The sequence below is a fragment of the Macrotis lagotis genome, chromosome 4, assembly GCF_037893015.1.
Source record: "Macrotis lagotis isolate mMagLag1 chromosome 4, bilby.v1.9.chrom.fasta, whole genome shotgun sequence".
In the NCBI taxonomy this organism is placed as follows: Eukaryota; Metazoa; Chordata; class Mammalia; order Peramelemorphia; family Peramelidae; genus Macrotis; species Macrotis lagotis.
This window is the reverse complement of record NC_133661.1, coordinates 50062984-50351341: the sequence shown is the minus strand read 5'-3', so window position 1 is coordinate 50351341 and position 288358 is coordinate 50062984. Positions and strand designations below refer to the sequence as shown.

The 288358-nt window shown below is 41.9% G+C and overlaps 6 protein-coding genes and 2 pseudogenes across 18 annotated transcripts in view; 4 read left to right on the top strand and 4 right to left on the bottom strand.

The window, feature by feature from the left end:
* SNUPN (snurportin 1) overlaps nt 1-29496 on the top strand; it is a 36035-nt gene extending 6539 nt beyond the window's left edge. Inside the window, exons 1-9 of one of the 2 annotated variants that reach the window (XM_074232759.1) lie at nt 5420-5527; nt 8556-8718; nt 10751-10889; nt 21337-21441; nt 21588-21684; nt 25122-25219; nt 25945-26022; nt 26758-26838; nt 28085-29496. In XM_074232759.1, coding sequence (XP_074088860.1) covers nt 8561-8718; nt 10751-10889; nt 21337-21441; nt 21588-21684; nt 25122-25219; nt 25945-26022; nt 26758-26838; nt 28085-28405 — 1077 coding nt within the window. In that variant the 5' untranslated portion in view covers nt 5420-5527; nt 8556-8560 and the 3' untranslated portion in view covers nt 28406-29496. Of the gene's footprint in view, nt 1-5419; nt 5528-8555; nt 8719-10750; nt 10890-21336; nt 21442-21587; nt 21685-25121; nt 25220-25944; nt 26023-26757; nt 26839-28084 lie in introns of those variants that run through there. The other variant, XM_074232758.1, reaches the window with a different exon arrangement.
* Nucleotides 29497-42867: 13371 nt separating this feature from the next.
* PTPN9 (protein tyrosine phosphatase non-receptor type 9) lies at nt 42868-116513 on the top strand. Of its 2 annotated transcripts, none has more exons than XM_074232757.1 (13): nt 42868-43506; nt 68590-68733; nt 69945-70034; nt 70748-70872; nt 77101-77206; nt 84089-84199; nt 85264-85592; nt 86328-86421; nt 91293-91359; nt 105429-105507; nt 112749-112899; nt 113504-113711; nt 114658-116513. In XM_074232757.1, the coding sequence occupies exons 1-13, from the start codon at nt 43426-43428 to the stop codon at nt 114870-114872; spliced, it is 1800 nt and encodes a 599-aa protein (XP_074088858.1). In that variant the 5' UTR covers nt 42868-43425; the 3' UTR covers nt 114873-116513. The 2 variants fall into 2 exon arrangements, with proteins under 2 accessions (XP_074088858.1, XP_074088857.1); XM_074232756.1 differs by lacking the exon at nt 42868-43506 and adding an exon at nt 62139-64742.
* Nucleotides 116514-128047: 11534 nt separating this feature from the next.
* SIN3A (SIN3 transcription regulator family member A) lies at nt 128048-201319 on the top strand. Of its 7 annotated transcripts, none has more exons than XM_074232748.1 (21): nt 128048-128101; nt 161175-161396; nt 163845-164021; nt 169107-169213; nt 169856-170138; nt 171258-171509; nt 172042-172194; nt 172664-172822; nt 174746-174835; nt 175889-176007; nt 176663-176873; nt 177348-177464; nt 179524-179762; nt 180959-181142; nt 181808-182381; nt 184242-184411; nt 189148-189321; nt 190466-190558; nt 192539-192633; nt 193139-193346; nt 194015-194984. In XM_074232748.1, exons 2-21 carry the CDS (start codon nt 161208-161210, stop codon nt 194243-194245), a joined length of 3825 nt encoding a protein of 1274 aa, XP_074088849.1. In that variant the 5' UTR covers nt 128048-128101; nt 161175-161207; the 3' UTR covers nt 194246-194984. The 7 variants fall into 7 exon arrangements, 5 of the variants coding, with proteins under 5 accessions (XP_074088849.1, XP_074088848.1, XP_074088847.1 ...); XM_074232747.1 differs by lacking the exon at nt 128048-128101 and adding an exon at nt 131059-131123; XM_074232746.1 differs by lacking the exon at nt 128048-128101 and adding an exon at nt 132182-132393.
* Nucleotides 198448-233844, top strand: MAN2C1 (mannosidase alpha class 2C member 1). Of its 5 annotated transcripts, none has more exons than XM_074232749.1 (26): nt 198448-198600; nt 201465-201590; nt 204991-205114; nt 206092-206162; nt 208401-208578; nt 209208-209397; nt 215915-216021; nt 216512-216622; nt 218652-218744; nt 218966-219082; nt 219544-219639; nt 219737-219882; nt 220272-220395; nt 221815-221936; nt 222108-222193; nt 223544-223714; nt 224323-224405; nt 226595-226689; nt 227334-227438; nt 227621-227777; nt 227925-228068; nt 228246-228355; nt 228534-228613; nt 229041-229190; nt 230061-230166; nt 230250-233843. In XM_074232749.1, exons 1-26 carry the CDS (start codon nt 198494-198496, stop codon nt 230374-230376), a joined length of 3126 nt encoding a protein of 1041 aa, XP_074088850.1. In that variant the 5' UTR covers nt 198448-198493; the 3' UTR covers nt 230377-233843. The 5 variants fall into 5 exon arrangements, with proteins under 5 accessions (XP_074088850.1, XP_074088852.1, XP_074088851.1 ...); XM_074232750.1 differs by lacking the exon at nt 198448-198600 and adding an exon at nt 198918-199026; XM_074232751.1 differs by lacking the exon at nt 206092-206162 and having other exon boundaries at nt 198511-198600.
* A 986-nt stretch (nt 233845-234830) lies between these two features.
* NEIL1 (nei like DNA glycosylase 1) lies at nt 234831-242479 on the bottom strand. The gene is made up of 10 exons (XM_074232754.1): nt 242262-242479; nt 241618-242052; nt 240141-240260; nt 239852-239915; nt 239131-239230; nt 238502-238629; nt 236926-236953; nt 236509-236570; nt 235826-236039; nt 234831-235435 (listed from the first exon to the last, which is right to left on the bottom strand). The coding sequence occupies exons 2-10, from the start codon at nt 242049-242051 to the stop codon at nt 235335-235337; spliced, it is 1251 nt and encodes a 416-aa protein (XP_074088855.1). The 5' UTR covers nt 242052; nt 242262-242479; the 3' UTR covers nt 234831-235334.
* Nucleotides 242480-244958: 2479 nt separating this feature from the next.
* On the bottom strand, nt 244959-250582 carry COMMD4 (COMM domain containing 4). Its single transcript, XM_074232755.1, has 8 exons — nt 250474-250582; nt 249254-249325; nt 248398-248463; nt 248082-248121; nt 247226-247345; nt 246889-246969; nt 245826-246002; nt 244959-245322 (listed from the first exon to the last, which is right to left on the bottom strand). Exons 1-8 carry the CDS (start codon nt 250474-250476, stop codon nt 245282-245284), a joined length of 600 nt encoding a protein of 199 aa, XP_074088856.1. The 5' UTR covers nt 250477-250582; the 3' UTR covers nt 244959-245281.
* Nucleotides 250583-257107: 6525 nt separating this feature from the next.
* Nucleotides 257108-266589, bottom strand: LOC141522652 (uncharacterized; annotated as a pseudogene).
* Nucleotides 266590-267779: 1190 nt separating this feature from the next.
* LOC141522651 (zona pellucida sperm-binding protein 3-like) lies at nt 267780-282940 on the bottom strand (annotated as a pseudogene).
* Nucleotides 282941-288358: the final 5418 nt, after the last annotated feature.

The window sequence follows — 288358 nt, the reverse complement described above, 5'->3', positions numbered from 1 at the left end:
CAATCAGGTATCTTAGCATTCTGGGAGCAAAACCTTGGCAGAAAACTTCACTGTGATTGCATGCACCTTTGTCTATCTTTGTGTTAGGGACTAGTTATTTGAGGATCTGGGAGGGAAGGGGGTAGTTGTTTGATTTTTTTCCTTTTATGAAAAAAATCATTTATTAAAGCTTGTTTCACAGTTGGGATTTCAAAACAGTGCTGATTATATAAAATAAGACAGTTTTTATGAACTTTAAATTAGTTTTACTTTTTTTTGTAATCTATCCTATCTATTAGTGGGATAAATTGTTAAGACTATTGACTGATTTGGGTAATAAAAGATGATTTAATTCTCCTTGTTATAAAAAAAGGGGAGGGCTTTAACCCTTTGGCACAGATTTCTCTCCTCTTGGGTGGAGATGAATGTTGGCCCCAGTCTTCTTTGAACTGCTGACAGACTTTTAACTCTTGAAGTCATCTTCATGTTAGGAAACTTAACAAAATATAAGTCAATTTGTTTGTAGAAAACAATTCCTATTTAAGTCATCAAAAGTAAAGAGAAACACAGTGTGACTTTTCAGCAAAGGCCTGAGGTGATTTAGGTTTCCATTAATAAAATACAGAAATAGCACCAGGAAAAAAAAAAAAGAATGATTCTAGCTTTCAGGAGAAAAAAGAAACACAATTAACCCCTCAAACCCTTCACTAAATATTATTAATCTGGAAATATTAGGTTCAAGGTAACTTATGGTGACTTTGTAATTATTTGGGGGGAAGAGGGACCCCCAAGTTCTATATCTAAGGCTTGATCTCTTGTCCATCAAATGCCAGTTCCATAATGAGCACACATAGCAGAGAGCAAAGAAGCCCATTTATCCAAATCTTGGCAAAACAGAGATCAGAGAAGGTACACACATGGGAGAATATATATATACTAGATAATACAGAAGGAAGGAGCCTTTCTCAAGGGGAAACTTCTCTCATGCCTTCCTGGAGTCACTTTCTTTCAGGAACATGAAATGGGGTTGGCCTCTTCCATCTTCTTCTTGGAAGGAAAGCCAGGGGCACATAGAGTGATGAGATAGATGCTCAAAGAAGACTTGAAGTGAAGTCCAAAGAGCACAGAAAATCATTGCTCTTTCACTCTCCAACTCTACCTCATTCCTAAAAGCAGAAGACATTTATCTTCCCCAATAGGAAGGGAATCCTATATCAGTGGAGTCACATTTTAATTATTAATTTAAAATAATTATTTAATTTAAATTTAATTGTTTTATTTGTTATAGTATTAATTTATTGTATTATTTAATTTACATTTAATTTAAAATAATTATGAGTGATCTGGAACATTCTTTCACATGATTGGGTTGCTATTCATTTGAGAAGGTTTGGTGATTTGTTCATATCCTTTGGCCATACATCTATTGGAGAATGATCATATAAATACACGCATATATATGTATATAGTGGAAATTCACCACAAATGTGGAGTCATCACTGGACTTGTTGAAATAAATACATGTTAGCCTTCTAATTTTGCTCTAATTAGGGAGAAACATTACCAGAAGTTTTAGCCTTAAGAGCAAAAACAGAGCATATTTATTGATATTTCACTAAATCGACATTCATGGGGAGGAGGGGTGCAGCCTGACTCCTCGAACTTAAATAGCATCATCTAACCAGAGTTGTGCTATGAAACGTCACCTCTAGCTTGTCCTATCAAAGGATATGACCCCCCCAATGGAAGATGGGTAGGGCAAGGTGCAGAAGAGGCAGATGGAATTCAGGAAGGAAAGGAAAGAGGAGAGGGGAGAGTAGACATCCCTGCATTTAAGAGACCTTCAAAGCAAAAGTTTACCTGGAGGGCCTGTTGATGCTATTAGAAGGTGAAAGGGAGGGGCAGCTAGGTGGCACAGTGGATAAAGCACCGGCCCTGGAGTCAGGAGTACCTGTGTTCAAATCTGAGCTCAGACACTTAATAATTACCTAGCTGTGTGGCCTTGGGCAAGCCGCTTAACCCCATTTGGCTTGCAAAAACCTCAAAAAAAAAAGGTGAAAGGGCAGCTGGGTGGTGTAGTGGACAGAGCAACAGCCCTTGGAGTAAGGAGGACCAGAGTTCAAATGTGACCTCACCTCGAGATACTTGACACTTACTGTGTGACCTTGGGCAAGTCATTTAACCCTGAGTTGCCTCATATCCAGTTGTCCTGATTCATATTTGGCCACTGGAGCTCTAGAGGAGAAAGTAACCCCCTCACTTAAATCCAATTCACATGCACCTCATGGTTACACCTCCCTGATATCTTGGTCTTCTTCCAAGAAAGGACAAATAACAGTTAGGTGAGTCTTTTGTTTTGTTTTACTTTTAAGGGAGTTATCTCTTAAGCACTCTTTTTTTCAATTGCTAATTGACTTGATTTCCAGGAGGTACTTTGGTGACTTTGACTGGATTTCACCCACTCCTCTCTTTTCCCTAATTTGATCATTTAGAAGGCTTTATGAAAAAAAAAGGGAATTTCCAGTCACTTGCTACAGAAATATAAGTATAAAACTTAATCACTATAGATATTATATATATGAAATTTATCTTGATACTAAACTTTTATCAGAGAAATTTGGTACAAAGATTTTCCCCCCAATCTGCTTCGCTTCTTAATTTTGTCTATGAAAAAATTTCAATTTCAAGTAATTTCTTGTATGGTTTGTATGGTTAAGAATACATTTCCTATCCAGAAATGTGACAGGTATTTTCTTAATAGTATATGACCTTTAAGATAAGACTGGATATCCATTTAGAATGTATTGTGAAGTATGGTGTGAGGTGTTGATCTAAGTCTAATTTCTGCCAGATTGATTTCCAGTTTTCCAGTTTTTATCAAATAAGTAATTTTTCCCCCCTAAGTGGTTTAGGTTTCCTGTATTATCAAACACTTGATTACTGAGTTCTATTTTTTCTGATTCTCCCTTTTCTAGTTGGTTCCATTGATGTCTCTCTAGGTTTTAGCCAACACCAGATGGTTTTGCTGACTATTGCTTTATAATATAGCTTGTGGTCTGGAAGCATTCTTTGTTCTTTTCATTATTTCCCTTGATATTCTAGAATCTAGATCTTTTTCCAGATAAATTTTGTTATGTTGGAATAGTATTAAAGCATAAATTAACTTTGCCTAATTTGTCATTTTTGTTATCTTGGCACAACTTGTCTATGAACACTTGATTATTCCTCTAACAATTTGTTTAAGTTGCATTTTGTAATGCAGTCTCTACAGATCTTTTGTGTGCTTTAATGGAGTTGATCCTCAGTTATTTTGTATTTTATGGAATGGAATTTCCCTATTATTGTTGCATGTTATTGGTTTTTTGAAGATATATAGTAGCCTGTAACTTTACCCAATTTCAAGTTTTCCCCCAGTTACATGCAAAAGCAAGTTTTGATATTTACTTCATAACCTTGAGTTCCAAATTCTCTCCCCCTCATCTCACTCTGCATCATTGACAAAGTGAGTTACTTGGTGTTAAAAAAGTGTAGCCATTGGGGGGGGCTAGGTGGTGTAGTGGATAAAGCACCAGACTTGGAGTCAGGAGTACCTGGGTTCAAATCCAGTCTCAGACACTTAATAGACCTAGCTGTGTGGCCTTGGGCAAGCCACTTAACCCCATTTGCCTTGCAACCACCCCCCCCAAAAAAAAGTGTAGCCATGAAAAATATTACAATAGTCCACTTTGCCCATCATCAGTAAATAGGTAGGGTAGGTTTATGTTCTCTTTACACATCTTTGTACTTTATATTTCTCTTCTTGTTGCTAGCAAAATGATAAGTAGGATAGTGGGCATTCTTGCTTTATTCCTATATTTATTGGGACAAAAAGGTTCTAGTGTATTTGCATTGCCTATGATGCTTGCTTTTGGTTTTGGGTAGCCATATATTTTTGGAGATACTGTCAAAGGGTAAAGAAGTAATTGTATGAGTCAAACAATCTTGCTTCATAGATTGGAGGGAAATACTTCTTAAAATGAGATGATCTTGTGAGAAGTTAGAATAGTGGTTGTACCCTTTAATAATTGACCAGGGACATATGCTAATTTTCAAAAAAGTAACTTAAATCCTTTGGTTTGTGCATTTGGATCATACATTTTGAGCAAACTCTATGTATACACATGACTTTTTCCTGTTACTAGGGTTTTCTCCATTGCTAACTAAAACCATGATTGCCTCACTTTCCCTCTCCCCCCACCCCTAAAAATGCATCTATCATATATGCAGTGGACCTACAAATTTAGGAAGGGCTCCTCACTGTCATCTTCAGAGATATCTTCTGTTTAGCCATGGTGCAGTTTAGAGGGTTTTTTTTTTTCAATTGATCAGGGTTCTGTTTATTTTTTCACATTACAATAGTCATAGCTTAAAGGTAAACATAATTCCCCCTTCTCCCACATAGAGAAATCTCAAGAAAAATAGAATGCCAAGTGTACTTCAGTCAGTGTTCCGACCCGGTCAGCTCAGTCTCTGTGGTGGATAGCCTTCTAAAGTCTATCAGAGAAGTTGCTTCACCATTTTTATGGCTAGCTGTATTTTCCTCCTTTCCATCCCCCCCCCCCAGCCCCATTTGGTCTATTTTCTCTCTCCTTTTATGCTTTTCCTCCTGTGAGTATCCATGATCTTCTTTCTCTTCTATTCCCTACCCCTACCTCCTTCTCCCATCCCTTTCCTCTATTTCCCTCTGGGGTAAGGATTTCTATGCCTGATTGAAAAACACATTTTTGAAGGCACCTCTGTGCCTAAACTTTTCGGGGTTCACACGGATATTTTTAAATTGGCATTCTTTTTTTAAATTTTTAAACCTTTTTTTAAATTTAGGGCAATGGGGTTAAGTGGCCTGGCCAAGGCCACACAGCTGGGTCATTCGGGGTCCGAGGCCGGGCTGGAACCCAGGCACTCCTGAGTCCAGGGCCGGGGCCGCCTGTAGCATCCGCGGGGGCCCCCTGTCCGCCCCACCCCAGCGTGAGGAATGGGGGTGCTTGGGCTCCCCAAGAACGCAAAGGGGCAGCCAGCTGGCACGGGCGGGCCTGTGAGCCAGGACAAGGGCCTCCCTCCCCCGCCTCGAGGGCCGCCTTCCCGAGCCTCTGCCCGGCGCTGGCCTCGGGGCTGGGCGGGAAGGACGGAGAGGGCGGTGCGGGGCCCTGGGCCCCTGGGCCCCTGGGCGGGCCGGGCTCCGGGGAGCGGCGACGGCTGCACGAGCGCCCACGGCCCCTAGGGGGAGCGCCGCGCCGGCCTCCGGCCGCTCCGCCCCGGGCTCCGCCCACTTCCGGCCCCGCCCGCGGCCCAGGCCTGGGAGAGGCCCCGGAGAGGAGCCGACTCCGGCGCTTGGGACGCTGGGAGCCCCGGCCGCCGCGGGGCGCACGCGCAGGTGAGAGCGGGCCGGGGGGGGGGGGGGGGAGCGGGGGCGGGGCCCCGCGAGCACGTGGCCGCTCGCCCCCCCCCTCGCCGGTCTGCGCCTCGGAAACGGCCGCGCGCGAGCCTGGCCCCGGCCCGGAGCCGCCCCCACGTAGGTGTGCGCGCCGCCCCCCAGCGCCGGGACCCCCGCCCCGGACCCCCGGGGCCTCCCTGGCGCCCCGCCCCCCGTCCCCGGCGGTCCGTGACCCCCCCCCCCAGGCTTCCAGCCGGGCCTCCCCTTACACTTCCCGCCTCTTCCGGCCCCTCCCGGGGCGCCCCCCCAGCCTTCGTCTTCCTCCTCCTCAAAGCGCTTCCCGGGAGTGGGGGGCCTTCCGGGCCGGCGCTTCTGGGGGCCGAGGGGTCCTCGTGGTTGTGCCTCGGGGCGCCTCCCGCCCCAGGGGGTGCCCGCCGCGGAGCCCCGCAGCGCGCCTACCGTGCGCCCCAGGGTCGGGTGCCAAGGAGGCCCGGCCGGCCCAGGGTCGGGGTGCCAAGGAGGCCCGGCCGGCCCAGGGTCGGGGTGCCAAGGAGGCCCGGCCGGCCCAGGGTCGGGGTGCCAAGGAGGCCCGGCCGGCCCAGGGTCGGGGTGCCAAGGAGGCCCGGCCGGCCCAGGGTCGGGGTGCCAAGGAGGCCCGGCCGGCACAGGGTCGGGGTGCCAAGGAGGCCCGGCCGGCCCAGGGTCGGGGTGCCAAGGAGGCCCGGCCGGCACAGGGTCGGGGTGCCAAGGAGGCCCGGCCGGCCCAGGGTCGGGGTGCCAAGGAGGCCCGGCCGTCCCCCACGGCGCCCGGCCCTTGCACTGGCCTCCGGGTCCGGAGCCCCGGCCGGGCAGTGCGGAGACCCGTGCAGGCGCCGAGGCCGCGTGTGAACCCGGGCCCGACCCTGACCCCGGCCCAGCCCAGCCCCGGCCCAGCCCAGCCCCGGCCCCGGCCCCGGCCGCCCCCGCGCCGAGTCTGGCCCCTCTAGAGTAAACAGAACACGCGGAGAGGTGCCCAGCCGTGGGGTGACCGTCCGCAGCCGCTTCTGTGAGCCGCTAACACTGGCACACGGAGAGATGTGCGCTCCCAAGGTTCCAGCTTGGCATCTTCAGCAGCCCAGAGCCGTGCCCCCGGGCCGTGCCCCCTTCCTTGAGCCTCCAAGTGCCAAGCATCCCCGCAGCCCTGCCAAAGTCTTTCTCCTGCCTCGGCCCCAGTGTCTTCCCGGCTTCACAGAGTATTCCCTCCCACCCATTCTCTGATCCCCTAAAACAGGCCTCCCCTCACGAAACTCCCCTCCCCCTCTTCTTACCCCTAGGGCCCCCTTAGGGCCCTCTGTACCCCAGCACCATCTCCTGGGGCCCAGCTGACTGCTCCCCAAATACTTTGTATCGAATGCTTTCCTGTTGTAGGGAAAGTGTAAGACGCAGCTTGGCACACCGTGGAGAGAGTCCTTGGCAGGGCCTGGTGGACAGGAGGTGCCGTAGAAGTGTTAGCTCCCCCTTAGAACATAAACTCAGGGCAAGGGAGGATTGTCTCATTCTTGTTCCCTGTATCCCCACTTCTTAACATAGTACCCAGTGCATGGCCGCTGCTAATAACGAGTGATTGATCTGAATCTGACAGTGAGAAGGAAAACCCCATGGGAATTGTGCAGTGCTTTTAACCACCTGAGCTTCTGGAAACAAAGGCTTATCTTTTTCATACCTAGAATTTTACAATGATGAGATATAACTTTTATTTTTGAATTCCCAAGGAAGAAAAACCCAGAATTTAATGAATTCACTAGTGAATTCTACTAAACATTCAAAGAACAATTCTAATATGTAAATAATTTTTAAAAATAGCAAAAAAAAGCCTACCAAATTTCTTCTATGATACAGATTTGTTCATGATGTACATCTCAAGGATTCTAAGATGAGATATAACTTTAAAAAAATAATTTTTTGCACCAAGTTTCTTTTATTTTTTCAATTAATAAGTATTTTTTCTTTTTCCCCATGAGAAGAAAAAGAAAAACAAAACCCTTCTGACAAAGGGTGACTGGCATTTAGAAGGTTTTTTAATATTTGGGAAGTGTCTCACCAAGATGATTTCATTTGATCAACCCGAAGAGGCAGGTGTTGTCATCACCTCCATTTTACAAAGGAGTAAATTGAAGCAGCCAGGTTAAATGACGTTCTCCAAGGTCACAGCTAGTAAGTATCAGAGACCAGATTCAAACCTGGGTCTTCCTGAATCCAGTCCCTGTACTCTTCTGCATCACCTTGCTGCCTCTGACAAGCAAAACAGATTCCTACATAGACCTTGTTCAAATATGTATGTACAAGGTGGCACAGTGGATAGAGAACCGGCCCTGGAGTCAGGAGGACCTGAGTTCAAATGTGACCTCAGACACTTAATTACCTAGCTGTGTAGCCTTGGGCAAGCCACTTAACCCCATTTGCCTTGCAAAAAGAAAGAAAAGAAAAATATGTATGTACACAGTTGTAGTTTTGGAGACCAGTCTGTAGGCAGAAAGTAAGTCAGGGCTTTAGGGTATGTATAGGGTGCAGGTGATTGGAGTAAAGGCAGAAGAGCTAGCATGGCCTAACTTGGAATCCTATTCCTGATGCCTAAGAGTATGGGGATCACAGGAAGTCTGTCCACCTTGCCGTACTTCAGTGCCCTCATCTCTAAAACCTCCCTGAGGTCTGAGGCAGGTTCAGATCAGAGAGTGTGTTTAGTGCCTTTTGTGAGCATGAATGTTCATTCTTGTGGATGTGAGCGACAACCTAGAGTGAAACATCAGGAAAGGGCTGGTCCAGGAGATGGGCTGTGGTCCAGGGGTTCAGTGGTGGTTGCATGACCTCCAAGAGAGGACGTAAACAGGAGCTGTATCAGCATCTCTGAATGACCACACAGAGATGCCCAAGTCATCACTTGAACTCTGGTACTTCCTTGCCCTCTTCCATGTCATCATGCCATTGTCTTCTTTCCAACCTTTTCAGTTCCCTCAGCCCTTCCCCACCACAGCCTGGCTTTGCCACAGACTTTCTCCCAACAGGAGACCCCACCACCACCATCCTACCACGGGGTGATCTCCTCTGCAGACCAGACTTGGACCCACCTCCTCTTTCCCTGTCATCTTGGGCCTGCCTTTGTTGACACCCCCTCCTCTATTTCTTACAGGGACCATGGAGGAACTGAGCCAAGCTTTGGCGAGCAGTTTTTCTGTCTCCCAAGACCTGAATAGCCCCTCAGCACCTCACCCACGCCTGACACAGTACAAGTCCAAGTACAGCTCCTTGGAACAGAACGAAAGGCGCAGGAAACTCCTGGAACTTCAGAAGTCGTATGTGACCCTCTCCTTCATCTCCTTGGCACTTGAGCCTCTGGGCTGCCCTGACTCTTGCACTGGGCTCCTTGGGCTCTGGGCTGCAGATGCTTTTTTCTTCCTGTCTGGCAGGGACGGGAGGCTCTTCAGACCAGGGCTTAGGACATGATGAGGGGTGTGCTGCCACAGCCATTCCATGAGCCAAAGCCATCTGTTGGAAAGGTCCAGTTTAAAAATTTGTTTAGATTGTGCTTCATCTTAGAGGAGGCTTGGTGAGATCACTGAAGCTCCACCACTCTGTCCCTCTGGTCCCGCCCCCTCCATGTGGCTGACATGTGGATCCTATTGCCCTGGGAAGCTTGGCAAGGGTGCACATTTCCTCTTCTCCTTCCACTTGAATGTTTCCACTAAGCCCAGGGGAGTTAAAGAAAAATAATTCCACTGTGAGCCTGAGGAAATATCTTCCATATGCTTTATCCAAAATGCCAGGATGAGCAAAGCAAGCCAGTAGATAGGATGCAGGATAGGGTTGTATGACAGTGGGTTGCCCAGAGGGCAGGGCCTGTTGTTTTATGCTAAGGGCACTGTTGACACCTCCGTGTAATAAACATCTTAGAAGAAACCAGCTCAGCTATACAGTGGGTGTCCCAGGGACAGCAGTAAGATAGGCCCCATACAGGGTCTGGAGTCTGGGATGTGTTTACAGGTTCTGTTTCCTCACAGCTATGTGGATTGAGCTTTCAAATTCCACTTCCAGATGATTCTTATTCTTAGAATAAAAGGACAATTATGTATGGTTAAGAGGGGGGGAAGGAAGGAGGGAGCATGTAATGTCAGCAACTACTTGTTGGCTGACCTGGGGTTTTTCAGTTGGTTAAGATGATGTTAAGGCAAGTTCTTGGGGGAATTCTACAGAAATTTAGATAAAAGTCACTTAAGTCATTGGAAGAATCAACTATATAACTGATAATGAAAATTTGGAAGTCCTACAGATGCCTAACAAAATAGGGAGTTGGCAGAGGAAGTTGATATATTAACATAATAGAGAGGGAGACAGTGTGTCTTAGTGGGTGGAGGAATAAGCACTAGAGTCAGAAAATGCCTCAAACACATACTCAATGTGTGAGCAAAGGACTTAGTCCCTGTGGGCCTCAGGCATCTTGATGGCTGCCATTATCTTAAGTGACCAGTATGCTTTGGGAAAGGGAGTTTCCACACTGGGAGTTTACTGATCTGCTGAAATTACACATCAAGATTAAAAAAAACATCCACATTGAAATATGATATTTAAAATGACAAGAACATGGATTCTGTCAGGACATAGACATAGGTATTTAAAATACCTCTGTTGTGTACTTGGAAGAATGAATCCTTATAATGTTCTAAGGTTTTCCTCCAGAATGTATGAAAAGCTCCTGGAAGATGGCACAGTACATTGTACATAATAGGTGCTTACTATATGTTTGCTTGAATAAATAATGTTCAAAAAACAAAAAATGATACACAGATTCCAATTCCTTATTTAAAATTTAATGGGGAATTTGGAGGTATGTGATTAAACTTTAATCACTTGTAATTTCTGTAAAGTTTATATAAAAGCCCATTTTAAAAAAATTCATCTTTAAAAGGAACAATCTGAAAGCACTTTTGGAAAGCCCCTAAGGAACTGGTAAAAGTCTTGTCTTCTCCCCCAAAAGCCCGAGGGAAACACCAGCTCCCCAGATCCTTGGCTTGTCTGGCTCTCTTCTTCTCCCCAAGGTTTTTGTTCCTCCTCATTCTAGTTCATCTGGAATGAGCTTCTGCAGATTCACCACCACAGCTCTAGATTAAAGAGCCCAGCCTTTGCCCCAACAGATGAGCCAAGCAAAAGGCATTGCTGAATCCTGTTTGGAAAAGTCTAGACTTATTGGAAAACTCATCCACTGACACATTGAAGCCCCTTGTCACCCTCTTTGTGCTTCCAGAACATCCCTTATTCTGAGGAAGCATGAGATTGCATACCTTGAAGAAGGCACCTTGTACTTTTTTTTTTTTTTTTTTTTTTTTTAAGCAAGCGACTCGACTATGTGAATCATGCCAGGAGATTGGCTGAGGATGACTGGTCTGGAATGGATGATGAAGAAGATAAGGAAGAGGAAGGAATGGACATTGATGCTAGCAAGAAGCTACCAAGGCGCTATGCTAACCAGGTGAGCCATCTATAGGTGTGTCATAGTCCTCTCTGAGGCTGGTGACAAAGTTCCAAGCAATGAGTCCAGGGGATGACATCCCTTAGGAGTTTGCATTGGGTAGTGTGCAGTTGGGGGATGGAGGCAGTGTACTACATAGACCTGGGTCAACTTGGGAGCAGACTAAGGGAGCTGATCCATTTTTATATGCACTTATGGGATAAAGTAGAGTTTTAGAGTTGTAAGGAACTCAAAAGGTCATCCGGGTCAACTTTCTCATTTTACATGAATGGAAACTGAAGTCCAGACAGAATGAAGGACTTACCTAGAATCTTATAGTTCAGGACTGTCCAAAAGTGAGATTTTATGCAGCCCCCCCATGGGTTTACCAAATGCTTCAGTAAATCAAGCTGAGTTACCACAGAGCTCTCACTAAAATGGCAAATCAAAATATATTGTCTATTGTTTCAATAAAAACTTTTAAAACTGAGATTGGATAACCCTGCTGTGGCTTCTTAGTGATGAAATCAGGACTAGAATCCGCTCATTTCTTTGCCATACCACACTGTTATGTCTTTTTTTACATGCCATATATAGGCCTTCTTTTTTTTTAATTAAAGATTTTATTTATTTTGAGTTTTACAATTTTTCCCCTAATCTTACTTCCCTCCCCCTACCCCCATAGAAGGCAATTGGTTAGTCTTTACATTATTTCCATGGTATACATTGATCCAAATTGAATGTGATAAGAGAGAAATAACATCCTTTAGGAAGAAACATAAAGTATAAGAGATAGCAAGATCAGCCAATATCAGCTTTTTTTCTAAATTTAAGGTAATAGTCCTTGGTCTTTGTCCAAACTCCACAGTTGTTTCTCTGGATACAGATGGTATTCTCTCCATTGCTGAGAGCCCCAAATTGTCCCTGATTGTTGCACTGATGGAATGAGCAAGTCCATCAAGGTTGATCATCACCCCCATATTGCTGTTAGGGTGTACACTGTCTTTCTGGTTCTTCTCATCTCCCTCAGCATCAGTTCATGCAAATCCCTTCAGGCTTCCCTGAATTCCCGTCCCTCCTGGTTTCTGATAGAACAATAGTGTTCCATGACATACATATACCACAGTTTGCTAAGCCATTCCCCAGTTGAAGGACATTTACTCGATTTCCAATTCTTTGCCACCACAAACAGGACTGCTATGAATATTTTTGTTCAAGTGATATTTTTACCCTTTTTCATCATCTCTTCAAGGTATAGACCCAGTAGCGGTATTGCTGGATCAAAGGGTATATGCATTCATATATAGACCTTCTTAAGCATATAGAAGAAAATTTAGTGAAGGTTTATTAAAGCAACATGTTATTCATCTAGCATGATCATGGCATGAGGGTCTATGAATGGATTTCCCAGTACTTGAAATATTTGCTGTTAAAACGCTCAGTTTAAAGCCTCTTATGATTTACATCTTTCCTTTCTTAAATATCCCCAACCTTCTATAGTTTGACTTTTCTTTGATGAACTAATCATCATTGTAAATATGCATTCTAGTCAGGCCTGAAGTACAGTGAGGGTTCTAGGGGGATGACTGCTCTTTATTGTTAGGGCTTTCCCCTCTTCTTTAGCTGTTCACAGCTGGTGATCTTGAATGTTAGCTACTTTGTTTTACATAGCATTTCTTACATGACAACATGGAAATGGCCTTAACTTTTCTTAGGAAGAATGTGTTTGGGTTTTGTGATGCTTATATTTGCCCCCAGAGGCTGTTTGGGCCCAGGTGTGTTAATTGGGTTATCTTGGGAAAATGGAGAATTATTGTAATCTACCAATCACATTTAGAAATGATTCAAGATTTCTTTTTTTTATTGGTTTTTGAATTTTACCCCCAACTTTGCTTCCCTCTCCCCCACACAGAAGGCAGTCTGATAGTCTTTACATTGTTTCCATGCTATACATTGATCAAAATTGAATGAGAGAGAAATCATATCCTTAAGGAAAAAATAAAATATAAGAGATAGCAAAATTACATAAGAAGATAACTTTTTAAAATTAAAAGTAATAGTTTTTGGTCTTTGTTTAAACACCACAATTCTTTCTTTGGATATAGATGATATTCTCCATCACAGATGCCCTAAAATTGTCCCTGAGTAAGTCCATTAAGATTGATTATCAACAATGTATAGCATGAAAGTAATGTAAAGACTAACAGACTGCCTTCTATGGGGAGTGGGGGAGGGGGGAGAGAAGTGAGATTTGGAGGGAAAATTGTAAAATTCAAAAAATAAATAAATTTTTAAAAAAGATTGATTATCAACCTCATGTTGCTGTTAGGGTGTACAATGTTCTTCTGTTTCTTGATTCAAGATTTCTTATGCAGGGCCATAAGAGCTTAGCCCTAGAGCCATATTCCTCAGGGGGACAGAAATGCAGATTGGGCTGCATTCATGTGACTAGGTTAGTGGCTGGGCTAGGAATTACTTTGTCAGTGTTTCAAGGGGTGATTTTTTTCCAGAGGAGCAGCAAGAAGCCCATTGTACCTTTTTTTTTTGCCCTAAAAGTGCCATCATGCAGCCAGCTTAGTGCAGGGGGGAGGCATCTTGGCACCATGAAGATTTTTTTAAGACTAGGAGACCTCAGATGCCACCATCCTTAGGCAGAGTGACCTTCCTGTAAATGAAAAACTCACATCCTTTAGGAGCAAAGTGCCTTATCCCAAGGTACCAAGATTGTGATAGCAACCCAAAGGAAGAAGGTACACAAATTTAGGAATAATTTGTTAGCATTTGCAGAGAGCTGCACATTTTGGGAAATCTGTTATAATTATATACTGATTATTCTCCCCATCCCTGAAAAGATCCATTTGACAGGCTATGTGAATTGGTGTCTAGATCCTAGGGATGGAATCAGTCACCAGCTTGAGTCTTGTCTTGGCTTGTGTCAAGGGCAGAATATAGTAACTTAATCCTTACATTACTCCACTCCTGACCCCTCACCTTTAAAAGAAAATTTCCTGGGGCGGCTAGGTGGCACAGTGGATAAAGCACTGGCCCTGGAGTCAGGAGTACCTGGGTTCAAATCCAGTCTCAGACACTTAATAATTACCTAGCTGTGTGGTCTTGGGCAAGCCACTTAACCCCATTTGCCTTGCAAAAACCTTAAAAAAAAAATCCCTGACCTCTCAGTAAAGCAGTCTAGAAAAATGATCAATAGAGAAAGCTTGGACTGTGATGCCAAATAGAGCCCAGCTGAAAGTTGACCCCTTTAGAATGTTATATCCATTCTCTTGAGATGGAGCCTGAATGAGATTCAGAAATAAAAATTGGAAGAAATTAATTCAGTCATCAAGGAAAGGGATGCCTGGTTTTATGAAAAGAGCTGAGGAATCAGAAGTGGAATGGACAGCATGAATGGATAGCAAGAACAAGCATGGAGGACATCCACAGGCTGACCAAAGGGGAAGCCAAAGAGCCTTGGCAGGTAGAGGGCTGTGGCTTTGGGGTGTACGGGAAGGAAACCACTTGTTTAGTTTGCAAGAGAGAGATGCAGAGCTTAGATTTTAGGGGCTTTGATGGTTGGGAAGATTGAGGAACTGTCATCCAGGATCATTATTTCCTGAAGGCTTCAGCCCTGTCAGAGAACCAAGTCAAATGATCCTGGCCTGCTGGCTTGCCATTTGGTTGATATTGGTCATCTAACTCTTTGGCATAGAACTAGCCCAACCTAGAAAAATGACAGCAGGGATTGGCAAACTTTCCTCAGCCCCAACCCTCTCCCTGTCATTTATCAGAAATTGTGTGGAGATCACTGTTGATGCAGTGGGCAGAGCCAGGAAGAGCCGAGTGCCCCTTCAGCCTCAGACACTTGCTCCCTGGTCGACTCTACACAGGTCACTCAATTTCTAATTGCTCTAATTATCCTCAGTTGTAAAATGGAGAAAAAACAACACCCCCTCCCCAGGGTTGTGTGGAAGATCAAATGAGGTGCTATTTGTAAAGCTCTGACTTAGCCCAAGGTCTGGCCCATAGTAGGGGCTATTGCAATACCTCTTCCTTTCTTTTCTTCTTCTTGGATCTCTTCCCCAACCTCTCCTTGGGAAAAGAAAAACTGGCCACATGTAACCAATGAGCATTGCCAAATCAGACAATTCCCAGGTGGTCAGACCCCTACAGTATCAGCCTCTCCCCCACACACTCAGGTGTTGGGCTCATTTTTCATCAGTTCTTGAATCATGGCCAGTCCCTGAGCATCATTTTGGGTTCATGTTTACCCCATCTCTTGTTCAGCCATTCTCCACGTGAGGGTTGGTGACCTTTCTTCAGTGAGGCCTCAGATTAGCAAAAATCTCTTTCAGGAGAGCCCCTGCCCATGGAACCCATTCATGTAATTGTGACTTTCCCAGTGGGGGCAGGCTTGTATGAGTCTTGCCACATTGCACAGACATCCTGTGAGGAGAGTCTTTCTTTAAAATGTTGGACCCCAGGGTGGCTAGGTGGCACGGTGGATAGAGCACCGGCCCTGGAGTCAGGAGTGCCTGGGTTCGAATCTGGTCTCAGACACTTAATAATTACCTAGCTGTGTGGTCTTGGGCAAGCCACTTAACCCCATTTGCTTTGCAAAAAAAAAAAAAAAAATGTTGGGCCCCAGATCATGCTAAATAATCTTAAATGCCAATTTGGCTGATAATTTGTTCATTCTTACTTACCTGAATATGACATCATTACATTTCAGTGCTTCTAGTCTTGACTGTAGAATCATTCTGTAAACAGTGTTAGGAATGATAAGGGTGAAAGTCTTATACTGTCCCCTATAGATCATTGTTGAGTTCTCTTTGGGTATTTTAGGAAGGAAATTCACAAGCCTGAACAAATCTAGAGTAGGTGGTTAGGGGCCCTTGTAAGAACTTGTAAGAACAGGTTGAAGGAACTAGGAATGTTAAGCTCAGAAGCTATAGAAGGGACATGATTACTGTTTTAAAATATTTTATGTGTTATCATATGGAAGTGAGATTGTTTTATTTGTCCTATAGAGTAAAAAGTAAACCATAAGTTTCAAAAGATCTGTGACAAAAATCCTTTTTTTGGGGGGAAAAAAACCTTTATAATGTTTTTTTAACATCCCTAAAATTTCTCCCAGTATTCCTCCCACTTCAACCTTTTAGAAAAGCATCACATATAAAATAGAATATTTAAAAGAAATTATAGAAAATGTTTGAAAAATATTACCTCCTACCTCTGCAAGGGAGTGATGTGGGGGGCGGGGAGAAGGAGTCTTATCACTTCTCTTTTAAAGCCATGATTAGTTTTTGTAATTTTATAACAATCATTTAAAAAAATTTTTTTAAATTTATTTTCAGTTCCAAATTCTCTTTTCTTCTTAACCTATTGAGAAAATAAATATGATAACTCTTAATACATATAAAGTCATGCAAAACATATTTCCCTTTAGCCATATTGCAGGGGAAAAAAAGAGCAAGAAAAATAAAATGAAAAACAGTATACTTTAGTCTATGGTAAGAGTTTATTGGTTCTCTCTCTGGAGGTGGATAGCATTTTTTATCATGAGTCTTTTGGAATTATCATCATTCATCGTCTTGATCAGAGTAGCTAAGTCTTTCACAGTTGATCATCATCACCATATTACTATTAGACTGCAACATTCACTTTGGATTATTTTGTGATCCATTTGCCTTTGGGTATAAACTTGGTATCCATTTACCTCTTGATAAATTTGGTATACTGTTCACTTGGCTTGGTTTACTTCATTATGTATCAGTTCATGTAGATATTTTCATGTTTCTCAGTATTTACATATAAAATTTCTGGTAGCACAGTATTCCATTACTTTTATGTACCATGATTTTTTTAGCCATTGTCTAATAGATGGGCATCTACTTTGTTTCCAATTCTTTGCTATATCTAAAGTGTTATTATCAAAATTTTAAAAAATAATTAATATTTAAACAAATTATTCAAATTATTGAGAAAGAAAACACTGCCACATTCCTTTTCTGAGATAAATACTGTTTTTATATGTAAGCCAGGAAGGAACATAGCTGTCCCCCCCCCAAAAAAAATGTTTAAACTAGAAGTAAAGTAACTTTAGGCACTGGGGAAAATTTTTGTAGTAAATATAGTTAATATCTCAAATTAAAAATGTACTATTGCAGATCTATGAGTAATACCCATTTCCTAGGAGAGAAATGATCAAATAAAAGATGATTGTTGAAAACTACCTTTGTAAGTAGTTGGGGGAAAAAAAGAGAAATGGTCAATAGAAATGAACTATTCCTTGTAATCAAAATTTTTAAAAGAAGGAAAAAGTGAATAGAGCACCAGCCCTGGAATCAGGAGTACTTGAGTTCAAATCCGACCTCAGACATTTCATAATTACCCAGCTGTGTGACCTTGGGCAAGTCACTTTACTCCATTGCCTTGCAAAAAAAACAAAATCAAAAAAAGGATGTCTTTCAAAGGAGAGAAAAAAAGCAATTACTTAAAAGAAATAACACCAACCAGTTCTTGTCAGAGAATAGATAATTTTTATTTATTTATTTTTCTAGGCAATTAAGTGTCTGATGTCGGATTTGAGCTCAGGTTCTCCTTTCTGCAGGGCCGGTGCTCTATCCACTGTGCCACCTAGCTGCCCTGAATGGATCATTTTTAAAGGAAAAAACACTTTTAAGAACAACTTGAAAAATTTGTCAGATTCTCTAGTAATTAGTCAATCAATATAACACCTGTTATATGATAGGCTCTATACTAAGTGGGGGGGATACAAAAAGGGACGGGAGTCCTTGCTGTCATGGAGCTCTTAGTCTAATGAGGGAAGTACAGACTAAAACAACTTTAGACAATCCTTTATGCCCATCAAATCAGCAGAAATAAGAATAGTGTTCAGTGTTGCTTGGGGCTGTAAATTGTTAGGAAAAAGGCAGACAGTATAAAATTCATTTGAAAAAAAGTGAGAATCTCAAGGGGAATGATGGAGGAGAAAAGAAGAAAATAAGTGTTTATGAGGCCCTAGGTCTGTGCTAAGCCTTTACTAATATTACCTGATTTGATCCTGACAACCCTAGAGAGGATGAGGAAACAGCAGAAAAACAGGTTCAGTTTCCTGCCATACAGCTAGTAAGAGTCTGTGGCTGTATTTGAACACAGATCTTCTTGACTCCAGCTGTTGTGCCACTAATTCCTTTTAGTGATGGGGATTGCAGAATAAGGTAAGAATGAAAGGATGATAGTTCTTCCATTGATTCTAACTGTCTTATAAAGTAGGGAAGTGGAACAAGCTGGATCATTCCAGTCTGTAACATTGGAAGCTTTTATACAAACTCAATCAATGCAGCCATGACCAGGAGGGCTTCAAGTGGGATGGGGGCAGAATTTTTCTATGGAATGTCCAATAATGGCCAAGACATAAAGGAAATTAATGTAATTTTACAGGACCAAGAGATGTTCTCCGGTGGTGCATAGTGAGTGATTAGAGAAAATGAAGAAATGGTTCTTAAAGGAAGAATTGCAAACTAAAAACAAATACAAATGGCTCCAGATCATTAATACTAAAAGAAATTCAAATCAAAACAACTCTGAGGTTTCACTTCTGATAAATTGGCAGAGATATTGTGGAAAGATAGTAATACTAATATATTGTGAATAAGAATTGGCCAGCCATTCTGGAAATAAATTTGGAAGTATGTTTTAAAAAAAAAAAAGCTAAAATTTTGACCCAGAGATTCCATATGTTTTTTATTGATATTTTGGTTTTTTTCAATTACATGTTATGAAATTTTTTCAACATTCATCCAGTTGCATATTTATAAGTCACTCATTTTTCTACCACCCTCCTTTTCCTTCCTCCTCCCCTTAGCACTGAACAGTCTAGTAGAAGTTGTATATGTACAGTTTTTGTTTTAGGTTTTTGCAAGGCAAATGGGGTTAAGTGGCTTGCCCAAGGCCACACAGCGAGGTAATTACTAAGTGTCTGAGGCGGATTTGAATTTAAGTAATCCTTCCCCACCTAGCCACCCCCATGTACATTTTTGTTAAACATGTTTGCATATTAGTCATTTTGTGTAAGAGGTATTAGGACTAAGGAAAAAGAAAGAAAACTATGGGATAGGAAGGATGGGGATGGGGATGATGCTGTTTATAACAATTCTTCCCAGGTCTGTTCTAGCTCTCTGAACTGCTGAGAGGAGATGCATCCATCATAGTTGATCATCTCACAATGTTGTTGTTATTGTGTACATTGTTCTCTTGGTTCTTCATTCTTCATTTATTGGGTCTTCACTCAGCATCAGTTCATGTAATTCTTTCCATGCTTCTAAAGTCCCACCATTCATAGTTTCTTATAGAACAGTAGAACTCCATCATATTCACATACCACAATTTGTTCAGTCATTTCCTAGTTGATGGGCAACCCCTCAATTTCCAATCCTTCTGCCCTATAAAAAGAGCTGCTAAAATATTTTCAAACATGTGAGACTTTTTCCAGTTTTTATGATTTCTTTTGGTTATAGACGTATTGCTCATTACTGGACTTTATTGCTCTTTCGGGATAGTTCCACATTGCTCTTCAGAATGATTGGATTCAGTGTCTCAATCTTCCCACAACTTCTCCCAACATTTATCATTTTCCCTTTTTTAGACATAGTAAAAAAAATTAAAAGTAGAAGTAAGGGTCCCATATATACCAAATTAATCATAGGACTTTTGTGGTAGCAAAGAATTAGACCAGGTGTGTTCAGCCTACAACCCATGGGACACATGTGACCCATTCATGCAGCATTATTACATTTTATTGTACTCATTGGTAATATGGGTTACATTGTAGTCATAAATAAATATTAAATTCTATAGATGGCCTTTTGACAAGTTTTTATTGGGCATCACAACTTGGATGAGCTAAAAGGTTGAACACTTATGAATGGGGACAAAAGTAGGTGTCCACTGGGAACATGAATGTGATGGAATATTAAAAAACACGATTTCAGAGTAGCAATGGAAGAGTTATACTAACTGATGCAGCATATTACAGTAAGTAGAACCAAGGACCAATACATAACAATAACTGCAACCATTACAGTGGAAAGTGTAATTAGAATGCCCCAGTTTGGCCTGGGAGAAGAGATGAGAAAATGCACTTCCTTCCTTCCTTTGCAGAGAGAAGCAAGTTGAGTTTGGTGGAGAACATTGCAAATGTTGGTAGACTCAATTGAGCTGCTTTTTAACCCTCTCTTTGTAATTTGTTATAGAAGTGACTTGTTAGTTGGGGGTGAATGAGGAGGGATAGCTTCAGAAGTGAAGGTGATATAAAAACCATATGAATATCTTTTAGGGGATAAAGTTAGAGAGGCAGATTTAGGCTTAATTTAAGAAAAACCTTCTCGTAAGCTAGAACAATCCATTAGTGATATGGGATGCTCTAGAAGGCATGAATTCTCCTTCATTGGACCTCCAGAGGAAGTTGGGTAGTTCAGGATGCCATATGATTGGAATGTAATTGGAAAGATGGTCTCTAAGGCTCTGTGATCATTCCCTTGTTCTTATAATTCATCCTTTTGGGGTTTTCTATAACCAAGTATGACCTACCATTTTTGAAGGGAGAGACTCTGACTCAACAAAAAGGAGGCAGGGCATGCAAAGAGATCACTGTACAAGAATATTTATAGCAGCTCTTTTGTGGTGGCAAAGAATTGGAAATTGAGGGGATGCCCATCAATTGGGGAATGGCAGAACAAGCTATGGTCTATGAATGTAATAGAATACTATTGCTGTGTAAGAAATGCCGAGCAGGCAGATTTCAGAAAAACCTGGAAAGCCTTACATGATGCCGAGTATAGTGAGCAGGAAAACATTGTACACCTGTACAGCAACATTGTGCTGTGATCAACTATGATAGACTTAGTTCTTCTCAAAAAAGGTTAAGAGAGTGATTTGAGCACTAACTCTGGAGTGGGGGGGGGCTGAATTCAAATTCAGCTTCAGACACTTGACTTACTAACTGTGCAACATTGGGCAAGTCACTTAAAAGACCTAGAATAGAAAATGCTATCTACATCCAGAGAAGAAACTAGAATATGAATGCTGATCAAAACTTACAATTTTCACCTTTAAATTTGCTTTGTTTTTTCCTTCTTGTGATTTTTCCCTTTTTTGTTCTGATTCTTCTTTCACAGCATGATCAATATGGAACTATGCAGACACAATTGTACAAACCTTTATCAGGTTATTTGCTATCCTAGGGTGGGAGGAGGGAAGGGTAGGAGAGAGAAAAATTTATAAAAATGAATGTTAAAAATGATTTTTACATAATAATTGAAACAATAAATTTTAAAAAACAAAAAAAGGCAGAACATGAAATGAGGAGATATGACTTTGAACCCTTGGACTTCCTGGGTGACCTTGGGTGAGATGAGCTTCAGGTTCTGGAATGTCAGATGCGGTGGTCACTTCTGTTTTTGTCTCCCAGTTGATGCTGTCTGAGTGGCTGATTGATGTCCCTTCAGATCTGGGGCAGGAGTGGATTGTGGTGGTGTGTCCTGTGGGGAAAAGAGCCCTTGTTGTGGCCTCCAAGGTGAGTGACTGGGAGGGGTTCTCCTTTGGTCTCCCTGGCTCCCTTTTGGGGAGCCCCTGGTTGGTTAAATGACTGCAAAGGGAGGGCAGGAGGACAAGGAGAAGAAAGCAAGTTCACCCAGTGAGGATTTTCACTTCCTTTCCCAGGGTTCCACTACAGCTTACACCAAGAGCGGATACTGTGTCAACAGATTTCCTTCCCTTCTTCCTGGGGGCAACAAGCGAACCTCATGCACGGGGAAAGGTAGCCTGTGAAATCCTGCCTTTGAAACATTTGCCTAAGTCTCTCTCAAGACATCTAATCCAACAGGCAGTTATTAAGCACCTGCTGTGTGCAAGACTGCCCTCTGTCCCAGGCACCCAAGGACAAAAGGGACAGAAGTCTTTTCTCCATATACAGGGGGCTAGGAGGGCAGGGGCCACTTCATCCTTGCCTGGTGACTCTCAGTGACTCGACCAGCAGCTTCTGCTTCCTTTTTGCCTTGTCAGTTGTGTTAGGGACCATAGATAAGTTGGATTTCTCTAGAGGTCATATTTTTACAAAACTAATTAAAATCTTAGGTGGGTAATGTTTATGGATCTGGCGCCCCCTGTTTCTCTCCACCTAGCTTCTCCATCAAATCAGCAAGCATTCTTTGCTCTACAATCTTGTCTCTCAAAGGTTCCCAGTTATTATTTATTTATTTTATTTGAGGCAGTGGGGTTAAGTGACTTGCCCAAGGTATCACAGCTAGGCAATTGTTAAGTGTCTGAAGCCAGATTTGAACTCACATCCTTCTGACTTCAGGGCCAGGGCCAGTGCTGTGTCTACCACAACACCTAGCTGCCCCCCCCCCCCAGTTATTATTCCACTTAACAAGCTTGCATTTACTTTCCCTCTTACTTCCCCCAGCTGTAACATACCAACAAAACAGCAAAAATGCCCATCATCAAGGAAAAAAGTTTTCCCATTGACCATGTCCAAAAATGCCTGTGTCAGGAGGAGGGCAGTGTCTATCTTCATCAGTGCTCAGCAGTCTCGGCTGGCCGTTGTCTTGATCAGCTTTGTGTATGATGACTTTGTTACTGCCAAGTTCAGTGGCCAGGGTTTACTGTCTTTATTCTCCCAACATCTCTCTATCTTTGCTGCTGTTGACTTCTCCCTCCTCCCTGAAGAACTTTCAGAGCTTCTCAAACACCAGGTTCCTGATTCTCCTAATTCTTCTTGGGCCATTCCTTCCCTGCCTCCCTGGTTCAATTTTTCTCCAGTTCCTTCACTATGAATATTCTCTAGCCTCTCTCTTTGACCCTTAGTGTATTCTCCCATTGATTCTAAATGAAGAGGGATGCTGGATTAGGTGCCTTGACTTCCTGGGTTGGAGTCACAGTTCTGCCCCTTGTTTCCTACATGGTCACATAATCTCCCTATCAGAAGGACTATAATCCCTCCAAGAACCCTTTTATCTCTAAATCTGTGCTCCTCTAATTTACTTTTCCAGTATGATCCCCTCTCAGAATGATTCTGAATTTTGTCTCTTGCCCTAGCTTTCTCAACTTAAATCTCCTATAGCTGACTGCCTGCTAGACATTTCCACTTGACTAGCTGAATCAAGTTCATATGGCAGAAACAAACTCCTTATCTTCTCTCCCAAGAAATGCCACCATCATTTTACTAGGCTTCCAGGCTAGAAATAAGCAAACTTGAGATACTTCGATTGATTAAAGTAATCAAAGACTTCTTCCTTCTCTGAGTCTAGTCATTGCCCTAATCTGGTCAAGGCATGAGGAAAAAGGGTACTGCTATCTTAAGTGGTGCAATTCTGGTGCCCCAGTGCCCTGTCCTGGCATAACCCCAAATCCATCCTCAGAGAGCACCAAGTTCTTCCTGAACTTTCACCCACTTTCCTCAAAAAAGTAATCAAGTTTTTTGTAAAAGGGAGAGAGGACTTGGTGCTGGGCTTTGATTCAGAATCGATAGTAATAGCAAGTTTTCTCTTTCAGATTAATCCAAAGACTTTAGGATATTGAGAAAATTGCTTTCTCAAGATTTCTAAAATCATAAGAGTTGAGGGAGGGTGGTCTTAGCTTTTGCAAAACAATCTTAGAATCAACTTGTCTGGGGTGGCTAGGTAGGCTAGTGGATAAAGCACCAGCCCTGGAGTCAGGAATACCTGAGTTCAAATCTGGCTTCAGACACTTAATAATTGCCTAGCTGTGTGGCCTTGGGCAAGCCACCTAACCCCATTTGCCTTGAAAAAACCTTAAAAAAAAAAAAGAATCAACTTGTCTTCTCCATCTCGTTGATTCTATATCTAATCTATCTTTCTTAGAAAACTGAAACTGCCATCTTTTTTAAAATTGTTTTTATTTATAAAAATTTATAAATTTTTATTTAAGGCAGTGGGATAAAGTGACTTGCCCAAGGTCACACAACTAGGCAATTATTAAGTGTCTGAGGCCAGATTTGAACTCAGGTCCTCCTTATTCCAGGGCTGAGGTTCTATCCACTGCGCTACCTTGCTGCCCCTGAAACTGCCATCTTAAAAACATTTTTCTGTAAGACATATTGATACATACTATTTTGACCCAAAAGGCATATGCTCACAATCATTCTCTTCCTCATTTTTAAACCAACGTTGTTGATCATATTTGTCTTGCTTTCTTTTCAGAAAATATTTCCATCATGTTACTCCTTCCTCAAGAACCTGTCATTCCCCTATTGCCTACTTAGCATCAATTCCAGAATTTTTTCTTTCCAAGAAAGTGCACCATGCTGGGGCTTTATCTTTCCTCCCTTACTTGCTATGCATCTTCGCTTTGCTAAACTGTGTCCCCCATAACCCAGGAGGGAGACTTACTCCTTTGTGTCGTTGCTGGGGATTTTTCTCCTTTCCTCCCCTCTGCCTGTTGAAATCATGCAGTGATCTTGCTTTCTCTGATCTATGTCATGTAGTCAGTTATAATAATAGTTTACATAGATGGAACACTTTTAAGTTTTTACCAACTGCTTCATGTGCATAATTTCACAACAGTCTTGGGAGTGAGAGACTCTGGGTTACATTCCTATTTTATAGATGAAAATAGTGAAACAAAGTTAAGTGTCAGGTCAGGTCTTTCCTGGCCCAAGCTCAGCACCCTTTCCATTACCCCAAACCACCTCTCAGAATTAAGTAATACTTGTTTAATTCTTAAGTGCTTCTGGTGACTTAATTTATCTCTCCAGCTATAGAATACAAGCTCATTGAGGGCAGAATCTATATCTGATATTTTTTAAAGCCCCTACTAGGACTTGATTGATTACTAAAGATGGAATATTATTTTAATTTCAAGTTTTAGTAGTACAAAATAAATTGGTTCTTTCTACCTTTGGGGTTGTGCTGTTCTATAGGTTTCTTAAAGACAGATTAGAAAACTAACTTGTGATTATCATTTTATATGTTAAAAAATTACCTCCATCACTTTTACTCAGAATTAGGGATACCTGAACTTACCTTGTCTCTTGGAATACAAACCTTTACTTTCTGATCTTGTCATTCCTCCCCACCTCTCTGCCCCTTCCTGTTCAGAGGAGAGTCACCTGATGGGCATCCCTCTAGCCTGGGCTGGATCACTGGGTGAGCAGGGGCAGGAGTATACTGTGCCATAGAGTTGAACCCCAAAGTTTTGAGGCAGCCTTTCTGACTCGCTGTATTTGGTCCTCAGACTACACCATCCTGGATTGCATCTATAGTGAACTGAACCAGACCTACTATGTTCTGGACGTGATGTGCTGGAGGGGACACCCTGTCTATGACTGCCAGGTAGGTGTCTAATGCCAGGGTGCCTCCTCCTCTTCTGCTCCTATCGCCAGATTATCTCCTTCATAATGTGGAATTGGCACCTTTGGACCTCGGTAATATAAAGACTCTGGTGTAGCTAGTGTATTTTCAGCCAACTTGAAGTGATGTTTTTAATGGTGCTAAATGTATAAAAGAATGTTGGGAGGTGTGGAAAGGAGCAAAGGAATAGACCAGCCCTTGAGGTCATAGTTGCACAAATATTCATTCTTTATTCCACCTGAGCATCAGTCTGCCTTGGAGAGAAAAATGGAGTTAGGGGTATGTTTGGTTGAATGAAAGTGGAACCTAAGTGAGGCCTCCAGAGCCCCTGTTTGAACACATCTTCCTCAGACATTCCCTCCCTGCCTCTTCCTCCCTCCACCCAGCTGCTGAGTAGTCTTCTCAGAGCCCAGGCTGGGGCGGGGGGAGCGGGGCAGGGCAGAGAGTCAGGCAGCTCCCCTGGTTCCCTCTTGTCTTTATTAAAGACCTGAGTCTTGTGGGTGGTCTGGTGGGGCCCGATGGTCCTGTGCTTTGTTGCCTACATTCAGAATGGAAGAAAATGTTAAATTTCAGTGAAAAGTTAGTGAACACCTGAAATCTATCCTTGGATTCCTTTGGAATTCATGGATGCTGGGTAAAAGGGCAGGCTGAGGAGGAATGCCATCTCCCTCTTTCTCTTTCTTTCCTCTACTCTCTCCCTTCTCTAGACTGATTTTAGATTCTACTGGATGCATTCAAAGTTACCAGAAGAACAAGGACTTGTAGAGAAAACCAGGCTTAATCCAGTAAGTCTTTTATATTGAAATTTAAAAGGTTTCATATTTGGAGTTGGGAGGTTTTTCATCTTTGTATTCCCCATTCCTAATATAATTCCCTGGATGTAGGTACTTAATTATTTTTTGAAAATCAAATCATTTTAATTTGAGCTTTATCTTGATTTTCATGGTCCTAATATTCCTTTTTAGAATCAAAGACATTTTGGACTGTCAAGAATCTTTAAAGTCATCTAGTCCAGTTCCCACCTTATTTTACAAATCAAGGACTTTTGATTCAAATGGACCAAAATGAACCTAAGAGCAATATCTCCAATTAGTGGAAATTAATATTTGCAAGATTATCAGAATTTGAAGATGACTAGAAAAAATAGGTAAAGGAGTGCATCAGCCCTGTCAGTCCTCTTGCTTCTGAGATTGGACAAAAGGCCAAGGAAGTCCAAGTTATCCTCCCACAGTGTTCATGGGCATGAATATCATAACTAGTGTGAAGAAAAGACCCTCCAGACCATGTCTGAGCTCAAAGTACTCCCCAAATTTTGTAACTGGATAGGATTGTCAAAGCTAGAAGAGCTGGGATGGGGCACACTTACTCAAGAGTTTGTTGGGGAAGAATAAAATTTTATGATCACAAATGCCCAACCTTATTAAAGATTCCTGGCTTTGGGTTATTCTCACAGTGACAGAAATGAAGAAGAAATGTTACCTGTCCCACTGTTATGACTTTCTCTGTTTTTTCCCTTCTAGTTTAAATTTGTGGGTCTAAATAATTTCCCATGTACCCCAGAGAGCCTCTGTAAGGTCTTATCCACAGACTTCCCTTTTGAGGTAAGACATTCCCCTGTTTCTCATGCTGAAGTAACTAGGGACAGGAAATGTTTACTATACTAGAGCCCCAGGACCATTTTTACTTTTCTTTGTAAGGTTCAAGGTGCACTGACACCTTCAGACCACTAGGGTATGATGTTCCTCAAGGATCCCATAGTGAAGCCCTAGGATGGAGATAGGATCCCAGGTTGGGAACCAACTTTGAGATTGTGGGGTCTAGCATCCTAGAGGAGGTAGGGGAAGGATGGTGGCTGCTATTCAGGGCTCTGGACTCCTGGGCTTGGACCTTGGGAGGAGGGTATCTTACCCAAGTATACCATGCCAAATTGGTGGCAATATTGGGAAGAAGCCTGACTTGGAGTCAGGAGGACTGGCTTCTACTCTATACTCTGCCACCAGTTTAATAGGAGACCTCTCTTTGAGTCTTAATTTCTCCTTCTGTCAAATGAGGGCATAGACTAGGTGACCTTCACAATGCATTCCAGTCCAACATCATCATCATCCTGTAAATGATCTCATTGTGGACTCATAAAACAAAACTTCCTCTGCCCATCCTCCCCATCTCTTTAAATTATGCCCAGTCATCAACCAATATCAGTTTGAATGGAAGATAATTTTATTAAAAGGATCCTAGCTGCAGAATGAGGAAATGCCAAATGTTTGCTCACCCCAGGAAGTCAATTATGAGAGACGGTAAGAACGCCACCCATATTTATAGAGCATGGGCTGTCCTAAGTGACAATGAATGAATTTCAAAGATGAGTCACCAGAGGAGATAAAACAATATAGAGTTATAGGAAATTCTTTAGGTGAGGCAGATGTAGCTGTAGCTGAAATGCTCCCCTTCAGCAGGGGAAGTCTCATAACACATTACTCTGAAGGCATTGGGAAGCCAGGCCACCCAAGATGACTTGTGGATTATGATCTCTGTAACTGCTTTCCTACCTGGGCATAGATTTACAGTCTTCATTTTGGAAACTGGTTATCTCTGTGGTATTCATTGTGTTTTTATTTATTTTCTGGAAGACTGGCATTTAGTTTAAAGTTTTCCTTTTCTAGTATAACTTAGAGAAATCCCATTTTCTAGAACTCAGAACTCTTAAATCCTTGTTCAGTTGTAGACTTTGAATAAGAAATTGGGGTCTGTCTAGGTAATCAGCCTCATAATTGGTTATCCCCACATTTACAAATTATTTTTAAAACCTCAGTCTCAGAATTGTACTTCTTACTGATTTTCCCCATATAGGTAGATGGGCTTCTTTTCTATCACAAGCAGACCCACTATAGCCCAGGCAGCACTCCCTTGGTTGGCTGGCTGCGCCCGTATATGGTGTCTGACGTCCTTGGCATGACCGTGCCAGCTGGCCCTCTGACCACCAAGCCCAACTATGCCGTGCATCAGCTCCAGCAGATCATCGAACACAAGAGAAGTAAAAAGGAAGCCAAGGAAGTGAATCTGGACGAGGCTTCTAAGAATGGACGCTATGAACTGGAGTACTTATCCACCCCCAAGCTGGCTGACATTCCCAGCAGTCAGACTGAAGCTACGAGCCTCATGGAAAACTGATGAGTGCCTTTCTCCAAGGGACCAAGAAGAGTCAGGTGCCTATGTCCCTTTGTGAACTGCTCCCACTAAGAAGGGACAAGCCTGAAGCCTGGACATGAAACTTGAGCCCATCCCCTTTAGGCAGATACACCTGAGCACTTCAAAACCTGGGCTGAGACACCCCCCCCCCCCCATTCCCTGGCAAGGAGACAAGATGTTCCCAGGATGGAGAGTGCTGCCTAGTAACACTTCACAGCAGGTTCCCCAGGTGGACAGTGTTCAGGTTGACTTGAGCAATTTTAACTACTAAAAGTTTATCTCAAAATGTTTGGAATTTGTAAGGACTAAGTTGTTTGTGGTTTTTAAGCTTCTGTATACTTGTGGACCTCCCTGCCCCACTCTGGGTGCTTGATTCCATCAATTGCCCTGAAGGGCTGTGCCTTGTTTCCTCATGGATGTGTTACTGAACTAGTCTTAAAACAGCTGCATTTGGGAATTCGTATTTCTGGAACTAGGAGATAAAGAAAAGTTTTTATGAGACCCCAGTTCTTGGTCTCTTCATTAGCTGTACCTTCTGAGAAGGCAAGAATGGTTTTCTTCCCTTTGGACATTGCCATGAGATGAAATTTCCTTTAATTGATAGTTTATTAAACTGGCCAAATAGCCACTTATTTGTGTTGGTGAGAATGGGCCCCACTTCCTGCCTTGTTTCTGTCTTCTAAAGCTCTCCCCAACTCTTCCCCACAGTAGTGCACGAAATGTCTGCCTTGTCTCTCCAGGGTGATGCACTCTTCCATTTCCCATTTCTGAGAATAATCTTCAGGGGACACAGATTAGATCTTGTCTCTTTTAAGAGACTAGAATTTAAGAGAATTTGCAAGTTTATTGTCTAAACTAGGAATGGGAGAGGAGCAGAAGTGGGAGCTAAGCAGAATAGGATTACACCCATATTCAGCATATCCCTTGGAAGGGGCCAGAGTGGCTGGTGTTTAGATATCCACTGGAGCTGACTCGGTAAAACCTGAACAGGAAACTTTCAATCATGCTGTTGGCTGCAGATTCAAGAGTTTTACTTTGATTTTCTTTTGAATTATAAAATCATTCTGACAATAGTTTGTTGTTCTTTTTGAGATTCTTTAACTTTCTGTACCTATCTGTGAATCCATCCTAAATTTCAGATCTCAAAGTACTCTTAACTGATTCAAAGTACAAGCTTTGGACAAGTTTACAGTTTCCATTTGTCTTGGTTTAGACCAGACAAATTCATGTTCAAGCTCTGTAAAAACAGAGCCCTCTGAAATCTCAAATATCTCTTTGAGTTAAAAAGGGAATTATTGACCCTTTTGAGCATAAAAACTACCCCAACTGACATTAAATACTACCAAAAAAAGCATTAATGTTTGATCTGGAAAAGCCATGTAAGTTTAATTTTAAAGTAAGAAAATACAAATCATGTGAATGAGTAACACACAGAAATGGCTGTGAATACTGTTCTTTCAAAGACTAAGATGTAGGTAGCATTTTAAAAATACATATTTTTTTCTCTGTCTTATTTTTAAAATTTTTTTTCTTAATTACAAAAGCTATTCCGAATTCTCCATCTCCTCTTCCCTTGTTGAAAAGACAAGCAATATGATGTAGATTTTATGTGTAGTTTTGCAAAACATTTTCAAATTGGCCATGCCATGTTGCAAAAGAAAACATAGACCAAAAACATTCAAGCATAATAAAGAAATATAATATGCTCCAATCTTCATTCAGGCTTCCATCAGTTCTTTCCCTGGAGGTGGATGACATTTTTAAGTCCTTCAGAATTATCATAGATCATTATATTTTTGATAATAGCCAAGTCATTCCTGCATACAATGTTCTGATTCTGTTCACTTTGCATCAGTTGTCAATTATGAAGTTAAGCTAAATGGGGCTGCTCATGACCCAGAAGATAAAGCACCAACCCTAGAGTCAGGAGGACCTGAGTTCAAATCCAGCCTCAGACACTTACTAGCTGTGTGACCTTGGAGAAGTCACTTCATCCCGATTGCCTTGCATGAAGGGTCATCTCCAGTCCTTATTCATATCTGGCCACTGGACCCAGATGACTGCAAGAATCAGTGAGACTGGTAACTTAGCACAGCCCCCCCCCCCACACTCAAATCCAATTCATGTTCTTATTATGGCATCACATCCCTGATGTGGTTTTTTTTTTTTTAGTTTTTTGCAAGGCAAATGGGGTTAAGTGGCTTGCCCAGGGCCACACAGCTAGGTAATTATTAAGTGTCTGAGGCCAGATTTGAACCTAGGTACTCCTGACTCCAGGGCCGGTGCTCTATCCACTGTGCCACCTAGCTGCCCCCCCACTTTTTCTTTTCTTTTTTTTTTTAAGTCCTGATGTGATTTTCTAATGAAGAGTAAACATTATCATCCTGTTTGACTTTTTTTGTTTTGTTTTTGCAAGACTGGGGTTAAGTGACTTGCCCAGGGTCACACAGCTTGGTTAAGTGTCTGAGGTTGAATTTGAACTCAGGTCCTCCTGCTTCCAGGGCCAGTACTTTATCCACTATGCCACCTAGCTGCCCCTCTGCTCAACATTTTTTTTTTAGAACTTTTTAAAACTGTTTTGTACCAGTACAACATATTTTTACAAATGTAACATTTTGTCAGCTGTTAAAGCATTTGTAAAAGCCACACATACTACTTCAGCTTTTATTGCACAATATCTATATGAAAATATTAATTTTTAAATTAGAAAACAAATTATGCTTTCAATATAGAAGAGACGATCTGCTTTAAGACAATACTATATAAGAAAATCTACCCAGAAAATAACCAACTTTCACAGGTTACCAAGCTCAACAGGTGTTACAGAATGCCCAGTTTCCAACACCTTTAAAACCAAGTACTCCAGGGGCAGCTAGGTGGAGCAGTGGATAGAGCACAGGCCCTGGAAGCGGGAGGACCTGGGTTCAAATCCAGCTTCAGACACTTAATTGACTAGCTGTGTGGCCTTGGACAAGCCACTTAACCCCCATTTGCCTTGCAAAAACCTTTAAAAAAAAGTACTCCATTATAAATCAAGTTGGTTTATTTAAAAAAAATTTGAGGCATTTTTTTAAATGTGCTGCTCAACATTTCTTACAGCATGGTAGTATCCCATCACAATTATATCACAACCTGTTCAGCCATTCCCCAATTGATAGATATTCCCTCAATTTCTAATTCTTTTCCTCCACAAAGAGCTGCTACAAATATCTTTGTACATAGAGGTTCTTTTCTTTTTAAATCTCTTTGAGATATAGACCTAGTAATGGTATTTTTGAATCAAAGGTTGTTTTAATTTGCATATCTCTAATAGTGTTAGGTGTTTTTTCATAAGACTACAGAAAAGTTTTGATTTCTTCTGAAAACTGCCCAGTAGCATTTTAAGAGGTACAAAAAGAAGTCTGCTTCCTCTCAGCATGGGTTCAGAAATATGACTGACATTGGACAAGTCACTTCTTGAGCCTCAGTTTCTTCATCTATAAAATGAAGAGGCTGGAGATGATTTCTTAGGTGTCTTCTTCAATCTGTGATCTCATGTGAGGGATGGATGGACTCTGCTGGGCTGAGAACACTGCTTGTGGGGTCTTTGGAGTCAGAGAAGCAACCCTGGAGAAGAGTCCGGCTGGTGAGGCTGGTTCCTGTTGCTGCAGCTTTCTAGGAACTGCTGTTATTTTTAGCGCTGTGAAAGCAATTGAGAGGAATAACCTAAAGATAAAGGGGATGGAAAGGGAATAAAGAATCCTCCTTCAAGTGTATGAGAACACAGAGCCACTAAAAGAGAAATCCAAAAAACTAGCAATGATTAAAGTCCTACGATTTCTTTTAAAGCAAATATGTTCTTTTGATTCAACTTTTATAAGCAAGAGGAGAAAATTGGCAAAAATAAGACAAAAACATTGAGATTTTATCCCAACTCAGACAGCTTTCTTCAATGCTCTTTTTCCAAGGTTTTTTTTTTTTTTAATTATTTCATTTCCATACAAGTTCTAACAATAAATGAAGGTATAAGATTGCATTTAGACTCATTTACCCTGTGCTCCTACCAACAAAGGACCAAGCAACAAAACAAAATGGGGGAAGGAGATCACTCTTTACAGTCTGGTATGGGGGGTGCGGGGAAGAGTGGGAGCTTTGTTATGACCCAGGCCTTTTGGTGATGTAGTGGTCCTGGGCCAGTCACTTCTCAGCCTCAGTTGCCTATTCTGTGAAACTAGAGGGTTGGATTAAATGAATGAGCACTAAATCCTGTGAGCCCCTGGCTTTTTTTTTAATTAAGGCAATGGGGTTAAGTGACTTACCCAAGGTCACATAATAGGTAATTATTAAGTGTCTAAGGCCAAATTTAAACTCATCTGCTGACTCTGGGGCCTGTGCTCTTCCACAGCACCATCTTAACTGTCCTGCCCCTAGCTTTTTAAAGCCTAGAGAGGAACATTGGAAACAGCTGGGGAAATCAGGGCTTACTTAACATAATCTTTTGCACTTGGCTGCTGGTGACTTTCTCCGGCTACTTCCTCCTGCCAGTAATTTCTCTCATTACCTAAATATTACCACCGGTTATCAATAATTTGGCTGAGGAAATTTTAGAAAGTGAAACCTGAACATCAATTCTGCTACTTGTTAGCCACTTTGATAAAAGATTTCTTAAAAGAAAAAAATTGAAACTGTGGCCAAAATAAAGATGCTTCATATCTTGGTGTTTCATGTATTCCATCCTGCTCTTGTCTCCCATTAATTCAGATAAGTTAAAGTTGACTGTATAATCACTTTAAAATTTTGAATATAGTGACCATTCTTGTAAGCAAGGGAAAAAGGGCATTTGGGTCAACCAAGCACTCCTGGTCTCAGAATAGGCCTGGTCTGACAAATGACAGGGTAAAAATAATAATCACTATTTGTATATATAGGGGAGCTTTAAAATTGGCAAAGCACACAGACTGTTCAATATCTCCTTGGAGCTTCAGAACAGTCCTATGAAGTCCAGGAAATAGATTAATAATTCTACAGGTGATTAAAAAAAAATAAAAATCATTGGAGATGACCAATGATTTGTCCAGGATGTGAACCAAGGTCTTGGGCCTTCAAGTCCAAGATTCCACTTCGCTGAACCTACAAAATTCACCTTCCCAGAGAGCCCTTTCTTATAACAGAATTTAAAAGACTCAAAATCAATCAATATTGCTTGTGTGTGTGTGTGTGTGTAAATCTGACATGCAATATTCCTCATTTGTGCTTTGATTTCAGTTTTAACATGTAAAAATTAGGTAAAAACATATTTACCAGGTAAGGTTAAAAATGATGCTATATGATGATTTGAGAATAATCCCAAACCTCCAATCCTGAAAATGTTGCTGGTGAGTCCCATGAAATAGGATAGCTAGCTACTGGACAGGGAGGAACTTGAGCACATAGGAAATTTTTTCTCTGCAGTCACTTCTTGCACTCCTGATTTCATATAGATTTGGCCTAAAATAAGGGAAAAATCAGCATTTCTTCCCTGACTTTAATCCATCTGCAGTCTTATAGGTGGCATGGTGCAGTCTCTGTGACATAAGAAATTGCTTTGTGGATCTTGCTAGTTTTTGCATCACCCTTATTTCTGAATAGTCTCCTCTCCCATCCCCTATCTAGCAAACCATTCTTTGTAATAAAGAATGGAGAGGGAGAAAAACAATTCAGCAAAAGCAGCTAACATATCAACCAAGGCTGACAGTGCCATATTCCAGACCACCACCTCCCACTCCCAGATTCCTCTTTGCTGCAAAGAACTGAGAAAGGTGAATTTTTCTTATCTCTTCAAACTTGTTGTACATTATACTCTTATGATGTTCAGTTTTAGTTCTTTACATTATTTTAGTGTTTCAGGACATTAGTTCATATGTTCCCCCCCATACTTCTCTGACCTCTCCATATTCACCATTTATTATGGCACATTAGTATTCTATAACATTTATGTACTACAATTTGTTTGCCTGTTCCCTAAATCAAAGAACATTTATTTTAGTCTTTTCCTCCAATGAAAAATGTTGCTATGAATTGGTAGAGATGATGGAGTGTTTCCATCTTTAGCCCCCTTTTAGGGTAGAAGTTGGGAAAGCCCAAGACTTATTGAGATCTCTGGGTCAAAATATATGGGCAGTTTAGTCCATTTCTACCCTTATCCCTCCCCTTGTCCTCCTTTAAGCTTGATTTCAAATTCCTTTCTGGAATGATTGGCTCAATTTACAGCAGTGTATTAATACAACTCCTCCAGCACTGGCTTTTTCCATCTTTTTAAAAAATCTTTGTCAATTTGTCAAGCCTAAGACTTGTTTTTGAAAATAGTTTTATTACTAATTGGGAGAAGCTGTTAAAAAAATAGTTTGCAATTCTCTTGAGAATATCTTTTGACCATTTAATGGCTCTCATTTATATATTCATATTAGTTCCTAATATCAGTCCCTTCTAAGATTTTTTTTTTAGGTCTTTGCAAGGCAAACGGGGTTAAGTGGCTTGCCCAAGGCCACACAGCTAGGTAATTATTAAGTGTCTGAGACCGGATTTGAACCCAGGTACTCCTGACTCCAGGGTCGGTACCCTATCCATTGTGCCACCTAGCTGCCCCTCCTTCTAAGATTTTTGATGCATCTCCCCCCAGATTTATAACTTCCCTTACATTGATTTTATTCATGCAAAAAACTTTTCAATTTCACAGTCAAATTTTTTTCATTATTTTGTTTTTTGCCTCTATGTCTTGTTTGGTTAAGAATTCTAAAGGCAGGAGGTGGCTAGGTGGCGCATTGAATAGGGCACCGACCCTGGAGTCAGGAGTACCTGGGTTCAAATCCGGTCTCAGACACTTAATAATTACCTAGCTGTGTGGCCTTGGGCAAGCCACTTAACCCCATTTGCCTTCCTAAAAAAAAAGAATTCTAAGGGCAGGTGGCAGCTAGGTAGCTAGGTGGTGCAGTGGATAGTGCCCTGGAGTTAGAGGAACTGAATTCAAATGTGACCTCAGACACTTAATAATTACCTAGTTGTGTGTCCTTGGGAAAGTCACTTAACCCCATTGCCTTAAATAAAAGTTTTTTAAAAAGGCAAATGTTCTTATCCCAAAATATAGTCATATAGCATTATGTATGCCTTTCTCCACTAATGTCCACTAATAAATATGGAAGTGACCCTGAGTTTTCAAAGGCTTTAAATTTTAGTAGATTCAACTAAGCTTGAAAGACCCCAACTTTAGCCTCTCTTCTGGGGTTCAATCAAGATTAGTTCATAGATGAGCTCTCGGAAAGAGATGGTCAAGGTGTAAAAGTGCATTAGCTACATCCATCCAAAGCATGTCCTTGACAATGAAGTTCAATTAACTGCAAAAGTCAAAAGGACTTTGTATTTAGAGATTCATTATTTATTATGTAAAACTATAAAAATATTTGTTAATGTAAGTAGATTCACTATGTAATGAAATAGACAAAATATAGAAAGAATATTTTAGAGTTTGATAACTAAATGTCATACACAAATTGCTCAGAGGCAGCTCAGATGCTTATAAGGGGTACTGGATTTTAGGAATGAGAATATGTTTGAGGAGAATGTACTGAGTCAAAATAATTACTGTAATGTCTTTTTTAATACCTTTGGTTTGTATAGATTAATATACAAATTTTATAATATATGAAATATAAAATTATTTTTAAAAATATAAAGACTATAAATAATATAAAAAGATAATGTGAGATAGAAGCTTAAGGTACTATATAAAGTATAATCTTGGCATTATGAATTGCAAAATGGATGATTTTTGACTATATTAAATTAAAGACTTTGCACTAATAAAACTAATGCTGCCAAGATTAGAAGGAAAACAAAGCTGTGAAATAATTTGCACAGCTAGGGGTTCTGATAAAGGTCTCATTTCTAAAATATATAGAGAACTGAATCAAATTTATAAATTTACAAGGCATTCCCCAATTGATAAATGGTTCACAGATATGAACAGGCAGTTTTTGAACAAATTAAAGCTAAATATAATCTCATGAAAAAGTGCTCTAAATCATTACTAATTAGAGAAATGAAACTACCACATTACAAAAAAGGGAAAATGATCAATGTTGGAGAGGGTGTGAGAGGATTGGGACATTAATACACTATTGATGGAGTTGTGAACTAATCCAATATGGAACTATGCCCAAAAAGCAATAAAACTGATCATACCCTTTAACCCAGCAATAACAACACTAGGCCGATATCCAGAAGTAATCATAAAGAATGGGAAAAGTTCCATAAGTTCCAAATTATTAATAGTAGCTCTTTTTCTAGTGGCAAAGAATTGGAAATTGAAGGGCTGCCCTTCAATTGAGGAATGGAGCACTATTGTTCTATAAGAAATCACGAATGGTCAGCTTATAGAGAAGCTTGGAAAAAATTACAGAAACTGATGCTGAGTGAAGGGAGCAGAACCAAGAAAACACTGCATACATTAACAACATTGTGAGTTGATCAACTATGATGGATGCAGCTCCTCTCAGAAGTTCAAAGAGCTAGGGCAATCCTGGGAGACCTGTTATGGACAACACTATTCATATACCGATGAAAACAAAACAATACAAAACAAAAAAAAAACCCTACAGAATTTGAATGAATACTATGTTCACTTCTTAAAAATTTCTCTTACATTTTTCCTTCCTATTCCATAGTTTTCTTTTTTCCTCAGTCCTAATTCCTCATACAGAAATTGACTAATATGTAAACATGTTAAATATAAATGTACATATATAATATCCCCTAGACTGTTTGCCACTGAGGGGATGGGGGGTAGGAAGAAAGGAAGAATGGAAGAAAATTCTGTAACTTATAAATATGCATGTGGATGAAAACTGAAAAACTTTCATAATTGAAAATTATGATTAGAAAAAAATAAAATCTAAATAAGAAAAAAATGATTATACTGGATTGAATTTTTAGAGAAAAGCTCTGGGGAAGGGTTCAAAGGTATGTATGCAATGACTTATCAAGTCAGAAATGGCAACGCCCAAGAGAGTACAATCTGCACACCTTTTTCTTTTAGGAGTTGCAGGATCTTAAATTATGGAGGGGCCCAATAGAAAGAAGGGGTAATCTAGCTCAGTTCCATTAAGAAAACCCAGAGATTCGTCAGATCTACACCATGACCTACATGTTAGCCAATATGTTCTAGCTAGAGCCCATTGTGGGTCTATTGATTTGCCATAGTGGTTTGGCCACTATCCACCTTCAATCTTAAATCAGGTCATTGATCCTTAAAAATTTCATTTCAAGACTCCATGTAGCTACACTATTTAAGAAAAATAGAGCATTCTGGGGGCAGCTGGGTATTAGGATGAGTGCCAGGCCTGAAGTCAGAAAGATTCATCTGACTTTAAATGGGCCTGATACTTACTTGCTATGTGACCCTGGGCAAGTCACTACTGTTTGCCTCAGTTTTCTCATGTGTAAAAGAGCTGGGAAAGGAAAAGTCAAACCACTTCTATATGTTTTTCCAAGAAAAATCCCAAATGGGGTCACAAAGAGTGGGAAATGACTGAACAACAGTGACAAAAGAACATTCTGGGTTAAGCCCTTGAACATCAGTGACTAAGATTTATTGTGGTTTTTGACCTTCCATTCCAGACAGCCTTTCCCATTGAACTGATTTGGTGATTTTGATTTAAATGCAACCATCCTCAATGGATTCCTCTATCAGGGACCATTGGCATACACTCCAGTTTGAAAGATGGGAAAGATGGGATTAGAAATCTTCCATCTGGGGGCGGCTAGGTGGCATAGTGGATAAAGCACCAGCCTTGGAGTCAGGAGTACCTGGGTTCAAATCCGGTCTCAAACACTTAATAATTACCTAGCTGTGTGGCCTTGGACAAGCCACTTAACCCCATTGCCTTGCAAATACTAAAAAAAAAAAAAATCTTCCATCTAATCTCCTTTCCAACCCATCCATTATTATTTCCAATTACAAGCAAAGACAGTTTTCAACATTCATCCTTTTGCAAGATTTTGACTTCCACATTTTTTTGTTTTGGTTTTTGCAAAGCAGTGGGGTTAAGAAACTTGCCCAAGATCACACAGTTAGGTAATTATTAAGTGTCTGAGCTTGATTTGAACTCAGGTCCTCCTGACTCCAGGGTCAGTGCTCTGTACACTTTGCCACTTAGCTGCTCCTAGTTCCATATTTTTCTACTGCTCCCCCTTTCCTTCCCGCTCCCCTCCCAACCTTCCCATGGCAGCTAACAATCTGATATAAATTGAACATGTACAATTGTATTTAGCATATTTCCGTATTAGTCATGTTATGAAAGAGGAATTAGAACTAAGGGGGGGGAAATCATGAGAACGAAAAAACATAAAAGAATTTTTAAAAGTGAATATAGCATATTTTACTCTGCATTCAGATTCCATAATTTTGTTTTGTTTTTCTGGATATGGATAGCATTTTCCTTAACAGGTCTCTGTCCTTGATCATTGAATTGCTGAGAGGAGCTGAGTCCATCATAATCATCTCATAATGTTGCTGTTACTGTGTACAATGTTCTCCTGGTTCTGCTCACTTCACTCAGCATCAGTTCATGGAAGTCTTTCTAGGATTTTCTTCATGATTTCTTACAGAACAATAAAATTTCAAACATTTACATACTATATACCATACCATACACTGCTCAGACATTCCTCAATTGATGGGCATCCCCTCCATTTCCAATTCTTTGTCACTACAAAAACTGTTATATGTGGGTCTTTTCCCTTTATGATCTCTTTGGGATATAGACTTAGTAGTGGTATTGTTGGATCAAAAGGTATGCATAGTTTTATTGCCCTTTGGACTAGTTCCGAACTGCTCTCCAAAATGATAGCATCAGTTCACAATTCCACCCACAGTGCATTGGCACCCCCAGTTTACCCACATCCTCTCCAATATTGATCATTTTCCTTTTGTGTCATTTTAGCTAATCTGATAGATGTGAGGTGGTTGTTTTAATTTGCATAACTCTATCTGGCCCATTTTTTTCATATGACTTTCTTCATCTGAAAACTGCCTGTTTATATCCTTTGACTCCTGATTCCTTCTTGCCTGTTGCTACCCCATTTTCCCATACACTCAAAGGTTGAATCCAGCTGTGGTTTCCAGCCCTTGAAACCACAGTTGATCCCAATCTCAGCTCCCAAACCCTGCTGCCATAGGCAAGTTACTCCACTTCTCAGGGTTGGGCTGGTAGAGCCTTATTCATTTTGTCCTTGTGTCCCCTGTTTTTAGTACACACAGCAGGTGCTTAGTGAGAGGTTGATTTGAAAAACAAATAATCCCTGATTTAGAAATTCTTGATTCTATGGTTAGAGCACCAACCCTGGAGCCAGGAGGACCCAAGTTCAAATCAAACCTCAGACACTTGCTATTTACTTAAAGCGTGGCCTCGGGCAAGTCACTTAACCCTATTGTCTCACAAAAACCAAAAAAACAAACAAAAAAATGCTTAATCTAAAAGGACAGGGTGAGGCCCGACAGTCTTAATGGTTCTTGCCAGCTTGGAATCTATGAGGCTTCCAGAATGAAGACTCTAGATAGTTCCCATCCATTCGGTAATGCCAGGACAGAGTATGATTACAGAAGTCATCTCCTAAGAGTGGCTTTTCTAACTGGGTTGTTTCAGGAAGCTGTTATGACTGCTGAGGCTTGTGAACTCCCCAGCAACTTGGTAATTGTGTGCTCTAGGTATCACATGGTGTTAATTTGGTCATGTTTAATCAGTTCTATAGATTTTAAATGAAGAGGTGGAACTAGATAATATTGCTGCTTTAGGGACCTAGGACCAGGCTGAGTTGTCTCCTTCCCTCTTATCCTCTCTCAAACTCATCTATTTTGTGGGTAAGGCCCCCCCCAACTTCTTTCACCAAGTTGTCTTTCATTCTCCATAACCACTTCAGCTTGCTTACCATCACATTCAGTGCCTTGTCATACATACTACCTCACTGGATCCCATCTGATCCTCTGAGCTCTTTGAGAGAAAGAGTACCCAAGTTCTTAATTATTGCTGTGCTTTGCCTCAGCCTTGCTGTGCCCCTTTATAGCCTTTTCCTACTTGGCTCAGTGCCTGCTCTTCACCCTGCCCCCATCCCCAAAACAGCCTCCCTCTTGTCTCCTTAGCCAGCTTCCAGTGTGTCTCCAGTCTCCTCCAAATCCCTCTAGAACATTGGCTGCTTCTGTGAATCCTGAGTTCCCAGAGCAGAAAGTCCCACTAAAAGAGATTTAACCAGCTATCCTACTTCAGGCTTGGTGCAAATTGTATTGCTTGGATTTGTGAGCCTTGAGGCTGTGGACCATGTCTGATTGCTCCAGGAACCCACAAACAAATTCAATGATAACAGAGCCTGCCCTCAGGAAGGGTTAATCTTATACTGATCTTGTAACTGTATTCATTTTTTTAATACTAGAGAGAATAAAATCCATATCCCACAAAATGGCAATGGGCCTAACCTTTTATTACCAAGCACCAGATGTTCCCAAACTGCTTCATTCATTCAGCAACTATTTATTAAATGCTTCAGATGCACAAAGCACTGTCCTAGGCACTAGGTGCTATCTATGATGCTCTACAATAAGTGAGAATTCAAAAATATAATATGAGAGTATAAAGGATGGTAAAATGTTATCCTGGAAGAGCAGGCATTAGGGCTGAGCTTTGAAGTCTGGGTTGAGATGAAGTCTGAGGCAGCAGACTACCACAGGGAGCATCAGCAAAGGTTCAAAGGGGGAAAATACTTGACCATAGCAGGTGTGTCCAGTTTGGCTTTCTCCATAAAGAAGCAGGGATAACGTCATTATGAAGGGCCTTGAATCCCAGATTGCTCAATAAACCATAGGGAGCTATGGAAAGGTCCTGAATGGAGTAATGACATATCTGTATAAGGATCTGTATACAGATCTGGATAAAGAAACGTGTCGGAGGTGTTATGGATTTGACTAGGAAGAAAATGGGAGGTGGGAAGATGAATTAGGAGCTACGGTTGGTGGTAATGAGGCCTTGTGGCAGGTTTATAGCAGTAGTCATAGGAAAATGATGAATTCAAGAACAAATTGGAAGAGGAGAATTGATGCAAATTTGAGCTGTAGGGAGAAGAGTCAAATAAAATATTTGAAGTTGCCTGCATAGAAGTTAGACAGTAATACCCAAAATGAAGATGAAGAAACTGAGAAACTTTCTTGAAATAGTTACCTAAATGGGATTAGAATGAAGACTTCATAATTTCTTAGCCTTAGGTCTTACTGGAGGGTCCTCCTGCTCTGGAAACCAGAGGGTATCCAATATCTAAAACAACAGGGGTGACTGGATCCAGGCCTGAGCTGCAGTGGTCTGGGTCTTTGGCTTAGCAGTGTAGGCGCTGGCCTAATCATGGGTAGGTCATGCATATAAAGTTTGATACAAAAAAAAAAAGGATTAGAAGTCCTAGCTAGCTCCAATCCCTTTCCTAAACTCTAGAGGCCGGTCAAACTGGCTTTCTAGCATTCTTCCTCAGATGAGACACTCCACGTCCCTCCTGAGTGCCTTTGTTAACTCTTCCCTTTGCCTGTGACGGACTCCCTCCTTTTCTCCACCTCTCAGAATCCCCTGGTTTTTCCCAAACCCGGCTCGCGCCCCAAGCCCTCCAAATGCTTGAAAAATGACCTCGCGTTTATTTTGCATGTGCTTCTGCAGGTTGTTTCCCCCACCCCCGGCGCTCCACTTAAAGGGGCCAGGGCCTTCTGCCTTTCGGCAGGCTTGGCCACGGATTCGAAGTGCCGGACTGGACTGCAGAGGTGGCCGTCCTCTAAAGCTCGGCCGCAGCGTGGAACACAAGCATTGGGGCGGGAGCGTAGCGTCCACCGCCTTTGTTACCCCAGTAACGTGGCTCTCGGGGCTGTGTGGATCTGAGGGACACTCAAAAGCTTTTGAAAGCAGAGAGGTTCCTGAATGAGGCAAAGGTTTGGAGAAGGCAGTTTTCTTTGGGGAGGACTAAAAATAGTCAAGTCGATGATGGATTACAGGATACAGCCGGCAGCAAAATAGAGAGATGGTGCAGGGATCAAACAGGCTGGCTGCTTGGCCCCCAGAGTCCTGGCCCTGATCTGGCAACCTCGCTACGGGTCTCATTCAGCCTGGGATGGGCATCAGCGGGGGGAGAGGCTCGTGGGTCCCGGCGGAGCCGAGTTCAGATTGCTGTTCCCGCCCGGCCCCGGGATTGTGTCCCTCCGGGGGAGCCTTTATCTTCCTCCCCCAGGCGGGCTCTTTTCCGCTGGGCCCCCTCCCCCCGGGAGCCGTCTCCCTCCCCCCGGGGCCGGGGCTGCGCCCCCTCCCCCACAGCGCCTCTCTTCCTCTCCCCGCCTCCCTGCCTTCCCGGATCCCTCCCCGCCCCCCTCGCTCGGAGGACCCTCTGGGCCGCCCGCTTCCTCCTCTCCCGCTGTTTGTGAATGAGGCGCTTTCTGAATGGAGCTGGCGGGGGCCGGGGCTGAGCCCTCCTTCCTCTGCGCTCGCCTGGGCCCGGGCTGCTTGTGAGGAATACGGCCCGGGCTGGGCGCGTCCTGGGAGCGGCGCGCTGGGCGGGCGCGCAGCGGCCCCCGGGGGCCCGGCTTCCACGCGCGGGGTCGGGGGGCTTCGCTGAGCGCCTTGGCTCGCCCTCGCCCCCGACGGCCCGCCTGGCTCCTTGGCGGCTTTTTCGTGCGGAGGAGGAGGAGGGGAGAGGATGAGGCAGGAGGAGAGCTAGAGGACTCGGCGCCCGCCCAGGGAGCCCGGGGAGGCAGGACCATGCGCGGCGGCCCCCCTCGCGCCGCGGGCCCGGGGGCAGAAGCGGGGCCGCGCCGGCGGGGCCAGTAGCGCCAGCGCAGCCTCCCGCCCCCTCGGCCTCCTCGGCCCCGATTGTTTCCCCTCTGGCCCGGATTCTGCTTCTTGTCCGCCCGCGCTCGTCGGGCCCTTGGGGGGCTCGGCTCCCCGGGGCCGGGGCGGCCGCCGCCGCTGTCCGCGATGGAGCCGGGGCCCGAGGCGGGGCCGGGGCCGGGGCCGGGGCCCGACATGGCGCCGGAGCTGAGCCGCGACGAGGAGCTGGTAAGAGGCCGGGCCTGCGGGGGCCGTGGGTGTGTCCGCCCCGGGGCGGGGGTCCTGTCCGGGCCCGGGCCCAGGCCGCGCGGGAGCGGGGCCCCGGACCGCGCCCAGCCCCCCCCCCCCCCCCCCGGGCGTCCTGGCCCTGGGCCTGGCCCGGGCCCATCCCCCCGCCACGGGAGCCCCGTGGCCCAGCCCAGCCCCTGCAGCGCCTGGGCACCCGAGCCCCTTCCCCATCCGCCCCCCAACTCTCTGGCAGCGCTCCCCTCCCCACCCCCACTTGCCCAGCCCCTCAGTTTCCCCAGGCGCCCCCCGGCCTCGCAGCCCCTGTAGCCCTGCAGCTGCGGCTTTGGGCCCCACCTACTGACCCCGGTGTCCCCGGGCCCCACACCTGCCCCTGCCACAGCCCGTGACTTGACAGCCCGATCCCCCCAGTTACAGTGAACGCCCCCCCCTTACACACACCCTTCATCCCCCCCACTCTCCCCGATCATAATGCATCCCAGCCCCTGCCATGGCTCATTAACGGGCCCCCAGCCCCTCTGCGGCTCTCCCCAGTCCATTCTCTCCTCCCTGGTTGTTGCAGGCCATTAAAGATGACATTCCTCCGCAGAGGCCCCTTGTCCCTACGCTGCAGGTCCTGGCCCCATCCTTTCCCTCACTTTAGGGAACACCAGCTTCTGCTACTCCCTTAGCTCATGGCAGAGAAAAGGGCCGGTCTCTGCTCTCCTCCTGCCCTCTCATAGCACTTGCTGCCCCCTTCTCCCCTTCTTTTACTCACAGCCATCCCTATCAGCTCCCCTAATCCACCTTCCATTGACTCAACTCCCTCTCTTTTTTCTTTAAGGTACCATTATTATCCCAAGACCCTCACAATTTCTTTTCTTGCTCTGGGGAGAAAAAATAACCTGGGGTTGGTCCCTCAATATCTCTGCCATTTCATGACCCTCAGGATCTTCCCTGACCCTACTTAAATCATCTTGTATAGCCTTTAATTTTTTTTTTATTGTGAGTTTTTATTTTTTAAGGGTGGGACTGGGGTCCTGGACTGATAAATGGATTTCCTTCCCTAAAACCTCCATCCAGGGGTACCTGGCTTAGCTTTTTTGGTGGGAGTGCCATCTTTTCCTTCCACCTCCCTCTCTTATTCTCAGTTTCCCTTTGATTCAGGCTAGCCATTGAAGGAGACCTTGGAGGAGCCAGGGACAGGCCTATCTTGCTAAGGTTACCCTGTCCAACTTGGTTTGAATAGCATTACGAATCCATGTATCATAGCCAAATCTCACCATTAGTAGGCATTCCCATCATCCTTTATTAAAAGTCTCTAATATTGTACCTTTCTCTGTGCATCATGATTTCACTTACTAGTTAATGACTTGAGCTGGAGGGATTAGGCCTGTGTTCTCAAAGCTAGGCCCTCCCATTACCCTGTCCTAGGATATGCCCTCCCTGTACCCTATTCATCTGCTCCACTGATGTTTTCTCCCAGCCCCTCCAGGCTCTCCCTCCCATTCTCATCTGACTATCCTCATCTTTCTGCCCACACTGAACTCCATTGTCCCTTTAAAGCTTGTGACCTTCAATCCAGAGAAGGAAGTGACTCGTTGTCTATTTGGGGGGCATCAAAATGCTGTGAACTCTGCCTGCCTTTAGAACCCTCCCTACTTCTCATTCCCATTGCCTCCGAGGGGGATATGAAGCCATTGATCAGCCTTGTGTCTGCCTGGTCTATAGTAAGACCTTGACTATCTCCTGGAATCATGGAGAACAACTGACCCTAAGCCCTGAGCAGATCTCGTTAGAGATATAGGCCTCAGATATAGTCCCAAGTCTGGCTGCATGTTAAACATCCAAAGAGAAAGATATGAACCACAATTGAAACTCATTTCGACCCCTTAGACTCTTCATAGTAGGTAACAGGCTTGGAGAAAGCCTCACCAACTAATAATTGGTTTATGGCCTTGTTTGTATCATGATAAATAAGCACCTCGATTTCCTCCCATTTATTGAGATGACTGGTTTCATATCTGACCTTAGAATGTGGTCATTTCTTAATACCTTTAAAAAGAGAACTCTGCCTTGCAAAATCCATGGTAGCATCTTGTTCAGGACTATTCTATTTCAGCATGATGCTAGCCAGGGCCTAGTAGAGGCCAGACCTCCAGGGATGCCAGGGAGTCTCCTGTAGTTTGTAGATGTTAGTTTTATTTTAAACAAGACAGATAGCTAGGTTTTGTTTTTTTTCCCCCTTTATTTTTCCTGTGTGTTTACTCTGAGATCTAAAAACTAGGGAATAGAAAAATTCTTGAGAAGTAGTATTAGTATTTGTGAATTTACCTATACTCTTTTTGTATGTAAGATGAATGTTAAGGTTTTTTTGGTTTTGTTTTTGTTTTAGATTTTTTAAGGTAGTGGGGTTAAGTGGCTTGCCCAAGGCCACACACACAGCTAGGTAATTATTAAGTGTCCGAGGTCGGATTTGAACCCAGGTCCTCCTGACTCCAAGGCCAGTGCTCTATTCACTGTCCCACCTAGCCACCCCAAATGTTAAGGTTTTATAATAACGTTAGTTTCCCATCACTGCTAATCTAAAATTAGGTGTGACTATAAAGTAAGATGACTGGTTCCTTAGCAACTAGCCATATGAGCCAGCACTTACCTTCCATATAGATACTCTCCTTTTCAAAGAGAGCACTTTAAGAAGAATTTAATCCAGGAACTGTTAAGTTGCTCAATAATATTAGGAATTGCCTTGAAAATCTATGGTACAGGGGCGGCTAGGTGGGGCAATGGATAGAGCACTGATCCTGGAGTCAGGAGGACCTGAGTTCAAATCCAGCCTCGGACACTTAATAATTACCTAGCTGTGTGTGTGGCCTTGGGCAAGCCACTTAACCCCATTTGCCTTGCCAAAAAAAAAAACCTTAAAAGAAAAAAAAAAAAGAAAAGAAAAAATAAAGAAAATCTATGGTACAGTCTTTTGAGTATTCTCAACAAGGACAGTATAAAATATTAGACTTAGTGGGTGGGTCTGAGTTTTCAGAGCATCCACAACCAATCATTTGATGGTGGTTCAGCCCAGGGAGCTCCTTTTTTGAAGGTGACTATAAAGGAATAAGAATTTTGGAATTTGTTAACTGACACTTAAAGGCAAAATTTCAAAAGAAGAAAATGGATTTTTTTTTCACTGGCAGCTACAATTATTTATATGTATCTGTTCTGGTATGGTTATTTTAAAACATTAAAAAGAAAAAGAATGCAGCATAGTCTCAATTTGTAATCAGACTTTATTTACATTTTGGTATTGAACACATCCTTTACAAGTTATAATGCTCTCTTATGTGTAATGTTAATCTTTTGGGGTCTTTTTTCAGTTCAATTTATAGAAGTATAAGATACAAAAATATGTTAGGAATCTGTAATCTTGTAAGAAATCTGCTTATCCATTTTTTCCCTTTTTAAGTGACAAACTTGAGAAATAACGCAAAATGTGAACATTTTCAGACACAACAGAAAGAGACTTGTATATATGAAATAGTGAATTCTCTACAGCTTTAAAAAAAACACCCCATGTAGTAAATTTTTTTTTAGGTTTTTTGCAAGGCAAATGGGGTTAAGTGGCTTGCCCAAGGCCACACAGCTAGGTAATTATTAAGTGTCTGAGATCGAATTTGAACCCAGGTCCTCCTGACTCCAAGGTTATCCACTACGCCACCTAACCGCCCCCCCCATGTAGTAAATTTAACAAATCACCATTGCTCCCTGCTATCGAATATCTCCTGAACTTCCTTGAGTTTTCTTCTGTTTTTAAATGTTTAATTGAAGACATTCTTTTCTTTTCTTTTCTTTTCTTTTCTTTTCTTTTCTCTTTTTTTAATCTTGATTACTAGTCCTCAACATTCCTAACTCTTCCCAAATACAGCTTGTTCCAAATGTCTTAGTGCAGTTTTAAGTTATTAAAGTTTTTGGAACAACTCAAAAATCCTTCTCCTTTTTATAAGGGGAATAATATTAAGAGTAATCAAGCAAAATGAATTTATATTTTGGTTGTGTCTGAAAATGTTTGTTTCATTCTGCACCTAAAGCTTCTGCCAAGAGGTGGAAAACATGCTGCCTTGGTTTTCTAGAGAAGTCATTGGTTTTTGAATGGATCAGAGTTAAGTCTTTCAAGTGGCCTTCCTTTCTGTATTGTTGCTCTGACTCTGCTCACTTCCCTCAGCATCCTTCCAAACAAGTCTTCCCAAGTTTCTCTAAATCTTTTCCTTTCATCATTCCTTAGTGATGGAATAATATTCCATTATATTGATATGCCATTATTTATTCAGTCATTTCCCAGTGGATGGGCACAAATAAGAAATATTTGCAAAATAATAAACAATACAAGATAAAATATAATCGAATTCCCAAGTAGAGAGTATGTAACTCTGTACTTCAGAGTGTGCAGGGAGTGCATTTATTCTAATTTTTTAAATTCTTAAAACAAGAATTTGAAAAATTACAGAGTTATCATTTAGTTAAGCATTTCTTAAGTACCTACTGTTTACATACCAGGGATGTTAGGTGAGGGAGATACAAAACCAAAAGTGAACTATTCCTTGGTCTCCAGGAGTTTACATATATTTGAGTACAAAATAAATAGAAGCTAATGTGAGGAGGAGGCATGAGCAGCTGGGGGAGATCAGAAAAGACCTCATGTAGGTGGCTCTTGGATCAGAAGTTAGGGATTCTAAGAAATGAAGGTGGGGAGGGAGTGCAAGGAGCTCTGAGGAACTGATGGAACCTTAAGAAATTCTATCTATTTCTAGCAGAAATATTGTACGTAGACTGTAAGAAAGAACAGTAAAATTATTTGGAAAGAGGTTTTTCTTCAAGATTCTCTCCCCATTAGCTCTTCTCATCATGCTTCCATCACAAGTGCCTTTGCTTTGGGTTTTTTTGTTTTTGAAATGTCAGTTCAAGTCAGTTCAATCTGACAAACATTTATTGAGCCAACATTTATTGCTTTTAGACAATGGGATAAAAAAGATGAAAAACAATTCACATTCACAGTCTAATCAGTGAGGAGTAGAGAGATCCCATGAAGATGAATAAATATTAAAAGAAATAATTGATCTGAAATTAAAAATGAAAAACATAATGAATGGGAGGAAAAGACCAAACTCCACTATAGCTCCATTCTGTTGAATTTATTTATATGTATATATTTTTGAGGCAATTGGGATGAAGTGTTTTCCCCAGGGTCACACAACTCGTTAGTATCTTAGGCCACATTCGAACTCAGGGCCTCCTGTCTCTAGGCTGATGTGCTAAACACTGCTACCTAGCTACCTCTATTGAATTTATATATAAATACAGAAGCCTATAATTGCGAGATAGGATCACAAATTTAAACAACACAAACAAATCTGGAAGTTTACTTATCAACCCTAACCTTTATTCTCCTGAGAACATTGAAATCTTAAATTTTTCTTTTCTGCAGAACTAGAATCTTTAACCTTATGATGGGTTATTTATTCAAAATATAGAACTGTTAAATTTGCAAGTATAAAATGTTAACTTGACCCCCACAAGTTTAGTCTTCCTTTCTCTGTATAATTCACAAGGAGTCCAAATTAGTACTATGGGGGCATTCTTCCTTAGGTTACAGCATTGTCCTTTTGAACATGGATTGTGATGAACCTGTAGAGCCCATTGAATGTTAGAGATGAGAGGTATCTAAGAGTGGTCTTCCAGGATGAGGAAAATGGGGCTGAGACATTAATTGAATTGCCTAAGTCATAAAGATAATAAATTTGAGAGCTCAAATTTGAACTGAGAGACCTTTATTCCAAAATTTCACCCATTTTCACTTCCAAGAGAATTACCTCAGTGAAGTTTAACTAGTATTCTGAAGAGATTTGAATCTCTTAGGGAACTCTGATAATTATAACTCCCTCAAACTTTGTAAACATGCCAAGATCCTATTACGATTAGTAGAATACCAGTAGGTAATTGCTTTCTTATTACTACTCATGTAAAACTCATATTTGAAACCAAAGATTTAGATCACTTTTTATGCTTCAGGAAAAAAAAACAGTAAAAAAAAAAGATTTAATGTTTTAATTGTTTTTAATTTTCAAGTTGTCTCTGACAAGAACAATTTTGATTTATGTTTAAAGGCTCCAAAGAAAATTTTCATTTGAGAGCTCATATTTCTTTTCCTTATATGGTGTAAAGTTCCTGGGCCACTTAAGCTCAAATCTCCCTCAATTCCCCTTAGAAAAATTACCTTTGGGTAGATGCTTATTGTGAAATGTTATGACTAAGTGAAAATGGAGTTATGATGAAGTTTGTCTTGCAACTTTATAGGGTTCGCTTCCAGGATGCTATTATAATTACAGATTGTGGTTTATGTTCTTCCAGTTGAAACTTCTAAAGGTTTAACTTGCCCTGTATGGACATGAACTCTTTGGCATTTTTCCCAAGGGCAAGGGTTTTGTTCTGGCTCTTTTAGCCAAAAAATATTCCTTTTCCCACAGCTTCATGTATTTTGTGCTGACTGTCACCCCATCACCCCAGAAGTGGCTGTGTTACAGTCACAAAACAAATTGGTACTGGGATGCTACAGAGAGGGAAGAGCTAGAAATGTTAAGAATTTTCATTAAGAGCACTGTTCTTGGAATTACAGATATAATCCTTTTTGGCAACTAGAATTCTGTCGTTTACAAATTTTTGCAAATATTCTACACACTAGGACATTGTTATGTATAGATATAGTGACATTGATATATGGGACTGAATCTCAGAAAGGCACTGGTCAGTTTGAAAGTGGGAAAGATAAAAATTTCATTTGTTGTCGTTGTTCAGTAGTATCTGGCTCTATGTGACGCCTATGTGGGGTTTTCTTGGCAAAGATCCTGGAGTAATTTGCCATTTCCTTCTTTAGCTCCTTTAATAGATGAGGAAAATGAGGCAAACAAGATGAAGTGACTTGTCCAGCGTCACACAACTACTAAGCTTCTGAGGCCAGATTTGGATTCAGAAAGATGAATCCAGGTCTAGTGGACCTGACTCCAGGTCTAGTGTTCTATTCACTGTGCCACCTAGACCACAAAGTTTAATTTTTCTTTCTAAAAAAGAAAATGAGAAATGCAGCTGTTTTATTTTACAATGGGAATAGTAATATTGGGTCCTTAAGATTTTTATAACTCCTGGATCCTTCTAGTAGACCTCTTTTTATAGAGGAAATGGAAGTCAACCTGCTGACAATGTGAACTTAGGTCTGAATAGCTATGCATTTCCGCAGTGTGTCCCTGCAAGAGAGTCTGCCCTACATCTCTCATTCCTCTCATGCTCCACTTCTTTACCCAAATTTTAGTTTTAAACTCCTTTGTGGTGGAGGACTATTGTTTTTTCACATCCATCCTCAATATCTAACAATGAATGATACCACCTCTCTTCCCCATGCCCTGATGAATTTATATTGAAAATTCTCCTTTTTCCTGTCCTGTTCATTGCAAAATCCACCAGTGTTCTTCCTAAGCAGGAAGTAATCAGGGAGAAACTGAGCTGTTCATTCATAGGTTAGTGTGGTCTGTAAGCTCTGTGTTATTTGACTAGCTTCCAAGGCCCATACTCATCAACTTAAACTGGAATAAGCATGAGATGGCAGCACTTTCACATTTCACTAAGAAAAGGACTCCCTGTAGATCTTGGGAGATCTCCAGGGCTCCTGGGGATTAGTGAAGCATTGTTCTTGGGAATGATTCTTTATTCATCAGGGATTCCAACTTTTTAGAGCCAAGGCTCCAGATAAGTGAGCCTGAGCCTGAATGAACAAGTTATAGGTGAATTCTTAAAATGACTCATCTAGCTCTTTTTTAGGAACATCTTGTCAGTATTGATGATACAAATCAGACCCCTCTCTTATTAAAGTCACAGAAAGAAACTTTTTTTTTTTTTTTTTAGGTTTTTGCAAGGCAAACGGGGTTAAGTGGCTTGCCCAAGGCCACACAGCTAGGTAATTATTAAGTGTCTGAGACTGGATTTGAACCCAGGTACTCCTGACTCCAGGGCCGGTGCTTTATCCACTATGCTACCTAGCCCCCCCCCCCCCAAGAAACTTTTTATTAACTTTTTTTTTTCAGGGAAATTATGGTAATAACCTGAAGCCAGCCTTGTTTGCATTTAGCTAAGAATATAGTTTGTTTCTTGAACTATTAGCTAATATAGGTTTTAGAAAGTCTTAACTTTTTTCAATGTCATGGACCTCTTTGGCAGTTCAATGAAGCCTTTCTCAGAATAATATTTTGATTAATAATGGATGGACTCTTATTAATGATAATGATGGACCATTTCTCAAAATAATATTTTAAATACATAAAATATAAAGTGTTACAAAGGATAATTATATTGAAATATAGCTATCAAAGTGTTAAAAAAAAGCTCATGGGCCTTGACTTAAGAGTAAACAGTTAAAGATAACAATTCTTATGCTACTTACCTTACTGGATTGTGAGGAAAGTACTATATAAGTGTGAGCTATTATGATGAGGTAGTATTTCAGACCATTATTCTTATGTTAAGAAATAAATCATCATGTGCCAAGATCTCTTCTGAAGTGCCAAAGCCAGTGTGTTTACTTTTAAAAGGACCATTTCTAAGGGAAGCATAGGGTCTTGTGGGAAATGGTAATATTGAGTCAGTGGAGTCCGTATGCCCTAGGAACTGCTAACTTCCCCTAGGGCTGTGGGCATTTCTGTTTCAACTTCTCCTAGCCTCAGGGATCATTTGTTTCCTAATAAAGTAGTTAGAATAATTTAAGCCAAATCACTAAAACCCCTTGTAATTACAATACTTAATTCAAGACTTCTCATGGATCAGTGATCACATCAATTGGAAATTTTTGTCAGTGTACATTGTAATGCTCTTCCCATCTTGTGTGAATCTGGTCCCTATCTTGCTATAAATTATCCATAAAAAACCAATACTTTGGAGGCCTTCCTCTGTTTCTTTTTATTACAGTAAATAATGAGAATGATATAGAATTCTGTGTTGCCAGAAGAAATATATTTCAGAAAAGAAAAAAAGGAATGATTTCACCATTTGCCTATCCAAAGTTTAAAATTTCCCTTGGTTTAGAAATTTCACTCTCCAACCCTCTTCTACATTCTATGTGCTTACAATAGTATGAATTATCATTTTTGTTTATCCTTGCCTTCTTATTCCAATCGGTTAATATACGAAATTAAATTAAACATGCTTATACTCATCTGTAGGTGAGGTATGTCATGATAATAATAGATAATATATGTCTAATGGCCTTTATGAATCTTTCATATAATCCTCACAAAAACTCTGTGAGGGAGGCATTTTTATTATCCTCATAGGAAACTGAGGCAAGTAGAAGTTAAAAATTAAATTCTAAAAGAAGTATAACTTTTGAGTTTGCTCAGGTAGTCACAGAAATGGATATACATTATTGAAATTTTGCATAACAATTTCCAATAACCTTCACTCCTGTTTCTAAAGGTTCATAGTGTGTCGGATACAGAATTTGAATTCATGTCTTTCTAACTTGCAAATCCTGCATTGTATCTATCCTGCTATACCTAGTTGTAAGGTGACAGTTGCAGCTCTGAAGCTGAGAAATTATTTGGAGGTGGTGCTTACATTTCTAGGTTCTATCAGATGATATTCAAATGAACCAAGCTAGCCTCCATTCTCCCCTGGAGAGAAGTTTATTCTGTGGTGAACAAAGGATAAAGGATAAAGAAACCCCTTTTCAAAGTTTTTACTTGAGCTTCAGTACAACACTGGAAAATGCAGTTTATTTACAGACCTTATGGCATTCCTTTCTAGCCAGAAATTCAGTCACTATCTCTATTTGAACAAAAAAGAGAGAATGAAAAAACTCATGCCTGGAATAAAGAAAGTACTCTTTATCTTAGGAAAATCCTAGAGCTAAAAGGAACTTTGCTAATCCTTTAGCCCAACCCCTTCCAAGCAGTCATTCTCTAATCTTAATATTGCAGATTCTGGACAAAAAGTGGGGACTGGTTGGCTGATGTACCTGCCTCCCAGTGACTGTGGTGAGATCATGGTTTTCTAACAGTTCAGTCTCTCCAGGACCCACTTTTCTTTAAGTATGTTTTTGTCTGAGCTTGGAAGCCCTTTCAAACTAACCCCTGCCAAGTCTTGAAAATTGAGTCAGTGGGGAAATTGTTTAAGGAAAATGGTGTTGAGTAGACTTCACCTAGAGAAAGGCCTGAGGTCTTATAAATGTTATATGATCTTCCACAAATATCTCTGGTAACTTCCACTCACCTTCTCCAGAAGCCTCCCAGTCTACAACAAACCAAATTTACATGCTCTTGTGTCTGTCCAGTGAAGTAGCAAAACTTTTGAGTTTGCTCAGGTGATCCCAGAACTCAATATATATCATTGGAATGCACGGGAATTTTCAATAACCTTCAGTCTGTTTCTAAAACAAATCTCTTCTGGTGGGATTCCAAGTCTGAGAGTTTTCAAGGAGCTGTTTTTCCTTACCATCAGTGTTTCTCTAGGTAGTGGCAAAGAACAACATTTCTGTAGGGTTGTGTGTATTCCATAAATATTTAGAAAAATAATAAAAGGTTATCTTTTTTTTTTAAGCCTTTCCAATATATCAGTTCTTACTTTAACTGGGCTGCTGTCTTTGACCTTCAGTCAATTAACAAGCCTTTAAAGCCCACTATGTGTTATGTCAACACTGCTTGGAGCAGAAGATTCAAATAATTAAGCAATCTCTCTACTTTTGAGAAATTTACATTTTAATGAAGAAGCTCACACTTTCTGTATATAAGTACATACAAATAAATATGAAGAAAATAAATATAAATAAACAAAATTAGCTGGGGGTAGCAACATTATCAGGAAAGACTTCCTTAGAAGGTGTTACTTGTACTGCTCTTGAAGCAAGAGAGGGATTTGGGGAGGTGCAGGTGAGAAGGAAGTGAATTTCAGGCTTATATAACCTGGGCAAAGGCATGGAGGGTGGAGATAGTGTCAGAGAAGGCCATTTTGACTAGATGACCCTGTGGGAAGGGGAAGGTCAAATAAGATGAGGCTGAAAAGATATGATAGGGGCTGTTTTTGAGGGGCTTCAAAAACTGAGTAGAGGAGTTTACATTCTATCCCAGAGGCAACTGTGAGTTTATTGAATTTGGTACTAACAGGGACAGATCTGCCAATAAGGAAAATCATTGTGGCAACTCTGATAAGGACACTGGAGTGGAGACAAGTCTGAAACAAGACCAGTTAGGAGACTGATGCAGTCATCTAAGTCAGAGGGGAAGAGGACCTTTACTAGTATGGTAGGTGTGTGAGTGGAGAGATGTTAGAGGTGAGAAATGTTGTGAAAGTAGAAAGAGCAAGATTGATCAGTGATTGAATATGGGTGTGAGGGAGAGAAAGGGGTCAAGGTAAATGACCCAAGATACCAACTGTAGATACTGGAAGAATGGAGGTGTCTTCAGTCACTATCTCTGCAGAGAGAGAGAGAGAGAGAGAGAGAGAAGAAACAACTTGTGCTTATAATAAAGAAGGGAAGTTTGATTGAAAGGTGAAATTTGGGATAGGGATCATGAGTTTCTTCTCTTTTGTCCTGTGTTAAGTTTGAAATGTCTCTAGGACATCTAATTTAAAATATTCTGTAGGTGGTTAGTTGGGAATGCAAGACTGCAAAGGAGAGACTTGGTCTGAATTAGTGAGTCATTTATACAGTGATGATTAAACCCTGGAAAGCTGATGAGGTCACAAAGAGAAGTGAAGGAAAAGAATAGGTCCCAGGACAGAGCCATGGGTATCTCCAGTTAGAGGGTGTGATATGGGTGGTGACCCAGCAAAGGAAGCAGAAAAGGAGCAACTAGATAGTGATGTCACAAAAAATCCAAAGAAGAATATCCAGAGAGAAAAAGGAACTCAGCAGTGTCTAAGGCAGCAAGGTCAAGAAGGATGAAGATTTGACCTTTTAAGAGATGGTGCATATTTTTCAAGGTGTCCACTGCAGTTAGCACTTCCCAGAGGGAGACTGTATCGTTGGAGGAAATATTGAGTGGAATGAGATTCAGACCATGCTGATTCAGACAGGAAGATGTCCTTGTATTGACAAGGCATGTCTCCAGGAAAGCTCCCATTTCTGCAGAATTAGTTGACTGAGCTTTGCTTAAAGAATACTTATGCTGCCCCAGGGTGGGCCTAGGAGCTGCTAGAATTTATTGTCTGGCTCCTGCCAGGAAGCACTTGGTGTTGCTTAATTGGAACTGAAAAATAGGGCACCGCAGTGAATGAAGAAGAAGGGTCACTTTGAAGCTTTAAAAGGAGCCAAGACTCTAAAACTCTTCATAGGTCTGAAAATGGTCTTTTGTAGATTTGAAATAGTTGAAGACCTTGTTAACAAGGAATGTACATGGTTGGATCTAGTTCTTTCCATTTTGGTGGGGGTGGGTAATATGTGTGGTTTATAAGATCCATATTCCTGAAAAGACTCTTAAAGACTCTTAGCCATTTCGTCTGAAGCAGACAAAAGTCTGAGGCTGTCTTTTCCTCTGTCCAAAAATCTGCAAAATCTGCAGGCCAGTTGGAGGGGGGAGAGGGAGAGAGAGAGACAGAGACACACACATTAAGATTCTGGAGGACTAAGGGTTAAAGAGGAATCTTTGATTGCTTTGTATAGTATTTATTGTTTGTATAGTATTTATTGTTGTTTAATTTATAAATAAATAAATATAAATAAAAAAATCTTCCCCCTAAATTGCTTCTGTTATAAGAGCATAGAAATGGGAAACATTTGTATCTTCAGTGTGCTTTGAGGTACCTGGGGGTCCTGAAGAGCAAACCCTTCTCCCCCCGTGTAGTCATCTTAGAAATCTCTGTACCTCTTGGGCTGTGATGTTTGGGGCTTTTTGGGCCTGGCCCTGGGCAAAGGGAGTGTTGGCTGGTTTGGCCAGGAAGAGAACAGTGTCTGCCCTCATCTTTCCCTTGTCCAAGGGGGTCAATCCCAGAGGGATGACGTCAGGCTGTGAGGACGTGCCTTCTCTGGCTGGGCCAGCCCCACATAGCTGGAGGAGCGCTGATAAAGCCCAGTCCTTCACTTCCTCCTGTAGGAAGTCATTAACACCGAGGAGCTTTCCAGCCTGAATAGCTCAATTAACTCTGGTCCCTCAGCGAGGCAAGCTTTTGGACTCCGCTGAGCTGGCCCACTTGGGCAGCCTTTGCTTTGTGCTTCCATTTCTTCCGGTTCCCAGTGGGATTTTTTAATCCTTTATTAGAGGTTAGCTTTTTTCTTCTTCTCATCTTTAAAGCTTTCCCAAAGATTAATACAATGAATGGAAAATTCCTTAAATTCAAAACTGTTGCTGTTTGGTTTTATAGGGTTTTCATTCACCTTTTCTTAGTAGTTATCTGACCAGAAGGTTCTTGATGGGTATTTTTAAGGGCTTAAGGTTTGAAGTTTCATTACCTTTTGATGGGCTTTTATGAAGACTTAACTGTGGGCTCAGAGTTTGAGGGGGTGGAAGGTGTTGTCCTTCCTCTTGATTGTTAAAATATGGAGGCTTGATTGAATTATGTCCTGCTATTATTGTTTTTTAAAGATCAAATCAATTATTTATAGAGTTCTGATTTAGTAAAGGTTCGATACTGGGTGAGTTTTTAGTTATTAGTACTTTTCCATATTTTTTAGGCTAATGTGGAGCATTATGTTAATTATTATTTGGAAAATAAATTTCAGGTGGTTTGTTGTCTAGGCTCATCTAGACATTTAACATGTAGGGGGAGAAGGACTGGGAATGCCAGGGTCACTAGAAAGTGGGTATGTTTACTGACTCAGCCAGGAGTAAATATTGAGTGTATATTTGTTGAGGCTATAGAGGTTCCCAAAATAAACCAAAGAGGAATCAAAATATTTTCATTGTTTCACAAAAAAAAAAAGAGGCAATCAGAAAGTAAAAGAGAGTTCTGATACAAGTCAAGTAAAACTGGCTTGTCTTTTGTTTTAGTAATTAAAACAAATAAATCATGTGAACAGAGACACCCCTAAACCGGAAAATTTGATAGAAATCAGTTGGACCCAAATGAAATGAACTCAATAGACTGTATAATACTTGATTTTATTTATGATAATGAGGAAGTCAGTTTCAGGCATCATTCACAGCCTTCCTAAGTTTATATTTCAGAGTTAGAGTCTGGTTATGATTGATGCATGGAACTTGGGAAGATGAACCAGGAATATAAAACACAAACGATCAATGAAATTTAAGTTATTTGTCAGATAATGAAGGTTGTTCTATGTGGTTCAGGTGAGCTATGGAATTATTATAGTTCAATGGAAAATAAAACAATTCTTTCTCTAACTTTTCTTTGAACTATCCCCATTCCAAAAGTAAATCCGATTTTTTTTTTGCTGGGGGGATGGGTCAGGAATTATAATTACTTTTCTATTCTAGCTTAGCTTCTAAAATGACCATATAGATTTGGCCAAAATTTTCCAGAAATTAGCATCTTAGTTTAAATGCTTAATCTCAATGTTCTATTTCTTAAAAAGTTTTTAGAAAGTGTACAGTAGCTGGAAATGGTAGCTATAATAATTGTTTCTATAAATGCAAAGTCTAGCTAGAAACTAAAAATTTCATATTTAATTTAGAATGCATATGTAATATCTTTTTTAGTTTTTTGTAACAAAAATAATAGGAAGAGACAGGAAAAATGATTTGGGGGCAGCTAGGTGGATAGAGCTGTGGAGTCAGGAGGACTGGAGTTCAAATCTGGCCTGACACTTAATAATTGCCTAGCTGTGTGACCTTGGACAAGTCAATTAATCCCATTGCCTTAAATAAAATTAAAAAACAACAAAAAATGATTTGTTAAAAATACTATGATAATAGTATCACTTAAGATGATACAAGTGCAATTTTTTATTTGCAAAATATATTAACATTTATGTGCTTTACAATTTACAAAGCACTCTATACTTTTCACATGGGAAAGCAATAGGGTCACACAAAACAACTCTTTGAGATAGATGTTGTTAATGTGCCCATTTCATAAATGAGGAAACTGAGGCTAAGAGATGTAGTTAATACTTTACCTTGGGTCACAGAAATGCAAACTTTGACTTGGAAAGTTTTCCACTGAATTTTGCATGCAGCCCAAGTAACAAAAATGAATCACAAATTGTAGAATGAGAATCTTGACATGGACTCATGGTACCTGTATGTCTGGGCATTTAAACTGGAATTCATTTTCTTAATTTGTAAAATTAATAATGCTTGAAAACTCTTCTTAGGCTGGTTGGCAGGGACCAAAGGTGAAAATGTCTGTGAAGCACTTTACTTTGCAAATCTTAAATAAAGTCTGGATAAACAGGAGCTTTTTCTTCCATCTTTTTTCTAATTCATTCTTCTTTCTTCTTCCTTTACATCTCTATGACTTCCTCCTTTCTTCCTTTTTCTGGTTTCTTCTTCATCTTCTTTCTCTTGCTGTGGAAACTCTCGTATGTTTAGGCCCATGAGGGCAAAGGCTAGCTTTTTGGTTTCTTTTTTTTTTTTTTAGGTTGTTTTGCAAGGCAACAGGGTTAAGTGGCTTGCCCAAGGCCACACAGCTAGATAATTATTAAGAGTCTGAGGTCGGATTTGAACTCAGGTACTCCTGACTCCAGGGCCAGTGTTCTATCAACTGTGCCACCTAGCTGCCCCAAGGCTAGCTTTTTGAATACTATTTTGTTGATACTGAATTCATTCCTGTCCATAGCTGTCCACAGGAGTGTTGTGATAGTTACAGTAGTGTTCTGTAACTTATGTAAAAATAAGGCTCAAGTCTGAATAGCTTCTCTCAATGCCTCTGTTTCTCTATATCCCCTTTAGGGGGGAAAACTTTATTTTCACAACTCTGAAAAGTTATTCACCCTGAATTTTGCACAATGTATACTCAGGATGGCAATTCATTTAATTCAATAACTCTGTGAGGTGTGTACTATTATTTTTACTCCTTTTAATAAATGAGGAAAGTTTGTCATAGAACAGTTAAGTGACTTACCCAAGGTCACACAGCTCTTAAGTCTCGGAGGCAGGATTGAAATTCACATCTTCTCTGCTGGACCAGTGATTCAAAATTCAGGGAGAAACAGGTACCCCTACAGTATTTAAGGATCCTTTCAGGCTGAACATGGACTTAGAAACTCACATTGTTTCTGTAATTCTTTTTTTATAAACACATCAAAACATTAAAATCAGATAGGAACTGCATCTGGAGAACTCTGTTACCTAGACCATACTTGGGAGTCTTGTGGACTTATGAAGTGTTTGATTCCTTGCAGCCTACTACAGACATACTTCTTTTTTTCTTCTTCCAGTTTTGAGAAAGGAATATTAATGTTTCTCTTCCACAATTTCTTTGCTCTTAGTTTGTAGATGTCAGCAGTAGTAGCCTTGAACCCTTATCATTGGAAGTTTGGTAAGAGCAAATGAAGAGGTAGAGCTATTTAATTAAATCCTGTATGTTGGAAGTAAGTGGAAGGGTTAAGTACTGTTCACACATCCCTTTAGTTGCTTTGAAAGGGATTTATGCTTCTAATAACTATGGCAAATTGCCAAAAAGCAAATTATTTCCAGAGCATGACTGAATATTCTTTCCCATTTTCCCTCCTTTCTGTGTGTGTGTGTGTGTGTGTGTGTGTGTGTGTGAGAGAGAGAGAGAGAGAGAGCGCAACTTGACCCATAGACAAAATGAAAGCATAAAAAAACTAGCAAATTTTTGAAATAAAAAAAATCATACATAACTGAAAAAATGTTTAAACTCTTACTAAAATAAATGACAAAATATGAATGCAAAGTAACTAGTGTTATTTTTATCTTTTCCATAATAGTTCAAAGATCTAGTAGAAAAATGCCACATCTTAATATAGCAAAATTCTATTAATCTCTTCCTAGCTTAACTTTTTAAATTTTTTTTATTGTGAACTTAAACACCAAAAAAGAAAACATTTCATAGACAAAGCAGCATACAGAAGATTCTATATGAAACTGTGAATCTCAAAGGATTATAATAGATTCTACACCTTACTTTTTATTGAAAATGATATTTTATTTTTTCCAATTACATGGAAAAATTTTTTTCACCATTCTTTTTTTAAATAAGATTTTGAATTCCAGATTTTTCTTCTTTCCCACCCATATCCCCAAGACAACAAGAAATCTGATCTACACTTTGCTTTCAGAACTACTGTTTGTCCTTATTTTCTTCTGAACAGTTCTATGCATTTTTTAAATGATCTTCTTTTGGAGGAGCATCACTGTTGCTAACTCCTAGCCTTACCTAATTAATTGCAAGAAAGAAAGGGAAAAAAAACCTTTCTAACAGATGAGCATAGTGAAAGCAAAACCAGTCACAGAGTGGTCAGGACAAAGAATGGATGTTTCTTTTTGTACCTTCTGTTCATCTCTTGTCATTTAGGAGGCAGGTGGTATCCTTCACCAAAGGTCCTTCAGAAAGGGAGGGACCTGGTTGGGGATTGTTTTTATCAGAGTTCTTAAGTTCTTCAAAACTGTTTTTCTATAGTATTGTCTTTGTATAAATTGCTCTCATTTATGTTCTCCTTCCTCTGCATCTATTACCTAGGAGCCCCTGAAATAATTTCTTTCATTGGGTCCATCACATTGACACAGTAGAGCTTGTTTAGCTTGTTGTCTAAGATTATAGTTTTCCTCTTCCTCCCCCTTCTACCTCACCTTCATGATCAGAAGATCTGTTTGTTTGTGCTCTCCCTGGTGTTATCATCCCTCTCCACCAAAAACTGCCTGGTTTAGTTAGATATACACATTATTACACCAAACTCTTGACTTCCTTCATGTCTTCTACCTTCCTTCACCTGATACAGAGGAGAGGGAGGGTTCATCTGATGACCCCTCCTTCCTCCCATCCCTTCCTCATATTTCTGTATTTTCCTTATGCATGTACCCCACTTATGAGAAAGCAAGCTTGATTGTTAGTGGAATTGTGAACTGATCTAACCATTCTGGAGAGCAATTGGAACTATGTCCAAAGGGCTATAAAACTGTACATATCCTTTGACCTAGCAATACCATTACTAGGTCTATAGCCAAAAAAATAAAAAAAAGGAAAAGAACCTATATGTGCAAAAATATTTCTAGCAGCTCTTTTTGTGGTGACTAAGAATTGGAAATTGCAGGGATGTCCATCAGGTGGAGAATGGCAGAACAAGTTGTGGCATGTGATTGTGACAGAATACTACTGTGCTCTAAGAAATGACCAGCAGGATGGTTTCAGAAAAACCTGGGAAGACTTATTTCACCTGATAACAAAGTGAAGTGAGCAGAATTGGGAACCATTGTACCCAGTAACAGCAGCATTATACAATGACCAGCTGGGACTGATTCAGCTATGCAATGATCTGAGAGAATTCTGAAGGAGTTAATGATGAAAAATGCTATCCAATCCCCCCCACCCCCAAATAGATGGAGTCTGAATGCAGATTGAAGCATACTTTTTTAAACTTTCTTTTTTTTTTTTGGTCTGTTTTTAATGGCCAATATGGAAAATGTTTTACGTGCCCCCCCCCCCGTATAATCTTTATCAAATTGCTTGCCTTCTCAAGGAAGGAAGCGCAGGAAGGGAAATTTGGAATTCAAAATTTTTGGAAAATGAATTAAAAATTTTTTTACTTATAATCAGAAAAAATAAAAAAATTAGGGAAAAAAAGAGAAAGCTTGACTTCCTTTTTCCCTTCTCATACTTGTGTAATCCTCTTCTTCCTTCTCTTCTCCTTCCTTCTCTTCTTCTCTCTTCTCTTCAATTTGTAAAGCTAGCTCAGGTCTTTTGGCTCAGGTTCTCTTTCCTTATGGACATTGCTGACTGTAGAAATAAGCAGGGGCAGCTATGTGACCCAGGGAATAGAACACTGGCCCTGGAATCAAATCTTGTCTCGGGACCTGAGTTCAAATTTGGTCTCAGATACTTAATACTTAGCTGTGTGACCTTGGGCAAGTCACTTAATCCCATTGCCTTGCAAAAACAAAAAAACAAACCAAAAAAAAAATTAACTGGTTGATTTGTAACCAAGGGGGAAAAGATAAAAGTTCAACCAAATTATAAATTAAGAAACAAATGGGCAGGCAAATTAAATATGTGAGGTAGCATATAATTGCTGAAATATAGGGGTCACATGGCAATTCTGCAACTGCTAATTTCAGCTATGAGGTGTCAGATCACTTCCTTGATCTTATAAATTGGGAATTTCAGGATACTGAGTTTTTTGTTTGTTTTTTTGCAAGGCAATGGGGTTAAAGTGGCTTGCCCAAGGCCACACAGCTAGGTAATTGTTAAGTGTCTGAGGTCGGATTTGAATTCAGGGACTCCTGACTCCAGGGCCAGTGCTCTATCCACTGCACCACCTAGCCGCCCCAGGATACTGAGTTTTACTTGAGGTTCTCTTACCACATGGTCTCTAGTTAGGTTCGTGCTTCGGGAACGTTTCTTTTTTGGACATGCTGATCTGTTCCCAAACTAATAGCAGAAAAGGATATTTGTGGTTTTATTAGTAAATAAGCATGTCCAGTTGGGGACTTAGAAGGGTAGAACTTAAGTCTATGTTTTTGAGTAGACCAGAGTGTCTAGAGGTAAAGCAAAGCCAAATTACACCAATAGCCATGAGATGGTTGAAAAAAATGCCTATTTTAGAGAGAAGAGTTTGATATAAATTGATTGCAGATCAAAAACAAGTGATTGACAGGTCAGGTAGAATTATCTTATTTGCTGGAGATAGGTTCGCCATGGAAAACCCATCACCTTTATTTTGGGGACCTCAGGAAACCCATAGTCTTGAATCCTCTTTAAGTCTGAGAACCAGCCCAAGTTCCTCTGGCCCACTTGCAAATTGCCATACGCCTACATCTGTGGAACTGTGCTGTTATGAAATCTCTGTGGTCCTTTCAGTAATGAACTTCCTTTTTGTGACCTCCATCTATTTTATATTGACCGAATTCTCTGTACTACTTGGACAGCTTTCAGTAGGGCTTTCTATTGGTCAAATCAAACCACTTGGATGTATCATTCTATTTTGTACAGATGATGGAGCAGTATCTTATAATAACAAATGATACCCAATAGCGAGTCTGATGGTCATGTTCAAATCTTGACTCTGCTGTGCACTACTGGCATGACGTTGGGCAAGTCTCTTCACTTTGGGGGGGGTGTGTGTCTCCATTTCCTTATTTATAAAGTCAGGAAATTGAACTGAATGACCTGATGCTTCCTTTTCAGCTCTAAGTCTATCCTCTAATCTTCAATAAATGTTCCAGGTCAGATAGTTCCTGTCCTTATAAAAGTGGCTGCCAAGGACTGGATTCCAGTTAGCATCTGGTGATGAATTACTGAGAAGCCTAGACTTGCTGTAAATCCTTATCCAGGGGGTAGGGGGAAGCCTCTCTCTAGAAAATACAGTAGCCTTTAGCTTCAGGAATCCCAGTGATCCCCTCCAGAGAACTGGCCAGTCCTCAGAGGTCAGAGGAGGAGAGTTAGGATTGGGCTTTCTGAGACTGGGACTGGGAGTCTGCTATACTCAAGTGACTTGGTGCATTGCTTAGAGTATACAGGGAACAACGGTAATGCCCATTTGCAAAATGTTTTAAGGCTTAGAATGTTCTTATATGTCTTAGCTCATCTGATCCTGTAATAACCAGCTACACAGCTAAGTGATGCAGTGAATAGAATGTGGAGTTGCCAGTAAGGAAGACCTGAGTTCAAATTCCACCTTAGATGTTTATTAGCTATGTGACCCTGGGCAGAATGCTTCGTCTATTTGCCTCAGTTTCTTTATCTGTAAAGGGCACCTATCTGACTGGGTTGTTAATAGGCATTTACATAAAGCTTTTTTTTTGGTTTGTTTTGCAAAGCAGTTTACAGATATCTCATTTGATCCTTACATCAAGCCTGGGAGTTAAGTAAGTGCTCTCATTATTTCTGTTTTACAGATGAGGGAACTGAGTCTGAGAGTTGCTAAGTGACTTACCCAGGATCTCACAGCGAATAAGTATAGATTCAAACTCAGGTCTTCCTGGCTCTGATCCAACATTTTCTACCATGCCATGAAGCCCGGTCAATTAATCAGGATGGAATTGGCCAATGATTCCTTCCCAGAGCTCGAAGCATGGAAGGAGGAGCACCAGAGAGCACCTGAGCTTCCTTCTATCGGGGCTGGATTGGAGCAGGTGGTATCTGTGTCCTTGTAAATAGCCCATTGCTGTTTACAGTCCAGAGCAGACTCCAGGGGCTTGGCGGGGCAGGGCCAAACCAGAAGGAATTGTTCCCGCGGCCTGAGCCAAGAATAACATCCTGACCGGCAGGGGGGCAGAGGTCAGCTCCAGGCTCTTGGACTGTGGAACTGCAGGACATGCTGACCCCAGGAAGAGTCCAGCTGGAAAAGATGGCAGTCCTAGCTCCCTTTGGAGGAGGGAGGAGGGGTGGGACCCTCTCCTGCATATGCATCAGCATCTTCATTTATTATTTTTGTCGGAGTTTGCCTAGGCCTAGCCCCACAGAGCTGAAAGGGCGCCATGTGATCCTGCTCTGATCTTATTCCTTCAGCCACTCCCAAGAATCCCAGAAAAGGTCTCCCTCAGATGGGGTTTTTTGTTAGATAAGTGGGGGCTTCTGTCCCAGCCAGGGTTGCATTTCCTCCTGCTTGTAACCAAGGCTTTCCTCCCCCTTACACATGACCTTACTGTGATACTGGCCTCATGATGGGCACAATTTTTACCAGGAGTGCAGAGGTTTACCTCTGCTGTCTTTTTTTGAGACCCTTTTTTTCCCCTACATTGTGGACTTTGCTGGTCCTCGGCCTAATGATGATCTGTAAGCCATCTTTCTCTGCTCTCTCTGTGCCTTTTGACCCAGTTTGTGGTGCTGGCCTCTTGGATTCTGTAGTCCCCTGGGGTCCAGGCTGCCTCCTTTGGGATGCTCTAGAAGCCAGTTTTACCTTCCTCATCACCTCTCACCTATCAGGTGCCTCCCTGATTGCTGCTCAGCAATGTTTTACATCTGGCTCTCCTCTGAATTCAGTTGGCTTTGAGTTTGTGCTTGAGGCAGTATCTTGGCCCTTTAATGTGGAAGCCTGGCTCCCAAATATCCGAGTCCCCTGAACCTCAGTGTTCTCATCTGCCAAATGGGGGCCTCTGTCTTGCAGGGTTATGCGGAGAAAAAACATCTCTTAAAAACTGAATAGAATTTTATTTTTTTCCTAATTACATGTTTTCAACATTCATTTTTGTAAAATTTTGAGTTTCAAATTTTTCTCCTTCCTTCCCTTCTCTCTAATCCTCTCCAAGACAATAAGCAATCTGATATAGGTAATACATCTACAATCATCTTATGCATATTTCCATAGTTGTATTGAGAAAGAAGAATCAGAATTAAAGGGAAAAACTTAAAAAAAAATGAAAATGAATTTTAAAAAGAGAAAATAATATACTTTGGTCTGCATTCAGACTCCATAGTTCTTTCTCTGGATAGAGGTGGCATTTTCCGTCATAATTCTTTTGGAATTCTTTTTGACCACTGTATTGCTGAGATGAGCTAATTTGATTTGATCTTGACAAAGCGTTGCTGATAATGAGTATAATGTACTTCTGATTCTGCTTACTTCACTCAGCATCAGTTCATGAAGCATCTTTCCAGGCTTTTCTAAAGTTTGGTTACTCATGATTCTTATAGAACTAAAATACACCATAATATTTCTATACCACAATTTGTTCAGTCTCATTCCGCAGTTGATGGGCATTGCCTCCATTTCCAATTCTTTGACACCACAAAAAGAATTGCTCTACATATTTTTGTACCTCTGTGTTCTTTGCTTTTTTTTTTTTTCTTAAATGATCTCTTTGGGAAACAGACCTAGTAGCAGTGTTGCTGGATCAAAAAGTATGCACAGTTTTGTAACCCTTTGGAGATAGTTCTAAATTGCTCTCCAGAATGGTTGAATCAGTTCACAACTACACCAATAATGCATTAGTGTTCCAGTTTTTCCATATCCTGGCTAAAATATATCATTTTCTTTTTTCTGTCACATTAGCCAATCTGATAGTTGTGAGATGGTATCTCAAAAAGTGTTTTAATTTGCATTTCTCTAATCCATAATGACTTAGAGCACTTTGAGTAAGCCACCTTTGATGTTATCAGAACATTACTCTTGTTTAATATTCTCAAACCCCTTCAAGGGCCCTGGTGGTGAAGTGATTCAGGACTTCCTTGCGAAGCCTTCCTCATCCCTCACCATCAGGATGTCCAGATTGTGGGGACCAGACTCACCTAGCACCATGGTCACGCGTACTCATCAGCCGGCTGTCGGGGAACAGGCTGCTGATAAGAGGTACAATATGAATGAGGCTTAAGAAATGTGTAGTAAGGTCCCTCTTTGGAAGAGGTCCTGGATGTGCAAAAGCGGAATATGGTCCTGAACCTGCCCATGAGGACCTAACAATTTCCTGGAGGAGGTAGGCCGTAGCTAAGTGGGTGGGGCATCAATGGACATAGAGAAAATGGGGGAAAAGTATTTTGGGCACTCTAGTTCAACTCATACATAAAAAGGAATCCCCCTGAACCACACATCTTGTTGCTAGTGGGCAATTACAGTGATCAAAGCACAGGGCCTGTAGTTAGGAAGACTGTTCAAACCTAGCCTCAAACCTTTAAGCAAGTTACTCCATCTGTATCTACCTCATTTTCCTCAATTATAAAATGGGGATAATGGTATCATCTATCTCCTAGGGTTGTTGTGAGAATCAAATGAGACAATGTCTATAAAATGTTTTAGTACAGTGTCTGACCATAGCCAGTTCTTAATGCTTGTTTCCTGACAAGCTCACTGAACTTTCACTTAAAGGCCTCCAATGAGGGGAAACCCATGGCTTCTCCATTTCAGCTCCTGCATGGCACTGATGGTGGGCAGCAGGGTGGCACAGTTAGCCCTGGGTTTAGAGCCTGCCTTGGATACCTCCTGGCAGGGTGACCCTGGGAAAGTCCCTTAATCTCTACCTACCTCAGCTTCCTTCTCTGACTAAAGATCAGGCTCCTTTTAGTTCTAAATCTGTGATGCAAAAGAGAAAATAGTTTTTGCCCTTGAGATTCTCTTTTCCCATATCTTCCAAATGAGAAACGCTTCATCCCTTCTCAGCTATCCCACCCCAAAGATGGGGTGTGTGGAAATGAGTTGGGGAGGGGGGAAGTATGATAACTTGTATTCTTTGCCTCCTCTGGATACTGTAAGAAAAAACTTTGTGATTGAGTCATAGGAAAAGTTCTAAACACATGTAAACTGATCACCTTGTACACATAATAGAAACTTCAGAAATTTGTTGTTGAATTGGAATCAAGCCCTGAAAACCCTCCCCAAGTTGAACTCCTTCCCCCCACCTCCCCCCATGAAACTACTGTGCTGACTGGTTTGCTCCTCAGCGTGTGTGTGTGTGTGTGTGTGTGTCTGTCTGTCCATCCGTCCCCGTCCAACTGATTGACGTGGCTGGTAGATTTCTCAACAGTAAGTTCTCATCGGATCAGTCAGAGAAGGGAAGGGACTGGCATTTGAGATCACTCTGGCCTTCCTCATGCCCCCGCTATTCCCAGTGACTCCCAGGGCAGTGGTTCATTTCTCATTGGCTGCAGTCTGTTGGATTGCGCTTACATCCTGGCTCCTCAGAGCCCGGCTGTCCTCATTTTTCCCCTGTAATTTGCATCTCCTTTGGGAGAGTGGATCTTCTTCTTTATTCTATCCCCCTCCATCCTTGGCCCCACCTTGGTCTGTGAGCCTGGTCCTACCTTTTGGCCTCCTTTAGCAGCCCTGAGTTGGTCTCTTTGTGGGCAGCAGACAGATGTAATCCCTGAGATTTCTCCATCTCCTAATCCTCATCAATCAATCATCAATCAATAGATAGTTCTTGGAGTCCTCACTTCCTTATCTGATTGGGACAGTTTTTTTTGTTGTTTTGTTTTTTTTTTGCTTTTTTAACATCCACATTCCCTTTTATAAACCTCTTGTCTTTTATTCTCTTTCTCATCAAATAGGCCACCAAGCAGTTTCTGGAAGAGATTAACAAGTGGACAGTCCAGTACAATGTGTCTCCACTCTCTTGGAACCTGGCTGTCAGGTTCCTCATGGCCAGAAAGTTTGATGTCCTCCGGGCTATTGAATTGTTCCACGCCTACAGGGTATGTGCTTTGGGTTTCACTTGAACCCACTGAGTTGGGCTATTGCAGTACTGGGTGTGGGGTAGATAGTGTCCTCTTGGGGAGTGCTGAGTATCTTTTATGGGTAGAGGATTGTGCTGTTTGCTTTTATTTGGAAATTGAGGGTATTGGAAGATGGCAAGAAGACCAAGGAGATTGAGCAGTACTGTCTCTAAGTTTTTACTCTTCTGGTGTGCAGCTACTCCTCTGACTTGTGGGCTTTGACATTGCCTGCTGACTTTTTGGGTGGGTTTATCCACCCTGCTGTCTGTAAGCCCTTCTAGCAATGGGAGCATCCATCAGGTTAATAGCAATCTTTTTGTTTTTAGTTTTTTTGCAAGGCAAATGGGGCTAAGTGACTTGCCCAAGGCCACACAGCTAGGTAATTATTAAGTGTCTGAGACAGAGAAATTTGAACCCAGGTACTCCTGACTCCAGGGCCAGTGCTTTATCCACTGCACCACCTAGCCACCCCTGGTTATAATAGCAATCTTAGTGGAGAATCAGAAGGAAGTACTTTTGCCTCAGGAGAGAACAGCTGCTCTAGCCCAATTCATTGCTTGGCACTGCCAGAATTTGACCTTGAAATAACTGCCATTCCATCAGTATTCTTGGGATGCTGCTAGATTCACTTTATTTAACCAAAGTAAAAATGATTTGATTCTTGCAAAATCTCCCTTTCCTAGGTCTGGTTTCTCAACTTACCAAAAAAAAAAAAACTTCCAAAGGAAATCCCCTTCAGGGAAACATAAACATGATGTATAATTCTGGAGTTAGAAAAATATTCTGGCAAAGCCCTAAATGTTTTTTGATTTCAGGGGGGGATTTTTGCCATAGATAAAATGGAGTGAGACTTGGGAGCACATATACTGACTTAGAGGTCGACCTGTTGGTCTAGTAGTACTAGAGACTGAGGATTTCTGGGCAGTGGTGGTTAGGGCAAAAGTGGCACAGAGCACCTCAGATTGTTCATTGGAGAGACCAGTGCAAAAGAGGTTCTGCTAGCCTTCCAGTGGCCTTGGATGCATTTGCCTTAGATTGGGAAATGCTAAGGTTCCCACTTCATCTCCGGGCTTTGAACCACTCAGCAATCTTGCCTAGCAGGAAGGAGATTTAACAGACAACTTATTAGTGGAATAATTCTGAATATATTTAATATCAGTTGTTCCTTGTGAATTGTGCTTCCTCATTAGGAAATGCGATGGAAGGAAGGAATCGTCAAGCTAAGGCCTCATGAGGACCCTCTCCGTTCAGAAATCCTCAGTGGAAAATTCACTATCCTAGTGAGTGCTGGGGTCACTGGTGTGTGACTTGCTGTCTCTACACTCCTGGTTTGGGGCCTTGGATTTTTGTCCTGCCATCAGACATGGGCTTCTTTTTGTAACTAACGGTCATGCATTTCATTGAGGGTACCCAGACCTAGAGACAATACAAAGAACAATGGAGACTGCTGCTGAACCGAGGGAGGGAGTGGATGCCCAAACGAGCTAGTTCTTTTCCCCCTGGCTACTTGTCATTACCACTGGTTTCCCAAGACGCCAGATGGTGGTATTTCTAAGGCATCTTATGCTAAGCATACCCTGCCTCTCTGGGCAGAGATGTCTTCCAGCTCAGGGAGATGGGGGTCTCAAACTTGTTGCAAGTCTAAGACATCCTGCTCTGTAATCTACTACATTACCCACTTTCATTTTTATTCTACTTGGGTTGGGGGTGGGGAGACAGAGCAGATCAGTGCCAAATGACAAGGGCAGAAGCAAATGGGCCTAAAAACATGGTGTTGTAGCCCTGGTATCTGGACCCCTCATCAGATGAGCAGAATTAGACAGGCAGACCTGCCCCACACTGAAGGAATATTACTTAATTTTCCTTTTTTCTGAAGAAGTGGATACAGGTCAGGGCAAGGCATTTAGCCAGATTCTCTCCAGAATGGGTCCTCATAATGACTTTTGTGGTGCTCTGGTTGGATTCCTTAGCCTGTCTTCTCATTTCCTTCCAGAATACACGGGATCCCTCTGGAGCCTCCATCGCCCTCTTCACTGCAAAGCTACATCATCCCCACAAGTCCTCCCAACATGTGGTGCTCCAGGCTCTGTTTTACCTGTTGGACAGAGCAATGGATAGGTGAGCCCTGGGGCAAATCTGATCATATCGCTGACTGCTCATAATTACTGGCAAGTCCTTCATTTCATTCCCTTCAGTAGTCTTTGCTAGCAACGGCAGTGTACCTAGAATGGGACAGTGGGCCGAATCTAAGCTGATATTTAATTAAGGTAAATGTAAAACTCCTATAATTGGGTTAAAAAGTATCACTTGTTCAGGTACAAGATGGGAGAGATCTCCTTAAGCAGTAGATTGTGTGAAAGAGATCATGGTGAGACAGGGAAGGCATCTCAGAGAAACCAAGCATGAGTCAATGTGTGAGGGGTCAAGTAGACCCACCATACTCTGCTCTTGTCACAGAACTTCTGGAGATTGAATTCAATTCTAGAGAAAAACTGGAACTTGGTCAATATGAATGGTGAAGGGGATCACCACCATAGCTTGTGGAGCTCTCTCTCATATGGACTGAGAAAGAATTGAAGGAGCCACATTAGCTGTTGTCAAATTTGTTTTGTTAGATGGCAGAAGTTAAAATTCTCAGCAATGAATGGAGGATACAGAGAGGCAGATTTTAACTCAACTGAAGGAAAAATAAGATTTTAACTCATCTGATGATTAGAGTTGTCCAAAAGTAAAAAGACCTTTTGGAGAAGTAGTGAGTGCCCAGCTCTGGTCACTTTGGGGTTCTTGTACAGGGGGTACCTGTTCGTGTGTGGGCTGAGCTTGGTGACCTCTGAGGTCCCTTCCAAGTTGGGAAGTGACTTCATTCTATTTGCCCAATCTTGTCTTAGCAGCTGCGACATCTGCCTTCTGAGCTGCTCAAAGGCTTCCCTTACACCCCACTGATGTGGCGGATTCTGTGTCTTTCTTTTCCAGGATCTTTTAGTGATTCTAGACAGCTGGTAGGGAGGGTGCTAGATGGAGATGAAAGAAATCTGAGTTTTACTTCCAGCTCTTCTGCTAGCCAGATCACCTTAGACAGGTCACTCTTGTGCCTCAGTTCCTTCATCTGAGAGTTCTCCTAGACCAGACCTTGTTAAAACATTTCTTGTGTCACAGGCCCTTTTGACGGCAATCTGGGGAAGGAAACCTATGGGCCCCTTCTCAGAATCATGTTCTTTAAACCACAGAGTAAAACACATAGGAATACTGAGAACACTAATTAGGTTGAAGTACAGTTATCAGAATGATAAAAACCAAACCCAAAAAACCAAGTTCACAAACCTTAGGTTAAGAGCCCCTCCTCTAGATAATTTCCTGGTCTCCTTAGGCTCTAAATACAGGGGAATTAGACAGACAGACACACCGACACACACAAGTGTAGGTTTCCCATCCTCCTGCTTTTGTTTATTCAGAGGTGTTTCTATAGAGAGAGGATTCTGCCCATCTTGTACCTCAGTCAGACTTTCGTACAACTCACCCTTTCATTATCATGAATAGGCATCACACCTTGGCAGTGTTAACCATAAATAAAGCACTCTGCTGATGGAGAACTAGCCAGAAGGGCAAATGTCCTCAATGACTAAAGAATATTGATTGCAATTGTATAATTCTTCTTTCCCATCTCATTGACCTTCATAATAACATTCTGGGGCCCAGAGACCAGCAAGGTGGCTTAGCGTAGGATATAGTATGCATTAGTGATTGAGTTGGGGTGATGATACAGGTTTCTTTTTTCAACTAGGTCATCTTTTCTGTCTTTTCTGTCTTCCTTGTTAGCCAGTTTGTTAAACTATGATGATGCAAATTCCAGGCCTTCTCATTTCTGGTACTTATCTCTCAAGACTATTTCTAAATATTCCATTCAGTTAAGAATTAGATCCCCATGTTGGGCCAGTTGGGACACTAGCTGGACACTAGGAAGACAATTGAAAAAGTTACTAAGAAGCTCCTGATACTAGGGGAAAGGAGCCAGGAATGCCACATGTCTGCATATGATCCTACAAGAACTTGGTGTACATCTGTGCAGTTGTTGTAGTTAACAGCAGGTGGTAGTCCTTTCTGAGTGAGCCAAGATGCAGTCAAGTTTAGAGATGCTGAACTCTGTGTAGGCCTGGGTTATGCCTTCCAGGGACATGAGATCTTTCTCACCTATAGCATAAAAGGAAATCAGTTCCATTAGAGAGGTGCAAATGAAATTCTATAATCATTCAGAGGAGGGAAAAAGTCAGATCACTTTTTGCTGGAGTAGGAGAAAGGAGACATAGGGGAAGGTCTGATGGAGGTAATGTTATTTGAGTAGGATCTTAAAGAATGGGTTGGATTTTAATAATATAAGAATGTTAGATTTCAGGTGGGAGGGACAGTGAGCAAAAGTATGAGGTTGGCAAAGCAGAGGAATGATGTATTTAGGTCCTCTTTGGTTGGAGTATGAAGGTCATGTTGGGAATGAGGTCACAAGTCCATCAGATTCCGGTCATGGAAGGTCTTGAATGTAAGCCTAAGGAGCTTGAAGTTTATTTAGTTAGTAGATGGTGAGCACCATTAAAAGATTTTTTGGGAGGGAGGACATGGCAAAGTTGTTCTGGTAGCAGTGGGAAGTATGGATTGTCACATATTAAAACTGGAGATGAAAGGACTAGATATGACTCCTCATGAGAACTAATGATAGCCTAAACTAAGGTGATGGCAGTGGACCTAGGTAGAGAGAGAGAGAGAGAGAGAGAGAGAGAGAGAGAGAGAGAGAGAGATTTAGTTTGAGATGTGTTGAATTTGAAGATGAGAATCTGAAATTTAGGTAGAGGATAAAGGCTTAGATATAGAGATCCACTTAGGGGTGCTGGTTAAAATCATGGTGGGGTAGTCAAGATTATCAGAGGGGGATCATGTAAAAAAACATCAAAAGAGTGGAAAGAAGAAAAGTAATCACTGGGAACCAGAGGAAAAAGGAGTTATTGGCTTTGAGGGAAGACATCTCAAATACTGTTGAAGTGGAGGGGATGAGATGTGGTCCCATTTTCTTTGGTCATTAGTGGCCAACAGTGACCTTGGAGGAGAGACCACTTTCACTAGAGGGGTGGAGGTGATTTACTAGTGACATGAGGGAGATAGTTGGGTTCCTTCTTGTGCCGAGATCATATTTGCAAAGTGCTTAGCACAGTGTTCAGCAGTGAATAGTTGGGTACTTATTTCCTTCCTCTTGATTTTCATGTTTCTTTTGAAGGCTTATGCTTTTTTCTAATTGGTAGAGAGTATCCCCTCTCACCTTCCCTGACTTTGAAAAGTGGCTAATGGTTTGGTATTGTACTTGCCAAAATGCTTTCTTTCTCAAAGTAGGGATTTGGAATTTTCTAGTTCTTCCTTATTTCTTTCTTTCTCTCTCTCCCATTTTACTTTTCTTCCCATAGATACACTAGAGAGTTTTATGACAGTTGTCATAGGAGTTTGGAGTCCTTTGTATAATTACTCAGACCTTCATTTTCCAGATGGATTTAATGATTTTATTGATTTAAATGAATCATGGAAATTACAGGTCATCTAGGTAACTGAGGCCCAAAGAAGTTAGAGTGACTTAATTTAACATTACTCAGCTAATCTGGGTTCCTTTCTCCCCCACCCCCACTCTCAAGTCTTATGCTTTTTTCCCTGTACCCTGTTTATCTTTCTGAAATGAAATTTTCATTATGTCATTTCTTTGCTTTAAAACCTCTAATGACTGCCCATTACTGTAGGATAAAGTTATATTCCTTTGCCTGGAATTGAGGAACTTCTCTCAATTGACTTCATTTTATCCAATTTAACTTTAACAGTTCATGAACCCTTCTCTTCCATCCTGAGGAGCTTGTACACTGACACCCTCAAACATCCCATATACATTTTTACCTCCAGGCCTTCACTTAAGCTTCCTCTTTCATATCCCTTTCAAGGTATGGTTCAAATTTATTCACATCTATGCAGCTTACAATACCTACAACCATATACCATTCGATTAACCAAGCATTTCTTTGTGATGTTATTTAATCTCTTATCTCTGTCTATCTGTTTTTCCCAAACAAGTCATAAGCACCCATGTTTTTATAGGTCTTTGTATTGGCATAAATATCTAACTTAGGTCTATGAAGGATTGGAAGGGTTCACTATGTTAGCTGGCCAAGTGAATGGATGAGTGAATGATGAGTGAGAAGGTAATCTTTACACTACTCATTCCATGCCTTGTAACAAAGTGACCAGAAGTCAGAGAAATTGTTGTTTATTCTTTTGGGAAAGGAAAGCATCCCCATGGAAAGGGTCATATTTTATTGGATTTATATTTATTTAATGTTTTCATGCAGAGCTCAGCTGTGGAGGTCTTTGGTGTTTAACTTCAGTAGTACAGATCCCTACCTAGATTTTACATTTTCTGCTTTCTCCCTCTCTTCTGTGTGTTTCCATCCTTTTCCCCTCAAACCCTCCCCCCCCCCCCAACCTTGTTGTACTCCAGGATGTTTTTACTGAAAGGGAGAGCTGTTACCTTAGGACCATATGAGATTGTGGACAGAGGGAAAGTGCCAGGCTTAGTTAGACTTCCTAAGAACTCTGCTGCAGTTCTCCCAAATCAATCTAGTCTCTGTGACTTTAGTGCTTGTGTGTGTGTGTGTGTGTGTGTGTGTGTTAAAAGGAATAGAGATCTAGAGAGAACATTTGAGACCAAATCATTTGGAGAAACTTATTTTATAGATATGTATTGAATTGGAGGTTTTTTCCCAAGTGTTATTTCTGCTATGTGTATTTATCTCCAGGATTATATTAAAGCAGTTAAGGGACTTGACTTTCTTGAAGCAAAATGGCCTTGAGGTCTCTGATATGAGGCTTTTTTTTAAAAAATGTAAGTGGCTAAGACTTTTGGCATGATTTTGGAGAACATTTATAAAGCAAAATATAGTCTTAGAATCTGGAGAAGATGGCAAATTAAAAAGACAAGTTCAGAGAAGCTCATAACAGACTGTAATAAATCAAAGAATATCAGAGCAGGAAGGGACTTTGGTTTCAGCTCCTCAATTTGTGGTAGAAAACCAGAGAATAAGTGAGTTGCTTATTGTCACATGGCTAGTGTGCATAAGATGGGACTTGGGGCAGCTGGATGGCACAGCAGATAGAGCACCGGCCCTGGAGTCAGGAGTCCCTGAGTTCAAATCCGGCCTCAGACACTTAATAATTACCTAGCTGTGTGGCCTTGGGCAAGCCACTTAACCCCATTGCCTTGCAAAAAAAAAAAAAACCCTAAAAAAACCCTAAAAAAAATGATGGGACTTGAGTTGTGTCTCCTGGTTCCCAATAAAGTAATTTTTCTGCCTTCCTTTTGATATTGGAGCTCTGGATTTGATTCAGGTATGTAGAAGAGGGTAAACAATCCAGTAAAGAGTTCCTTCTTTGTGTTGGACAGTCAATGCTGCATGTGTGGGAGGGACCGAAAGACCATACTATTTAGTCTAAAAGTGACAGATGTTAGCTTTCTGCCAATAGATATCCCTTTTCATAAACTCCTTCTATTTCTTCATATACTTTAGTGTACTGTCCATAGGGTGGTTGGGGTGTATTTGGCCCCTTTCCATTTGGATATCAGAAGATGACAACCCATGTGATCAGGAGGAAGCAAGCCTTAATCTTTCTTCTGTTTTAAAGTTAGTCACTAGAGTTAGGATTCTGCTATGGTTTGGACAAATGAAAAGACCTTCAGGGTGGATCTCTAGCTGCCAGCATGATGGGATCTTTATTTGTAGCACTACTTGAATGTCTTATGACAGATTTATGATGGTGAGAGCATTGGCTCTGAATAAAAGCTTTGGGACAGGATTCCTCCTCCGGTCACCCTTGCCAAAGCACTTTACCTCCTAAGGTCTCACTATCATCATTTGTAGCGAGGACAGAATGCCTTTCCTTTGAGGTCATTTCTCATTTGAGATCTATGATTCGGTAATTTCCAGGGGCAGCTTAGAAGGTTTGAGCTCATAATTACAGTACATTCCAAAGATAAATCTTGGTGATGATTTTCTATAAGAAGACAATCACCTTGGTTCAAGGTCTGTCCCCATACTCTGAAGTGATCTGAGCTGAACCTGAACAGGAATCCCTTCTACAACACCCCTAACAAATGGACATCCAACTCTCCCGGGAAGACTCCCAGTGAAGGAACCTTCTGAGTAAGGCAGCCCATTCTAATTCAGTCTTTGGTCTTCCACCTTTGGTCACACATTTCTGTGTGTGTCTTTGCTTTTGCTACATCCATCTTCTCATTTATAAACAGTGTTTTGTTTGTTTGTTGGCTTACAGTTTTGAAACTCAAAGAAATGGACTAGTGTTTATCTACGACATGGGGGGTTCCAATTATAACAACTTCGAACTAGACCTGGGCAAGAAAGTCCTAAACCTCCTGAAGGTAAGGAACTCATAAGAATGCAGGTGGGCTCTCTTCTCCTCCATTTTGTTACGGATTTCCAAGGAGTGGGGTGGATATCCCTTTTTTTTTTTTAGGTTGGATATCCCTTCTGTAGAGAACTTTTAGGACAAAGTAGATGGATGAATATGAAGAAATGAACTAGGGGATAGTCCCCTTGTCCTTACCAAAGGGTGCCTTTAAGATGTCATCTGTGAATCAAGACTTTCAAGATTTCATAGAAGAGTTGATTAGTTAATCTAGATTTTCTTGAAATACATGAATTTGAGACCATAATATTTTAAAATATGATTTTCCCATCTTCATTGGAGTTCCTCTGTTGTCGAAGGAAAAATTTACATGCACATATCCTAGCCCTAGATTTCTGTTTTAAATTACTGTGATTTTTAACATATAATGTGATAAAGATATAGTTTCCAACTTTAAAATAAGAGCCTAAAACTTTTCATTTCTAAATGAAAAAAGGTAGACTTTTAAAGTTTTAGTAGTGAATCTTTCATTTTTCTAGTTTTCTATTTAAAATATAGTATAACCATCATTGTTACAATTGCTATGATACAAAAGCAAGATTTAAACATTATTTAAGAGTGAGCCATTTAGAACTGGCCCAATGGACTATGCCTTTCTTTCTTAAAAGAGCCAGGCATAGTTTTGCCTCCCCAGGCTTAAAGGGAACAAACAAAATTGACTTTCCTTTCCTATCCTTAGCAATGGGCCTTCCACCTAGCAGACTTAGGACAAAGTTGAATTTCTCTTTAGGGAAAAAGTAATGTATTTCTGAGGCAAGGCTTTTTTATTATGGTAGCCGTAAAGAAATGCAGTATAGGGGCAGCTAGGTGGCATAGTGGATAGAACACAGGCCCAGGAGTCAAGAGGACCTGAGTTCAAATCTTGCCTCAGACACTTATTACCTAGCTGTGTGACCTTGGGCAAGTCACAACCCCATTGCCTTGTAAAAACCAAAAAGAATTTTTAAAAAATTAAAAAAATAAAAAGAAATGCAATCTTTAAATACAGGAGGTAAGAAACTCCCCTGAAGTGGCCCTGAGAAAGGCAAATTCTTTAGACATCTTTATACTAAGAGCAGAAGTCAATTTGAGGGAGTATAATACAAAGTAATGATGCCAGGAGAAGTGGATTTTTGAGGGAAGAGGAGTAGAAATAAATAATTAGGAAAACTTATGCTAATGAACCATAGATTTCTAGAAAGTGCAAAGAGAAACTGTATAGGGTATGATGGTAGGAAAGAAGGAAATAAGAATTTAACATCTATTATGAGCCACTCATTGTGCTAAACTATTTTTTTTGAAAAAAGTTCTTGGAGCAGCTAAGTGGTGAAGTGGATAGAGTACCGGCCCTGGAGTCAGAAGGACCTGAGTTCAAATCCAGCCTCAGAGACTTTCTAATTACTTTCTAATCTGTATGACCTTGGGCAAGTCACTTAACCCCAATGCCTTGCAAAAACAAAACAAACAAAAAAAAATAGTTCTTTTGATGCCTTTTCTACATAGTGGATTGTCATTTCTAAACATGGTACCTCTTCAGCTCTCCACGTTGAATCTCTTTTGTAACCAAGAAAGGTTATTCAAAACTAACTCACATGGTGAACATGTTGAACCACTAGTATGCAAGATTTTGCTTGGTAATCCTTCTTCCCCTTTTCTGCCAAGAGCAGAGTGACATATTTCTTTATTTCTTCTTCAGGACAAAGACTGACCATTAAGATAACTCAGAGTTGTTCTTAGTGTTCTGTATATTTTTATTATTGTAAGCATTATGTATATAGTTCTGTGTTCATTTCAAATCTTATTCAAGTTTCTCTGATTTTTTCACATTTGTCCTTTTTTACTGTTCAGTGATATTATGTTATACTCATTGCCTCACTGTCTTTTGAGGATATGACTCCTGGTCTGACATTTTTATGTTAATATCAGACACATTTGATGCAAAAGTTTTTTCTTCCTTCACAGTAACAGTTTCGAATTTAACACAGATTTTTTTTTTTTATTTTGTGCATTCAATATTATCTCATCTTTTGTGACTGTTTCTTCCCCTTGTTGGATTAAGAAGTTTTCTCTGGCCAAGGTTCCTTCTGTTCTCTAATATTTTTATGATTTGACCTTTATGTTTCCGTCACATATCACATACTCTTTTGCAATTTAAATTGCTTTCTACTTTTTCTAATGTTTTTTTGTTGATTAGGGAGTCCTTTTCCCCAATAGTTTACATTCTTGGCTTCATTGAATACAGGGCTGCCATGTTGAATTGTTTCTGGGACTTATTGATTTAGTCTTTTTTAACCTATTTTTCTGTTTTTTTTTTTAAATGATACCAATGGTTAATGTTTTATTATGTCACTTAAAATGGATAATTCCCACTTTTCCTTCATTTTTACTTTTTTTTTTGCTTCCCTTGAGATTCTTTTGTTTCTCCTAATGAATTTTGTGACTTTGTCTAATTTTATAAAGTTGTTCTTTGGTAGATAGAGCACTAGCCCTGGAGTCAGGAAGACTGGAGTTCAAATTCAGTCTCAGACACTTAATAAACTACCTAAATGTGACCTTAGGCAAGTCATTTAACACCCCCATTGCCTTGAAAAATAAAAAAAAATTTTTTTAAAGTTCTTTGTTAGTTTGATACAGCATTGAATCTGTGTATTAAGTACTATTGTTATTTTTGTTATACTGGCATTAGCAAACCAAAAGCAATGAATAACTTTTTCTCCAGTTATTTATGGCTTCTAGTGTTTATGTAAAAAAGTGTCTAATAGTTGTATTTATGGGCTTGAATATTTCTTGGTAGTTTAACTAGATGTTTTATACTAGATATGCTTATTGTTTTTAAAAAATTATTAATTTTAAACTTAAAAATAAAACAAGAGGGAAAAAAAGAGCATTTCTATCTACAAGGGCATAGAGAATTCAATATAAACCATAAATTTCCATTTCAGGCTCTTTACTTTTTTTAACGTTATTAAATAATACACATTTTTAAAGCAACCCTTCTTTTCTATGCTTTCTTCTAAGTTTTCTTTTGTTCTCTGCTGTGCACTTTTTTTCCCTCCCTCTCTCTCTACACTCTGCCCTAGAGAAGGTTACAATTAAACACGAATATATATGTATGTATGAATATATACATGCACATATTTTTATATCAACACATATGTAAAAACATACATATATGTAAATATATACATAAAGGCTACAAATATTTCTGTATACATAGATATTTTTTATATCAACACTTATGTGTAAACACACACACACACACACATATATATATATATATATATATATATATATATATATATATATATATATAAGACCATAGCATCTTCCTCCAAAGGTCCATGTCTTTCTAAAATCAACCACTATATATTTGATATCACAGTGCTGTTCCATCACAATCATATGCCACAACTTGTTTAGCCATTCCCCAATTGAAGGGCATCATTTTAGACAATATGAGGAGTGTAAGATCATATCTCAAAGTTGTTTTAATTTGCATTTTTTCTAATCAGTAATGATTCAGTACAGTTTTTTCATATGTAGTTTTGATTTCTTCATTGAAAAACTACCTGTTCATATCCTCTGACTACTTATAACTTGGAGAACACATACTTATTTTATTGATGGGAGATTTTTAGCCAAACTTCTTGCTATGAGGGAAAGAAAAAACTCATGTGATCATTTATGATATATGATATATATGATATACATATTCATTTATATCATTTATATATATTATATATTCATTTATATCATAACCTCTTTGTGTGAAGGGTTAAAATACTGCAAAACTGTTTGAAACTGGGGCGGCTAGGTGGCGCAGCAGATAAAGCACCAGCCTTGGAGTCAGGAGGACCTGGGTTCACATCCGGTCTCAGATACTTAATAATCACCTAGCTGTGTGGCCTTGGGCAAGCCACTTAACCCCATTTGCCTTCCAAAAAAAAAAAACAAACCTAAAAAAAAACTGTTTGAAACCAAGTTCTCTGTTTTATTAAAAACAATAATAATTAGCTTTATAGTGGCTGTCATTGATCTAGTCTGAGGTGACTTGGGATCCTGATCAGGAGGCCTCCCTTTAAACCTCTTCTGTATTTGCACTGTGACTTGCAGCTATAGCGTTGTGCCTGAGCTCTCTCTTCTCACAGTTACTGTCCCAGCCTCCTTCTTGCGCTTTGCTTTTTAAAGAATCCTTGGTCCCTTCATCTCTCCATGTTTTTCTAGGTTATCCCTCTTATCCTGACTTTGTTTCTCTCTATCCAATTTCTTGACCTTTTTGTAGATTATTTAAACAACATGCTATCTTCTATCTTGAATTTCTTGCTCTTTTATTCTCCTGATGTTCCTGCCCCTGCTCATTCCTCACCATTTAGGAGGCTATTTCAGCAGAGTTCATAAGGGTATGGACTGTGGTGCAGAGAAGTGACTCTAGAGGTCCTCTGTTGTGGTCCTTGGATTACAGCAGTCCTTGGATTATAACAGCCCTAGAGGGCCGGCGACTGGTGGAAGTAAGGAAAGGCTGGGAATGTTCTTAGCTGTGGGAGGGGGCAGAGTGAGGAGTGTTACAGAATGGGTGAAGAGTAAAGGAGTTGTTTCGGACACAAGACCCTGGCTTGGGTACTGCAAGGGATAGTGGATCACACACCTTTTTTTTTTTTTTTTTTTTTTGCAAGGCAGTGGGGTTAAGTGGCTTGCCCAAGGCCACACAGCTAGGTGATTATTAAGTGTCTGAGACCAGATTTGAACCCAGGTACTCCTGACTCCAGGGCCGATGCTTTATCCACTATGCCACCTAGCCGCCCCTCACCGTTTACTTTTAAAGCATACATTATGAAGGAGAGTGTGGAGAACAGAGGAAACAAATATAGTAAATGGTGTAGAGAGTTTCAAAACAAAATGCCATGTGAATTCTGAGGAGGGAGGATTATTTATGATTTAGAGGTCAAGATAGAAAATAGCATTTGAATTGGGTTTCAAGGATGGGAAGGAGTCCAAGCGGCAAGAAGGAGAGGAGGGCGTAAACCAAGCCTCCAAAATGTTCGGAACCCATCTCGGTTTTCAAGGCTGTCCTTCATCCCTTGTTCAGTATTCTGGCCAGGCTGGACCACTCCCTTCCCCCCACTCCACCCTTCTTCCTCATTACCTCCTAGGGAAAATGCTTCCATCTCATCATTACCTTCCTCCTTCCCTGCTCTTCTCCACCTGACAGGGGGGATGCTCTTCTCCAGCTGTTGTAGCATTCTTTCTAGATCTTTTCTTTGTCTCATCACATTCTGCCTTCTAGCATACACATTTGTGTGCATTTAATAATACCTCCCACCACTCTCTACCCTCCAATTAGATTGTAAAGTCTTTTCATTTTTGTGTCCCCAGAAGCTAGCACATGTTTTTTGAATTGTTGAAGTGGATGTTCATTGTCATATTCATTATTACAGCTAGTAAAAGTCTAACATTTTGAAGGGATTTTTTTCTTTTAACTTTTAAAGGGAAAAAATGTTTAGAAAATCAATGTCCAGTGCTAGTCACACTGGCTCTAAATTCAATCTTAACCCACTCTAATAAGAATAATAAAGACAACAGTTGATGAGCAGAGAAATCTTCTAAGGGGCACAGACTTGTTCATTTTGTCAGTTTGTAAATTGTTGATAAAAAAACAATAGAACAAATTCTGATCAGGAAATTATTTAGAAGAATTAAAAATTCTTGAATCCTTTTTTGTTCCATTCCTAGAAAGCAGGAAGTTCTGCACTAGGAATGTACAGTTATTTCTTTAAAATAAACCAACTTGAACAATTTCTAATTCCTTTCCAGACACTTTCTCTCTAGTACTAGTGAAACCTAAGCTATAAAGGTCTCCCATCCACTCACTAGCTGCGGGAGCCTCCAAAGGCTCTGTCCTGAGTCTCCTCTTTTCTTTCTATTCTCCCTCACTTGGTGCCCTCCTCAGCTCCCTGGCTTCACTTATCTCCATACCTGTTTGCATCTCAAACTCAGTAATGTCCAAATCAGAACTCATTCTCTCCCCCCCACAAACCTACGTTCCTTCTGATGGTCCGTGTTACTGTGGAGGGTATCTCCATCTTTCCAGTCACACTGACTCCCCGAGTGTTTTCCTCAGCTCATTCACTCACAACCCTCACACCTCTAGGCTTTGCCAAATCCTTTCTTTACTTCCTCTGAAGCATCCCTCCAATCTAACCCTTTCTCACACTTTTAAGTAGCTGTGGCCTAGTTCATGACCTCATTGTTTTCCATCTGGTCTAGTGCCATAGCCTCCCGACTGGCCTTCCTGACTCAAGTCTCTCTTCATGTTCCGATTCATCCTGCACAAAATTGCTGATGTCATTTTTATCTAAGTCACAGATCAACTTGTGGCTCCCTGTTGGTTGCCTTTGGGACCAAATATCAGATGTTCTGTCTCACTTCTCTTCACACCCTGATCACCTCCTACCCTTCTGACTGCCTTCCATCTGTGATGCACCTTGGCACCTCAGCCTCTTGGGATCCCTGCAGCTGGTAGTGCCTTCTGCTTCAAGGTCGCTTTACATCTACGTCTACTTGAATGTACTGTCATACATGTTTTATTTGTCCCCGTCTGTAAGTGTTGACTGCCCTCTTGGAGGACAAGACTTGTTCTCCTTTATCTGTGCTTCCCCAGTACCTAGGATAGTGTCTGTCACATAGAAGATGCTGTCTAAATGCTTGCTTGTTGATTTTGTTGATTGTACTGGTTAGAACCCCAACTGGAGACAGAATCGAGAATGTTGGGCTTCAATAGTTCAAAGCTCTGTCTTATTCTACGTGTTCATTAGAGTGATTAGCATTTCCACATCCTTTGTGTGTGTACCATCCACAGGGAGCCTTCCCAGCTCGATTGAAGAAGGTGTTGATCGTAGGGGCACCCATGTGGTTCCGGGTGCCCTATTCCATCATCAGTATCCTCCTGAAGGACAAAGTCCGTGAAAGGGTAAGGAGGGCTGACTGCGCCTGTGTGGGAGGGTATAACCCCTTTAGCTGTAGACTAAGGAAAGGAAATTCTGGGATATAGGAGGGTGACTTAGGTAAAATCACTTGCCCCAATTTTTCACTCATTGCTGTCTCCTTCTTGGGTGTTCGGCCAAATCTAATGAAAATTTATTTAATTGAAGAGATGATTGTGCAAACGGGAAACTCCACTGTCTCTCCCCGGGTCCAATAATCCTACTTTTAAGCTTCAAATTTGCACAAAGGTAGGCTGTTTGCCTTACTAAATGATTAATAAACAGAATTTTCCCTCAGACTGCTTTGAAACCCAGTGACTTAGAGAGGGAATCCTTTGAGACTAGGCCTCCTTCACTTTTAATGTGGAAACTTAGACAGGAGATAGGTAGGAACAGCATTCATTCTCATTTTATAAACAAAAATGGGTCATCCCCAAAGTTGTGATAACCAAACTTAGAAATGAACTGAAGTCTTCTGTTCCTCAGTTCAGTATTCTTTCTGCATCATCTTGCCTTTCAAAGGCTAATATTATTTAAAGGATCCTGAGGGTTAGAAAGACCCCATTACTTCCTATTTGCATATAACCCTGGGCAGCTCATGTATCTAAAGTGAAGATGATTGTGCCCATGACACTCACCCTTAGAGAACTGATCAATGAAATAAGGCAAAATCAATCGAAATGCTTCTTAACTCTAAAATAGTAAATATACAAATGAAAATTGTATGGAGCATAAAGATGGGTGATGTTGAGGGCAGCCTGGGCAAACTGGGGAGATGAGTGACACTTCTCAAGACTGTTCTCAAGAGGCTAAATGCTGCCCTCCTACTACAACAGAGTATATAATTGCATGAGTGATGAATTTGCCCCCATCTCATCAATGGAAACATCAGGAGGCTTTGGCCAGGTAAAACCCATTCTGGTTCCTTTTCTAGTGTTCCCTGTATTTGGAGTTGATTGCATTTTGTTTCCCAGCTCCTTTTTAAGTAGAATTCTTCCTATATTCAGTATTTGTCTGCCATTTCCCTGTCCTTGTGCTTCTGCCCATCTAGATTCAGATAATGAGGACAAGTGAGCTGACCCAGCATTTGCCCCGGGAGTGCCTTCCTGAAAGTCTGGGGGGCTATATCAAGTTGGACCTCACTACCTGGAACTTCCAGTTCCTTCCTCAAGTGAATGGCCACCTGGACCCTCTGGATGAAATGATCTTATTGTCCCTTACTCCCTCTGCGGAGAACGATTCTGTGCACATACCAGGCCCCCAAGCCATGAGCATTGTGGAGCTGCTGGAACACTTCAGTCACAAGCAAAAGAGGGGCATTTATGAAGAATATGAGGACATTCGCCGAGAGAACCCTGCTGGCACCTTCCTTTGTTCCATGTGAGTGGGGGATGATCAGGCAGCCAGACATAGCTACCTGGCCCTTAATTAGGGGCTCTCCCATGACCTTGCTTTGGTGAAGGAATTACCCTGCTGATAGGGAAGGATGCTAGTGAAGTGGACGTGACCTCTGCTGATGATGTAGGGTGACCCTGCAGTTGTCCTTAGACTCCCTCTGCCTTGTCCCTTTTCCTTTGTAAGGAAGACAGTAGGAGGTGTCATTGCTCAATATGAGCTAAAACCCAGATAGCTTCTCCTGTCCTTGATCAGTGTTTCTCTCTACCCCCTTTATCAGTGAAGCATTGACATGGACCTCACTTGAAGTGCATGAATACAATCACTTTACACCCTTCAGTCTCTATCCCACATGAAGGGAATTCCAGGGCTTTCCTCAAGAGGTGGAACCTTCCTATCATTGGAACTTACGGGATGTACCACAGGGTTTTACTGTTGCTTTGGGCTTGTGTACAATTGTAAGAGACACTTGATAACAACTTTTTATATGGTCATTTCAACTGGTTTTCTGTTTTTGCCCTTAATTATCTCATTTCATGTGTGTGTAATTTTACAAATTTCTAAAATTCCTTCTGGAAATAGGTGGGGGAATAAATTCTAAATGACTTAAGAACCTGAATTTTCTTCAAGGTCTGATTAGTAAGAAATGTTTGACAGATGACCTTTTATAGTATTTGGGTCCTCTTACCTTGGTTTTTGTTTGTCTACCCTCTCTTCTAGGTCACCAGGTAACTTGGAGAAAAATCGATATGGTGATGTACCATGTCTGGACCAAACCCGAGTGAAGTTGACCAAAGGGAGTGGTATCACTCAGGTAAATAATACATAAAGGCTCACCTTTAAGAAACAGTGGGGGAAAGATTAGGTCACTCCAGAGAATAACTTGATTAAGAGACTTGGTTTCTCATCTGGACTGAGCTCTTAAATGTTTGCCCATTATTAGCAAGTCTTACCTTCAGAGAAAAGGTCTAGAAGTGTTCAGGAGGATGAACACCTTTGTTGTGAAGGCAGCTGAGCACTCTTCAGGGCCGCTCATCCACCTTTGCTGTTAACTGTCACCCAGTTCTCACCTGGAGCATGGAGCTGGAGCATGCTCAGCAGCCTCACCCTGCTAACACCATCTTGCCAGATGGGTCAAATCAAATGTAGGGTAACTGATGAGTGTGTTTAGGGGGTGCCTACCCCAAGCATGGAAAGACTTCCCTTGACAGAATGGGCAGGTGAAAGGGCAATTTGTTCCAATAGGCATGAAGCAACTGAAGCAGGTGCTGTGGATGAAGCCAAGTTTTTTTTTAATTTATTTTTATTAAAGATATTATTTGAGTTTTACAATTCCCCCCCAATCTTACTTCCCTCCCCCCACCCCCCCCATGGAAAGCAATCTGTCAGTCTTTACTTTGTTTCCATGTTGTACATTGATCCAAATTGAGTGTGATGAGAGAGAAATCATATCCTTAAAGAAGAGACAAGAATTCCAAGAGGTAACAAGATCAGACAATAAGATATCTGGTTTTTTTTTTTCTAAATTAAAGGGAATAGTCCTTGAACTTTGTTCAAACTTATCTGGATACAGATGGCACTTTCCTTTGCAGACAGCCCAAGATTGCTCCTGATTGTTGCACTGATGGAATGAGCGAGTCCTTCATCACCCCCATATTGCTGTTAGGGTGTACAGTGTTTTTCTGGTCCTGCTCATCTCACTCAGCATCAGTTCATGCAAATCCTTCTAGTCTTCCCTGAAATCCCATCCCTCCTGGTTTCTAATAGAACAATAGTGTTCCATGACATACATATACCACAGTTTGCTAAGCCATTCCCCAATTGATTTCCAATTCTTTGCCACCACAAACAGGGCTGCTATAAATATTTTTGTACAAGTTATGTTTTTACCCTTTTTCATCATCTCTTCAGGGTATAGACCCAGTAGTGGTATTGCTGGGGCGAAGGGTATGCACATTTCTGTTGCCCTTTGGGCATAGTTCCAAATAGCTCTCCAGAAAGGTTGGATGAGTTCACAGCTCCACCAACAGTGTAATAGTGTCCCAGATTTCCCACAACCCTTCCAACAATGATCATTATCCTTTCTGGTCCTATTGGCCAATCTGAGAGGTGTGAAGTGGTGCCTCAGAGAAGCTTTAATTTGCATTTCTCTAATAATTAATGATTTAGAGCATTTTTTCATATGGCTATGGATTGCTTTGATCTCATGTAAATTGCCTTTGCATATCCTTTGACCATTTGTCAATTGGGGAATGAAGCCAAGGTTTTCTACTAAATTCCCAGTCCATCACTGGTCATCTTGACTTTTTTTCTTCCACTGGATTTTAATGACCCTGAAAGAGAGTGAGGCCAATGAATTTGTGCAATTCTGCCTCACTTAGATCCATTTTATTTTAAAGTCAAGCCATCTCATGATATCATTATTCCTTTTTAAAATGAAGGACAAACAATAAGTGGATCCACTCATAAATCTCAGAGAACCCTTTCAGCTTGGATAGCAGTGAGGAGAGACAATATAGAAATGTTGGGTCTGGAGATGGAAGTCCTGTGCACTAAAGACATTTACTGATTAGTTATGTGACTGTGGGTATGCCATGAGTCATCTGCCTGCCTCTGTTTCCTCATCTGTAAAGTGGAGATCATACATCTCAGGGCTGTTAGGAGGATCAAATGAGAGGATATTTATTAAGCATTTGGAAATATTCTTACTGTGAATTGACAACACATGGTTCTCTGGATTCCCCTTTTATTCTGCTGGAGTAATGCTTGTGACTGATTAGGTTAGCAATGAATTCATCTTCTTTGGATCAGGTCTACACTGTATGTCAGAAGTACAAAAACAGAGATAAAATGCCCTGCCCTCAAGGAGCTTATTCTGCTGAGTTGAAACAAATACAAATAATCTGTAAAGGAAAAACAGCCATGTCCCTGTTTGTCATCCCCTGAAGTACTCACATTTGTCTCATTGCAAATGCCTGTCTCCATGGGGGCTGGAAAAAGGTCCCTTAGTTTACATAATTATAACTTCAGATCATGTGAGTTTGAACACCATTTCAACATTGTTCCCTCTAAGCTGGGTCTGGAGGTTTCTAGTTCTGAGGGGCGAAGCTCAGTGAGCACTGGAGATTAGAGGATTATCAGGAAAAGCCTCATCACCATTAGTTATGATGCTAGCAAGTATTTTTATAGTTTTGTAAAGTTTGTAAAGTTCTGTGTATCTGTTGGGGGGCTGCTAGTGTCTGAAGTCAGGAAGACCTGAATTCAAATCCAACTTCAGACATTCAATACTAGTGTGACCCTGGGCAAGTCTCTGATGAGTGTGTTTAGGGGGTGCCCACCCCAAGCATGGGAAGACTTGGCAAGTCTCCCATTTGCCTCAGTTCTTCATCTATAAATGGCGATACTCTGGAGAAGAAAATGGCCAATCACTCTGATATCTTGGCAGAGGCAAACCTATGAACACAGTCCACAAGGTCAAAGAGAGCTGGACATATCCAACTGACCAGACAGAAATAAGTACTGCCCCTGTGAGATAGGCACTATTTCGGTCCCCATTTTACAGATGGAGACATTGAAACTAATAAGAGAGTAAGGGAATGAGTCTACAGCCACACAGCTGGGAAATGTCTGAGGCAGAATTAGAATGCAGGTTTTCTGGTCCCCCAAGTTCATCACTCTTGCCGCCTCTTTGAAGGGAGCCAGAGATTCCCAGAAAGGAAGGAGAGAACACCACAGGCTTAGAGGACAACCTGAAGGCAACTGTGATTACCTGTGGATTGATGGGCTCTGTGCCATAGCCACAAATGCTTTCCCCAATTCTGGCCATTTGACTTGCAAGTGGGTGCCCTTATTCACTAGAGATACTGGATGAGAACATGGCTCGTCCAGTTCTGACAAGTAATAGGCCAATAATACCACCTTCATCTCCAGAGGGTGCTGTTAAGCTAATCCTGAGTCTGATTCCTAGCTGTGACTAGGGTTAGGTGACCAGTCATGTCGGTGGGGAGTTGTGGAACCCATCTCTGCTTTCTTTGGATTAATTCAAAGCTCTCTCCTGCCTCCTTGCACTTCTGTTATCTTCTAGCTTTAACCTGGATTGCTTCCTAAATTTGGTCTCTCTATACCCAGAATGTGAGTAAAGGATGTAGTTTGAGACTCAAGAAGTCATTTGTAAACAAGTTGTTTTTCCACCTCCAAGTTTTGCTCCTAGAATCTCAATATTTTAGGTTCAAGTATTTCTCAGATCTGGCTAGTATCAGGTGGAATGTTTGATTCTCTTCTGTCTTCCTCAATATTTCTGATCTCCAGCAATTTTTAGTTATTAAAGAACACTAAGGCACCATATTCCACACACGGCTCATTTAGATTAGAGATATAATATAAAAGTTAGGGTTGGTACGTGGAATCTCCTCTTACAATAGGAAGTCTCTCGATTATTTCTGTGTGCTTCCTCGATCCCCCTTTCCTGACTGACCTGGAATGCCAGACTGGTGGTAGTGTGATGGGCATCTGTTCATCATGGGAGAGAATGGGTGTGGGGGTCGTGGAGGATAGCTGAGGCAGAGATGTTGCACACAGCTTTCCCCATTTTTTACAGTCTCAGCTATAGGTTTATGGTTTCCCTTTTCCAAACACCTCTGTGGGTCAGAAGCCAGGCAGTATTTGGACAGCTCCTGAGTAACCTAGGTCAAGGGGAGGGTGTGTCCAAGGGGAAGAGAATGAATTGGAGCTATTCAACTAGATTAGCAAGGTGGTGACTAAGTGCCTAGTGTCTGTGTAATCGTTAGCTTGATGAGGAGGGTACTCACGACTGTGTTGGTCATTTTGTTGTTCCCAAAGAATGCTGGCATCTGAATCTTGAAAGGACGGGGAGAGGGGTATAGCCTTAACTCCACAGTGTGCAGCAAAAGCCAGGTTTTTTCCCCTGACTTGGAATTACTGAAATGATTCTTATTTAGTAATATCATCCTTCTCCAACCTCTTGCTCTTTCTGCCCTACATGACTGGTGAATACAAAGTTCCTAAGCATCATGGTCTTAGGGACTCTCCCCTTTTGGAATAAAGATCTGAGAAGGTATAATCAGAGATTACGTAGAAAAAAGTGTTAATATTAGGGTAATTCCGTTTCTTTAGAGACACATGTGATAGAAGGACCTTGGGAAGCATCCCTAGGTTTTTGCTTGGTATTGGACAGAGATAAGAGTCTGCTCTTCCTTTGCCTTCCCTTCCCTGGTTGGATATTTTGATTGGATGGGTCTGTTGGTGGCTAGGCATTCTTTGCCATTCTGTATTTATGAATATTAAGATGGAGAATTGTGCTAACCACCCACTTGAATCGGTGGCCTCCTTTTCCCTTTGCTCAGTCTTAATAGGACCTAGATCTGTGGAAGAGAAGAAGTGGAGACAGCAAGTCATTAAGGTTGAGCAGCTTTAAATTAGCCTCTATTTTTTCTCTCTTAGTTCACTGAGGTGAGAGAATTCAGGGAAGTGACAAAGTTACATGGAAGAGATTACTTCACTCCATGTGAGCTCAGACTAGATGACCTGAGGTCCAGTTCTGAGCTTCTACCATGTTCTACATCAGGCCTGCACCAAGATTGTTCAGTAGATCATCTCCTACCCCCACCCTCTTAGATTTCCACTCACAGCAAGAATGAGTGAGCTTTCTTTCTTTTTCTTTTCCAGACAGACTACATCAATGCCAGTTTCATGGATGGCTATAAGCAGAAGAACGCTTACATCGGCACCCAAGGTAAGAGGGGATCTGTAATGTTTGCCTGGTTCTTAGCTTTGGGAGGTCTTTCTGATTTCTTTTCAACCACCTACTGCATACCACCCGTAACTATGACTCCAAGGAAGGCAGCAGCTGTGCATAAGAGATGGTGGGAGATCAAAATTACGACTTCTTGGTGGAGTTGGGAATATTAAAGAGGAAGGCAGAAAAGACAGGGAGTGGTGATTTCTGTGCTTTATCAAGCTAGGAAACTAGTACTTGGGAATGCTTGGGTTAGCCTGGAAGTCAGGCTCTGCTTCCTCAGAGTCTTGGGTTTGCATTATGAGTTGGAGGCAGCAGGGTAATAGAGTTCTCCAGGCTCTCTACCCTGCAACCCAGAGGCAGGAAAGAAAGGCAGTAGGAGAGGAGAGAAGAAGCCGAGAACCTGACCAAGTTCTCTGCCCAGCTTTTGAGGTGACATTTGTTTTGACTTTGCTCCTGTGTACAAGCCAGAAAGGAGCACAGTGATCCTGGAGAATATGGACACCCTCTCAGTCTCCAAGAATAGGACTGGCAAGTCTCTGAAAGTGACAGTTGTAGCATCCGTGTCCTGATATGAAATCCGATTTCTTAACCTTGAGGACTGAATTTGTTTTATTTTTTTATTTTTTTAATTTTTTTTATTCTTTTAGGTTTTTGCAAAGCAAACAGGGTTAAGTGGCTTGCCCAAGGCCACACGGCTAGGTAATTATTAAGTGTCTGAGACCGGATTTGAACCCAGGTGCTCCTGACTCCAGGTCTGGTGCTTTATCCACTACGCCACCTAGCCGCCCCTGTGAATTTGTTTCAAAAATTCTTGATATTCATATTTTTCAGTCAGTAAACATTTATTAAACTCCTATTCTATACTATGTGCTAGATAGTCCCTGTCCTCAAGAAGCTTACATCTAATGGGAGAATACAACAGACAAAAAAAAACAAAAAACTGGTTACCTTTGTAATCCTATGTGTTTTAATTGATGTATTTAAAAACATTCTGAGAGAAATCCTCGTCATCAGTAGAAATTGACCAGATTTTGGTATGATTATTTTAATAATTCCTAAAAAGCAAATTAAATTAATATTCATCTTTAGTTTTCTCATGAACAATTTTAGCACTTGATTTCTGTAACTGACCTATGGCAGCAACAAAGTTAGTGGCAAACAGATCTTTATCACTTGCCCCCTCTATGTGGGATCTGCAAGGTACTGGTTCCTCGAGCTTGGGCCAGACCCTTAGGAGAAATTCTGTACAAAAAACATGTATCTCCTGTTTTTCATTCTTAGTACAGACATCCATCTAGCAGTTCCTTATGATCTACCAGATTGTAAGTTTCTCTGGTGCTGAAACCCAATTACACACTCTTGTATGTATATACATTCATATCTATATGCATATTAGTATACACATGCATATGTATGTATGTACCCATGTATGCACATATGCATAAAGAGACCTGCATGTGCAAGTTCATCTTGAATGTGTACACCTGTAGGTATACACATGTGTATGTATAGTGTACCTACATACACACACACACACTCATACAAATTCTTCTGTCTCTCTCACTGCCTAAGCATTTAGTAGATATTTGTTAGGGGCGGCTAGGTGGCGTAGTGGATAAAGCACCGGCCCTGGAGTCAGGAGCACCTGGGTTCAAATCCGGTCTCAGACACTTAATAATTACCTAGCTGTGTGGCCTTGGGCAAGCCACTTAACCCCATTTGTCTTGCAAAAACCTTAAAAAAAAAAGAATAATAGATATTTGTTATGATGTTGACTTCACTAGTCTTCCTGGAACATCCATGTCATTTTTGAGGCCAAGAACCCCTACCCAAATGCTCAGTGGTATATAAACTCAAGTACTGATCTGTTGGCATACTCCCCTCAAGAGAGGACTTTAAAGACAGGAGTTGAGCATGTTTTGAGAATTCTCTAGTAGAATTGGAGAAGGTGGCTTGCTGTAGAAGAGTAGGACATGTTTCCATGTTACTTCCGATCTCTGGAGGGCTCCTTAGTTTGGTATGATGGACAGAGGGTTGCCTTTAGAGACAGGAGGATTGGCTCTGGGTAACCTATCAGGGACTCTGGTCTCACTCTCTCCATTTCTAAGTCCTAGACTAAAGAGCTTCTGATTCATTTTAGGAAAGAGAACTTCAGAAGCAGCTAGGTGGCACAGTGGATAGAGCACCAGCCCTGAAGTCAAAGAGGACCTGAGTTCAGATCCAGCCTCAGACACTTAATAATTGCCTAGATGTGTGACCTTGGGCAAATTATTAAATCCTACTGCCTTAAATAAATTTAAAAAAAAAAGGAAAGAGAGCTTCTGCCTCAGAAATCTCTTCCCTTCCATCCCTCCCTCCCCCCACAGTGAAATAAGTAAGCATGTAACATAACAGGAACTTAATAAATATTTCTTGGATTGGATTGAATTAAACCGAGCCACAAACTATGGAGTCCTGGGTTTGGAGTTAGGAATACTTGGGTTTGAATCCTGATTCTCACCCTTGCTAGCTTTGTGATGCTGAACAAGTCATTTCACCCCCTCTCAGCCTCAGTTTCCTTATTTGTAAGGAGTTAGATCCTTCTGGCTCCAACTCTGTAATTCTAAGTTGCCAATTTGGTTGTTGCAAGCCGTGTAACAGAAAGTTGATAGAGATGAGCACACAACTCTGAGGACCTGTGGATTTGTAGTGGATTCAGTATTCAGCTCAAGGTTTTATTCTAGCCTTGCTCAGTAATGCAAGCAGAGTAACAGAGAAGGCAGATGGTAGGAGTTATCCAAGGCTGGCAATTATTAGTAAGGCGTGAACAAGTGGGATGAAGATTCCGGAATGAACCATAGATGGAAAAAGCTAATGACTGGCTCGAGATTGTGAGGGGGAATCCAGAGTAAGGATTCTAGGAAACATGGGGGAAGAATGATGGAATCAGAGAATACAGTGAGATGTAGGAAGACCAGATGTTAGTGGTCAGGGGAATTCCAGAGTTTAAGATTATAGATGGAACTGTTTTGAGAGAAGGTTAAGTCTAAGGTAAGACTTTACTGATGGGTGGTTTAGTTAGATGAGAGACTGAAGAGCTTGAGGAGTTGTGAGGAAATAAGAGGACTGGGTTTTCGGGGTTGTTGCCTATGATAGAATCAGAATTTGTGCAGAGAAGCTGCTGAAGAGAGACCAGAGTCATGAAGATGGGAAGATCTACTAAAATGAGCATCTGCTGTTTCCTCCGTTTCCCAGGTCCTTCTCCTTCCCTCTCTTTCTCCCCTAGAAGACTCTGCCTCTATAATTCTGACTTATTTCATCCTAATGTTCACATTATATTCCTGAGAAGACAGAAGTCTCTCTTCAGCTCTGAATCTGAGAGGGAAAGAATCTCAGAGACCAATCAGTCCAGTCCTGTTCTGACCAAGAACATCCCCAAGCATGCTCTGCTTTAAGGCCTCCTGTTGAAGGGGGCTCATGGTCTTCTTCCTCAGCCCTGGTGACTATTTTTGGACAGTTCTGTCTGGCTCAAGCCCTCCAAATCTAGTCCGCCTTGGGACCTTAGAGGACAGGGACATCCCTGTGTCTTTAGGTGAATGGAATGAACTTGATCCCCTGAGTCTGGTCTTCCTTACCAGGGTGGTGAGCCGTCCCCCCTTGCCTGGGCACTCTCTACCTCTTGATGCTGCCCAAAGCTACATGAACTCGGGGGTCTGCAGGGCTACCTCCTGACCATGTTGCCCCCATCTTGTACTCTAGAAATCAGTTTTTAAGGGGCGGCTAAGTGGTGCAGTGGATAGAGTGCTGGCCCTGGAGTCAGGAGTACCTGAGTTCAAATCCGGCCTCAGACACTTAGTAATTACCTAGCCGTGTGGCCTTGGGAAAGCCACTTAACCCCAATGCCTTGCAAAAACCTAAAAAAGAAAGAAAGAAAGAAAGAGAGAGAGAGAGAGAGAGAGAGAGAGAGAGAGAGAGAAAGAAATAAATCAGTTTTTGCAACTTAAGTGTGTAAAAGTCCACATTTTTACCCATTACATTTTTAGCTTTAATTTCCTGAGAAACATTGTAGCCTCAAGCTCCTGACTGAAGTGTTAGGAGGGTTTAGGTTGAAATCTTTGCATTTGAACTTTATAATTTTTACATCTTCATTTTATCCTCTTTGAGCTTTAGCTTCTCCCTCTCTGAAATAGGCTTGATAGCATTTGCTTCTCAGGGTTGGGAGAAATAAGAGAGATTAAAAAGGTCTGAGCAGACAGTGCTTTGCATACCATCCCACCTATACATATATAAACATAAATAAATTAATAAATATAAATGAAACCTTTAACTTAATAAATTTGTCATATTTGTCCAATTTCACCAGGATCTTTTTGGATCCTAACTTCACTTTTTAATTATACCTCCCAACTTAGTGCCAGTTTGATAAGCAAATGCATTAATGAATGATGCCAAGATCCTGAGGGCTAACAGCGGCCAACACTTTTTTTTTTTGCAAACATTTTCTGTTAATATTTTATTTGGTTTCCAATTATATACAATAGTAATATATACCTATCATTTTTTGTAAGGTTTTGAATTTTACAATTTCCCCTCCTCCCTTTCCTCCCTCCTCCCACAAAAGCTGTCTAATAGTCTTTACATTGTTTCCATGCTGTACATTGATGAGAAACCTCAAGAATAGAGAGAGAAAAAAATGTACTTCAGTCTGTGTTCAGATTCCAATGGCTCTGTCTCTGGGGTGAGTTTCTTCCTTTATCATAAGTCCACCAGAGAAGTTGCTTCAATATTTTTCCCACAGTTGCTATTACTAGCTGTACCTCCACTCTCATTTATTCTAATCTCTCTTTCTCTCCTTCATCCTGGCCCTGTCCAAAAGTATGTTGTATCTGTGTACCGTCTCCCTCAATCTTCCCTTTCTTCTATCACCTATTACCCCCCTTTCCCTTGCCCCACTCCCCCTTATCCCATCCCTTTCTTCTCATTTTTCTCTAGGGTCAGATAGATTTTCTCACCCTATTAAGTGTGTAGGTTATTTCCTCTCTGAGCCATTTCTGATGAGAATAAAGGCTCACTCATCCCCCCCCCCCCCCGCCTTCCCCCTTTCCACTCCATTGAAAAATCTTTTTCTTGACTCTTATGTGAAATTTCTTAGCTTCTTCTTCATCTCTTTTTCCTTCCTCCCAGTATTTTCCTTTATCACCCATTGACTCCATCTTTTTACTATATTATACCATTATATTCTGCTCCTTCCTATGTCCTGTCTATATATGCTCCTTCTAACAGCTGTTATAAATGAGAAAGTTCATATGAGTTATCAATATCTTCAGTTCAATATCATTAAGTTCCTCATAGTTACTCCTTCTCTTCCACCCCCTCTATGGCTCTCCAGAGTCTTGTACTTGGGAGATCAAACTTTCTATTCAGCTCTGGTTGTTTCAATAGGAAAGTTTGAAAGTCCCCTGTTTCATTGAAAGTCCATCTTTTTCTGAAAGAGGATGTTCAGTTTTGCTGGGTAGTTGATTCTCGGTTGTAAACCAAGATCTTTTGCTTTCTGGAATATCGTATTCTAATCCCTAGAAGCCCTTAGTAGATGCTGCCAGATCCTGTGTAATCCTGACTATGGAGCCTTGATAGTTGAATTGTTTATTTCTGGCAGCTTTTAGAATTTTCTTTTTGATTTGGGAGTTTTGGAATTTGGCTATAATATTCCTGGAAGTTTTTCTTTTGAGATATCTTTCAGGAGGTGACTGGTGAATTCTCTCAATTTCTATTTTACTCTCTGCTTCTAGCATCTCGGGTCAATTTTGCTATATTATTTCTTGAAAAATGAAGTCTAGGCTCTTGTTCTGATTGTGGCTTTCAGATAGTCCAATAATTTTAAAATTATTTCTTCTCCAGTGTTGGTTGTTTTTCCAATGAGATATTTCACATTTTCTTCTAATTTTTGGCTTTTTTGGAAGAGTTTTATTTCTTCCTGGTTTCTTGCAAAGTCATCAGCTTCCTTTAGTTCATTCTGCATTTGAAGGAGTTATTATTATTATTATTATTATTTTTTAGATTTTTGCAAGGCAATGGGGTTAAGTGGCTTGCCCAAGGCCACACAGCTAGGTAATTATTAAGTTTCTGATGCCAGATTTGAACTCAGGTACTCCTGACTCCAGGGCCAGTGCTCTATCCACTACACCACCTAGCCACCTCAAAGGAGTTATTTTTATCTCCTTTTCCAGCTGGCCAGTTCTGCTTTTTAAGGCATTTTTCTCATTTGCCTTTTGTTTTTCTTTTTCCATTAGGCCTAAACTGGATTTTAGCATATTATTTTCTTCATTTTTTTTTTTTGTGTGTATCTTTCACCAAGCTGTTGATTTGGTTTTCATGATTTTTCTGCATTGCTCTCATTTCTCCTCCCAATTTTTCCTCCATCTCCCGAATTACTTTTTTGAGCTCATCCATAGTCTGTGCCCATTTTCTATTTTTTTTCTTTTTTTAGATTTTTCAAGGCAATGGGGTTAAGTGGTTTGCCCAAGGCCACACAGCTAGGTAATTATTAAATGTCTGAGTCTGGATTTGAACTCAGGTACTCCTGACTCCAGGGCCAGTGCTCTATCTGCTGTGCCATCTAGCCGCCCCCCATTTTCTATTTCTCTTGGAGGTTTTGGATACGGAAGCTTTGATTTTTGTCATCATCTGAGTATGTGTTTTGATCTTCCATGGGACTAAAGTAATTCTCTATGGCCAGATTCTTTTCTGTTGTTTATTCATTTTCTTAGCCCAAGACTGCACTTCCAAGGCTTTGGGGTTTTGTTTTGTGTTTTGGGACACCCCACTGGGACCTTTATTCCTCCAAGGTCTTATGCTCTCTAGCCTGTGCTTTGATATGTACATGCACCCCCTGCCCTGGAGCTATAAGGAGGATCCTGCTATCTTAGTGTGGAAGTCCAAACTGCAACCTGGATCTGAGTGTAGGCAAACAGCAGAATCGTACCCCAAGGGAGAGCAGAGAAATCTCTGCAGGCTTCCCTGGGGGTGCGGCTGCTTGCTCCGGATTCTCGCCGCAGATTCTGCTGTTGGTGCTTCCCCACTCCACACTCCTTCTGGTGTAGCCGAGGTCTCTCGCCGCCCCTTCAAGCTGTTGTCAGTGATCTCTGGGCTGGGCTGCGCTGCTCTGCTTTTTTCCCCCAATCCCTGGTCCTGGTGAAACACACTTTTCCCGCGGAACTGGTAAATTATCTTGGCCTGGGAAAATGTATCACTCAGCCTTTCCCGCGGGTTCTGCCCCTCTAAATTTTAGCTAGAGTCATCATTTGTTGGTTTTTTGGAGTTTGGGGGGAAGGAGTTCCTGGGAAATGCTGCCTTCACATTGCCACCTTGGCTCCGCCCCAACGGCCAACGCTTTAATGACTGTCCTTTTCGGTGAGCCTTCCCGTCTGATGTCACCATTTCTTTCACAAGGGTAGGACTCACACAACCTTACACAAATCTAGGAAAACCGTCTTCAGTGTTCACCAGTCTAATCGCCCTATCAAAGAGGAAAATAAGGGTTGGAATGATACAGTTTTTGGTTCTGTAAACTTTCATTTGTTGCCTTTTTTTAATACCTCTGTCATTTTGTACTGTCTCCATTCCCCTGGGCTCCCCATCACTGAATCTTCTCTTGTCGTAAAGAAAAGCAAAGAAAACCAACAAAGTGAAACTGCCTTTGGTCTCTTGGGCCAAATGGGCTTGTAGTGCCCCACCTCTATGGAGGAAGGGTCTGGGGGCAAAGAGAGAGGATTGGAGAATTGGTTTCATTTTCTCTTCTAGGGGCTGAGTTGAGTTGTTGTTATGGTCCATCCACATTCAGCCGCCTTTTAATGTTTTTGTTTATGGGATATGAGTCATCATGCAGACACTTCCTTTTTGAGGTGGTATTTGCTAACCGCCTCTTTCATCATCGGCTCTAGATGCAAGCTCACTCCTTTTCCAATCTTCTGGTTATACTCAATCTTATAAAGATGATTGACTTAGCAATCATTCAGATTTGATTGTGTCCTCATAGATGCCAGACTCTAAGCTGGGTAGAAGCTGATACAGGTAAAAAAGAATTAAAAAATCCCAGCTTGTATTTCTGTATCCTACGATGCAGTTCTTATTTTTGAGAGCTTTCTTTCTCTTCTAAGTTGACTTTGCCTCTAGATTTTTTAATACATAGGATCCAATCCATCCTTTCTCTGTGACTTTTGAAATCTCATAATTTAGGGTTTTTATCAAGCCATTTTGGTCTTTCCCTCTCTTTCATCACAAAGTCTAAGATGGCGAGGTCACTTTCCCACCAGCAAAGGCAGCAAATGAAAGCTTAATAGCTTTGCTGCAACTCCAACTGTGGTATTCACTGTTGGTAAGATTTAGACTCAGAACAGAATTTACCTTTGTGGAATCTTCCATGTTTTGAAAGATAAAACTGTCATGGAAGCGTGTCAATAAAACATTAACTTCTCTTTTCTGGTAGTGGTACTGATGGGGGCAAAAAGTTTCAGTTGATGTCCCAATAATTGAAGGCTCCTATCATGGCTGTCATGGTTTTGTGCCAGACTTAACATCCATTTCCAAATTCCTCATCTATTTCCTCTTTTTGTACAGATGGTCTGTAAAATATCCCATTAACAAAACCAGTGACTCTCTTTCTCAAATTACTTTTAAAGCTTTTACCTAATCTCTTTTCTCCTCCATTCTCAGAGGAATGTACCTTCTTCCTTCTTTCCAAGGCAAATCTAACCTTGATCCTATCCTTCAGGTGCCTCCTGTGGTGGGTCTGCATTAATCATTCCTCCTGTTTTCATCTTCAGTTTCTCTGTCTCCTGACTTTTTCCCCCTTCTGTCTATAAAGCTGTTCAGGTATTCAAATTAATTTCAAACCACTTGTTTTTTCTAAACCTTTTACCACCTCAAGCCATTGCCTCATTTTCCACTCTTATTCTCTAAACAACTTCTTTTTAAAAAAGACCTAAGAGGTCTCCATTAACTTCTTCTACTTTTTCACCACATACCTTCATCCCCTTAAATCTATTTTCTGCCCCCACTGAAAGTGTTCTCAATATCACCAACTGAGACAATTAGGAATCAAGTCAGCAAGCACTGAGCTAAGTGTTGGGGAAACAAAGTAAGGCAAGAAAGAGTTTTTACCCTCAAAGAACCCATGGTCTAATGGAGGAACCAACAAACAAGGTATAGACAGGATCAGTTGGCTAGTGAGATTTGAGTCAGAAAAATCCTGATTTTGCCACTTAATACCTGTATTAGTTATGTCTTTGTGAAGTCACCTCTCTAGGACTTGGTTTCTTCATCTCTAAACTGAATGGGGGGGGTTGAACTGAATCTACTCCAATATCCAAATCAGTGATTTTGGAGTTTTCTAATTACCAGAGTCACTTTCTTGATTTTAGACTTGCTCCTTCCTGAATTTTCTTCTTCATTTCACACTATTGATTACCCCATGTTTTTCTTACTCTGGTTTCTGTGACTTGGTTATATTGTTATCTGTGTTAATGTTCCTTCCTGGTCTCCTTCTAAGGCTCATGCTCTTCCCCTCCCCACCACCTGTAGGATGAATATTCCCAGAGCTCCAACCTTGTTTTACATTTATGAATATATCTGTTGCTGTGACTTTTATTACTATTTTTTTGTGATGACTTTGTTATTTTTCCTGCTAACCTCCCTCACCCGAGTTTTGGTACTGTACTGGTTGGTGTGTGCTTTGCTAGTGCTTCAAATTTAGTATGTTCAAAACAGACTCATCTCTAAATTTTCCCCACCTCCCTGTTTTTGCTTTTGATTAGCATTACACTGTTTCCATCCTGCTTTGAGATTTTGGAGTTACAGCAATCATAGAATTTCAGAATTGGAAAAGACCTCTGACTCCTACGCAGAAAGAATTCCCTACTTTAACCTAGTTCCCAAAGTGGTCATTTAGTTTTCACTTGAAGATCTTCAATGAGGGAAACACACCACCTCCTAAGGTGACTTACCTCATGATTGTGGATTGGTCTTAGTCTAATGTCAAACTTAGTTTTGCCTCTTTTGTTTTCTCTACATTACTTCTGGGACCAAACAAAAGAAGTCTAATCAATTTTTCTTCTCCATCAGTGCCATTCAAATACTGGAAGAAAATGATCATAACCCTCCTATGTTCCCCTCAACCACAAAACTGTCTGGGACACTTTCTTCCTGCTCTCCTTTTATGTTAACATGGAATCATTAGTATTGTTCTGAGTATGACCATTCACCCTGTTTCATATTTACATAATTACTCCAAGATATCTATATTTTCCTCAAGAGTTGTATATCATCTTTAACTCTTTTAACTCCTTTCCTTTATTTTCCCCAACCCCAATATTTAATTGGGTGTCATGTTCCATTGACTTCATCTCTCTATCTCTCATTTTCATTTCTTCCTTTCTACTCTCAAAGACATCATCTTACTTAAGGTTTTCCTTGATTGCTTCTATTACAATTGTGTTCTAACTAGTTTTTTTTTTTTAATTCTAGTTCCTTTTCTTCTTTCACTCATTTTTCATTCAGTTGCCCAGGAATTCTTCCTGATGCTTTAGATTGATCAACTCACTTCTCTGCTTGAATATTACCCATTGCCTTCTGTTGTCTATGAGGGAAGGAGAAAAGCTCCATATCTTAGCATTCAAGGCTTCCAGTATCTGGCTCCAACATAAGTCTTCTATTCTAGAGAGATTGTCTAGCTCTTCATTTAAAGTGAGACCATCTTAATGTTATTTCTTAATGTCTATAATACACCTCAGGCCTTAGTACTGGGTAGTTATTGCTCCTGGTTCTGTAGGAGAAAATGTGATATCTCTGGTGCCAAAGGTCAATATATATGGTTAGATAGGGTGGTCATCACAGAAGCCATGAAACGGTCAAGTGAGCAAAAAAAAGGTCATTAGTTTTATTGATTAGGAGATCATTGGATGTCTTAAGAAAAGAATATTGCAGTAGTTCACAAACCCTGGTCATGGAACCCTGGACTAAAGGGGTGACAGTGGGATAGAAGGAATACTTGTGAAGGATGAATGCATGTTACAAAGGTGGAATTAACAGGACTTGGTAACCATACAGCAGAGGTGAGAGGCAGGGAAGAGGTAAAGGTAATGCCTCTAACATAGGAGGCAGATTTGGGGGCATTATCACAGACAGCTATACCTAAGAGAATAAAAAAGAAGCTGGTATAAGGGAATGGTTAATAAACTCAATTTTGAGTATATTGAGTTTGAGGGACCTGGGCTGGAGGTAATTAGAGATGTCATGACTAAACATTGATTTGGAAGTCATTTGCATAATACTATTAGTTGTATTTGAAAGCTAACATGAAGAATTTATTAGATATTTTTAAAAAAAGTGGTTTTTTTTATACAGACCTCTTTTTGGTGCCTTATGTGGCATTGTAGAAATGCTCACATTTTTGATGTAAGTTCTGAATTTTTAAAAAAATAAATTAATTTTTAAAAAGTGATAGTTGGAGCCAAGGGAGTGAATGAGATTGCCAAGGGAAGAATTATGGAGAAATATGACAAGCTGACTAATGGCAGACCCTTAGGAACACCTACTACACATTAAAGGTTTGGAAAGAGATAAGGAAACAAAAGGGGCACAGTTAGAAACCAATCCTTATGCTCTGTGTTTTCTTTAGAATTTGTTAAGGATAATGTACAAATTAATACATAAATTACATAGCAAGTAAAACAAAAATATGTATTTCAAATTTAGTTGTTTTTTTTTTATTTGCCACATAGAAAATTAGTAATTTTAGTGCTGGTGCACCCTAGATGAAAAGATCCATTCAAAACGAACTCCTCTATATTAAATTACTCCCTCTAACTAAAAAAAAAGTTTAGGGCATACATTTATTATTATTGTTATTATTATGTTTTTTGCAAGGCAAATGGGGTTAAGTGACTTGCCCAAGGCCACACAGCTACGTAATTATTAAGTGACTGAGGCCGGATTTGAACTCAGGTACTCCTGACTCCAGGGCCAGTGCTCTATCCACTGCGCCACCTAGCCGCCCCTAGGATATATATTATTAAATAGAAGGTGAAAATGTGAATGGCAGGGGAGAGAAGAGAAGGGCAAGTAGTGTGGTCAGAGAATAGATTGTTCAAGATATTGAATATCTTAGAATTTTGACAAAATTTAAGAAACATTTATTAAGTGCCTACCGCTATATTAAAAATTGGAATATAAGTAAGAAAAAGAAAGACCTTGCCCTCAGGAGTTTATAATCTAATAGGTGGAAGACAACACACAGATGGAATATGAAAAGGGAGATGGGGTACACCAGAGGTCATCTTGTTCTGTGAAGTTGAAGTCAAACAGCTGCAGATAGAAAGAGGTGGATCAGTTGGGGAGTCCAGATCCAATTCTCTACAAAGGAAAGCTTTGGGAGTAGTTGAGAATTCCACTCTCCAGTCTCTAATTGGAGGGGAGAGGAGACTGGAGATGTAGGAAGATGTTCAGTCTACAAGACTGAGTTAACTTGGTGATGGAATTTGCAGTGATCACTTTATCCTAAGCTTATTCTAAGTTCTTCCTGGGAACTAGAGTTGGAAAGCAGAAATTAAGCTCTAAGATATGACTATTCTAGTATGACTAAAGGAAAGAAAGTGAAGATGGTCATTGGAGTTGAACATGGAGGAAATTATTATGGGGTCAGGTTATCAGAGGGGAATCATCATCATGAGTTTTGAAGGACTCTAAGGATGACAGAGTATACAGAGAAAGAACCATAAGGATCATGAATCAGGTATTAATGTCACAAAGGGGAGGTGGTGATCAGTGTGGGGTGTTGGGTGACAACAACAGTAGTTGTATAAACAGATGGTGTGTTCCTCAAGAGAAGACATCACACCATTTTCTTGGATGCAAAGAATCGACTTATTTGGACTGGCTTCTTGAACAGGCTGATAAGCAAGAAAAAAAATGTGGCTTGGAGATAAATGTACAGGGAGGTGGAAGGGAAGGTATTCAATGTGGGGAAAGAACACAAGCAAAAATGAGGGTGAGATTGAGAGTGAGGACGGCTGGAGGAAGTGTGTGTATGTGTGTGTGTGTGTGTGACATCGAGGAACCAGGCTAATTTAAGCATAGGACCATCTCAAGGAGCCCTGGGAAATTAGATTAGTGGACTGGGATTACATGTTGGAGGACTTGGAATGCCAGTCAGAAGAGTGTAGGTTTGGTTTAGTAGAACAGAGAGGGTTGTTCATGATTTTTAGCAGGGAAGTGACAAGATGGATGCATCATTTTGGGAACATGATGAACATTTATCCTGGAATCATAGATCTGGAAGTAGAAGAAACCTTGGAGGTTATCTAGTCAACCATCCTCCTCTCCCCACCTTGTTTTATAGATGTAGAAATCAAGACTCAGATATATGTTCACACAAGTAGTACTTTCTCTAATTGTAAATCCATTTCTCTTTCCATTACCACTACTACGGGGACTTGTAGGTAGTGTGTGGGATGGTTGGGAGAAAGAGAGACAGACTGGATTGTTCAGCCAGGAGACAGGTGAGAAGAGAACCTGAATTAGTCTGGTAATATTGGAAATTTAAAGGGAAGGAGAAAAACTAGTCTTTTCAAAGAAGTTGCTGACAGGATTTGTTAATTATCTGGCTATTGGAAAGATGAAAGGGAGGAGGAATCAAGATTTCTGCCTGGGGAATGGGGAGATTGCCATATATTTGATAAAAACATCAAGATTTGGAGAGGGATCTCTGTGTGGGAGGGACAGGGAAGAAAGAGAGGCAGGGAAAAAAGTTAGTTATGTTTTTAGTTTGAGATGATATTAAGACATCCAAGATGATTATGTGGCACTAGGGCTTAGCTGAGAGGGAAAAACCAGCCAAATAAACTGGTAAATCTTCATCATAGAAGTGATTGTTAGAACTATAACAATGAATGAATTCTTCAGAAGAAAGAGCCTAATGACAGGAGAATAGAAGTTAATATGGATCCTATAATTAGGGCGTGGAAGAAGCAAGAGGAGAGAAGAGAAATTTTTTTGTGTGTCACATGCTATCTTCTGTTCTATCACTTCAGGTCCCTTGGAGAACACTTACCATGACTTTTGGCTCATGGTCTGGGAGCAGAAAGTTCTGGTAATTGTCATGACCACACGGTGAGTACCTGTTCCTCTACCACCACTACCACCCCTCCTCACCCTCATTATGAGTGGTGACAAGATCTGCCAGAGAAAGGGAGAGAGATTGAGGTTGGAAGAATATGTTTGGGTTATATATTATTAAACATCAGGTGAAAAACATGAATGATGGAGAGGAAGAAAGGTGAATATGATCACAGAATCATGATATTGGATATCAAGATATATTAGAATCAGTTGTCAAGATTTTTGAAACAAAATTTGAAGGAGGGAGGTGGGAAATTGGTTTTTAACTTTCTGAAAATGAAGGTCAGAAAAACTAGAACAGTATACATAGTAACAGTAGTATTGTAAGATGATAAACTATGAATGACTTTGCTATTCTCAGCAAAACAATGATCTAAGATAATTCAAAGAACTTAAGATGAAAAATTCTATCCACCTCTAGAGAAAGAACTGAGGGTGTCTGAATCAAGATTGGAGCATACTTTTTTATTTTCTTTTTTGAGTTTTCTTTCTCAACATGGTTAAAATTTGTTTTGCATGATTACACATTTAAAACCTATATTAAATTGCTATTTCAAGGAGGGAAAAATTTGGATTCAAAATTTTTAAAAAAGAATATTAAAATTAAATATTAAAAACTATTTTTTACATGGAATTTCAAAAAATAAAAATTTTCACTTAAAAGAAAAATTATTGGGAAAGGAGAGTAAGCTGTGTCACTCTCTAATGAGGTACTAAGGGATTGGTATAACCAAATAAATGAATCTTATAAATTCATCATAGCTATATAACTTGTGCCTCATTTCTGCTTTGATAGCCTTACTGAGGAGTGTCATTTCCTATAAGTTCTTAAACTAAATTCAGTTTGATAGCTTTTTTTTTATTGGTCCCTCATTTGTCAGAGGTGACCCAGCCCCATTCTAGGTGTTCTGGAGAAGACAAATAAATGACTTTGAGGTTGTTAAGCCCATCATATGTAGCTACAAGTTTATGTCTTCACCTGTACTTTTTTTTTGTTTGTTTTTGCAAGGCAATGGGGTTAAGTGTCTTGCCCAAGGCCACACAGCTAGGTAATTATTTAGTGTTTGAGGCCGGATTTGAACCCAGGTCCTCCTGACTCCAGGGCCAGTGCTCTATCCACTACGCCACCAAGCCACCCCTTTACCTGTACTTTTGTGTCTTTATCTGTTTAAGAGTAGTCAGGGCTCAGACCCATCCTCTGCTCCTTTATTCTAGTCTTTGAGGAAGTAGTTTTTTTATTGTCAGTAACTTGCCCCTTATCTCATCCCCTATGCTTTCCTCCCAGAGAGGTTTGTCTCATCAGTAATGGAATCATAGGGCCATACCTTTAGAGCTGAAAAACCTTAGAGGCCACCAAATTTAATAAGAAAACTGAAGTCCAGAGGGTTTGAAGGACTTACCCAGCGTTACCAGTTAGTGCATATCTAAGGGAGGGGTTGAAACCAGATTTCTCTGACTCCAAGGCCAGCTCTCCATTCACTGTACTGTGCAACAGATTATTCTCCTTCTTCCAACTTCATTTTCTTCCAATCTAGTGCCTCTTTCCCTAGGCTACCAATATGCCCAGGTCTCTGCCATCTTAAAAGAGATCCTATACCTCTGTCTTTAACTTATTGTTCTCAGATCCTCTCCCTCTTCCTTAAAGGAGCACCCAAAGTGTCCTGCTGCTCAGCTGTTCACTTGGGCATCTTGTTCTAATGTGTAGTGTTAGGAACTGTACCTTTGATTTCATTAAAATGGAGAAGTCCCAGGTAAAGAAATTCCCTCTATTAATGTAGGTAGGTACCTTCTCCATATTTATATTTTAGAAATGTATAGTTTAGAATTTCTAGTGTAGAAAATTGAAAAATTTCAACTTGCCTAGAATCTTGGGAGGTTAACTGATGTGGTTAGGTCATGCAACTAGTATATGCCAGGAAAAAAGACTCAAGCCCAGGTTTTTCTGGCTTCAAGACCAGCTCTCATTTCTCCACCCCCATCAAGCCAGTGATCATTTAGAAATGTATTGTGTGAAGAAAAGGCATTGGATAAGATCCAGGATCCCTGGATTCTCATCCTGGTTCTGTCCCAGGTTCTCTGTGTCAGCTTGAGCAGGCTACCTCAATTCTCAGGACCTCAGTTTCCTCATTTTTAAGATAGGAGAATTGGCAATCATCACAAAGTGTAAAGGTGCAAATGCCATCTGGACCAACCCATCCCTCAAAAAGGATCACCTTTATATCATAGCCCCCAAATGATCATCCAGATTCTGTCTTAAACTCTCAAATAAGGGAGCCCACCCTTCTTTTAGATGGTATAATTCTTAGGAAGTTTTTCCTGAAAATCAGGCCTAAGTCTAGGTCTAAGTCTGGCAGCTTGGCGGCTCCATAATGCATAGAGCACCTGGGATCAAGAAGACTCCTCTTCTTGAGTTCAAATTCAACTTCAGACATTGATTAGCAGGGTGACCCTGGGCAAGTCATATAACCGTGCTTCAGTTTCCTCATTTCTAAAATGAGCTGGAGAAAAAAAATGGCAAACCCCTTTAGTATCTTTGCCAAAAAAACCCAATGGGGTCATGAAGAGTTAAAAGTGACTGAAAAATAACTGAATAGCCACAGAGACCTAAGTCTGACTCTTGGTAGCTTCGTTCCAATGCTCCTGCTTTGCCCTCCACAGCAAAAATTGATGGCCCTTAAATGCCACAGACCTTAAGCCCTTTCCCAATCCCACCTGCCCACCTCATTGATTTATCTGTGTCTTTTCTAAAACATGGTGATCAGAACTGCAGTCAGGACTCCAGAGATGGTCTGACCTGAGTAGAGTTCAACGAGATGATGACCTCCTTCTTCCTAGAGCGCAGAGTTACATGAATTTTTTGGTCACCATAGTGTTTGACCAGTTTCTATTGGGTTCATAGTTTACTAGACTTTTAGATCCTTTTCAAATTAATTGTTGACTATCTCTTCTATCAATCTTGTATATGTGAAGTTCATCTTTTGAACTAAAGTGTAGGAATTTATATTTATTCCTATTAAATTTCATTTTATTAAACTACTAAAAGATGTGTCTGCTTACCAGATTAGCCAGTATCCAAGCACGTCAAGATCTTTTTTGAATCCTGACTGTCACCTAGTGTGTTAACTATCCCTCAGGCTACGTGTCTTCTACAAGTTTGATGAGCATATTCTCTGTGCTCATTGACAAAAATGTTTAACAGCCTGGGGCCATGTACAGATCCCTAGGGCTCTCCACTGAGAGTCTCCTTCCAAGGTGATGTCAGACATTTAATATAATGCTTCTTCAGATATGGCTATCCAACCAGTTCTGATTCTTGTCTAATTGTATTATCATCTACTCACATTTCCCTGTCTTTTCCACAAGAACAGTAGGAGATAATTTCATTGATTGTTTTGATAAAACCTAGTATACTACCAATAGAACAATCACCTATCCCACAAGGTTAATAACCCTGAGAAAAAAGGGAATAAGGGGTTGCCTGGCCTGTATTTGATGAAGCCGCTGACTCTGGGCTTGCTGCTCTTCTCTTCATAGTTTCCTTTCTTTAATAATCCACTGCATATTTTTCCCATACTTAGTGACCAGTAGTTTGCAGATGTGTCATTTTCTTCTCCCTCCACCATCTTTCCATTGTCTCTGGCTGGCCAGTTGTTAGGGTGGTGCTCTCCTTGGTCTGAGGGGCTTGAACCCATCCAGGAAAGTTAAGCCAACTTTCCTTGTTTCCTTCCCCATCTTTGCTAACTATTCCCTATCATCAATTTCTCTTCTCTTCTTTCCCATCCTCAGGTCATTCTCCTTGGCAGAAATTACAAAAGTCGTCCTCCCTTAGTTACCATCTGGCTCATTCACTGCAAACATTAGTCCTGCTATCCCTTTTTGGATTCCTTTCTCCTAAATGCAATTAAATTCCCCAAAACCACCTAAAACAACTACAAAAAAACCCCACTTCCTTAGCTTTCTTGGCCAGTTTCTGTCCTTTGCTGTGTCTCTATGGACCTGAAACCTTCCATTCAGCACTTGGCCATAGTGTTCTGACTGGGATAACTACTTCTGCTTCTGCCTTCTGTTCACGTTATCCTTTTAAAATCTAAGTTGGTTGGGGAGTTCTGGGTGTATCTCTATATTGGTCTTTTTGACATTAAGTCCCATTTTCCCCTCTTGTTGGAATTATTTCCCATTGTCTTCAGAATTTTATCACTGAGATTTTTTTAATCATTCCTTCTGGTCTGACTTCCCCTGTAAAGTTTTAGTCCATGGTGTTCCACCTATTTTTCCTCTGAACCCTTTAAAATCTTTCTTGGAGTCTAGAATTTAAACAGACCTTGCTCAACTTTTTTTGTTTCCTTCTCTTTCTCCTTATAGTCGATCTCTATAATTCAGACTGATTAGTTAGTAATAAAATTTTCTGGGTTCTTTTGATTTTCTTCTTCCTCTCCTCTCCCTTATGTAAAAAAAAACACCAAATCATAGAAGCTTCTTAATATATAGGAAAAAAATTATATGATTTATTATTAGTAACATTGGTGAACACAAGGGTTTGGAGTGGTATATGGAACCATTGAATTTGATTTTTTAAAAATTTCATTGGTTCAGACTTACCCTATTTTCCAGCATCACAAAAAGGAGCACAGTCTTTCTGTCCCTGCTATGATATAACCCCTGGGGAACTTGAACAAGTAATTTATTCTGACCTCAGTATTTTTGTCTGTATTAATATAGTTAGGTCATACTTTTAAGATTTACAGAACATTTTCCTGGCTAGGTAATTTCTAAATACCTCTGAATGCTATTTTCTAAGATTCTCTGATTGTAGGATCCCTTTGTTAAGGAAAGAGGAATGAGGATGATTTGCTTTCTTTATTTAGTCTCCCCCCTGAGCACTGCTCCTTCCCTTCCTAACCATCCCAGCAACTGTACAGAATGGAAAAGACAGTGAATGGTATGCCATATGGGAATACCCCAAGGTCAAGGAAAGTATGGTATCCTCTATTGGTTTATCTGTCTATTCAGAGCTTGATTGCTGTTGTCTTCCCTGCTTTCTCAGGGAGTCTAACCCCTGACTCACAGTTCCAATTTGGCCCTTATACTGGGGAAGGGGGATTTCAGTATACATGTCATTGTCCCATCCTGCCTCACCTCCCAGTTCATCATCTTCCTCAGCTTCCAAGACCTATATATTTACTCCATGTTGTTATTATTATTATTACTATTATTATTATTATTATTACAATATATATTATTAACTATATTCAGAGGGATGGTCATTTCCTGAGCTACCCCGTGATTCCTCATTCATTCATTCATTCATTCTTCATGATTCTCCACTTTCTAGACCTCTAAAATTCTTCTCAACCCCAACCTTTTGTAGTTTCCACCATCTGTCTGTGATCTAGTCATTCCATTCCTCCTTGCTTTCCTACTCTCATCCCCTTCTTTTTCTTTAATTTTACTGTTTTGTTGATGTTTTTGACACTTAGCTATTCCCTACTCTTGTGGACATGCTTTGCTCCTTCTATGTCTGTGACGGCTCCAGCTCACTCTCCTTTTCTGATTCATCATGTGTCCTTTTCTCTAGGCATGGGTATCCCCCCCACCCAACAAGGGATACTGTTTTCTTCCCTCTCCCAGTGTCTCAATCATCTACTTTTCAAACTGCCAAATTCACATACTCAGAATGCAGAACTGACCCTCAATTCTATGATCAGACACTCAGAGTGATTCTATATCTATAATCTGACTTCAGCCTGGATCTTTCTTTGCTCTAGACTTCTACTGGCTATTTCCCCACCCCGACCTCTTTTCCTGCTTCTGGATCTTTGCCCATTCTATTTCCCCTGCCAAGCACATGCTCCCTTTTCCTTCTCCTTTGCCTCTGGAGTCCTTCCCTTCCTCTTTATTATCTCACCTGATGATCCTGGAGTACTTTTTCTTTTTCTCTGTGTTCATGCTTTCAAGCCCAGTAGGATCAGTCTCCTTGAGGGCAGGGGATTTTATCTTATCTCTTCCTTCTTCATCAGCTCAGCCTGAGGTATGTCTGGGAGCCCACTCACTAGCTCTGGGATCATCACAGTTTCTAAGCAAAGCCAGGACCTTCTGAAAGTCCCTTTTCTGCTAGTTTGTCTTCTATGCAGTGGGCAAGATATGCATGTTGTGTGACCAGATACCTGAGTTGCCATGAGGTCTTTCCCTGAAGGACAATGGCATTGTGAAGATCCTCTTGGCTCTCATCCCCTTTAGAAGGGATTTGGTTCATTTGTTTTTGTGAGGGAAAACAAGGACAGAGATTATTTTTTTAGGGACAAAAGAGTTTTATTATATATTACTATGGTTAGCAGAAGTAAGAGAGAGAGAAAATAAAGGCAGTGGGCTGATCCCCTGAGGGGATGAACAAGAAGGAGAGTAAAGACAACAGGAACAGCAGGGAATGAGGGATAAAGAAGGAAAGGATAGTTGAGAATTTATTTGGGGGTAATCATGCTCTTGCTGGAAAATGTGTGGTAGCTAAAGGTTTCAGGGGTTCAAGCAAATGTGAATTCACTTAAAAGATCAACTCTGACCCAGAAGAATTTAGGGACAGAAAAAATTAATTTATGAATTACAGTGGTTAATAGACATTAAGGGAGAGAGAGAGAGAGAGAGAGAGAGCTTAGTCACAGCAGCTGCCAGGAGAGGATAAGCTGTAAAGAAATATATAGGACTATGAAGGTTGATTTGGGGATCACATTCCCCAAGAGCAGGCCGACCTCCCAAAGGAAGATGAGCTCTCAGGGAATAAGTAGTAAAGATAGGTTTAGAGGCATGAGAGATTATTTAGGGAATTGTGCTCCCAAGAAAGAAAAGTGGGCTGTCCTCTCTAAGGGAGGCCAGCAATTCAAATGAATGGTAAGAAAGCTTTTAAAGGGGTAAGAAGATGAGGTACTTAGGTGTCTGTTGATGGGGAAGTAACTCAGAGGGCAGAGATGAGGTACTTGGTGATAGGTAGATGTGGAGTGTAGTTCAAAGAGCAAAGATGAGGTAATTCAGGACCTGTGGAAGAGGGGCAGTAGCTCAAGGACTTCCAGGCTAGGGCAGGGATCCATTGTTTTGTTGATCGGGGCCTGTCTTGAACAGACACATTTAAAGCAGGTGGAAGGGTAGCCCAGGGATCCGCCGCTGCAGGCCTTGGCAGACACGTTCTACTGAGGGTGAATGGCTAACTAATGAACTCCTTTGTATTTTTTGTGTGTCTCCAGATTCGAGGAAGGTGGCAGGAGAAAATGTGGCCAATACTGGCCCTTGGAAAAAGACTGTAGGATCCGATTTGGCTTTCTCACAGTGACCAATCAAGGAGTGGAAAATATGAACCATTATAAGAAAACTACGCTGGAAATTCATAACACAGAAGTAATATTCTTGTGTTCTTTCTCTCCGGTGTCTCCCTTTTGGAGGGAAAAGCTTGGGTTTTCAAATCTCTGGTAAACATTGATTTCAGTATAAGGGAAAAGAATAATTGGGATGCACTCCAGTTGGGGTGATTCCTGTCTGTCACATAGCGGGTCCCATCTCCTCTTTGCCACCCCAGATTGCTGCCGTGGAGTCCTTGTACATGGGCTCGATGTCATGGACTATGCTCTGGGTTTCTTCTTGAGAAGTGGAGCTCCAAGACTTGCTAAAGAGATATTGTTTCCCCTTCCCCACCTCCACATTTATTGAAACTGGAACTTACGTCCTAGGGAAAGACTAATAGGGAGAGTTCAGGAGAAAGGAAAGGAACCAAGAGGAAAGGCACTGGGGAAGGGGATCAGCATAATTGGGAAGAAGTTGATGAAGACAGATGCCCAAAGGGAAGGGGACTGAGGGACTGAACAGAATAAGGATGAGGGATCATGACTTAGAGAGGCAGAAATATTGTCTTAACCAGTCTCAGGAGGAGTGAAGGTTTCAGAAGAGAGAGAAGGAAGGTATTCATACCGACGACTATTGACTGGCAGTGATTTTTGGCCCTCAGGAACGACAAAAAAGACAGGTGATCCACTTCCAGTTCCTGAGCTGGCCAGATTATGGGGTCCCTTCTTCAGCTGACAGCTTGATTGACTTCCTCAGAGTGGTAAGAAACCATCAGAAGATGGCAGTCAGGAACTTGGGACCACGCTTCAAAGGTCATCCCAGGGGGCCGCCCATCGTGGTCCACTGCAGCGCAGGCATTGGCAGGACAGGTAATGACTTCTAGACTGGGTCCTGTCTTCCAGGGGACTAAAAGCACACAGTGCTCTGGGGCCACAGGACTTCATTTTCAGGAAGAGGGTTCTTTAGATCTGTGGAAGACAGATATCCATGGGAAGCCTCATTCAATGAGAATTTGACAGCTCTAGTGTTAGCCACTGATAAATTTGTGATAAAATCACAAAACAGACATTGAAGAAAATCCCAATGGAGTTATCTTTTGGTTTTCCTTTTCTTTCCCCCTTCCTTTTTTCCTTTTCCCTTCTCCTAATGCTTTCTCCTCTCTCCATATCCTACCCCTCCTTTCCTTGATAGACAAGTGCCCTTTTCTATCCATAACTGAGCAAACAGGTGTTTTTCAAAGAGAATTATGATTTCAGGAACATTATCAGTTCCAGACCAGCCATCTCATAGTTCTCTCACCTTCTGTTCCACATAATGCATAGTGGAATGAAGGGCCAGTGGATTTGTCTTATGCTTCACCTTGCCTGACCAGCAAGGCAATTCTTCTAATAATTGGAGGGTCCTTGCTTTCCTTTGTCCCCTCACTGTTTCTGTACCTTGCTTATTCTTTGGGACAAGTGGGCCTTCTTAACTTGATATCTTGCTTTAAATTGTCTTCATTCCCAAATAGAGCCTTCTTTCCCCCCAGACCCCACCCTGTGAGTATCAGTTATCACACAGAATAAAAAGGCAGACACATCACTCCCAACACATCCATTCCCATCTGACAATGTGCCATGCAAAAGGACCTTCTCTGCTCTTAGACATGCTTTTTTTTCAGCTTGTTCCCATTTGTTTTGCCTCCCATGATGGGTGTCTGCTCTTGGGGGTGGTTCTAGGTTCTTCATTTCAGACTACTTTTGATAAAACTTCAGTTCCTTTGGGGCCAGGAGCCCTGGCAGTAGAGGAAGCTTGACCGTCTGCTTCCTTCCACAGGCACCTTTTGTTCACTGGACATCTGCCTAGCACAGCTGGAAGAGCTGGGCACACTGAATGTGTTTCAGACAGTGTCCCGCATGAGGACCCAGAGGGCATTCAGCATCCAGAACCCGGAGCAGTACTACTTCTGTTACAAGGCCATCATTGAATATGCCCTGAAGGAGGGCATGGTGCCCCCTGGCTACCATCTACTGGGTATAGATAGGCAATAGCTGGCCCCTGGGGCCTCTCACCTGGGAGCAGGCACCAACTGTCCATCAGTACCCTTCTGCCAGCCGTCCTCACTCTCCCTGGGACACTGCCAAGCCCCTAAGTGGCCATCAGTAATATTGAAACCAATCCGCCTCTTTTGTGTCTCCTGGTACATGGCAGCCTTTTCCTTTGGCTAGCTAGCTCTGATGAAATCTCTACCAGTAGCCAGTGGCTAGCAGCTCATGTTCTTACTTTCTAGCCCCTGCTATTGAACTGTGCCTTATTAAAACCAAATTGTGGCTACCATTTTTTGACAGAGGTCCCCAGAGGTTAAGTGGAAAAAGGGTCTTCTCTTCCCCTCTCAAACCCCCCTCGCCTCTAACCTCATCTTGACTTTGCCGCAGTTTGATGTGGACAGAGGTGAGAGACCACCTTCAGGTCATCCCAAGAGAGGCTGACCAACCTCCGTGTCCTAGAGGTCATCCCCAGTGCCAAGAGATGTCAGAAGAAGGCACGCCCTCCAATCTTATCTACCATCTGGGTGCCTGTGAGTGTGTGTTGAGTGTGTGTGGGTCTGGATCTGTCTGTGCGTATGTAATATATACGGAATGTGTTAATATGTACGTATTCTATAAATCCACATGTACACACCTCTTTTTAGCAGTTGGAGGTCGGGCCTCCGTGTTCCTCAGAGGTCACTTCAGAAGTAACACCATTCATTGCTCATGTGGCACTCCCACCTGAGGGACTGGGGGAGGGAGTCAGTTATATGCATTTTGCTGTCAGGGGAGGACCACCCTTCTCTACATCTACGTAACCTCCCTGAGTGTGGACCACTCCTCTCTCTTGGTCTTGGCCTGTCTTTGGCCCTGGGAATGCTGGTGGTGACCCCAGTGTGTTATTCTCCCAACTTAACATTTTTTTTCTGTTTACCTTTTCAATTGGGGGAAACCCTTTACCTTGAATAAGGAGCTGCAGATCTCCACTGTGACATTTGAATCTCTTGTCTCTCCCTAGTCCTCCTCAGGGGATTATGGAAAAAATCACTGAGGAGCCAAGGCCAAAGGCAATCGGTACGAAGTCTTCAAAGGGCTTATAGGGACCCTGGGCCCAATAAAGGAGGGGGGAGCTTAATCTGGGGGAATCTTGACAAGAGCTTTTCTTTCTCATTTGTTTTTCTGAAGCATTCCCTCTTCGGCTGCCTCATACCCCTGCCTTCCCTCAGCATCACCCCTATCACCTGGTGCTCTTTCTCTGACAGCCACATCCTGGTTCTGTACCAAGAAGGAGCTAAAAGTTGGGAGTCCCCCACAAAGAGGCCCTCCCAACTCTGGAATTGCCATTTGTCACCCCCCTTCCCCATCATGCTCTATTCTGCCCCAGCTTAACATCACTGACAGTTCACCCGTGTTGAGGGGAAGACTGTCAGTAATGCAAAAGCTCCCCCCCCCCAGAAGATGAGGTCAGCGGTCGAGTGGCCCTCAGTCATTTTATACTGTAACAAGCTCTTTGAATGTGTATATTCTTATTTTTACAATCTTTTCATTTTGTATTTAACGTTCAAGGATTGAGTCAGATTTGGAGAATAATTGTAAATGTTCATATTCAATACCTTATGGTGATACAATTTTGTATTTACATATAAATATACCTACAAATGATCTGACCCTTTTAGCTTCTTTGATGTAGCATCGTGGTGCATTGTGGGGGGCGGAGGGAATGCAAGGGGAAGAAAGACTCCCAATGTCCTCTGTCCCAAAGATGAATCCTGTTGAAGGGAGCAGGGCTCCTCTCTGGAAGAAGATTGCTGTCAGAGGCCAGGATTTTTTGTCTACTCCCTTTCTGGAGACAGCTCTTTCTGGCAGGATATCATTAAGCAAACCAATCAATAAGTATTGTGGCATTCTGTGCTTAGCACTCTTGGACATACAAAAGAAGACACAGCCCCTGGTTCACCTGCAGCTCACAATCTAATTGGGGAAGCAGGACTAACTCATGAAATGCTAACTAAAAATCAAAGCAGGTTGTGATAGGTTCATAGGGGGCATGTATCAGAGAAGATCACTGTGGGTTTGGGGGAGTGGTCAAAGAAACTTCATGGAGGTGGGATCAGATTCAAGGAGGAGGAAGGCTGGTACTGTCCCCAAAGATCTCAGAGAGCTACAAGTTCACAGGCTGACTTAGAGGAAGCAGTAGGCAGCAGGCACCTCAGGTCCTGGCCTAAGTTTATCATCTGTGTACTTGTAAGTGCAGTGGAGGAACCAGGATGCACAGGCTTCTGAGATCCTCACTACCTTTTTCTTTTTTTTTTTTTTTTTTTTTGATTTTTCAAGGCAATGGGGTTAAGTGGTTTGCCCAAGGCCACATGGCTAGGTAATTATTACGTGTCTGAGGTTGGATTTGAACCCAGGTACTCCTGACTCCAAGGCCGGTGCTCTATTCACTGTGCCACCTAGCCACCCCAGATCCTCACTAGTTTTTAAAGCCCCTTCATTCATAGTGAACTAGCCCCCAGCATCATCGGGCTTTCCAATGGTCAGTTGTAGGTTGAGTTATAACTCTCTATCTCTTCCTTATGTGGACTACCAGTCTACGACGAATTGGAATACAACAATGCACTTAAAAGGTGGTAGGGCCTGGTGCATGAAATGCAGGCCTTGGAATTGGGAAGGCCAGGATTCAAGACTCGCCATGATCACAGGCCAGTCATTGAGCCTCTCAGGCAACATCTAGAATATTTCTGGCCTTGTTTCTTGACCAAAATATGGAAGACTAAATTAAGAGTGCTGGCGACAGCCAGGGTGCCAAGTTACTACTCTTCATTCATTTATCTCTTAACTGAAAGACTTTCTTGTTCTTTACCCAAGTGATGGATAGTTGCCATGATGGAGACAATTTTCACAATCAGAATTCCCCAAACCAGTGCAATCAGAGGGCCCAACCCAAAATACACCTACTACACTGAAAATAATTTAGATTCCTCCTTTTGAATCAGAATTCTCATGATACTTTGGCTCTACAAGGAGCCTTCCTCCCCAGGCCTTTCAGGTGCAGCAGCCTTAGGCTCCATGAGTTGGGCTTCATGTTTTCCCATCTCACTATGACCCTACCAAGTTAGGTTGCCATGTCATACATGAATGTGCATATACAACCTATGTCAGATTACTCAACTGCCATGAGAGTAGGGATTTGAAAAAATGTGAACCTCAAAAACTTTAAGAGAGATGAATGTTGAAAACTATCTTTGCATGGAATTGAAAAAAATACAATATCCAAGTTAGGTCTGCAGAGGAATGGGCTCTCCAAATTCTCCTCCTACCCATGGGCTGCCCCATGAGCCTACCTTGGCCTGCCCACTTCTCACAGGTACTCTGGAATGCTGTTGCCTTGTGTTCTCAAGGGGGTCAAGTAGATGGAAATAAGATGGGCTTGACTTCAGAATTTCAATCAAATTTTGCCGAGATGGGGGTTCTAACCCCAAGGCTTACCCAGTTTCCAACCCATTATTCCAAAAGCATTTCTTTATTGTTATGAGGGGCAAATGAGTAAACATCTATTGTCTTCGTGGAATTTAAGGTCTAATGGGAGTATTGTTGTAGACAAACACATTAGCCATAGGCTGTTGCATAAGTGGCATGATGGGGCAGATGGGTGGAAAACATGAGAACTTAGGACTAATTAGGACAGGCTCCTTGAGTTGGCCTTCATCTGATAGGTGTTTGAAGAAGCCCTTCCTTCTCTGCCCTACATTTCTATTTTCAGATTCCTCATGGTCATGGGGTCATCTAAGGACCTTTGGTAAGTTCCTGAGTCCAGGTCATAATTCTGACTTAAGAACAAAGCTATCTTTATATCCTCCTCCCCATTGGCCTACTTTTAAAGAGACCCAAGAGAAGGAGGTTAGACCATTTTCTCCATTTCCAAGGTCTGTCTTATAAATCTCAAAGTTGTGAGTTGAGTCAACGAGCTTCTATTGGATAGCCACCACGGAGTAGTTAAGGCTCAAATGCACAGTCCTGACCTCACGGAGTTTACAGGTCTTAGTAGAGGAGTAGCCCTAAGCTCTGGAAGAAGTTACAGGAAAATGGGATCCAAGGGACCTCTACGATCATTTTAATTCAACCCTCCCCTTTTTTAGATGAGGAAACTAAGGTAGGGAGAGGGGAAGCAACTATGGTCATATAGGTAGGAAGGAACAGAATTTGAATACTGCTTTTAGGACTTCCAAGTCTACTGTAATCTCTATATTCTCTTTTCTCTCTAGAAGACTGATTAATAATCCCTCTTGTGGAATACTCAGAGAACTTGAAAAACGTTAGCATGTCTGATCACTTAATGAATTTTTGAATGTGAATTTTGGTTTTTAAAGTACGTATGTCAAAACCCCTCATATCCAAATTCAAATATGGCAGAATAACGGGGGAGGGATTTCTTTGAAAATGCTTGTGGGGGGCGGCTAGGTGGCCCAGTGAATAGAGCACCGACCCTGGAGTCAGGAGTACCTGATTTCAAATCTGGCCTGACAGTTAACAATTGCCTTGCTGTGAGGTCTTGGGCAAGCCACTTAACCCCATTGCCTTGAAAAAAAAAATTAAATGTTTGTGTACTTTAGTTTCTGAGACAAGTTGAAAGAATTTTTTTGTTATATTGTTTTTGATCTTAAATTATCCCTGGTCACAAATTCTGAAGTCCAATAAAGGCAGCCAACAGCTGAAAGGATCTACATCTCTTCCAGCCCAACTTGTGCTAAGAGTTGGGGGTGTTCCTTCCCTAAACCCCAACATAGCCAGATGAATTAGACAAAGAGATCTGAATTTACTAAACTTTTTACATAGTGACTTGGAGTTAAAGATTAGCCTATAAAGGATATTCACCAAAGCACATGGTGTATTACAGTTTTAGAAAATTCTCAAAAACCTAATATGTGCAAGACACCTTCCCAGGCTTTAGAGAGCAGAAAGCAACAGAATTCTGCAGCAAAGGAAAGAGATTGTCTCTTAGTTTGAGGGAATCTCCATATTTTGTAATAGAAATTATAATAGCATTTATATAATACCTAAATATTTGCAAAGCAGTTTACAGGTATTTCATTTGATCCTTACCCAAAACCCTAGGAGGTGTGTTCTGTTATCATTCCCATTTTACAGATGAAGAAACTGAGGCAGACAGGGGTAGCAATTTGCTTAGAGGACACAGCTATTAAGAGCCAGGGATGGTCATACTGACTCCAGGTTCAATACTCAATCCATTGTGACGGTGGAATCAAGGAGACAAGTTCAAATTTGAGCCTCAGCAACTCCTACCTTGGGCAAGTCACTTAAGCTCCCTCTGCTGAGGTTTCCTCAAAAGTACCAACTTCCCTCAACCATTGTGAGGATCAAATGAGATATTTGGGAAATGCTTTGCAAACTTAAAGTGTTGTGTCAATGTTGGCTATCCTTATTAAAATAGTAAGACTTTGGTTTTATAATCAAAAGATCTGGATTCAAATCTTTGCTCACCTATTGATGTAGCTGTGACTTTGGATGAGACATTTCCTTTACTGGTCCTTTTTCTGTAAAAGGAGGGAGTTGGATTATAAGACTTCAAAGGCCCTTCCAGCGCTTAAAATCTCTGATGGGGTGTTCTGGTCTTTGGAGGACAACACTTCGTCTAGTGGAAAAGTGAGCCGGTGCCTCCAGAGATGATCTGATTTGATGTGTGAAATATGCTACATACCTAAGTACAAACATAAGACCCCAAAGAAGCAGCCACCCCAAAGTTCTCAAGGGGACTGAGAAAAAAATGGTACCATCTGCTTGTTGGGATCAGTCAAGAAGCACTTTCCGAAGGAGGAAGGATTGAGTTTGCTAGTGAGCTTTAGAGAGAAGAGACAAGGTTAGGTGGAAGAGGTAGTCCTAGGATTCTTCATTTTGTATTGGTGCCCTCAGCCTTATTCATGGAATAAGAGACAACCTGTGACTGATAATCTCCTTAGTAAAGATACTAGAGTGGTTTGCCATTTCCTCTTCCAGCTTATTTTACAGATGAAGAAACTGAGGCAAGCAGGGTAAAGTGATTTGCCTGAGGTAAGAGAGTTAAACGTCTGAGGTCAGATTTGAACTCAGAACAAGGAGTCTTTTTTTTTGTAAGGCAATGGGGTTAAGTGACTTGCTCAAGGTCACACAGCTAGTATCATGAGTCTTTGGTCAAATTTGAATTCAGGTCCTCCTGACTTAAGGACTGGTGCTCTATCCATTGCACGGACCTAGCTGCCCCCTGAAGATGAATCTTCTTGATTCCAAGTCCAGTAATTACAATGTGTAGTACTACCTATATCTCCTTGGCCCCTCAGAAGTGAGCCCCTAGAATTTTATATTCAAATCATTCCTAAACCAGTATCTATTCAAAAGTGTTCTTGTTTTAAAAGATAACAAGGTAAATAAAAAAGGAAAATTTCTTCATTTATATTATACACATACTCATACGTTCCTACAACATTGGTGGGATCATGAACCCATACATGGGAGAAGGAACACATGAAGCCTGGAGAACTCTTATAGGCAGATCTTATACTCACTACAGTCTTGGGAGATAGTAAGCTATTCTTAGCTTCCCTTTATAGATGAGGGGAAATAAGGCAAACAAGTTAAATGACTTGCCCAGACTTTCACAGCTAGTAAGTTTCGGAGGCAGGATTTGAACTCGGGTCTTCCTGACTCCAGACCCAGAGCTCTATCCATGGTGCAACCTAACTTTCACTCTGCTTCTGGTATCACTTGCTTAGTTACTTCTCTGCTGAAATGCCATCTGCTCATGGTCTGCTAAAATGCCATTGCTATTCAGTCTTTCTTCTCCAGGGAGTACAGACTGCTCCTTTCTAGCCAGTAGCTTCAAAGATATTTTAGGTAGTTTAAAGATTATAGATTTTAAAGCTGGAATGTTCCTTGGAGGCCAACTAATCTAAACTGATTTTACAAATGAGGAAAGTAAGTTCCATATAACCTGAATGATATGTCTGATATTATACAGAGAGTAAATAGCAGAGCTGAGATGTAAATTCATGCTCCATGACATCACAGTACTTCACTCTTATGAGTCAGTCTAGTCATTCCCAGCCAGCACAGGAGCCTTTGGGTCAAATCTGGTTATTGAATGCTTTTACTTCTCTCTCCTTGCCATCTCCTCTCAAGCTTGACCGATATCTATGTTGCAGTAGATAAATTCCTTTCAAATCCCTCCTGACTTTGGTAATTTATACTAGACCATGGAAATTACCCTGAAATTTCACAAAGTAGAATTCAATAGGGTGGAATGAAGCTGTCAACATTTCCCCTGTGTTCGTGCAGTTTAAATTGCTGCTTTCCATACACATATTTATAGAATGCATGCTATATAGGCTTTCTTTTTGTACCGTATTCTATTCCTCATATGTGTGTCTTGTCTAAATAAGATGCATTACAATCTGCTTTGCTGCTGCATCCTAAGGACTATGGGACTTCATTTGATTTAGAACTGAAATTTCCTAAACTGTTATCTCTCCCTCTTAGAGGGGGATTGTTTTACTATTGGTATCCCCAGCACCTAGCACAAGGGTTTGTACTTACTAAGTACTTCTCCTCCCCTCATTTTCTTCTGAACCAGACTGGTAGCTCCTTGAGGACAAGTTCCATGCCTTATCCTCCTATTTTCCCTTCAGAAAAGGACTAAATGCACAGCAGGAGCTCAGTAAATATGATTTGGTTAGAATTCAATGGAATTGGTTGTCTTGTTCATCTCCCTGCTTACCACTATTAATTCCTCAGAGAAATGGTTTTGGAAATAGCCCAAGCTATGGAGGTTCAGCACAAGACATGAATAAGAGTTGAAAGTGAAGAAACCTAATATTCATTGGTTAATATTTGGTGATGACCTACAAGGTATTGGGCCTTGATGGGCATAATGGGCTAGATCATCTAAGAGTCAACAAAAGGAATTTTGATTAGCTATAAGCAAAGAAAAATATTCATAGGAGGGGAGAGAAAGTCTTGATTAATCTGGGCATGGTTTTTTTTGTTGTTGTTGGGGGGTTTTTTGCTATTGTTGGTCTGAAGCATGAGGGAGGAGCTCCAGTCCTCTGTGACCTGGCTGTTGTTGTACTCAGGTGATTAGTCACCTATTCTTCCTGAACCATAATGCCTCTTAAATCCCAATACCTACATCCACATTGGGAAGAACTCACTTCTGGGTTCTGTGAGGGACATGAGAAGATGGGGTGACAGGGACCTCAGAAATCCTAGTCTTGAGGGAGGAGACATGGGCCCTGCCCTTGGGGAGCTCTTCATCTATTGGTGGGGGAAGGGGATTCCTCGGGTTCTTTTTTGACAAGGGCCAATTATGAAACCAGTAAAGAACAGTGATAGAGGCTCCCTTGGTATCTTTGCACGCCTTCATTTCCTTGATCAATTCATTTTGTCCACATACACATAACAATGTATTTCTTACTATTCTTTATTTTTTTTTCTCTCTGGCAAAACCTTTCAGTTATCATCTCTGGGGAAGACTGACAAATTTGCCTCTGTCTTAAACCCTTTACTGGATTCATGGCACTAATCTCCAACTATTCTGCTGTCTATCTCCAACCTAATATTTGAATGGCATTTTGCTAAACTTAAGAGATTTCTATTCTCTCCCTCCTAGATGTTCTCTTTTTGACTTCATAATTTCTGTCAATTTACGTTCTGCCATGTTTGATTCCATTTTCTCTTTTGTTCCCTTTAGCTAGTCTATCACCAAGTTGTCTGTCTCATGATGTCTTTCATATCAATCCATTCTTTTTCCTTCTTACTATCAGCTCTTTCATTCATACTCACAGATTCAGAGAAAGGACAATAAAACCTTAGAAATCACTTAGACCAATGTCTTCATGTATGGATCAAAGAATGAAGGGCTAGAGAGGTGAACCAACTTTTGCAAGGTTAACCAGTATGATGCAAAACCAGGTTTAGAACCCAGGTTTTATGACTAACATCATTCTTCCTATATTTATCACCTCTGGTCTAGATTATTAGAATACACTGACCTCCTTGCCTCTAATTTCAGTCTCTAATCCATCCCACATAATTCTACCAGAATTATTTTAATAAAACGCCACTTTAATCATTATTTTCTTGTTCAGCAAATTATAATGGCACCTTGTTATTTGAAGTCAACTTAAATATTTATTAAAGCTTTTTATATGCCAGGGCAGCTAGGTGGTGCGGTGGCTAGAGCACTGGGCTTGGAAGAAGAAGACTCATCTTCCTGAGTTTAAATCCAGCCTTGAACATATATTAGCTGTGTGACCCTGGGCAGGTCATTAACCCTATTTGCCTCAATTTCCTCATCTGTAAAATAAACTAGAAAAGGAAATGGCAAACCACAACGTCTTTGCAAGAAAACCCCAACTGGGGTCATGAAGAGTATGCAAATCACTAGGAATAAATATAAGCAGAAAGTGAGTTCTTGCCCACAAGAAACAAGTTCTAATGGGGGGGGGGATATTATAAAGTTGACAAGGAGAGAAAGGAGTTGAGGTAGTCTAGCAATCTCATTGTAGAGAAAGTCCATTCCAGAAAAGAAGAAAACAACATGGGCATCCTTCTTAAAAGGGAAGATTTTGAAAGGAGCCAACCAATGAGAAGGCTATGCTGCAGAACAGAGGGTAATTCTAATGAATGAAGTCAAGCTGTGGCGTGGGCTTCCAGGAGGAAGAACTGTCTTGGGGTATTCTCATAAAAGACAAGGAGAGGAGAGAGGCTCAAGTCTCAACATCTTTCTCTGGCAGTCCACAGTTGCTTTCCCTCCATCCTTATTTGTCATATCAGAACCTCCTGATGGGTCCTTTTTTAATTGTCAGGACAGTATTATTCAATCTACAAATAGTGAATTTTTCCTGTGCCCAACCTGAGGTTAGCCACTAGTGAAGAGAAAAGGTAGTTAGCCACAGTCCTTTTCCTTAAAGGGTCTGAAAATTCAAAAGTGGAGGCAATAAAACATATGAAATATTAAGTGATTTGGTGTAACTGCCCCTTCTGAGCCAGTCTTCGAGAATTGCTCAAATAGAACCTCAAATCAATGGATTTGGAAAATCATTGATTTGATTGTGTTACTTTTTTTTTTTAAGTTTTTGCAAAGCAATGGGGTTAAGTGGCTTGCCGAAGGCCACACAGGTGATTATTAAGTGTCTGAGGCCGCATTTGAACTCGGGTCCTCCTGACTCCAGGGCTGATGTTCAATCCACTGTGGTGCTCCAAAGATGTGTGTTACTTCTATACCATCTCTAGCTACTTATTTTGGAGGGTTCTTGTTCCTATCCACACTTTTGTTCCTATCCACACTTTTGCCAACCATCGAGCTGTAGACTTTCCTTCTTTTCTCCTGTTAATCCTGGGGAAGGGTCACATCATTATTCTTGTGTTATCCCTTACCCCATTCTCATAATCAGCTCATCTTTTTCTTTCACCCATTTCCTCAATGACATCTTTTACTACTTCCTTCGCCCCCCAAATTCTCAGTTTGTAGATGTTGCAATTTGTTTCCTCCTACTATGTTCCTCTACATTGTCTTCTGTGGGAGGGTATTCTTTTTCATTTCTTTTGAGATTTTTGGGTTTCATGTTTTAAGTTACACAACAATACTCACCATTATGGGCACTGAAAAGAGTAAATTAATTGATGTATTATTTGTGGAATTTGGGAATCATTAAAGGAACTTTTCAGTTTCCTGAAGGCAGTTCAGCTTACTTTCCTCCTTCATGTAATGTTCAGCTCGATCCATTTGTACATGCTAACAGACAAGAGCTATGGGTTGTACATTCAAATGCATGTCATAACCTGAGTAATAGACATCATCCAGATGGTCTTTCCTGAATAAACACATAAACCAAACTCACTAAAGTAGTGATGGATCTCTTTTAGGATCCTTAGCAATGTTTTGAGGCTTGTTGCAACCAGTTTATAATATAATCTGAAAACAAAATTGAGAACTGGAATAGCTGAGAAATCCATCACCCACAGGCCAGCTTGGTGATGCCTCTCTGAATTTGCTTTAGCTGGTCATGGACAACAGACCATCCCTAGACCTATCCAGCAAGCCATTCAGCCTGGGTGAATCTGCTGGCATAGTGAGTCAGTCATCACCACACCCTGATGAGGAACTGCAGGAGGACTTTAATGGTGGAGAGTGGATGAAATAATGGGTAAACCCAAGACAGGATCACTAAATGCTGAAGAAATTCGGAATGCACCACAGATGGTACAGAAGTTCAGAAAAAGGGATGTGAAGGTTGGAGCCATTCAAGATTTCAGAGAGCTATTTTCTAAAATTTTATTATATATTAATTTTGTCTCTTCAACCAGTTTGCGAGCTTTTTTGAGATCATATTTGTGTTCAGTAAATATTTGTTTACTAATTGAATCTGGTTGGTGATGTGAAACCTTGCCAATTTGAACTCCATATCTTAATCTATTAAACCTCTCAACTTACCATCCCCTTCCTCCATCCTCACCCCCATGAACCTCAGGCTTGGAAAAAAAGGGAGCTGGGAGTCAAAGCGAGTGGTTATCAGACAAGGCTGAGTCCCAATCCCAGCAAACCAAAAATCATCCTCCCTCTATCTACCACTTTATTTTAGCTGGAGGACAGAGGTTGAGATGGGGGGGCACAACCAGACTGGGACAAATCCTGCTCTCTCCTAGAATTTGGCTTTAGAGAGGAAGGCCTGAAGTCCAACCTTTTCATTCCACTTCTCAAACTGCCCTTGGCAAAAGGCATCACCATTGGGAAATTTATTACAGAGAGACATATGTGTAGAGACACAAACACACATATATACATATAAACATATATTTACGTACATGCACACTTTTTAGGTCACAGGCAGGACTACACAGCTCCCCAGGGTCTCCAGCAGCCAAGGTAACCTTAAAAGTTCTAAAGGCATTCGCTGCTTCCTGTCTGATCTCACCCCGCTTAAAGGCCAAGAGGGAAGGGTCCTCTGTTTTCCCCTCACCTAACTCCTTTACCATTCCTGCTTTAGAATTTAGTTGCTCCAGTTTGTCTAAATTAAAGGCAGTTTGGGGATTTGGCTTCTGGCCTCTTGGAATTCCTAATTCCTTTCAAGGTTTAACTCAAGGATCAGCTTTTCATCATCCCCCAAATGGTACAGGCTCTGCCCCCTCCACCCCCTACAACTCATCAGTGTAACTGGCCTAAGTGCCAAGCAGGAGGAAGCTCCCTGAGGGCAGGGCCTGTGTGTCTCCTCAGTGTAGCATGATGCCCAGATAAATAAGGACAGGCGAGAAAGTGAACTTAGATGTCTTTGGTTTGTGGAATCCTGGGTGAGGAAATCACTCTTTTAATGCAAACCCCAAATCAGGACCCCTGGCTTAGTTTTTTTTCCTTTAGGTTTTTGCAAGGCAACGGGGTTAAGCGGCTTGCCCAAGGCCACACGGCTAGGTCATCACTAAGTGTCTGAGGCCGGATCGGGACCCAGGCACCCCTGACTCCAGGGCCGGGGCTCTGTGCCCTGTGCCACCCGGCCGCCCAGGACTCCTGGCCTAGGAAGTTGCCTACAAGGACAAACATTTATTTCCTCAGTCGGGAGGGACTGGCCCGGCTCCGACGTCAGCTCTCCGCCGGCCCCCCAAGTTTTGGGACGTAGATAGTAAGTTGATTGTTCTGAAGTGGCGCGTAAACACGAGGCGCTGGAGACGGCGGTCGGGCATGAAGGGCCTGGGCGCGGGCGCCGCTGCCCCCGAAGCCCCGGGCGCCGCCGGCCCACCGGGCCCGCCCTGAGCCGGGCTGCCGCTCTGCTCCCACTTAGGCTGGGCGCGTGTGGGGGTCGGGGCCGCCGGGGGCACGAGCGTGGGCACGACCGACGGCGAAAGGGCGGGAGGGCGAGGCTGAGCTCCCCCCACCGGGATGCCAAGCTCGGCGGTGCCCGGGCTGCCCGCCCCCTCCCGGCCTGAACCCACGGCGGGCGCCAACCCGGCCCCTCGGAACGGCTTCCACGGCGCCTGGCGTCTCGGGGCGCGGGGAGGCCGCCTCGGCCGTGGGGCCCGGCCCGCGTGGAGGCCCGCGCCGCCGGGAATGGGGGGCGCCCCCCGCCCCGCGAGGCCGGGAAGGGGCGGGGCCGGCGCGGGGGCGTGGCCGGCGCGGGGGCGTGGCCGCGGTGACGCCGGCCCGGCCGGGGCCAATCGCGCGCGGGGGGCGTTCCCGCCCATTCAGGACTCCTGGCCTGCCTCGGAGGGTATGTGAACAGCTGCTTTCCATTCAGCCCCCCCAATTTCGGGGATTTCGGGGGTGTGGTGTGCGGGCCGCGGGGGCGGGGGGCGGCCGGGGGCCCGGGGGGGCTCGGCGCCGGGGCCGGCCGGGCCTTCCCGCTCGGATGGCGGGCCGGGGGGGGGGTCGCTGGCGCCCGGGGCCCCGGCCCGCCTCCCGCGGGGCTGGGGGCGTCCTCCCGGCGGGGCCGCGCGGCGCGGGACCGGCCGCCCGTGAACTTGGCCGCGGGGCGGGGGGAGGGGGCTGCGGCGGCGCGGCCGGGGCCCCGGGGCCGTGCGGGGGCCGCCCCCGGGCAAGACCTTCGGCCCCTGGGCCCCGGAGGCCGCCCGCGCCGGGCCCCGAGCCCCGGGAGCGGCCGGGGCCGGCGGGCATCCCGCCTCCGGCCGAACCCGGCGGGCCCGGCTGCGGCCCCCGAGCGCGGGGCGCGTCCCGCGGGCTCGGGGCGCCGCGGGGGCGGGCGCGGGGCGGCGGAGGCAGGAAAGGGGGCGGTGAAGGTCGGGAGCCAGCGAGCGGGCAGCGCCGAGTCTGCACGCTCCGGCTCGGGAAGAGGAAATGCATCAGCGCGGGGGGCGGGGCCGCGGCGGGGGCGGGGCGCTGTCAGCTGTGCGCGTCCGCGCAGGCGCGGGGGCGCCGCTCCGGGCCCGGCCTGTTTACAACCTGCTGCGGCGGTGGCTCGGGCAACCGGGGCCGCGCAGGGGCGGGGCCGCGCCTTTCCTCCGCCCCGCCTGACCCCCCCGCGCTGCCAGCCTGCACCCGCCCCCTCTTGTTTCTTATTGACCGGCAGCGACTCCATCTTCCCCCTCCTGGGTCTCTATTGGTCCGCGGCCCCGCGAGCTCCGCCTATCCAGAGGCCTGGGTCTGGTTCCAGTGGCCGGGTCCCCCGGCCCCGGAAGCTGCATGAGTTAAGGCTAGGAGGACTGGCCGGCCCAGTGGATTGGCTAACGGGCCGGCCCGCCTCCGCGGGGGAGGGGGCGTGAGGAAGCGCAGGGTGTGCCCCCTCCCCTGCCCCACACGTGGGAGCCCCGCCCCGCGCCGCCCTCCCGGAAGTCGGGCGCTCTGCCCCCCGCGGGGGTGCGAGCTAGGCCGGGCCTGCTGGGGCCGGTCCGGGCCCCGCTGCCCGCAGCGGCGCGTCCCCTGGAGCCCCCCCCCCGGGCGCCGTGGCGGCCGGGGCCGAGCCCCCTGCCCACCTGTTGGGGCACTCGGGGGGCAGAGCACCTGTTGCGGGCCTGCGGGCCCCGGGTGTCCGCGTGCGCCGGGACGCCGCGCCGAGGGAGGCGCCGGAGCGGAGCTCGGCTCCCCTGCTCCCCGCCCCCAGCGGGGCCGGGCTTTGTTCCGCGCCCAGCCCGGCCGGCCCGGCCTGCGCCCGGGCAGGGCAGCGGGCTTGCCGGCCCCGCGCCCCCGGCGCGTCCTTTCAGACCCGAGGGGAAGCGCTCCCGTGGGCTCGGCGCTCGCTGCCCCGCTCTAGGTTGCGGATGCCGGAGAGGAGCCTCCGCGCCGGCCCCCAGGGGTGCGCGCCCCCGGCCCCCGCCCCGCCCCGGGCGGGCCAGCCCCGCTCGGCTTGGCTCTGCACCCGCGGGTCTGCTTCGGGTTGCGGGGGGCTGTAGCCCTGGGGCGTCAGGACGCCTCGCTCTTCAGCCCCCCGCCCCCCTCCCAGAACACTGCGGCGGGGCTCCGGCTCGGGGGCGGCCCCGGCTGCGGGGCTCCGGCTCGGGGGCGGCCCCGGCTGCGGGGCTCCGGCTCGGGGGCGGCCCCGGCTGCGGGGCTCCGGCTCGGGGGCGGCCCCGGCTGCGGGGCTCCGGCTCGGGGGCGGCCCCGGGAGCGCCTCGGCTCCGGGCGTCTCACCGAGGCTGCACTTGCCGCCCGGCCCGAGGGCCGCGGGGGGGCCGCAGCGCTTGCAGGGGGGGTGGGGTAGAGAGGGCCCTTCGTGGGGGCGTGGGGCCGCACTCCGGAAGCTCTAGCCCGTCCGTGAGCGGGGATCCCGGCCGCGGGCGCCACCCCTTAACTCGGGGACCCGGAATTCTCTAGGGTTCAGTCTCTAGTGTAAACATTCCACAAAAGGTCTTGGGAGGCGCAGCCTCCTGCCTCAGGGGCGGAGCGAACTGCTTCCTGGACAGGTCATCGGCCCAATAGCCACGCTGTCCTGTGACAATTCCTCCAATCCCGAGGGGGGGTGGGCGGAGATTTAGGGGCGGGCGGGGGTGGGCGGGGTCCGTTTCATTTACGGACATTTTACACCGCACCAGTTACCTTCCTGGGGTGGTAGAAAAGCTGGGGGGGGAGGGAAGAGAGCTTTCTCCCAATGAGGTAGCCAGCGGGGTGGGAGCTCAGCGACTCTTCCAATAGCGTAACAGGAATGGGGCGGGCTTCGTGCCTTCCTCCAATAGATTGCAAAGAATCTCCTAGTTTTCTCCAATGACCGTGCGGCGAGTGGGCGGGAGTCAACCGGCCGCCTCCAATAGGTGGGTCTGAGTTGGGGGAGCTCCCCGCCAATAGGGGTGTGGGGAAGGTAAGTGGCTCCCCCTGCGGTGTGTCGGGGGGGGCGCGGGGGCGGGCCTTAGGTGGCCGGGAGTAGTGATTGGCGACGGGCCTGACGAACAGGCCCCGGAGCCCGTAGCGCGGTAGGACTGGGTCTCCCCTCAGCGGGGCGGGCAAGGGGAGTGGGCGGGATTTCCCGGGTAACAGAGAAGCGGCCGCGGCGGCAGCGGCAGCGGAGACGGTTTCTTCGCCTTTCCCCCCCTTCCCCTCCCCCCTCGGAGTTTCCCTCCCCGGGTCCGGCCGCGGCCGGGGAGCGGGGCCCGTGAGCGCCGCAGCCCCCGCCGGGGGGCCTGCCAGTCCGGCCCGGCCCCGCGCCCCGCGCCCCGCGCCCAGCGCCCCGCTCCGGCCTCCCTTCCCCTCCCCGCCCCCTCGCCGCCGCCGCCGCCGCCGCGCAGCCCGGGCGCTCCCGCCGCCCCGGACGGGACAGACCGGAGGAGGGCCGAGGCGGCTCCGAGGTGAGGGCAGGGGCCGGCCGCCGGGCGGGCGGGAGCGCCGAGCCCGCCCTCCTCCCCTCCCCGCGCCCGGCCCGCCTCCCTCCTTCCACCCCGCTGGGCCCGGGAGCGGGAGCGGGAGCGGGCTGGGCCGGGCCGCCGCGCGGCGCGGGGCCGTGGGGGCGGGGAGGGCCCGAGGGGCGTGTGCGGGCGGATCGGCCCCCGGCGCCTCCCGTAGCGCGGCCGGGCGCGAGGCTGCCCGGGGCGTGAGGCTGCCCGGCGCGCGGGGCGGAGCGCGGAGCTCCCTGCGCGGGGGGCGGGGGAGGGCGCGGGCGCGGGCGCGGGGGAGGAGCCGGGCGCGCCCGGTGCCGGCCCGGCCCGGGGCCTCGCGCCCGCTGCGCCCGGAGGGGGCCGGCCGGGCCGGGCCGGGGCGGCGGGGAGGGGCCTGGGGCGGGCGCGGCCCCGGAGGGCGGCTGCGGCCCCGGAGCGCGGCTGGACGGAAGCCCGGGCCCCGTGCCGGGGAGCGCGCCGGGGCCGGGCCCGGGGGCGGGGCCGGCGGGGACGTGGCCGGGGGCCGGCTCGGGCTGGGGCTCGGGCTTCCTCGTGGAGCCCCGGCGGCGGGGCCGGGCCCGGGCCCCCCGGGTGCCGCCGGGCTGCCCCGCCCTCCCCCCGCCGCGGCGCAGGCCGCGCTCGGGCCTCGGGGCTCCACTTCCGACCCCCCGCCTGCGTGCCAGGCGGGTTTTGTGGCCATGTTAGCGGGACCCGAACAAAGCCCCCGCGCCCGGCCGGGGCCGCTCCCGGAGCCGGGAACCGGGGCCCGGCCGCCCGCGGGCCGGGCTGGGCCGCTTCCTGCCTGGGACTGCGCATGAGAATAGGCGCCTTCACTTGTGGAGCCGGGCCGCCCGGGCCGCCGGACGCCCCGGCCTCCTTTGTCCCGGCAGCCGAGGTCCAGGCGGCCCGTGCCCGGTGCCCCGGCCCGTGCCCGCTGCCAGGCCCGGCGGCGGCTCGGCGGGCGGGAGGCCGGACTGCCGCGGCCCTGGCGCCATGGAAGTAGCTCGGTCACGGCCGGCCGTGCCCGGAGTCCGAGAAGTTGGCCACAGCCCGGCCGGCCTCCGGCCGCGGCCGCACGGCCCCCTGCGTCCTGGTGGGATTCGGTTCTGTCGTGCATCTCGGGCACATGCGACCCTAGCTGGGCTCCTTTCATCGGTCACGCACACACCGATAGTTGGGGGGCCCTAGAACAACATAGAAGAAATGGTTTCTTCCCAAAGAAGACTTGCTTGATCACATGATGGTATGTGAGTCGAAAGGAAACCTTTTAAGACAAACAGCAGATCTTCTTGAATGACCACTTAGTCAAAAGTACAGTTTTATTTCCTGTATTTTTTTAATAATTTGTCTTAGGGTAGGTGGGAGAAGTGAGCTTACAAGCCTTTTCACTATGATAGGGAGAAAGAAAATAAGGGCTTCTCAAGCAAGGTGAACGCTAGTTAGTTGGGAGTTCAAGAAAAAGTTGCTTTTTAAGAGTGGGGGGGATTTTGTATTTTTTTTTTAAGAAAATAGGTTAATTCAATATAGTATCCATTTTGTAGAGGGTGCTATGCTCCATGATGGAGAGTTTTTAATAATTGAGAAAATAGGATCCCATTTTGAAGGAGGGTCATACATAGAACTCTGGGAATAACCTAGTCCTTGTTCTATCCCATAATGATTTATGTGAGCAGTATCAAATTCCAGAAGTGAAACGGAGGTGATGACACGGATTATTAAAAGAAATCTTTGACATCTCCTGTATTTCTCATTGTATCCTGCTCCCCCCCCCCCCCACTTTCCCTCTTGGGGAGCTATCCATATAACAAAGAATTAAAAAGAGGGGGAAAAAATGTTTAGCAATACACTAAAGATCTAATATATTCAGTTTTCCACCCCTTGCTTTAGCAAAGAGAGTGAGAGAGAGATATCTTCTCATAAGTACTCTTTGTGGCCAATGTTAGTCATTATTCCATGGTATTCAATTTTGGTTGTTTTTTTTTAACTTCTAGTTTTAATTATTGAATATTATTTTTCCCACTTGTGCTTATTTCAGCATGTATCAGTTCTTGTCAGGCTTTTCATGTTTATTCTTATCGCATTCTCAATATTGCATTGCATTCATATACCATTACATGTCTATCCATTCCTCAATTGATGAGTACTTTCTTTGTTTCCACAAAAACAGGTGCTATAAAATGATTAGGGGAGGATGGGGCTTTTTTTTTTAATCATTGATCTCTTTTTATTAATCAGAGTACTTGACAGATAAAGCTGAATAACCGTATTTGCAGAATTAAATCAGTTCATTCCAGTTAAAGTCAAAGATTGTCATACCTTTAGTAGGTTGAAGTAATATTTGAATAATTTGATCAAGAAATCCTTTTCATTCAATACTGGTGGAACTTTTTTTTTAAGTCTTGGAATGATGAACAAACAGTATGTTGAAATTGGCTTGCATGGTTGAGTCTGGTTTCCAAGACTCATGAATCCCATTCAGTCTAGTTTGCAGACCTGGTTCCCTCTCCTGCTTTGAAAGGCATTTAAAACTCAGAAATGAAAGTAGGAATCTGGCTTGTATTTTAATGTGCCTGCCTAACTGAATATTTATTATTGGTGAGCACTTTTGGGAAATAGATCATTTGTCCCACATGAATCCATGGTTTTGTATGAAGAAATAGATGAAGAAATAAATATTATAATTCAGATTTTACTTATAATCTCAATCAACCAACAAGCCTAACAGCCAGGCTCTTGGATCCAGTGACAGCAAGGGAAACAGCTTCCATTTGTAAGTACCTATAATGTACTTAAACGGGAAGGCACTGGTACATGGGATGGAGAGAAAAGTTGCATAGAAGAGGTGGCAGCTCTTGACCTGAAATTTAAAGGAAACTAGGGGGTCTAAGGAAAGGCAAGGAAATTGTATTCTAGTTACAAAATCCAAAGACTTGGATTCATGGACATTCAAATTTAATCTTAGGGAATTTATTATATTCTACATCTCAGTTCAAGTGTTGCTTGAGGTGATTGGCTTAAAAAATATAATTATATCAGAATTGAAATGATACTGGTAGCACTGAATGATAATTTCCATCTAGTCTGCAGACTTACAAGTATTTAATAATTCTGTAAAATTACATAAATGGAAAGCTGTTTTTCTTCACTTTTCTCTCTCATTTGTTTTTCATCAATGATTGAAATGTCCTGTTTATTAGATTTGTCTGTCTAGTAAAACACTTGTTGTTTCTTTTCCTTGGTACTTTTGCTCTACCTGATACTGCTCTTCTTGAAGATCATCTGCAGACTAAAATAAAAGTCTTTTCTTCATTGTCTTTTAGGTTTACTACATGAGGGCTACAGATGTTCTGGAAGTAGGTAGCTCCTGATAACTTCTTTTTTCCTTTCACTGTTCTTGTTTTTATTCCACTTTATTTTTTCCTTTGACTAATTGCTTTAGGACTGATGCCAGAGGCATTATTTGACATCAGTTTTATTTATAACATTTAGGACTATATAGATTGTAGGGCTTCTACCTGCCACTGTGGATGGAAGGTCAGGCTTGGAGTCAGTAGGAGCTGAGTTCACATATAACTGTCTGACTGGGATAAGGGACTTGCTCTCTGTCTCAGTTTCTTCATTTATCAAATGGTGATTATAATAGCACCTATCTGGCAAAGTTGTGAAATGATAACTGTAAAAAGTTTGGTTCGGTGCCTGGCACAGAGTAAACGTTTTCTAAATGTATGTTTCAGCTGCCAATAATATTATTATTAATCACTAGTTAAGTTGTTATATCTCTTACTTTGTAATGTTTGTGAATACCAGCACTTTGAGAGGCTCAAGACTGGTTGCTGGAATAGTAGCGTCACTGTTCTAAAAGTTCTTTAAATTACTTTTTTCCTTGTTTTGTTGTCCTGTGACACCTTTTAAATAAAATAATATTGAGACAAAACCAATAATTGGAAGAGGAATTTTCTTTCACTAAGCACTGTATTGCCAAAGTTAAAACTTGAAGGTGATAGATATCTCAGAATGTTTATACTAAAAGTTGGTACGTGTTCTATGGTTTTAATTTGATTGTCATCATAATTACCTTTTCAAGACATGAAATTTCTTTGTCTTTACGGATTATGAAGAATTTTACTGTTAACTTGATAGTAATTTATTTGAGACTTTGTGATGGAGGTCAGTATACATGTGTGTTGTGTGTTTACCAGAATGTTAGTTTAATGGGAAGAAGACTAATATTGAATGCTTTTGATTATGCCTTATCTCTACCAATCCCTGCCTCTCACAGCATCTGCTTCACATATCCTCCTTTTCTTTGGGTGCTAGGCAAGCTATAGGCATTTGTCAAATATATTGAATTAAACTCATTGGGGCATCACAGGCAGAAGAGAGAAAAATGAGAATTGGAGTGATGACATTGGAAGCAGCTGTAGAGATTGTATATAGTCCGGCTCTTGTCAAAGAGGAGTAGATTTAGGAAAGGGAAGGGGAGTATCCAGGAGTCTTAAATGGACTGCTATAGTTTTTTTGTTTCAAGAATCTCTGATCATGCCATTGTACTCCTGAAGCCATCAGGGGCTCCTCTTTGCAAGAACAGTGCAGACTCCTCAACCTGGCAATCAAGGCTTTCCTCCCTTTGGGGGAGCATCCCTTTCCAGTCTCTTCACACTGCACAGTTTGTTTGGTTTTTTTTGTTTTTTTTTTTTTACCCAGAGTAGATTAGTTGCTAGCATTGTTTCGCTCTTGCTCACCTCATTCACCTCCCCTGATGTCTTCCTGCTGAACTCTTGCTGTCTGAAGATCTATTTCTGACATGAACAACTTTCCTTGACTCCCTATTCACCCTCCTTGGATCTCTTATAGCTCTCTTTTGTTGTATAGCTATTTGCATATGCTTTTTCTCCTGGACCAATCTTAATTTATTTCTCTCAGCATCAAGCGGTTTGTTCTGCATATATAGTAGGTTCTAAATAAATACTTTGGAAGGAATGCATCCAAATTGATAAAAATTTGTAAATATTATAATAATTCTCTATGGTGCTGAAATACCAGTATTTGCACATGTAAAGCAAAATAGTTGCCACATTTCTCTTATGTATGAAATAGTTCAACTTAATAAGATTAGCTTTGATAATTTTATCCAGTTTGTAGTTATGATCTTTAATTATTTGTTACTGCTCCCAAAGTGCATTGAACTACAAATTTTCCAGCAATTCATTCTTCAGATTCTATATAATAGGACATCTGGAATATTAAACTTTTGGGGGCCCCTATTTAAGGCCCCATTATGATAAACAGAAACAGGAGTTGACCTGGATCTTTATTTAAAGAGCTAATTTGTCATTAGGCAGGAATTCTTATTTACTCTTGTTCAAGATTCCTATTTTTGATACAGAAAGAAACTTCCATTAATTGCCATTTTATATATATTATTAGCTTTCTGCTTGAAACTTTGGTATAAGAGAATTGTGTGAGCATCCATTGTGTTTGCTTCTATTAGTTTTGTTTGAGACAGAACCATAGGAATCAGCTTCTTCTATAAGGTCCTTAAGGAAACGTCAGTCCCAGGGTTGATCCAAGAAAGGCAACTCGATATGGCCAAAGAATGCTGGATTGGAAGTTTAAAGGTGTGAAATTGAGTTATAGCTTTGCCATGAATTTTTTATGTTTTTCAATGTCTTTGAACCTCAGATTCCTTCTGTAAATTTTGTGATTGATAGAAAATTCTGGACAATGACACTTAGGTGTTTTAAAAAAAATTTATAAAAGTCACACATACATTAAGCTATTAAAGGATACCCTGGTAACTAAGGCATTTAGAATAGATAATCCAATGTAATAAAGAAATGGGTGTACCTTTCTGAGAAGTATTTCCACATTTTTAAAGAGTAATTATAGTTTGTGGAGGTAAATGCATAGATCAGGTAGAATTACTTATGTGTTCCTTAAACCTAAATTAACACCTTTCTAGCAGTTAAAGACACGAAGTTGTGTAAAAAACATCCATTTGTTACCAAGAATTTAGTTGTTGTAAGACCCTGGAGGATGGGAACCCACCTAGATGATTGCCAAGTTACCTCCATACATTAGAAGATGGTACAAAGTTACATGTGCAGAATGCCAAATCAGTATGATTGGTAATTCAGGAAGGAGAATTTTTTTCCCTTGGGATTTGGAGAATGAAAGACTGGATTTTAATTGGTGCTAAGAAGCTTAATTATTGTCCTTTTTAAAGAAACACAAATATTTTTGCTTCTATTCTTGGAATGATGCCCATCTCTCTCTCTGGTAGCTTGGTGATTGACCATCATACCAAATCCTTTTCCTGAGAGGAATGGTGGAGAGGACACTAGCTATTAGAGATCAGTGTTCTAGCTCTAAGGTTGATTAGTTTTATGACCTTAGGCAAGTCATTTAACTTCTGGGCCTTATCTAGTTGTTTTATATGATAGTATATATTCAAGCTTTGAGGTTAAAAGTGTATTTCTTACTTGACCTCCGAAAAGAGAAACAGCAAAATGTCTTATGGGTGTAGCAAACTCACTGCCCAGCTTTAAAGAGCTAGTTTGTCATTAGGCAAGAATTATTTACTCTTGTTTAAGATTCCTATTTTTGATACAGAAAGAAACTTCCATTAATTGCCATTTTATATATATTATTGTAATTGGGAGATGTTGAACAAAATCATAGATAATGCTTACCTGTGGTTTTCTTTTATTTCCTTCTCGCCCCCATCTTTCCCAGGGTCATGCAGCTTGAACTCCTGTCCTCCTGATTCCAAGATTGGTGCTCCATTCATTTCCCATCTACCCTGAGGTTTTCTAAGTTAGAAGTAGCCCTGAGGGATCTGTTTCTCTTTGACTCTAATCCACAACTGGTGTTGTGGATAGAATGCTGGATTTGGAGTCAGGAAAACTGAATTCAGGGTTTTGTAGACTCTGAGTGGGCAGGAGGCAGACAGAGCCACTTAGCTTCCCAGTGCTCCAGGCTGCTCTTCATGATTTTAAGTATGATGTGCATCTTTGGGAAGGGGCTTTCACTTCACTGGATTGCTGATGGCCGGGATCTAACCCCAGACTCCTGGAGGTAGAAAGTAGAAATTGTCCTTATAGAGGTTAAGTGACTAGCCCAAGACCTCATCACTATTTGTTATTTATTTAACTTTTTAAAATTTCCGATTATATGGTAAAGATAATTTTCAATATTCTTTTTTTTTAAAGGTTTTTTCAAGTCATTGGGGTTAAGTGGCTTGCCCAAGGCCACACAGAAGTGTCTGAAGTCACATTTGAACTCAGGTACTCCTGACTCCAGGGCTGGTGCTCTGTCCACCAACATTCATTTTTGAAAAATGTTCTCCCTCCCATTCTTCCCTCCCCCAGCCCTTGGATAGCAAGTAATCTGATATAGGTTATACATGCACAATCATGTTGCACGTATTTCCATATTATTTACACTGTGAAAGAAGAATCAGAACAAAAAGGGAGAAACCATTAGAAGAAAGCAAAAAAAAAAACAATTTTAAAAAAGTGAAGATGATGTATTCCATAATTCTTTCTCTGGATGTGGATGGCATTTTCTATTGCAGGTCTTTTAGAACTGTCTTTGATCATTGTACTGCTGAAGATAGTCAAGTCTATCATTGCCATTAAAGTTTACATGTATATTCTCCTGGTTCTGTTCACTTCACTCAAGATCATTTCAGGAAAGTCTTTCCATGTTTTTCTGCAGTCTGCCTGCTCATCATTTCTGTGTCCCAAATCGTTGGCTTTGGGTAGCTAATTTGAGCCTTTTTTTTTGGTTGTTTTTGTAAGGCAGTGGGGTTAAGTGGCTTGTCCAAACTCCCACGACTAGGTAATTTTTACATGTCTGAGACTGAATTTGAACTCAGGTCCTCCTGACTCCAGGTTTGGTGTCCCATAGCTACCTCCTACTCATCATTTCTTATAAAGCGATAATATTCCATTATATTCATATACCCCACAATTTGTTCAGCCATTCCCCATTGAAGGCCTCATTACTAGTTAGATGGCAGAGCTTGGGTATGATATTTCAGATTTAAGAATTCTATGACTGTGTCATAACATTTTTGGGCATGTGGAGACTCTTAGCATAGGGAGGCCTTGTGTGGCTCTGAGAAAGGCATTCATCTTGGAGCCAAAGGACCCAGGTTCAAATATTTGCAGTGCTCCTTGACTCCCTTGACAACCTGTCATTGCAAGTGTGACAGGCTTTGTTGTTTGCCTTTAGAGAGTGTGCAGGTTGGAATCAATTCCTCCTTAAGTCCATACTTAAAACCCTGTTCTAGCTCAGTCTGAGACAGTGTGAAGATTAGGAAGTTCCTGGGTGTCCAGTTTGATAGAACCCCCCTGGTTCTTCTCTTCGTTGATCTTAATGGAGTGCGTTTGTGTGAACACTTAGATCTCGGTGGTGAAAATGGGGAGATAGAATTGATTGGATGGCTGGACTATGGAGTTGTTAATGGTTCTGAGTTAAGTGGCAGGAGGTCTCCAGTGGAATACCCCAGGAATATGTGCTATTTGACATTTGTATCAATAACTAGCAAATCTATAGTTAGCATGCTTATCACATTTGCTGAAGATGCAAGACTAGGAGTGATGGCTAATGACAGCTAAGATTCAAAAAGATCTTAGCATCTCAGAAAGAGGGTTCCTAACTTGGGGTCTGTGAATGTGAAACTATTCCAGTATAATATACCTTCAAAAATATGATTCTGAGAAAGGATCTATATAGCCTATTTCATAAGTTTAAGATAAAGGGAGACTTGGTTATGAAACAGTTAACTCTGAAAAGTATCTTGAGTTGTTTTTTTTTCTTTTCTTTTTTTTTGTATCTTGAGTTTTTATGGATGACAAATCAGTAGGGTGATGTGGCATTCAAAAAAAACTATTGCTATCTTGGGCTCTCCAGAAAACAGTTTAAAGGTTAAAGGACTTGGGGAGGTATATCCTATAAGGATCAGTTGGAAATTTGTACCTGGAGGTTGTCTAGAGAAGGGAAGAGAAGCTTGGGAATTGGGGTGGCTTAAGTTAGGACTGTTCTGGAGGGCTGTAGAAGACAACTGGAAACAATGAATGAAGATGTAAAGACAAAGATTTAGATTTTTATTTTAAGAAAAACCAAGTAATAATGAGAGCTGTCTAAAAGTACATTAGCCTGCTTCAGAAGATGATCTCCCCTTACCTTGGAAGTTTTCAGGAAGAAGCTGGAGACTTTGGCACATAAGTTAAATAGTGGAGATTCCTTTTGTGACTGGATGGTTGTTGAGGTCTTTGCATTCTTTAAGTATTTCTTCCATTTGTTTCATCTTTTTTAGCATAAATATGTGGTTGTGATGCAGTATCATAATAACAAGATTTATTTAGCTTCTTAAGATTTGTAAAGTGCTTTCCTGGTTTATTGTAAGTCTTCTGGTGGCTCTGTCTGCCTCAGGTCTCTCCCCACTCTTTCTCCATTCATTCACTCAAGTGCTTTTCCTAAAACTCAGGTCTGATATGCCAACCCTTCCCCTGCCCCTTACTCAGTAAACCCCAGTGTCTCTTGCCTCCAGCAAATCCAAAATGCTTTCTTTGGATCCAGTGAAACTGGTCTCCTGGCCTTTTGATGAACAAGGCTCTCTGACATGCTCTCCCTCTTCCACTCCTGACTTCTGACCTCCCTGGCTTCCTTTAAATCCCAACAAAAATCCTGCCTTCTTCAGGAAATCTTTCCCCAACCCTTCTTAATTCCAGTGCCTTCCCTTTTCTAATTATTTCCTATGTAGCCTGGTAGAGCTTGTTTCTATACATCTGTTTGCATGTTGTCTCTCCCATTGTAGTGTAAGATCATTGAGGGCAGGGGCTGTGTTTGCCCTTTTGTATCTCCAGGGCTTTAGCTCAGTGCCTCAATAAATATTTATTGGATTGAATGTTCCTGTTATCTCTTTTGATTCTCAAAATGACACTGTGGGATCAAAGCAATTATCCCCATTTTACTGGATGAGACAACTGAGGCTGAGGGTTAAATAACTCCCACAGTCACACAGTATCTGAAGAGGATTTGAATTCAGGTGTTTGAGGTACAATTCTCTACTCACTCTACCAGCTAACTGCAAGCATATAGACATCTATGCAATTTGTGGTGAGTGAATGGAAAAAATAACAAACTAATAATAAATATCCCTAAAGCCAGAATTGCCTCCATGGCTCTGAAATCACCTTATTCCCTTTTCCTTGTACCTTGTAATCAGAGTTGTGGGTTTTAGGGAAGTCTTGGTGGCTGTGACTCTTGAGTTTAAAAATTTATTTTATAATTCTCTTCAAGAAATCATGGTCACCATGTTTATTTGTATTAAAAATGATTCCCCTGAGGACTGGGTTGAGAATGAAAAGTATTAGCTTTTCATTAAAGTGTTTTCTTATAGAAACTTAAAAGATTTACAGGGGCATACTTTAACAAATAGCCGTAATGTCTTTTTTTTTTAACAGCAGTTATTTCCATATATAACTTGCCCCCCTATAAACCTTCTCTCCTAACAAAGAAAAACTTAAGCGTAAGTTAATGCATATGACAGCAGAATGCAGTTTTCCTCTCCTGTGATTCTTCCTGTGACTGCTTTCTTCATTAATTTATTTACTGATCTCTTCCTCAAGCCAAAATTGATTATTGTAATTAACCCAGTATTAACCTTCATTTTATTTGCATTTACATTGCTGTAATCATTAAGTATTTTGTCTTTCTTCATTCATTGTGCATGTTTTCACGTAAATCTTTACTTGCTTCTCTGAATACTTCATATTTACTGCTTCTTACAGGCTAATAATGTTGCATTATATTCATGTACCACTATTATTTTAGCCATTTTTTAATTGATCTACTTTGATTCCAGTTCTTTGTCTACTAAAAAAAAAAATGGCACAGGATAGACCTCTTCCCTCCATTCAGGAAGAACGAAATTCAAATCCAGCCTCAGACACTTCTAGCTCCGTGTGGCCCTGGCCAAGTCACTTAACATGTCTGCTTTTGTATGCTCATCTGTAAAGTGTGGATTATAATAGCACCCATCTTTTAGGATTGTTATGAGGATCAAATGAAACACTATTTGTAAAGTACTTTGCCAAAACAAGCTTGGTATAGACATGCTTTAACATAGTGTTGAGTTTTTGAGCATATGGGGTAAATACATTTTTGACCCTCTTTGGAGTAGTGGAAGCTCTGGGTCGAATGATGTGAATGTTCAGTCTTTATTAACTTAAGTTTTGATCATGATACCAAATGATTTTTCAGAATGATTGATTTATTCATAGTTTACTGGTGTGATTATGCTTCTGTAGACCCTCCAGTATTGCCCATTTTTCAGCCTTTTGTTACTTAGAGCCATTTTGCTTAGGAAGAGGTGAAAAATTCAACATTATTTTAATTTGTATTTTTCATTGGTGATTTAGGGGTAGGGGTAGTCTTTTAAATGATGATAACTATTTGTTGCCTTGGACCAATTTGAAATACTTGTTTTAATTCTCTTGTGCAAAAGTCAAAGTTTATTATTTAACTGTTATGATCATAGATTTCTTATTTTATTGAGATTGTTCAAAGTCTCTATTTTCCGTCTCTAGTTTCCAAGCAGTTGAATAGAGACCCACTCGAACAATTTGTTTAGTAAACCCAATTAAAAACTACTGAGTTTTTTTTTCTGATTGTTGTTTATTTAGTCTTTTTCATTTTTAAAAATTGGGACCAAACAGTATTGATTATTGCTTTATATTGTACTTTGAAGTTTGGAAACTAATGGCAACATATTTGATACTCATAATTTGATATTTAGTATTGCACATATTAGTTCTCTCTGGATTCCCTCCTGTACCATCTGAGTAATATGAATTTTTGATTGGCATTATAGGACATTTAAGGTGCTGTGAATTTCATCATCAGTAAAAAAGGGCACCAAGAAGTACTTGGGGAGATAACACTACTTTCGGTGTGAAAGTTGTGCTGATTTGCAAGGAGCTGACTTTGATCACTGACAGAGTTGGAGAAAATACATGCTGTAGATGAAACAGAAGAAGTATATTGTAATTTTAGTTTAGTAGTTACAGGGATAGTGTAAATGAGAATCAATCTAAACACTCAGTGTTTTAGTAACTCTAATACTGGTTATTTCGACAGCTAAAAGGGAAGAATTGCTCTTGAAAATTTTTAATCCTCTCCCATAAGAATTCCCATCTGCAATGTTTCTTAATTGAGAATTTATTGAGTGCCTACTTGCTCTGTGCCAGGCCCTCTACCTCAGTCCTAGTTATTCAACAACAAAAATTAAATCAGTCTTTCTCTCAAGGAGCTTACTGTTCACACTTGAATTTCACAACCAGTATAATAAGTTATTGAACAAAGACTAAGATAATAGTGGTAACCAAAAAGCCTAGTGAAGATGGCAGATAAATGCATTAATTCTAAAGACATTTCAACCCCTTATTATTATTGAAATGTATCCTTGCTTAGGTTGAAGAGTAGTGGGACCATTGAACAATGCTGTTCATCTTTATTTCTCTTGTTTTGCAGAAAATCCATTTCAAGGGTGCTTTTGAACTTTATTTAAAGCTCTTAGCAGCCTGTCTCTAATCTGTTCCATTTTATATATTATTCCCCTTTTTAGTCACTTACGTCCAACCTTGCTGACCTTCTTGGTGTACCTTTCAGGTACTGCCTCTACTGGCAACTTTTTGGATCTCCTCCAGCTGTTCCTTCCCTTCTTAAACTTCCTTACATTTACTTTGAATATATTTATATACATACATGTCTCCTGAATAGAATGGTTCCTTGGGTCAAGTACTATTTCTTTTTTTGTCTTGGTATTTTCAGTACCTGGGATATAGTATATATTTAATAAATGTTCTTTGACTGGAATGACTTAATTATGAGACATATTTCAAACTCAGACACCCGGATTTATTGTCAGTGAATTAACTTTATATCTTCTAGCCCATACGTCCTTTAAATAGCAACTGGTGTGGTGAGGAAATTTATTGATCATTTGAAGGTATATTGAAAATGATTGGTTTTTGCAAGGCAATGGGGTTAAGTGGCTTGCCCAAGGCCACACAACTAGGTAGTTATTAAGTGTCTGAGGCTGGATTTGAACTTAGGTACTCCCGACTCCAGGGCTAGTGCTCTATCCACTGTGCCACCTAGCTGCCCCAGTTTATATAATTTATAAAATTAGTAGTACAGATAAGGAGGTATGCAGATTTAGAGAGCCTTGGCTCCTTTTTGAGAAAAATTTCATGGATAAAGCCTTAACAGATTTAAAATAGAGAAGGAGTTATAATTAGGTAAGAGGAAATAACATAGGTAAAGAAATGGGAAAGCGTAGGAACTCTTTTGGGAATGTGAGGGAGAGATGGAATATGATCTCTAATGTTTCATCCAGGTCTAAATCTTATAACTATTAATTTGGATTACTTAGCATTTTGAAGTAGGTAGGTGCCCATTGTGAGGGTTTTTAATTACAAGGCTAAGAAGTTAGGGTTTTGAGCAGGAATGTGACAAGTTTGCACTGTGGGACACAAAACCCATCCACACCCCAATGTAGTTCAGGCCTCCATCCCTTTTTTCTTGGGACTCTCTCTTTGCAGCCTGGATCCTCATGAGTCTCCCTTCCTTCTCCACTCTCTTCTACTTGCAGCTCCAAAGTGCAGTGCCAGCCACAGCACTTCCCTACCCATCCAACTCCAGGGACTCCCCCATTGCTCTGGGATGAGGACCCTAGACAGGGCAGTGTATACAGTATTGACTTGGATACCTGCTTCAGACGTCTATTAGCTGGGTGACCTGGCAAGTCACTTAACCTCTCTCAGTTTCAGTTTCCCCAGATGTAAAGAGGGGATATAGAGTATTTTCCTCATAGAATTGTGCTGGCCCTAGAGAGCTATAAGGCTAGATGATGATGTGGGTGGGTTCCCTCCCTTCCCAGCCTGGCCCCAACCTAGCTCCCCTTCTGAATTGTATGACTTTTCCACTGTCTTTTCATCTCCACACTCTCACCTAGGCTGTCTCCCCTACCTCACTTCTCAGCCTCTTGGAATCCCTTGTTTCCTTCAAGGTTGCTTAAGCAACATTTCTTCTCAAAACCTTTCCCGGACCTCTTCCCTTTCCCCACTAAAAATTTCAGAGACTGTTTCAGTAATTAGGGCTGGAAGTATTTGGGATTTGCACATTATGGCAGTTGGAATGGAGAGGAAGGGATAGATACTGCTTCTTTACCTGTGTATGTTCTCTTAGCATATTGCAGAATTTTAGAAGGCAACCATGAACACTTGAAAGAAATTCTTTTATGTATTTATCATTAACCATATTTTAGAGGCTGGCATGGATGCAGCATGTATTTGGTTTTCTGTTGTCTAAAAGATTCTTAATTTCTGTTTTCGTTCACTTGTAAAATTGATGAGCCTAGAATGTTCTCTGTCCTACTTGGCCAATGGTAGGGACTTTATTATTATTTATCTTCCCTACTCTCTTGTACTATATTGAAAGTTTTTTTGGTGGCTCCTAGCCAGTAGGTTTTACTCTTCCCAAAGCCTAGCATTGTGCTTTGTATTAGGTTACTAAGAAAAAGTTCATGAGCCTCCCTCTTCTAACTATATAGTTGTAGAGTGAAGCCAGAAAATGTACCATAGAGATTAGTCCTTTTGTAAAACAAAACAATAAAAATCTTAATAGATTTTACATTTGAGCAAGGTGGAAAATACTGATATAAAGAGAAAAACTATTTGAGGTTTATTTTTGTTCAAACTTAAATTAAACCTAATTAAAATATTATGGCTCTCGTTTCTGAAGAGCATATAATGTCTCATCTCATTCTCAGAACAACTTTGTAGCTTGAGTAAAGCAGTTTTATAGATGAAAAACTTTGAATCTAGAGTGATAAAGTGAGCATTACAGTAGTCAATCAAGATAAAATGTTGAAGTTTGTTAAATTAGCCTGTTTTGGCCACTCATTTCTGTTAAGCCAAAATAATATCAGAATTCAGCCTTAGCCAATATTCTTAGTCCATTGTTATGCCCACTGTGTGGTGTGATCTAAACTTTTTTACCTGCAGTTCTTGGATAGAAAGTGGAATGTCATGTCTGCTTGTTACCCTGCCTAGACTCCCATAGATGGAGGGTCTGTCTATAGAAAGGATAAAGCTGGCATTGGGTGTTCTTGCATTAGGGTCATCTTTTTTGTGACAAACCAGTTAAGTATTAGAGGATATTATTCTCAGAAGTATAGATAATCAAAATTAATCTTTTTCTCTTAAATTTGCCCCAGTTTCCCCATGTAGTCTATTTCTTTGACTATTTTCAGCATGTTTGTCATATGAAGAATTGACTGATTTGAGGCAGGTGACGAGCTCGATTATTATTACAAAGGGCCTGGAATGAAAATGAACGAGATAACAAGTCAATTTCTTGAATACATTGGTTTAAAATTTTACAAAACAGATTCTTAGAGATTAGGATTAAGGCTTTTTTTCCCCTAGAATAATTCAAGGCTATCTCAAAAAATAATTGGGAGGCAATACAGGGAAGATAGAAACAGAAAATTAGCATTAACTTCTCTCCCTAAACCCACTCCCATGTCCCTGCCTTCTGATCTTTTTTAGCAGTGGATGAGCTACATAAGCGTTCAGGAATTGAAGTTTTTTTCAGTTACTGCCTTGAATTACCACAGCAGATTTGAAGTAGCTTACTTGTCCATTTTAGCAACAAGTAAACTAAAAGAGGGATAGCTACCTTACTGGTGCAGAGGATAGGGCAGCCTGGAATTAGGAAGACCTCAGTTCAAATATGGCCTCAGACAATAGCTATGTTACCCTAGGTAAGTTACATAAACTTTTTTTTTTGATCTCAGTTTTCTCATTTGTAATGTGAGCTGGAGAAAGAAATGTCAAATTTCAGTATCTTTATGAAGAAAAGTCAGAAACAATTAAAGTGACTGAACAACAATAATAAATGTAGATGGAAAATGTTATTTATAGTCATGGGGGGAAATGCATGAGGTTTTTTTATGTCTACCTCATCTTTATTAAATTTATCTTTATTTTTATTTTCAGTTCCAAATTTTGTCTAGCTCTTCCATTTATTAAGAAGGCAAGAAATATGACATCCAGTATGCACATGAATTTATGCAAAAACATTAATTTATTCTTGTCCCTTTCACTCCCCCTACACTGAGTCCATTAAGTGATCTATATGGAGATGGATGGAATTTTACTATTGTGTCCTTCCTTTGTAGTTGTGCTGAATCATTATATTAGAGTTGCTAACTCCTTTTTTCTTTTTTTTTATTAACTTTATTTAAGGCAGTGGGGTTAAGAGTGGCCTGCCCAAGGTCACCTAGCTAGGCAGTTATTATCTGAGATTGGATTTGAACTCAGGTCCTCCTGACTCCAGGGCTGGTGCTCTATCCACTGTGCCACCTAGCTGCCCCAGAGTTGCAAAGTCTTTCATAGTTGATTATCTTTACATATTGCTATTACTTTGTAGCTTATTTTCCTGGGTTCTGTTCTGTTCACTTCACCTTGCATAAGTTCATGAGACTTACAAGGTTTTTCTGAAACCTACTTTCCTTGTCATTTCTTATAGCACAATAGCATTCCATTGTAATTATTATACATTAGAGTTTGTGCAGCCATTCTCCAATTGATGGACATTTCTTTAATCTCCCCAGGCCTTTGCCACCACAGAAGAGCTGTTTTAGTAATTGTTGGGAGACAAGTAGGTAAGTATAGTGGTTGGAGTGATGGAACTGAGATCAAATATGGCAGTTGAAAGCTTTCTGACTCTTAGTCATTTAACCCTATTTGTCTTACTTTCTCAGCTTTAAAATGAGCTGGAGAAGAAAATGATAGCATCTTTTGCCAGGGATCACTATAATCAGAAAGAACTGAAACACAACATTAAATCTTGTTGTATATATGAATTCTTTTCCTTTTTCACTTGTTTGCCTTGGGGTATAGACCCAAGAGACAGATATTGTTGAGTCAGTGTAAATGCACAGTTTTATGGTCTTTTGGGGCATGATTCCATATTGTTCTTCTGAATAGTTGGACTAGTTCACAGTTCTTCCAGAATGATGGAGTAGGGTAGAGTACTTATTTTCTCATATCCCTCCAGCATTTGTCATTTCCTTTTCTGACTTAACCAATCTGATGGATGTGAAGTGGTATTTTTATAAATTTGGCTAATTGATTTATATATTTGAGAAATGAGACCTTTATCAGAGAAACATTGCCAAATTTTCTCCTTTTTTTTTTTTCTAATTTTGATTTTGTGTAAAACTTTTTTAATTTATGTAATCAGGGGCAGCTAGGTGGCACAGTAGATAGAGCACCCGGCCCTGGAGTCTGGAGGACCTGAGTTCAAATGTGGCCTCAGACACTTAATAATTACCTAGCTGTGTGGCCTTGGGCAAGCCACTTAACCCCGTTTGCCTTGCAAAAACCTAAAAAAAAAATTATGTAATCAAAATTATTCATTTTACTTCCTGTGAATCTATATATTGTTTGTTCTTGAACTCCTTCCCTGTTCATTTATGATGGGTAATTTTTTTTTGTTTTCATACTTCCCTAAATTGACCTTTATGCCTAAATCATGTCCCTATTTTGACCTTAACCTTGGTATATAGTGTGAGATATTGATCTATGCTTAATTTCTGCCAGTCTGCTTTCCAGTCCTTCCCACAGTTTTTGTCACAAAAATTCTTACCACAATACCTGAGAGCTTTGGTTTATCCAGAAAAGGTTAACCAAGTTCATTTTACTTCTGTATATTGTATACTTAATTTGTTTCACAGATTCATTCTATTTCTTCTTCATTAGCAAATTGTTTTGATGTTTGCTGCTTTGTAATATAGTTTGAGACCTGGTACGGCTAGACTGCCTTCCTTCACATTTTTTATTGATTCTCTTGGTAGTGTTGACTTTTTATTCCTCCAGATTATTTTTTCTAACTCCATAAAGTAATTATTTGATAATTTGATTAGTACTGAATAAGTAAATTAATTTAGACAGTATTGTCATTTTTATTATGTTGACTTGGCCTATTTGTGAGCAGATACTATTTCTCCAGTTGTTTAAATAAATCTATCTTTATTTGTGTGTGAATATTTTTAAATTTTTCATACAGTTCTTTTGTGTGTCTTGACAGACTCCCAAGTATTTACACTGTATGCAGTTAATTTAAATGCAATTTTTCTTTCTAATTCTTCCTGCTGAGTTTTGTTGGCAACATAGAGAAATGTGGATTTATTTTATATTCTGCAACTTTCCTGCAGTTGTTAATGTTTTGACAAGTTTTTTAATTGGATTCTCAAGGAGTTTTATAAGTATATTATCCTATCTGTAAAAAGTGATTGTTTTGTTTCTTCATTGGCCATGCTGATTCCTTTCATTTCTTTTTTTATTTAATTGCTATAGCTGGCATTTCTAGTATAATATTGAATAATAAAAATAGTAATAATGGACATCTTTGCCTCACTCCTGATCTTACTGGAAAGGCCTCTATTTTTATCCCCATTATAGATAAGCTAGTTCTTAGTTTTGGATATATACTAATGAATTTTTTTTTTTTTTTTGCAAGACAATAGGGTTAAGCGGCTTGCCCAAGGCCACACAGCTAGGTAATTATTAAGTGTCTGAGGCCGGATTTGAACCCAGGTACTCCTGACTCCAAGGCCAGTGCTCTATCCACTGCACCACCTAGCCGCCCCTACTAATGAAAATTTTAAGAAAAACTACCCTTTCTCCTGTTTTCTAGTGTTTTTGTAGAGATGAATTTCCTATTTTGTGAAAAGACTTTTATGTATCTGTTGGTATTAAAAAACATGATTTTTGTTGTTTTTATTATTGATTTGATTAGTTTTACTTACACAGGTTTACTGTGGAGTTATTGCAGGGTTGGGTTTCTAGATCATTGCAATAAAGTGAGTCACACGATTTCTTTTTTGGTTCCTCAAAGCACATAAAAGTGATGTTTATACTAGAATGTTGTTGATTTAGTATACAGAGTATACATACCAGTAGTATGTCTAAAAGAAAAAAGTACATACCTTACTGCTAAAAATGCTAACCATCATCAACATTTTCCAAAAGTTGTTATCTTTTTATTGGTGGAGGGTCTTCTCTTGATGTTAATAGCTGCTGATTGATTAAGGGTGGCTGTGAAGTTTCTTAAATTCAGACATTGTGAAGTTTGCCACATTGATTGACTCTTCATTTCACTTGAACACTTGGTGTAATTGTGGGGTTATTAATTGGCCTAAATTTCAATATTGTTGGGCCTCAGGGAATAGGAAGTCTTGAGAAGAGAGGGGAAGAGTAATGTTTGTCCTTTGTTCTCAAAGAAGGCTATGACATCAGGGAGGTTGTGCCATAATAAGCACTTGCATTGGATTTGAGTGAGGAGGAGGAGGAGGAGGGGGAGGAGGGACTGTGCTAAGTCAATAGTCTCACTTTTTCCTTCAGAAGCATCTGGGTCCAGTGACCAGATATGAATTAGGACTACTGGAGATGGCTCTGGATGTGAGGCAATCAGGGTTAAATAGTGACTTGTCCAAGGTCACACGGTAAGTATCAAGTGTCCTTCCACCATTTTTCCATTAGTTCCAACTTATATGAACATGTTCTTGGTGCCCCCAAACAATTAAAATAGTAGCAACAGAAGTCACTGATCACAGATCACTATAAGAGATATAATAATAATGAAAAAGTTTGAAATATTGTGAGAATTGCCAAAGTGTGACACAGAAACGATGTGAGCACACACTCTTGGGAAAATGGTGCCAAATGGACTTGGTCTACCACAGTTGTCACACACCTTCATTTTGTAAAAACTCAGTATCTTCAAAGCTCATTGAAATGAGGTATACTTAGAGTTTTTCTGTTGAATTGAAGTAGTACTTTATCCCTGGTAAAAATCCAATCTGACCATAAGTATACAATCTTTGTGAATATTGCTGTACAATATTCTTGGAAGTATTTTATCGGATATTTTTGCATCAGTATTGTTAGGGAAATTGGTTTATAGTTTTCTTTTGTTTTTACTTTGCCTAGTTTAGGTATAAAAACCATAATTGTGTAACAGAGAAAATTTGGTTAGCATTCCTTTCTTTAATTTTTCAAATAGCTTATATAATATTGGAATTAATTATTCTTTAAATGTTTGGTAGAAGTAAATCCAACTACCTCTGAGATTTTTTTCAAGGAACTCATTTATAGCTTATTCAGTTTTTTTTTCAGTTGGCCTGAGGATGTGAGTTCAAATTTAGCCTTAGTCTCTTAAAACTAGTTGTGTGAACTTGGGCAAGTCACTATAACCCCAATTACCTTCTCTCCTCTACCCTCCTCCAAAGTTATTTCTTTTCCTCTTCTGCTATTTATATTTTTGTAAATATTCATCTGTTTTACTTAGATTATCCATTTTAATGGCATTTAGTTGGATAAGTAGCTCATGGTAATTTCTTTAAATTTATCTTCATTGGATATACTTTCACCATTTTAATTTTTTGATACTGTAATTTTGTTTCCTTTTGTAAAACAAATTGCCAATGATTTGTCTATTTTAGTTATTTTTGAAAAATCAGTTTCTAGCTTTATTAAATGAATTTTTTACTTTCAATTTTATTAATCTAATCTTCCTTGATTTTTGAAATTTCTATTTTGATATTTGGTTGGGAATTAAAATTTTGTTTTTTTAGTTGTACTCCCAGTTTGATCTGGTCTTTTGTTTATTGATGTGTTTATTCTTATATACATTTTCTTATAAGTAAATTGGTGTGTTCTCTCTCATTATTATTATTATCTTTAATGAAATTGTTTATTTCTGTGGCTTATTCTTTTACCCATTAATTCCTTAGGATTAGATTATTTAAGTTTCTAATTAATTTTTATCTTATGCTTCAAAGTCCTGTAGATAGTATATCATTTTATTATGTTATGGTCCCAGAAGGGTGCATTTAGTATTTCTCTTTTCTGCATTTATTTGTGAGGTTTTTATACACTAATACATAGTCAGGCTTTGTGAAGATTCTATGTTCAGATGAGTATTCCTGTCTATTTCCATTCAGTATTCTGTAGAGGTTTTTCATATCTGACTTTTCTTTTAAAAAAGTCATTTCCTTACCTTGTATATTTTTATGGTTAGATTTATCCATGTCTGAGAGGGGTATATTGAGTTCCTCCTAATACAGTTTGACTCTCTGTTTGCTCTTCATAATGGGAAGGCTAAAACCCATGTACAAGACTTACTTACTGTCCAAAGCAGATTCATGAAGCAATATTCTTTATAGCTGGCAGGAGATGGAATGGCATACTTGTTGGCCTCCACATCTCTTTCCTGATTAGGGCAGTACTGTAGCATTGCTTTGGCAGCTTAAAAAGATAGCTTTCCTGCTTTTCCTTTTTGAATAAGAAGAGTCTTGTGCCTGATGAGTATGAAAGATGAACGAATGCTCCCTTCTGGGAGATGGGGTGGATGGGAGATGGGGTGGCTTCAGGATGCTGCTGGGTTGGGAATAAGGTTGCGAATAAGGTGTTATTTGATTATCTTCACTTCTGGATGTGCCCAGATCTTTTCATTGCAGTAATAGGGGAAAGAAAATGACAATGTGGTAGTGGCATTTTTTCCCTGATTTATTCAAGATTGGCTACCAAAGGACATACAGACAGTCTTATGATGTTATCTGGGAATTATTATTGAGTAAAGGAGAGGAAATCTTAAGACAGTCTTGGGTTATCTTTTTTTTTTTTTTTTTTGCAAGGCAAATGGGGTTAAGTGGCTTGCCCAGGGTCACACAGCTAGGTCATTATTAAGTGTCTGAGATCGGATTTGATCCCAGGTACTCCTGACTCCAGGGCCGGTGCTTTATCCACTATGCCACCTAGCTGCCCCCTGGGTTATCTTTTTAAGAGAGGAATTTAAATCTTAGAGAAGTGCTTATGATTTTTTCCCCCCCTTGAAAATGTGGAAATATCAAGTAGGATTCTATGGGGATGGAGAATGAAATCCATATGCAAAGATTCTACTGAGAGGAGAAAGATATTGTGTGTGTGTGTGTGTGTGTTCACATTTCACAGAGTAAGGAAGGCTAGCATTTAACAGTGACAACCATATCCTTTAAAGATATAAGAAAGTAGTAGAACGTTACAGAAATCAAAGCATAGTAGAATGATACCTATCAATTGATTTTCAGTTGTCAACTTTTTCATGACCTTATTTGAGGTGGGTACCAGAGTGATTTGCCATTTCCTTCTCCACTTTATTTTACAGATGAGGAAACTGAGGCAAACAGGGTTAAGTGACTTGCCCAGGGTCACACACAGCAGTAAGTGTCTGGGGCTGTATTTGAACTCAGGAAAATGAGTCTTCCTGTCTTCTCCAAACCCAGCTCTAACCACTATGTAATCCTCATTTGACCTCATCATCCCTAGATGGTTGCAGTATGGTTTCTTTGCCTCCAAATGTGTCTTCTGCCCCAATGCTAAGCCTGCAGCACCTGTCTAAGCTGCCTGCTGGCTCTGCTCAACAAAGCTCCCTGGCTTCCCTGGCCTTGAGGTAAAACGTAGTTCTCTATTTGCCACTGAGAAGGCCGTTTCACTTGCCTGGAGCTGGGCTTCCAGGCTGCTCACTCATGACCCCCCTTCTGTGCTGTTGGCTCCCTGGCCTCTCTCCCTTCCCAGCCTCATCCATCTCCTGCTCTGTGCCTGGGGAGCCTTCCCTTCGGGCTCTTCCCAAGGCCCATATACTAGTTAGGAGTGGGATCCTTACTCCTCTCACTGGGTATTTCTTTTACATAGTCTCCCAGTAGATTACGTAATCCTCCTTGAGGTTAGGGATGCTCTCATTTTTTGTCTGGTTATCCCAGGGCCTGGCACCTGTTTGTTGGTTGAAAGGGATGGATGTGTGTGTATGCATGAGCGTGTGCTATTATTTGCTCCTTTTTTACTACTAAGGTTGTGTTTATGTCTGAAAAATAGGGTGACTTACCCAGGATCAAGCTAAGTCCCAGAGGCAAGCTAGGTTGATAGAAAGAAGAGGAAGAGTCAGAACAAATGGGGAAGCTACTTATTTCTGTCTTCTTGACTTAAATAATTCTATTGCCTCATGCTAATTAGATAATTTGAAAAATGAGATTAACACTTTCTATAGTACTTAATAAAGAACGTACTGGGGTCTTCAAACTTTGAAAGTTTTAATTCTTAGACATTTGTCTGTTGAAGATAAAAGCTATGTTAGAACTTAATTGATGTACTGATGTGTTAACCTTCCTTCTGTTTTCTTTTATTCTTTGTTGTAATGGAAGTCTCCCAGAAAGAAGGATATATTGATAAATGAAAATGATTTTGAAAAGAAAAAATTTTAACAAAAGTTAAAAGTTAAATTTTTATTAGTCCTTTCCTTTTTGTCTGTTATTCACTCCCTCTTCCTCTGAAAATTTTTTTTTTTTACTTTTTCTCAGTAGATTTCATTTTTCATTAAGTGATCCTAGGCTTCACTTTTTGCTATTCATAGCCCCCTTTTTTTTTGTTTTGACTTTTGATTTTTATGCTTTATTTATTAATGGGGTTTTTTTTGGTAATTTATTAACCAGTCCATTGCATCTTCGGAGCTGCTTCTGGAACTTAAATGTGCCATAGTTGTCATCCTTATTTAGAACATTTCTCAACTTTTCTCTCCTAATCATCTTTTTTTATTTAATACCAACAAACATGCTTGCCTCTTGAGCTTAAGAAAAAAAGCTGTACTTGGTTAGTTCCTTTCTCATTACATTCTTCATGACCAATCTCTTTGAAAAGCTTTGTATACCACTTCTTTCACACTTTCTCTATTTCCCCTCTTATTCCCTTCCACTGTAGCTTCTGTCCTTACCATTCTATCGATGTCATTCTCTAAAGGAAATCGGTGATCTTGGTCACCACATCATAGAGTTAGGATTTAAAGCCTGAGTTAGAAAGTGACCATCGTAGTTCTCTTCTTGAATGATGCAGAAACTGAGACCCTAAAGACATTAAATGACTTGCCCAGAATGACACAGGGCATGTGGTTAACCTTCATCCTTGGCCTCCATGTCCATATTACTCTCTGTACTGGATCACTTGCCTCAAGAGAAAAGAAGACCTTAAAAGATGAACTATCTAGTCTCATTTTTTCATTTTTGAAAAGAAGACCATTACAACCATGATGTCATGACAAGCACATAAATTAGATTTGAATTGGGGGGGAGGGGGTTGTGCTAAGTTCCTAGCCTCCTCACTTTCTTCTCCAGAGTCATCTGGGTCCAGTGGCCAGATATGGATCAGGACAACTGAAGATGGCCTTAGATGTGAGGCAGTCAGGGTTAGACTTATCCAAAGTCTCTCACAGTTAGTAAGAGTCAAGTGTCTGAGGCTAGACTAGAGCTCCTGTCCTCCTGCAGTGTTCTGTCCACTACGTACCTAGCTGCAAATTGAGGTCTAGCAAATTTAGATACCTGTCTCCACATGCTCACATTTAATCCCACTCTGATTCCACGTCTTGAGTGCTTTTCACTGTCTTGAGAAGTAGAGGCAGGAACCTGGCTCTCCTTCATTTCACTACTGCTGAAGTCATGAAAGGTGATGGATTCTAGTTATAGAATAGTTAGAAGCTGAAAAGAAGAATCTGACTGTTGCCTCCCCACCATGATGTACCTGATGGTGAAATAAATCCTTCCCGGAGGCTGTGCCTCACTTCCTAATTCAGTGTAGTCCTCCTTCCAAAGTTTTGGGTTCTGTCTGTTCTAGAATTCTCCCTCTGCCTCCCCTTTATTCATTTTGTAGCTTCCTGGAACCTGTCCTTGTTCACATCTTCATTATCTCATCCTACCTCCATCCGCCAAATGTTCCCAAATTAATTTTCAATCCCCTTTTCAAAAATTTAAAGTGGTTTTTGGTTGCATACCAGTTTAAGGGAGGGAATTTAGGAAAAGGCATTGATTTAAATGGCCACTCCCCTCCCAAGAACCTTGCCAAATGCTGAGGATATCTTTAGAAAAGCAGGATAGTAGCTGCTCTTCGGGAGCTCATTTTCATTGGGGACTACCACATATAAAAGGGTTTCGTTGCAGATTAGGTGAAAAAGTCCAGGAGTCTTTAGGACTTTACTGTGGGAGGGCTTCACTTCATGTGTGCAAGAGCCAGACTTCGGAGTTCTTTATTTGGAGCTTTTGATGTTATCTCATCTACTGGGGATGAATTGACTTTTTGATGGGAAAGTGCTACTACTTTATTTTTTGCTTTCTAAATTTATTTTTAAATTTTTGAATTAATAACCATTTTTCTCCCACCCACCCCAGTGGGAAAACAAAAAGTCCAGCAAAAGAAATTTCCTTGTTGAACATGTCCAAAAATGTATGCCTCATTCTGTAACTTGAATCTAATAACTTCCTTGTCAGGAGTATCTATTGTCTCATTGGTGCCTTGCTAGAATTTTCAAGTCTTTCAAAGTTTGTGGTGCTGGGGGCAACTAGGTGGTGTAGTAGATGGAGCACTGGTCCAGGAATTAGGAGGACCTGAATTCAAATATAGCCTCAGACACTTAATCCATACTTAGTTGTGTCACCTTGGATAAGTCAACCCCATTGCCTTACAAAAATCCAAAAAAAAAAGTTGTTGGTGCTGTTATTAGTGTTCATATTTTTCCCTGAATCTATTCACTTCACTCTGAATAAGTTCATATAGGTCTTCTCAGGTTTCTCTGAAATAGTTCTTCATGATTTTTTACAACTCAATAGTTTTCCAGTACATTCCTATACCAAAAATTACCCAACTGATGGACACTCCTCTCCCCAAGTTTCTAATTCTTTGCTACTCCAAAAAAAAGGTCACCTATAATAAGGATCTCATTGGGGGTAAGGGTGTTATTTGCAAGGTTAAAAGATATTTAGAACTTTGGGATCATTTCAAATTGCTTTCCAAAATGGCTAACTAGCTTTGTTTATAGTTCCAACCATGTATCAGGATGTGTTCACACAGTCCTTTCCAACATTTGTCATTTTCCTTTTTTGTCAGCTTTACCTTTTTTAACATAACAGTATGGGGTGCATCCTCAAAGTTGCTTTAATTTGTGACACTCTAATTAGTCATTTAGAACCTTTTTTTTAAAAACAATCTTTTTTTTTAAGGTTTTTGCAAGGCAATGGGGTTAAGTGGCTTGCCCAAGGCCACACAGCTATGTCTATTAAGTGTCTGAGGCCAGATTCGACTGACTCCATGATCGGTGTTCTATCCACTGCGCCACCTAGCCACCCCTTTTTTAAACAAACTAAAGATGCTTTATTTTTTCTCTTTTAATATCCTTTATTTGGTATTTTATTTTCCTCCATTTACATGTAAAAACAGTCTTTAACATTCATTTTTAACACTCTTGAGTTCCAGGTTCTCTCCTTCCCTCCCCCCTCCCATTGAGAAGGAAAGCAATTCATTGTTATACATGTGTCATGCAAAACATTTCCTAATAGGAATGACTCTTACTCTTTTAATTTGAATCAGTTCTTTTTATATCTTGGAAATGAGATCCTTATTAAAGAAAACTGCTCTTAATGATTCTTTCTTATTTCTTTAAAGGTCTGCCCCACCTCTTCTCCCCTCCCCCACCCCCAATTGTTTTGTTAGTTAAATTATTTATTCTTGGCTGTAACTGATCTTTTTTGCTTTCTGAAATATGGTATCCAATCTATCTTCCGCTTTATGATGGTGGTTGTTAAATCATGTATTATTCTGATTGATTCCCTCAGTCCTTGAATTCTTTCTTTCTGGTTGCTTGAAATGTTTTTTTCTTTGACTCTGAATTTTGATTAGGATTTTACAGTTTCTTTTAGGAGATGGTCAATAAATGCTTTGAATTTCTGCTTTGCTCTCTGGTCCTAAGACATCTGTACAGTTTTGTTTTGGTTTTTTTTAGGTTTTTGCAAGGCAATGGGGTTAAGTGGCTTGTCCAAGGCCACACAGCTGGGTAATTATTAAGTGTCTGAGGCCGGATTTGAACCCAGGTACTCCTGACTCCAGGCCAGTGCTTTATCCACTGTGCCACTTAGCCACCCCTACAGTTTTTTCTTTTAAAGATTTCTTGAAATAATGATGTCTAGGTTCTTGTTTTGATCATGATAGTCAAGTATTCTGAAGATCTCAAACTTTTTTCTCCTTGAGCTGTTTTCTAAATCAATAGTTTTTTACTATAAAATCTTTTTGCTATAAAATTTTCAGGTTTTTTAGTCTTTTGACTTTCTTTTAATATTTCTTGTTCTGTGGAATCATTGGGGGTTTTTGAAAGTCTATTTTAATTTTCTGGGAGCTTGGACAGGGTTTTATCTGTGATTCTCATTTATTTTTGAGGTTTTACCAATAGTGTCTCATTTCATCAACTGAAGCACTTTTTCAAAACGCTTTAATCTCTTCTAGGAATTTGGTTGTATTTATGTCTTTTAAGTTGTGTGTTATTCTTTGGTAATTTGCTTATAGATGTTTGGAACCATACTCCATTTTGCACCTTGTCTTGTTACCATAACAATTTTTTAAGGTGGGATTCTTTTTTGTTTGTTTGTTTGGTCATTCTTCTATCCTGCTTCCTGTTGGACTTGTTGATTGGACTGGGCTCCACCGAACAGAAGGAGCTGAAGGTCTTTTCTGGTCCTGTTGTGGTGTTTCAGGCTTTCAAGGGAAGCTCAGGATGTGGACCTGCCAGCTTGCAGTCCTTCAGGGTGGGGCTGCAGGTCCAAGCTCTGCAAGTTCTTGCCTTGGGTTTGAGTGGACTGCTGCCAGGCTACTCTTGTCTCAAGCTCCTGTTTTCCCTGGCCACAGGGCTTCTGAACCTGCTTTTGTGTCTTGGACCCTTTCTCACAAGAACTTCCTGGGTGTTAGGCACTGTGTCTGGGGTAAGAGTTACTTAATCAAGGTAGCTGGAACTTTGATGTGGCTAGGATGTATTTGCTGTTGCGTGCTTTTTTCCCTCCCCAAATCCTATCCATTTTTAAAGGCTTATTACCTCCTTCATCCTCACACTAAGCGTCTCTTCAGTTGAACAAGCATTTAGAATTATGTTGGATGAGGATGCAAAGAGAGCACTTAATTTTCCACTAACTTAGCCCTGTTTTATGTTATTACCCCTTTTATGTTTGTAAACCATATCTTTCTAATTAGATTTTAAAATTCTGAGGGGTAGAATTTACACTTTTTAAAACTTGTTTTAGTAAAATATTTCCTAGTTAAGTGAATACATTCTGTATGGGTACTTGTACATTGTGAATTTTAAAATTACGGTGTAAAAGAGTTAGTAGGGACAAAATAGGAAAGTCATGGAACAAGTTTTCCTCACAGTTCTATCACAGGCAAAACAAATACAATGAAAAGTGGAATGAGTTCAGTAGGGAGGGGAGGGCAATTGAACAGATCTAAAGTGTCCCTGATGTTTGGTCCTAAAGAAAGAAACTTTCTCAAGGCTTTTGTTACTTTGAGAAATTTCAAATGGTAGAAAAAATTGGTGTTGAGTTATCTCCCTAAAGTCCCAGGTTGGTAAATCAAAATTGTTGTTTATACCCTCAGTAATCATAGACTTCTTTCTCTAAGCAGGCTGCGATGTTGTTGGAAATCAGGTCTGTATCCAGAATTGGGGTGGGGAGGGAGGTCCTAAAGCTGCTCCATCTTACAGCCCAGGTCCTTCCACTACCTTGGCTTCAAGTGAACTCTTTGAAAGCACTCCCTCTGCTGACATACTTAAGTAGCTTCTTCATAAAGGAATATATCAATGGCAGCAAGTAAAACCAATTATAATGTAAGAAAATTTTATTAAAGTACTAGTTTGAAAAAGCAGTTAAGAGAACCCTGATTTGAAACAAGAGCAAGAAAAAAGTGGCTTCTTCAAATATAAGAAATAGAAAATCATTCTATTTTATATTGATCATCCTTTGACCTGTCATTGGTGAGGACATTTTCTCCTGATTAGTAGTAATCTTGGGACCAAAAGTACTAAAAGTAAGTATAGAGGATATCTCTCATTTTTACCAGTAAGGGTACTTTATGACAAAGAGATTGATTTAATCAGCACACCCACAAATTCAGCTTTCAGTGAATCTGGCAGTGAATTATATTCATGTTAGTGATAATTGATTTTAAAAGAGCTCTGGAAAAGACCCCTGGTCCCAGTGGTTAGTCTTCATACTTCTTGAGTTCACTTAAGAGATCTGAGAGTTGGACCGGTTTTCACAATTGACTGAATATTGGACAACTTTGGACCAATATTGAACTAAATTGATTGTTAGAATTCTAGGGACCTTATAATAATCTAGTTAAAGGTCATATAGAATGTTAGAGGTAATGCAAAGGTCTAGAAAACCTTTATTTAGACTTACCCTACAATACTACTCTAGTAAGATTTGTAGATAATATCATCTGGGAAGTAAGAGTTGAATGTTTCCTTTGGAAAGAAATAAGAGTTAAAAACAGGAAGATCACTTGTTTAATAGGAACTGAGTTGACCAGAGAACTTAACAGAATTTTAAGAATTTATGATTTATGATTATATTAGAAATGCTATGTTGACCATACCTATATGGCTGACATTAGGTGGACTTGAGCTTTTTAAAAAAAAACAAACATGGGTCTTTTAGAATCAGAAGACATTTTCTTTTTTCAGGTCCAAATCTTATTACAAGAAATATTTTAATTTTGAACGTTTGGTTATTTGATGGTGTGGAGGAGTCTGCAAAACCTGTTTTCAAATCCTAACCTCAGACACCTTGAATAAGTTATTTAACTTCTCCTTTGTAAAATGAGGTTGGGCTTTGGCTCAGTGGCACTGAAATCCCTTGACACTCTGGAGCCCATGATCAATTTTACAGGTGCTGAAATTGTACAGGCAGGACCTCTATCCAGCAGGGAGGTCTCCAAACCAGATTTACTTTGAATTTAAAACTGTTGGATGACATCACAGGAACTTTGAGAACAGCTGATGGGGTGGAGAATATACTTAAATCAATGTTGCTTCTTCTAGGTTTTGTAGAGCTTCCCCGAGTATGACTACAGAATGAAGCGGCGCTTGGATGACCAGGAGTCACCTGTGTATGCGTCCCAGCAGCGACGTATCGCCGGCAGCACAGAAGCATTTCCACACCAGCACCGTGTGCTTGCCCCTGCCCCTCCTGTGTATGAAACTGTCTCTGAGACCATGCAGTCAGCAACAGGAATTCAGTACTCTGTCACTCCTAGCTATCAGGTAGGACTGGGCCCTAGTTCATAGAGAGAGTGCTGGGCTTCAGTCAGGAAGACCTAAAGTCAAATGGAACCTCAGGTACTTCCTCACTGTCTAGGACCACACTTGCCTCTCTCATCTTTTCTTTTGTCATCTGTCAAATGGCAGAAAAAATACCTCCCTTCCAAGGTTTGCTATGAAGATAAATCGAGACAATATTTTTTAAGTTCTTTACAAACTGTCATCACCATCATCAAGACAATCAATATTCCTGTCACACTGTTCTGAACATGAATGCAAGACCCATCACTCTCCTGGTTGCCTGTCTAGATTTTCAAGTTATCAGTTTCTTTCCAAATTGTGTCAGAACTGAGAAACAATGTCCATAGATAGACTGGAATAGTGTGTGGTAGAACTCCCAGTGTCCTTAGCTGTGGAGGCTGTCCTTTTCTTAACCCAACCATTCTGAGTGATCACTGCTGACAAGGAATCCTTCATTCTTTTTCATTTGAACTTCTAAATCGCTCTCTACCTGCACCTCTCTTCTAGAGAATTCAGTCCCACAAAACCACATTGTTAGATTTGGCCTTTATCTTAGTTCTCCATCTGGAGAACTTGTAGCATGGAGACTCCCTCTTCTAGGGCAACCCAGCAGTCCTCTCCTGGTTCTGGTTCTAGAGATATGAGGCTCAGCTGGGGTGGGTCAGACAGGAGCTGACCTTCAACATTATGGAGGAGGGGGCTTGGAGGAAAGGGATGAAGTATGTTTTGGATACACAGGTTTAAGAGGTCTATGGGATATTTAGTTTTTTTAAAATTCAGCTTTTTTCCCAATTTATTTTCTCTCCAAAAAGGAAAAATACCAACCCTTATAACAGATGCAGAGATAAACCAAACATTCACTTATTGGCCATGCCCAAAAAATTATCTCAGTTTGTATCTTGAGACCCTCATCCTTGTCAGGAGATTGGTACTTCATCTTTGGTCCTCTTGGAATCCTGATTGGTCATTGTGTTAGTTAAATCTCTTCTGTCTCTTTATAATGTTGGCATTTTTGTATAAACTTTAATCTGTATCAGTTCATTCAGTTCTCAAATTCTTTGACATCATTGGATGAATAATGCATTTTGAAATAAACAATAGCAATAGACACTGGGTTGGATATCTAGATTTGTCCTCTCTTCTAGACATGATAATTAAAACTAAAGGAGCTGAGAATACCTACCTTCCAAGAACCCCAGGACCTTGGACATCTTGGGGCACAGCCACCTTTAGGACCATGTTGGAAAACCAAAAGAGCAAAGGACCCTGGGAAAAGCGAGGAACCAGGAGCAAGAGGGTGGCAGCAAAGTCAGTGGCTCTGCAGAAGTGAAAAAGGGTTGAGAAGAACCCATCTGATTTGGCAGCTAGATTGAAAAAGGATTCAAGAGTGAGAAAATGGGGGCATTGAGGATGGGCAGCTTGTAAGTTTGAGAAAGCAAAAAAAAGGTCTAGATCTTGAAGGGTTGCTAGGCTTCGGTGAAAAGCAGGTCCTGAAGGCTAGAGATCACTATCAAGAGCAGTAAATAAGGAAGTCTGGAGAGGGTGAAGGATGGAATGAGAGTGAGTCAGGGAGAGAGGAATGGGAGCTTTTGGTGATAGAAGTGGAAACCACTTTTGAATGATATGAGATAGGGTATGACCATTCCTGTGGATGATGGAAGTTTGTGAAGAATTAGATCATGAAATTGGAGGTTATGGGACTGGGAAATTAGGAAAGGTGTTTGAGGAGTGAGGCAGGGGCAGTAAGAATGTGGGCAGCTTCTTGAGAAGGGGAGCAAAGGTGTTCCCTAACCCTAAATAGAAAGGCAATCATAGTGCTCCACTGCTTGAGAAAGGAGGGAGGGAGGATGCCCTACTTGGTGTTTTACTCTTTAAAAAATATGATTCTTGTTGGTGAGTTTCCCTTTTGAAAGGGAATTAAAGGTTTGTGTTTTTTTTTTTTTTTTTGGAAAGCAGTGGGGTTAAGTGGCTTGCCTAAGACTACACAGCGAGGTAATTGTTAAGTGTCTGAGGCTGGATTTGAACTTAGGTACTCCTGACTCCAAGGCCTATGCTCTAGCCACTGCATCACCTAGCCACCCCAAGACCACTTTTAAAGTGAAGACTCCTTAAAACCCTGCCTCCTTCCCCCTCATCCCCACCCCAGCTTCTCTTATCAAACATTCCCAGGTCTTGCCTTTGACGGGAGCTTGTCTGTTCTCTTTTAGTCAAAAATCACTATTTTGTTGCTAGTTGTTTTCAGGGATTGTGTATTATGAGGGATTCATTTGGAAATACCCTCAAAATTTGTGTGAGATGTTATCAGTACAATTTAGAAAAATGTACCATTTATGTTGGAAAAGAAGATTCCAATTCATTATTATTTTATTGTGTTAGCTGGGGGAGGAGTTTGTTCATCAAACACTCAGCCCTGGAGTCCTCTTTTTTCAGGTTTCAGCTGTGCCCCAGAGCTCTGGCAGCCATGGTCCCACTCTCGCAACTGTTCACAGTGGCCACCATCATACCACCTCGGTGCAGCCCCATGGAGGACAGGTGGTCCAGAGCCATGCTCACCCTACCCCACCAGCTGCACCTGTGCAGGGGCAGCAGCAGTTTCAGAGACTCAAGGTAGGATTCAGCTTTGTCTTTCAGAACTGAATGTAATACTCCAGAATGTCTTAAAATCTAAGAGGGAAAAAATTTCTTTAAATATGTTGTTTTGGCAGACTTAGTAGGTACACTGCTTTAGTGTGTATCTTGTTTTCTGATTTAAGTTTTATAAATCTCTTTGATGCTTGATTAAATATTCACCATTGACATTAGCACAGCCTTATGACTCCTAAAGCTTATGGAATTGCCATTTTTGTGCCAGATCATGATATGTAAATAGGATAAGAAACAAAATTGGTGGTGCAAATCCTGATTCTCAATAGTAGGAGACTTCAGACTTGTTTGAATTATCTTCTTGCAAATGAAATTTATCGAAAATTGTAATTCTTGTCACATCAAGTTTAATTAACAATTTCTCAGTATACAAATTCCTACTTCTTGAACTCTTTCACTTAAGAAAAGTATAATTATAGCAGTTGCTGTAGTATCATCATGTATCATTTACAATAGTTTATTAAAACATTTTTATTCACTTGTTGAAAATTTGAGTTCAAACTGAAGCTTTTAGCTCTGAGTCCTCAACAGAACAAACTCAATGAGTTTTCATAATATAGGGTAATAGTGTAAATCCTACTGCTGTTTTAAAATCTTGAGAGCCAATAGGTTGGCATTGAAGAGTTCATTGGTAAATAAATCACCTTTCTTTTTTTGAGGAATCCTGTAATTGTGATTGAATTGTTAATTTTTACACATATTCTTTTGAAGGTATGGTAAGTTTTTCTTGCAGCAGAAGTGCATGTCTTCATTTCAGATTTGAGAATCTCTGCCTTTCTCTCTACATAGAACATTACCTTAATGAAAGTATGAAATGTCCATCTTTTTATAAATAATCTCTCAGCCTAAATATTTTTTCACATGTTATAAATATATAACATGTCACATTTGAAGGGAAATTAATTATATTAAAATAGCTTGTTATAATATACAATAAATGTATTAATTATAATGTCATTGATTTAAAATGCGACTTAATCATAGTGATCTTGATGTGATTTGTCCCCTTTGGTATCCTTATCAACTGGTATGTTTTTTTAATCCCTTCCTAGAAGAGTTAAGTCTGGCCAGGGAATGCAAATTTATTTTTATATTGATCTAAGTAAGTATCTGAGGTAGATGCTGAAGTCAAAGAATTTTGGATCATTTGTCTCAACTAAAATAATTTAATTGACCATACTCAGTGTGAAATACCTTATTTGTAATAAGGAAGAATACTTCCTACTAACCTTGTTCATTTCAAAATTTTGATAATAACTGACATAGTCTCAAAAATTCTATCCAAAAACTTGTTAGGTAAAATTGTGGTCCTCCTAGTTACACCTTTGCTTTCTGTCTCATTCATTATCTAGTGATCTAGCTCATTTTATATTTTCTCTAGTCTCTAATACTGTTAAGAAAATATGTTTGGCCAACATTATGTGTGCCTATATTAGATTGTGCTCATGTGATTGATGGTGACTGTTTCTATATTAATGTGTAATGTAATTCAGTATTCTTGATGCTATCCAAAGTTGTCAGATTGTGTTATATATATTTGTATAATTTATAACAAAAGAATATTTCAAGATTTTTTACTTCCTCTTTGGGTTCCCCCTCCATTAATATAGTTCTTATTCCTTCTTCTCCATTGCCTCTGGTCTAATTTTCTGTGGCTTTCCTTTTGGAGATGAGGCTCTTTGTGTTCATTAGACTTGTTTTCAAGTGACACACAGCCCTTCATCAAGCTCATGCTTGAGGCCCTTTCCATCTTGGTAAATCCTGCAAGAGCCTGCTTTAGCAATGTAGCCTTTGAGAATCCAGGGTGACTTTCCTTAGAATTTATTAGAAGTGGAGGTCCATGAGAATTTCAAATATTACAAGAGTTGGTTGTGTCTGTGATAACATTTTTTTTTCTTTGGGAAAACAAAAGTTTGATGGGGGGGTGATTTTTTTTAACATTTTTTCCATTTCAGCAAAATACCCATTACTGTTCAAATGCTATTAGACATCCTTTTTACCCATAATAGGATTTTCAAGTTCTTAATCTTCTGCTGAAGTTCTCTCAAAATTCAAGTTCATTTTTATTTCTAGATAACCAGTTTTATATTGTTCCTTTTTTCCAGTTGAGAATCCCAGATTTATATGCAGTGCTCCTGTGAAGTTTTGATCAGTGTTTTTATGTGATGGGGGCAGATTTTCCTGTTTATCTGTTAAATTTTAATGAAATTAATTTCCTTTTTGCTTTTGAAAGAGTAGTAATGTATTTCATTAATGTATGGTTTACAAGCCCCTATGATTTCCAATTCCTTTTCTGCCTATCTTTCACATGGCATTTTCCATCATGTACTTTTGGAGAATTTCCACTTTAATTGAATTTTTTCAATTTGCATCATATAGTGTACTCATTGGCACTATGTTTATGTTATAGATTATGCCTTTCTTACCATATCATTTTGGATTTTATTCCTTTCTTTTAAGGAATTAACACTTCTACTTAATTGCTTTTCACAAACTTAATGAGCATCTTCCTGTTCTATTATCCAGGTTGCTTTTTTTTTAGGTTGTTTTTTGTTTTTTTGTTTTTGTTTGTTTTTGCAAGGCAATGGGGTTAAGTGGCCTGCCCAAGGCCACACAGCTAGCTAGTCTGAGGCCGGATTTGAACTCAGGTACTCCTGACTCCAGGGCTGGTGCTCTATCCACTGTGCCACCTAGCTGCCCTCCGGGTTACTCTTGACAATTTTTCAATAGAAATGATTCTGAATCATAATTAACAGTTGATTTGAACTTTATATGAAATGAATGAATTATCTATAAACTATTGAATAAGGAAATCATTGGAAGAATAGTAGCATTTCAGGTGTCTATATCTGGTGGAAGGAGCCTTACACGTTATATTGTACCACTCTGTGGAGAACCTCTAACTACCTTGTTTGAGAGAACATAGGTATTCAGTATTAGTCACTTTTTTTTTCTGATTTTATTTTAATATCTCTTTGTATAAATGTTTTTTATACATTAATAAAATATTCTTGCTTAAGAGTAAACAGAATACCCCCTCCCCCCACAAAATATAGACTCGCTTGAGCGATAAAGGGGAAAGAAAAAAATTAAAATTAAAAAAAAATAATAGTAATAATTGTAGGTATGGCCAGGTGGTGCAATGGACGGAGCCCCAGCCCTGGAGCCAGGAGCACCCGAGCCTATATCTGGCCCCATACACCCGACAATCACCCAGCCATGTGACATGCAAGCCACCCCAACCATCCGTCTGCTGCGCCACGCAGATACCCTACAGCAGAGTCAAAGTGAAAGGAGAGAAAAAATATAGTACATGGTAGTGGAGAAATATGAAAGGAGGGAGCTGCGATTAGTAATGGCAATGGTGGAAAAATATGGAAGTAACTTTTGCGATGGACTTACCATAGAGTCACTTTTTAAACTAGGGTCAATCCATTGCTCCTTTCATACCTTAATTGCTTTATAACAATTCATGATATGTTTGGACACCAATAAGAAAAACTTAAGGAAATTGGGAAATGAAGATGACTTACTGGGTTAACCCCCTTTTCTTTTTAACCCTATGTATAGAAGCTTTGCCTTAGCATAGGACTTGTTAATTTTAAAAGGGATACATGCTAAATTGTTGATTTTTAAAATAAATTTTTATTAATATTTGTGTGCTTTTTTGTTGCCTAAATCTCTCTTTGTTGTTCTTTTCTTCTCCCAGAGAGCCATTCCGTATGACAGAATAATTTTTTTTAAAAGAGGGAAAAGGAGGAAGAGAAAAATAATTGGCAAATCTATCAGTACATTGAAAAAAAAATCTGAAAATACATGTAATGTTTCACACATGTGGACTTTACCACCTCTACATAAGTGGTCATGGAGCTATCTTTACATATCTGTTTTTGGGGGCTATACTTATTCTTGCTTGAAAGGCATTTTTAAAAATACCAGAAAATAAAACAGTGGAATTTACTTTTCAGTCAATTATTAGCCTATAAAACTGTGATCTTCTAAAGGGAATTATTTGCAAAACCCTGCTCATTCCCCTCAAATATCTTTATGGAGAGTTGATTCTCCTAACAGTTTTGTAGAGATGGAGAAGTATACAATTATCACTCCTCTCTTCTGGGGTAGTGATCATGTCTGAGACTTTTATCAATAGTTTTATAGTTTCCTATTTTTCAGATCCTCTGAAAATGAATTCCTCCTTTCAAAACTGTATCATTGATCAGTATAAACCTTCTGAATGGTCTCATCCCTTCAGGAGTCAATATTACTCATAATCTTATCTTGTTCTGTGGGAGTTTGCAAATGAATTTGTATTCTAGTCTGGTTTTTTCTTGGCTGCTGTCTTTCTGCTTTACAAGGAAAGCAAGTGTTTGCTGAAGTGAAGTCATTTAAAGACTTTTTTAGTCTCCTTAATGCATTACTTAATTTTTCTGTTGATTTTTCAAAAGTCTTCCTCATAATAGGTACTTGTATTTGTTGACTTGAATTAAAAGATAATAATTGCTAACAGAGGCATATGGTGATGTTGAGTAGGTTGCAACATATACTAATGAAGAAATCATTAAGATAATCAGGATATCAGAAATGTATGGTTGGATAAACAGTAAGCTGGTCATATAATGAAAGCAAGGAATAATTCATGAGTAGTATCCACACATTGCCAAAATATTTTTGAGAATGACTTCTAGTTCACTGTGAAAAGGAAGTTCTGGAGGATATGGATAGGATTGTAGAGAATGGGTTACTGTCTTTACTATCAAAAGGAATACATGCAATTTTGAGATCTCAGCTATCCCAGTCCTGATGTGGAAGGCACTGAACTAGAAGTTCTTCGACTTCGAATTCGATATTCTTTGCATTATACCATACTTATTTATTTTTTGAATCTTGAGATTTGTAATTGATACCTTAATATTCTCTGTGTTTTTATACTAGATTTTCCATTTATTTTCTGGGTGTTTTTAATATATTCAAATTTTATTTGACCTAAAGAAATCCTTGTAGCTTGTGGAGTAATTTTTTGATGGATAATGTTGGAATTTGTGTTTGCAGGTGGAAGATGCTTTATCCTATCTTGACCAGGTAAAGCTGCAGTTTGGTAGTCAGCCTCAGGTCTACAATGATTTCCTGGACATCATGAAGGAATTTAAATCTCAAAGGTAAAAAGACATTTACAACTTTACCGATGTTCTGTGCTTTAGGTGTGAACATTTGTTTGGGGGTATTGAGGATGAAGTCTCATGTCATTTTTGGGGATATGGGTAGGATTTTTTAGGATTGGCTCTCCATTAGTGAAAGGAATAGTGGGACATGTAAAGGGCTAAACTCTTTCTCTATTTCTTTAATAGCCTTTTTCATCAAATTTTCCTCTTCCCTGAGAAATCCACATTAATTTTGATCTAAATTGTTCCAAGAAAAGATTTTAAGACTCTTTTGGTGTTCTTACACAAAATGTTGATCTATTTGAAATAGAGGTTAGATAAATTCTTCAGTGTATATAGTATAGTACAGTACAGTACAGTACAGTACAGTACAGTACAGTATAGTATAGTATAGTATAGTATAGTATAGTATAGCCCAAAGAATAACTTGACCTTCTTAAAAATGAATGACTGACTTGGACTCTTCCCTTGCTTTGAAGAATGAAGCAGTTTGGGGTTGACCTCTTTACCAGGTTTTTTACTGGGGGGAAGCCCCCAACACTGTTGAAGTTCAAAGAAATCTTGGTCATCTTGATGTATTGATATGTGTGGTCTCTGGGTGTCCTTAGGTAATTTGTAACTTTTCTTTTTTCTTTTCAGTATCGATACTCCAGGAGTGATTAGTCGGGTGTCCCAGCTATTCAAAGGCCACCCTGACTTGATTATGGGCTTTAACACCTTTTTACCTCCTGGCTATAAAATTGAGGTGCAGACCAACGACATGGTGAATGTGACAACTCCTGGCCAAGTTCACCAGATTCCCACCCATGGCATCCAGCCGCAACCTCAGGCCCAGCCCCAGCATCCTTCCCAGCCGTCAGCCCAGTCTACCCCAACCCCTGCCCAGCCAGCTCCTCAGCCGCCACCTGCCAAAATCAGCAAGGTGAGAACTGAGAACATTCCATCCAAGTCCAAGAAATACCTGTGATTACAGCATCTCTGAATTCTCTTAAAGCTTTGACAGAGGCCATTGAAAAATGTCCAGAATTGTAGTTCAACATACCATATCTTGGGGTTCTTGTGGAATGATTCCATTTTGTAACCAAAACCTATAGAAAAGATTTTGTTCCATTTTTAAAATAAGATGTAGAATCTATAGAAGACATAGGTAATATGGTAGAACATGGATAACACTAGGTTCAGAGTTCCAATTCAGCCTGAGATACTCCTTCCCTGTGCCACTGTGGCCCTGTCATCTAACCCTTATGAGCCTTAGGCACCTTCCAGGGGCTTCATGGAAAAATCGAACAGTGTTATCCTGCACTAAAGAAATCTCAGACCCTTCAAATTAAATAAATGAAGATCAGTTTGCTTTGAGGGGTTATTTTGCCCTTGTTAATCCAGGAGGGTTTTTCCCAACTTTTGACTCTTGACTAGATCCTGTAAGATTTAAGAGATAGCAGAGTAGACAGAGCTGACCTGTGGTCAGGAAGACCTGGATTCGAGTCATCCCACTGGACATAGATTGGCTCTGTGACCCTGGTTAAGTTATTTAACTAACTCAGTGACCTTAAGCAACTTTATAAGACTACATTGCAGGGACACTAGGTGGTGCAGTGCATAGAGCACCAGCCCTGGAGTCAAAGAGGACCTGAGTTCAAATCCTGCCTCAGACACTTAACAGTGGCCTAGCTGTGTGGCCTTGAGCAAGTCATTTCTCTCCATTGCCTTAAATAAAATAAAATACATTTTTTTAAAAAGACTACATTGCAGAACTGTAGCTTACCTCTATTGGTGTATGAAATTTCTTCTAGGATTTTTTTATACCAATAAAATCACAACTTCTCTTCCTTTGCGAAAAGAACAATATCAAAACCCCAAAGTCCTTACGTTAGGCTATATGTATGACTCTCCTACTGAGTCTCTGTTGACTTCAGACCAGTCTACCAAGAATAGATGAATTCCCAGTGTTTATCTGGAAGCCTATTCTTCCTCCACTAGTCTGGTGGGCCTATTTGAATTCCATCATCCTTGTTCTAAAGAGGGAATGCTTTCTTTTCAGCCATCCCAGCTCCAAGCACATGCTCCAGCCAGTCAGCAGACACCTCCTCTCCCGCCATATGCTTCCCCACGTTCTCCACCAGTGCAGCCTCACACACCTGTGACAATCTCCCTGGGAACTGCCCCATCCTTGCAGAACAATCAGCCTGTGGAGTTTAATCATGCCATCAACTACGTTAACAAAATTAAGAATAGATTTCAGGGTCAGCCGGATATCTATAAAGCATTTCTGGAGATTTTGCACACCTATCAGGTAAGAACTGTCTTATTATTATGCTTTAATCAGAATGTTCTCTAGAGTATCCAGCTCATGGAAACCCTGGTGTTATAACCCTTGACTCTTTCTGAAAATCTATCAATCAGTATCTCTGCTTAACACATTTAAGTGAGTTTCTGTGATATAATTGTCTTGGAGCAATTGAGCAAAAGATTTTTAAAAACTGATTATGTATGAAATGAGTATATATTTAGAAAGTCTACAGAGTCACTTGTTCAGGACAGTTAATAGACAGTGGAATAAGGAAAAAATTCCACATGGAGGTTTTTGGCAGTTGATTGTGAAATCATGGGCATTGGGAAAGCCTGCCCTAATTTATAAAGGAACTCCCATTTCCCATTGTTCTCATCTCATGATGGAGGGACCTTTAGGGAGTGTCACAGTCAAGAAGGTCAGCATCTTCCCTCCTCTGTGAAGTCTGTTGAGGTGTTAGGTTTAGAGGCTTGGGATACACCTGTGCAGGAGAATGTCAGACTTGGAGGTGAGGTTTTCTATCCTCTCGTGGCAGAAGGAGCAGCGGAACGCCAAGGAAGCTGGAGGGAATTACACGCCAGCCCTGACAGAGCAGGAGGTGTATGCACAGGTGGCCCGTCTGTTTAAGAATCAGGAAGACCTCCTGTCTGAGTTTGGGCAGTTCCTCCCTGATGCCAATAGTTCTGTGGTGAGTACTTTGGATTAGGACTGTCACAGTGGGCATGGGCATCTAATGGAGCAACTGAACAGACTTAGGTTCTGGGCAATTTCTTGATCTGGTAAAGGGGGTTTGGAGAACATTTAGCTTCAGCAATGGGCTATAAAATGAAACTCTTTGTATAGAAGACCCTGTAGGGGGCAGCTAGGTGGTGTAGTGGATAAAGCACTGGCCCTGGAGTCAGGAGTACCTGGGTTCAAATCTGGTCTCAGACACTTAATAGTTACCTAGCTGTGTGGCCTTGGGCAAGCCACTTAACCCCATTTGCCTTGCAAAAACCTAAAAAAAAAAAAAAAAAAAAAAAGGAGACCCTGTAGATTGATTTACAGAAAAATGGCAAAGCAGCATTCAGAAGTCACCTAGACTCCCAGCAACAACCACTTCCCCCACTCCCATTCCCCCCAAATTGGAATACTCTGATAATCTGTGTCTTAATCAGCTGTTAAGTAAGACGACTGCAGAGAAGGTTGAGTCTGTGAGGAATGATCATGGAGGCACTGTGAAGAAACCCCAGCTGAACAACAAGCAACAAAGACCCAGCCAGAATGGTTGTCAGATCCGCCGCCACTCTGGGACTGGCTCTACTCCCCCTGTGAAGGTGAGGTGGGGGACCCTTTCTCAGGCTGTCTCAGCATCTCCTTAGGGACAAGTATGCACAGAAGTGGGTGATCAGATGTTCCCTGGGCTGAGAACAAGTGAAGAAATATCATTGATGATGGGGACTGACTTGTAATTAATCCCTCCACCAGCACAGATGACCAGCTCTTTTGTTCATAGTCTAAATGATCTGCTTGCATTCTGGGAGATCTCATAGCTAAAATAGGCAAGGCTTGAACTCAGGTCTGAACCCCAGGGCTAGCGGTATCAACTATACTGAGCTACTTTTCCTCTGTGTGGTAGGGTTTTTTATTTTTTATTAATTTTTTAAAGATTTTATTTATTTTGAGTTACAATTTTTCCCCCAATCTTACTTCTCTCCCCCCACCCCACCCCCACAGAAGGCAATTTGCCAATCTTTACATTGTTTCCATGGTATATATTGATCCAAATTGAATGTGGTGAAAGAGAAATCATATCCTTAAGGAAGAAACATAAAGTAAAAGAGATAGCAAGATTAGACAATAAGATACCAGTTTTTTTTTTTTCTAAATTAAAGGTAATAGTCTTTGGTCTTTGTTCAAAGTCCATAATTCTTTCTCAGGATACAGATGGTATTCTCCAACACAGACAGCCCCAAATTGTCCCTGGTTGTTGCACTGAAGGGATGAGCAAGTCCATCAAAGCTGATCATCACCCCCATGTTGCTGTTAGGGTGTACAGTGTTTTTCTGGTTCTTCTCATCTCTCTCAGCCTCAGTTCATGGAAATCCGTCCAGGTTTCCCTGAAATCCCGTCCCTCCTGGTTTCTAATAGAACAATAGTGTTCCATGACATACATAGACCACAGTTTGTTAAGCCATTCCCCAACTGAAGGACATTTACTTGATTTCCAATTCTTTGCCATGGTAGGGTTTTTTTTTTAAATGTACTTTCCTATAATTTCTATGTCAGTCATGCTGAACACCTTTTGTATATAGTCTTTGTTTTGATTATCTGCTCTTCTGAATTAATTTCCTTTGTGGCAGCAAAATCTCCCACTTCCTAGCACCCCCCCCCCCCCCATGTGGAACCTTTGGCTTGTTTTGGGGATTTGTAATTTCATTTGTCTTTTTCTGATGTAGTTTAGGGTTTTCCATATGTAAGAGTAAGGTAGTTTATTCTTACATTAAGAACTTGATGGTGAAAATTCTTCAATTGACTTACCCTTGTAATTGAATTCAGTTTTGCTTGAGGTATGAGTTGTCTTTTTAAAACCTGATCTTAGGCTGTGGCTCCTCTTGTGTGTTGTATTATGGTTTCACATGTGTGACCCTTCTTTGATCAGTTGGGGGTATCATAATACATAGTTGGGGAACAGTTTTTTTAAGGTTGAATTTATTTACTGTGAGTAAGTAGGGTTACGTATATTGTCATGACATTATTATGGATCTGGGTTGGTTAGCATTCTTTTCAAAGAGAATCTTAGATTAAGTGATCTCAGATTAGTCTGTAGTCTGTAAGGATATTGCTCCCCCTTCCAAAAGAGTTGGTAGTCTTTGTCAGTTTTTTCCTATTTAGTGATACGTTAATTTGTTCTCATTTAATCATCAATATCTTTGTCTAAATTGAGCTCCAAACGCCATTGGTTATTCACCTTCTAAAAAATTGTACAGGCTATTATTTTCTGTCTCCTTTTATGAATAATCCACCTATTTGTGGAAATAAACCCAGAAGAAAAGCAATATTTTAGCAATTACAATAGGGTCACCAGTTTGTAGAAATGAGAATTAGGGAATTGAAATATATTGACAAAGAATTCCTTTGAATTGGTTTTTCCATGTTAGTTGAAGATGAAGAGGGACCTCTGAAATATGCAAGTGGAATGGACTCTTATTTGCTTAGTTTCTTAATCATATGATTGAAATTTATCTTTCTTTTTGCAGAAGAAACCCAAACTATTAAACTTAAAGGACCAGCCCCTGGCAGAAGCCAGCAAGCATGGTGTAGGAACTGAATCCTTGTTCTTTGAGAAGGTGAGGAATTTATGGAAGGATTAAAGTTTGTGTCCTATCCAAATTTGTATAATGGTAGCATAATTTTTTTTTCTGGTTTCATTAATGCTTATGATGTAATAAGAGATTTCTGAATAAGAACCCTCCCCCAGCATCATTGCACCACCACCCATTGTAATACAACCAATCTATAAAACAAGTACCTAACAGAACATGTAACCTTCCAGTACCCTATCTCACCTCACCTCTTGTTCTCTGGAACACGTTTTGATAATTGGTAACAGTGCCTGAAGAAGATGCCCACCTGTGCTCAGAAAAACTCCAGTGCAGTGTGTGTTTGCTTGTTTGTTTGTTCACCCATTTCTTCTAATTGGATCACATTTTCAATTGTGTTTCATTGCTCAGTGTTAGAACTAGCTAGATGTGTTAGCTTGACTGTGTGTGCATGTGTAAGTTTGGTCATTTGCACCTAGATACGTCTTTTCCCTTATTCATGGAGAGGAAAAGCTGTTCAAAATATCTTGATGTGATTTTGCATTGAGAGCTTTCTCCACTGTTAAAGTACCATACAAGTTGTGATGTCTGTTGGAGAAGGGTGAACCCATGTTGTCCTTGAATTACTATTTCACATCTTCTGGGATGCTTCTGGAAGGGGAGGTAATGTGTCTCAGACAGAGATTTATAGAAAGAGCCAGCCCTCAGGTCGGATTTTTTTCCCCCTTTGGAACTGGGGTCATCCTGAGGATGGACAGCAGGGTGCTCTGGACATTGCTGGCAGTGGTGCCTAAGGGGATTGGGCCAGCCCTGTGGTACTGGGACGCTTCCTCCTTGAAGAGCAGTGGGGAGCACTCTTCTTGGGGGCTCTTCTGGATCCAGCTGCACCATCTCTTGAATAGCCGATGACAGGGCAAGTTTCAGATCAGAGGGCAGAAGTAACTCATTTCAAGGTGCTATTTTTCCTAAGATTGCTGCTTTGGGCCTCTGGATAAGCAGTGGGGGGTTTTGTGCCACAGACCAAGAATGGCTTCTACAGCCCTCCCTGTTTTCACCACTACCCTTTTCCATTTCTCAAAGGTCCGGAAGGCCTTGCGGAGCACAGAAGCCTATGAGAATTTCCTGCGCTGTCTGGTCATCTTTAACCAAGAGGTCATCTCTAGGCCAGAGCTGGTGCAGCTTGTCTCTCCTTTTCTGGGGTGAGTCAGGGGGGGACTAGGACTCAGGAGCAAGCTCTCATTGCAGAGGGGTGGAGGTGTACCACAGAATGCTAAGGTTATCTTATCTAGCTCTTTATTTTTTGGATGAGAAAAGTGTTCCTGATAGCTTTAGCATTGTGCTCAGGGTCGTGTTCTAGGATCAAGACCTCAACACCTTGACTTATCCTCAGCTCATTGTCTAGTGTTTTTGGAGACCCGACCATTCATTTCATTCTTGAGTCTCAAGAATTTACACGAGCATTGCCAGCATCTGAGTTGATATTGTCTGAACTTAAGAGGATGTAAGTTTTAAAAATTAAATTTCAGGACCAGTAAAGGAAAACAAGACACTTTTCAGGAGGTTTTTCCCTGCATTTTGCTTGTGATTCAAAGAGTCATGGCCCATTTTCAGCCCAGCCTTTTTTCTTGGGTCAGAATGTTAGCTCAGAATGACAGAGATGGACATGGGTGGCTGTTTGTAGACTTCAGGAGGCTTCAGGGAAGACATGAGCATTGAAAAGCAGTCAGAAGCAGGACTGGAGAATTCTGACTCCTTGTGGTGCTTCTTTTTGGAAACAAAGCCTTGATACTTTAAAGTGCTGCTGTTAATTGACCACTTGTTTTGTTTTTGTTTTGTTTTGCTTTGGTTCTTTAGGAAATTCCCAGAGTTGTTCACATGGTTTAAAAATTTTCTGGGATATAAAGAATCTGTTCACCTGGAGACCTTTCCAAAAGAGCGTGCCACAGAGGGCATTGCCATGGAGATTGATTATGCCTCCTGTAAAAGGTTGGGGTCGAGCTACCGAGCCTTGCCGAAGAGCTACCAGCAGCCCAAATGCACAGGACGGACACCCCTGTGTAAGGAGGTAAGAGGCATTGATCTGCTCGATGCTTCATCTTCATATTCATAGAATTCTAAGCCTAGAAATTATGTTTGGACCAAGGAAGCTGGAAATTCTCAAGAGAGATAAACTATCTTGATGGAAAATTATTTCTCTTGTTATTTAATGCTTCTCTTAAGTAAAATCCTTTTGTAAACACAATTAGGGTTTTAGGTTGTAACAAAGTAATTGGTAAAGACAAAATCCATAGAGAAATCTTAGGGGAGAAATGATGAATCTCCCACATGATATTTGTACTTTGTCAGTCACTTGGAAATTAATGAGCTATTTTATCTTGGGTAGTAATGAGATTCTGTCTTTAAAAAGAAAAAATATTTATAAGAATACAAGTAAGTTTAAAAATCTTGCTTTATTTGATTAAAGCAGCATTTTTTGGAGTTCAAAGACCTGGTTATAATGATCACTCTTCTAAAAGTTTTCCACACTTTTCCCCAAAAGGTTTTAAATGATACCTGGGTATCCTTCCCATCATGGTCTGAGGACTCCACTTTTGTCAGCTCGAAGAAGACACAGTATGAAGAACACATCTATAGATGTGAGGATGAACGCTTTGAGGTACAGTTTCATCTAGCTTGGAATTCTGAAGTTGTGTGGAATAGGGGTGGTGAACGTTAGTTCTGGAAGCAGCATGTTTAGACTCTAAATGGGAAAATTTGGTACAGCAGTTGAGGTCATGCCTTCCCTGCCTTTTCCTTTGCCCTCTACTTCCTGCCCCTATCTTTTTTTTTTTAAGGTTTTTGCAGGGCAAATGGGATTAAGTAGCTTGCCCAAGGCCACACAGCTAGGTAGTTATTAAGTGTCTGAGACCGGATTTGAACCCAGGTACTCCTGACTCCAGGGCCGGTGCTCTATCCACTGCACCACCTAGCTGCCCCCCTCCCCTATCTTTGAATTGCTTAAAACAGAAGTCCTGGTGAGCTGAGAGTCTAGAACTCCTCTTTTTTGTATTTTTGAAGTTTAGGGGGCAGCTAGATGGTGCAGTGGATAGAGCACCAACCCTGGAGTCAGGAGGACCTGGGTTCAAATATGGCCTCAGACACTTAATAATTGCCTAGTTATGTGACCTTGGCCAAATCACTTTAACCCCATTGCTTTAAACAACAACAAAAAAAATTTGAAGTTTAAATTTGAAACTGTTATGCAAAGAATGAAAAGAATTACATTGAAGTTGATGGGTAAGTGAAAATCTAGGATGAAAATGAAGGGAGGTAGAAATTGTCATTCTGTGAGTATATTTTAAATTATCTAGTGCAGGAATAGCCTAGTTTATCAGTTAACAAAGGTGCAACTATTAGGATGCATATTTTATAATTTAAATGTAAATTAAAATCATTTTATATTTACATTTTGCATATTAGAGGTAAAGTGTGGTGGTGAAATATAAAGAAATCTGGTTTGGGGTTCAGTAATATTAATATTTGTATTGCAGTTTTCCTCTGTTATTTTTCACCATTCATGAAACGAAGATACTTCACTTAATAGAAGAAGAAACTGATGGTAAAAGTTTAAGTGATATGACCAGGGTCATAGTTTTTGTCTTGAGTGTTCTGACTGAGGTCTAGGCTCCTGTCCTCTGTGGTGTTGGTGTTCTAAGTTTAAAATATTAGAGCATGCCAGTGCCATGGGAAGTCCTGGTTCAGATTATGCTTGTGACCTGATTTGGGTTTGGTCTTGATAAGCCCCTTTGGTGATGTCTGAGCTTCAGATAACTTAAAAGACTTTGAGTAGCAGGAAAGTATCTGTTGGCATTGATGGGGGAACTCCAGATTTGGTTTTTAAAGTACTCTTTATTAAATGTGGGTATAGTTCCTATTTTATAGGAAATGCTGTCTTTTTCTTAAAGAGACATTTTTCCTCTCTCCCTTCTTGCTTCAGGGGTTGTCCTCAAAGCCCAGAGGCCCTGCCTGCTGGGGAGTTAGGGGCAGAGAGAGAGAGTCACCTGCCCTGTTCACAAGGACCCAGACAAATGCTTTGGTGCTTTGGAGTGTAGTGCCAGCAGTGGGAGTTTGCTTGTCTCTGGGCCCTGAGGGGAGGTTCTCTGGATAGGGACACTGCAGAGGTTGTCCTTGGGATGCAGCTGTTCTATGCTATGTTGCTGCGGCTCGTGGAGGGCATCCTAGCCTAGTAAAGCTCCACACAGCCAGCATCACCAGTTGAGGAAGGTGACTGAAAGATGGCCTTGTTTTAAGAAGCCCACAAATTTAGACAAGGCCATCAGAATGGAATGTGTTATGTCCTCGAGTCAAATGAAGGGAGAAGGGGATGGTCAAGCCCTTGGACCATCATGAATTCACAGCTCCATTGTACAGCCCATAAGAAAAAAGCAGTCTGGTCCTAAAATAAATGATTTAATGTTTCCTAATAGAGAATGTTAACTATTGTTGCCTTCACACCATATTTATCGAATTTAATATTACAGAGGCCACGGCTAAATGTGAATGAGCCAATGGATATTTTCCCCCATGTCCTGAAGTTTATTTTGATCTGTTTTAATGAAAGTCACTTTAGTTTTCAGGAAAAGATGACACTTCTATCTCATGAGGTATTCCCCATTAGAAATTTGTTAATGAGTGTACGTTTGCTGATTTTTTTTTCCCCTGCTCTTCTTCCTTAGCTTGATGTGGTCTTAGAAACCAATCTGGCAACTATCCGGGTCCTAGAGACAATTCAGAAGAAACTTTCCCGTTTGTCTGCTGAGGAGCAGGCTAAATTCCGCTTGGATAACACCCTGGGTGGGTCCTCTGAAGTGATTCACCGGAAAGCGCTCCAGAGGATCTATGCTGATAAAGCAGCTGACATCATTGATGGCCTGAGGAAGAACCCATCCATTGCTGTCCCCATTGTTCTGAAGAGGTACACCTTAGCAGGAGAAAAGGGCACGCTGGGCAGTGTGCATGTGTCTGGAGAGTGGTTCCAGGGACAACTTGAGCGTTTCTTCACAGAGCCTTTGTCCACTTTCAGACTCCTACAGAACCCACCAGGCTGTGGTGTGGAGCAAGTGTGTTTGGATGCCTCAAAGGTCCTTCACGGCTGTTCCACAGTGGGCTCTGTCTGTATTCTTTTAGCCTCTTAGATCGTCCACCTTGTGACCCCCTGGCAGTCCCAAGCAGCTGAGACACTTCACGTTTTTCTCTTTAGTGGAAACTCACTGTTGTTTCTGAATGGTTCCAGGAGCATTCATTTTTTATCCCATGAAGTTGTTAGATATCTCTTTATTCTCATAACGGAGAGTGAGCACTACTCTAAAATGGGCTTTATGTTAGAAATGGGATTCCAGTGTAGTTTAGACTTTTGAGGCACAGAATCAATTTCTTTTGCAAAGGTGCAGAGTTAATTTCTTGACCACAGCATTACTGTTAGTTTTTGTTCCTCATTTTCATTTTTGTCATGGCCTAGTAGATTGTTTTAGGTGATTTGTTCAGATTTTTATTTTGTTCCCTCAAAAATGCTGTTAAATATAACTTAAGTCCTTAGGGAATAACTTTGCACTATAAACCAGTCTTCCAAGGTTTGTTTTGCATACTCTTGTTTCTTTTATCTTCCTTTATTCAGTATGCAGGTTTTTTATCTATTCTAACTTAAATGTCTTTTTACCATTTAATACATTTTTTCCTTATTATTTATCTGAGATTTCTATTTTCTTCTTCTACTTACACTTTTTTGTTAAGCTAAAGAACTGGATTTTCAGCCACCTTTACTTTATTCAAGGCACTTATTTACTTATATTCTTGTTAATGGTTTTTTAAATTTGATCCTTGAGTAACTTTCACATAACTCCCTACCTTGTTCTGTTTAGAATTGATATTTTCAGCCTAAGTTTCTGAAATCTAGAGATTTAATCAGGGAAAGTCTCTTCATTGTTAGAGAATTTTAAAAATAAGTTGTAGGCACTGATGTGTACTCCAAAGAGTTGAATAGATTTCTACTGGAGTGTCTGTAGATGGCAGCATGTGTAGTAGATTAGTTTCTAATGGACCTTGTTCAAACCTGGTTCTGTGTACTTATACTTCATTTGTTCCTTTTTATTTTTGTTTTTTTTTCCATTAAAGGTTGAAGATGAAAGAGGAAGAATGGAGAGAAGCTCAAAGAGGTTTCAACAAGGTCTGGAGGGAGCAGAATGAGAAGTATTACCTGAAGTCCCTGGACCACCAGGGCATCAACTTCAAACAGAACGACACCAAGGTCCTGAGGTCAAAGAGCCTCCTCAATGAAATAGAGAGCATCTATGATGAAGTAAGCTGGGTATCATCTTCCTCTGAGGGTGTCCCCTTCGTATCTGGAATGTCCTCATATGCACAGCAGTATTAGTTCAACTGTGGTTACAAGTGTGAAGTAGAGTAGGTACATTTTCTCTACCCATCCCTCCACCAGAACTTCACTTGACAGAAAGGTGCCACTTTTTTGGCCTCATGTTAAATGGCCTTATGCTGTACAGAAGAGAATGAGAAAGTTCTGTGGCTTCATCCACATTTCATCTCAAGTTGTGTAGGTGCTTTGTTTGTAGTCTACTCATTCCTTTTTGAATCTTCCATTTCCATCCTAGTCTTGGAATTCTTCTTTCAGTCTCCCTCCATGGCAGGGCCAGGCTCATTATTTGGAAGCCCCACTTTTGTGCACCTGTCATAGCTGCTCAGAAACCTTTATACTTGCCCATCCCCAATCACCTGACACAGTCAAAACTTTACACAGTAACTTTTAGGTCCTTGATAAATGTTAATTTTGGTATGATGCAATAAGTACTATTGGTTATTAACTTGTGTCCTTTTGGGGTGATGTCTAGACCCCCAATCTCTTCATCTTGTCACGCAGTAGTCCCCCCTAGTCATGAGGGGTCCCCCTAGTGGCATGCATATGATTTGTGGCTGATGTATGTTCTGTTTGTCTCTTTTCTACTTTAGAGACAAGAGCAGGCTACAGAAGAGAATTCTGGGGTCCCTGTTGGCCCACATCTTTCTCTTGCTTATGAAGACAAGCAGATTCTGGAAGATGCTGCTGCTCTGATTATCCACCATGTCAAGAGGCAAACAGGAATCCAGAAGGAAGACAAGTATAAAATCAAGCAGATTATGCATCATTTCATTCCAGACCTGCTATTTGCCCAGAGGGGTGACCTCTCAGATGTAGAAGAGGAAGAGGAGGAAGAGATGGATGTGGATGAAGCTACAGGAGCTGCCAAAAAGCACAACGGAGTGGGCGGTAGCCCCCCAAAATCAAAGCTACTGTTCAGCAACACAGCAGCTCAGAAGTTTCGTGGGATGGATGATGTCTACAATCTCTTCTATGTCAACAACAACTGGTATATCTTTCTGCGACTTCATCAGATTCTGTGCTTGAGGCTGCTGAGAATTTGTTCCCAAGCTGAGCGACAGATTGAAGAAGAAAACCGGGAGAGGGAATGGGAACGGGAAGTGCTGGGCATCAAACGGGACAAGAGCGACAGCCCCGCCATTCAGCTCAGACTCAAAGAACCCAGTGAGTGCCTGGGTAGGGGGAAGTCTCGGGGGGTTACAGTTGTATTGATTTTCTTTGTGGAACTCAGGTGGATTTTGATCACTTGTCCTTTTCTCTCATTTTATTTTTCCAGTTAACAGACATGTGTTTTCTCTCCTTCCCATTCCTATATCAGAGAACAACAAAAACCCTTTTAACAGATGCATAATAAAACAAAACAAATCCCCACTGTTTTTTATATCTAAAAATGTATGTCTTAGTCTGTATCTCAAAACCATTTCTTCTCTGTCTAGGAGAGGAGGATTGGATATTTATTTTTGAATTCCTTACTATCTTTTTGCTGACCCTCGAGTCCTAGTGACTACCCCTCACAATGTTTTGAAGGATGAGGAAACCATTTAAGATGCTCCAGGATGTTACTTCTGGCAGTTTGTAAGGGTTGTGCTCTGGGTCAGTGCAGGTCGTTTTCTTCCTAACTAGTGAGCAGTGTACTTTTCCCTTCGAGCAGCTCACATCCTGGCAATGCCAGAGCTTCTCAGAAAGGAGATGGAAGGAAACCAGGCTTGAGTAGGAAGGAGAACATCAAGCAGACAGAGTGAAAAGAGATGGGGTAGATGGTGGGCTGCAGTTGGAGAAGTGAGAAGAGGATTCAGACCTGTCTCTCTCCAGCTCCAGTCATGAATTGTGCCCTTCAGTCAGGCAGGACCCCGAATGGAGTTGCTCAGGCTGCATCTGAAAGGGCTGATGACAGTGGCTTAGAGCTGAAGGTCCTAAAAGAGCATTAAGATGAAGGAGCATCTAGTCTTTTTTTTTTTTTAAGCATCTAATCTTAAATGGAATTCTAAGCCACAAAGGGAGAGATTCTAATTTTAATCTTATTTTCTATTGAGAAAGTTGATAATTTTGCTGTGATTCCCCATGTATATGGTTGGGGGGCAAATCACAACCATAGACTCTTTCAATCTTGAAAGCTTATTCTTATTCCACAGAAAAATAAACTATATTATGGTGCAACATTTTGAAACTAAAGTTTCAAACCTAACAAAGGTTAGGTTAACAGCCAATGATTTCTCTTCTGTACATCAGTCCTCGCTGTGAACCAAATAACCTTTGATGCCTTCTATATGGATATTAATGTTCTTAATTCAGTTTTACCTTTAAAAATAGGACATGCTGAAATTTAAATTGACATGCAAGCAAAAGACCTAGGCCATTACTTTGTCATTACCAGTTTTCTGACTTTCACCTTCTCTTCTTTCTGGTTGTTGCGGCAGCCAGTGAGGGCAAGGACTCACCTGCGGCCTGGACGAGTCAGTTAATTCGTCTTGTAAAAGGCTGGACTGAAGAACCATCCTTAAACAAGAGGATTCTGACAAAATGTATTTGCAGACTATTGTTCAATGTGGTTCACTTCTTGCTGCCCTAGAGAATTTGTCCTATTTTCCTTTCTGTCTGGACAGGTCCCAGCCCTTGAGCTTGTACTGTCTCCCTCCTTCCAAATACTTTCCTCTTCATTAGAGTAGCTTTTATTAATACAAGCCCAGAAAATAGCGTTCCTCTCTGGGTTGATCCAGAAACTTGTTGCAGGCCCTTGGTACTGAGGTATTTTTGTGCTCTCAAAATCACTCAGAAAGCCAAGGAGAGCTGGGTCAGTAGCAGCTTTATAAAGTGGTCAGTCATTTAATTTTAGGAGCTGGCGTTCATAGAGGGATACCTCCCTTTTTCTTAGCCAGGTTGGTCTTTATCCACCTGTTTAAGGACATCAGCTGTCTCTAACCTTGGGGGTCGGGTGGTGTTGTTAAAGTCCTGTGGGAAGTGCCCTGTCTGGGTATTTTGGGCATCGGGCAAAACTTCATTCATCTGTTACTTTTTCCCCCACAGTGGATGTTGATGTAGAAGACTATTATCCAGCCTTCCTGGATATGGTACGGAGCCTGCTAGACGGCAACATAGACTCATCACAGTATGAGGACTCCCTGAGAGAGATGTTCACTATCCATGCCTATATTGCCTTTACCATGGACAAATTGATCCAGAGTATTGTCAGACAGGTGAGAAAAAGATGGACACTGCTTGATGAAGACTGGAGAGGAGGGAGAATTTTTCACAAAGAGCTCTTGAACAAAATAGAAGAGAAAAAGTTGTAGTTAATATTCAAGGAAAGAGGTTTACTTTAAAAAAAAATCTCTGCAAATTTTTCAGTAGTCCATGGTGGGGGCTATTAATACTAGTAAGACTTGTATTTTGTTTTTTTCAGAGTTTATGAATTACACTTTGACCTTTTCTTTTGAATAGGACCCTGGTGTTTTTTGCTTTGTTTTGTTGTCCACAGATTGACCTTGGTCATTTCAATGTCTTGTAACAGTTCCAGCCCTTCTCTAGCCCTCACCCTACTTTGCTAGCTGATCAGGAGGGTGAGCTAGTTCAGTTTCCCAGCAGCCTGGTCTGGTCGGGCTGATCCTATGGGTGTAAAGCTCCCTTTTCTCTTAAGATCCATTGTTTCATCTTGTATTTTAGTACTTGAAATTTATTTCAAAGGGAATGGGTATCATTAATGGCTGTTTGCTTTTTCTGTTTTTCTCCTTATCTTTCAACAGTGATTTCCTTTCTTTTGGTCTATTATGGTTCTATTATGGTGGGTGATTGCTTTACTTCTACTCCAGAGCCCTGTTAGTTTGACTGGGAGCTTTATAAATTAGTTATTTACAACAGGAACAGCAGTGATCGTAATGACAGTGCAATAAGTAGCTTACCCAGAAAATTCTGACTTGAGTGCTTTGCCCAGAGCTCTGCATTCCTAGAGGGATGTAGTCCATTGTGACTCCATTTCTTGAATCATTGCCTTTAATGTTGCAGAAAACTAATTCATGTATTTGCAACAAGGTGTGAAAATGTTGCTGTTCCTATTGTTTTCATGACTTATATCCAAGTTGTTTATATCATGCTAAGTGCCCTTTTAGTCATCTTGGGAAGGTTAGTATGTATAGTATAGATTAAAGAATGGTTTTTCAAAGTCACTTTTGATTGTGACATTGAGAAAGTAATAATTGTCAGCTGAACTAATTTTACATTTTTGTACTTAATAGTTAGGCCTTTAATCATGACTTAGGTATGCTTCTAAGGAACCCCAAATAGTAATAATAATTATAATAGATTTCTCTTGTGTTGCCAGAGTATAGTGAAAAGAGCAGGGATTTGGCATTGGAAAACTCAGGCCCTCTTCCAATTGTTATCTCTATGATCTTAGCCAAATTGCTTTCTCTCTTGGGATCTCAATTTCCTTATCTTTAAAATAAGGAAATCTGAACTAGAATCCTAGAATTCCTTTTGGCACATTTGGTTGTCATTGGGAAATCTACGTGGTCTGGTGGACAGAATGTTGGAGAGGGACCTGCCTGGGTTTTAATCCTTGTCTCTGTTCCCAGATGACCTTGTACAATTCCCTCATCAGTAAAATGAGAGAATTGGTTTGTTTTAATTTGGGATAAGATCCTCTCTATTCTAAATCTGTTTTGTGATTTATTTTTTGAATGAATGCTTCTGAGTCATTTGCAAAGTCATTTTACAAGTAACTCGGTTTTTTTTATTATTAGTTTTGCTGATTTATTTTCTCTTATAAAATTGTTAGAAGGCAAGGAGGGGGAACAGATGCTGAGGGGGAAATACAGGCAATGTAAAAATCAGATATATGACATAGTGAAGGTAGTTAGGCTGCTTGTGGTTAGTTTTTAAATATGTAGACATATTTAATGAAATCAATTTCTAAAAATCTTAATTTATTAGGAAAGTTTGCATCATATATTGATCTTTTCAGCATCCTTATGAGGTAGGTACAACAGAAGTATTATTTCATATTACATATAGGGAACCCTGTGCCTCGGGGTGATTTGATTACATACAGCTAATATCCAGAAGGAGTTGAATGCAGGCCTTCTTCCAGTTTGTCCCTTTGGCTCCCGATCCATTTTGCTACCTTGTTTTCTTGTTGCCATTTCTATGAACATAAGAGCAGCTTTCACCCAGCAGACTCATAGGGTGGATTTTAAATAAATTTCTAAATCCTTTTCATCCTTCAATGGAGGATGTTCTTTCTCCTGCTCCTTCCAGCCGGAGAATGAGGAGTCATCTTCCCCTTCATTTGTAGTGCCCCATCCAGTTTACCCTCTGCTAGTTATTTTGACACCACATCATCTCTTTCAAAGTAAATCGCATAGTGTCATCCTACTTATCATTGTCTTACATTCAGGATAATTACCTGAGAGCTAATTGAGAGCTAAGGTCCAAAGTCTTACATATTGAACTTTGACTTTCTTTCATAGTCTCCTTACCTTTACTTTTAAGTCTCTCCTATCTACTTGTTGCTTTCATCATGGTTTCCTGTTCCATTAGCTCTGGCTTCACTTCTCTCCCCAGCATAGATATCAAAAGTCAGCTGTTTTCAACACTGCCTCCTTTGATTTTCCAGAGACATTTGTTCTCCTTTACCGTCCAGTACCTTGTCATGCCCATTACTATTTGTGTCTGCTCCTGAGATGGTAAAATATACTAGAGAAAATAACAAAACTGTTTAATCATTTATTCTGTCACTGCTGCTCTGGAATTAATTATTTCAATGTGACTTTCCATATTCTAGCCCTTCATTCATTCCTACTTTACATGAGGCAAAGTGAAGACCAGCTATTCTTTTCTTTCATTCTGTCTCAAAGTGTTTGTCACTATACCATTCTTTCTCAAAAAAAAATCCCCATTTTTATTTCTTTTCTCATTCCCATTTATGTCCTTTTCCTTTTCCAAGATGCCATCTGTATACTTAAACCTTCATCTTTTTCTTGTGTCCTTTTCTTTTGTCTCTTTCAACTCAGCTCTTTTCTACTTTCAAGCTTGAAAATCCCTGACCCTCCAAACCTTCCCTGAACCTTCTTTCTTTTTCCTTCCTTCCTTCTCTTTCACCACCTGTATATCTTTAATGCCTTTTACGTGCTGTTTCCTGTCCTAACTGCACAGTAGAAGATTTCAGCTTTCGTCACTAAGAAGGAAACTGACCTCTTCCTCAAAGAGCTGTCATTATATAGTTTTACATACAATTATCAAGGAATTATGTCAAGGACATTTAATAGCAGGAGTAAGGGGGGCTCTTTCTGATGACCCTTAAAGAAATGATGATTTAAAAAGAAAGGGGAGCGTGGGGGGAGAGCACGAGCGAGCGAGCCTGGGCTCTTGCAATGGAAATTCACCTTGCAGCATGAAAGGTTTAGAGGTAAGAAACTTTTTTATCTTAAAGAGTGTGGTCTCTTGTTTTGGTCCTTTATACCCTGAGGTTTTATCTTAGCATCCTGTCCTTTTGAAATCATTAAGTCCAACAGTGTCAGAAGGTGACAAGTAATAAGTACACACTCCAGTTAGAATCTTTGAGACTGGGGGGCCTCAGAGGTCACTTGGTTCAGCCAGGCAGTTTACACAGATGAGCAAACAGACCCAGAAAGTAAGAGGTGGGTCCATGATTAAAGAGGAAAAGCTCCAGAGTCAGAATCAAAATCAAGTGTTTTGATTCTAAATCCAATGATCCTGCTACTCCATGCTGCTGTATATGTGTTCTAGGGATACCGGACTGATGGACATATACCATGACATCAGCCTGAAGAAGGTCCTGAGTTGGCACAGGCATTATATGGGATGTTTGGGAACCCTGGCTTTCACCCCAAGGCTAGGTCCTCCAAATTTCTTTTAAAGCTCTACTTTTCAGTATTCCCAACTACTTTATTCCTGAGAATACCAATGGTTGACATCAAAAATCCTTGATTATTTCAGGGAAACAGCCTCTTGGAGATCATAACTGCCGCTTAGTACTTGCTGGTGATTGTTTTGTTGTCCTTCATTCTCAAAGAAGACCGTGACATCAGGGAAGTGATGCCATGACAAGCGCATGAATTGGATTTGAGTTGAGGGGGTGCTATGCAATTCACCAGTTTCACTATTTTCTCCAGAGCCATCTGGGTCTCAGGATGACTTGGAAATGTTAGGAAAAACTTGAAAAACTTATCTTCCTTTACCATCATTTTCTGATTTTCTTCTAGAATTCAGGCTTTATTTTGTTGTGATTATTAGTATTTCTTAAAACAATTATTTCCATTGTTCTATTTTTTAAAAGTCTGAGTTACAGTGCTTTCTGCCAGTAGGAAAGCTTCCTGAGTACCAGTGACTGTTGTAAAGTAATAAGATGATTACAGATGGATGTTGCTTTGTGTTTTCTGTTCTTCTCATTCTCTGCTTTCACTTTCCCCCATTATTTGAATTTTCCACTCAGAGGAGTTTTAATTTCTCATAAAATACATTAAGGATTTGGGGAGATGGAATATGGCTAATAATATTCCATAAGATTCTAAATACCAGACTTGACAAAAGCAGGATTTATTTAATAAGACAGTCATGAAATTCCAACTGGTAATCGTTGTCCAAATGTATTGTAGTTATCCTTAAGTGAATGCAGAGTTAATTAATATTAGAGGACCATGTCAGTATTCTGTTCCATTGAGTTCATCAATTGTTTTCTAAGCATGTTCAGCAATGCCAAAACACATTGGCCCAGCTTCATCTTTTTTTAATTTCTACAGTAATACTAATGCAATACTTAAGAAATTATGATTTTTGTCTTTGCTTTTTTCCTCTTGAAGCAAACTTCTGCGTTCCTCCAGTAGAATGAGCATGAAGAGGTTGAGAAAAGTAGAGCTGTTGTCTTAGTATATGTATGGTCCCATGTTCTGAGATTCTGTTTCCTTAACCTTCCTAGCTCCAGCACATTGTGAGTGATGAAATTTGTGTACAAGTGACTGACCTCTACTTATCAGAAAACAGCAACAGTGCCACAGGCGGCACCCTCAATACACAGACCTCTCGAACCCTCATGGAGTCCACGTATCAGCGTAAAGCAGAGCAGCTCATGTCAGATGAGAACTGCTTTAAGGTGAGAGTTCAGAGGCCTAGCGTTCCCAGGCAGGGGCAGAAGCCCAAGCAAAGGAGCCATTTGACCCTCTTAGACCAGCTTGATTTCACCAGACTGTCAGTGCAATAATGCTCACCTTTTCATTTGTTTTGTGCATGACAGCTTTAGAGTGTTTGACACAGATCTTACTTGATTCTCAGACCAACCCTGCCAAGTGGCTTCACATGATTGGTGTTATGAGGACATGTCACTAGCAAATGAGCAGCAGAGCTAGAACTCATGCCAAATTGGGCTCCTGGTCATCCTCCCCATCCTGTCCCCCCCCAACTTCCCTCCCCTTCCTCCACAGGAAGAAACCGGAATGCTTGGACTTGCAGCTTAAGTTCTTTCTAGTTTTGATTGCCCAGGACTATTTCCATTTGCCTGATTTCATGGCCTAGTCCTGGGAAAGAGCTATGTAGGCCATCTCTGGTTCAGTCCCAGCCTTGATGTAGCTTAAAAGATTTGTCCTTAACGATTGATATGATTGGGAATCTTTGTCATGTAGCCATCATATGTGTGTCTTGAAGGTAGTAGATCAGTCAGGTTTTGCTTCCTAGATCCACCCTCAGACATAGGGTCAAAATCTCTATCACCCTTGAGTGGGAGGACCCACATGCAAGGTTCTCTGACTTGTTCTTGCCTGAGGGTGCTGACCATCATGATTTAGAAACTCAAGACTCACTGGGTGATTGATTGCCTTCTGTCAGCATCTTCATGTGAGTCAGTGAGATGGTTTTGCTGCCCCTTAGACTCATCTTGTTCCTTCAGTGAAGGCTTCATTATTATGTTACATAGCTGTTGGTAAAATTAAGAAAAATAGATGGTAGTCAACTTGTAACTGGACCCTGAGCTTGACCAGTGGGGTGCTATGCTGTATCATAAACTATCTACATGCCATCTTGCCAGTAGCTGCCAAAGGTTTTTAATACATGTGTAAGAGAGAGACAGAGACACACACACACACAGAGAGAGAGAGAGAGAGAGAGAGAGAGAGTGTGTGTGTGTGTGTGTGTGTGTGTGTGTGTGTCTTGTAAGTAATCTTTGAACTTCATCATCCTTCCTTTCTCTGTCCCAGGATGCTTCACCTTTGGGGAGTACTTAATTTTATTTCTCTCCCTTGTAGCTCATGTTCATTCAGAGCCGAGGCCAAGTTCAGCTGACAATCGAGCTGCTAGACACAGAAGAAGAGAACTCGGATGACCCTGTGGAGGCAGAGGTAGGAACCCCTCACCCAGAGGTCACAGGCAAGATCTTGCATCTTCCTGTGCAGATTAGCATATATTATGTACTTCTACCCAGTCTATCCAGCCACGTGTCTTCTTTGGTTGTCCTCAGGGGCCTGTTCTGGTCCTTTGGCATGACTCTTGTTCCTTCCTCTCCTGCCAGAGCTGTCACACTTCGCAGGAGCCCAGTGTGGTGAGGTCAGCCCATTAGTCTGTCAAAAGATATAGGTTATTCCCAGTGGAATCCTGCTAAAGGGCAGGATTTTGCAAGAGGTCCTTTGGGGTTCATCGTGAAGATGGAGCCTTGTTCCAACTTTGGGACCTCTTTTGCACTTTTCTTTTTAATTAATAATCTAGAGTCCTGCCCTACTTAAGCAGAAGGTAAACTGAGGCAAGAATACTGTAATCAAGCACATGGTGGTTGGGTAACTCAGCATCCTGAAGAAGCCATAGCATTTACTGTCTTTGAATTTGCCTTCTCAGGGAGTGTTTATGAAACACTTAACTCTGGACCAGACCTTGCTGGCCTTGGGGGTTGCAGACCGAAGGAAATTGTCCTCCTCCCAAATAGCTTGTAGTCTATAGGGTAGACCCTGTGTACAGGCCCTCAAAAATAGTGCTAAGGGATCCAGGAAAGGTTTTTAGAAGAAAGTGTTGCTTAAGCAGCCTTGAAGGAAACAAGGGATTCCAAGAGGCTGAGGAGTGAGGTAGGGGAGCCAGCCTGGGTGAGAGTGTGGAGATGGGAGGACAGTAGGAAAGCCCTATAGTTTAGAAGGCGACAGAGCTAGGTTGGGGCCAGGCTGGGAAGGGAGGGAACCCACCCACATCATCTAGCATTATAGCTCTCTAAGGCCAGCACTTTAGACATGTCATTTCCCTTGATTCTCACACAACTCTATGAGGAAATACTCTATATCCCCTCTTTACATCTGGGGAAACTGAGATTAAGTGACTTAACAGGTCGCCCAACTAATAGATGTCTGAGGCAGGGGTCCAAGTCTGTTGTTTCCATTGCCCTGTCTAGGGTCCTCATCCCAGAGCAATGGGGGAGTCCCTGGAGTTGGATGGGTAGGGAAGTGCTGTGGCTGGCACTGCACTTTGGAGCTGCAAGTAGAAGAGAGTGGAGAAGGAAGGGAGACTCATGAGGATCCAGGCTGCAAAGAGAGAGTCCCAAGGAACAGGGATGGAGGTCTGAAGTAGGAGAGTCAGTGAGTAGGTGGAAACAAAGATTCCTTCCTTTGAAAGAGCTGACTTCTCCCAGGGTAATTCCCTAGTCAGCATGTACTTGGTGACTTGAGAGAGAATAGTCACTCATCAGGAAGACCTGGGCCAGCCCCTGGGGGTGTTGGGAGGACACTCCCCGCTTCCCCCCAAGTCTTGCCCATAACTTTTGCCTGAATGAACCACATACTGGGTTTGCCATGTGAATTTCCACGCTATACATTGTTATCTGTGTCATTCTTTTTCATGGATATAGGTATTGAATTTGGAGGGGCCCTTGCTTTGAGTCCAAGTGTTCTGTTACCTACTGTGTCTTAGGAACTTAACCATTTTTGAATTTATTGATCTGTAAAAGAAAGGGGATAGGACACATTATTCCAAAATCCTATCCAGTAGACCTTGTTGACTAAAAGTCAAACTCTTTGAGGGCAGCTACCACATCTTTGAATCCCCCAAGAAACATACAACCTTAAATGAAGTGATTCTTCTAAAGTTTTTCCCACACCATGGTCTGCCTTCATCATTGGGGATGAGATATCTTCTCATTTAATTTTCATAATATGGTGAGGGAAAATGCTAAAGATGATATTTTCTATCAGAACTTATAAACATTTTTGTTGTATTTAGGCATTCAATTAAAATTTTGAGATGATTAGATTTTTGACTTTTCTAGAATGTTTTTGAAGTGTTATGGCTGCTAAATTTGAATAGTGACAGTCTTATTAAAAATTGCTTTTGTATGCCACTTTTAGCGATGGTCAGACTATGTCGAGCGCTATGTAAACTCAGATACTACCTCCCCAGAACTCAGAGAGCATCTGGCCCAGAAGCCAGTATTTCTGCCAAGGTGAGTGAAGCCTATTGTGTCTGCTTATGAGGGTGAACCTATGTCGATCAGAGATGCCATAATGTGAAACCAGATCCACATTAAATAACTGATTCCCTTGTCTTTGATCCAACCTCCTTTTTGACAGACTCTTGTCCAAATTTGCAGTGCTGTTCCCCAAAACAGTAGTTTCAGGAAAGTCTGCTTTTATAGCTATTTTGAATCATGCATTTCTGATGCTTCATTTGAGGATCTAAACAAAATGGGTGATATTGCTGCCTTGCCCAGAGATAGAGTTGAAGACTAGAGATAATCCCCATCCTTAGTATTGAGCACAGAACCTTCCAGGAGGCATTTTGCCTGAGTTTGGTTGCCTGGCTTTTTCTTCATTAGTGACCTTTGGTATTTGGCATTGGACAAGCTGCCCTCAGGCTGAAGTCAGCGAGGTGTCCCAGGGCCCAGGTAGCCTCTCCAAAGCTGTTTCCAGGAGAAGAGCTAATCCTCGAAGGGATTCTTTGGTTTACAGGAATCTAAGACGCATCCGTAAATGTCAGCGTGGGCGGGAACAGCAAGAGAAGGAAGGCAAAGATGGAAACAGCAAGAAGAGCATGGAAAATGTGGAGAGTTTGGATAAGCTGGAGTGTCGATTCAAACTGAATTCTTATAAGATGGTGTATGTGATCAAGTCAGAAGACTACATGTACCGGAGGACGGCTCTGCTGCGTGCTCAGCAGGTGAGAGCAGAGGGACCCACTTGCTTGGGGCCTTCCTTCCTTTTCTTCTCCTCCTCTGTAGGGCCACAGCTGGTCAGCAGAATCCTGATCTCAGCAAAAGCAGCCACTCCCCCCCCCCCCCCCCCCATTTCTAATCATCTTCCTCCTCAAAGTCAGGGGAAATGGGGTTATGCTAGATAGGAAGAAGGTTCAGAGCCAAGGGGATGGGTCTTAATGCAGGAGGATGGATGGTCTGCCTCTTGTGCCCCTCTTACTAGTCACTTATGGTCATGCAGTTAAATCAGAGAAGTGCAGATCAATGAGATGCAGGAATGCCTCTGGAAACCGTTCAGGGCTTTGGCAGAAAGTAGTTGTTTGTCCCTGTCTGGGTGTCTCCTGATCCCCTGTTCACCAGGCATGACAGGGTTGCTCAGTCAAGAAGGGAGCACAGAAATGGAATTAAAGGCAAGGGACACAAGTGGCTGAGATGCCTGGGTGAAGAGTGAGTGAGGGGCTTCACCAGCTGACTGAAGTGGTCCTGGAACACGTGTTGTTGGTGAGCTGGTTCGCAGCTTCTGTTCCGGTCTTGGATATAAAGTTGCTTAAAAGGGAACAAGGAGTTGTATTAGTGGGAGTGTCAACTCAGTAGTCATAGTAATGTGCTAAACTCCTGGTTGTCTTTTTGGCAGTCCCATGAACGCGTCAGCAAGCGGCTGCACCAGCGGTTCCAGGCCTGGGTAGACAAATGGACCAAGGAGCATGTAAGCCGTGAGATGGCAGCTGAGACCACCAAGTGGCTGATGGGGGAAGGGCTGGAAGGCCTGGTACCCTGCACCACCACCTGCGACACAGAGACCCTACACTTTGTGAGCATCAACAAGTATCGCGTCAAGTACGGCACAGTCTTCAAGACGCCCTAACTCCCAGAGCGGATGTGTGGCGTGTGTGTCTCCGCGCATCAAGGGTTCAAGCACGATGCCTTTCAGACCTCACTGTGTCTCTGGGACGTGGCCACATGACTAGTGTGCAGCCGGTACAGCTTCTCCCTGGCTGGGCTATCATTGGGGAGCGTGGATCCTTTTTTAAACCTAGGTGGGGACTTCTATTTCCAGGGGTCTGGGACTCCCAGGCTTTCCCTAGAAAGGGAGGGCGGGTCCCTGCTGAGGATCATACTCCCCTCCCCCAGCGGTGCTGAGCCCTCCTTCTCCACAGCTTGGGCATTGAATGAGCAAACCGGACACTGTGCGTGCTCGACTAGACGGGAGTGGGGGGGGTTGGGGGGCTTTGGGAGGACTGATGAGAAAGGACTTTCAGTTCAGAGACATTCTAAACCCTGAAGCCCCCTCTAACAGGAGTTGTTTTCCTTGGGTCCTTCCCCCATGCATCCAGGTCTCTTGCAGAGTAACTGGGCCCTGGAGTTTGACTTGGGTGCAGTGGATTTGGAGGATTGCCCTGCCCCCATGCCTTCCTCTCTTGTCTTCTGGTTCCTGAGCTCCTGCCTCCCCTAGGTCAAACCAGCTGGTCCTTTGAGCTCCAACAGAACTGTTCTGTACCTGCTTGTTTACTAGTCTAGCCTAGTGCCGTCCACCAGCTCTTCTCACACACACTCTTGCACACAAAGAAAGTTTTAACATGACACCCCCCCTTTTGTGTAAATAATGTACATACTGTCAATTTTTTTTTTATTAAAGGAAATATGCTTTGATGTGCTAGCAGAACTGTTCTAGCTTCTTGTGCACCACAGTACTGGGGGGCTTCAGATTTAGTCTTTACAAACAGATGTACAAGACATTTATTACACTTTTTACCAAAGGGAGTACCATTGTAGTGCTTTTGTGTGAAACTTTTGTCCCCTTTGCCTCTCCCCCTCCCCTTTTTTGTAATAAATAAAGCTTGCTTCTTACATGAGAAAAACATTCTCAACCCCTGGTCCTGCTAGACAGACACTGTTTAACAAACACGTAGTTTTGTCAAATGTTAACAGTTCATTGGCTTAAGATTTCAAGCGGGAAGTGTGAATTTTGCTTTAAATGGTTAAAACTAGGATATATCGACAAAGCAGCTCAAGCAGCCTGCTTCCAGTGTAAAGTTTCTCTTTTGACTTTTTAAAACAAATGAAACTTTATTCTTTTAGCTAACCGTTACATCTGCTTTGTCTTCTAGTTTTAAAAAAAAACCCTTCACTTGGGGGAAATTGTCAAGCTATGCTTTTTGATTTTCATTTATTTTTTTCTTCTCAGTATTGGGGAATGGGGAGAGGGTAAACATCTTAAATACCAAACCAGTATTTGAAAGAACTGAGTATGCGTGTTTGTGCCCATGAGTATATTGCTGGTGTGTGTGTGTGTGTGTGGGTAGGGAGTGCTTGTATATAAAGGGAGCTAGCGAGTTAAGAAATTTTGTGATACAATTCACTAGCAAAAATCACACATGGGATATATATTTTTTTAATTATAGAAGTTTAAATCTGTAAAACTGGCAGGTGTTCAAATGTATGTGACTGGGATTTTTGAAGTGATCAGCCTGAATTTCTAAGCCAAGACCCACACAAACACTAATATCTGTCCAGGATGCTTTTGTATTTGTGTGGCTTTCAGCCTCCTGACCCTGGAGCTTTAACAGTCCTTCAAGAAATAAATCCCCTGACTGTGGGGGTTACAGGGGGCTCAGAAGAGGAGACAGGCTTCTTTGTGTATATGAGACTTGTTTTTATTTTATTTGATATATTTTTTGTCTTAAAAATGTGGGTAAGGGGTGCAAGTGAAAAGAAGATGGAGTGAATCCACAGTATAGAAGAAACTGCCCATCCCATCTGGTGGAAAGGTTTGAGAAAGGGACCTGGATCCTGTGGTTGTGGGTGGACTAGAGAGCCTCCTGCAAGAAGAGGGGTGGTCCAGGGCAGGACAGAGTGGTGCAGAAGATCATCCGAAGTGGCTTGGAATAAGACCCTACATCTACTCAGGAAGGGGCTTTGGGGAATATGGCATCCCCCACACCTCAGATTTTTTTTGATAAGAATATTTTATTTTTAAATGTATAAAAATAAGACCTTGTGCAAGCAGGGTGGGTAATACACTTGAGTTTTTCATTCCTCCCGATGTCTGACATTGGAGCTCCAAGCTCTGTTCCCAGCCTGTAAGATAGCAAAATTTTCCTTTTATTTTTGCTTTTTTGTATTCTGTACTGTGACTTTGGCCACCTTTCCATGTGATTTCTATAAAAAAAAATGTTGTAAACTTGACTGTAGTGCAGTATTTCCATTAAAATATCAGGGCTAAGTGTGGTGTATACATATATACATATCTGTGTGTGTGTATATATATGTATCTTTTTTCCTTCTGGTTTCTCAGTAGGGAGAAAAAACCGCCGAGGTGTTAACCTTCGTTTCAACTCAAGTAAAGATGAAGTTGAAGGTTTGTGGAAAAGCTTACCCTTGAATACTCATTTCCATTCCTAGACATCCTTTATTTCTTTGAGTTAAGGGAAATGCAATTGTTCATTTAATATGTATCAAATATTTGGATTATTTCTTAGAATTTCAAATTCATGCTTTCTGGTTTTAGTTAAAGTTAGATGCAGACACACAAAAAATACAATCTAGAAATTGGAAGAATGAATCTAATTTGTTGCAGGGAAAAACTCGGCTCCCATTCACATACAGTGGGTGGGGACCAAAACTCAGCTTTGTGTACAATAACTTTGTTTTAGCAAGTCAAGGGAGAAGCATTCACTATTTTTTGGTGAAAAACCTGAATTAAAAAACTTGATGAGTATGAGTACTTTTATGGAAGCAAAGAAGTTGTCTTGAGTTTTGATGGTTAAAAAAATGATCACCTAGTGGCCAGCTTTGGAAGAAGGAGCCTTCATGAACTGATGCCAGTTGGCCCTTCACCAACCTGGCCCAAATTCACAAGCTATTTTGAGAGGACTTGCCAGAGGTTGCACTCTGTTGGTATCCTTAAAAGAACAGGGTCAGTTTTAATGCTTTAGTGGAGGATATTAAATTCTTTTCTTGCTTAAAATAGCATGGAAAATAATGAGGTGCTCCAGCTTCGGTGGAAGATTCTTCAGGCTCATGCACAGATCATGTTTAGCACTGGTTCATCTGCTTCAAGCAGTGTTTAGGTCATAGCACCGTCCATATGTGATAAAACCACCATAACCCGGAGACCAGACACCACGCCCATGTGGATCTAACCTTGGCGAGAGGACTCTGTCCCCAGGGTACTGCCATCCAAAGCCCGGTGGAGGGGCTTGGCCAGTGTGGAGAGGACTGGAAGTTTGATTAGACCAGTATTGTCCTTGCCTTCAGTACCTAGAAGAGGAACCTAAGGCTAGGCTGAAAAGCTGGAAAGGACCTTGCTCCTCGCCCCCTTTGCCAATGATGCCACAGGATTAGTCTAGCTAACAATAGGTCCTGGACAGCCACAGTAGTGACCTAGGGGCCAAGATGGGTTGGCGACTTGTCCCAAGCCTCAGTATGTGCAAACGGATGCATCACTATGGAGACGCGGAGACATGGCTATTCAGGAATATTATTTTCCACCTACACCACCCCCCTTTTCCTTTGACACGCGGGCATCCCACCCTGCCCGAGACTTTGGGCCCCTTCTCGGATTCCCAGCCTTTGCCCTTCGTTAAACAATGAAGTAAGCGTCCCAGAAGGGCGGACAGGACCACTCGCCAGATACGGTGTGCTTTCGTAGAAAGACTATATGGGGGGGGGGCTGGGCTGCGCGGTGGCCAGCCCCGGCCCTGGGGTCCGGAGGGCCCGGCTCCAAGTGGGCCTCGGGCGGCCACGGAAGCCCGCTGCTGTGTCTACGGGACTGAGGAGGGCTCCAGTCGGTGCAGGAGTCGTCCCGATCCCGGCCCGCGAGTCGGAGCCGGGGCACGCGGCCGGCGCGGGCCGCCCGTGGGGGGCCTCCCCTTCCCGCCCCTCGGGCGGCTCGGACACGCGGGCCACGGGCCGCAGCCCGGAGGCCGGCCCCGCTCCCCGCTTCGCCTCCGCTCGCGCGGCGCCTGCGCACACGCCGCCCCCCGCGGCCTCCGGGCTTCCGGCGGGGGCGGGGCGACTCCGCCCCCTCCGGGCCTCCGGTCCGCGCGTGCGCAGCCTGCCCCCGGCCGCCGAGCGGAAGCCGCCGGCTGAAGCGACCATTGCGGCTGCGGCGATGGCGGCGGCCCCGGCCTTGGTGCTGAAGCACCGGCGCACCACCTTGGAGCGGGTGGAGAAGTTCCTGTCGCCCCTGTACTTCACCGACTGCAACCTGTGGGGCAGGTGAGGGCCCGGGCGGGCGGCCCCGGGCCGCGCGGAGGAAGCTCCCGCCGCCCCGCCCCGCCCCCACCCGGGCGCCCGCGGAACGCGCGTGGTCCCGGAGCGCTCTCCGCCTAACGACCCCGCCCTCCCGCCCGGGCCGCGGGAGCTCCCGGGGGAGGGGGAGGGGGAGGGGGAGGGGCCCCGCACGGGCGGGCGTGGGGGCCCGAGGACGCCGCGCCGAGGCGCCGGGTGCGGGTGGGCAGGCTTCGCGCTGCGGAGCCGCCGGCCCCGGCCCGCCCCGGCCCGGCCCGGCCGCTTGCGGAGCGGACGCACCGCGCACCGCTCCGCTGCGGGACGCATGGCGGGCTGGAGCCGGAGGAACCAAGGGCCCCTGCAGTCTCCACACTTGTGAGCTCGTGGAAGCAGGCTAGTCCAGTCTCCCGCCCTGTAAGACGCCTCACTTCTTGGCCATTCCGTTGCCTAGCTCCTCGCTCTGTCCATGTTAGGAGTTGCATGTGTCGGGTCAGGAGAGGACTGTTCTTCATTTCGTTGTTTTTTCCTGTGTGCGCTCTTCGTGCGAACTCCTTTGAGGAGTTAGCGATCTTATTTAGGAGGCTTTGTAGCATCTGCAAGCAAGAGCATCTGGGTGAGCTCACATCCACACAGATGTCCTCTTCTGTTTGAACTTCGCTGAACATTTTCTGTGATGGGCTTTTCTTTCCAACTTGGTGTCGTGTTGGGATTGGTAGAGGATCCTTAAGTAAAAGTTATTTTTGTTGAATTTTGTTCTTCCAAAAATCTTGTATAACTTTAACATAGGAGCAGGTGACAGTTTGAGAAGAAAGCATTTAAATGGCTCTATTTTGCTCTACTGGAACATAACTTTTAATTGAGAAAGACAGTGGGATATTCAAACATCTTTGTATCATTTGTGTGACTGCAAATATTTGCTGTACAACATTGTTTACAAAAGCAACTTGTTCTCATTTTAATCAGATACCCTAATATAGGTGTAGATAATACTGACGAAGATTTTTATCTAGATAAGAAAGTAAACATATGGGTCAGTAAATATGGATGACAATACAGACCTTGTCTTCCCTCCCCCACATTCAGTATCTTCCCCTTTTTCTGATATCTCAAAAATTTATCCTTCAGCTCTTTCAAAATTGCATATATATATATATTTGTATATCTATATATCTATATCTATATATATATATATGCATATACATATGAGGGTTTTTTGGTAAGGCAATGGGATTAAGTGGCTTGCCCAAGGCCACACAGCTAGGTAATTATTAAGTGTCTGAGGCTGGATTTGAACTCAGGTCCTCCTGACTCCAGGGCCGGTGTTCTATGCCACCTAGCCACACCCCATAAGGTCCTAAACTTAAAGGTAGTTTATAGGCAAGTGGGAGCCAACTCATTGCTTTGCAACAGCTGGTTGTTAAATTTCAATTCAATGTAGGCACTGCTGGGGATACAAATAAGAAAACTACAGTCCCTGCCCTCAAAGTGGGGGTGCACCATGAGGTACCTGATACTGGAGTATGATGCTCTCTGGAATTGAAACCAAGCTGAACTGCTGATATGGAAATTCTGGAGGTTCAGAGCCCTTTATAAAAGAAGGTTCTGAGAGGAGTTTGTTGCTCTACCAGTCCTCCAGTCAGAAAGGAGAGGCAACTGAGGAGTGGAGAAGGTGTTGAGAATCAAAAACTGAGGCAATCTACTGGTATGAGTTTTCAGGTGAATACTTACTGGGAGGAGACTGTTCCCTAGAAGGAAAACCCAGCAGAGGCATTGATATATAATGCAGAATTACCTGGAGAAAGATATATTTTTAGTGTGAGCATTTATACCTTGGAAATCAGCAATGGTACCAATCAGGGCTTGAATTATTGTTTTATTGATTGTCTAGATTTAAGAAATGTAGAACATTTTAATAATGAGGATAAAACTTAATAGTGTACAGGTATGCATTTTTTTCTCCAGACAGCTGGTTCCTAAACACTTCCCAGCACTGCCCTACTTTTAGGTCATCTTATCAACCCCCTCATTTGACAAATGAACTCCAAAGAGGTTGGTGACATGTCCAGGTTACACAAGGTCATAAATGGCATAGCCAGGATTCATCAACAACTCATCTGATTTGAATTCTAGTGTTCTTTACATTCTACCAGACTATCTTCTTTGGTATTATTTCCTCTTCCTCAGTCCAAAATTTTGGTCAAATGGACAAAATGGTTCCATTCTTATTGGTTGTCTTCCCAGATTCATCTTTTAGTATTATTGGGATGATCTATCTTAATTTGGTTTTATGCCATCCTTACATCAAACATTTCCCCACCCCCACCCCCACAGATCAAATAAGTGCCTGATCTTGAGTAGGCATTGAATCCTGCTTAATCTCATCTTCTTAATGCTAGAATTCTCACTTTTTGTGAGGTGATCCTGTTCATAACTTTCTACCATTTTCCTATGTATAACTTCAAAATGAATTTATATTCTAAGCTAGTGTTGCCCTTGACTGCCATATTCTCTTCTTGGCAAGGAAATCAATAACAACACAAAGAAAAGTGGAGGAAATTGAAGAGGTTAAGAGACTTACCCAGGTCACTCAGCTCTTCCTGACTCCAAATCTAGTACTCCATCAACTGAATTGAATTTATTAATCCTCTCCAAACTTAACCAAGACAGCAAGCACACTGGGCTGTCTGATATGATAGGAACTGTCATAGGTGAGTACCAGCCTTCAAGGTGTTCTCTCATCCTTACTTTATAGATGAGGAGGTGAAACACACACATCCAGTGCTCTTTTCTACCCCCCCGCGCCCCCCCCCCCCGCCCCACCTATCTGCACATGTTTATGTCTCTCTTCCTAGGCTCTATGGAGAAAGTCATCCCGTGAAATCACTGTCTTACTTCATGACTTCGGAACGGATACCATATGAACAGGCCATTCAGCAGAACTTCCGCAAGATCAAAGTTGGTGATACCTTTGGGCCCACGTATGTACCACTGGATATGGGGACAGAGCAAAGTGGGGAAAACAGCCAGAGCTTCCGGGAAGCCCCTCTTCTTCTAGTGAATGATTGGGGGAAATTGGAAGAAGTTGGTTCATTTGGGAAAATTGGAAGAAGTTGGTTCATTTTCTAAGTCTTTGATTATCCATTGTTTAGATTGTTGATCTTAGAATCATTGATTTATAGCCAAGATGAACTCAGAAATTGTCTAGTTCATTTTTCATTTTTGTACTTAGTGCCTCAAACAGTGATTTGGACATAGCAGGTGCTTATTAAGTGTTTGTTCAATTGAAGTGAATTTTACTAATGAGCAAATAAGGCTGGAGGGGGGAAGTGGTTTGCACTAGGTCAAATGGATGACTGAGCTGATGTCCAGATTCTCATTAGGAAATTAAGGGTGGCTAGGTGACACAGTGAATAGAGCACCAGCCCTGGAGTCAGGAGTACCTGAGTTCAAATCTGGCCTCAGACACTTAATAATTACCTAGCTGTGTGACCTTGGGCAAGCCACTTAACCCCATTTGCCCTGCAAAAAAAAGACCTAAAAAAAAAGAAAATTAGAATTAGCAGTGGCTAGGTGGCACAGTGGATAGAGTACTGGACCAAGAGTCAGGAGTACCTGAGTTCAAATCTGGCCTCAGACACTTAATAATTACCTAGCTGTGTGACCTTGAGCAAGCCACGGAACCCCATTTGCCTTGCAAAACCTAAAAGTTAAAAAAAAAAAAAGAAAAAGAAAATTAGAATTAGAACCTGTGACTGTAAAGGATCCCTATAGTATAAGTTAAAGCACCTTACCTGATACATGAATCCCATTTAAAGCTCTTGAATACTCTTAAGACTGGGAGCCCACTCCCTCACAAATCATCCCATTTCAGTATAGGCAATTCTAATTGCTAGGAAGTTTCCCCTTATATCAAACTAAAATCTGCCACCCTGTCACTCCTGATTATTCCTAGTTCAACCATCTAGAGGTACCTAGACTGTCTAATCCTATTGCCCTAGGTAAACCTTTCCAGTATTTGGAAAGTCTTCTCCAGGTTAAACATCCTCAAGCCCATTGCTAGTCTTTTGCTTAGTAGACACTTCTTCAATTCAAATGAAAAGTATGAGATTTCTTTTGCTTTAAGTACTAGACCTTGTTTCTCACACTATTGTTTGAAGTAGTTAGGAAAGAGCTTACGTGAGGGGAAAATATATGTGCTTTTTAAAAAACAATTAAAATTCATTTGAAGTTGTTTGGAGAATTTTTGCGACATTTCTTAAGCTCACAATGGATATCTGGAATCATTACCTCCCTAGAGCTGGGAATCCTTTACCATAGATAGTACGAAAATGCAAATTCAAAAGTCAAAGACTTTTTTGTGCAGATCACCAAATTGAAATCTTTGAGATTCAAAGATAGATTCCAGGGCCTGATGATAGACAAGAACAATGTTTCTGTCACACTGCACCATCTTGTTAGCACGCTGGTTCCCTGAGAGAACTGTCCTCTACTGTCATCAGCTCTGACTGTCACCTTTGGATTAGGGTGGGCCTTCAAGGCCATGATTCCCATTTCACAGATGGACAAATTCTGGCCCTCCAATGGGGAGAATCTTCCCCAAGTGACCAGTAATGTCCCGGAAGATGGAATCCACATTTGAGATGATCTCTGGCAGACTACAACATAGAAGCAGTATGTACAGTGACCCTGTAACTATAAAGTAGATGTACACAGGGGCTACCAGGTGACACAGTAGATAAGAGCACAGCCCTGGAGTCAGGAGGACTTTAGTTCAAATCTGGCCTCAGATACCTAATACTTATGTAATGATTAAAATGTGTCATCTATATGTCTACATCACTGTTGACTAGAAGGGTGAAGACCATCGGGGGATGGAAATGAGAAGCAAGGCTGGTTGCTGAATTTCAGTGTTTAACTTGGTCAGCCATTATACTAGTTCAGACCCATTCCATTCTGCAGCCTGCCACAAGACAATGTATCCCCGTGGATATATCTGGTCAGCCCCTAACTTTCAGGGATTCCCTATCACCTCCCTTTGAAGTAGATACTCTCTTCCCTTCTTTCTACTAGAGATCATACAGCCCCTTCCTTTTTAGATGAAGAAACTGGCACCTATAGATGTGACTTACCCAACATCCTAGAGCAATAAGGAGCAGCAATAAGGACCCTCTGATTTCAGATCCACGTTCATTGTGCTAAGTTATCACAGTAGAGCTACCTTAAATCACTTTTTTTCTTCTTAGGGTGGGGGAAATGACTCTTGATTTGGGTTGGAGAGCTAACTAGCTGAGGCTGCTTAGTGTGATTATTGTCAGGGAATTAGACCTGTCTAAGAGTAAAAGGATTCCTTCTTGTTTAACTCTGTCCCTTTAGCACAAATTTTAATGTTACGACTTAGTGATCCCATACTTCTCATCACAGCTTGTGGCATTTCTCCCCAAAAGTGCATTGTGCCTCTGGGTCCACAATAGATGTATGTGTAGCACATTTTTTTAAGCCACTTCTGGAGGAGTCCCATGACAATCACATTTAAAGCTCAGAAGATGAGCACAGACTTAATAAGGGAACTTATTTTATATTTGGATACTTTGACAGTTTGGTAATGACCCTGCACAGTTTGCCTGTCCAAAGCCAACCAACTTGTTTAAGGCTCAAGGACTATCTCTGAAATTTCTTCTTTATCATTCATAGCATCCAACACAATCTCAGATACACAATTATTTATTCTCACATCAGCCTTCATTGACACTTCCCTCAAATCCAGGTTCTCTTAGAATTGTGTTTTCAAATGCATGCATGCATGTGTACAGGGTCTGTGTCCTGTTACAAAAGAAAGCAAAGATGCCACTTTCTTCACCTTCCAAAGACCTCCCCTGAATTCTCACTGTACCTTCATTCTCTTACTGATCCCTCTCCAAATCTTTAGCCTTCAAGGCTCAAATTTTAGCTCCTTCAAGAAGCCTTCTAGGGATCCTTTATCTAAACTCATCAGCTAGAATCTGGTCCTTATCATTCTTGTCTTGCATTCCACACAGTAGCATTTGGCTGTTTTCTAGTTGTTTTGTGTGTGAATCTTCTCTACTCCACTCTAGAAAGAAAACTGTCTTTGGCTTTTTATTTGTTGTCACAGCACCCAACACAAGCCCTAGAATGCACTCAATGAATCCTTAGTGATTGTTCTGATTTTGATATGGTAAAATCCATAAGAGTGAAGTTTACCAGCTTCTCCTCCATGCTCTGCATTCTTAGTTTCATTGTGCTTGGAAGAGAGGCAGCCTAATATTCACAATTCAATTGAAAGTGACTTTATGTTTCCCAAGCAAAAGTCCCCTGGCCATCTGGTGTCTAACCCTGGTCTCTTCTTTGTGTCTTTTGCAGATGGTGGACCTGCTGGATCCGAGTGGAGCTGGATATCCCCAAAAATTGGATGGGTCATGAAGTTCACTTTCTCTGGGATAGTGATACAGAAGGTCTATTGTGGAGAAATGGGGAACCAGTCCAGGTGAGACAGCTAATAGGAGTCCTTCCTTGACTTGTTTCCACAACTGAATAGTGCCAAGAGACAGTTTAAACTTCCTGTCTCCAAAGAACATGGGAACAGGGAAGCCCAAAAGGCTTGCCAGGCCCCTCCCTGATGGGGAATGGTCTGAATTTCTTTTGCCCTGAGTTTCTTAAGAGTCTGGATCACAAGTATTTTTAAATACTGTTGCTCTAACTGGCCCTCCTCAGACTGTTAGGTGGGGGGCAGACTTCTCCTTCCCTAACTGGGAAGTTAGGGTACTCCAAGTTCCAGATGGGGCCTGGGGTGGTTCAGAGTTGTAGGTTCTGTACCTGAGTCTGCCTGTGACTTGCTGTTTGACCCTTGATGGTTCCAGAAAGTCACTGACTGACTTTCCTTCTCTAGTCTCCCTGTCTCCCCTCCTAGACTGACAGTTGTCCTTAGAGGAATAATGACTACAAACAATTGTATGTTGTCTTGACTTTTCAAAGATTTCGAAACTGCTCCTAAATAGTTGTTTCTCATCTTCTGGTGAGATAATATAGCCCTGGGAGTAGTTTTCCAGTTTTATGGGTAGAAAAACTGAGAATCCAAAACAGTTAAGTGATTGTCAGGGCTCACAGAAAATCAGTAGCAGACTTGGGACTAGAGCTAAATTGTCAAGATCCCTGGGTTTCCATACTACCCCTTGCACAGGCCAGTCGGTTTCTGCCTAATAAACTCTGACTGTTAAAGAAATGTAATTTTGCTGCTCCAGGGAAAGGTTAAGTAGCTAAGGAGACTGTGTGCATAGGTTCCTTGTTAGCCACAGCCCTGATCCCTGAGAATTATTGAGCTAGAGCTGGAAAAAAGATGGATGGAAACACCCTGTGGGCAGTAGGTGATAAAAGGATTCCCAATCACATCTGGGCCCCTGTCCAGTCATCTGCCGAAGTTGGTAGCTGAGGGGACTCAGGACCAGATCTCTCCTCCCCACTCAGGGTTTGTCCAAATTGGGTGAGAAGACCAGCTACATCCTGACTGACAAGATGAAGGAAGGAGATCCCCAGAGGCGAGTGTGAATCCCTTGGAGGGAGGGAGGGAGTGCCCAAGGGATCAGCAAAGCTGATGGAGTTTGGAGTTTGGGGTTTGGCATTGCCAGGTAGGACTGGAATACCAGCTAGATGAAGTTATATTAAACCTATGTGGACACAGATGTCAATATGTACACTTGTACCAACCCCTTTTTTTCAGAAATCTTCAGCGTATCTAAACTTTGCTTATTACCTACACAGTCAAACTCAGACTGCTTAGCTTTACTTATTACCTACAAAATCAAATTCAGATTGCTCCAATCAGTGTTTTTAGGCTTATTTTGTACTAGACCTCTTAACCAACTCTGCATTGTCAGACTAGACAACTAGCCATTCACCAAATCCATGACTCCATTTCCTACTTCTTTACATGTATACCCTTCACCCCTTGGACCCAAAATGAACTCTTTCCACATCTATCTGACTGTTCAAATAATTTCCTTCCTTTAAGGCTGCCTCAGGTACCACCTCTTCACTGAAGGCCTTCCGGATTTCCACAGCTCCAGGTGCTCGCTGCAATTTCTTGTGTCTCTCTGGCCTCCTCTGCATTTTTTCTAGTGTTTTCTCGTATTCCCTGTAGCTTTCAAGCTCCTACTGGGTTGTAAATTCCCTGGGGCAGAGATTGGGAGCATAGAAGGCTTTTAATGAATACCTGTTGACTTACATTTGGAATTCAGTGGGACAGCCACACACAACCATCCCTTCAATCATTTAGACAATGAACACATATCTCTTAAATACCTGTTATGGTCCAGACATCTGAATGATCTGGAATTTGGATAATTGAGAAATAGACTAGAATTTTTAGGCAGACATAGGGGATACACCACTGTGTGTGCCTATATCCACAGTGAGAAAGAACAACTAGGAAATTCATGAATTGTTTTCTCTGTGTACATTTCTTTTCTCAAAACCACATACTTGTTTAATCAGGTGATAATTTTTCATTTTTTTATTTATTTTAGTCACCCAAATATACTTGTGAAATACTAACTAGCTTCGTAGAATATAAGTTTTGTGGAAATAAAGATCAAATCTTATCCAAATTATCTATTTGTCCCAGCATTTAGTTCAGTGTGTTTCACTGAAGGTATCTGTTGAATTGAATAAAATATAAAGGTCTTTCTTTTTTTTTGGTGGGGGGTGATGAGTAGTGATTTATGCAGCCTCTTAGGCAGATACTTCAGACTTCATTGGAACTGTGACCTCATTCACTCTACAGGTAGATGATTCACAATTGATCCAAGCCAGCTCGTTTGTTTGACTTTTGTCCATGCCCTCCCACAAACCATTCAAAAAGAACTGATCCAAATTCTAGAACCTTCTGTTCTTTCTTTTAACATTCCATAACTTCTCATGCCAGACTTGAACTTTCTCTTCATTAGCCTTCCTTCTGGTTATAGGACTCGCCTCCTTTTCTGATCGTCTATTTCTTGCATGATATCTTTTAGGCCAATTTCTATGTCCATCATCTTCAGTTGATATGCCACTTCCATCTACCATTTCCTTTTAGGTCCCCAATAGGTTACATTCTTCAGAGAGTGTTCTGTTCCATAATTTGTTATTGTAGAACATCACCAGGAGAATATTGGTATTTAAAAAGATGGGATTTTGTGGCAAACAAATAGTTTGGGATAATTGGTGGTACCAAGCAGTTTCCTAACCCTTTGGCTTAGGCTTTGGTCTTAGGGATAGGCAGAGTACTACAGGGCTATACTTTCAACATGATGCAGAATAGGAGTCTGTTTCTTTTTCCTTCCCTACTGGAGGTTCATTAACTAGTGGTCATTTTTTTTAGCCATGAAATCTCTTAATTTGATCTCTCTTTGTGATTTCATTGGTGTAGGAACTCCTGATGAGGAAAATCTCTCTACCAGTAAAGATCAGCCACTCCTTTTTAATTTGTAGTCAGAGAATTGTGTGTTTCCCCCCCAAGATATTAAGCAGCTTGTCTGAGGGGCAGCCAGATTTTCCTGACTTGAAGGTGACCCTTTCCATTCTGCCACACTGCCTCTTTGATTTAAAGAAAATTTTAAAAAGAAAATTAGTAACAAAAACAGCAAAAGAATGCTTGTGTAAAACAATAGTGACTTGATGTTGGAGCTGTATTAGGTGTCCCTGGGGGTGAGAGGAAGTAGTTCTTCACAGTCCTGGGCTGCACCTTTGCTTTTCTCCTGAATTACTTTTTACAGTTCTGGCAATTTCTCCTCCTGCAGCCTGACACTGTATGTAGAAGCTGCCTGCAATGGCCTCTTTGGGGCTGGAAAAGGCAGCATGATTGCTCCACCTGACAATGAGAAGAAATTCCGGGTGATCCAGGCAGAGATGGCCATATTCCACCGTGATGTTCATGAACTGATAATGGATATGGAAATTCTCCTGGGCATGGCCAAGGTAGTTACAAGTCCCTGTGTCATTGCTTTTTTCCATCATTGAAAATCTGGGTGCCTGTCCTTAGGACAGGAGAGAAGGAGGGAGAGACAAGATGACACCAAACTCTAATTTGGGTGCTAGATTTGAAGAGGTAAGAGAAGGGAGAGCCATGTGGGAGCTAGAATAGTCAGAGAAGGCGCCCCTTCCCCAAACTGGACCTTGAAGGAAAGTAGTGTTTGAATAGGCAGAGAAGAGGGAGGAGGAGGAGGAAGAGGATGATGGACTGAGAGCAGCAAGGGGAACATCCTAGGGCAGGGTACAGAGCCAGATGAGCAAGGCACCTGCTTGGCATTTGGAAATGGAGTTGTAGGGGAAACAGAAAGCATGTTTGGGGGAGCAATGGGAGGCTTGAGCCCAATTGAAATGGCTTGGAATGATAGAAGGAGGAGCAGACAGTTTCAGGTTCCCCTTGAGTAGGAGAATGATATGGAAAGCTGGTTTTTTAAGGTGTTTGTCTTGGAGAAAAAGGAAGCGAATTTTTTGTCCATAGACAAATCTTCTAAAAGGTGGTAGAATGAGGCCAGACCTTCTAGAAAGCTTTCTCTGCTACCTTGTGTAAACCTTATCTATCTCTCTTTTGCCCCAACTAGAGCCTTGGGGAGGACAGCCAGCGGAGCTTCCAGGCCCTCTACACAGCCAACCAGATGGTAAACGTGTGTGAACCAACTGAACCTGATACCTTTTCAACAGCCCGTTCTCTGGCATCGGGTATCTTCCGCCAGCGCAATGGGGATAGTCAGCACACTATTCATGCCATTGGGCACTGCCACATTGATTCAGGTATGGAGGGGACTGACCAGGGAGAGGGAAGGTCTATATGCAGAGGAAGAACTCTTCATGAAACTAGTGGAGCTAGATGGGAATGGGAAGGGAGAGACAAAGTCAGGATGAAGAAACTTCCTGGGATTTAGGAAATCTGGGTTCTAGGAAATCTGCACCTTTCTGAAATGTAGTTTCCTCATCTTCCAACTGAGGGAGTTAAACTAGATGATTCCTAGCGTCTCTTCCACCCCTAACATCCTCTGTCCTATTTTCTAAAGTTCTTTCCAGCTCTAAAATTCTGTGATTTGGTTCAGTGATTTTGAGGTCTCTTTCAGATTTGACATTTATAGTTTGTATTCTTAAAGGGGCCCTTCCAGATCTATTTTTCTATGATTCTTTGAACTCTTACTTAGCCTGTACCAAGGTGTCTGCTAGAACCAACTCTAAGATTGTTAAATTTTCAATGGGAGCATTTATTCCTCAGAAATCAGGAATTGCTACAAATCAGGGCTTGATTTATTGTTTTATTGATTGTGTAGCCTTAAGAAAGTGTTACTTATGCAAATTAAACTTAATGGTATGTAGGCCCACCTATTTCCCCTCCTTCCTGTCCCCCCAACAAATTGTTAACTATTTATCAGCACATTTCTATGTTACCATATCCACTTGTGCTTAGCTGGAATACAGGAGAAAGCATCAGACTGGGAGCCTGGTAACTGGGGACTAATGCCTTACAATATCCAAAAGAAACCTCTAAGTGAGAGAGCTTGGGTGTGGGGCATGTCCGTTTGAGTTTGTTGCCTTCCCCTCTTTCAGGACACTAACATGACATTTAACATTTTGAAAAAGATTTATCAGCCAATATGAACTGAATGCTTCCTATGGATCAGAAAGGTTAAATTAAAAGAGGAGGTTGAAGTGATGGTTCCTGACCTTGGGGAACAGGGAATACAAGGGAAATGCAAATACAGGAAACAGGGAATACTTTCATCCATCCATCCTGCTATCCATTCAGTCAACATCTACTGATCCTGTTATATGTAAGACTTTTTGGTGATTCAGATGAATGAAAATGATCCTATTTTTCCCAGAAACTATGGTCCTCTCAAAGACAGGAATGGTATCTTTGACTTCCATCCACATGATGCTTAGCCTATGATTGAATCCTAATTGTACAACTTAGTATAGGGAGATCAAAACTGGTAATAGTTGTTTGAAGGCTATTAGTGAACCCCTTGAAGAGATAGGACCTGAGCCAAGATACAAAAGGAGTCAGAGGACATGGCAGCTTAGATTTGGGAAGGAGCAAGACTGAACACTTTGAGGTCAGAATGAACGAGTGTGATGTGTGCAAGACAGAGTGAGAGCTGCCTCCTTGTTGAGGAGTACATGCTGGAAGCCAGAAGAAGGAAGGGGAGGACCTTAGAAATAGGCTTTTAAAAATGAACACCAAGGATTCAAAGGAGTTATTCTGTTTCTTTTTACTTTGTTGATATGAATCTGTGACTTTCTTGATGTAAGACTTTCTTCTGAAGATCAGCTTACAAACCCATTGGGGCCTTCTCATTCCATATCTAGGGTCCATCTTGCATTCAATGTGCTATCAATTAGAGCAGGTGCCAGTGGGTAGCACCTCTTTCTCTGTGTTTTCACATTTTGACATTGTTATTCTTTTTCTGGTGATATGTTGTAACCTATTCATGCTTACCACCTTTGTCTCCATTTGGTTTCCTAAAAGTGAGAATTTTGATTTTTATTTATGAGCAAGAATAAGAAAATACTTTTTTAATCTACTATGGAATATAACTAAACAATAGCAAGTTAATTCATCAATCAGAAAGCAGTTATTAAGCATCTTCTATGTGTCAGGCTGGCAAAAGTGAAATAGTCCCTACCTAAAAGGAACTTACATTCTAAGAAGATAGTATATACAAACATAGATAGATGCAGAATCCAAATAAAATAAACAAGAGGCAGTTAAGGGAGAGTGGACACCAGTATTTAGGGGGATGAAGAAAGGCTTCATGTAGAAAGACTTGCTTGCATCAAAGAAAACATTCTAAGCTATTAGTAGCATATGAAAAAATGCCCCAAGTCACTAATAATTAGAGAAATGCAAATTAAAATAACTCTTTAAGTTCTACTTCACACCCATCTGATTGTTAAAAATGAAGGGAAAAAAAGGGAAATGATCACTGTTTAAGGGGCTCTGGGAAAACAGGCCCAGGCAAGCTAATGGATTTTTCTAAAACCATTCTGAAAAATTGTGTGAAATTATACTCAAAAAGTCATCCAACTGGGCATACCCTTTGTCCCAGTTATACTACCACTATTATCTCAAAGAGATCAAATGGAGAAAAAGGACCTATATAAATATATATGTATATTTACACTAAGAAAATTTATAACATCTTTTTATTTTAATTTTTTAATTGATATTTTGTTTTTCCAATTACATGGTATGAGTTTTTCAACATTCATACATTTGCATAGTTATAAGTTATACATTTTCTACCACCCTTCCCACCCCCCTCAAGTAGTCTATTCTTGGCTGCAAAGGTTTTATTTATACAAGAACAAGATTATCAAAATTATCTATTTTATTCTTCAACCATGCTCTCACTATATAAATGTAGTTCAAGCTCTGATACTACAGAATCTGCTTTCTTTACATCTTTTTTTTTCCTGGTTTCTTTGAAGTTCCTGACCTCTTTTGTTCTTTCTTTTTTCTGACTCAGTAAGATAATTTTTTTAGTAACTTCATTGGAATGGCTTTTGTCATTTTTTATTATATTGTCAGAAAAACTGAGAAATTGACTACCTCTCAGATAGGATGTGATTGGGTTGGAATACTGCTGTGGTATAGGAAATAATGAACTGGTTGATTTAGAAAAACATGGAAAGACTTGGACTTTAGAAGGAAGATGCTATCCACTTTCAGAGAAGTGGATGTCAAGTGGAAATAAGCATAGTATGGTCTTACAGATATGTATATGAGTGTGTTTATATGTTATGTTTATGAATATCTATTTATATGTATATTTCTGTGTGTGTGTGTGTGTGAGAGAGAGAGAGAGAGAGAGAGAGAGAGAGAGAGAGAGAGAGAGAAATGATCTTTAGAGGACCTTCAGGCATTTCTTATGAGAAGACCAGAGCCAAGGAGAAACTCTGTAACATACAATGTGTAATCTTTATTGTAACTTCATGGTATTTAAGTTGTTTTTCTCTTCTTACTTCAAGATTTTTCTTCTTAACTTGAGAGCTATGATATTCCACTAAGTTTTCCACTAATCTCTTTGAGGTGATGCTCAGGGGATTTTTTCTTTTTTATATTTTGATGTTGACTTCTTATTCTTATTATCTATTTGGGCAATTTTCCTTGATAATTTCTTCTAATGCTGTATCTAGATTTTTTTTAAATTGAAATTTTCAGGTAGTTCAACTAATCTTGTTTTTTCTCCTCAGTCTTTTTTCCAGATCCATTACTTTTCTAATAAAATGTTTCATCTTCTCTTCTGTTTTTTTCCTCCTTTGATTTTGTCTTATTATCTCTTGGTGTCTTAGAACATCTTTATCTTCCCTTTGCCCATTTCTAATTTTCAAGGGATTATTTTCTTCCTTAAGTTTTTTTTTTTTTCTATTCAGCCACCAAAAGTTTATTAAGCCCTTAACCTCTTGCAGGATAGGCCTTGTTGGGTGCTCTGGGGAACTACAAAGTTGGATGAGATATAGAGACATAGGCCCTGCCCTCATAGAGCTTGCAATCTAACAGCATTAGCTAGAGTACAGATTATCCCATAAGTTCATTCAATGTAGAAAGACTTGCTTGCATCAAAGAAAACATTCTAAGCTATGAGTAGCATATGAAAAAATGCCCCAAGTCACTAATAATTAGAGAAATGTAAATTAAAATAACTCTTGAAGTTCTACTTCAATGAGTTAGAAAACAAGTGCTTTGTGAGGGGGTGAAGGTGGAAATCAGGACAAGTTTCCTGGAAGAGGTCTTAAGCTCTTAAGGTTTTGATTCTCTATTTCTAGTTGGTTGACTTTCTTTTCATAATTTTCTTGATTTTCTTGAATTGCTCATATTTTTTTTTAGATTTTTTTCTTGATCTGTCTTATTTGATTTTTAAAGCCTTTTTAAGGTTTTTCCAAGAACTCTTTTTTGTGTTTGGGACCATTTGATGGTGACTTTTTACCTGTTACCATCCTCTGAACATGAATCCAGATCTTCTCTAGCCCCATAGTAACTACCTATGTCTGGGTTTTTCTTCTTTGCTTACTCATTGTTTTATTTTATTTTATTTTATTTTATTTTATTTTATTTTATTTTATTTTATTTTATTTTTAGCAGCTATTAATGTAATCATGTTGTAATCTGGAAATATAGGGAATGATGCCCCTAGCTTCAAGTCCTTCTTAATGTTATTTTCTGAGATCTGTTTCAGGGCCATTCCTTGATCTTTCCTCTCCACTTCTAAGTCATGGCTAGGTCTCCCAACCCTACAGTCCTGCAAATACTCTTGTTCCCTGCAGTCTCTTGGGATGGCTGTAAACTACAACTGCCTCTCTATCCTGCAACTGAAACTAGGGACTCTGCTCTCCTGCAGGTGCCCCCAGCCTGCAGGGTCCTTTCCCCTCAATACTGTCCTCATCAGGTATGTGCTAGCTCCTCCCAGCAGCCACAACTAGGTATGTGGTCAACACACGTATGCTTGCTGTTCCCAGACAGTGGAAGGTCCTTAAGTCTGCTATGCAGTCTGTAAACCCCCACACTGTCTGTGAGTTGAAAGTTTCTATGACTGAGGCTGCCTCTTACCCCCAGCTGACCTCCAGGGCTTGTAGTTTGTTGATTCTGCAGGGTCAGCCTAGAGGCCTTTGTGCTTCATTCCAGCCAAATCACCAACTTGGGTCTTCTCAAATTGTCTTAGAAGGACCAGCCACCATTTATTTCTGCTGCTCAGAAACTATTTTCTGATTTTTTTGTGGAAGAAATTTGGAGAGCTGAAAGTTTTCTGACCTACTTCGCCAACTTCCCAGAATCTCTCCCACTGGTCAAGCTTTTCACAAAACCAGTTTCACCTTCATCCCAAGATAAAGAATCAAGACAAGCTTTTGAAAAGACTGATAGGGCACCAGGAATTATACCCTCATGATCCCAGCGCTTCATACTGACTAGGACCTTAAGATCTCATCTAAGCCAGCACTTGCCTTTACTGTCTTTGTGTTGTGTAATGCCTGAGGCTGACTTTTATTGACTCTGAATGCAGAGTTCCATGTGAGGAAAAATACTGTCTTTAGAAAGATTTACATTAAGTTTAGGGTTCTTTAGCTTTTAGAGCTTAAAATATGTGGGCATCTATAATATTACCGGTTTTGATTCTGTTTTCCTATAAAAGGAAGATGTCTTTGTTATCTTCTTATGGAGGAGGGGGAGAGGGCAGTCAGAATTAAGTGACTTGCCTAGGGACACATAACTAGTTAGTGTCTTAAGTTAGATTTGGACTCAGGTCAACCTGACTTCACCGTGCCACTTAACTGCCCCCAAACTCCTTTATTATCTTGAAAGCTCAGCCCATAATTCTCTTCCAAGTTCTTTCTGTACTTGATTGATTTTTATCATGAGGATCTGGAAAAAAGAACATTCCCATTTATGGGTGCTGGCTTTTTTTTTTTTAGGTTTGTTTTTTTTTTTTTGCAAGGCAATGGTAACCGGTTAAATAGCTTGCCCAAGGCCACACAGCTATGTAATTATTAAATGTTTGAGGCTGGATTTGAATTCAGGTACGCCTGACTCCAGGGCCGGTGCTCTATCTACTGTGCCACCTAGCCGCCCCTATGGGTACTGGCTTTTTGAGAGAAATCAAAGAGACCTAGATTCCCAGACTGCAGAATGTGAGAACTAGAAACACCACCAACCTTCTAGTATGATATTTACCCAAAAAAGAATCACCACCCAAAATGTACTTGACAAGTGGTCCTCCAGCCTCTGTATAACCCAGCAACCTTTACTGAGCACCCTTTAAGAACATGATTCTTAGCTGCTTGGGAGTGAACTTTTCTGATGTAGTGACCTTTTAAGGAGGCATTATGGTGTCAAAGAGAAAGTGCTGGGCTAGGAGTCAGGAGACCTGTGGGTCAACTTTTCTACTGACTCACTGTAGGATCTGGAGCAAGTCATTAAACCTCTCTGAGCTTTGGTTTTCTCATATATAATGAGATTCATACTATTTACTTTTAGGGTGTGTGGAGAGTCGATGAAGGTGGAGAGATGTGAGATTTAAATAAAATAAATGAGTTGATGATACAATGAGGTATAAAAAAGTCTCTATATACATGAAGGATTTCTCCTATAAGGTCCCCAAAGAAACCCAAGTTAAGGGAAAATGAGTGACTGGTATGTCTCTGTAAGAGGTGAGGGAAGAAGGTGGGATTTTCCTGCAATCACAATGAGCTATTCGTGGACATCTGTTTTGAGATTGGGAGGAAAAAGGAATGTGGGTTGCTTAAACAATGTCATTCTCTTTCTCCTTAGCTTGGCTCTGGCCCTATGAGGAGACAGTCCGGAAATGTGCTCGTAGTTGGTCATCAGCTATCCGACTCATGGAGAAGAACCCCCAGTTCACATTTGCCTGCTCTCAGGTAGGAGGAAGATACCAGGATTTTCCTCTGACATGGCCCTTTAGCCCTCTTCTCTGAGTGTAAGCTTCAGTGTAGGGGAAAGTATTTGGACTTTTGTTTCTGAGGACCTCCATAACCCAAAGGGTGGAAGCTTCCAGTTATGCTCTGGTCATTGGTTGGAAGTATCATTGATTGAATCCTGGGGCCCAAGTCTTCACCCAAAGGTTTCCCATCTTTATTCTTGCACAAAGATTAGCTTAATGGAAATTTGCCTAGCCTATTTTATGGGAATCTGACATCCTTGTTGAACTAGAACTTCACTCCAATTTGTAAGAAAAGGATTGGGACTTCAGGTCTAGTTTGAGCCATGGTGAGTCAGGAGGGAGAGCAATGAATTAATTCATTTTCTTGCTGAGGCTGACTTTTTTGCCCTCTGACTCATGCTGTCTAGGGCTGAGGAACTAAAACTCTTTACAAGAGAACTGTTAATATTGTTTATTCTCCATTCCAGGCACAACAGTATGAGTGGGTGAAGAGGTTCTACCCAACTTTATATAACCAGGTCAAGGAGTATGTCCAAGCAGGACAGTTTATTCCAGTGGGTGGCACTTGGGTCGAGATGGTAAGACCTGGGCATGTCCCTGGCTGACACATCCTCCCTTCCTGATCTTCCCTTCTTTCTACCTCCATCATTTCTGAGGATACTCCTTGTGACAAAGAGTCTATTTCTCTTAGGTGATTTCAACCAGCCATTATGTTCACCCTTGATTATTGTCAGTATAATCATATTGTTTTCTTCCTCCATTTGGCTTTTCTTTCTCCTTAAGTAAATTCTTTGTTGAGTTGAATTGAATCATTAAGTTGAAGGCTTTATTGAGTCCTCTGTTGATCCCCATTATAGTTAAGCTTATAAATGACAGAGAGGAGAAATGGACAAGTCTTTTTATTTGGGGAACCCTCAGACTGATTGAGGAAAGAAGACCCACACAATCAATTAGTCACCAAGCATTTATTGTACAGCTACTGCTTGCCAGGCCCTATTGTACTCTGCAGAGCATACAAAGGCAGGAAGACATACTTAGATCCTCTTAGGAGGGTCCCCAGTTCAGAACAGGAAAGCCAATGACATTTGTTTCTGGGGCATCTTATGTTCCCTTTTCTTCCCTACCTTTTCAGTCCTTTCTTGGTCCTCTTCCCTTCCCGTTCCAACTCAACTTTCCAGTTCTCACAGGCTATTTAGACTAAGGTGGGAGTTATTGAAGGATCTTTTTTTCAGGAGGGATTTGTAGAGAATGAGATCCTATTCTCAAGACAGAAAAAAAAAACCTTTCCTGGTCCTCACCTACTCTGCTTCTCCACAAATCTGCCCCAGATCCCTAGAGTGACATGGTTGGGCCAGAAGAAGAGACTCCCAGAGACTGTATCATCCTTCATTCTCTGTCTCAAGGGTGACCTTGATGCCACCCATCCCTTAGGGGAGGAGTAAGTGATGCTCAGAATTGTCTCTGCTGAGTAGTAATATTTCATTTAGCAAACATTGATTAAATACCTACTGTTGACAGAGACCTAGGTCCTAGGGGAAACAAAGTTTAGATGAGACATGGTACCTATGTTCTTGGAGCATCCAGCCTTATAGTTAGGTATAAATAATTATGATACATAACATTATATGATGAAGTTTTGTTAAGTTTGTTGTTTCTCAGGGACCCCCAATGGGGTTTTTCTTGGCAGAAATCCTGGAAGAGTTTGCCATTTCCTCCTCCAGCTCATTTTACAGATGAGGAAACTGAGGCAAGCAGGGTGAAGTGACTCGCCCAGGGTCACAAAAGTAGTAGTGTTTGAGGCCAGAATTGAACTCAGGTCTTCCTGACTACAAATCTGGTGCTCTATCCACTGCATCATCTAGCTGGCCCAATAAGTGAATCAGAAAATCGCAAAACAAAATGCTGTAGGAGATTATAAAGCTACAGTGGAGGGGATTAGAGAAAGTTATCTGAAGGAAATAACATTTTATTTATAAGTTGGAGGGGGCATTCTAGACCCAGAGAGCTGATCCAGAGAGACTGTTCAGAGGCCCTTGGTAGTTTGTGTGGGCTCAAGAGTTAGAGAGGCAGCATGCTGCCAGATTCTGAAGGAATTGGACCACTAGGCATTTTTCAGGAGAAAATAAGGAGTAAGCAGCAGGCTTTTGATTAGAAGAACTCTGTGACTAGGCTGTATTGTTTAACCAGCGACCTGAAGGGCTATTTGGAGGTGGTCAAAGACCTTCTAGAAGGCAACAGCGGCCAACATAAGTGGTAATGGAGGCCCTGTGAGGGTGTGGCCAGAATTGCCAGAAAGATGCTAATGAAAGAGATGAAGGGATGAAGGTGATAGGACCTGAATACTGACTGAGTGGTGGTACCTCAGAAGTTGTGAAGACCATGATGAATAAGTTTGGAGGGAAGATCATAAACTTAGACTGGGCATGTTGTAGAATTTTGAAATAGGCCATCCTACCAGGGACCCCAATCTAGAGATGTGGGTCTACGGCTTAGAAGATAGACCCAAGGGTAAAAACAGAGGACAGGGGAGTCATCTAGGTAGAGGTGGAGGGTGAAATTATAGGGGTGAAGGAGGCTCTTATTGTGGGGTGGCTTTTGCTCACTCAGGATGGGAATCTTCCCAGTGGAGAGTCCATGGTGAGACAGTTCCTTCAAGGACAGAATTTCTTCCTTCAGGAATTTGGGAAAGTGTGTTCTGAAGTAAGTCCTTCTTCTTCCATCTTCCTTCCGCCCCTGCCCCTTGCTGGGTGACACTGGGTCCAGGGCTGCCCAAAGGAGCCTGAATCCCAATGGCAGGTCGGGCCTGGGGAAAGAGGAAGAGAACAATGACCCTGAAGGGGTGGGGAGAAAGGAGGGAAAGGGGCTGGGTAGGGTCTTGAGTCTAGTCTTGGTAGAAACCAACAGACTCTTGTTCTGCTCAGTTCTGGCTTCCAGACACATTTGGATACTCACCCCAACTCCCCCAGATCATGCGTGGCTGTGGCATCCAGCGCTTCCTGACACAGAAGCTGAGCTGGAACTTGGTGAACTCCTTCCCTGTTAGTGAGGAGGACTTGGAGGGCAGGGCATGGGAGGACATGGGGTGACTCCCAAAGAATCCAGGGGAACCAAGCCTAGCTAGCTGTTACTTGTGGTGGATAGAAGGGTCAACTCAGTCATCATAGAATCGATTTCAAGAAAGAGCTAGTACGAAGCTCTCCCTTCAGACAGGGTCACAGTCACCTTTTGCAGGTGAGGAAGCAGATTCAGATATATGACATGCTGCCTCTGGGAGTCACTCCCACTGGGATTAGAGGGTTCATGCCTCAGTCAAGGATGGCGACAGTTTGGTGAAATATCTTGGTGTGCTCCTTAGGCCCCCACCATTTGTTTTCCCTGCCCTGCTTTGAGAGCTCTTGCCCACCCACAGAGAACCCTTAGGGTTTAGCCTTTACCCATTTTCTTTATTTCCTGCACTGAGTTGCCCCTCCCTCTTTGTCTCCCTGCTTTGTCCTGACAGCATCATACATTCCTCTGGAAAGGAATTGATGGCTCCCGGGTATTGGCCCACTTTCCTCCTGGGGATTCTTATGGGATGGAAGGCCGTGTAGAAGAGGTGAGCCTGGGAATATGGATATAGGGCTATTCAGGGTATCTCTGTCCCTGGGCTAGGCTTGAGTGTGATGTATTTGGGGTGTGATGATTTCCTCCAGGTGCTGAAAACCATGAACAACAACCGAGACAAAGGGAGAGTGAACCACAGTGCCTTCCTTTATGGGTTCGGGGATGGTGGTGGTGGCCCCACCCAGACTATGCTAGACCGGCTGGAACGTATGAAAGATACAGATGGACTGCCCAGGTCAGAGACCCTGTTCGCTGCCCTTCTGTCTCCTGTTCCCTTGGCACTCTCACACAAGGCTTTTGCTCTCAGAATCCTGACAGAGGAATCAAATAGAGTAAATCATATCTTGGCTTTGAAGAGAAAGGCTGAAAACCCAACCAAGGGAAAAACTATTGCTCCAAAGGCATTATTACTAGAATCCCATTTAGGTGAAGAGATTTGTGGCCTTTATTTGGCTGGGGTGGGCAGAGTTGGACACATACCTTTTGTCTGCTTGTTCTTACCTAGTGGGAGGGAGCTGGATAAGATGCCCCCCCCAGATCCCTTTCAGGGAGAAGATACCCGAAGTTGCTGGGGCCCAGGCACTTCCTTCTCTCACAGCCCTCACTTTTGGTATCTTTTTCTAGGGTATATTTCTCTACACCAGAACGGTTTTTCTCATTACTAGAGAGGGACACAGGACAACTTTGCACTTGGGCAGGGGAATTGTTCCTTGAACTTCACAATGGCACCTATACCACCCATGCTCAGGTAAGCCATTTCTAGCAAAAGGTGGGGGAATTTAGAGAGGAATTCTTCTTTCACACTCTCTCTCTATCCTTAGGGAGCTCACAGTCTAATTGGGGAGACAAGAGAAGCAGAACTTTACAAGTCAGTAGAATCAAGCATTAGAATCAAGTGGTTGTTAGGCTTCAAAATATGTAGAAATTGTGAGGAGATGAAATCAGGGTGGCCTCAAAGGGAGGGTCATGTGAAATTGCCTGGAGGAAGTGAGACTTGATTTGGGTTCTGAAAAATAAGTAGGGTTTGGGTAGGAGATGAGCAGAAAGAGAATTCGAGGTGAAGGAAGAACCATGTTAGGAAAGGCCCAAAGGGTCAACAAGCATCTGTTAAAAGAACCAAGCACTATCCTAACCAATGAGGATTCAAAGAAAACCAAAAACAGCTCCTGCCCTTAAGAAGCTTACATTGTAATGGGGAAGTATCCCACCTGAATCAGAACAGACAAGATGAACATAGAGATGGAAAATTAGCTGGGAGGAAAGAACACTGATGTCTGGGAGGACCAGGAAAGGCCTTCTGTGGATGGTGTTCTGAGGTGACTCTTCAAGATTCTAAGAGGTGGAGGTGGAGGTGGAGAGGGAGATCAGAGCAACAATAAGAGCTAGTCGGCCTAGCAGATGGACAGCTGGCCTTAGTCCTGCCTCGGAAACACACTAGCTGTCCGACCCTGAGCAGTCTGCTGCCCCTCTCTAGGACCCAGTTTCTTCAGGTGGATTCCAGGGTCCCTTCCAAGGCCAACTTTGTGGGAACAGCTATAGAGCAGTGGGGCTAATGGAGAGCCAGGAAGGGGCCAGCTTGTGAAATGAACCTAGTCTCTGCAAGGGAACATGAGAGAGTAGAATGCAGCATCAAGTTGTTTAAGTCTTTTGTTCTTTAATACATCAGAAGGTTCCCTTCATTTCTTAGTCAACAGTCTTCATGATTTATTGGAAACAAAAATGATTATTGCTTAGGGCTAAACCTGAGGTGAGCCTTTCCAAATTTAAAATCATTATATCATCTCCAGACCACAATGAGGCATCAGAATAAGGTTTATGGGAAAGGAGGAGTGTATCATAGAATTGTAGAGCTGAAGTCTGAAAAATATGGCCATGAAGGAGATAAGACTGGAAAGGAAGATGATAGCTAGACTATCGATGCTACTTAAGGAGTTCAACATTTATTCTGTGTGAGTGACAAAATTTTGAAATTTTTTGAGCAATGGAACTGGCACGCAGAATTGATTGGAATAAGGAAAGTCAGAGAGAAACCAGCTGGTAGGAATAAGGTTCAGGTCCAGTGGAACACAGGATACAAATGCACAAGACCCAGGGAGCAGAGACTGTAGCCTCTGGCCCATCCACAAATGCCCTCCTTTCCCCTGCCTCCCTTCATTCCTGTCTTCAGATCAAGAAGGAGAACCGGAATTGTGAGCAGATCCTGCATGATGTGGAAATCTTGAGCAGCCTGGCCTTAGCACGCAGTGAAACTTTCCAGTATCCTTCTGCAGAGTTGCAGCACCTCTGGAGGTGAGATCTTCCCTTTATGCCTGTCCCTGGGAGAGGCTGGTGTCTACACAGGCTTGGCCTGTAGGTGCCAACTTGCTCCCCTAGCATAGCATATTAGCAACCTCTCCTGACTGTGTGGCTTCTGCTCTCTTGCTCTCCCTCCTATCCTTCTTTCTCCTTTAATGTCCACAGACTCTTGCTCCTAAACCAGTTCCATGATGTGCTTCCTGGAAGCTGTATCCAGCAGGTGGTGGATGATGCTCTGAAGTACTATGGAGGTGAGAGAAGAGAAAGGCCCCTGCAGCTGCTCAGCTCCACCTTCCTGCCCTCAAACATACTGGCTGAGTTCCCACATCTTGCCCCAATTTCCCCAACTGTTATGTAGAACTAATAGTGTGTTAAGAAGATGACTATGGAATTGGGGTGCAGAATTGAGTGGAGAAAGACTTGGAGACAGGAGAGCCATCTCTCAGGGCTGAGATAAGGTAGGAAGAAGGGAATGACTCTTAAAAAGACTTTTCAAGTGCCATCCCATTGGGCTCCTCCTCTTCTTTGTTTTGGGAATTTAGGCAAGGACTGGAGACTTTGTCTCCTCACTTATCAAATGAGACAATCCAATCAGATGATAGATATCCAAGATCATTTCCAGACCATGGGCAGGGCTGTTCTTTGAGGGCAAGGTCCTCACACTCTGTCTACTAATTGTCAGAGCACCAAGTGGAGGAAAAGAAAACAGGATGAGAGCAAGAGCTCGTGGAGGATAGGAAAAAGCTGATGCAGGTGGAATGACTTGGAGGCCAGCCTACCTGCAATTACAGGACTGGGACCAGTGCTCCTTAGTTCAGTAAAAATTCACCAAGGATTTGTTCATGACATATCAAGTGCCCAGCCTTACTGGTGGGAAGATAGGAAGAAAAGCTGTAGCTCTTGGCCTCAGACAGTAATTTGGATTCAAGTAGTTAGGAGGAGGTGCAGCTGGAGCTGGCATTTGAAAAATTGGTGAAGGGTAGGGAAGGTCAGTCCAGTTGCTGTTTTTGGTGTCCTGGACCTGATGAAGTCTGTGCACCCCTTCTCAGAATCAAGTTTTTAAATGTATAAAATAAGATATAGGATTGCAACAGAAATCAATGTAGCAAAATGCAGTTATCAAAGTATGTCGAAAACAGGTTCAAAGACCCGATGCAGGGGGAGAAATGTGAGCAAAGGCCAAAAGAAGGGAGGAGGCTTTTAGAAGGTCTTGAGAGTCTCCTGTGGCCAAAGCAAAGATCCAGCCAGGAAGCCTCAGAGTTGAAGTCTGGAGAAGTGGGGCCAACAGATATTATGAAAACTTATGAAAACCAGGCTAAGGACTCTGGGCACTGAAGGTTAAACAACAGGTTTTATATGATAAAATGCTAGGGGTAGTAGCATACAAGAAAGAGGAAAGGCCAGGGGGACTGGGCTGTTTAGGGACAGTTTCCTCAAAGTGCTACTGAAGATGGAGCCCCCCCCCCCCAAGTCCCTTGGGTGCAAGTTCAGATTCTGTGAATCCATTCCTGGCCCACTTCCTAACTCTGGGGTTTGTTGCATGTACTGTTGTTTCCCAGATGTGATGCAGATGTGGTTTTCTCTACCTCCTTTCCCCACAGAGATTCGAAGTAGTGGCTCCCATCTTCTAAAGGCTGCATTTCGGTCTCTCTGTGGAGAGCCAGGCTCTCGAGATCTGAGCTCATCACACAACTTCCTCATCTTCAATACCCTGTCCTGGGAGCGCACAGAAGTGGTGGCCCTGCCAGGAGCCAGTGGTGCTGAAAACCCGGGTACATAGACATTGTCCCCAGAGGTCCCCTATTCTGGGAGGGGAGAGGCCTTGTGTCCTCAAATGAGGGCTGGAAGGGACCACTAAAAACATTTAGGTTTAAATGGGGGAAAAGTACCTGCCGGGAAGGCTTCAAGGTGAGTGGGGTATGGGGTATGGATGGGAGAGAGCCAAGAAGAGGATGGGAGGCTCCTTCTGGAGCCAAGAGCTTTGGGGCAGACCAAAGAGCCTCCAGCCTGGAACAGGAACGGAGCTCTGTCTGCAAATCCTGGGCTTGGTGTGGGGGTTATGTGGAGGAACAGACTGCTGTCTCTCTCGCACCCCCACCCCAGGAGCCTCCATTTGGATTGACCTTCAGAGAGCTCCTGAGGGGAATGCAAGGAATAGACAGGAGTAATCAATCTCGAGAAGGGCTGAGCGGCACATTACGTCAGAGAGGATGCCTTTCCTCATCCCGGCAGTCATCCTCTGTCCTAACTGGCCCCAGTATTCAGCTCCAGCTTGGGGTTCCCTGCCCTGCGTCAGGGAGGAGGATGATGGTGAGCAGAGAAAGGACCCCAGAAGAGTTGAGTCAGCACTAATTCTTTCCCCTTCCCTCCTCGAGTCCAGTCCTGGTGACAGTACCGAGTATGGGCTACACCCAGGCCCCAGCTCCTGCCCCACCTCCTCATGCTGTCACAGTGGTACAGGAGGTAAGTAACTCCCTGGAACTGGAGGTGAGATTTAGGGGGAAGTGGGGGCTGCTATCCTGTCTGAGACCCAGTATCAAGGGCTCCCTTCTGTTCTACTGTGAAGGAAGTGATTGAGCAGCCAGGTCTTGTGGATTATCCTGGATCTATATAGCATGATCCAAGGCAGTAATAAAGTGTTGGACAACCAGGTCCCTCAACACATCCTAGGGGCATGCCACTAGAGATTTTTAACAAACTTTTGATGTGCGATCTTTGAGGAGTGCAAAAACAGAAAGCCCCTTTCCTCCAGGAGCCTCTATTCCACACATCCAAATATGTACACAAATAAGTACAATCAAGGCTAGTCTGAAGAGGGAGGGACCACCCTGAGCAGAGCCAGGGACCAGGAGGATTGATTAGTGGAAGGGAAGAGGACGCTGGCAAGGGCCAGGCAAGGGAGGGCCTGCAATGCAGGACCCAGGCCAAGGCATCAAGGGGTCAGTTTGGCCAACCATGTTTTGTTGTCCACTGTGTGCAAGGCTACATGCTGAGGAGCTTCTGTTCTACTGAGATGGCCTTGAGCTATTCAAATTAAGTGCTCTTTGGATCCATCATCCAGTCAGGTCCAAATTCACCAGGTGTCTTGTCATCTAGTTTGTCTAGCTATTTGTTCCACAAGCATAGCTTGAGAAACTATCAAGTTCTTTGCTACATAATTCAGGGGAAAGAACATTGACTAATTAGTTTGAGGACTTGGGTTCAAATTTTATCTTAAGCTTACTACTTGTATCACCTTGGAAAGATCACCTCCTCACTGTGCCTTAGTTCCCTCATCTGTAAAAGGAGGGGATGGACTAGCTAGCTTCTGCTCCCCTCCACTCTGGATCTATGATCCTATAAATCTTACAAAAGGAAATGAGGTCGTTCTCATTTAGGCTTACTCTATGAAGTCCTGCACATTGCTTTGCTTTATACATGTTCAGAAATTTCCACATAATGGAGCCTTAGATTTTCTGAGGATACTTCCTCCCTTTTCCTTTTTTTCTCTTGAAATTTTAGGTAATATTTGCCCTTCTCCAGTCCTATAGCATCATTTATTATTCCTAGACTTCCAGAGATCACTGACAGTGGCTCAGTAATTACATTTGTCAGTTTTTTTTTATTTTCCTAAGATATCATCCATCAGAGGTTGGCGACTTGAGCTCATTGAGGGAAACTAGTCTGACCCCTTCTTCGCTCATATTTGATTTCCCTGCTCTGCTAACCACTTCCGTTTTCTCTTTCCAATCTATAAAACACTTAAAAACCCAAACTAAGAGTCAGCTTCCACTCAAGACACAGTCCTCTTTCTTCTTTCATCCTTCTTTCCCTTCTAACACAGATTTTTAAAACAACCTTTTTATTGTCTTTGGCTTTTGTTGCCAGCTTCCACTTCTTCTGGCCTTTTATCCTCCTGCTACAAATGTCAGATGGATCCTGTTGCTTCTGCCTTCTTGCTCAGCTCCTTGCCCCTGTTCTCTAGAGGACTTTTGAAAACTTGTGTTAGTTGATAAGTTCCCATTGTATCCACATTGACCTTTTTTCCCTCTTCATTGGAACAATTTCTGATAGTGTTTTCAGGACTTTACTCTGAAGAATGTTACAGCCCTTTTGGATAAACTCTCCCTATAGATTATCAATCCTGTTCTTGTTTTGTTTTTGTTTTTGCAAAACAATGAGGTTAAGTGGTAGGTAACTATTAAGTGTCTGAGGTCAGATTTGAACTGAAGTCCTCCTGACTCCAGGACTGGTACTCTATCCACTGTGCCATCTAGCTGCCCCAATCAGACCTATTCTTTTGCTGAAATCTTTGAACTTTGATCTTCTTTGTCCTTTGAGAATGCACGTCAGACATTTGACTGACCTTTCCTTTTCTTTCATGAATTCTATCTTGGTCATGTCATAGGATCATAGGATCATGAGTTTAGTCTGGTCATAAACCAAGGTTGGAAAGAGAAGTTTCCCTTATTGCTTCTTCACTGATGCAAGTCTCATTTGGATCCACCATTTTTGGCACAGATCGCTTTCTGATGACAGTATAATGCTTCTGTTCCTTTGTACGTGGGTCTTCCCCAGATCTCTTCCCCCATTCCTCTCTCAGTTCCCATGATTTTTATGCCCCCACAACATTGTCACTTCTCTTTTTTCCCTTGCCCTTCCCATCTGCACAGGCTGATGGCTCCGTGACAATGGAGAATGGCATTATCCGAGCACACCTGGACTCCATGGGCCATTTAAACTCCTTGGTTTTGGTTTCTTCAGACAGGTATCTTTGACTCTTTGTTTCCCTTTTTTCTGGGGTGGCTAACTGTGCCTGCTTCCTGGAGTCCAGCCTGGAGTTGGTCAGAGGCAGAAAAGCTTAGCTCCCACTTTCATCATCACAAGACAACTTCCTACTGATTGAATCCCTGATCTCCTTATTCCAGTGAGAAGGAAGGGCTAATCAGAGTTTTATTAAATTTATTGATTATAATAGGAAATTGAAATTGTATAGAAGAGAAGAGAAAAGAGAGAGTGCCAGAATTTTCCTAGAAAAATCAGGATATGAGTGGTCTCTTTCTCACTCTCCCCCATTGCTAGCTCTGTGCATACTTTAGTTTTTGTCCTATAGGGAACAGTGGCCCCTGGAACAATCCCCTCCTTCTTGGAGCAGATTTTTGGGTATTGTGGAAAGAATACAGACCCAGGAGTTAAAAGAAAACCTATGCTTAAGTCCTGGCTTTGTCACATAACACTCTGTGACCATGGACAAGTCATTGTGAGGCATGTGCCTGGTAAAACTTAGTCTGTAGAGATGAATTCCTTCTTCTTTGCTTTCCTTGTCTCCCTACTTTCTACCCCTTTATGGGGGGAAAGCAGAGTCCTAGAGAGGGGGAGTGACAATTTATTCATTCTTTCCATTTTATTCAGGGAGACCATCCCCCGCGGTGTTTTTGGCAACCAGTTTGTGATGTATGATGACATTCCCTTGTACTGGGATGCCTGGGATGTGATGGATTATCATTTGGAGACTCGGTAAGACGCAAATATGGGCGGGGGCCCAGCTGGCTGCCTGAGCACTGAACCCCAGTACTTAACTGCTCTGAGGCCTCCATCTTGCATTTTGCCTGGGATCATGACTGAACTGCCCAACCCCTTGTTCTATGAGTCTGGGCATCACTCTGCTCCTCACCCCACTGACCACCTGTGTCCTGCAGGAAGCCAGTCACAAAACTTGACCAGCCCCTCGAGGTGGGAGTCCCAGGAGGCCTTCGAGGCAGTGTCCATTTTTCCCTGCAGCTCAGTAACCGGAGCATCCTGACACAAGAAATTGTGCTGGATGCTGCTTGTCCATATCTCCAGTTTCACACAGAGGTACCATGAAGGTCCCCGGGCCCTTGATCCCTGCCCCTTGTTCAGGAGCTCTTTGTTGGGGGAGGGAGGGCCAGCATTTCTCAGAACAAGTTACAGCAATAAGGAGGCTCTGCTGTGTTCCTCCCACCACCCTGTATTATTCCACAGGTGGACTGGTATGAGTCTCATAAGTTCTTAAAGGTAGAATTCCCTGTCTGGGCCCAGACGACCAATGCTACCTATGAGATCCAGTTTGGACATATTCAGAGACCTACACATTATAATACCTCTTGGGATTGGGCTCGATTTGAGGTGAGTTGGGAAAGTGGGAAGGAAGAATGTATTCAGGGTCTGGGATCAGAAGGCAGGACAGAGGGGTCAGTGAGAGGAGGGTGTAGGGTTAACAGTATGATAAAGCAAGAAAAGAGAATGGAGGAGCCTTCAGGGCCTGGAGAAGGCAGTGAAGGTGTATCTTCCTCAATCCCCCAGGTATGGGCCCATCGATGGATAGACCTGTCAGAACATGGCTTTGGGATGGCACTTCTCAACAACAGCAAGTATGGGGGCTCTGTTCGGAACAACATCATCAACCTCTCCCTGTAAGTCAGAGATGAAGGAGTTCAAAGCATGGGGAAGGGGAGGGCAAAACTCATGAGTTGAGGTTTTGGGGAGTTGGGATTAGCCTCCTCCTTTCTCTGGTATGGGGCAGGGAGTAGGGAGGAGGATTCCTCACTACCTAGGCTGGGTTGTTTCATCTGCTGTCTCCCTTCTCCACAGCTTACGGGCACCCAAGTCCCCTGATGCCAATGCAGATATGGGGCATCATCAATTCACCTATGCAATAATGCCACACATGGGTGAGTGTCTAGGGACTAAATATGCTCCCTCTTTTCTTCCCCTAATCCCTTCCCAATTCATGTGTTGTTAGAATAGGGGCCCAAGCCTAGATCCAACCCTGCTGTATAATCTTGAGCATTCAGGTCTCTCTTTTATTCTGGGCCCCAGGTTCTTCTTCTCTGAAATAAGGGTAGCCATACTTGCCCTCCCTAATCTCATTCTAGAAAATGAGAGGATGGGTAGGAAAACTTTCAGAAAATGGTAAATGTTATGAAGACATAAATGATGTAAATAGATTGAGGAGAAAACTATCAGACAGTAGGATTGATGTAGTTTTGAGCAGGACAGAAAGCTAGCAGTTCATTGAGGAGCAGAGGACTCCCCCCAGGCCCCTCCCCCTATCAGGAGACTATGATGCCATTCTAGGGGGTACATCTAACTCCACAGGAACATTCCAGGATTCCGGAGTCATCCAAGCTGCCTACAACCTCAGTTTCCCGCTACATGTTATACCCACTGGACCTGCCCTCTACCGACCTTGGAGTGCTTTCTCAGTCTCATCATCTGCAGTAGTGCTAGAGACTGTTAAACAGGCAAGTAGATGTGGTCAGAGCTCACTATTTTCCCCCTATTTCCAGAGGAAAAGGGCCAGGTGATGGGGTCTGAAATAAGCGAACTACCAGAAAGAATTTAATCCAGAAGTTGTTGTTTTCCTTTGTTTTTGAAGAGAGCCATGACACCGGGGAGGTGATGCCATGACATATGAACTGGATTCGAGTGAGAGAGTGCTGTCACCAGCCTCACTTCCCCCTCTGGAACCATCTGGGTTCAGTGGCCAGAGTGAGAGACCTTGACCTATTTAAGCTAAGGTCTATTAACAGGTGTTAGTTTGACTGAGGCATCACCCATTCATTGATTAAGGCTAGATAAGAAATGAAACAAAGAATGATCTCTTTTACCTAGTCAAGAAAAAAAAGAATTGATCTTAGAAACCTTCAGGGTTTCTTGCCAAAAATCAGAAACACAATCTGAGCCCCCCACATCAGGGGAATTATGAATCATAATCAAGGGAGGCTTGGGCTGGGACCTATCCTTGGCCGGTCAATGAAAGCCAGATATTGGAATTTGCTGCTTGGTCCTTTAAAAAGAGATATATAAATCCACCTGATACCTTATGAGATTTCAGTAATCGAAATTGGCATTCCTTTGGGCAGAGCCCCCACAGATAAGGGTGTGATTCCTTCTGTCCATAGAGGGAAAAGGAAGGAGGAGAACACCTTGACTCCTTCACTCCTTCCCTTCCCAGACTGTCCTAGGCAGCTGAACTTAGAGTCAAGGTCATAACCCTAGGAATGTCACCATCCAACTCTGCCTCCATTTCCCAGTCTGGGAGTAGAGTTTGGAGAGTTCCTTCTTAGTTTGAGGCCCTTGAGCATTAACCATCCTTTTCTCTCTTCCCTCAGGCAGAGGCTGGACCCCATTCACGTACCCTAGTCCTGAGATTGTATGAGGCCCACGGCAGCCACGTCGACTCCTGGCTCCAGACCTCATTCCCTGTCCAGGAAGCTTTCATGTATGTGTGGTGATCTGGGGGAGGAGGAAAGACACCTGTCCAAATCCCCCAAGCAACCTTATCTTCTTCCCTTGTCCTTCTAGCTGTGATCTTCTGGAACGCCCTGACCCTCGGCAGCGCTTGACCCTAGAGAGCTCCCGCCTAAAGCTTTCCTTCTCCCCCTTCCAAGTGGTTTCTGTACTCCTTGTGTTGCAGTCCCCAACCCTCTGATCAAGAGATAGCACCAGCATCTTGGGCCTCATCCCTCTGAAATTCCTGACCCCTAGACCTCAGTCAAACAAGAGTCCCCATCATGATCCTGACCACTTCCATGCTGGTCCCATTTAAGCATCAGGCTCCCAAAGCTAGGGGCAGTACCGTTCACCTGAGGCTCGGAGGGAAGCCAGACATGCCCTCTTATCTAGCTCCTGGGACAGTGCCACACCTCAATAGCACAACATTTATGGAGTGAGCTGCAGCTCTGTGGAGTGACTCCCCAGGGGACCAAGTGTCCACAACCTGGCCTCTCCCTGAAGAATTCCAAGGAACTGTGGGGCAAGAGCTCATCTTAACCTCTTACAATATCTCAAAGCATCCCCTTGTCTCCTTTAGCCTTTCCTTCCTTTAATTGATGTTGGCCCTTGTAAGCTGGTTTCTGATATACTGGATAGTGGACACATTTCAATCATCCCAATAAATATTTTCATTAGCCAGCCCCATTTTCATTTCTCTTGGCTTTCTCTCTAATTTGATAATCTCTCTTAAGTCTCATGGCCTATCCTTAGGAGTCCTGGGCCATCTTGTAGGAAAGACTGTGGTCTTCTTGCCCCCTTCTTCATACCAGTATTAATATCAGAGTAAACAGAGATGTCTGCTCAGAGATTCAGGTGGGCTGTCACCCATAGACCCAGACAGAAGCATTAAGGGAGCAGAGGGCAGAACTAGAAAATGACATTTAGGAGGGACCTTTGAGTGCTAGAATTTTGGAATTAGAACAAACAGTCTGTCCCTGGAGGAGGAAAAGAGAAGAAATGTGTTTCCTCCATCTACAAACTTGTTGAGCAGAGGGAGGGCTGGTGAGGATGGTGTGATGCACACCTTGAGACTGAGAGAGCATATTTTGAAAGGGTGAAAGGCTTGTAGGATCTATGGGACTTCACAGGAAGCCTTGAAAGGATAAAAAGGTCTCACAAATGAAATTCTGAAGATAGAGAGCTGTCAACAAATATTCAATGGGGGTATGGCACTAGATTTTTAGGAAGATAGGCACAGAAGGTGGCAACAAGGAGAGTTAATGGAAGATGAATATAAAAGGCCACAGCAGGTAGGAGAAATGTCAAAATGAAGTGGGCTTTCAGTCAAACTTATTGGCAATATTGGAGGGGGGAGATTAAAGGAGATAGGACAGACACCTGGTGCAAATGAGACAAATAATGAGAGAGAAGGCAGAGCTACTAGACCTGTATTTTGCTTCTCTTTTCTTTGCCAAGGAGAGTGAACTTCAGACTAAAAAGGACAGAACAAAAATGGCTGAAGAATTGGCACCTAAGGTGAATAAGGATATTGTAAGAGAGCAGCACTTGAGGAGTTCCAGTCCCCTGGCCCAGGTGTGTCTCAGAAACCTGGTGGATGTAACTACAGTCATAGCTTTATGAGTGACACGGTGAAGCTAACACAGGGTTGGGGCAAGGCAGCAGTTCCAGTTTGAAAAAAAAAACCAGTTGCCATCCTGGAAGATTTTTCTGCCAAATGATTCTAAAGCAGAAAGGAGTTGGTGTTAACAGAGTACAGGCCAGAAGAGCCATCAGAGCCTCTCATAAGACCTTGGAGGAATTGAGAACTTTCAGGTCCCTGGGGGGATGCCCCTGAAAACAGCTGAAAAAGTCTTCAAAAGCTTGAGACTGTGTCCCCAACTGTGGAAGCAAAGCCCCACCTTAACAAAGAGTTAAAATCAAGTCACAGGCTGGAGAAATGAGCAAACAACAGAAGAAAAAGAATCTGACCATAGACAATTACTGTGGTTCTATGGAGGATCAAAATGCACACTCAGAAGATCGCAAATTCAAAGTTCCTATATCCAAAGCCTCCTAGAAAAATAGGAATTGGTCTCAGGCTATGGAAGAGCTCAAAAAAGATTTTGAAAATCAAGAACGGGAGGTAGAGGAAAAATTGGGAAGAGAAATGGGAGCGATATGGGAAAATCAGCTGCTTAGTGAAGGAGATATAAAAAATACTGAAGAAAATAACATCTTAAGAACCAATTTGGGTTAAATGGAGAAAGCAATCCAAAAGGCCAATGAAGAGAAGAATGCCTTAAAAAGCAGAATGGGGGGTGGCATTAGGTGGTACAATGGATAGAGCACCGGCCCTAGAGTCAGGAGTACCTGAGTTCAAATCTGGCCTCAGACACTTAAAGACCCTAGCTGTGTGACCTTGAGCAAGTCACTTAACCCCATTTGCCTTGCCAAAAAAAATTGGCCAGATGGAAAAGGAGATAACAGAAACTCTCTGAAGAAAATAATTCCTTCAAATGTAATAATAATGTTTTCCTTAAAGAAGATCACATTAGGGAGGTGATACCATGACAAGCGCATTAATTGGATTGGAATTGGGGGGAGGGGGGCTGTGCTAAGTCACCAGCCTCACTTTCTCCTCCAGAGCCACCTGGATCCAGTGGCCAGATAGGAATCAGGATGACTGGAGATGACCTTGGATGGGAGGCAGTCAGCGTTAAGTGACCTGCCCAAGATCACACAGCTAATAAGTGTCAGAAGTTGGATTCAAACTCCCGTCCCCTGCACCAGTGCTGTCCATTGCACCATTTAACTGCCCTTTCCTTCTCCTTCAAATGTAGACTGGAGCTAAGGAAAGCTGATGACTTTGGGGAAAACAAAACCAAAAGAATAAAAAAACTAGAAGAAAATGTTAAATAATGTAATCAGAAAAACAACTCTCCTGGAAAACATATCCAGGAGAGATAATTTAAAAATCATTGGACCACATGAAAGCATGTAGTTGGCAGAAAAAAAAAACATCATATTTCAAGAATTTCTCCAAGAAAATTGGAGATTTCTGATATCTCAGAAGCAGAGGGTAAAATAGAAATTGGATCCACCTCAATCTGAAAGAGATCTCAAAAATAAAAAATCCCAGGAATATTATATCTAAATTCCAGAACTCCCAAGTCAAGGAGAAAATATTACAAATATCCAGAAAGAAATAATTCCAATAACACAGAACTACCATCAGGATTTCATAGGATTTGGCAGTGTCTACATTAAAAACTCGTAGGGCTTGGAATATGATATTCTGGAAGACAGAAGAGCTTAGATTACAACCAAGAATCAACTCCCCAGCAAAACTGAACATCCTCTTTCAGAGGAAAAGATGGACATTCAATGAAATAAGGGATTTTCAAACATTCCTGTTGAAATGACCAGAGCTGAAAAGAAAGTTTGATCTCCAAATACAGAACTCAGGTGAAGCATAGAGAGGGTAGACAGGAAGGGCTAATTTAATGATAGGGAATTTAATGATATTGAACTGTGGGTATTCCTTCATGGGAAGATGATACTGATAACTCAAATGAACCATCTCAATTAATAGATCAATTAGAAGAAGCATATATACACAAGGTTCAGGAGGGAGCTGAATACGAAGGTATAATTTATTTTAAAAAGATGGAGTTAATGGGCAAGAGGAATGTACTGGGAGGGAGGGAAAGAATGGGGTAAGTTATTTCACATAAAAGAGGCAAAAAGTTTTTTCAGTGGTGTGGAAGGCAGGAAGGTGAGGGGGACATTCTCATTGGAAGTGACTCAGAGGAGTGGAAATAACACACACTCAATAGGGTATAGAAATCTATCTTATCCTAGAGGAAAATAGGAGAGGAAAAGGGCTGGGAGAAAGGGGACAGGGAGGGGAGGGGGAGTAAGTGATAGAAGAGAGGGAAGATAGTGGGAGAAAGTGGACACACTTGAGGAGGGACAGGGTGAAAGGAGAGAGAGAATAGAATAAGTGGAGGTAGAGGGAATAGGTTGGAGGAAAATATGGCTAGCAATAGCAACTGTGGGGAAAAAAATCAAAGCAATTTTTCTGATGGACGATGATAAAGAATGCACGCCATCCCTGAGGCAGACCTGATGGTGTCTGAATACAGACCAAAGCACACTTTTTTTCCCTCATTTTATTTTTCTTGAGGTTTCTCTTTCTTTGTGTGTTATGTTTACTTTTACAACATGACTATTGTAGTAAGTGTAGTAGTATGTGTTTCATGACTACATATTTTAGCCATCAAGTAACTTGCTTTCTCAATGGAGGAGGGGGGTGGGGAGAAGGGAGAGAATTTGGAATTCTAGATTTTGGTAGTAAATGTTTAAACTTGCTTTTGCTTGTAGCTGGAGGAAAAAAAATTTAAAAATATATTTAAAAAAAAACTTGAGGCTAGCTGAGGGAGGGTTAATGACTCTCCCAGAGTCACAAGGCTTATCTGATGCAGGATTTGCACTCAGGTCTTCCTGGCTTGAAGTCCACCATGCTCTCTCCATGTCACCCTAGGGTTCCTTTCTAGCTCTGAGATTACATACAGTTAGAAAGTTCTGAAGGGAAGGTTCTCCTGTCCTTTTTTTCTTCTTTAGACCATGAGACCATGAGAATTTTTGCCAACTAGACAAGAAGATATGAGACATAGGGGACACAGGGCTTAAGGTTTTAAGTCAGATTTTATTGTCAATATAAAAAAATTTAGCATCTCCCAAACTGGTTCAAAAGCTCTAAAATTATCCTAAATTTCTATTCCTGCTGGGGAAGGAGCAGAGGACAAGGGACTGGATATCTATTGCGGTGGGAAAGAAAATGGATGAAAGATATCTGGGCTTCCTTCCACATGGGCTGGGTTGGGGCAGAGGGACTGTTAGGAAAGAGAGGATTTGGGGCTCCAGGGTCTAGGTACTGAACTTGTCCTGCTTCATCTGACACCAATCTACTGCTCTTAGCTGTGGAAATAAGTCTTTTTCAGCAGGGTTGTGCATGGACTCCAGAAAACTGTCAGTGAATTATATGAAAAACACTGGATCCTCTAAAATCTGAAACGAATAGCTTCTGCCAGTCTCCTGGCTGCCCTGATCCTGGGGTAAATTCCAAACTACATCATTGGGCAGGGGGCCTTTCCCCCCTGGAGCTGAAAGACTTCAAGAAGACAAGCCAAGAGTACCATCCTCGTGCGACAGAGGCAGGGAAGAAGGTGGAGAGAGCTTGGCCTTGGACTTAGCTTTCCCTTTCCTATTTCTGCCTGTTGGAAGAGAGCAAATAGAAAAGTGAGATCAGTAGAACCGAGTGGGGCTCCTGACCCTGAAAAATGATGGAGACCCAAGGAGAATTCTTTTTTGATCACACTCTGACTCAAGACCTCTTCCCACCTAGAAGGCCCTCTCCATCTTCTCTTTGTCTGGGCCCAATTCTTCCTCATCCTGTAAAGCCCAATCAAATCCCACTTCCTCTAAGGAGTCCTCCCACAGCTGGCCCATGTCTGGATGCATTTCTCTCCCAGCTCCAGTCCCAGGGGCTCTTCCCTCAGTCATCTAGAAATCCCTGCACTAACAGCCCTTTTCCCCTGTCCCAAACAAATCCATTCCCTCCATTACCCCAAAATGGAAGTTGGGATCCCAAGTGGAGGTCTCACCTGATCGTACTCGGGTCACTGGCTGCTGTTTTCCTTCCAGAAAATCTGAAACATTCTCTGAGGATGTTGTAACAGAGCTCCTCAATCGGGACTTGGAGCCCCTAGTTGATTCTACCTTCCCCTTGGCTCCTGAATTAAAAGATCTCTTCTGTGATTTCTTGTCTGATTTCCCTGCTTTGGTGGTACCCTTCTTCTTTGGCACAGATGTCACCTCCTGGACAGAAGAAAATTAGGTCCTTATCTGGGACCTGCCAGGCCCAAGAAGAGGGTGGAACATGGTGAAGTAGGAAAGAGTGGGGAGTCCTGCATAATGCCTCACATGGGTACCCAACCTTTGAGCTCTTCTGGGCCACCTAGCCCAACACTTGTTAAGGGTTGCATATAGAATTCAATATTTATGACTACAATATAACCCATATTACCAATGAGTATAATGATAAAACGTAATTATGGTACATGAATGGCTTTAAGGGCCACAGGGTGGACACACCTAGGGCATAGCTTTGGTGGTGTTAAGATGGCCATTGAACTGAGCTGACCTTCCCCTCAAAAAAGCCAGGCTTGTTTCTAGGTCTTGAGCTCTCAGATACAATTCCATCTTTCTGAAGGGGAAATTCCCCTTTCCTACCCCAAAATGAACAGAAGGGGATATTACCCTGGGGGAAGGGGATTGGGGGCCATACCTCTAAATCAGTAACATCAGAGATGGATCTTTCCTTCACACGCTTCTTACGGGATTTCCCTCCTGTGGAAAACCAAGAGTGAACTGGAGCCCTTCCAGATTTGGGATGAGGGGGATATGGCCTCAGGGGCTGACCTTGTCCACAAAGTCTTGAAACCTCCCTAAAATGTCCCACCCAGGGCAGCTGAGGTGAAATCCTGGAACATCAGTAGAGGAATCAGAATTTGATGTCTCTGAAGACCTCAGCATCTAGTGTAAGGACCTCTCAAGGAAGTGGGAGAAGACTAGAGCAAGGAATAAGGGGTAAAGACAGGGTCCTGCCTGTGTCCTGCACTCAGGACTCTGATTACAGAATATCTGAATTCCCATTTCACTTAGATAGCTATCCTTTCTTACTGTATGAGGAGGTATGACTTACCTTTGGGGGCCAGAGGTCCAGGATCTCCCTGAAGCAAAATAGGAAATAAATCAGATTAACATCTTCCCACTAGCTGACCAGTCTTCATCTATTCTCTAAAGCTTGGCCACTTCTTTTCTTGCTAGAGGGATCTCTTAGGGAGAACTAGAAAACTCCTACCCCAGTCTTGGACCCCTCTATTTGCCTATGTGGAGAACAGAAGCCACCAGGATGGGCCAGAGAGGGAAAAACCCAGTCGACTTTGAAGAGCAGCTCCTCGTGAAGACAAAACTTTTGTTCCCCTAACACACATAATTGTTTCAAAGTCTTCACTTACACTGTTGGCTCCCATCTCTGCACCCCCTGTCCAAATTCTTCCTCTCCTTCAGGGTCCAATTTAAGCTCTGGATGGGCAAGCCTTCCATCTCAGGAACCTTGTCAGATTCCAGATTTAATTTATACTTACTGTGTATCATACATCATGCTAGAGGCCTGGGATACCAGAATGAGGGGGAGGGGGACAAAAAACCAGCCCCTGCCTTCAAGAAGTTTACATTTTCCTGGGAGTAGGAAGGGCAAAGAATCTATACAGGCAGCCCAGATAATAGAAGCATAGAAGATAGGGAGAAGGCAGGTCCCAGAGACCTGAATCAATTGACAAAAAAATACTTATTAAGCAGCTACTATATGATAGGCACCATGATAGGTAATAGTATGTAAAGATAGAAACCAAACGAGAGAGAGAGAGACAGAGACGGAGACAGACAGAGACAGAGAGAAACAAGATAAATACAAGGCAATTTGGGGGAAAAGACACTAGCTACTGAGAAGAAGAGGAAAGACTTTGCAGAGAGGTGGTATTTGCATTGAACCCAGAGGGAAACCAGGAATTCTAAAAGGTGGAGATTAGGAAGGAATACATTACATAATGGCAGAGTTGGAGACAGAAAAAGAGATGGAGATAACGATGGAGACAAAGGAGATAGAATAGGAGAAGAAAATGGAGATGGGGAGGAGGAGGAGAAAGAGATGGGGAGGAGGAGGAGAAAGAGGTGGGGATGGAGAGGAAGAAGGAATTGGAGGTGGAAAAGGAGGTGGAGATGGAGATAGAGACAAACAATTAGAATGATGGTTTGATTGACCTGCAGAGTGAACCTGCCCCAGGATCACTGGGATCCCTTCAGGCAAGGGAATGGGAATTGGTTTTGAGTTGAACCTAGATTTCTTTCAGGCTGGGGCAGAGATTGCCCAAATGACAGGCAAACCCATCCACCAGCTGCCCCATAAAAGATGTTTTCCAGATGGTCTTTGTTGGCACAGCTCACCACCTTCTTTTGCTCGTCTGCTCACTGCCTGACCAGCATGTACATGGTTAGGAAAGGAAAAGGTGGTCCCCAATTTTTCTTCCCTGGTTCTGCTACTCATTCAATGTATACATGTCTCTTCAGCCTCACTTTTCCAATCTATCAAACGAGGGGAAACCCTGCCTAACAACTTCCCCAGGCCATTGTGAAGACTCAGGGGATAACGGATGAACAGAATGAACAGAAAAGTCCCTGGGAAAGCAGAAAGTACTATAGAGATGTGTCATTATTACCTGGAACCAAATTGTTCTGCCATGCCTGTCCTGGAGGCAGCTCATTCCGGAAACAGAGTAGCAACGCAGCCATGCCCGAAAAGCTGAAAAGTCATCCTCCTCCCTCTCGGGCCCATAACCCTTACCCCCTTGATAACAAGGGAGGGGAGAAGGAAGATTTGAGATCAGGTTTCCTAGTCAAGTGCACTAAGCCCTATACCTATCCTGGGGGGGTCTAAGGAATGGGAGCAGTAAGATTGGGTTTTAATTCTAGAGAACAAACTGCTTCCCTTCCCTGAGCCTCAGTTTCCCCATTTGTGAAGAAAGGATAATGTCAGAAAGGACAGTGGATTGAAGTTGAGACCTGAATTCAAATCTGCCTTGATTATTTCCTATTTGAACAAGCTTGAATTACTTACTTTCCTCTTTTGAGGCTCAGTCTTCTTTGTAAAATGGAGTTAGGTTAGACGATCAGTATGGTTATGAATTCTACCTTACCTATGCCAGGCTTATAGAAAAGATGGGAAAGTATTATTAAGAAAATCATTGCTGCTTTCCCCTTGTTCCAGACTCTGGGGGGAGCCCTAGCTAGCTAAGCTAGGGGGAGAAGTGTGCCAGGGCATTCTGGGGTCCATGCTACCAGGTCTCACCTAGTTGAATCACCTCCATGGGTACCGAGTGGCACAGTTCCAACAAATCTGGGTTGTCTCGTTTTGCTTTGACCTTCTTGCTCAAGGTCAGTTCTGGGCTCTGGCCAGGGGAGAATGGATGCATGCTTAGTAACCCCAGGCTTCCTGCCTCTCCCCAACAATTTATCCCAGGTTTCCGTCACGGCCATCATTTGCCCTATATTTATTTGATCTAAAACTTTGAAAAACATAGAAAGTTGAGATGACTCTTGGAGATATAGTAATGAGCAGATACTTAGTTCTAATTAGCAAAATGTAGATTGTAGTAGGTGCTTACTAAGTGGTTGTTGATTTGACTTGGTGGAAATATAAAACAAAACATGGGATGATGGATTTGGGATCAGGATAGGCCTGTACCCATGGGCAAGTCACTGAAGTTCTGTTTGCCTCAGTTTTCTCATCTATAGGATATAGCAGCACCTATCTCACAGGTTGAGGATCAAATAATCAAATGAGATGATGGTTATGGGGCACTATGCAAAACTTAAATTGTGCCAAAAATGTTGGTTCTTCCTATTGTTCAGCCCCTTCATTTTACAAGAGGAGAAAACACACTAAGAAGAAAAATGTCTTGCCTAATCAGCATGAACCATCATCCTACCTCCCAGTCTAAGGCTCTTTTCTCTAGGTCACAGTTTCAATGCCCATGGTCTGGCCCTGGGGCTACCCCCTTCAGTCTCACCGGCTTCCAATGCTTCAGGGTTTCCAGGACAGTTCGGGCCTTCTCAAAGGGAGGAATCTTCAGCCTGGGGAAGGGAACCATAGGAGATGAAGACCAGTAGAGACACTCACCTGGAGGCTCATGGCTCCAATGAAGCCAGGGACCTCCAGATACTTGGAGACATGAGAACCTAATCTGGCCCAGTCTTTCCAAACATCAACTCTTCCCTCCTCCCTGGCCAAGAAGGTAGGTGATTCCTGGGATATAGATCTGGAGCCTTCTCCTGTTCCATCCCTTCTCTACCACTGACCGGTAAAGAATCTCTGCCCGAAGGTAGTTGCCAATGCCGTTGAAGAATTTCTGGTCCAAGAGAGCTTCACAGATAGGCTTGTCAAAGGTCTTGTCATCCAAGTTCTGGAGCACGTTCTCCCTGGAGAATAGTGGAGATATAGAGGGTGGCCCCAGGCCCAGACCATGCAAATGATCTCTTCCACCACCTGGTTTCACTTCTCCCAAGGTCTGAATGCATGACCAGCCACGGGAAAATAAAGGCAGGGGAGGAATCAGGGTGGGGGTATATTCAAGAGGTTGGAAGTATTTTTGTCTTCAACTTAAAAAAAACCTCCACTCATGTTCTTTCTTCTGAGGCCTCACTGGGTTGTAGAGGTGCCCTGGATTCTATACCAGAACCATGAGAAACTTGGGCAGGTCCTGCCAACTTGGAAGAGATTGAAGTGAAGCCCCAGAGTCTTACTTAGATTATCTATCTGTTGCTCCAGGACTAGCCCAGCCTGGGGCAATGAGGCTCACCTCTAGAGAGGGCTGCCCAGCAGGTGATGATTTTGGCCACTGTGTCTCACAAAACATGCCACTGCGACGTGGAAGGCCTATGAGACTGGCAGAAGGGCATTCCTAAAACCCTGCAGCCCTTCAACCCAAAGTCCAGCGTTTATCATATAGTGGGCAACTAGATAAATACTCATTCATTTATCCATGTGTTTCCATTTCTCCTGAACATTATAATGCCCAGCACAGGGTACTGATGGTGGGAAAGAAATCATGGGCACCTGTAGAGTGCCCACAACCTGGAATGTTCTCTCTCTTATGCTGCTACATGTTCATATTCATGGACCTGGAAAATGAGGGAAAATGGAGGCCAACAGTGAAGGGAGAAATAGTGGGAAGGCAGGGGAAAGCCCAAGAGAAATCCAAACACCTTGGGCTCTGCCCAGCATTCAGGGCTCTACTCAGGGCAGAGGAGACAAACAGAGCCCCTGAGGGTCTGGTCTCTGGGGTAGATGGAGTGAGACACCGGGAATCCTACTCTTAATATTCATTGCCCCAAACCAATCCACTTTCCTTCTTTAATACTACAGAAGTTGGAATTTTCCAGCAACTTGAGAGAGGAGAGGAGGGGGAGGGGAGGGGAGAGGGGGGAGGGGAGAGGGAAGGAGTTTTTTCCTCCAATAAAGGGAAAGGCAGAGTGGGCTGGGAGTCAGGAAGCTTGGATTCTCATCCCAGGTGAATGATGGGGCACTCCGAACCTCAATGAGTCTCAGTTTTCTGATCTGTGAAATGGCAATAAGGAATTCTCCACTGAGGATCCCATTGTATGGGAGGGCAAATGGGGGAGATGTATGTGAACTTCGAGTGCTCTGTGAACCTGAGGATCCATTTTCCTTCTCCCTCTCTTCTGGGCCAAGGTGGGAAGAGGAAAGGCAGGGGCGGCTGGGAGTTTGGAAGGGGACTGAGGCGCACAGCTGGGGGGCTCCTGCCACAGACCCTACCTGAACTTCTCATACTCCCGCATGACGCAGGGGCCTCGGCCCGGCTGCCACGCGCCGGGGGCCTCCCAGCGGCCGAAGCGCCGGGTGTCCACAAAGCAGAGGGCTCTGCCGGGCGGAGGCGAGAGCGTGTAGAAGCGCAGGTGGGCATGCTTGGGCAGGGCATCGGCAGGAGCCAGCCGGAAGGAGCCGGACATGCCGAAGCGGAACACGAGGTCCAGGGGTGCCTGCGGGGGCTGGGCCCCCGGCTGGGGGCTCAGGGTCAGCCGCACCTCCTTGCCCCGGGAGGTGGCCGTGATCCGGTAGGCGCTGCTCTCAAAGGGCACCTCGGGGTTTTTGCTCACCTGGGACTTCTCCACCCGGCCCCCAAACACCAGGTCCTGGCACACGCTGTTCACGTAGCAGCTGGCCAGGTAGAGCTCTGGGCCCTCGGGCATCCTGGAAGCGGAGAAGAAAGCTGCTGCACCCCGCTGCCCAGCCTTCCCCGGGCAGTCACGGCCCCGGGGCCGGGGCCAGGAGGACCGGGCTGGACCGGGCTCTGCCCGACTCCGCTGGCCTCAGTTTCCTTGCTGTGAGCTTCTGCGTGTCTGCCTGTAGGACCTCTTAGGACCACCCGCCGGGTTCATCGCTTGTCTGGCCCCTCTCACCTTCGGAATCCTAGTCCGAGCCGAAGGGCGTTTCTCTGCGGTGTTTAGGTCTGGTGGGTAAACATTTCTGAATTTCAACACATCCCCCAAAACAACTTCCGGCCTTTGTGGCCAGGAGGTGGGGGCGGGGCCCTCGGCAAAACGGGCCCAGGCTGCCAGGTCGGGCCAGGAGGGCCCGGGGTCCGCCCGGGGAATGCTCGGGCGGGCAGGGGCCCTGCTCCAGACCCCCCAGGGGTCCTTCGGAGGCGCTCACCCGGGCCAAGGTCCGGCCCCGGGTGCTCCAAGACCCCCTCTGCAGCCGGAGGATGACCCGCCGCCTCCCAGCTTCCCGGAGGAGGGGCGGCCGCGGCCAGTGCCCCCCAGCCACCCGCTCTCGGGGTCCCGGTCCGGTCCGCAGCCGCCCCGGGCTAAGGCGGAGCCGCCCGGCTCCAGGGCAGCCTGGGAGATGTAGTCTTGGGGGGCCGAGCCGGAGGGGAGGAAGCCCAGTCCGGAGGCTCTAAACTGTCCTGGGACTGCAGGGCTGGGCCGGGCCGGGCTGGGCCGGGCTGGGCTGGGCCGGGCCGGGCCGGGCTGGGCTGGGCCCCCGGGGACCCTGCGTGCAGCCCCGTGGCAAGGGCTCCCGGGCACCTCGCCGGGCCCACCCGGCTGGGCGCCTTTGGGGCTGCACAAATCCGACACGCTTCACCCTGGGGGGCACGGACGTGCCACCCATCTGCCCAGGAGCCCCAAAGCCCCCGGCTGGTTCTGCACGCCGGCTGCTCCTCCCGGGTTGCCTCCCCCTCCCCAGGCCGGCCGGAGCCATCACAGAGCAAACCACGCCCTCAAACCTGTGGGAAGCCCGGGGCTACGCGACCCCTCGGTCCCGGGAAGCATGACCGGGCCTAGGAGACCCTGACCCTTTCCCACTGTCTACACTGAACCATGTTTACATGCTGGTAGTAGTATGACGACATAGCTACCTGCTGTCTTGGCTTCCGCCTCCTGCTTGCTCTCAACCCCCGCCCCCCAACACTATAAAAACCCTGTTCCCCTGGACACTCAGGGATGGTCTGATTCGGGGTCTCTTCACCCCGGGCGGCCCCCAGTTTAGGTCTCCATCTCGCTCTTGGGGTTCAGCAATTCAAGGCCCCAGGGCGGAGCTGGGGGGGCCAGCACGGGGAGCCACCCCTGCAGCAGCTCAGGTCTAAAGGTACAGAAACACGAAGTAGGAATGCTAAATGTCTGTGCATGGCTTTACTCGACTTCTTTGCTTACACCCTAGCAGGGTCTTGCTTATGTGCTCAATAAATTACTTCACCTCTCAGAGAGCCGTCCCTTATTTCTTTTTTAAATTCTATTTTTTTTTGCAAGGAAGTGAGGTTAAGTGGCTTGCCCAAGGCCACATAGCTGGGTCATTATTTTAGGTTTTTGCAAGGCAAATGGGGTTAAGCGACTTGCCCAAGGCCCCACTGCTAGGTCATTATTAAACGTCTGAGGCTGGATTTGAACTCGGGTCCTCCTGACTCCAGGGCCGGTGCTCTATCCACTGCACCATCTAGCTGCTCCACCATCTCTTATTTCAAAGAATTGAAAATGTCAGGGGGTAGGGGGTGGTGGTGGAGACAGTCCAGCAAAAGCAACCAACACACTGACAAAGTTTAACATTGGGTACATAATGTTCCACAGCCATTACACACAGCCTCCAACACAGCCCACACAGCCCTCAGTCAAAGCTGAATTTCAGTATTGGCATGGAAACCTGGAGCCTACCCTGTGGACTTTGACCTCCTGGGTTCCTGGCTCCTGAATAAGAGGTGGAGGGTCCAGTTTCTCTTGGTCAGCAGACCTTGCCTTCCAACACTGGTTCAGAGCTCAGGACTACCCTAAGGCCACCCTGGGCACCAGGCTCAATGGCCTTCTCCAAAAAGCTGTTTCCTGTTTATTTCCCAAATCTGCATCTCATGCCACAAAGATGCCACCTGTACCCAAGCCCAAACTACGGGGTTGCCCTCAAGGTACCCTTGCCTCAACTAATATGACCACTAGAACATAAGTTTCTTAAGAGCAGAAATTGTTTCATTCTTTGTCTTCATATGTCCAGCTTCGAGTACATGGTAGGCACTGAATGAATATTTATTGATTGGTTGCCCGGGTTCCGGAGTGTTGTAAGAAAAAGCTCTGGAGAAAATTGCTATTCAGGGAGAAAGTGAGTCTTAATTTCCTTTTCTGGGCCTCAATTTCCCCACCTGTCAAATAGAACATAATTTTAGCCCATAATTCTCAGCATTGTCTTGAGAATATGAAAAGAGGAATGGCAGATGGCTCAAGAAAAGATAAATGACCACCTTCCAAGTATGAGAGTTGGTTTTATGAAAAAGGGAGCCCTCATTGTCCTCCCTCCAATCCTTTTACTTGTCCTCCAGCTTCCCAATCTGGGCTCTTTGCTCTGAGTGGGCTGCTCAGCTCACTGTCTCCAACAGTCTCCAAAGCCATCTCTCTCTTGTCCGGAATGATGCCCTGGTCCTTTACTTCACCCATCCACCTTCTGTCCACCCCTCCAGTCCTACTTCTTCTGAGGAGCCTTCCCTGACCACCCCAATTTACAGGGAGGTCTCTCCTCTCTCCCCCAGCCTCAATTCTCTTCTTTTGCATGGGTCTCCCTGGATGAAATCTTTTCATCTCCTTCTTAGGGATGGCAGCATCTCACAAAGACATACACAGCCTCAATGACGGCATTTATTCTTTCCATCCTTCAGTAAAAAGGTACAAAACTGGGGCGAGGCAGTGCTGGGGGTGGATGACAGGAAGGCACCTAGTGAGTCCCCCAACCCAACCAAGTCCTTGTGCTGAGTTCCCTGGGGTTGAACTGCCTCAAAGATGGGGCCAACTGTCCCCAGGCCCAGTGGAAAGGCTGACTGGGTGCTGCATCAAGAGGGAAGGGGCATCAGACCACATCCGGAGGAGAGTCTGGCCGGTGAGGGTTAGATCTGAGCCAAGCCAGGCCTGCTCCTTGGCTTCATTTTCTTGCTGTCTGACAGCTCTCAGGCCAGGGAACTCATCAAGGCTTGTGCTTGTTTGAGTTCTGAAAGAAACAAACAGATATAGGTTGGGAGAAAGGGAAGGAGTGGGGAAGAGGATCAGGGAAGAGGAGCCAGGAGGTTGGACCCAGAGGACAGAACAATATTAGGAGGCCAACTGTGTAGTTGATATAAACTGGACAAATCAGAACTACTCAAAAGGATGGCCTACTCAGGAGGCAGTAAGTTATCCTTCCCTGAAGGTCAACAAGCCAAGGCTACAGCGTGACTTGATGGGTATACCAGGGACTTAGCATATTAGAATGGGAAAAAAGCACTGGCTCTAAACCAAAGGACCTGGGTTTTCATCTATACACTGATAATATATTCACCCTCCCTAGATCTCGTTTTCTCACCTATAAAATGACAAGGCTGACCTAGATGGTGTCCGAGGCCTCTTCCAGTTCTAAAACTGTGGTCCTATGAATTCTTGGTCAGGTATGAATTCTCTTAAATGACCTTTGGAAGTCTATGATTTCCTGAGCATCTTCAATCTCCTTCCCCTTACCTGCTAACAGAACTTGGAACTTCTTCACAGACAGTGTCATGGCGATGGGCTCTGCCTGACCACTGGGGTCACGCCGTATGTCCAGCCTCAGGTGCACCTCTGGTTCGTGAACTTGGCAGAGCTGACTGGAGCTAACTGTGTAGTCCACACGCCAGCCAACACTCTCCAGTCTGCTCACTGTGGGTGAGCAGGTAGAGCTTAGAAGACCTGGCCTGTCACCAAGAACCACCAGGGGTCCCAGTTCTGCCAACTTGAAAAAGTCACAAAACTTATCTGGACCCCAATTACTAAATAGCCATTTAATGGGGATAAAAGTTCATTAAACAAGCAATTTTTAAGTGTTGACCATGTGCAAAAGTACTGTGCTAGACCCTGGGAATACCAAGATAAAAATAAAACTGTCTCTACCCTTAGGGAGCAAATTTCCATTCCTGTCTAACCAGCTAAGAACAGGGCAGCTATGAGGATTAAATGAAGTTCTGGGTCTGAAAGATCTCTGAAATATAGAGTACTGGACACATATCAAGGTGATCATCCCTATCCTGTATGACCTGGTCCAAGGCCTGCCTCCTTCAGGAAGATGGCTTTGACTTTTTTACTTTAGTCCCCATGTCTTCTTTCACTGACTGTAGGGTCCAAACCACTTATTTGATCCCTAGAATATACTGTCTGCTACTTCTGTGTTTTCATGTATTTCTTGGCTCTAGACTTGGGGTTGGGTAGATGAAGCTCTCCCAGGTCAGGACTTATGTCTTCCCATCATCACAGCTGGACATGGGCCCAAGTGCTCTGGATCTCCAAATGGGCTTAATTGCTACTTGTATGGGTACAGGGCTAGGCCACAGCCTCTCCCAGGCTCCACTCGCCCTGCCATGGCCTGGATTAGTTGCTCTCCCTCCATCTTCAGTCATAAAATCATAGATCCAGAGCTGGGACGAACCTTAGATGTCACTAAATCCTCAAGTCCGGCATTCAGGATCCTAGGCCCTGGGTCCTCATGAACACCATGAGCAGGTCCAGGGTCCAGCCCAAGGCCACTGGCCCAGTCCCCAAGTCAACTTACACCTTAGGCTACTGGCCCTCAAGCTCTCCTGGAGGGGGCTCTGCTTCTCCTCATAGGAACGGCACAATCCAGAGGCATGTTCTGAGGAGGGGAGCAAAGAGAGTCAGGGAGTTAATGACCCAAGGAAGGGCAGGGTCAGGAAAGTCTGAAGTGAGAGCCCAAGATCTGACACCCATAACCCCATTTTACAGCTGGTGAATGAGAAGGCTCAACTCAGAGAGCTGATTACAGGCTCCCACAGCCTGGGGTGGGGGCAGAGTCAGGAAAGCTGGAAGCCTGAGATGAGAGAGGGACCTCCCTAATCCCCTCCTTCCCCTCCCCAATCTGGCCACCATACCTTTGGGGAGTCCCAGCTGCTGCAGCTCACTGGAGAGGGACTCACTGTCCACATTGTGTTTCGCTGCACTGGAGAGGATGAAGCTGAGCACTGCGACTGTGGCTTTGACATCGCCCGACTCTGAAAGCATCAGAGGGGCATGGAAAAGATGCCCAGAACTTTTCCTACCCTACTTTGGCCTGGCCTAGATGTTGGGACAGGAGACTGCACTGGGATAGGGGCTGGGTTGAAGTCCTAACTCTGTCTCTAACTAGCTGGGGATGGGGAGGGAACAAGGTTACAAGCTGGGAGAGCCAGGTCAGTTCTCCATTCACATTTTTAATACTCTCAGATTTTTTCATGCATGTAAGACTGAGACTGGAAGCTGTCAAAGGACACGAACTGTTTTCCTGTACTTCCACCTCCACTCCTTAACCCAATCAATCAACAAATTTGTATTTAATACAATTTAATTAACTTGATATTAAGAATATTTAATATTATTTTTAATAAAATAAAATTTATAAATTTTTATAAATTTATAAACTATCTCATATGTACATAATTGTTTCCATTAGAATGGAAGCTTTGTGAGGACAGGAACTTTTTTTGTCTTTGTGTTTCCAGTTGATTCTAAGCACAAGACTCAGCACATGGACAATAATTAATGCCAGTTGACTGACAAATAATTTTACTATGAACTTCACTTAGCCATCATAGAAAGTGAAGCAAATATAGTATTTGAAAAATAAACAAAATTTACATATGATACGTGTGGGCTTAGGTAGCTCAGACGTTAAGGGCAGAAGTGGTCAGTATGGATTCCTGGGAAGGGTTGAGTAGAGTACAGGAGCACTGGGGTGGTATCTGTACTCACCAAATTTGGCATCAGCTGTAAGTTTCAGGATTTTCTCAAACTGAAAGAGAAGATACCCTGGTTACTGCCCACTCAGGTGTACAGGTAAATATTTAACAACTAACCCTCGGATTCAGCCCTCCCCTGATCCCACTCCTATGACCCAGCTTCTGACTCTGCAGAGAAGTCCATTCTACTCCTTTCTTTATTTCCTAGTTCCCCAGGGAGGGTCTAAGATGTGTCAGAGGGTCTGAAGTGGGTGAAAACAAATGGCAACGACACCTCTGACCCAGTCCAGGAAAGTGAATCTCGGGGCCCAAGATGGCGGTCAACTTACATCAATCCCCTGTCCCAGGAGGTCTTTCAAAACCTGGCTGCAGATCAGCTTCAGTTTGACAGAAGACTGTAAGGAAAGGGTGGACATATATCAGCTGAAAAATGAGCTTTATTTTGCCCTTTCTGCATTATAAAACACTTTGAATCCTGGGCTCCCTTCACCCTGACAACTGTCTAGGAGGTCAAGACTAGGATGGTCCCCATTTTACAGGTAAAGAACCCAAGATTCAGGGGTTGTTTATTGACTTGCTTCTGTTGGTATAATCAATTCATTAGTATTTATTAAGCATCTATCACATGGGTTAGGCCTTGTGCAAGGGAATACTGTGAATATTGATGTAAAGAGTGAAATGGTTCCTGCTCTTCAGGTGTTCCTGTTCTGATGGGGAAATGACAAGGACACATCTAAGTATATGCAGCATAAATCACAAGAGAATACAGATAAGTGCCCAAAATGGTTTGGGAAGGAGGGCTGCAGTCGTGGGGGGGGGGGGGGGGGACGGACAGGAAAGAGCCCTTGCAGGACTGGATCACAGAACACAGGAGGAAGAGTAACATCCACTGACCTGGAAAGAACCTTAGTACTAATAATAATCCGTAACAACTCTAGTGCTTTAAGGTGGTGGCTAACTGTCAGAGGTTGCAGTCAAACTAGGTTACTTCCTGCTTCATCCCCATCACTGTTTCACCACATTCTCCTACCAACTCCTGCCCGCCCACCACAGCCAGGGAAACTGAGGTATTTGAGAAACTGCTTCAGGGAGGGGCAAGCCTGAGGATCCTGGAGTCTCTACGCCCCTCTCACACCCCCAAGCATCCCCTCTTCCTTTCCATATACAGGAGATGAAATACTCAACAATCTTGGCCAAGGTGCTGATCTCGGCTAGGACCCAATCTGGACAGTCCAGGTCACCACAGAACCGGAACCTCTGGAAAGGGGAGAATAGCAAGTCTCATCAGGTGGGAGAAGGGAAGGATGAAGGCAGAGGATATACCTCAAAGGACAGAGACAGGTCTTTCTCTTAAATTTAAGGAGGAAGAAGGTCAAGCATTGGAAGAAAGCAGTAGGTGGAGATAATGACTCAGGAGCATGGAAATTCCTCTTGGTCTTAGTTACCTTAAATAAAGGCGAGGGGTAGTGGGGTTAGAAGTGAGTCTGAGGTCTCAGATAGAGAGGGGTGATCTCAGATTAAGAGATGGCGAGGCAGCTAGGTGGTGCAGTGGATAGAGGATCAGCCCTGGAGTCAGGAGGACCTGAGTTCCAATCAGACCTCAGACACTTAATAATCACCTAGCTGTGTGGCCTTGGGTAAGCCACTTAACCCCACTGCCTTGTAAAAACTAAAAAAAAAAAGGGGTGGAAAGAACCTTAGTGCTAATAATGTAATAACAGCCATAGTGCTTTAAGATTTGCAAAACACTCACAACACAAATTATTTCCTTTCTTACTTAGTCCAGGCCTGGTGAGGGGAAAGGCTGATGGACACCTCGGCGGAGTCCCCAGGAAGGGGCAGACCACCTTCTCCTTCCCTAGGCTGAATGAGTTCTAAGAACTGAGGCCCCTGACCTCATCTGATCTCCCTCCACCCGCCCAGGCCTGGTGGGGGAGCTGTCCTTGAAGCTCCCCCCAAAAAATCTCAGAGCTGAGGACCTTAGAGCTGTTGTCCTGAGTTCAAATCCAGCCTCTGACACTCACTAGCTCTGTGCGGCCCCGGGCATGTCACAAGCCCCTCTTTGCCTCGGTTTCCTCATCTGTAAAATGCGCCGGGCAGGGCAGTGGCCAGCCACTTCCAGGACTTGCCAAGAAAATCCCAAATGAGGTCGAACGTGACTGAAGATGCCCGAGTGGCGGCGGCAAAGGGAAAGCACGTGGCCACGGCGCGGGAGCCGCCACCGTCACGTGGCCGCCACCGCAGCGCGGCGAGCCCTCCCCCCCCCCCCCCGCGAGGGGCGCCTCCCCTCCCCGCCCCCAAGCGAGCCCGGGCGGCCCCGGCGGGGAGACATGAGTGCGTGAATGAGTGGACGGAGGGAAGCGCATTCCGGGCTGGGCCCCGCCCGCCCCCATGCAGACCCTCACCATGGTGCGGGCCGGGCCCCGGCCCCGCTCTCTCCGCCTCCGCCTCCTCCGGGACCAAGGTCAGCTGATGCTGCGGCCGCTCACGTGACGGGAGCGAGACCAGCCGACCCGGAGCGCCCCCGAGGGAGGGAGGCCGCGGCTCCGCCCCCGCCCCGCCCCGCCCCCAGGCTCCTTCCTCCGGAAACGGACCCCGCCTCCCTTCCCGGGCGGCGGCTGCGCCCCTCCCCCCGCCTCCTCCCGGAAGTGCCGGCCTTCACTTCCGCCGTGGCTGCTGCGTTCCTTCTGCCCCGCCCCGCCCCCAGCCGCTTCCTCCGGAAGCTGGCAGCGTTACGTGGCGGCTGCTACATCCAGCGCAGGAAAATACTCTTTCTTTCTTTCCTTCTTTCCTTCCTTTCTTTCAGGAAAATACTAATTTTTCTTTCTTTCTTCTTTTTCTTCCTTTCTTCTTTTTCTTTCTTTCTTTCTCTTCCTTTCTTCTTTTTCTTCCTTCCTTTGTTTTTCTTCTTTTTCTTCCTTCCTTTCTTCTTTGTCTTTCTCCCTTTTCTTCCTTCCTTCCTTCCTTTCCGGAAAATACTAATTTTTCTTTCTTCTTTTTCTTCCTTTCTTCTTTTTCTTTCTTTCTTCCCTTATTTCTTTCTTTTCTTTTTTCTTTCTTTCTCTTCCGTTCTTCTTTTTCTTCCTTCCTTCCTTTCTTCTTTGTCTTTCTCCTTTTTCTTCCTTCCTTCCTTTCTTCCTTCCTTCCTTCCTTTCTTTCTTTCTTTCTTCTTTTTCTGCCTTTCTTCTTTCTTCTGCTCTTCCTTTCTTCCTCTTTCTTTCTTTCTTTCTTTCTTTCTTTCTTTCTTAATTTCTTTCTTTCTTTCTTTCCAGTTTTGTATCTTCAGCACATGCCAAAGTCCTAGCACATAGTAGGTGCTTAATAAACGCGCTAATTTGAAATCTCCAAACCTTTGCTGACACTCCTCCGGGGGAAACGAAATGACAAGCTTTAACACACCAAACTGGAAGAGAATGAGATGGGGTCAGGGGAAAGGAAGGGGGAAACAGCCAAGAGCCTCCCAAGTGAGGCTCTACCATAGAGAGCAAGAATAGGACCAATGACTATAGTTCTATAAGAAATCATGACTGGACTTTAGAGAAGCTTGGAAAGAATTACATGAAGTGATGCTGAATTAAGGGAGCAGACCCAAGAGAACATGCCTACATTGACAGCTTTGTGAGATGATCAGCTATGATGGATGCAGTGCCTGGAAGCGTTTAAGAGATCAAGGACAACCCTCTCTAAACAGTCTTAAATGCACACTATGTTCACCTTTAAAAAACTTCTTTCATGTTTTTCCATCCTTTTTCATATTTTTCCCCCTTTCCCTTTGGTTCTAATTCCTCTTTCACAATATGACTGAGTGAAATATTCCCCCCCCCAAATTTCAGGGTTAATATTCCTAGTGAAGTCCTCTCAGGGTTAAGAAATATTTTTTTTTGTTTTTTTGTTTTTTGCAAGGCAATGGGATTAAGTGGCTTGCCCAAGGCCACACAGCTAGGTAATTATTAAGCGTCTGAGGCTGGATTTGAACTCAGGTACTCCTGACTCCAAAGCCCAGTGCTCTATCCATTGCACCACCTAGCTGCCCCCAAGGGTTAAGAAATATTAAAGAAAGAACTGTGTGGGATAAAAATCCACTTAAAAAAATAGACTCCTCTGAGCAAAAAGGAAAGTTTATTTTGGCTTTTCTTGAAAAAAAGGCCATACTCCCAAGTCTCACAAAGGTAGTGAAGATCAAGGAGCTGTCCAGAGGTGACAGTCAAGCAAGATTATATGGCCTAGCACAATTCCCCCCTCCCTAGCCCCCTCTCTTCCAACTTAATTGGTTAAAGTTTTCAGAGTTACAATTTTTACTCAAAAAAATCTACCCAAGCAACAAAGAGAAGAAAAAAAGGTTTTCATAAAAACTTACCTCACCATCCAGATGGTGAGGGTATCAGAAGAAGATTTCTAATGACCTGTTAAATGAATTAATGTCTGAGTATGCAAGATTTTCTAAGGAACTCTACTATCTCTTTAGTACTTATCAAACACAAGAAGGCAGGCTACTGTTCTCAAAGTCTATTATCAAACAGGTGGCTAAGACTGCAAGGTCTCTTCTCTGGAAGTTTTCCACTATTTCCCTCCCTAACAGAATCAATGCAAGGTCTTTCTGGAAATAGTCCACTGTTTCACTCCCTAGCAGAATCAGGAGGGTATCTAACTGGGAATGCAAGGCCTCTCTCCCTCTTCTAAGAGTAGTCTAAGAGTAATTGTCTTTGTTTTAATGATTTTTAACCCTGAGAGGACTTCACTAGGAATGTTAACTCTTACGAGAGAATATTCCACTCAGAGCAAACTATTATTCTTTTTTATTTCAAGGTTTTTGCAAGGCAAATGGGGTTAAGTGGCTTGCCCAAGGCCACACAGCTAGGTAATTATTAAGTGTCTGAGGCTGGATTTGAACTCAGGTACTCCTGACTCCTCTATGCACTGTGCCACCTAGCTGTCCTCAAACTATTATTCTTAAACTATTTCTAGAAGAAAGCCCTTTGTATTCCAAATGGGTGGCTCACTCTCCTAACTTTTGATAAGACTACTTTTACACCCCTTTGTCTGAAATCATATCTACTTTATATCTGGATAAAGATGATATGTCAGAGACCTCTAGAAACCCTTCCTTCTAGCATGCTATATTACACAATAGTTAAACACCTCCTTTGACTAGGAGATCATGTTCAGTATTTGCACATAACAATTAACCAGAGATTGTCACAGAAAAATCTCAAGTTATTTTTTCATTATTTTTATCTTTCTTATCTTACTCAAGTGCTTTTACTTCAAAGCAAACAACCACAGTTTTGAGATATATAATCACATATATGAGATATATATTCATATATATATATATAAAACCATAATAATCTCAACCACCATAATCCCAATTTACATATATAAAAATGGCAAACAATGCTCTATAATAAACCTGTTTAATTATTAGTCATATTTAAAATACAAATCATTATTTTCAGAATTCTTTCAAACCATTGGAACAGCTTAAGTAATTTTTAGATAAATTTTAGGTAAATTTTTCAACACGTGTTATTAATTCCAAATTAACAAAACAGTAATTAAAATAACATTAATTGCTAGATTTTGCAAAACAATCTTTCAATTATTGCATTTATTGCAATTATTGCATTTATATGTGGATTTACAGATCTTAAAAATTTCGAAGATGCCAGAGGATCGTGACTTTGTTTTTTCCTTCATTATCCCTACAAAGAAATCAATGATTAATTCCAGGCTTTGACATCAATACTAGGTTATATTTACAAAAGTAGATCACATAACATTTCGACATCTTGCTCATTAATAAGTTACCTAACTTTGGATTACATAGTTTTTCAATTTCCCAATCATTTTTCAAAGTCCCTCACATTTATTCAATTTTATTGGAAAGGGAATCTTGCACTTAAGATATTCTTCCTAATCTCTTATACACTATCCTTCTCAGTTTACCATTTTGCTTCTTTAATATTGAACATTTAACTCTAAACTTATATGAAACATGTTGACCTGCTCACATCTCATTCTCTTAAAGCAAAATAGAACAACAGGTTCTCTTAAGGTTAATCTTATAACTGCATATCTGTTACACACAAATCTCCTACATTTCTGTTTCCTAAACTTATTTTACCTCTTATTCCAAATAGACTCCTATTTTCAAAAAGAAAATAAGATTCTCCATGATTTTAGTCTAATATGTATAATTTTAAAACTCCAATGTAAACTTTTACCTATGCCAGTATTACATTTATATAGAATGAGATCTCAAATAGATATATTTTCTTCTTCTTAAATAACAGATATTAAGTAAGCTACTTTGATCTTACATATAAATATACTTCTCATAAACACGAGGTGGAAAAACAAAGCTTTTCACAAACTCTTTGGGCCAAAAAGACCTTGAGAGATTTAGACTATTGGCAAGGTATTCTCTAGTTTTCTCATAACAAATCTTTACAAATGTGATAGATGAGACCTCAATTTATTCTTTATTTATTACAGCACAATTTTAAATTCACAAGAAGTTTAGTTTGAATCTGTTCTTATACAAAGTTTACTAATTATACATAACACATTTCAATTTCATGTATATTCCCTTTACTCCCTAGAACTTTGCAATACAGAAAAGTTCTAGAACTTTGCAATACAGAAAAGTTCTTAAGACCATGTTTCTAAAAATCCCTTATTATGATTACAAGATTTTCTTTATACCTCTCTTAATAATCTTTTAAATTCCAAAATTTATATCCAAAAAACCTTAAATTATTTTTTCAAAACTAAAACGTTTGCAAATTCTTCTTAACTTTATCAGTGCAGTTCCAGATTCTCAATGCTTTAACTTAGAAGAGTTTTATCTTTACTGATCAAGATTTCTTAAAATTAGAACCTTTAGGAACATCACAACATCGTATTCAAAATTATGCATTTTTACAAACCCCTTAATTCAGTTACATGTATTTTCAAATTACTTTGAACAAAATAGTAACCCATTGTAGAGTTACCAAATTGAAGAAACAATAATAACATAAAATATTAACATTTACATAGTAATTGCTTTCATATCAAACTTTTCATATTATAGGGTTTATTACTTTCCAATCAATTCACTGCCAGATAATGCAAAAGTGGCAGTCTAATGCAATTTTCAAATTACCACCAACTTTATTTAAACACATATCTCCATTTAGACTTCCAACTCTATACTTTCTCTCTTCTTACATTGACTTTTAAATAACTTTTCGTTGTTTTTTATTTTTAAGGTTTTTGCAAGGCAAATGGGGTTAAGTGGCTTGCCCAAGGCTACACAGCTAGGGAATTATTAAGTGTCTGAGACCAGATTTGAACCCAGGTACTCCTGACTCCAGGGATGGTGCCTTATCCACTGCACCACCTAGCGGCCCCTAAATAACTTTTCAAAAGCTTTCAAAATCCATTTTTTTACTTATACAAAATCAAACCTGCTCATATCTTCTTTTTTTTAATAAATTTTTTTTTTTTTGCAAGGCAGTGGGATTAAGTGATTTGCCCAAGGCCACACAGCTAAGTAATTATTAAGTGTCTAAGGCCACATTTGAACTCAGGTACTCCTGACTCCAGGGCCAGCGCTCTATCCACTGCACCACCTAGCCGCCCCTCATATCTTCTTTCTACATGTTTTAACCAACTTCCATACTACACAAATGGTTCAAAAACTACAACCTTTTTCTGTTTTCCTTTGCAACCCTTTTTATTCTCTTCCCAATTCTTTCAGAACACATTATTCATACTGAACTACTTATATTTTTCCTTAATATACTGTTCCATTATTCTTTTCCATTAGCTCTTTTTTATTTTTAGTACATACTATTTTTATTTAGAACTTTATTTTTACAGCATGATAGACCACATTGTAATATACTTTTCTGTTGGGAGCCAGGGTCTCTAAGCTGTTTGACACAGTCGCGGCAGGAAGACTCAGGGCAGTCACACTGCCTGATGGAACAACATTTCCTTCTTCAGTACATATAAGGATTCCATGTATACCCATATTTATAGGTCTATTATTTATTGCAAAACTTACTCATCCTAATAGTGGAATGACTATAAAGGAAGGATTTCAGAGAAATTCCTTGAATAAAACAGATTGTGAACTCTGTCCAAATTTAACAGGACTGCCTCTCCCTGAGGCATACAAAAGGCTTCAGCATTATGAAATCTTTGGAAGATACAGCACTGGGAGTTCCAGGGAGATGTCAGAATATATACAGGGAAACCAGATACAAGATGGGTCAGATAGAATTTCAGGGAAATTAACAGTTTTGCCCCCTCCCTTATCGTACACAGGAATATATGATAAAGATGGTGAGAGAATAGTTAGTATTGGTAACCGATATGTGAACTCTAACAGCCTTAGTTTATTGGGAAAGAATAAAAAGTCATAGAAACTGTGGCATCTACCAACAAGAGCTGAAAGGAAAATTGGTTATTGGAGTCAAGGGACAGGTGGGCAAACATAACTACCCTCACTATAGGTTGTCAAGGGAGCATATCGAAAAACATTACATATGCAGTACAAAAACATAGCAGCATTCCATTAAACAAATTATATCAAAGATTATTATAAGGAAAGTTCTGTTTAATTAATAATTTTACTATGCAGCAACAAAGTAGGGAACAGGCAGGTTGAGGTCATCATGTCTGAGCAGGGACAAGAAAATTAACTACATGATTGATAATCACACTTATAATCATTTCATGATCAAACTTTGTAAACATTTGAACTATATCATTAATGATGAAAATTGTATACTTTTGTAACCAAGGAAATGATTTTAGTTTGCTTGTTTCATATTGATTCTAAGACTATAAAAATAAATCTAAGCAGCTGACAGTCAGTCAACCTGCTCCTGCCTATACCTACTTGTTGACTCAACTCATTTCGCCGACTCTATCCCTCCTGTCAGGTTCCAAGGACCCTGCGGAGGCTGGACCCCGGCACTTTTCCATCCAAAGTTTTTTTTTTTTTTTAATAAAAAAGTTTATTTATTGGAGGTGCAGGAAGGGGACTCAGTCAAACAGACCAAAGTCCATATCATCTCAGATTCTTCAGACTCTTCCTTCTTTTCTTCCTTCTTCTCTTCTGCAGCAGTAGGGGCTGCACCACCGGAAGCTGGGGCAGCAGAACCAGCACTGGCAGCAACAGCAACAGTACCACCAGTGGCCATGGAGGCCAGCTCCAGCTTGCTGCTCCCTTGCACAATCACATCTTAAATGTTCTTGCCACTCAGCTTGCTGATAACCTTCATTCACTCCTTGTTAGTCTTGATGCCCATGTTGTCTAGGATCTTTTTCAGGTCCTTGGAGTTTGGTGAATTGTTACCACCAAGGATGTCCAGGAGATAGGCTGCCATGTAACTTATCTTGGCAGTCTGGGCTCTACTCGGGTTTGGTTCTGGCACTGCAGGCACTGCAGGAGTGGTGGTGGCCACAGCAAGTCCAACCTCAGTGGCATAAAGGCTGGGAAAATGCCAGAGGTTTTAATATTTAACACTTCTTGATTTTTACTGGTATAACTCATAAGAAGGCAACAGTCACTCAAAAATCCCACAACCTAATTGGAATATCTTTTGCCCCCCTCTTTATTTTTATTTTTTAGGCTTTTTTTTTTTGCAAGGCAAATGGGGTTAAGTGGCTTGGCCTTGAGACCAGATTTGAACCCAGGTACTCCTGACTCCAGGGCTGGTGCTTTATCCACTATGCCACCTAGCCACCCCTACCCCCATCTTTAGATAGAGCAAACCAAATAGCTTCTCTCATAAGGGGACAATCTTAAATCTTTTCTGGGGTGGGGGGAGGAATCTTCTGTTCTTAAATCTTCAATTGTCCTATTATTTTCTGTAATATCTAACATTTTCAAATCTATACTAATAAATTCCTGAAGCTATAATGTCACCATAGAATAAACTTGGATTCATTCTGTTAAATGACCAACTATTTCCAGCACATGCTCCAGTTTCCCTTTTTCTGGCATTTCTATATAATTTAACATATAATACTTTAGGATGTACCTGACTCTCTTGTCTTCCTGAAATGTTTCTCATCAAAGATTTCTCAATGTCAAATAGCATTTCTTTCATGATTTGTTTATTTAACACCTTTTTCATCTGAGAATACTCACTGTCTCTTTTTCTGTTTCTATAACTTCAAATAAATTCCCTTAACACTTGTTTTACCAAGTCTCCATAACACTATTTTCTTTCATGACTACTATTATTAATTAGTCCTTTTTCATAATTCTTCTTTTTGTTAACTCCAAGGTCGAGAGATAAAAGCCAGGACTGCAAGAAGGCAAGTGGCAGGGGTGGGGGAGGAGGGGGGAAGCATTCTGGCAGCACAGAATTACAGAGAAGAAGCAAGTCCACAGTATAATCATTTTCTGTTTTTCCTGTTTCCTTTTATATTTCTTCCCAATTACTAAGTCTAGACCTAGAGCTCTTAGCTGGCACTTCAGGACCCTTCTGTCTTGTCCCTTCTGTCCCTATGGACTTGTCTTGTCCCTACGAACTTCTTTGGAATCTCTCCCTGCAAACTGTATTAATTGCTTGGGAGTATTTCCTCCCTGTCTTTTTTTTTTTTTTTTTTTTTTTTGGTACTAAACAGACTCAATCTGCAGTTGTGAGCTGCTTGAGTATGGCAAGAGTTGGATCACCCAGGGGCTCTGAGTCAAATTCCAGACTCACGGGTCTTGCTTACCTAGGCTTGTGTACACAAACTTATGGACTTAAGTGCTGTCTTTGGGTCTTCTTCTGTGGTGGGGTCCATCTCCCTTGTAATGCTGCCTCTGAAGGTCTTCTGGCTTTCAATTTTACTCAAACTAAGTCTCTCTTTGGAATTCTTCCCTCGCTCATCAAGGGATCTGCCAAGCACTAAATCATGAACTGCTGAAAATAGTCCAGCATGGTGCCTACTTGTGTGTGTGTCCAGGAGAGTCTTTTTTTTTTAGGGTTTTTTTTTTCAAGGGAAATGGGGTTAAGTGACTTGCCCAAGGCCACACAGCTAGGTAATTATAAAGTGTCTGAGGCTGGATTTGAACTCAGGTACTCTTGACTCCAGGGCTGGTGCTCTATCCACTGCACAACCTAGCCACCCCTAGAAGAGTCTTAAGGAGGGGATTATTTCCCAGTCAATGCACCAAAAGTGTGTGAGATAAATTTACCATAAAAGAAATTCTCAGAGACTGGGTTTGAACAAAAGAAAGTTTATTTGCTTTTTTTCGAGAAAAGGACAGACTCACAATTTGACTTAGTGGTAAGAGTTCAAGAGCTGCAACCCAAAGTATAGTCAGGTGGAGCAGTGGATAGAGTACTGGCCTTGAGTCAGGAAGACCTGAGTTCAAAAGCAACCTCAGACACTTAATAATTACCTAACCGTGTGACCTTAGGGAAGTCACTTAACTCTATTGCCTTAAAAAGATAAAAAAATTTTAAAAAGAATATATAAAGAGTTTCCCCTCCCCTTTAGCCCATTGGCTGGGCTTTTGGGATACAACCTCTTCACTGAAATTTACCCCAGCAATAGACACAAAGAAAAAATGAAATGATTTCATAATATTTTCCCCACCAGATAGTGAGGTAATTTAGGACCTTCATAACTATCTCAACTAAAATGAAGTAATGTCTATGGTCAGAATGTCCTCCCAGTTTGCAAAAATAATCTTATCATAAAGCAGGTGACTGAGCCTCCTTTAGAATGCAAGGTTTTCTTGACAAAAACATTTCTTAACCCTGAGAGTACTTCACCAGAAATTTTCCAACATAGGACTAATATATTATAAGATTAGATAGAAAGTGAGCTTGGGATCCAGTCATGGAGGGCTTTGAAAGCTAATCATGGGGGCAGCTAGGTGGCAACTAGGTGGTGCAATGGATAGAGCACCAGCTCTTGGAGTCAGGAGTACCTGAGTTCAAATCCGACCTCAGACACTTAACAATTAACCTAGCTGGGTGGCCTTGGGCAAGCCACTTAACCCCATTGCCTTGAAAAAAAAAAAGAAAGCTTATCATAGGCGATTATATTTGATCATAGAAGTAAGAGGGAGCTTCTGCAGTTTATTGAACGGGCAGTGATCAGTATTAGATCTAATGTCTATCTTCCTGGACCATATTTAGAACTGGAAATTCAGTCCTCTTCCCTTATTCCCAATTAATTTAATTTTTAAAAATAAGTGTTTATTTTCTTCCCCTTCCTCCAATAAAAAAAATTAAACCCTCATAAAAATATGCATAGTAATACAAAACAAATTTACATGTTGTCCATGTTCAAAGAGATTCAGCATTTTTAAGACATCACTACCCCAACTGGAGATGAACTGCATGTTTCTTCATCTTCAAATTTCTGGTCCAATAGTGTCAAACTCAAATAGAAAGAGTGCCTGTGGGTCACATATTGACTTAGAAAACTATGAATTAATATCATTTACATGGCATTGAAATTTGATTTATTTTGTTAAATATTTCCCAATTACATTTTAATCTGGTTCAGGGTTACTGATGGGGGTTTTGACTCCTGTGTTCTGGACCACCCCATCATTTTACAAAAAAGAAAACTGAGGGGGTGGCTAGGTGGCAGTGGATAAAGCGCTGGCCCTGGAGTCAGGAGTACCTGGGTTCAAATCTGGTCTCAGACATTTAATAATTACCTAGCTGTGTGGCCTTGGGCAAGTCACCTAACCCTGTTTGTCTTGCAAAAAAACCCCTAAAAAAAACCCCAAAACTGAGATCCAGAGTGGGGAGAGTGACTTAGCAAAAAAGGAATTTAGCTAACAACAAATCATCATCCTGATTTGCAATAATAACAAGATGGTGATTGTTTGCTGAGTGAGCCCAATGGCTGTCAATGCTTTTCTGAAGAAAGTTCTAGTACCTTTTACACACATCTAAGGTGGTTAATGGTCTGTACTATCCATCATCACTTAGTACAAAAGGAAGATTATTTGCTGTTAATTGCAGATAGATTATTTATATCTTTTTAAAGTAGATGTTTCTTAAGAATAAATTTGTTTTTCTGTATTCTCAAGTATTCTTTTATCTTGTTGGCACAACCAATCAGAATAAAGAAACTATTTCCTTTGATTTTGTTGATTTCTGTACATAAAAGAAATCTTACTTGGATTGTATTAGACACTTTCTGTGTGGCTCATTCTTGCTGACAAGTTGAAAATCTTTTGACTCAATTGACTGACTCAGTTTTTTCATTTAATTTCCATGACATGCTCAAAGTCCCTCAGGAAGTGAAGCCAAGATGGGAGTCTTAGTCCTCTGACTCTAAATCTAGTCCTCTTCCCATCAGATGAAGCTCTAGACCAGGTTTCTATTCCTATAGAAAGGCCACTGTGCTTGCAGCCCATAGAGCTTTTCTGCATAGACCCTGTTCAGGTCTATTCCCTGGACACTTTCCCAATATGGAAAAAAGAAGCTGGAAATATAGGAGGGCCATTTTATAATATATAAAAGGGAAAATTTGGAGAACCTTCATAAATGATGGAGAATGAAATGAGCAGAACAATTCATATTAAACTGTGAAAACTAACGACTTAGAGAGGTATAAGAACTATGATCATTAAAACTATAATTCATCCATTTCAGAGAAGTGATGGATTTAAGGTACAGAATGAGACATCTATATTTTTGTATGAAGCCATTGAAAGAATTTGTTTTACTTAACCACATATATTTGTTACAAAAAGAAAATACATTTCTGGGTTTTTGTTATTTTTTAAATGTAGAGGCAGATGATGCTACAGATATGAAATGTTGACATACTTTCACAAGAGGTCACTCTAATGATTGCTTTTACTGTTTTACTTTGTTACAAGAGACTTCTCATGAAATAGGAATAATCTATAAAATATAATATAAAAACAACACATCAATAAAACAAAAAAAGACTTTGTCCATTCCCTATCCATTTCATACACACACACACCCCAAACATATACATACATACATATATACATACACATACACATACATATACATATATATTATTGGGATCTTTTGCTTTCTCCCAAGTCTCTGTTCTGGGACCTTTTTTCATTCTGGATACACCAGAGATTCAATTATCATCAATAGGCAGAAGATTCTTAGCTCTATTTAAACAAAATTCTGGGCTCCATTTCTGACTCTCTGGTTAGCATTACTTACTAACTATTGGGCATTTTGAACTGAAAATCTTAAACTCAGTAGGCACAAACTGAATTCATTATCTTTCCCCCAAAATTTCTCCTCTTTCTAACTTCCTGTTTACTGTCAAAAGCAATCATCATCTTTTCAGGCTCATAATCTAGGTGTATTCTCAACATCTGACTCTCATTCTCCTCCCGTATCCAAGTTGATAACTTCTCTTGTCCTGATATCTTCTGTCTAGCCCACTTCTCCTCTGACAGTGCCATCACACAGGTGTAGGTACTCATCACCTCACACCCAGTCTATTGTACTGCTGGTTGATCTTTCTTTGTTGTCTTTTCCCACTCCAGTCCAGCCTCCATTTAGCTGTCAAATGATCTTTCTAAAGAAAAGATCTGGTCACATCACTCCCCATTTCAATAAGATTCGGTGGCTCCCTATCACCTCCAGCATTAAATATAAAATCCACTGCTTAGTATTGAAAGCCCTTCATAATCTGGACCTTTCCTTTTTCAACCTTCTTAAATTTTATTCCCTTCCACATGACTTTGTCCTCACTGTGCTTCAAACAAGATACTCTTTTTCTTGATTCCAATCATTTCACATGGTCTGCTATGACTGGATTTCTTTCTCTCTTTGTCTCTGTCTCCCAACTTTCTTCAAACCAATGTCCCACCTTCTGCAATTTGGGATCACTTAATCCTAGGGCTCTGAGATACATACAAGTAACCCTGTACATATTTTGTGTGTAGTTGTTTACATGATATCTCCTCCCATTAGATTATCAGAGTGCCTGTTGCAGTTAACTTGCAAGATGAATTGGAGAGATTTAAGGAAGGGAGACCAATTAGGAGGTCATTGTAATAATCTAAACTATAGTCTCCTTTAGGGCTGCTGTGATTAGGATTTCTCTAGAGAGAAATTGTCCACCTTCCCAGGCAATTTGTTTTGCCGGTTGAAGCTCTGTATTGCCAATATGATAACTTGTACATTTGAGAAGTCATGTAAAATATATCAACCATAAAATATATGCTCAGAAGAGCAGGCAGCCAGCCAGATTGCAAAACAAGGGATAAAATTCATGAGCATTTCATTGCTACCCAGAGAATGTTAAAAGATAGAGAGGATGGGGTGGCTAGGTGGCACAGTGGATAAAGCACCGGCCCTGGAGTCAGGAGTACCTGGGTTCAAATCCGGTCTCAGACACTTAATAGTTGCCTAGCTGTGTGGCCTTGGGCAAGCCACTTAACCCCATTTGCCTTGCAAAAACCTAAAAAAAAAAAGATACAGAGGAAGTTCTCTAGCACAATGGATAATTCTTTTTTTTTTTCCAGGTTAATTTTTTATTTTATTTTTCCTTTATTTTGTATTAGATTTTTAAATTGTTTTTCTTATTTAATATTTTATTTTCCCCAATTACATGTAAAAACAATTTTTAACTTTCTTTTTTTAGTGTGCTTGAAAATTTTTTTTATTTATTTAAGACAATGTGGTTAAGTGACTTGTCCAAGGCCACACAGCTAGGCAATTATTAAGTGTCTGAGGCCAAATTTGAATTCAGGTACTCCTGACTCCAGGGCTGGTGCTCTATCTACTGTGCCACCTAACTGCCCCTTAAAATTCATTTTTTAAATTTGAGTTCCAAATTCTCTCGCTCTCTCTGTCTCTGCCCCTTTCCTCACTGAGAAGACAAGTAAATTTGTATAGGTTATACATGTGCAGTCATGCAAAGCATATATCCATGTTCTGAAAGAAAACATTAAAAAAACAAGAATAAAGAAAGTTTAAAAAGTATGCTTTGATCCGCATTCAGACTGTCAGTACTTTCTCTGGAGGCAGATAGCATTTTTCATCATGATTCCTTCAAAATTGTCTTGGATCATTATATTGCTGAGAAAGCTAAGTAGTTCACAGATGAGTATCATTACAATATTGTTGTTATCCATATACAATATTCTCCTGGTTCTACTCATTTCACTTTACATCAGTTCATGTAAGTCTTTCCAGGTTTTTTCTGAGAGCATCCTGCTAGTCAGTTCAGCGTTTCGTCTCAATCATATACAACTTGTTCATCCACAATGAATAATAACTGATAGAAGGATAAGACCTTGAGAGAAGTGGATTGAAGTCCTTGAAGTGAGGAAGTTCTAAGTTGAAGTCTTGCCTTTGACATAAAGAGCTGGATAACAACTCATTCAGCCTTTCAACTCTCTAGGGTTATAAATTATCAATGAGATGCAATGCAATGGATAGAATGTTGGACCTAAAGTTTGGAAACCATTAGATCGAATCAAGCTTCGGATTCTTACCAGCTTTATTCACTAATTTCTGTCTGTCTCATTTGCATATTAGAAATAATAACAGTGGGGCAGCTAGGTGGTGAAGTGGATAAAGCACCTGCCCTGGAGTCAGGAGTACCTGGGTTCAAATCCGGTCTCAGACACTTACTAATTACCTAGCTGTGTGGCTTTGGGCAAGCCACGTAACCCCATTTGCCTTGCAAAAATCTAATTAAAAAAAGAAATAATAACAATACCTCCTTCCAGCATTGTTGAGAGGGAAAGGAGACAATATTTGTAAAGCACTATATAAGTGCTGGCTACTGTTATTATGATCTACACTGTTTCCATTTTGATGAAACTACTTCTTTGACCCCAAAATACAAAACAAGAAAAGAATGTTACAGGATGAAAAGCTGTGGATGGCTTCTGATCTTCATGGTTGAACCCATGATGAGGAATTCAAATCAATAAAATATTCAAATATGCCTGCTCATTAACAATTTGCATCTCTTCCTTCAAGAGTCATTCAAGTAACTATTTCTTTAATGAGGAACATAGTTCTTATAGAGACATACACATTTTGACCTTAAACATATGTTCATAGGACCTAGAACTGGGAGGAAAATCATAGGTCATCTAGTCAAACTCCCACATTTAACAGATAGGTAACTGAGGCTCTTGGAGAATGTGACTTGCTTGAGGACATTCTAGTAATAACCAGAGACAGGATTTAACACTGGTCCTCCAACTCCAAAGTCAGTATTCTTTCCATTGTACCTCACTGTTACAATATTAACTAAACCTGTGGTTTCATTGCTATGTGTTCCCTCCAACCGCATATGTTTATATTACTATTTTTACCTAAGCTGGCTCTTTGAGCCTTTTTGCATAGGATCTTTCCCTAGGTTACAGAGATTTTTTTTTAAAACAAATCCTATTGTCTTCATTTAGCAGGGATGAATAAGCTTATGCTAGCTAATCTTTGAAGCATGGTTTTCTAGTCCAAATCGGTGGAAACTTTGGTGAACCTACTTCTGACCATTCGTTCCTGAGGGGTTCATACTGGGTGGTGATGGAAATCCTAATTGACTAAAAGAAATAATGACCCAGGAGGTGTTGAACTAGAACTGAGATGTATACAAAGAGACAAACTAATTACTCTTATTCTTTCCTTTGAATTTTCAAGGAGGCAACATTGTTTTGAGCTGCCAGGGGAGGAGAGGGTATTTGGCTTCATTTTTCTACCTGGTTCCTGTGAGTCCATGACTACTTGGTGACTCTTTCTTCTGTGTATCTCTTTCAAGTTACTCTGAGAAGGGAACTACCAGACGATCTGGTAAATTAAGGAGATCCACAGGCCCCATTAGAGGCATCAGCAGTGGTAGGAAGCTGTAGGAATGCCCACCGTGATGGTAGTCTCTGATAATAGGAAACACCTGCAGGTGGATTTGGAAAACCAAGGGATTGTAACAGTTTCAGGAAGTGAGACCCCTGGTGGCAGAGAGAAGTGCCAGCTGCTGATTAAACAGAAGCCCAGTGGCGCAGCTGGACTACCTATCCAGGTAAGGGGACTATGCCCAAGGGGAAATTCCTAAGGGCTCTGCAAAGAAAGAAAGGGAATTACAGGGTCAGGAATTAAACTCTTGCCATATCCCCCCCCCACCCCAACTACTTCACAAGCCTCATTGCCATTGTACTCTAAATTTAAGCTTGCTCTCTCTGGTTATCCCGTTTATACAAGAAAAGAATATACTCCTGTTATAGGAAGAACAATTTGTATTAACTCTTTTTGCTATATCTTAATAGTAATATTATCTTTTCTTTTTATATATTTTCTTTTTTTTTTTTTTTTAGATTTTTCAAAGCAATGGGGTTAAGTGGCTTGCCCAAGGCCACACAGCTAGGTAATTATTAAGTGTCTGAGGTTAGATTTGAACCCAGGTACTCCTGACTCCAAGGCCGATGCTCTATTCACTGTGCCACCTAGCCACCCCAGAATATTATCTTTTCTAAAAGCTAATGGAGTTCAACTAGTTGATTGATAATATAAGACATACCACACCAATGGGGGCTCAAGAGTCATGGTGTAAAAAGTCACACTCCTTCAGAATCCTGTGGGATGAAGAAATCAGCTGCATTGACTGAAAGAAATAATGACCCAGGAGGTGTTGAACTAGGATTGAGATGTATACAAAGAGACAAACTAATTACTTTTATCCTTTTCTTGAAGTTTCAAAGAGGCAACATTATTTTGAGATGTCAGGTGGACCCTTGCCTGGGAGTTCAAATGCCCAACTGGGCAAGGAATGGCAGAAGGGATGTCATTTGTATAATCAAACCATTCTGTCTGCGAAGAATCAATATTGGATGTGACCCAGAAGACAATAAAAAACCAAAACACTCTGGATATAGTTGTAAAAGTGAAAAAACCTATTTGTACAAAAATCTTTTTATGGTAACAGAATTGGAAATTGAGAGGATGTCCATCAATTGGGGAATGATTGAACAAACTGTGATATGATCGTGATGGAACCTTATTGTACTTTAAGAAATGATAAGCAGGGGCTAACTACATGGTGCAGTGGGTAGAACACTTGGTCCTGCAATCAGGAGGACCTGAGTTCAAATGTGACCCAAACACTTAATAATTGTCTAGCTGTCTGACCTTGGGCAAATCACTTAACCCCATTGCCTTAAATAAAATAAAAAAAATTTAAAAATGATGAGCAGGATGATTTCAGAAAAACCTGGGAAAACATATAAACCCATGCAAAATAAGCAGAACCAGATCACTTATGGCAATATTGTAAGTATAATCAACTGTGAAAGGCTTAGCTACTCTGATGAGAACAACCCAAGACAATGCTAAAGGACTCTTGTGGAAAAATTCTATCCATATCTAGAGAGAGAGAACTGATGATTTTAAATGCAGATTGAAGCCTATTTTTAAAACTATTTTATTGTTTTCATTTTACAACATAGCTAATACAGAAACATATTTTGTATGACTTCATATGTATATCAAATTGCTTGCTTTTTTAATGATGGGGAAGGACAGTAGAGAAAGAGACAATTTGGAACTCAATTTTTAAAAATTATTTTTGACTTGTAATTGGGAAATATTTAATGAGATAAATAGAAATAATTTTAAAGCACTTGTTTAATAATTTCCCATATTTAAGAAATTCTCTTCTAATTCTGCTTGCATATCCCACATTGATGACAGCCACAGCTGTGTTTTCCTTTACTTTATTTCAGAGTGATAGAGAAGCCCTAGCCATTCCAGGAGCAAGGAGATCTATATTTGTGACTGTCTGTGATGAGACATATCACTAGGCAGACTATAGCAGTTACCCCCACCATCAACCCTAGCAGCAGCTCTGGTCATTCTGTGATGCCCGAGAAAAAGTACAAGAGAGTCAATGGTTAAAAATGGAATGATGTCAAGCCAGATTCTTCCTTTATTGAGACAGGTCCTTTATTTACCTCTCATGTTGTATTCTTGCCCTGATCTTAGCACATTTTCAGCCTTACATAGGACTACAGGGCCCAGTATCAGGTCAGTCTCTAATTCTGAAGGGTTACCTAGGAGACAGATACAGATGAGATTGCTACCCCAAATTCCAGGTTCCTATGTTGAAAGTCTTCCAGAGTCTAAGTCCCGACCTTCTATTTTTTTTTTAATGTATTCAATTCTGATCAGGTTTGTCTTTACATTATCTTTTTTTTTTTTTTGCAAGGTAATGGGGTTAAGTGGTTTGCCCAAGGCCACACAGCTAGAAAATTATTAAGTGTCTGAGGCCAGATTTGAACTCAGGTACTCCTGACTCCAGGGTCGATGATCTATCCACTGCACCAACTAGTCACCCCTCTTCATTATCTTTTTACTAATTAATGCCTCTAATTATCAGCCTCTACTGATCCTCACATGGCTCCTGATCTGTTAGACTTCATTTCCTGGATGATGAGAGGGATATGCAGGTCCCCACATTGCAGCAACTGCAGATGTCACTAGGGCCTTCCACAGGGACCCACCTGAGATAGAAAAAGGACAAGTCACTCTGAAAATAAGCCATTTTACCCATAAGCCTCAATACTGCCCTCCATAACATGGAGGGTAGTATATGTTTTCGGTCATGGAATACTCTATAAACTAGAAAATTATATGCCCTTAACCGCACCCCCTATTCCCCTCACCCCCTATTCTCAAGACACTTGTCAGCTGTTAAGTTATAGGAACAGGCTTTGTTCAGATGCCTGGGGACCTGGTCAGTGGCTGTGACTTTTAGGTGGCAGGTGGTATAGATCTAGGAAAAGGAGGGGGATTAGGGAGGTCCAGGGAATCCAGAGCCTATAGCTTCCAAGGGAGGGGATCTACCCCATTCCTAGAGTCCTGAGCAAACCTGAAGGAGGCTACCATGAAATGTAACACATTTTGCCTGGGCCGAGGAAAAATGAAGCTTGAGGAAGAGTCAGGTGATTGTTCATCTACCAGGCACCCAGACATAACAGGCCTGCCTCAGATATGTTTGAGGATTACTCCCCTCCCCCAACCCTAGTCTTGATCTTTTTTTGACCTCCTCACCCATTGACATCAATTATAACATGGTAGGGGCCAGAGGCTGGGTCTGGGGTCGATGTGGCTTTGTGCCTATCTACAAAGGGCCCCAGGGGTACGTGGTAACCAGTGTAGGCATCAGCCTGGATGTAAATCAAAGCCACTAGCTTGAAGGCTAGAGAGGTCCTTTCTGCACTCCAGTCATCTGGAAGGAGAACAGGTTCCTCTTTTCATTTCCCTCCAAACCACTGTCTCTCCTCCCACCTGCTCCCCACCCCCATTCCTATTCTTGGCTTTGGGATTTCAAGTCATGCTTCTGGTACTGCTTCATCCTAGAACTTTCCTCAGAACCTGGGAGTGGGAGGGACTCCTTATCCTGGAACATCCACATCGCTGTGGCTTTCTCAAGTAGAAATATTCTTCTGTAAAGCCTGCCTCTTTTTATCTCTCTGGAGAGGGCCTCCTAGAGTTGTCATTTTGTAAAGATTTCTAGTCTTCCTGATGCCAGCACTAGAGCTCTAGTCATCGAGTTACCTTGTTTTGGGTTGTAGGAATAGTTCCTGTGGTAGATTCTTACCCGGAGATCACTTCCACACTTGTGAAGTCCCACCTCAAAGATGACTCTCTGACCCAGAGGATCTGAGGACACTAGGGCACAGGCAGCAGGGCCCAGGGTCAGCTTGGCAGGCTAGACTAGCTGCCCAGTGCCAAAGAAATCCCCGTTCACATTCACTACCAGTTGGTCATTCTCACACTGCACTGCCACCACTGGGGGCAGGGATGACGGAGACCCTTGGGTGACCCAGTCACCCTTCTAGAAAGCCCAGAGTAAGAGAACAGACACTAATCTAGCTCACCTGCCTTAGAGGTGGGGAGCTGCTGCCTAGGATTTATATCTTTTCCATTCACTCCCTTCATCTTGCCCCCACCCCTAAACCCATCCCATCCCCAAGTCCAGATTCAGACCACCTGACTGCATCCCCCAGTTGTCCCAGGATTCATCCGCAGTCAGGGTGCAAAAAAAAATGAGGACTAATAAAGAGGGGAATCTGCTTTCACCTGTTGGGTATGTGGAGGCACTCACCAGAAAGTGGGGCTGGAATTGCAATAAGAGCACTTGGGTTCAAATCTCTCACTTTGCTCGGACTCTGTCTTCCCACCGTAACAAGAGGGTTGGACCAGAAAGCTCTAGAGTTCTTTTTATACTTTATTTCCCTCCCTGTAGTCCAGCTACACTGTTTATTGAACATGATATTCCATCTCTTGACAGTGAATTTGACTGGCTTTGCCCAAGTCTGGATGCTCTCTCTCCTCCCCACTGGCTTTCTTCAAGACTAAGTCCCACCTTCTGCCCAGGCCTTTGCTGCTAATGCTTCCTACTGCTGAGGTTACCCCACATCAACATTGCATCTCTCTGGAAAGTGCTCAGTTATCTATAAGTATCTCCTCTGTGAGAGATCACACTTTGCCTTTGTTTGTGCCCTAGAGCTAAGAATCATTTATAAGTCCTTGTAAGCATTTAATAGATGTACCAAATGCCCCATTGAACTGTTCTGAGGAAAGGATTTGTAAAACATCAAGTTACATAAATGTGGATTGTTATTTGTTGGACTAGTAAGTTATATTAATCAAATGGAGTCATTAAAAAATAAATTAGGGGTGGCTAGGTGGTGCAGTGGATAGAGGAGTCAGGAGTACCTGAGTTCAAATCCAGTCTCAGACACTTAATAATGACCTAGCTGTGCGGCCTTGGGCAAGACACTTAACCCTATTTGCCTTGCAAAAACTTAAAAAAAAATAAAATAAATTAAAAAAGTAGAAATCATTAGCTTAAAAATGTTCATATAATCAGATAATGGAATCATGCTGGTTGTAAAAATGAAGAATGTGAAGAATTCAGAGAAGTCTTAGAAGGCTTATATGAACTGATGCAGAATGAAGTATGTAAAATAAAAAAATACAAATAATAACCTCATTGGAAAGAAGTAAAATCCCCAGAGATGAATGTTGTGCAATTAAAATGACCATGCTTTAGGGGCAGCTTGGCAGCATGGTAGATAGAACACCAGCCTTGGAGTCAGAAGTATCTGGGTTCAAATTCAACCTTAGACACGTAATACTTACTTAGCTGTGTGACCTTGCCTTGCAAAAACTAAAATACATAAAATTACTAAGCTTTTTCCTCAAAGAATAGGTGAGAAAAATGTGTTAACCTTCCTTCTTTGCAGAAGTAGAAAACTATGGGTTATGAAACATTGTAAACACTATCAGACTCAAGAGAAGAACTGGCTGATTTTACTGAACTACATTCCCCCCCCCCCTTTCTTTTTGTTGCAAAGTATATCTCAGTAAGAAGTGGGGAGAAATATATTGAAGAATTATGGGGGGACTTCAGAAAGAAAGTGACATAAAAATAAAATGAATCAATAACAATTTTAAAAAAGAGAAATGTTCTCAAAATACTGGAGATTTTGGGGGATCTGGTTCCTTTTTCTCTTTTGCTCCCCTCTAAGATTTAAATTTCTAAAGTTTATTCTTAGAGTATGTATGAATAAATGTATATATATAAACATATGTATATATTTGTTTATATACATAAACATATACAAACATATATATGTATGTATATACACATACACATACACACATATACATATACATATACATATACATATACATATACATACACATACACATATACATACACATACACATATACATATACATGTATATATACCAGAGAAGGGAGTTGGAAACATGATGAAAAAAAATCTCCCAGTCCTAGATTGAATGGTGCCTGATAGTTACATATTATTCTATCTGGCTACTTTTCTCCAAGTTTATCTTGAGCCCAAATCTTCTCTAAGCCTGAAGCTCCTTTCCTTTGTCTCCATAGCATTTTCCCCTTCAATTCCACCCTGCAGCCTCAATACCCAACAATGTTCCAGAACAACAGCAAGACAATTTGGGATTATCCACCCAGGTACTTTGACTATAGTGTTGTCTATCCTGTAATTTCTCTGCCAATCAAAAAGCTTCTTGATTTCATGAAGGGGTTTCAAATATTCTCATTTTTTTGTCTGGCTAGCCTGCTTGAACAAAAATAGAATATTCTGACAACCACCAAGACCAATAGTCACCAAAGACAAGCCTGAGGGTGCGAACTTTCCCAGGAGTTCTGTTCCCAGGCAACATTCCATCTGGATGGCGGTCACTTTGAGGGGTGGCTAGGGGTGAAAGAAAGGTGTTGAATTTGTTTTGAGAGTAGGAAACAGGATGACTAATGCCTATCCCTATCATCCTCCTGATGATGGGAGAGATGCCAGCATGTATAACATGATAGAAGAAGCATGGAAAGACCAGTCTTGTGTGTCAAGGCTCAGGGCAGGACTCTGAATGCTGACTGGGCCTAAAGCCAGGGCTCCTGTGTCACTGGTGTATAATCTCTCATCATGGAAGGCCTAGGAAGAGAGACAAGGGCAGGCGTGACGTTCTTCATCCCACAATGGGAATGCTATCTATCTGGCTCTCAGATAGAACATAATGTTTGGGGAGCATTGTGTTCTGTACTGTTCTGCCTTCTTGGAAGAATGCTGATAAGCTGGACAATGTCCAGGGGAGATTGACCTAGAAGGGGGAAAGCCTCAAGGTTGGTGCCATGTGAAGATCAGTTAAAATAAAGGGGGAAAGATGGCGACAGGGAGTGGAGCCAAGAAGGTGAAAAGAGCGGATCGCTCTCTTATAAATCTTTGAAACTAAGAACTCTAAATTTTCGAGAGACAGAACCCACTGAGGGATCCAGCGAGACAGTTCTCCTACTCAAGGTAACCTGGAAAAGAGCAGAAAGACTCTGCTCCCCGGGGTTGGAGGGGTGGCCCACCGGAGGGGTGGCCTGCCAGAGCAAAAGAACTTCAGCCTCCCAGAGGCAGCCCCAGGGCATTGGGAGCCCCAGCTCACAGAAGTGGGGGCATCTCCTGACCTATGCCCCAGGGAGCGGGGGCACAACTTGGGGGAACAGCTGGGGGACCTCTGCCAGAGCAAGCATGCGAAGCCCAGCCCTCAGGGCACACAGAGAGCAGTGTGATCTTGTGGCAGTCCAGATCCAGGAAACAGAAGCAGGCGGAACCAGTAAGCAGGAGCACCCAAGGCATGAGCCCATTGAACCTAGGGAGGGGAGTGAAGAGAGAGAGACTGCTGAGCTCTGTCCTCTGCCCCTGGAACAGGACTCTGGGGCTCTGACCACATTCAGATCCTGATCGCAGTCTAGGTGCCCCCATAGAACAGCAGGGCCCTCCCCCACCTCAGCCCCATGGCAGAGGGGGGTACATGTGGTCATTCACAGACCAGGAAGGAGAACAGAGCCTCACACACTGAGATCCTTGTGGGAGTGTCCCAAAAGCTCAGGAAGCACCCCCAAAACAGGCTTAGGCTGGGAAAATGAGCAAGCAGAGAAAAAAGAGAAACACCATTGAGAAATATTTTGCATCTGAGCCCAAGAAGGATCAAAACACTCAGTCTGAAGATGAGGAAGCACAAGCTCCTGCATCAAAAGACTCCAAGAAAAACAGAAATTGGGCTCAGGCTATGATAGAGCTCAAAAAAGACTTTGAAAATCAAATGAAGGTGTTAGAAGAAAAACTGGGAAAAGAAATGAGAGAGATGCAGGAAAAATGTGAAAATGAAGTCAACAGCTTAGTCAAGGAAATCTAAAAAAATGCTGAAGAAAATAGAATGCTAAAAACCAGCTTAGGTCAAATGGATAAAACAGTTCAAAAAGTTATTGAGGAGAAGAATGCTTTCAAAAGCAGAATTGGCCAGATGGAAAAAAAGATAAGAAAACTCTCTGAGGAAAACAAATCCTTCAGACAAAGAATAGAACTCAGGGAAACTGATTAATTTATGAGAAATCAGGACTCAATACTTCAAAACCAAAAAAATGAAAAATTAGAAGAAAATGTGAAACATCTCATTGGAAAAACAACTGATATGGAAAACAGATTTAGGAAAGATAATTTAAAAATTATTGGAATACCTGAAAGTCATGATCAGGAAAAGAGCCTTGACATCATTTTCAAAGAATTATTACAGGAAAATTGCCCTGATATCCTAGAAGCAGAGGGCAAAATAGAAATGGAGAGAATCCACCAATCCCCCCAAGAAAGAGATCCCCAAAAGCCAACCCCTAGGGATATTATAGCCAAGTTCCAGAACTTCCCAGTCAAAGAGAAAATATTACAAGCAGCCAGAAGGATACAATTCAAATATTGTGGAGCTGCAGTCAGGATCACACAGGACTTAGCAGCAACTACATTAAAAGCTCATAGGGCTTGGAATATAATATTCCAGAAGGCAAAAGAGCTTAGAATGCAACTGAGAATCAACTACCCAGCAAAGCTGAATGTACTCTTCCAGGGGAAAAAGATGGACTTTCAGTGAACCAGGGAATTTCAAATGTTCCTGTGGGAATGGCCAGAGCTGAACAGAAGGTTTGATTTTCAAATACAGGACTCAGGTGAAGCATAGAGACTGGAGGAGAAGGGGAAAATATGAGGGACTTAATGATGATGAACTGCATGTATTCCTGCATAGAAAAAAAATGACACTGATAATACTCATATGAAACTTCGCAGCTAATAGAGCAGGTAGAAGGAGCTTTTATAGTTGAAGCACAGGAGAAAGCTGAATTTGAAGATAAAATATGGTGTAAAAATGGAGTCAATAGATAAAAGGGAAATGTAATGGGAGAAAGAAAAAGGAGAGGGGGAACAGGCCAAGATATTTCATATAATAAGATTTTTCTTTATTACAATGAGCTATTGCAATGATATAGAAGGGGGGAAGGCAAGGGGGAATAAGGGAATCTTTGCTCTCTTCAGAGGTGGCTAGGAGAGGAAACAGCATATATACTCAATGGGGTATAGACATCTGGAGTAAGAAGGAGGGGCAGGGGGAAGGGGGGGGTATGAGTGATGGAGGAGAGGATGGACCACGGGGGGGAGAGTGGTCAGATATAACACATTTTCTTTTTTACTTGTTGCAAAGGGCTGGGATTAGATCGCCTGCCCAGGACCATAGGACCAGGTGGATGCTGGGCCTAAGGGGTGGTAGGGGGGGGCTCAGGGCCTCATGACCCCAAGGCCAGAGGTCTGTCTTCTGTGCCACTCAGCTATCCTACAGCAGAGTCAGAGTGAAAGGAGAGAGAGAAAATATAGTACATGGTAGTGGAGGAATACGAAAGGAGGGAGTTGCGATCAGCAATGGCAACATTGGAAAAATATGGAAGTAATTTTTGTGATGGAGTTATCATAAAGAATGAGATCCACCCATGACAGAGTTGTTGGTGTTGGAACAAAGACTGAAGCACATTTTATTATTATTATTATTATTTTGGGGGGTGGTGCAGGGCAAATGGGGCTGGGTGGCCTGCCTGGGGCCACATAGCAGGGTGATCGTTGGGTGTCTGAGGCCAGATTTGGATCCAGGTGCTCCTGGCTCAAGGGCCAATGTTCTGTCTGCCACCCCTACTATTATTACTATTTTATTTTATTTTGGGTATTTTTTTTCTTTTCTTGGTTTTTTGCAGGGCAGTAGGGGTGGGGTGGCTTGCATGTCACATGGCTGTGTGATTGTTGGGTGTACTGGGCCAGATATGGGCTCTGGTGCTCCTGGCTCCAGGGCTGGTGCTCTGCTCACTGTGCCACCTGGCCATACCTACAATTATTACTATTATTATTTTTTTAATTTTAATTTTTTCTCTCCCCTTTACTTTATCACTCAAGAGAGTCTATATTTTTTGGAGGGAGGGGGTATTTTGTTTACTCTTAAACAAGAATATTTTATTAATGTATAGAAAACATTATTTGTACAAAATGAGAATAAATAAATATTAAATATAAAAAAATAAAAATAAAATAAAGGGGGATATTGAGTCTGGAGGACAGAAAACCCAGGTCAACATGGCTACTCCCTTCAAATATATATATATATATATATATATATATATATATATATATATATATATATATATATATATATATGACTCTTGTGTGATGGGGGTTAACCCTGATCTGCTTAGTTCTTGAGAATCAAACTAAAAACAAAGGTAGAAATGGCCAGTTGGGGCTTGGTTTTAGGAAAAACTTCTTCACAATTATTACTAAGCAAGAATGGGACAGGTTGCTTTGGAAGTAAGTTTATTCTCATTTGAGTGAATAACCACCATCTTTTTTCAGGGAAGGGTTAATCTTGATGGTTTTGGAGATGCTACTCTAAAATTCTGGGGTCCTGTGTTACATGTCAAGTCCTCTGGTCATCCTTGTCCTGTGCTGGGGACAGGACAACATCTGAGTCCTCAGTCATCCAAGAGAACATGGACAGGCTGGTACATTGGGAACTAGGCCGTGTCAATAACCCATGCACTCAGTGGTAAAGGTATCCCTCAAGAAGGAAAGAGGTATGAGTATGTTACTCAGTGATGGAGGTGCAAAGAGGGAAAAGCAGAGAGACTAAGCTTTGGTTGGCAGAGATGGGGCTTCAGGGATGTAGCTCCCATCATCCAAGCCCAGTGGTTATTTTGGAGAAGACAGGAAGATGTAAGTTTAAAGCTATAGGTGAAAATCTCATTAGAAGGTAGGATCAACGTGAACAATCAACTGACAGATGGTCATGGGCCAGGAGTCAAGAAGACTTAGTTTCAAATTCTACTTCTGGGGACCCTGGACAAGTCACTTTATTTTCTTGACTTAGATATCTACCAAGAATTCATTTAGATGAATTTCCAGACTTCTGGGATCTCTATTCCTCTATCCCCCTAGATAGCTTGAGGACGGGGTCTATTTCTTATTCGTCTCCTTACAATTACTTTGTATTAATTATGTAAACATATATTTCATATAGACATACATCTTGTTCTCTTTGTAGAATGAAAGCTTCTTGGGGACAGGGACTGTTTTATTTTATTTTTAGAACCCTAGTATAAGCTTAATATGTGGGTGTTGGTGAATTGATTGTTCTCTGTATCTTCCTCAGTGCTACTCACTAGAAGATGCTTAATAAATATTTATAGAATTTAGCTGAATTGAATGGAGAGAAATGGGCCAATGGCTTTAGCCAGAGGCTGAAGGAGGTAAAATGTCTTGGGTTCTGACAGTGATGGCAGTCAGTAGATGCCACAGGCCAATAATACCCTTTGCCAAGGTTCTACATTGATTGCACCAGTTCCCCACTCCTGTGGCAAAAGGAGAGCTTCTCTTAAGGATGAAGGGGAGAAAAAAGAGAACAGAATCGTGAGATATCTGTAACGCTGGACATTGACCTCATAATTTTGCTTTTTCTTATCACAGCTTTCCCAGACTCAGAGGAAGTGGGATTATCAGAAAATGTACTCCTGGTGATGAGAAAGGGAATAGAGGGAAAAAGAATCATTAGAAGCTGTTAACACTTTAGGTTTTGAGATTATCTTCAATCCCATTATTCTGGACCCAGGAGAAAGTAATGATATTCTAGTAAATAAAAGGATTTTTTTTCCACTTGGGGTTTTCTGGGCAAAAACTCTAGAGTGGTTTGCCATTTCTTTCTTCATTTTACAGATGAGGAAACTGAGGCAAGTAGCATCAAGTGACTTGCCCAGGATCACACAGCTAGTGTCTGAAATTGAATTTTAACTCAGATCTTCCTATCTCCTATCTACTGTATCATCTAACTGCCCCAAATAAAAGGATAAAATATCATTTGGTCCAGTCTATAGTCTGAAAGTCATCAAAGAAATAAAAAAGCTCCCCCATGTATATATATATATATATATATATATAATTACATATGTATATGTACAAAAATAGTAACCCCCTTTTTTGGTTATAGCAAAGAATTGGAAACTAAGGGAGTGGCCATTGTTTGGGGAATGACTGAACAAGTTCTGGTACAGAAATTCTATTGTGCTTTAAGAAATATGGAAAAGGACAGTTTCAAGGAAATTTGAGAAGACATGAGTTGATGAAGAATGAAGTGGGCAGAACCAGAAGAACAGTATTATAGACAATAACAACACTGTAAAGACAGCTTTTTTAATGATTTAGGAATTCTGATCAATGTGGCAATGACCAATCACTATTCCAGATGATTGATGATGTAGGTTGCTGCCCCCCCCCCCAGGTTAGGATTCAGGGTTCAGAGAGACACATTTATGAAAATGACAATGTAGGAATTTGTTTTTCTTGACTACGCAAATTGGTTTCAAATATTTTATTTTTCTTTCCTTTAAAAAAATTCCAATGGAGGGTGGGGTAGGTTGTGGGAAAGAAAATACATTTTTGTTATTTGAAAAAAAAATTTAAAAACAGATAAGCAGGCCCCAAAACTGAACACAGGTTCAGACAGAACACATGTACAGACTAGTCATGGGAATCAGACACCTATAAGATGGTCTTAAGTCTTAAATACTTTATACTTTGAGAATTCATTATTTTCATAATTACTGAGGTACAGCTAGGTGGCTCTGTTAGATAGAGCATCAGACCTGGAGATAGGAAGACTAAGTTCAAATACAGTCTCATATGCTTACTAGCTATGTGATCCTGGGCAAGTCACTTAACTCTGTTTGCCTCAGTATCCTCATTTATAAAATGAGCTGGAGAAGAATCCAGGATCTTTGCCAAAAAAGCCCCAAATGGGATCAGGAAGAGGCAGATGTGAGTGAAATGACTACATAACAAGAACAGCACTCCCTTCACTAATACTTAGTGAATTCAATAAAATGAGAACTTATAGTGATAATGATAAGTAACATTTCTATGGTGCTTTGAAGGTTGCAAAGTGCTTTATTTTTCTCCTATTTGATAATTATTTGAAATAGTGATATTTGATAATCATTGATATTTGAAACCTTATTTTAAAATCTTTGGAAATATTGATAATTATTTGCTATTTTAATTGATAATTATTTGAAATATTGATCTAATTTTTATCTTTTTTACCTGATTTGTTTCTTTTAACAGCCCTATGTGGTACATGCTATTATTAGCCTCATTTTATAGATGAAGAAACTGAACCTCCTAGAAGTTAAGTGACTTACTCAGGATTGCTCAGCTAGTAAGTGTTAGAGGCAGGAAGCTTCTCATGATTCCCAATTCAGAGTGCTTTCCACTCTACTAAGCTATCTCATGACTTGAGGTGACCAAGAAATCACCTGGAGAGCATTGATGGATTCTCTCGCCCTCAGAGGCCAGGTTTATAAAGATGTGCATCTGCTGGGAGCCAGGGTCTCTAAGCTGCTTGACACAGTCACAGCAAGAAGACTCAAGGTGGTCACACCGCCTGATGGAACAACATTTCCTTCTTCAATACACATAGGGATTCCACGTATACCAATATTTATAGGTCTATTATTGATTGCAATACTTACTCATCCTAATAGTGGAATGACTATAAAGGAAGGATTTCAGAGAAATTCCTTGAATAAAACAGATTGTAAACTCTGTCCAAATTTAACAGGACTGCCTCTCCCTGAGGCATACAAAAGGCTTCAACATTATGAAATCTCTGGAAAACCCAACACTGGGAATTCCAAGGAGATGCCAGAATATATACAGGGAAAACAGATACAAGATGGGTCAGATAGGATTCCAGGGAAATTAACAGTTTTGCCCCCCCCCTTACCATACACAGGAATATATGAAAAAGATGGTGAAAGAATAGTTAGTATAGGTGACTGATATGTGAACTCTAACAGCCTTAGTTTTGTGGGAAAGAATAAAAAAGTCACAGTAATCGTGGTTTCTACCAACAAGGCCTGAAAGAAAAATTGGTTATTGTATTGTAAGAGTTAACGGATGGGTGGACAAGCATAACAACCCTCACTATAGATTGTTAAGGAAGTGTATCAAAAAACATTACTTACACAGAAAATATAAAAAACTTTCCATTAAATGAATTGCTTAATTAATAACTTTAAATGAATTAATAATTTTACAATGCAGCAACAACCTAGGTAGCAGACAGGTTGAGGTCATCCTGGCCTGAGCAGGGATAAAAATTAACTACATGATCAAACTTGTAACCACTACATGATCAAACTTGTAACCATATGAACTATATGATTGATGATGAAAATTGTACACTTTTGTAACCCAAGGAAATGATCTTAGCTTGCTAGCTTGATGCATACATGATTCTGAGACTATAAAAATAAATCCAAGCAGCTGACAGTCAGTCAACCTGCTCCTGCCTTTAATCCCTGTGTTGACTTAACTCATTTCTCCAACTCTATCCCTCATGTCAGGTTCCAAGGACCTCATGGAGGCTTGGACCCCTGCAGGCATCCACCAAGTCTACACAGGTCAGTACTCAAAGGTTTTCCATCTTGATACAACCTGCTGGCCCTCATGCACTCTTGGGCTAGGCTTTAAGAACCCAGGACTACGTTTACTCCATCAGGTAGCATTGGAGAACCTTAATGGAGCATCCTAGACCTTGGCCAAGACTGCAAGATGAAGAAATTCATTTCCTGGAGGGAAAAGCATTGTGGGATCTGAGATGAAATAACCTGAGGTTGTGCCAACCAACAGAATCAGAATAGACTATAAAAATGAAAAAGTAGAAGAGTAGGGCTGGGATCAATTCTACCCACCTGTGGCTAGACTTGAATTAATATTGGAATGGTAATCTGATTTATGAGCTTGTCTGCTTTCAGACTTGTGTGAATGCTTTTGTTCTATTGCCTTGATTGTCAAATTTACTAACTTGTCACTTCAGTGACACTTAAAAGCAAGTCACTTAACCCTATTACCTTACTTTCCTTATCTGTAAAATGTGCTAAAAAGAATCCAACATCTATGCCAAGAAGACCCCAAATGGGGTCAGGAAGAGGCAGATGTGACTGAAATGACTAAACACCAGGAACAATGCTCCCTTCACTAATGCTGAGTGAATTCACTAAAACTAGGACTTTGAGTGATAATAATAACTAATATTTCTATAGCACTTTGAAGATTGCATTCCCCTATGAGAGGCAGCATGGTATCAGAATGGAAAGAGAATTTGTCAAGGAGATTCAGGGTCTAGTTGGCCACTGAGGAAAGCCAACATGGAATGCTAATATATAATTTAGAAACTTTGAGGTGGTCAAAATGTTTTCCACACAAAATGGTTCTGGGAGATTGGGAATTTAGGAATTACTATTCCTACTTTATTGATGACCCCATGAGGTTGTGTGACTTAACCAGGGTCACATAGCGAGCAAATCACTTGCACTCAAACTTGTCTTCTCCATTGTATCTGAGTCTTTGTTATATCATTTGTTGTTGTTGGGTTTTTTGCAAGGCAATGGGGTTAAAGTGACTTGCCCAAGATTACACAGCTGGTGTTTGAGGCTGGATTTGAACTCAGGTACTCCTTACTCCAGGGCTGGTATTCTATCACTATGCTACCTATCTGTGTCCCACCTCCCATGGTTTTTTGGGTTTTTTAGGGGGGGGGATTTTTTTGGTTAAAGATACTGGAATGGTTTGCCATTTCTTTCTACAGCTCATTTTACTGATGAGGAAACTGAGACAAACAGAGCTAAGTGACTTGTCTTGTAAATGTCTGAGGCCAGATTTGAACTTAAGAAGATTAGCACTGCACTCCATCCCCTGAACCACCTAGCTCCTCCTAAGTCTTAATTCATTCTTTTTTTCATATTATTTGTATTTTTCATATTATTGTATTTTTAGTTCTGCCAGGAAAACAAAGGAAGCCTAGGATAAGGTCATTGCTATTATCAAGGTGTTTACAATTTGCTGAGACAGGACCCAGAGAAACAGGAAACAATGCAGGCAGAGGGCTTTCCGTTTGCTGTGTATATCTGTGACCTCAGGGATTTGGGTGCCTTCTCCAGCTGTACATCCTGTCTGGGCCAGAGCTCTTTCCGTGACACCTTGGGCAAATAATTTAATCTCACTGAACCCTAGTTTGTTTACTAATAAAATAAGAATTGTAACTCATGCATGACCTGCCTCAAAGGGCTGTTTTGAGTCCAATAAAGATGTCAACTCTGTGTGTGTGTGTGTGTGTGTGTGTGTGTGTGTGTGTGTGTGTGTGTATCTGTGCACTTAGGCGATCATCCTTGAGAGGGGCAGAGTCTAGTAGATAGCACACTGGACCTAGAGTCAGACTCTAGATACTTACTGGCTGTGTGACCTTGGACAAGTCACAAAACTGCTTTTGGCCTCAGTTTCCTCAGTGGTAAAATGTGTGGGTCAGACTTGGCAGCCTCTAAGGTCTGTGATGCTTTGAGCAATGTGACAATAGAGTGCCACAAGCAATGCCTACTAGTTTCTTTCAAAAGTCTACAAGAGGGGCGGCTAGGTGGCATAGTGGATAAAGCACCGGCCTTGGAGTCAGGAGTACCTGGGTTCAAATCCAGTCTCAGACACTTACTAATTACCTAGCTGTGTGGCCTTGGGCAAGCCACTTAACCCTGTTTGCCTTGCAAAAACCTAAAAAAAGAAAAGTCTACAAGAAAACAAGATGTAATTGTATTAGTCAATAAGTGTAAGGCACCTAGGTATGAAATAGATAGCATCAGGACCAGGAGTCAGGAAGACCTGAATTCAAATCTAATTTCAGACAATTACTAGCTGTGTGACCCTGGGCAGGTCACTCCACCCTGCTTGCCTCAGTTTCCTCATTTGTAAAATGAGCTGGAGAAGGAAATGGCGAACCCTTCCAGTATCTTTGCCAAGAAAACCCCCCAAGGGGTCATGAAGAATTAGACACAACTGAAATCACTGAACAATATCTAATTATCCACCAGGTACCACTATTCTCAAGCTACCAGCCTGAAGGTCTCATCAAGGTCTCTCTGATGTATGCGTAGGATATCGGTTTCCCCTACCTCCATAAGGCTAAAAAGATTTAGAAAAATAAACAAACAAACCCTGCTTACCAATTGAAAACTGAACTGGGGTCTGATATAGACCATGACTCTGAAAAATTATTAAAATCTCTGGCCAGTAGGTCCCTCCCTACCCTGCCAGTGGAATTTTTTCTACTCAATTGCTCTCTTTTTAAAAATTAATTAATTTATTTTCATCCATTTGAACATGCATATTTCCAAGTTACAAAATTTCCTCCACCCACCCTTCCCACCCTGATTTACTAAGCAGCAGTCAGGTTAGCATTTTACATACATAATTTGTTAAACATATTTACAAATTAGTAATTTTTGGCATGAGAAATTAGGATTGAGGAAAAAAGAGACAAAAGAGATAATTTTTATAAAGTTCGTCAGATTCAGAAGGGTTTTTTTTCTGTGTGTTTTGTTATGTTTTGTTTTTCTACCTCTGTTTGGGGATAATATAGTCCATAATCAGTTAAATACAGTTGTCCACACTCTCTGGGCTGTTGAGAGTAGCTGCTTCCATCAAGATTGTTCATCTCGGGGTGGCTAGGTGGTGCAGTGGATAGAGCACCAGCCCTGGACTCAGGAGTACCTGGGTTCAAATCCAGCCTCAGACACTTAATAATTACTTAGCTGTGTGGCCTTGAGCAAGCCACTTAACCTCATTGCCTTTGCAGAAACCTAAAAAAAAAAAAGATTGTTCATCTCATAATGTTATTGATATGTACATTGTTCTGTTGGTTCTACTTCCTTCACTTAGCATCAGGTCTTTTAAGTCATTCCATGCTTCTCTAGAGTCCACTCCTTTATGATTTCTTATAGAACAATAGTATTCCATAGTATTCATGTACCATAATTTGTTTAGCCATTCTCTTAATTGATGGGCAACACCTCAATTTCCAATTCTACAAAAAGAGCTGTTATGAATATTTTGGAAAATGTAGGACTTTTCCCATTTTTTTGCAATTTCTTCTGGATATAGACCTAGAATTGAAATTGCTGGGTCAAAGGGTATGAACAATTTTATTGCACTTTGAGCATAGCTCCATATTGCTCTCCAGAAAAGTTGGATCTGTTCACAACTCCATCAACATTGCATCAATGTCCCAATCCTCCCACAACCTCTCCAACATTGATCATTTCCCCTTTTTCTCATTTGGCTAATCTAATAGGTGTGAGATGATACCTCATTGTTGTTTTAATTTGCATTTCTCTAATCAACAGTGATTTGGAGCATTTTCTCATATGGCTATATATGGTTTTGACTTTTTCATTGGAAAACTGTTCATATCCTTTGACCATTTATCAGTTGGGGAATGATTTATAATCTTTATGTAATTCTCTATATATTTTAGAAATGGGACCTTTATCAGAACTCCTGGTTGTGATGATTGTTTCCCAGTTTTCTGCTTTCCTTCTAATTTTGGCAGCATTTTAATTTAATATAGTCAAAAATCATTCATTTTGTAGTTTATAATGTACTCTAATTCTTGTTTGGTCATAAATTTATCCCTTTTCTACAGATCAAATAGAGTATTTTTGGTCTATTAATTTATCTCTGGTATCATTCTTTATGTCTAAATCCTGTACCCATTTTGACCTTATTTTGGTATAGGGTGTGAGATGTGGATCTATGCCTGGTTTTTGTCATACTGTTTCCAGTTTTCCCAACAATTTTTGTCAGATAGTGAACTTTTTTCCCAGAGCCTGATGTCTTTCGATTTGTCAAATAGTAGGTTGTTGTAGACATTTATTGCAGTTTCTTTTGAACCTATCCTAATCCACTGATCCATTACTCTTTTTGGTTTTTTAGTTTTTGCAAGGCAATGAGGTTAAGTGACTTGCCCAAGGCCATATAGCTAGGTAATCATTAAGTGTCTGAGGCCGGATTTGAACTCAGGTACTCCTGACTCCAGGGCCAGTACCCTATCCCCTGTACCACCTTGCTGCCCTCATTACTCTGTTTCTTAACCAATACCATGCAGTTTTGATTGCTGCTTTATAGCATAGTTTTAGATCTGGTAGAGCTAGGCCACCTTCCTTTACAATTTTTTTTCATCCCTTCTTATTCTACTCAGTCTCAACTTCCCACAGTCCTAAGATCAGACACACAGTATTCAGGAGTCACTCATTTTACTGGTCACAGAAAAAAATGGAAATGAATTAAATCATATCTTCCTATCTGGGGAATCTGCCCAAACTATCTTTAACTGTCTTATCACAATTCCTTCCAATGAACCTTAGGTTGTAGGAAGGGGATAAGGGAAGATATGTGTGTGTGTTTGTATCTGTGTGTATGTGTGTATGTGTGTGTGTGTGTGTGTGTGTGTGTGTGTGTGTGTGTGTGTTCTGGACCATAGAGTTTAAATTGAAAGACAAGGGCATCCAAAGGAAGGAAAGGCCATCATATCTCCACACTTTGCAATTGTTCCGAGTGTTGTGTCACTCCCCTTGACAACAATGTTATTCCCTTTTAGGCAATGCTTTTCTATCTTTATAGGCATTCTTCAGTGCCTTACTTTAGTATTCTAGTCATAGAATTTTCAGACCTTGATGCAGACCCTCTCCCCCACCCCCCCCCACACCCACCCTGATGGTAGAAAGTTTTTGTTTTGTTTTGTTTTGTTTTTGCTGGGATGGTATTTAAAAAAAAAAGGAGTTGCTTTTAGATAGCTTTGAGGGTGATCTATGTATAGGGCTTAATAGTAAACTCCGATGTATGAATAATTTTTCAATTTTATTTTTGAAGCAATGTAAAGTCATAACTGGACAAATAATTAACTGGCAAATGGAAGAATTCTGGCCTGGAGTCAGGAAGACCTGAGTTCAAATTGACCTTAGACCCTTATTAGCTGTGTGATCCTGGGCAAGTCATTTGACCTTGATTGCCTCACATCCAGGGCCATCTCCTGTTGGCCTGATTCCTATCTGACCACCAGAACCAGATGTCTCTGGAGGAGAAAGTTAGCACAGCACCCCCTCACTCAAATCGAATTCATACATGTCAAGGCTTCACCTCCATGATTGTGATGATTTTCTTCCAGAACAAAGGACAAACATCGTAGTTAGCTCAAATACCAAATTATTTTTACTTATGCTCCACATTGGATTAATTCTCATATGCTTATGAGAGGTCTAAATTGAAAGGAAAAAGTTGATTTTTTTCTTTTTTTTTTCGTTTTACCTTATTTCAAATCCTACCTCTGAGACTGAGACTTCAAATCCTTTCCCTGGGCTTCAGCTTCCTCGTGTAAAATGAGGGCCTCTAGGTCCTTTCCAGTCCTTGGTCTAGGATCCTCCTTTGAGCTTCCAGTCTGATTCCTTCACCATCTCCCAAACACCCAGGTTCGTTCTGAAATCCTTGCCCTTTGTGAATCTCGACCCTCCCAATTCCTACCCTGAAGGTGCTCATGTCTATCTACATTCTTGCAGTTGCTGTTGAGGCTCATCTGACTCTTTATGACACTGTATGGGGTTTTCTTGGCAAAGGTATTAGAGTGGTTTTCCATTTCCTTCTTCAATGGATTAAGGCAAACAAAGGTGAGGTAACTTGCTAGTATCTATTTATCTATCTGTCTAAAGACAAATTTGAACAGGTCGTCCTGATTCCAGGCCCAATGCTCAATCCACTGAGCCATCTAGTCGTCTCCAAATTCTAACTGCCCTTCAAACTCTCCCTGCCCCCTCTGTGAAGCTCAGCCCCCAACACACATCGTCTCCCATGCCCCCCATGATTTCCCTTCATCAGTTCCAGCTTTGCCACCTAGAATGTATTTAAGCAAAACTCAGCCTCCCAGCCCCTCCAGATCTATGTCTCTAGGCAAATATCAGCTTTACTTAGTACAAAATGGACCCTGTTTATATCCTGCCTCAGGAAGGTCTTCCTGGGCCTTTCCTCTGCTCTGACGCCTCCCCCCCCACCCCCTGTTTGAATCATTTCCTTGTCTTTCTCCTTTCTCCCCATCTGTCCAGGGGAGAGAGGTCCTCCACTATTTCTGAACCTGGCTCTGCTCCCCCTTTGATCACAGAGAACCAGTAACTTCTCTGATTCCTTTGTGGCTTTGAGAGAGACTCGGTGGGGAAGGCTTGGAGCATTTCATCTGTACTCATCCAGTTTGTCTCTCTGATGGTCCAATGAGAGGGTGCAAAGAGCTGGGCAAGTCATTTAACCTTGATTGCCTTGCATCCAGGGCCATCTCCGGTTGGCCTGATTCCTATCTGATCACTGGAACTAGATGTCTCTGGAGGAGAAAGTTAGCACAGCACCCCCTCACTCAAATCGAATTCGTGCATGTCAAGGCTTCACCTCCATGACTGTGATGATTTTCTTCCAGAACAAAGGACAAACATCGTAATTAGCTCAAATACCAAATTATTTTTACTTATGCTGAGGGAGCCCCAACAAACCAGAGGACCCAAGCACTGTCACTGGTGGAGTGGTAGTGGTTTTTCTTTCAGCTTCTCTAATTTTCCTTACTTTAGTTTCTTTCATGTTTCAATATGTATATATATATATATATATATATATATATATATATATATATGTGTGTGTGTGTATATATATATATATACATATACATATATATATGTATATATATGTGTATCAATACACATCTATACAGTAGATATGTAAATACATACATGCACATATGTATATATGCATGTTATTTTGGAAGACTGGAGCTGTTCTGCCTCTGGGGATGTATGTGTCTCTTTCCAAAGATTCTGAAGCTCTGTCTCTTTATGGTCGATTCAAATGAAGTCAGAATTCACTGTCTGGAGATGCTTAAATGAGTCTATTAGCCTTACACAGAGACAGATCAAGTCTTACACCAGGCCACAAAGTCAGTCCAAACTCCATTCAGAGGCTGACCCTTGATACTGGCCCTAGATGAACCTCATTGGTTCCAATGAGGATTAGATGAAAGAGTGGGGATGACTCGGGTTATTCTATCACTGCTGCTGGAGTCATAGGTCAGGGCTCCTGCCTCCCAGGCATGTGTGATAGGATTCAGAAACAGGACCTTTGGGACAACCCATCATACCATCATAACGGAAGGGTTCTGGGATGAGACTTGTATATAGACACCTAAAGGACCGTAGCCCTGTCCTCATCTAGCATGAACTGAGGTAGACCCTAGATACACTCACTATTTTAGCCTGTAGAAGCCAAAACTCACATTTATCCTGTTTCCTCTCAAATGAGGAGCTGGCCTAGATCCCTCCTTGGGTCCCTCCAAGTCCAGATCCACCAAGCCTGTAATTTAATCAGCTACACCACTGACATCACAACTCTGTGAAAGCTGAAAGATATTTCATCATGCATTTTGGGTTTTTTTGTTTTCGTTTTTTATTTTTAATGTGTTTTAAGCAATGGGGTTGAGTGTCTTGCCCAAGGTCACACAACTAGACAATTAT

Coding starts and splice junctions, on each gene's coding strand:
- COMMD4 (XM_074232755.1), bottom strand. Junction 248,122..248,397: donor TCCTGGGACAGGGGATTGAT/GTAAGTTGACCG, acceptor CTTCTCTTTCAG/TTTGAGAAAATCCTGAAACT. Junction 246,970..247,225: donor GCAGCTGGGACTCCCCAAAG/GTATGGTGGCCA, acceptor TCCCCTCCTCAG/AACATGCCTCTGGATTGTGC.
- NEIL1 (XM_074232754.1), bottom strand. CDS start 242,051: ATGCCCGAGGGCCCAGAGCTCTACCTGGCCAGCTGCTACGTGAACAGC. Junction 239,916..240,140: donor CGGGCAGAGATTCTTTACCG/GTCAGTGGTAGA, acceptor TCCCTTCCCCAG/GCTGAAGATTCCTCCCTTTG. Junction 238,630..239,130: donor CATGGAGGTGATTCAACTAG/GTGAGACCTGGT, acceptor CTTGTTATCAAG/GGGGTAAGGGTTATGGGCCC.
- PTPN9 (XM_074232756.1), top strand. CDS start 64,620: ATGAAGCCCGGTCAATTAATCAGGATGGAATTGGCCAATGATTCCTTC. Junction 64,743..68,589: donor TCGGGGCTGGATTGGAGCAG/GTGGTATCTGTG, acceptor CTCATCAAATAG/GCCACCAAGCAGTTTCTGGA. Junction 91,360..105,428: donor CGCTTACATCGGCACCCAAG/GTAAGAGGGGAT, acceptor CTATCACTTCAG/GTCCCTTGGAGAACACTTAC.
- MAN2C1 (XM_074232749.1), top strand. CDS start 198,494: ATGGCGGCGGCCCCGGCCTTGGTGCTGAAGCACCGGCGCACCACCTTG. Junction 216,022..216,511: donor TCACATTTGCCTGCTCTCAG/GTAGGAGGAAGA, acceptor TCTCCATTCCAG/GCACAACAGTATGAGTGGGT. Junction 219,083..219,543: donor ACTTGGTGAACTCCTTCCCT/GTTAGTGAGGAG, acceptor TTGTCCTGACAG/CATCATACATTCCTCTGGAA.
- SIN3A (XM_074232748.1), top strand. CDS start 161,208: ATGAAGCGGCGCTTGGATGACCAGGAGTCACCTGTGTATGCGTCCCAG. Junction 174,836..175,888: donor AATCCTTGTTCTTTGAGAAG/GTGAGGAATTTA, acceptor CATTTCTCAAAG/GTCCGGAAGGCCTTGCGGAG. Junction 182,382..184,241: donor GCTCAGACTCAAAGAACCCA/GTGAGTGCCTGG, acceptor TTTCCCCCACAG/TGGATGTTGATGTAGAAGAC.